General features: G+C 36.1%; 1 protein-coding gene across 1 annotated transcript; it reads right to left on the reverse strand.

Moving 5' to 3' along the window:
- Window positions 1-12,615: 12,615 nt before the first annotated feature.
- Window positions 12,616-155,566, reverse strand: LOC150082881 (uncharacterized). Its single transcript, XM_090378309.1, has 7 exons — window positions 155,488-155,566; window positions 151,700-151,807; window positions 121,798-122,001; window positions 99,236-99,460; window positions 31,064-31,133; window positions 13,643-13,710; window positions 12,616-12,627 (listed from the first exon to the last, which is right to left on the reverse strand). Exons 1-7 carry the CDS (start codon window positions 155,509-155,511, stop codon window positions 12,616-12,618), a joined length of 711 nt encoding a protein of 236 aa, XP_090234435.1. The 5' UTR covers window positions 155,512-155,566.
- Between the last annotated feature and the right edge of the window lie 132,792 nt (window positions 155,567-288,358).

The raw sequence follows: 288,358 nt of genomic DNA on the forward strand, positions 1-288,358 counted from the left end.
GTTTCACTCTATCTTCCACCTAACCATACATATACGTTGCAAGACTTCGAGAACTTAGTTAACCAATTACCATCTCCATTCTGTTTGATGGGAGACCTTAATGGGCATCATACCATTTGGGGCTCTCTTCATATAGACAAAAGAGGGCAGATGATAGAAAAACTTCTAGATAGCAGGAACTTAACACTCAAACACAGGTACTCACACCCATGTCCATTTACTATTCTTATATGAAGGGTTGCTATTCTTATATGCAACCATACCCCATTTCAACCTGTTCCACTCTCCACCAGCATAGAAGGTATAAGTTCGCCTTACGGTAGGGGGTTTTTACTAACAGTTTGTTCTATTTATTTGCCACCCAGGGCTGACACCTCCCAAAAAGACTTTGATGAGCTCATTGTGCAGCTGCTCACCCCTTACTCCTGGGAAATTTTAAAGGATACAATACCCTGTGGTGTAGTGCTAACATTAATGGAAGAGATGTGTCATAGAGCATGTGCTCACTGACAATGACCTTCCTCTTCTAAATGTGGAAACTAACTCCATTTTTCCATATGCCTATCGATACGTTCTCTGCTATTGATCTTATATGCTCCGCTCCCTCTCCTTTCACTTACTTGGGAGGTAGACCAGAACCTATACCGAAGTGATCACTTCCCTATGATAACAAGCCTACTTAATGGGAGGCCATGTCTAGCTTTTAGATTACAGTGGTGGACGGTTGGTCAGGCTGACTGGAAAGTCTTTCAACATCTGACAGAGTTTAATAACAATACAGTCAGTCAGGACTCTATCAATGATGCAGTGGCATACATCACAGAAAACATTGTTCATTTAGCTGCGGCCCTGGGTGCCAAGCATATTTCGAGGCCAAGCGATATTCTTGCGATTCATAAAGTGCTCTTGATAAGCGATTGAAATTATATTTTAAGTTCTACATTTCTTTCAACAGTCTTAGTTTAAAAACAGTTCTATACTTGAAAAGCCACAAGTTAGAGCACAGAAAGGAAATACACCTTTTTTTTTACATTTTCCTGTATTTCTATTTCTATTAATTAACTAACACTTCAACTGCTTGGCCTCCGAGCGACACTGCTCCTGCCTCCCCATGGCAGGGTCAGTAACCTGGGGGAAAAGTCATCCTCCAGGGCTAAAAGGAGTAATCATGGATATAAACGACTATCCACCTCTAAAGTCTTCAAACTCAAGGCCAGACAAACCCAATGATGATGACTTGAACCAACTGAAAAGGTTCCGAAGAGAAGTGCAGTGCAACGAGATGCCAAACTTTCTGGTGATAACTCTCTCATCAACCAGCCTGTTGGAAAATTATCGCCATCCATCATCCAAAGATATTTGGAATCCATTGCTGGAACGCAAAAAATAGTTAAACGACTGCAATCCGGAGACCTACTTATTGAAACATCCAACTCCAAACATTCCGAGTGGCTGCTCAAAATAACGACATTCGGTGGGCTGCTAGTATCTATTACTCCACACAATACCTTAAATTCCTCGAAAGCCGTCATAACAGAATGGAATCTACTTACAATATCTGAAGAGGAATTAGTTCAAGAACTGAGTAATCAAAAGTAATCGGTGCCAAACGCATAATGACTAAAAAAGATGGAAATCTCGTCCCAACTAGATCAATCATTTTAACTTTCAGCACCCCAGATTTGCCATCTTCAGTAAAAGCTGGATATTTAAACTGTGGAATTCGGCCTTATATTCCTAATCCCATTCGTTGTTTTAAATGCCAAAAATATGGACACTCCCAACAAGCATGCAGAGGTGATGCCATTTGTCCTATGTGTGGTTCCAAGGTACACACACAAGCAGACTGTTCAGCCACGAGTCCCATTTGCCCCAACTGCAAAGAAAGTCACCCAGCCTTTTCCGAATCTTGTGAAATGAGGAAAACAGGAAGAAAATCCAAAAATATAATATAGAACACAAAGTCACATACCCTGAGCCATGCAGACAGGTTATGATGACCATGCCTGGTCGTTCATATGCATCTCACACTCGAAGCTTTCATTCAACAGCAGCACAAACAGATGTATCAGTACCTCCCAGCACATCTCTATCTAACTGGATTAAAAATACATTATCAAACTCTGGAAAAGACACACATCAAACTACAACCAGTGAATCGACCAACACTCCAATCAGTATCCCAACTGATACTCGGACAGTCCTGCATGACAAAGAAAAATTAAAAACTACTAAAGACAACAAGAAACCTGAATCATCCACCAGTAGTATGGAAGTATATGTGCACTCAGATCAGGAAGAAACCATTCTAAAACTTCATGCAAATGACACTATGGATACTGGCCATCCTAGCTGCCCGAAAAAGGACCGAAAAAAAAAGTTCTCCTCAAACAAAAAACAGTCAGAAGAATCATCCTCAACTAAACCTAAATGAATCACAGCATCTTACAATGGAATTGCAGAGGTTTCCGTTTCAACAATGACGATATTCAATACCTAATTAACCGATATTCTCCAGTTGCCTTTTGTTAACAGGAAACTTACCTAACCACACAAATTTCTACTTCGATAAAGAACTATTGCCTTTATCGAAGAGATCGAAATACAGCTAATGCTGCCCATGGTGGTGTAGCAATCCTAGTAAACTCGAAGATCCCAACTAAACATATCCCACTTCAACCTGAAATAGAAGTTGTTGCTGTTTGTTTAGCTCCCCATAGTGCAATAACACTTGTCTCAATCTACCTACTGCCAAACTGTACTTACTCTTTAAAAGACCTTGAAGACCTCTTTATACAGATACCTCCACCTCTCTGTATATTAGGGGACTTGAACGGGCACCACCCTTTATGGAGCTCTCCTAAATTGGATAGACGGGGTCAACTAATTGAAAGTTTTTTAGAGGCACTAAATCTCACTATAGTCGATACTGGTGCACCGACACATGTACAGCTCCCAACAGGACACACCTCAGCAATAGATCTCTCAATTTGTTCACCAGTACTGGTCCTGTCCATAGAGTGGTATGTAATAAATGATCCCATAGGCAGTGACCACTTCCCAATAGTATGCAACTTTTTGATAGCACAGAAATTCCTGCAAAAAATGGAAATTTGTTCGAGCAGGCTGGGCAAAATTTCAGTCATCAATCACCCTTGATGAGGAAATAGTCTGCCTCCAGCATATTGATAATGTGACAGATTACATCATGTCTTCTAAATGTCTCTAAAGACACAATACCACTATCAAATCTGCCGGGCCAAAAGCATTGTAATTACTGGTGGAATGAGGATTGCACCAAAGCAAAGAAAGCCAAAATAAAGCTTGGAATTTATTTCGCCACTGTCCAACCACACCCAATCTCATTAATTTTAAGAAATTAAAGGCAAAAGCATGTTTTATACAAAGGCAAGCTAAGAAAGAATCCTGGACCTGTTTTGCATCAAGCATTAAGAAAAACACTGACACCAAAATAATATGGAAAAAAATTAGACAGCTTTGTGGTAAGTTTCCTACCAAACCTTCTCCAATCCTGTCCTGTAATGGGCAAGATCTATCTAGTCCTTTAGATATCACAAATGCTTTGGGCAACGCATTTGCTGAAATCTCAGCAGCATCAGCTTATACTACATCTTTTCAGCAAATTAAAAACACATCAGAACAGCTTTCTATTAACTTTAAAACTGACCGTCTTCTGCCATATAACAAACCTCTGCAATATTCTGAACTCTTGCATGCTATTAGAACAGCCCATGATGGTGCTGCCGGACCAGATGGGATCTATTATGTTATGCTACAACATCTTGATGAAAAAGCTTTGCACCTCCTCCTGGTCTTTTACAACCATATTTTTTTAGAAAATATTTATCCGGCTTCTTGGCATCATTCTGCTGTTTTGGCTTTCTTAAAACCTGGAAAAGATCCAACCAACACCCATAGCTACAGACCGATATCTCACTCAAGCTGTCTTAGCAAAATCCTTTAAAAAATTGTCCTGCATGTAGACTCATCTGCATCATAGAGTCAGAAAAGTTAATGGGCCATACTCAATATCGCTTTCATCAAAACAGGTCATGCTTGGATCTTATGGTTAAGGCTGAATTTGCCATTCGTAATGCCTTTGTTAAATGCAAACACCTAGTAATGGTTTCAACAGATATAGAGAAGACTTTTGATACCACCTGGTGGCATGGCATACTTAGAGATCTTTACTCTCTTGGTCTATGGGGCAACCTTCCTATATTTGTGAACAATTTTCTACGTACTAGATCATTTCAAGTTCGATACTAGCAAGTGCTTTTTACAACGTTTATTCAAGAAGAATGTGTTCCTCAGGGATCAGTACTGAGTGCCACTCTTTTCACTCTTAGAATAGATTCCATCACTAAACAACTTCCAAATACAGTAGAACCTTACCAGATGACCTTACAGTAGAACCTTACACAGATGACCTTTCTATCTCCTGCCAAAACAGGAGATCTATTGAAAGACAACTTCAAATATCTCTTAAAAGTGGACCCTTCCTTTTGCATCCTTCCTAATGTGAGACCTCTATGAAGTACTCAAGATGTTGCCTGACCAATCTAATTCATCCCCTTCCTTCTAGAGTTTATATAACTAAAGAAGTTCTTGCTGTTTTTCTTTGCATCCTTTGCCAAAGATTTCTTGTAATCTGCCTTTGCTTGCCTAACCTCCTTCGCGACTTGATTACAGACTAGATTACATCTACCATAGGCTTCTGTGTCACCTGATAATTTATATACATCCCATACATTTTTCTTCTCTGCTAGGAGTCTCATTAGTTCATCTGACATCCGTTTAGGCCTAAACCTTAAACAGTATTTCTTAATCGGTATGAAAAGCCTAGTAGCTTCCACAATTACTTCCTTGAATGCTTACCATTTAGAATTTGCTTATGTTTCTTTGTTTAATTTTCATGAAAAAGACCTGGGAGTAATTATGCAGCCAGATATAAATTTCTCTGAACAGTTTCTGACAGGCTGCCAGGACAGCACATAGAGTTTTGTCAATGATATATTGGGATTTTTCTAGCAGGGATAAAGACCTGATTATTCCATTGTACAAGCAATGGTCAGGCCACATATTGAGTTCAGCATAGAGGTCTGGAGGCCTCATATTAAGAAGAATGCAGAGCTGCTGGAGTGGGTACTAAGAAATGCTTAAGTTGCAAATTGCAGCATCTGGAGACTAGGCACCTGTGAGGTGATCTGATTGAGGTGTTTAAGGCTTTGAATAGATTGAGCAAGCTCAGTGCTGATGGGATTCTTCCTCTTGCTCAGACTACACACGAGAGGGCATAAATTCAAATTGAGGAAGGATGGTTTTCCTTTAGCCAGAGGGTGGTCGATTGCTTGAACAAAATTCCATGTGATGTGGAAGCAGATAGCTTAAATAAATTCAAAAACTAGACAAGCTGTTGGAGGGGATAAATAGGCAAAATTGGAAAGGTGCATTTTTTTTTTTTTTTTTGGGGGCCGATGCTGTATAAGCTTGTTTTCTTGCATTACTTGCCATTATTAATACTAATATTTTCATATTTTCATTATAGTGAGACTTTCATTAAAACACTATTTGTTAATAATGAAATTTTACTGAATAAAAAACTGTACTAAACAAATTGCATTTTTTTTTCATATCAACTGTACACTGGTGTGTTTTTTTAAATATTTTTTCATTGCAAATATGCATAAATAAGCTGAAAGCTGAAGTTTCGAATGTCTATTTTCAGCTGATTTCTTTTGATTGCATTTATTTAGAAGTCACTTTCTGGCTTCTAACTAAATGTAACTGTTCACTATTTTAAGCAGAATTTAAATGCTCTATTTAAAAATATTGAACATAAAGTCAAAACGTATTCAATGCAAGTGAATATTTATTATTATCAGTGTTTTTCAAAAGCATTTCAGGAGGAGGAGATTAAGAAGTAAAAGTATCTCTCTTTCAAGACAATCAAAAAGTTAAGAAAAATAAAGTATACACGCTTGTAAGCTATTTTTGTATAACAAATGTGGTATTAATAGGAAAAGAGGAATGATTACTTACTCCAAGATAATCAAAGCAATATAATAACAGAAGCTGAATCCTGTTACTATTATGACACCAATGATGATGAATAATAGACTGTGAAGATGGCTTGCCTGCAAAATTAATAAATATTAAAAAATAAACTCCAATAAAATATTTTTAATCTAGATATTTAATATACAGTTTCATAAGAGAGATATCAAAGAAATACTAAGTGAAAATTCATTCAATCAAAAATTACAATTAGAAGGCATTATATGGTAGGTGAAGATTAAACATGACACAGGCTCTATTTATTATTTTTTATTTTTAAATGAGAATAAAAATAAAATTAGAGTCAGTTTTTGAGGCTCTCTCTCTCTTTCATCCCCTTGATGTGGGCAACTGCATGTGGTGAGGAGACCTCCCGTGATGCTGCTGGGCAACAGATTAACATCATTAAATTCATTGAGGATTGATCATCATTAAATTCAGGATTGATCCTGAAGCAGTTGGCCATGCTTCGGGATCAATACTTAGTCCAACACTGTTTTCAATCGAAGTTGCATGACACAAAATATCCCAAAAACTGCTCAAACTTATATGTATGCAGATGACCTTACCATTTCCTGTCAATCTCAAAGTATGAATAGCATCAAACGGCAGCTCCAACCTGTCATAACCAGAAATAGAATCCTGGACTTCACGGAATGGTAACAGACTATCAGAAAATAAATGGACTGTCACTCCCTTTTGCATGAAATGAGTTCTCCATCCTGAATTGGAACTACAAATAAACAATACTCCAATTCTGCTTGTTAATGCCGTTAAATTTCTTGGACTAATATTAGACCGCAAACTAAATTTACAAGCCCACATCACTTATTTGAGAACTTTTTGTATAAAACATTTGAATATATTACGATCGGTTTCATCAATGTTGTGGGGAGCTGATCGATATACTTTACTGCATCTTTATAAAAGTTTAATCCATTCATGGCTAGATTATGGTTGTCCAGTGTATGACTCTGCCAGGAGCACTACTTGAAAATGGCTAAATGTGATCCATCACAGTGCTCTGAGGACTGTGCTGGGAGCTTTCAGGACTGCTCCGATCCAAAGTTTTTATATTGCAGTGCACAATCCATGATTACACCTGCATAGAAAAATGTTACTGCTCCACTACGCTGCTAAGATCCCGAGTCCACCACTGCACCCAAGTTGGGAGTATCTTTATAATACTCGGTGGGAAGCCTTCTATGAGAGCAAGCCAAATGAAAATAGAACTACCTCACTCAGGATCAAACAACTTGTTCAGAGATGGAATGCCAATTTAAATGAAATTTTTCAAGACACGACTGCACCTGTTCCACCTTGGACATACACTATGCTGCCACTTTATTAGGTATACCTAACTAGTAGCGTGTCGAGCCTTCTTTAGCCTTCAAAACAGCCTGAATTTGTCTAGGGATGGATTAAACAAGATGCCGAAAATGTTGTGCAGGAATGGAGTACCATGCAGACATGAGTGTGTCACGCAGTTCCTTGAGATTCGGCGGAGGTGTAGGCCTGCTGCAAACAGCCTTTTCCAGCTTATCCCAAAGATGTTCAATAGAATTCAGATCCAAGGACTGAGCAGACAACTGCAGCAAAGAAAAGTCATTGTCCTCTTCCTGGAACCACTCCATAGTGATTTGAGCTTTGTGCACCGGCGCATTATCCTGCTGGAAGTAACCATCTGACTGAGGATAAACTGTCAACGTGAACAGATGCACTTGGTCAGCAACAATGTGGCATTCAGATGTGAATCTATGGGTATCAATGGACCCAACGTGTGCCAAGAAAACATTCCCCACACCATAACACTGCCACCACCACCTTACACAGTAGTCGTCAGACATGACGGGTCCATGGATACATGTTGTTTTCAGCACCTCCGTAGCCAGGTGGAAAGGAGCAGCAGTGCGTAGCACACGCTTCTTGATTAGACCGGGGTTCGAGCCCGTCACCACCAAATACGGAGGATGTGGAAAGGTCAGGGAATGACCACCGCATATTCCCGGAGCAATATGGCCTTAGTTGCTAATGCTCCTAAAAAAACCAAATAACAAATAACAACATCATGTTGTTTTCACCAAATTCTGAGCTTTCCATCAACATGATGCACAAGGAATTTTGACTTGTCAGACCAAGCAACTGTTTTCCAATCCTTGATAGTCCAGTGCTGGTGTTGCTGTGCCTACAGGAGGCGTGCTCTCTTGTTCTTCATTGATAACAAAGGTACGCAATGTGGTCGTCGGCTGTTGTAGCCCATTCGCAACAAAGTGCGACTAGTGGTCCATTGCAATATCTTGTTCTGTGCACCAACGTTGTATTCTGACGTGATGTGTGGCATTGTGGCCCGTTTGTTTGCTTGCCCACATTTTAGCCATCCTCCTCTGACCTCTCTCATAAATAAGTGATTTTCTTCCACAGGAGTGATGTTGAGAGGATGTTTTCTGTTCGTTGCACCATTCTCGATACACCCTTGAAACTGTGGTGCGTGAAAAGTTCAGGAGAACTGCCGTTTCAGAGATGCTTTGTCCAGCACATCTTGCACCTACTACCATGCCATGTTCAAAGTCCATTAGATCACTCCTTTTCCCCATTCTTGCCACGGTTTGTGTACTTAACTGATACTAGAAAGGTTGTTCTGCTGCATTTATATCCACAACTGTGGTCATGCGACTTGCAACGTTGTGGGATAAACCATTTGTGCGCACAGCGGGGATGTACCTAATAAAGTGGCAGCACAGTGTATGTGTCTGTCTCTCAAGATATACACTTTCTCAAGTGGGGGAAAAATATTATACCTCCCTGCAATATCAGACAGTTACATTCAGCTCATGCTACTATGAACAACCATACCTATAAAATTTATACAGATGGTTCCAAACTGACATTATGGTAGGTGCTGTGGCAGTTTTTCCTTTATGTACTATTTCAGCCACACTACTGATAGCTTGGAGGGTCTTCACAGCTGAATTATATGCCATTAAGTTAGCACTTAGTAAGATTATTGAGCTTTCCGTCTCATCTGCCATAATTTACACAGACTCCCTCAGTGCTGTCTCTGCCATAAGGAAGAATTTCTCCTCCTACATTGAAACAGATTAATTCCCAGCTATTCTCCTGACTGATTGACTGATCGTCCAATCAGTCAATCAGTTTCTGCTGGATCACTGGCCATTCTGGTATTCCGGGAAATGAAAGTGCTGATTTTGCCACTAAATATCCTCAACCCACTCTCTCACATCCTCAGGTTCCTTACTCTGACTATAAGTCTGTCATATACAAGGCGTGCTACGATACATAGTCACAGATCTGGAAAAGTGACACCAACAATAAACTTTACCAGATAAAAGAAGATCCAAAGCTTCTGAGTGGTACTGGCAAGACTCGGAATTGGACACATTCATCATACTCATCTCTTCCTATTACTGGGAGAAAACCCACCACAGTGCTCATCCTGTCAGACACAACTTACCATCCGTCATTTTCTGATTGATTGTCCCTTACGTTCAACCATCTGGTCAAACATTTTTCAGTCACTCTCCACATTGAATATATCACCTGATTTATCTCATTTCTTAAGAAACAAAGCAAATATTGAAGAACTTTTATTGTATCTAAAACAAATTGGCTTGTACAGAAGCATATAATTTAATATCTCTAATGATATGCTTTTATGAATTAACAATGAATAGAACCAATTTGGCTTCAGTAGCCCTTGTGTCGTTAAACCCAATAACAACAACAGCTAAACAATAGTCCGATATCAGTAGTAAACAGCATCAGATTTCTTGTCCTGATATTAGAGAGTAAACTTAATTTTCAAGCACATGTCATATATTTACGAACTACTTGTCTAAAAGAGTTGAACATGCTTCGGTCAGTCTCATCCACGTCATAAGAAGCTGATCGGTACTCCTTACCTCACCTCTACAAGTCTCTGATCTGTTCACGCTTAGATTATGGTTCTCCCGTATATAACTCAGCTAGGAAAAGCACATTAGAATGGCTAAATGCCATCCAGCACAGTGCTCTGGAAGGACTGCGCTGGGTCTGCAATGCAAAGTCTTTATACTGAAGCTCATGATCCTCCATTACATCTTCATAGGAAAACATTACAGGTGACCCCCCCCTTTAATGCTGATAATTTGTTCCGGAAAAACAGAGCGCTAAGTGAATCCACGCTAAGCGAGCGCCACATTCTCATAAGGTAACATATGTATATGTGAGATGTGGTCGGTGCCATAGGATATTTCCTAATCAATGATAAATGGTAGTGAAAAGATGCACAAATGTTGGTCAAAATATTTAATATTCAAATATTTGTACATATAAAATATTCTGCATTACATACGTATATAATTATGTGGTAATTACTTACGTATCAAAATTAAACTTAAAATTCCAATTAAATCATGAATTTAATTGATCTAAATAGATTTTAATTGATGAATTTAATCATGAAAAATGTGTTGATTTTGGGTTGTACTTTGGCCCTCTTCCTAGTAAAATAAAAGGGATTTTAATTTTAAATCCCCCGCAGCATTACCATCCAACAATAAAGTCAACTGATCCTTTGCCGTTTTGAAACTTGGCATGTTTTTTTATACTTTCAATATGAAATTTCTTTTAGGCATTCATTTCCAAAAAAAGTCCTGCTTCATTTATGTTAAAAACTTGTTGAGAAGTATAACACATAATACCACTCTTCAATCATTTTAACAAGTTCTTTTTTGAAAGTTTCGGCTCCTTGATATGCACTTGCAGCTTCTCCCTGGATTTTAAATCTATTCAAGCAGCCCTTACTAATTTTAAATGGTTCCACGTTTTTTTTTTTTTTTTTAAATGATTTTTCTTCACATCATCATATAGGCTAATCTCTCTCTCTCTCTCTCTCTCTCTCTCTCTCTGTCTTTTATAATATTTAACTTAACTGAATTCTGCATCGGATATTATCTTCGATAAAATTAGTTAGTCTCTCCATTTCGATCCTAATAGCCGGCCTAGCCCTAGTTGCTTGCAGTGGAAGCAACTAGGGCTAGGCCATCTTTCCCGTCTTTCCCGCAGCTAAAATTAATTCTTTATTTTTTATAATTGTTCTTACAGTTAAACTAAATTATGGCACACATCCGCTTGCCGTTGACCGGAATCAATTCGCTTCAAAACGTCTAATTTAATTTTCAAATTCAGTCTTTTTTTTTTTTTTTACATTTATAGTCTTCGTTCTGTGTCCAGATTGTTGCTTTTTCATTCTTATCAGTCATTATTAACTCTTCGAAAATGTAACTGCGTTGGATGCATTAATTATGATATAATGTTCGAGTAAACTATCCGTTACACACAATATCTAATACTGTACTGAGTGATGACTAGACTTCGGATAAATGCATATAACACAAATATTACAAGCAATATACTTGATAATTTTTTAAAATGTTGATCTCAGAACTATGTAACAAGTAACTGTACTGCAATTAAATTAGCATGCAAGAAAATTTCACTGATCATGAGAAAATTTCACTAAGTGTGGGAAAATTTCACTGAGCATGGGAAAATTTCACTGAGGGTGGGAAACATTTTAATGCTGTTTTGCTATTCATTTTCAAGCTATCGACTCCATCAAATGAAACGATTTTGTTAAATATGCCAAAAATGCAATCTGTAAAAGAGCGTTATAGTGATAGAGCGTTATAGTCAGATATGGGTTATAATATAAAAAATGCATTATAGCAAATCAGCGTAAAGCGAACCACATTATAACGAGGGCCTGCTGTATTGCTTTCCTATGCTTCTAAGATCCAGTCTTCCATCACACCATGGTTGGGAGTATCTTTATCACACTCGGTGGGATACATTCTATGAGAACAAGACATGTGAAAATCGACCTGCCTCATCAGGATCAAAGAACTTATTCAGAGTTGGAAAACTGATTTAGCTGATATTTTTCAGTACACAACTGCACCTATTCCACGTTGGAAATATGTTTCTGCCTCCTATGATACACATTTTCTTCAGTGGGGGAATAATGTCATACCTCCCTACAACATCAGACAGTTTCACTCAGCTCATGCTAATCTTAACTTCCTTGCCTCTAAAATGTATACCAACAGATCAAAAACTGACAGTATGGTAGGCGCTGCAGCAGTTTTTCCTTCATGTACAGTTACAGCCACACTACTGTTAGCATGCAGTGTCTTCACTGCTGAACTTTACGCCATTGAGTTAGCACTTAGTAAGATTATTGAACTTTCCATCTCACCTACAATAATTTACACTGGAACTTTACCAGATAAAACAAGGACCAAAGCTGTGGCTCTCAGGCTTCCGACAAAAGAGAAGAGAGGAAGTGTTGTTGGCAAGGCTAAGAATTGGACATACGCATCATACCCATCTCTTTCTGTTATTTGGAGAAAACCCACCCCAGTGCTCATCCTGTAACAGTCAGCTTACGGTCCGTCATTTTCTGCTTGATGTCCCTTATATTCAACCAACTGGTCACACACTTTTCAATCCGTTTCCAGGCTTAATGTATCACATGATTTATCTCATATCCTAGGAAATTATGCAAATATTGAAGAACTTTTAATATATTTAAAATGTATTGGCATATACAAGAGTATATAATTTAACAACTATAAGGATATGTTCATGCAAGTAAACTATGAATAGACACAATTTTGCCTTGGTAGCCCTTGTGTCATTAAACCCAACAACAGCTCCAGACCGACAGCACATATCGCCTGTTTACTGAGCATGCAGCACGAAGCTGTGGTAGTGGCAAACCAGTTCGTCCAGTAAGTTAGCATTAGCATTAGTAAAGGCACATGATGCAAGAAAGCAAGCTTATATAGCATCAGCCAAAAAAAAAACCTTCTCATTTCACCCATCACTCATTCACTCATTTCACTCGCTCCAAATGTTTGTCTAGTTCTGCCCAGAATCTATTTAAGCTATCAACTTCTACAACAACAGATGGAAGTTTTGCCATGGTTCTCACATTGGCTTTCTTTACCTTAGCAAAGAAAATTTCTTAGTATTATTTCCATGATAAAGACTCATCAGCATTAGACAAAAAATCAAATTCTTAAATGCTGTTGACTGAAATCCAGCTTGTAACTTTTCCTTCTTAATTTGCATTTATGCTTCCTGGTTCTAATGTCATTTAATACCGTTTAAATACCATAAAAACTTCATCTGCACTCATTTTACTATCCTCTCTCATATCTTTATAAACCTTGGTTGGGTCTCTTCTAGGGTAACTAGTAACCAAGTGGTGTGGCCCAAATATTCAAAGTCTCTCCTTGTTTGAGTGCCATTTTGTTAATTGCACATTGCCAATCTTGGGACATTTTCAAAAAATGTGATGTCTTCTTTTTATGTGTAGCCTCTATACCTGGACACAGTATTCCTAGTGTGGTCTCACAAATGCCTTTCCATTGCCACAAAATAAAACTCCTTAGTATTTGCCTTACTTGTTTTTCTATGCCTCATACACTCACAAGTAACCCTTAATTTATAAGGAATTCAACATGAAAATAAAGTTTTTCACACAAAATTTATTTCTTACCTTAAAATCAAAATCATCCCAGAATCTTTCACAAGTTAGATAAGAACATATGGCATCATTGAGGTCATCTAATTAAAAAAGTTTTGTTGTTGAAATGATATTAATATTTCTCTGCAGTATCATAAGTTTCACATATTTATATATAAAAATGCATAAAACTTATAAAATGTAACTAAAAATGAACTATCCTAATCAAGTTATGGTAGAATAATAAGATTGTTGCTAATACAGTTAAAGGTAATAGTAAGTTATTTAACAATAAATATTATTCATAAAAAGCCATGACTTTTAAATGAGGGCTATTTATAACTAAAATAATTGAATACTTCACTGCACTATAACGATGTCTAATGTTGATTAATGGTATAAATCTCTAGAAAGGAACCATAATTATGATCCTTCATTATTCATTTATTATGAACGAACAGACTTACAGTGATACATCTTGTATTAAGGTAAAAACCAACGTTTGATAAAAATTAGATTAAAAAAAATTACATACCAGGTATATAACCCAGCAGGCATTGAAAACGTCTCAGATCGTGATACTGTGATTATTGTAATAAATAAAAATACACATTTTTTTAAACAATTGTTTATTCATTAGACTGTATTGCAGCTACAGAAATTATTTGTCTATGATAACTAAAGCAAGATACATAATTTTTTGATTCAATACATGTGAGTTCAAGAAAAAGTGGAAGGATATTCTTCTTGAAGGTCTATGAGTATCCATTGTAAATTACTGATTCCTCTATTAAGTTTATTAATGTATTTGACATAAGTATGCACATATATATAATAAAATATATTTTATTTGTAAAATATATTATGTTACGAGGTATATATATTATTATGGTTAAACAATTAGGTGAATTATTTAACCATAATAATATAATTTCTGTGGACTTCCTCTGTGTTGAAATTCAAAAATTCAATTCTTTTTTAAATAATCTACAATATAATATTCTCCAAAGGGACTATAATTTCTCACGTATTATGGATAAACAATTAGGTGAATTGTTTAACCATAACAATAATATATGACAGGGACTTGCTCTGTGTTTTTTTTTTGTAATAACACCTTAATCCCACTAAAAATGTTTTCAGTGTCAAAAAAAAAAAAATAAAATAAATTTTTTTTCTGAAGCAGAAGCCACAGTGGTGTGTGGCCAGTCATGTTGAAGCAGAAGCCACACACCACTGTGGCTTCTGCTTCAACACGACTGGCGGTCCTGGATGGCTCGTTCAGGATCAATCAGTTAGTGGGTTTGCCTGCAAGGGTCAACGATGTCATGTCAATGCAATTCCCCTACCCTCATGGTCTGAAGGACAGGATTCACACTGGCAGTGATGGAGGTATGCTGTCTGGGAAGCCATGGCATCCCACTCCCGAGTGCATTTAATGTTTTCCAGGTAGTGGGCATCCCATTTGGACTCCATGTTTGGCAGGGAGCCTGGGCACTGAATAAAAATTAAAAACACTGTGAATCATGAAAATGTTATGTCTTCTGGGGCTCAATGCAGTTCCTATCAGAAAATAAAAACCAAGAAACAGACAATGCCAATGAAGCAAACAGATCCCAATCTGAAGTGCTGTCATGACCCATTCCAAGATTCTTAATTATGCATTCAAAAACTGAGAAACCTATCAGGAAAATGTTGCTTTTTTTCATACAGAAGGGTTTAGAAGGGTTAGCAGTTTCCTAAAATCAGTTAAGTGACTTCATTCTGGGGACTTCTTAATCGAAATCAAAAACAACAGGCACTCAGAACAACATCAACTGGAGGAATACTGATTAACGTGACACCACAGAGAACGCTAAATTCATCAAGAGGTGTCATCTCTGAGTAGGACCTCCTTAAGGTTACTGAGGAGGAAATCTGGTCCAAACTGAAGTCACTGGAAGTGATAGCTATTAAAAGAATTCTCGTGCATAGGGATGGGAAGTGAGCACCAACCAGAGACATCATCCTTACGTTTAATACTGCAACATCTCCTAATTCAATAACAGCTGGGTACATAAATTGTAAATGAAATTTAAATGAAGGTCACACATTGTGTGTAACCTTCATGAGTGTGACCACCAGGGAGATCCTGATGGTCACACTCAACCACCAGATCTCCCTTTCCAAGTTTCCACGAGTTACAGTGTACAGCATATGCACTGGATTCCTATGGTGTTAACCTGGAACCTAGGCTGCGGGTGTTGGATCCCAGGTGATGCTAATCTGTAGGACCAGCAGCATCACTAGGAGGTTCCCTCACAACCATAAATGAAGGTCACACATTTCTGTTCAATGAAACCAAGATTTTAAATATTCAGCACAATTACATGAAACTTTTAATTGCTGAAACCCTGGAAATGAGGTTACACAGTAATTCTATTAACATTCGATGACTGTACCTAATTTCGATTCATGGTCATTTGCAGGCATGCGCAATAACAATTAATCTCCTATAAATATCGTAGCACACACATCTTGTGTCAGTTTGTTCCAACCTGTGATCAAAACAAGTGTCTAAAAGCTTAGTCCACTTAAGGGAGGAAATTTACATAAATTGCCTTTATTTTGTCACCGCATTTTTTATCAAAGTTTTTCAGCAAAATTTTAGTTTTTATGTTTATTTTGCAGTGTAGTATATTTGGCATAATGTTTTCAGTCACTCTGAGTTTCATGAGGGGTTTGATATGTCTGGGGTTGGGCTGGGGTCTTCTGCTGTGATCCCGGGCCATAGAGTGAGAAACACATTTAAAATTTTAATGTTATTTTAATTGACATTATTTGGAGAATACAGTGTAGAAGACATCCTATGAACCTATGAGGTAATCTCTTATATTTTAAATACTGATATACGTTAGGATAAAATTGAGCCTTTGTAGCTCTTAGTTATATATTAATAAGCGCAGGGTAAGGCCTTAAATCCCAAATCCAAGGTGCTGTTTCAAATGCCAGAAAAATGGGCATTCACAGATGGCCTGTCATGGAGCACCTGCATGTGCTCACTGTGGTGTAAAAGATGAAAGCAATGCATGTACAGCCACCAAACCCACTTGTGCCAATTGTGAAAAATCCTCCATATTCAAGGGCATGCCAGCAGTGGAAACAAGAAAAGCAAATACAGTGACACAAGGCAGAGCTGAATATTCCATATCAGGAGGAGAGAAAACTGGTAATGCCAATAAGTAGCAATAATTACTGCCCATATATGCTCAGAAGGCTGCAGGGAAGCAATCTGTTGAGACTCAAACAGGTATGAAAATCCCACCAAAAAAGAATCCTTTGCTCCCATTGTGTGCTACTTACTGAATACTCAAAAGGCAGTACAAAATAATCAATTAGCTGCCACTCCCATATCTATGTCACTTACTGCTACACCTCTAACTAAACCAAATAAAATAGAAAATACCAAAAAACCTGACTCGCTGCCCAACAAATGAAAAAATGGAGAGAGGGATCAAGGAAAGAATGAAGATGCAGCCTTGGAACGTTTTTGTGGACAAAGACATGAACACTAGACTAGACAATATCCATACTTCCCCAAAAAGGATAAATCTAAAACTGAGAAAGCAAAGCTCTCAGCTCCCTGAAGCCCACAGGCAGGCCCAGCAAATCTAAGTAACATCCACATTCAAATTTCTGCAGTGGAACTGCTGTAGTTTCCATCAAAATAGTGAAGAAATCAAGGCCCTCCTGCATAAGTATGAGCCAACGTGCTTCTGCTTACAAGAGGCATATTTAAAGGCAAATGAGAACCCTTACATGCATGGCTGCAATATCATTTGGAGAAGAGAACAGGATGGACCAGCCAATGGAGGAGTTGTCATCCTTGTGGATAACCATACTCACTTTCAACCTATGCCACTAAGCACTATAATAGAGACTGTAGCTATGTGCCTCACAGTAGAGTTTCTTCTATCTGTTCAACCTATTTGCCACCTGGGAATGACATCACCCAGGTAGATTGTTATGTTTGTTATTTGGTTTTTAGGAGCATTAGCAACTAAGGCCATATTGCTCCGGGATATGCGGTGGTCATTCCCTGACCTTTCTGCGTCCTCCGTATTTGGTGGTGACGGGCTCGAACCCCGGTCTAATCAAGAAGCGTGTGCTACGCACTGCTGCTCCTTCCCACCTGGCTACCGAGGCGCACCCAGGTAGACCTTGATGATATAATTAAGCAATTTCCACCTGCTTTTCTATTACATGGGAATTTCAATGAACATAATACTTTGTGGGGTAGAGCTAGCATCAATGGATGGGATCAGATTATGGAATGTATGCAGGAACACAACAACTTCACCCTTCTAAATTTGGGCTCTAATACATTTTTCTATATGCCTACCTGTACAGTTACTGCTATCGATCTTTCCATTTGTTCCACTTCCTGGCTTCTTGTGTGCACATGGGAGTTGAAGAAAACCCTTACAGTAGTGATCACTTTCCTGTGATAGCCAACCTTTGCAAAGAGAGACCATGCCACCCATCTAGGATACTGTGGTGGAAAATCGATTCATGGCGACTGGAACACTTTCACACGTCTGGCAACTTTTAATGCAACCACAGTCAGAGAAGCCAATTAATGATGCAGTAAATACATCAAAGAAAGTATTGTCCAAGCAGTACTAACTGCAATTCAGAAGAAAAGCAGTGCCTGTCGATAACCACTCAACCATCCCTTTATCCATAGGAGTAACTTGCTCCCAGTGCCACATTACTCTTTGTACAGCAGTATTTTATGTGTAAAAGTGTCAAAAGCTTTTCTGAAATCTAAATATATGATGTCAAAATTATTTTCTGCACCCAGTTCCTTTTCAGTTCCAGTTCCAGCACATCATAGTATCCAATTAGATTGGTCAGACAAGATCCCCATAACAAATCCATGCTGTGACTACAGTATGACTGCATTCCTGTCTAGATGGGTTTGAATTACTTCTTTAACCAGTGACTCCATTATTTTCTGTGGAAGAGAAGTCAAGTTAAACAGATCTGTAATTACTCACTCATCCTTTGGTCCACTGTTGTGAATTGGGGATACATTCACACATCTCCAGTCCACACAGACCTCTCCTAAATCCAAAGATGCTCTGATAATTATGGCTTAAGGTTTGCTTACTTCTTTTGCTGCCTTCTTTAATATAACTAGATAGATACCATCCACTCCAGGTGTCATTTTTACATTTAGCTTCAACAATCTCTTCCACTTTCATCAAAATCATTTAAGAATTTTAATCTGTTAGAATTTGATACACTTCTGGCATCCCCATCTCTAAAAAAATTCCTCTTGTGTGAATGTAGATGCAAAATATCTGGCCCTGGATGCCAAGCGATTATGATCGAGCATTTTCTCTGTGCTTAAAGTGATTTATAGTTCTTTTAGGTTCCTAGCCTTAAGAAATTTATTTATTTAATAACAGCTTCTGTTAAAAAAGTACCTGTACAGAACAAGAAAGAAAAGCCACCTTTTATTTTTCATATTTCTCTTACTAACACTTACTACTTTACGCTTGGTCACACCATGCACTGCTCCTGCCTCCCTGTGGTGGGGCCGGAAAGGGAAAAAGAAGCAAATATGGAACAAAATGTGTTTCCACCTCTAGAGTAGACTAGCTCTCAGCCAGAGTTAGATACTGAACATGACACATTGCAACCCAACCAACTCTTCAGTGACAGATTTTCCTGCATTTCTTATAATGCACCCTCTCTGAACCGAATGTTTGCGGTTCATTGTTTCCTCTCAATAAGCTGTCTCTGTTCCTTATCGAGAAACACCTGGAAAGTCTGGCAGGATCTCCTAAGACAGTCAAGAGACTGCAATCAGGGGACCTACTAGTGGAAACAATGAACCGCAATCATTCGGAGAAACTGCTAAATCTTACAAAGTTTGCTGGAATTCCAGTAAAAGTTTCTCCCCATGCAACCCTAAATACATCTAAGGATATTATATCCAGCTGGGATCTAGTGAATGTCACGGAGGAGGAGATAACTCAAGAGCTTCAAGATCAAAATGTCATTGCTGTGAAAATAATTATGGTTAAGAGAGAAAATACACTCACACCTACAAGGAATATTATTCTAACCATTAACATGCCAAATCTACCACCATCGATAAAAGCAGGCTATCTACTTTGCCGCATTAGATCCTACATTCCTAATCCATTGAGATGTTATAAGTGCCAAAAGTATGACCACTCTCAAACGGCATACAGAGGAAACCAAGTCTGTCCCAATTATGGGCCCTCTGGACACACTCGAAGTGATTGCTCAGCAAAAGAAATGACCTGCCCCCAACTGTAAAGGAAACCATCCTGCTTATTCTAGGATAAGCGACATAAGGGAAACTGAAAAGAAAATCATGAAATATAAGATTGAAAATAAAGTAAGCTTTCAAGAAGCAAGGAAATTAATTGCTCCCAGTATGAATAAACATATGTACACCAGTATTACTAATTCGAATCAAAAGGGACTATGAAGCCCAATAAGTCCTATTATTATAATAATCTTAAATTATAAGAGGAAACCTCATACATCATAAATTGGAGACAGGTACAACAAATGACAGGGCAGATCATAAACATTTTATTAAAGTTCCGTATATACAGCATTGGTATAGACAATTTATTAACATATTTAAGAACACTGAATTTAAGATTGTTGCACAGCCCATGAGTAAACTCCATGCTGTCTTGAAATATAGGGTAGTGGATGTAGTTGCTACCATGGAAGCACACAATATTTCCTGTGGTTGGTGCAATTCTGCTTATATTGGCTCGACTCAAAATTTACTTTCAGTAAGGATACAGCAGCATGTGGCATCAGTTAGGGTAGGTAGGATGGGTGCCTCTGAGCTTGCATTTCATGCAATCACTGATGGATATATGTTCCTTTTTAATGAATCGAAAGTTCTTAATAGACAGCGGGAATATTTTAATTTCGGACTCGTGGACGCTTACGCGCATGTATAAATAGTAATTCATACATTGGTCTATATAAATAATCTCGTGTCAGGTTTTGATAATTTTATATAAAACAAGGGGGGGGGATATCATTCGTGAATCACTTTTGTACTTCTTGTGAACACGGTAACAAACAGAATAAGTTGGTCTCTTAAAAGATGTTACGGCTTTAAAGTTTCAATTATGTGTATTAATAGATATTTATTTGTTTTGTGGTTTTTAGATATTTGCGACAATTGTTTTTCAATTCTCATGATAGCATGCAATGTTGGTTGGTGGCTGCCGTCTTTCCATAACTCTTTCAATTCGCTTGGCATGATATGAGAATTGAAGGTATGGTGATTTTAATTAATAGCTATTTTAATTTAATTTGATTTGTTTATGACTATGCATGTGGGGTAGGTTTATATTATAATCATTTGTGATTGAGTGTCGAGAGAATCACAGTCCTACTAAAAAGGTATGAGGTTTCCTCTTATAATTTAAGATACACCAGTATTGTGCAAAAATATCAATCAGTGGCCCCCCAAACTGATGTTATAGTCCCTTCAAACACTTCAATCTCTGACTAGGCTAGGACCGTTCTCTCTCAGCAACAGTCATATATCCCTAAATAGTTGAACCAGGCAAGCAATACTGCACTTACAGTACCAGCTACATCTCCTTCTTCTCCCCAGTGATTGCTTCTACATCGAATAATCGAAGCTCAAATTTAAAAAAGAATATCCAAGAAACATCTATGGATACAACTGACTCATCCAGACAAGAAGACCCAATCCTAGAAATATATGTGGAAGAAGATATAGACACTGGTCAGCCATTCTTTTCAAAAAGAGACAACCCAAAGCCTGAATGCCATAAGCCAGCCACATAAAAGAAAAAGTCAGATACAGCTTCTTCTACTAATCACCAGTAATGCTTTACATTCTACAATGGAATTTTAGATTTCGTAGCAACCTTGCTGATATTCAAGTCTTAATTAACCGCTACTCTCCAGTTGGTTTCTGTCTACAGGAAACCTTTAGCATTAGCATTAGTAGAGGCATATGATGCAATAAAGCAAGCTTATGCAGCATCAGCCAAAAAAAGGAAAAAAAACCACTCCCATTTCGCCCCTCCATTCTTTCGAAATACCTGTCCGGCTGAGCCTTCCATTTATTTAGGCTATCAACTTCCACAACAAGGGATGGAAGTCTGTTCCTCCAACAAACTACCCGCTGGCTGAAGGCAAATTTCCACACGTCTATCCTACATCTGTCTTTCCTCAATTTGAATTTATGCCCTCTCAGGTGATTACTCTGAGCAAGAGGAAGAATCCCATTGACAATGAGTATGCTCAAACCATTCAAGGCTTTATACACCTCTATCAGATCACCTCGCCGGTGCCTAGTCTCCAGACACTGCAATTTGCAAAACTTAAGCCTTCTTCGTAAGAGCAACCCTTTGTTCCATTCACTAATCTTGTTGCCCTTCTCTGTACTCGTTCCAGCAGCTCTACATACTTCTTGAAATGAAGCCTCCAGACCTGTATACAGTACTCAAGGTGTGGGCTGACCATTGCTTTATACAAGGGGAGAAGGGGCGCCTCCGTAGCCAGGTGGGAAGGAGCAGCAGTGCATAGCTGCTGTGCATAGCTGACAGTGGTAGAGAATGAAAAGGACCTGGGGGTAATTGTGCAGGCAGATATGAAGCTCTCTGAGCATTGCAGACAGGCTGCAAGGGTAGCTCATTGTGTCTTATCAATGATATACAGGAATTTTTCTAGCAGGGATGGGGAGGTGATTATTCCCTTGTATAAGGCAATGGTCAGTCCGCACCTTGAGTACTGTATACAGTCTGGAGGCCTCATTTCAAGAAGGATGTAGAGCTGCTGGAACGAGTACAGAGAAGGGCAACAAGGTTAGTGAACGGAACAAAGGGTTGCTCTTATGAAGAAAGGCTTAAGATTTGCAAATTACAGTGTCTGGAGACTAGGCACCGGCGAGGTGATCTGATAGAGGTGTATAAAGCCTTGAATAGTTTGAGCATGCTCAATGCTGATGGGATACTGCCTCTTGCTCAGAATAATCACCTGAGAAGGCATAAATTCGAATTGAGGAAAGACAGATGTAGGATAGATGTGCGGAAATTTGCCTTTAGCCAGCGGGTACTTGGTTGATGGAACAGACTTCCATCCCTTGTTGTGGAAGTTGATAGCCTATATAAATTTAAGGCTCAACTGGACAGGTATTTCGAACAAATGGAGGGGTGAAGTGGAAGGGTTTTTTTTTTTTTTTTTTTTTTTTTGGCTGATTCTGCATAAGCTGGCTTTCTTGCATTATATGCCTCTACTAATGCTAATCTCCTTTGTGACTTGGTTACAGACCAGCTTATATCTATCATAGGCTTCCATGTCACCCATTAATTTATGTGTCCCATGCATTTTTATTCTCTGCCATATGTCTTATTAGTTCATCTGACATTCATTTAGGCCTAAACCTTGAACAATATTTCTTAGTTGGTATGTAAAGCCTAGTAGCCTCCAAGATAAGTTCTTTGAATGCTTCCCATTTTGAATTTGCTGTTGGTAACGTCATCAGTTGGTCCCACTGTATAGAATTTAAATGCTGTCTCAGACCATCGTAGTCGCATTTACGAAAGCAAAAACCCTTCCCTTTACCCCTGATGGGGTAAAGGGAAGGGTTTACCTCTTTGAATAAATCCCACTTCAGCACATTGTGATCACTGCCACCTAGTGGTTCCTTTATCTGCAGATTCTTAATGCATTAACCTACCTAACCTCTCATTCTACCAACATAAAGAACTATTCTGTCGACAAAATCATAATACTTCAAATTCCATCCGTGGGGATGTGGCCGTCTTGGTCAGTACAAAGATCTGGACCAAACAAATTGTTTTGCAAATTGAAATTGAAGTTGTTGTGTACGTTTGATAGCCCAGATTGCGCTAACACTAGTATCAGTCTATTCCCACCAAGTCATATCTTTTCTTACCAAGTTCTTGAAAACCTGCTAATGCAGTTACTTTTCCCCATCTGTCTCTTGGGGGATTTAAATGACCACCACCTTTTATGGGGATCGACTAAATTAGACAGACATGGCCGACTAATTGAAGCCTTTCTCGATAAGCACAACCTTACTGTTCTTAATACTGGTGCACCCACTCACGTACAGTTACCAACTGGACAAAATGGTCACTTCCCATGGATGATCCCATGGGAAGTGACCATTTTCAAATTGTTTGTGATCTGCTCACTACCCAACCACCATTAGCCCAACCGTGCAGGAAATGGAAATTCTCTCAAGCCAACTGGGTCAACTTTCAATCAGCTGTCAGCCTGGATGAGAAATTTATATAAACAGCCAAAGCCACAGATTATATTAAGTGACGCCTATTATCTGCAGCTAAATGCTCAATTTCACTCTCGAATTCCCCTTCTCACGGCACCATAACTATTGGTGGAATGAAGAATGCACAAAAACAAAGTCAATAAATAAAGCATGGAATTCATTTCATAGATCCCCAACCGCAGTTAATCTTATTAACTATAACAAGATAAGGGCAAAAGCACGTCTCACACAAAGACAAGCACGTCTCACACTACCATAAACAAAAACACTAATTCCAGAGTAATATGAAAGAAAATTCGGCAGATTTCCGACCATCCCTTCCCCAATTCTTTTGTGGAATGGGGAAGAACTCTCTGCTCCTGAGGACATTGCCAATTATTATTATTAGCCATATGGTGCAAGAAAGCCTGAGGCTTATGCTGCACCAGCCAAAAAAAATTCCCAAGTTACCCTGAGAGAGAGAGAGAAGAAAGGAATCACCAAGAAAGAGAAGAATGATGATATCCGGCTCAGAACCCTGGGTGTGCCAAGTCCATACTCACCAGACGTGAGCCTCTGGAGCAAATGCTTTGGCACAACCTTTACCCGAGTTTCAGCAGCATCAACTGACTCTCTGGATTTCCAGAAAATGAAGACTGCAATTGAACAGTGATCCATCAACTTTCAAACCTCTGTACTCCTTCCACATAACCAGCCTCTTCAATATTCTGAACTTCTACATGCAATCAAAACAACATGCAACAGTACCACTGGGCCAAACGGAATATATTATATCATGTTACAACATCTTGAAAAAAAAAGATACAAGCTGTTATCCATCTTTAGAGCCTTCAAGCTCAAGATCAGAACATCCTGACATCGACCATGACCATAACTCTAACCAACCAAAAAGGTTTCGAAGGGAAGTGCAGTGTCATGAAGATATACCAAATTTCTTGGTGATGCATTCACTATCTACTCAACCTGTTGGCAATTTATCACCATTCTTAATTCAAAAACATCTAGAGTCTACTACTGGATCACCAAAAATGTTGAAAAGACTGCAATCCAGAGACCTCCTGATTGAAACAGCCACCGCAAAACACTCTGAGCAGCTGTTAAAGACCAAAACATTTGCTGGGTTGACAGTAACAATTACTCCCCAGAAAACCTTAAAAATTCATCAATTTTTAACACCGTAATTAGGACACCATTCTTCTTTGGACACCGTAATTAGGTCCCACTCTAGCGAGTGGGACCTAATTACGGTGTCCAAAGAAGAACTACTCCAGCAACTCAACAGTCAAAAAGTAATAGGTGTGAAAAGGATTATGACGAAAAAAGATGGAAATCTCACTCCAACTAGATCCATTATTCTGACATTTAGCACTCCGGGGTTACCATCCTCAATTAAAACTGGTTATTTAAACTGTCGGATTCAACCTTACATTCCGAATCCTGTTCATTCCCAGCAGGCATGTCGAGGTGACACCATATGTCCCATCTGCAAATCTAAAGAACACACTCAAGCGGATTGCTCAATCAAAACCCCTGCTTATCCAAACTGCAAAGGAAGCCATTCAGCCTTTTCCAAAATGTGTTAGTTATGGATAACAGGAAAGAAAATTCAAAAATACAAAATAGAAAATAAAGTGACCTTTCCTGTGGCATAGACAAGTTATGTTGACCATGCCTAGTAGTCATTCCTATGCAGCTCGCACTCGTAACTTTGTTTCTACTGCAGCTCAAACAGATGTAGCAGTTCTGCCTAACACCTCTAGCGAATTGGCTTAAATCTATACTTTCAACCTCTAAAAAAGATAATTCTCAAAAAAAAAAACTAGTGAAGCCACAAATACTCCAATCAGCATCCCTACTCATACCCCATTGGTCCCAGTTGAAAAAGAACAATTAAAATCTGACTCAGGCTCTAAAAAAAAATGGAATCTCCTTCAACAATATGGATGTAGATGAGCTGCTAGATAATGAGGAGCCCATTCTAGAATTCCATACAGATGACACCATGGATATTGGATGCCCCACATTCCCAAAAAAAATACAGGAAAAAATGTCCCGCAAACAAAAAAACAGTCAGATGAATCATCCTCAGGTAATAAACCTAAATAATGCATAACACCATCCAATGGAATTGCAGAGGCCTAAGCAGTCATTCTGTTGACTTAAGAGATTTAATAGCTCAATTCAATCCCATAGGTGTATGCTTACAGGAAACATTCTTGTCACCTCAAGTTTTGCCAAAATATTCATTTTATGTCATGTACAGACGAGACAGGAATTCAGAATCACCTGAACGTGGAGGAGTAGCTATTCTTGTTAACGCTAACATTCCATCCAGGCCAATCCAATTGAGAACTACCCTAGAAGCTGTGGTAGCTCGCATTGCAGTTGGTATACCATTTACAATTGTTTCCATTTATATTCTGCCATCTGCTCCACTTCTGTTTTCAGAACTTGACAACCTCATTGCACAACTCCAATTTGTCTTTTTGGTGACTTTAATGGATACCATCCATTGTGGGGGTTTGCAACAATGGACAGAAGAGGCAAATTAATGGAGGAATTCATGAATAATAATGACCTTAATTTATTAAATTCTGGATCTTCTTCCTACAACCACCTACCAACTGAATCTGCTTCTGCAATAGACTTGTCAATTTGTTCACCATCCATCTTTCCAATCATGACATGGTCGGTATTAACTGATCCCTTTAACAGTGATCACTTTCCAATTATTTGCTCACTACAAACAGGGGTAACTCCAAATCCTGATCAGCGATCCACTTGGTAGTTTAAAAAGGCAAACTGGGGTGGCTATTTTGCCCCAATACTCTTGGACAGATTTTATATTCAAAGACAACATATTGATGATGTAAACACTTACATAAGCAATCAGATATCCCCAGGAGCTCACATCTGGTGAGTATGAGCTTGGCACACCCAGGGCCCTGAGCTGGATTTCATCATTCTTCTCTTTCTTGATGATTTCCTTCTAATTTTGTCTCTCTCTCTCTCTCTCTCTCTCTCTCTCTCTCTCTCTCTCTCTCTCTCTCTCTCTCTCTCTCTCTCTCACAGGGTAACTCAGGAATTTTTTTTGGCTGGTGCAGCATAAGCCTCAGGCTTCCTTTCACCAAATAGCTAATACTACTACTAATAATAATAATAATAGATCCTGACTGCAGCTAATGCCTCCATTCCAAAATCCAAGCCATATCGCAAACACAGAAATTACTGGTGGAATACATTTGTTTAATTGCCAAACAGGAAAAAAACAGTGCCTGGAATAATCCGCAAGTATCCCACCACTAATAACCTAATTGCTTATAAAAGACTCAAAGCAAAAGCAAGACAAGTTAGGTGGAAAGCGAAACAGGATTCACGGATTGCTTTTGCCTCAACCATCACCAAAGACACAGATCATCTGGAAAAGAATACAGTCGTTAAATGGAAAATTCATTCGACTGCCCTCTCCAATACTTCATTGGAAAGGGAAAGACCTATCTACAGCTGAAAAAGTTACCAATGCACTAGCAGAATCATTTGCAAAAATCTCTGCTTCTGCCTCCTATGCTTCCACCTTCCAGAACATCAAAGCAGGTGCAGAACGGTATAAAATCAACTTCTTCATGCACCGCTCATTCCCATACAACCAACCCTTTACATTAATAGAACTTCAAGAATCATTAAACAGATCTTCAAATAACGTTGCAGGTCCAGATGGAGTTCATTACGTTATGCTAAAGCATTTACTTGAAGAAGACTTGAGAACCCTATTAATTTTTTTATAATCAGATCTTCTCTGAAAATACCTATCCTTCTTCCTGGCACCATCCGTTCATTATCGCCTTACCAAAATCAAGAAAGGTTCCTTCCTATGTTGAAAATTACAGGGCAATATCTCTTACGAGCTGCATGGGAAAAATTTTTGAAAGGATGGTTCATACTAGGACCATTTAGATCCTGAAGTCAGTGAATCTCCTTCCAGATCATCAGTATGGGTTTTGAAAGAATAGATCAACCTTAGACATGCTCATCAAAGCCAAATCTCATATCTGCAATGCCTTTGTCATGAAACAACATCTAGTCACGATTCACGATCAATGTAGATCTTGAAAAGGCATCTGACACTACATGGCATCATGGTATTATTATGGACCTTGACCATCTGGGGCTTAGGGGCCATTTGCCGGAAATAATTCAAAATTTCTTACAATCACATTCTTTTCAGGTCTGATATAAAAACGTACTCTCTACATCTCACATTCAGGAAGAGGGAGTCCCACAGGGATCAATATTTAGTCCAATGTTGTTTTCAATCCGAGTTAGCAGCATGACATTTCCTGTCAATCTCAAGGTAAGAATACCATCGAACGGCAGCTCCAACTTGCCATAACCAAAATAGAATCCTGGATTCACGGAATGGCTATCGACTTTCAGAAAAGAAATGCACTGTCACTCACTTTTGGAAGAAATGAGCTCTCCATCCCGAATCTGAACTACAAATAAACAATACTCCAATCCCGCTTGTTAATACCATTAAATTTCTTGAACTAGACTATAAAGTATTTAAGGGCAAAGGCCTCATGCTATGAGGTAGGATAACTAATATGTAGGTTAGCGCAAATGCATCATTTTAACATAGCTATCTACCAAAGTAGTTAAATTAATTAATTAAATTGGCATTGTTTTGGTTATATCTCATATTGTGACTGCCTTCACAATGAGTTGCCATGGTATTGTAAGTATCTCGAATAAATAACACTTCACCAGTGGAAACGGTGCCATCTGGATGGTGGTATCTACTGAGAATAAATAACAATAGCCTTCTCCACTGGTGAAGTGTTAGTAAATGAATTGGATAGTGCGTTCTTGTTTTCTTTTTTTTTTTTTTTTGGCTGATACTGTATAACCTTGCTTCCTTGCATTGTTTTGATACTATTAATACTATGCTAAAATAAAACTGAATAAGTAGATTGCATTTTTGCATAAGGTCAATTATACATTTCAGGCATATTTAATGCAGTATAATATTTGAATTTCATGAAATAATATTGTTTTAATTACTACTTACACCATTAGTGCTAATTGTTTTCAAAATCTGCAAATACTGAAGGTTAACTGTACTGAGATGATAAGAGTATACTCTCTGAAATGATAGCAGCAAGACAGTCAAGATAGCTTCGTGGGTAGTGATGTCATATTATGAATAAAAAGCAATATACAATATGCACTAAAAGGCACTCAGTTTTAGGGGATTGCCTTTTATCCATTGTGCTGTCTATCTACATTAACCTCTGTTAGCTATATTTTTTATACAAATCAGAGTTTTCTTAGTCTGTATAATAAATGGACAAAATCCTAATTTAATTAGTATGTTATTTAAGAAATTGTTTTTTTAATATCAACATAATCTGAGGCATTATTCCACATAAAAAATGTTACAGCTATATTTAAAAAGTATAAATTTTAGGACAAACTAAATCAACTTAAGAGTTCCATTTCAAAATAAGAGGGGTAATCATTTAATTCGTGGACTGGTGCAAGATCTTATCTTAATTGTCATCATCTGAACCTTCTGTGGATTTCTCTTTCTTGAATTCTCCCTTGAACTTTACATCGTCACCATCGTACCCACGCATTAAATGCTTCCTGCAAGCCATTTTTCGAAAGACTGCAAAGTGCTTCCATTGTGGCTCTGCAAATGCTGTTGGATGCAAAATGCTTGCCTTTCAAAGCTTTCTTCAGACGTGGAAACAAAAAAAAAAAAAATCACATGGGGCTAAGTCTAGTGAATAAAGGGGATGTGGCAGAACCTCAGCAACTATGGCAGTGATCACTGACTGCACAATGTATGGGGCCTGGCATTATCTTGATGGAGAACCCACTTCACACCAGAAAGCTCTTCACATTTCTCATGAATGGCATGCCGAAGTTTGACTCTGAGAACCCCAGAGTATGCTTCCTTATTCGTAGTTCTTCCATGAGGCACAAAATGTGTAACAAGAATGCCTTTTATGTCAAAAAACAAAAGAACCATTTGTTTGTCAGCTGAACGAGAAGCTCAAAATTTCTTAGGTCTTGGTGAATAAGAATGCTTCCACTCACTCAACTGTTGCTTTGTCTCTGGATCATAGTGAAAAATCCAAGTTTCATCACAAGTCCCTATTCAATTTAAGAAGTTTTGATCCTGTTTCAAAATAATCAGTGCCCCCATAGCCAGGTGGGCAGGAGCAGCAGTGCGTAGCACACGCTTCTTGATTAGACCGGAGTTTGAGCCTGTGACCACCAAATACGGAGGATGCGGAAAGGTCAGAGAATGACCAGCGCATATCCCGGAGCAATATGGCCTTAGTTGCTAATGGTCCTAAAAACCAAATAACAAAACAAAATCAAAACAATCAATCATTTCTTTGCACAAGTCTACTCTTTGCTGTTTTTGTTCTGGAGTTAAATTGTGTGGAATCCAGCAGGCACAGATTCGCAATGTTTTCAGGCAATATTTCACATTATTGTGAGCACTACTGTATGAAATAGACATTCTAACAGCTAATTCACGAAGTGTAATTCACCTGTCTTCATCCAAGATTTTCTGGGCTTTTGCAATTTGCTCAGGAGTTGTTGAGGAGGAGAGCTGACCAAGTCTTGGGTCATCTGCAATGGACACAGCCTTCAGTGAATTGTTTGTGCCATTTAAATATGGCCTTCCTACTAATGCACTCATTACCATATGCTTCATTCATCTCTTTAACTGTTTCTGATGCATTTAAGCTGTCTCTGACACAATAACGAATCACATATTGCTGTTCAATCTGTATGTCTGATATGATACTTGTTTCAAAACGATCATCAGTGATACGCAGCTAAAAAAATTCTCTTCATACAATGCTAGCTCAACAAGTACTGGCACGTGCACACAGAGTCTCCTCAGTAGTGATCAGGAAGAGCGACTCTAGCAGCAGTTATAGAAAGTTTGCACGATAAACACAAAATCTTGCACCAGTCTGCAAGTTTAATGAAATTTAATGTTTAATGAAATTTAATGAAATTTTTAATGTTTAATTAAATGAAATTTAATGAAATTTCATTAAACAATAGTTTAATGAAATTTTACTTACCCTCAATATCTTGGAAATCTTTTAGTGATAAGTTGGCAAGGAGTCCTACTGTACACTGTCTTATGAGAGCCTGCAAATATGTGTAACATAATTTTCTGGCTGTTAATACCATAAATTATAACATCATAACAATAATGTAATGCATTATGATAATAAATTAAGATAATGTAACACATTAAAGAAAAATTCGCTTTTTTTTTATTTTCTTTAATTAAAAATAAAATACAAAAAAATGCACAGTATAACGGTAATCAAAATCTATCTTGAGAATGGGTGGTGACAGTTACTGTACTTACAACTAGTAACAGCAAATTCATACTAGAAATTACTTTTCTATAATCTCCATAATTCATATTGGAAGTTACTTTTCTATAATCTCCATAATTCATACTGGAAGTTACTTTTCTATAATCTCCATAATTCATACTGGAAGTTACTTTTCTATTATCTCCATAACTAAGGGATAGCAAACAAACTTCAGATCCATAGCATACAACCAATTTATTAATAAATATTTTCCAGTCAGAAAATAATATTTCTTAATAAACCAGGTATTAAATAACAGAGTTAATAGGAGACACTGTGCTGTACAGCAAGTGCTCAGACAAGACATCTCTATCTTCAATATGGTTGGTTGGTTTCGATTTTATTGGCGCATTAGCAACCAAGGCTATAATGCGCCAAGACCATCTTCAATATGGCAGCTGACAACTACCTTCATTCACCCAAATACACATATTCTGTTATTGATTTATCTATCTGCTCTCTTTCCTCCTCCTCCAGAGTCTATGTGGGTGATTCCTTAAAAGGAGCCATTTCCTTGCGATATATACAATAATTTCAGACACGATAGGAGGGAATATATGATAAGAGCCTTGTCAATCAATTCGGCCCTGGAGAGATTGTGCTTATGGGGTAGAATTTTTCTCAGCGTGGTCTGTACTTGTTAACAGGAGAGATTGCGTCTACAGAGATGGGATATACTTAAATAGAAAAGGTGGTGCAAGAATATTTGCTGATGCTATTGAGGCAATGTTAGGTGGGTCGCAAAACTACTAGCTTGGGGGGGATTCACAGACTAATAGGTTAACAGTAGCCACAGGCAGAGGTGGAAATGATTCTTGCACTGCTTCTATTGGAATGAGCAGCAGCCCAGAAAGCCAGTTGCTGAGGATTTCAGGAACTGCTAGGGGTGATGAAACAAGTAAATACATGGGCCGTGTTAGAGTAACTATGAGTAAGAACAGGTGCATGTATACTTGCACATACGCCAATGCTAGGAGTATAGTAAAAAATTTGATGAATTTGAAGTGTTAGTCAAGACATCAAAGGCAGATATTGTTGGGATATCAGAGACATGGTGCCACTCAGACATAAAGAATGCAGAATTGCAATTTGGGGAGTACAATATGCATAGAAAGGATAGACAGGATAGGAAGGGAAGAGGGGCTATACTGTTAGTTAAGAAACACACAAAATCTAAGGAAGTGCATCCAACTGATGTTGGTGGACAATGCAATGTTTAGTCTGTTTAGTGTGAAAAATCAGGGTAGGAGTTTGTTATAGGCCTAATGTCTCTGATGAGTATAATGGACAATTTTACAGAAAAATAGAGTGGGCCTGTAAATCAGAGTGTCTTATAATGGGGGATTTTAACTTCCCAGATATAGACTGGAACTTGTGGGTTGGTCACTCGCACTCTAGCAAGGCTTTTGTGAATTTATTGGATGATTGTTTTCTACAGCAGCATGTTAGAGAGGCAACAAGAGGGAGTAACACTCTTGATCTGATTATCAGCAGTGATTATTCATGCATTAAGAATTTACAGATAAGGAAGCACTAGGTAGCAGTGATCACAGTGTACTGATGTGGGATCTACATAAATATGTAACTATAGCAGGGGCAATAGGAAGGGCTTTTGCTTTCGTAAAGGTGACTACAGTGGTCTCAGAGATTTTTTAGGTTCTATACAGGGGATCAACTGATGTTGTTAGCAACAGCAAATTCTAAATGGGAAGCTTTCAAGGAAGTAATTTTGGAAGCTACTAAGCTTTCTGTTCCAACTAAGAAATACTGCTCTAGGTTCAGGCCCAAATGGATGTCAGATGAACTAATGCGACTCGTGGCAGTGAAGGAAAATGATTGGGATGCACATAAACGGTCAGGCGACACAGAAGCCTATGGTAGATACAAGCTAGTCTGTAATCAAGTCAGAAAGGAGGTTAGGCAAGCGAAGGCAGATTATGAAAAATCTTTGGCAAAGGATGCAAAGAAAAACCAGCAAAGATTTCATTACTTATATAAACTCTAAAAGGAAGGGGGATGAATTAGATTGGTCGACTTGATATCAATGGTAGGTGATCATTCTTAGATAGCTACTAAACTAAATGAGTATTTTTTATCTACATTCACACATGAGTTTATTCAAAGAGGAGAGGGCCAGATGTTTATCAAACTCTAACAGGGAGTTAAATGATATTGTAATAACTGAGAGCAAAGTGGAGGAGAAATTGTTGAAGTTAAACATAAGAAAGGCACCTGGGGTGGATGGGATCTATCCAGTTATAGTAAAGGAGGCAGCAAAGGGAGTAAGCAAACCCTTAGCCATAATTATGAGAGCATTCTTGGACTCGGGGGAAGTCTCCATGGACTGGAGATGTGCAAATGTATCTCCAATTCACAAGGGGGGGATCAAAGGTTGGCACAAGTAATTACAGACCAGTTAGTTTGACTTCTGTTCCAGGGAAAATAATGGAATCACTGGTTAAAGAAGCATTGCAGGATCATTTATACAAGACTGCAGCAATAATTCCGACACAGCATGGGTTTGTTAAGGGAAAGTCTTGTCTGACCAATTTGATTGGATATTATGATGTGGTCACAAAGGAACTGGATCCAAAAAATAATTTTGATATCATATACTTGGATTTCAAGAAAGCTTTTGATACTGTTGCACATGGAAGACTACGGTACAAATTGGAGCAGTATGGCATTAAGGGCCAGTTGCTATAATTGATAAAAGGATGGTTGAGTGGGAGAAGACAGAGTGTGGTGATCAGTGGGTATTGCTCTACGTGGACTAATGTTATTAGTGGTGTCCCTCAGGGTTCGGTGTTGGGCGCATTGTTGTTTTATATATTTATCAATGATATTAATGAGGGTATATCAAGCTTAATGTCAAGGTTTGCAGATGATACAAAGGTTGGCAGCATTGGTAATAACAGTAATGACAGTATACTGCTGCAAACGGGTCTGGATAAGTTGGGTAGATGGGCTGAGAATTGGCAACTGAAGTTTAACATTGACAAATGCAAAGTACTGCATGTGGGTAGCAGTAACCCCAGAGAAATGTACCAATCATGTGATATTACACTAAGGATAGTGGAGCATGAAAGAGACCTTGAGGTAATTGTGCACTCAGATATGAAGTTTTCTGAGCAGTGCTGATAGGCTGTAGAATAGATGTGAGGAAGTTTGCCTTTAGTCAGCGGGTAGTTGATTGCTGGAACAAACTTCCATTTATTGTTGTGGAAGTTGATAGCTTAAATAAATCCAAGGCAGAACTAGACAAACATTTGGAATGAATGGATCAATGAAATGGGACGGATTTTTTTTTTTTTTTTTGGCTGATGCTGTATAAGCTTGATTTAGCATTAGCATTAGCAAAGGCACATGATGCAAGAAAGCAAGCTTATATAGCATCAGCCAAAAAAAAAACCCCTTATTTCACCAATCCACTCGCTCCAAATGTTGGCAAGTTCTGCCTTGAATCTATTTAAGCTATCAACTTCTACGACAGATGGAAGTTTGTTCCAGCAATCAACCACCCGCTGACTAAAGGCAAAGTTCCGTACATCTATCCTACAACCGTCTTTCCTCAATTTGAATTTATGCCCTCTCAGGCGATTATTCTGAGCAAGAGGAAGGATTCCATCGGCATTGAGCATGCTCAAACCATTCAAGGCTTTATACACCTCAATCAGATCACCTCGCAGATGCCTAGTCTCCAGACACTGTAATTTGCAAAACTTAAGCTTTTCTTCATAAGATCACCTTCTTATCCCTGCTAGAAAAATTCCTGTATATCATTGACAAGATGCCATGAGCTACTCTTGCAGACCATTGCACTGTTCAGAAAACTTCATATCTGCCTGCACAATTACCCCCAGGTCCTTTTCATTCTCTACCACTGTCAGTGTGATACCACAGAGTTGATACGTTACTCTGGGATCACTGCTTCCCATATGTAGTACTATACATTTGTCAATATTAAACTTCATTTGCTACCGCTCAGCCCATCTGCTCAACTTTTCTAGATCCTGTTGCAGCAGTGTACTGTCATTAGTGTCATTAACAACCCTGCCAACCTTCGTATCATCTGCAAACTAGGATATTAAGCCTGATATACCATCATCAATATCATTTATAAATACAGAAAACAACAATGGACCCAACACTGAACCCTGAGGGACTCCACTAATAACATTATTCCACAAAGAGCAGTGTCCATTGATGACCACTCTCTGTCTTCTCCCACTCAACCATCCCTTTATCTATAGCAGCAATTGGCCTCCAATGCCACACTGCTCCAATTTGTGCAGCAGTCTTCCATGTGCAACAGTATCAAAGGCTTTTCTAAGATCTAAATATATGATATCAAAGTTATTTTTTGCATCCAGTTCCTTTGTGACTACATCATAGTATCCAATCAAATTAGTCAGACAAGACCTCCCTTAACAAACCCATGCTGTGTCCGAGCTATAACTGAAGTCTTCTCTAGATGATCCTGCAATGCTTCTTAAACCAGTGCCTCCATTAATTTTCCTGGAACAGAAGTTAAACTAACAGGTCTGTAATAACCTGTGTCTCTCTTTGATCCTCCTTTGTGGATTTGGGTCACATTTGCACATCTCCAGTCCATAGGTACCTCCCCTGTGTCCGGGGAAGCTCTCATAATTTTGGCTAAGGGTTTGCGTACCTCCTTTGCCGCCTCCTTTAATACAACTGGATAGATTCCATCCACCCTAGGTGCCTTTCTTGTGTTTATCTTCAACAATTTCTCCTCCACTTTACTCTCAGTATTATCTAGCTTACAGCCAGAGTTCAATACACCTCTGGCATTCCCCTCCCTGAATAACTCCTGATATGTGGATGTCGATGCAAAGTATTCATTTAGTTTGTCAGCTACCTGAGCAGGATCATCAACAGCTGAACCATCGATATCAAGTGGACCAATCTGATTCATCCCATTCCTTCTAGAGTTTACATAAGTAAAGAACTCTTTGCTGTTTTATTTTGCATAATTTGCCAAAGATTTCTCGTAATCTGCCTTCGCCTGCCTATTTGTTATTTGATTTTTAGGAGCATTAGCAACTAAGGCCATACTGCTCCGGGGATATGCGGTGGTCCTTCCCTGACCATTGCGCATCCTCCATATTTGGTGGTCACGGGCTCAAACCCCGGTCTAATCAAGAAGCATGTGCTACGCACTGCTGCTCCTGCCCACCTGGTTATGAGGTGCCTCGCTTGCCTAACCTCCTTTGTAACTTGGTTACAGACTAGCTTATATCTATCATAGGCTTCTGTGTCACATATTAATTTATATGTATCCCTTGCTTTTTTCTTCTGTGTCACATGTTTAATTAGTTCATCTGACATCCATTTAGTCCAAAATCTTGAAAAATATTTCTTTAATGGTATGAAAAGCTTCGTAGCTTCCAAGATTGGTTCTTTGAATGTGTTCCATTTTGAATTTGCTGTTGGTAACATCATCAGTTGGTTCGACCGTATAGAATTTAAATACTGTCTCACTTCGGCACACTGTGATCACTGCCACCTAGTGGTTCCTTTATCTGCAGATTCTTGACGCATGAAGAATCATTACTGATAATCAGATCAAGAGTATTACTTCCTCTAGTTGCCTCTCGAACATACTGCTGTAGAAAACAATCATCCAATAAATCCAAAAAAGCCTTGCTAGTGTGTGAGTGACCAACCCACAAATTCCAGTCCATATCCAGGAAATTAAAATCCCCCATTACAAGACACTCTGATTTACTGGCCCACTCTATTTCTCTGCACAATTGCTCATTATATTCATAAGATTCATTAGGCCTATAACACACTCCTACTCTCATTTTTCCTTTCCCAGTGCTTATGTCACACCAAACAGACTAAACATTGCATTGTCCACCAACATCAATTGGATGCCCTTCCTTAGATTTTATGTGTTTCTTAACTAACAGCATAACCCCTCCTCCCTTCCTGTCCTGTCTATCCTTTCTGTACATATTGTACTCCCCAAATTCCAGTTCCACACTGCTTATGTCTGTGTGACACCATGTCTCTGATATCCCAAGAATGCCATGACTTTGATGTCTTGACTAGCACTTCAAGCTCATCGAATTTATTAACTATACTCCTAGCATTGGTCATGCAAGTATACATGCACCTGTTTCTACTCTTAGTTACCCTAACACAACCGATGTATTTACTTGTTCCACTATGACTCCCAGCAGTCCTGGAAATTCCCATTGCCTTGCTTTCCAGGCTGCTGCTCAATTGCAATTCAATAGAAGTAGTGCAAGAATCACTTTTACCTCTGCAAGTGGCTACTGTTAATCTATTAGTCAGTGTATCCCACCAAGCTAGCAGTTTTCCGACCCACCTAACTCTGCCTCGATAGCATCAGCAAATATTCTTGCACCCTTTCTATTTAAGTGTATCCCATCCACGTAGAAGCAGTCTCTCCTGTTAACAAGCACAGACCAGGCTGAGAAAAATTTTACCCCTTGAGCCTTGCACAATCTCTTTAGGGCCGAATTGATCAACAAGGCTCTCATCAATACTCCCTCCTATAGTGTCTGGGCAGAATTGCAGACACTTTCAAATTCAACCTTAACTCACGGCTTTTTTTCACCATTGTCTTGTACTTGTTAAGTAATTCTGCTGGTCTCCTACTCTTAATATCATTAGTGCCAACGTGTACAACAATATCACCCTATGTGCCCTACAACGTCATCAACCTTTGCCCCTGGCAGACATACCCTGGTCCTGTTGCATCTATCCTTTTTGCACAATATGTTCCCTGTTTCCCTAACAATAGAGTCACCTACAACAACTAGTTCCTTTGGGACCAGCACATTCTGCCTTGGGGATTGCCTCTATGTTGCGTGACGCAAGTGCAAGCTCTGGCATTAATGTGGGCAGCTGAGAGCTTGATGGGCCCCTCAATTTAAATCCTTGGAGGGCATCCGCCCTGTCCTTCAAACTCTTTTTAAGCCCATAACAATGCCGAGTTGGTGCCTGATTTCCTCGCACTCCTTACATCGTGCACACACAAAGACATTCCCCTTGGCAATATCATGTCCCATTCCTGATTGCTCCATAAAAATCAAACAAGCAGTACATTTCAATGGACTGTGATTCAGAGGACAACCACCCCCCCCCCCCTCAGTTCTCCTCTGAGCCACAGCATTTCCACTAGTTTGAGCCTTTTGCTTTGCTGCTCTGGTCTGAGTTATGATTTCTATTCAAGTTCAATAACATTCCAATAAAATATAACCCTAAACCTATATCCCAATGCAGTTATATATGTATTTCGGTATCGAATATTATCTGCGAGTTATGTTATATGACTTTCTTATCCCCTGTCAACTTATATGTATTAATTTATGATGTTACATTTGTAATAACTAGGTCGCTATATTTATTTAGTTCTTGCATCATGTAGTAGTAGTGGCATGAGATTCAAGAAAGCTAGTGTATAAGCTTATGCAGCATCAGCCAAAAAAAAAAAAAATCGCACCATTCCTTCCAAATGCCTGTCCAGTTCCTCCTTAAATTTGTTTAACCAATCAACTTCCACAACAGATGGAAGTTTGTTCCAGCAATTAATCACCCACTGGCTAAAGGCAAATTTCCACACATCTATTCTACATCTGTCTTTTCTTAATTTGAATTTATGCCCCCTTAGGTTTGTAATCTGAACAAGTGGAAGGATCCCATCAGAAATAATGCTAATGCTAATGCTAATTCAGCATGCTCAACCCATTCAAGGCCTTATTCACCTCAATCACATCACTGAGCAGGTGCCTAGTCTCCAGACACTGCAATTTGCAGAACTTAAGCCTCCCTTGGTAAGAGGATCCCTTCATTCCCCTCACCAATCTTGTTGCCCTTCTCTGTACATGCTCAAGCAAATCTACATCCTTCCTAAAATGAGGCTTCCAGTCCTGTACACAGTATTCAAGGCGTGGCCTGACCACTGCCTTATACAGAGGGACAATCACCTCCTTTTCTCTCCCAGCAAAATTCCTATATATCATTGACAAAACCCCATGACCTGCCCTGGCAGCCTGCCTGCATTGCTCAGAAAACTTCATATCTGACCGCACAGTTACTCCCAAGTCTTTTTCATTTTCTACCACCTTAAGTGTAGTACCACACAGTTGGTACGTTTCTCTGGGGTTACATCTACCCATATGCAGTACTTTGCATTTGTCGAGGTTAAACTTCAGTTGCCACTTCTTAGCCCATCTGCCCAAATTTTCTAGATCCTGTTGCAGTAGCACACTGCCATTACTGTCATTAACATCTCTGCCAACCTTTGTATCATCTGCAAACTTTGACACTAAGCCTGATATACCTTCATCAACATCAATGAGCGGCAGTGCGTAGCACACGCTTCTTGATTAGACCGGGGTTCGATCCCGTCACCACCAAATACGGAGGATGCGGAAAGGTCAGGGAATGACCACCGCATATTCCCGCAGCAATATGGCCTTAGTTGCTAATGCTCCTAAAAACCAAATAACAACCAAATCAACATCATTGATAAATATACAAAACAACAGTGGACCCAACACCGAACCCTGTGGGAATCCACTAATAACATTAGTCCACGAAGAGCAGCACCCATTGATTACCACCCTCTGTCTTCTACCACTCAACCATCCTTTTATCCATTGTAGCAAATTACCCTTAATACCATTCTGCTCCAATTTGTACAATAGTCTTCCATGTGCAACAGTGTAAAAAGCTTTCCTGAAATCCAAATATATGATATCAAAATTATTTTTTGCATCCAGTTCCTTTGTAACCACATCATAATACATGTGCCTCTACTAATGCTAATGCTAATTTCAGGAGGGACCTGGCATCAAAACAGGGTAGCACAAGAATTAGTTGTCCTGGGCCAGCTGGACTGATTCCCAACCAGACCAATTCAATCCACTTGCAGTCAGTCAATGGCCAATTTAAGTTGGGAGTTGAGTATGTGACATAAAGTGTCATTCAAGCAGCAACACCTAATATTTTAAAAACATCAATATTATTTCCTCTTTGTTTGAACTGTGGTGGACTCCCAACTTTAGCAGCCAGAAAGATGCAAAATAAAGCATGGGATCAGTTTGAGCATTGAAAAATTTTAATGGAGGCTATAAAATTTTAGAGCCTTCAAATATACCAATGCTGTGGCATATTCTTCTGGAAATCAGATCCAGATGGCTTCTTGAACCCAATCAACTAGTCTAAATGGAGTAAAGTACAAAATACAGAAAATGAAGGTAAATATCTACCACACTCCTCGCTAATCTTAAAAAACAATAGACATGATAGTGCTGACTTAACTGCAACTAATGACATGTTAGAGTAGGAGTGTTGAATTTGGTGCACCACACAAATTCTGATTAATTTCTGTCAAATTCATTTGTTGACTCTACAGTTCTTCCAACTCTACTAATCACTTGGAACTCTTTCTTTTCCTTTCCTTGAGACCTGACTTTTTCTAGTCCAACTTTTCTCAGAGTGAGATAATTTTCCTTGATGATTTTAACATTCACAACTCCAGCTGGCTTCCGTTTTCTAGTTACACAAACCAACACTCAATCTTTTTATTGTTTTTTGGTAGTTGTTGGCGCATAGCCATAATGCACCTCCCAAGGTTTTTTGCACTACTTTGATCCAAGCCCGAGGCGGGAATCGAACCCGCGACCTTTGGGTTGCCAGGCAGGCACTTTACCCACCCGGCTAGCCCGGTCGGCTCTTTTTATTGTGAAAACCCTTCCAATTACATGATTAAGGTGAGTGGTCCTTTAGGCACCTCAGATCACAACTTTGTGATGGTCTCTTCTTCAATGGATTACTTTCCTGGAACTGCTACTTCCACTAGCAATGTACTGCTTTCCTACTCTCTCGATCACTTTGTCAATGGTTGGCACCACTCTTGCATCCACGTGGCAGGGCTGGTAACCTGGAAGAAGAAAGTCCCTCTCCAAGGGCTAAAAGGAGCCATCATGGACTTAAATAATTTTCCATCTTTAGAGCCTTCAAAGTTCAAGGGCAGAAATATCCAAAGAAAATGATGGTAACCAACCTAAAAAGCTTTGAAGAGAAGCACAGTATCCTAACATACCTAACTTTCTGGTGACACACTCTCTGTCCACCCAGCCTGTGGGCAATTATCACCACTTATGATCCAAAAATATTTGGAATCCATTGCTGGATCACCAAAAATAGTGAAGAAATTACAATGCAAAGCCCTCCTAGTTGAAACAGCAACCTCCAAACATTTGGAGTGGCTGTTAAAGACAAAGATATTTGGTGGGCTACCAGTATCTATTACTCTCCACAATACCTTAAATTCATCGAAAGACACCATCACAGAGTGGGGCCTACTTGCAGTATCTGAGGAGGAATTAGTTCAGGAACTTAGTAATCAGACGCTAATCAGTGTGAAATGAATAACGATTAAAAAAGATGGAAATCTCATTCCAGCTCGATTCTTCATTTTAACTTTCAGTACTCCTGATTTGCCATCCACAATAAAAGCCGACTATTTAAACTGCTGAATTTGGCCATACATCCCGAATCCTCTTCACTGTTTTAAATGCCAGAATTATGGCCATTCTCAGCAGGCATGCAGAGGTTATACCATCTGTCCTATCTGTGGATCAAAGAATTATATACAAGCAGATTGCTTAGCCTCAACTCCTTTTTGTCCCAACTGCAAAGGAAACCACCCTGCCTTTTCCAAATCATGTGAAATGTGGAAAACAGGAAAGAAAATTCAAAAATACAAAACAGAACATGAAGTCACACATCCTGAGGCACACAGACAAATTAAATTCACTAAGCCTAGTCTATCCTATGCATCTTGCACCCGCAACTATCTTTCAACTGTAGTTCAGACAGATGTGTCAATACAACCCAACACTTTTCTAGCTAACAGGGTTAAAGCAACTTTATCAGCCTCAAGAAAAGATACTCCTAAAACTAAAACCAGTGAAGAAACACACTCCAATTAGCATCGCAACTGATACTCCAATGGTCTCGCATGACAGCGAAAACCTGAAAACTGCTAAAGTCAGCAAGAAAGCCAGACAACCCACCAACAGTATGGAAGTGGATGTACCCTCAAATTATGAGGAACCCATATTAGAACTTCATGTGAATGACACTATGGATACTGGATGCCTCATTTTCCCAGAAAAAGGCCAGAAAAAATGCCCTGCATACAAAACACACTCAGATGAATCATCCTCGGCTAAACCTTTTTTTTTTTTGATGAAAACCCCAAACATGAGAGGTATTAGAACCTATAGTACTGTACTGAGTACCGTGCATGGGTTTGAGGTTGACAAGATGAAAGAAGACATTTGTTGACATTAGACTTGAACTTCTGTAGACTGCAATTTTCAGGAAACATGTATGAAGGAAGATTGTTCCAAAAAATGGCAGTTTAAAGAATAAACAAGGAAGATGAAAAGTTGGTTCTGTGAGTTTCAAGTTGGACAGTAAATGGATGTTGGCATGTGATCGGACTGTTTTTAAGAGAGAGCAGGAATTATAGAAGCCAATTCAGAAGAACGGTGCCCATGGAAGTATCTGTAGAAAAGGAATGCTGCAGAAACAGAACGTCTATGAGACAGAGAGTGGAGAGACTCTGTTAGAGACGAGTCATTAATTAACCTAACTGCCCTCTTCTGAATGGAATCTAGAAGCTTGAGAGAGGTTTTGGGGGCACCGTCCCAGACATGGGAACAATATTCTATGGAAGGGCAGACTTGCGATTTGTACAGAGTGAACAGCTGTTTGGAAGAAAAGTAACACCGAGAGCGAAAAAGAAACAAAGTTTTTTAGATGTAGAGGAAGCGATATTTGTAATGTGCTTGTGGCAAGAGAGATTAGAAGTCAGGGTAATCCCCAAAAGAAATATATCATCTTGCCTAGAAATTCGAGTGTCACAAAAAGATAAGCATAGGAGCAGAAGAATCCTTTTTGCCAGGTATAAGACAAGACTGAGTTTTAAAAGGGTTGAAATCAACTAAGTTGTTTTTGTCCCACTGGAGAATTACCTGAAGATTGGCATTTAAGGAATTGGTAGCAGATTTTCGAGAAGTTGAAGCTGATTGAGCAGGACAAGGTTTCTCAAAATGGAAAGTGGAATGCAATGTGCTATCATCGGCAAAACTATGGATAGAATTTCCAGTCAATGGAAGGAGGTCATTAATATACAAGAGGAAAAGAGTGGGGGAAAGAACTGAGCCCTGAGGGACACCAGCATTAGTGGAGAAGTTAGAAGACAGACAGCCATCTACCATCACCCTCAGTGATCGATCAGAGAGAAAACTGGATAACCAATTACAAAAAACAGTTGGCAAACCATAAGATGGAAGCTTGTTTAACAGATCTTTATGCCAAACACAATCGAAAGCCTTTGAGATGTCAAGAGCAACTGGTTGTGTTTCACCTAACGTTTCCATTGAATTCGTCCATAAATGGGTAACATAAGCCAGAATATCACCTGTGGATCGACACTGACAGAATACATACTAGCGATCGTTGAGCAGATGGAAGGTTTCTAGATAGTTTAAAAGTTGGTGGTTAATTGATTTCTCCATTACTTTAGAAAGAGTAGAAGTAATTGCAATGGGATGATAATTGGATTGGATGTAAGGGATTTGTTACACTTTTTTGTAACTGGCTAGATATGAGTAAATTTCCAAGCAAAAAGAAAAACACCTTTGGAATAAGAAAGTGAAAAAAGGTGGCAAAGAACAGGGGTAAGTTCAGGAGCACAGGTTTTGAGAACAAGTGGAGAAATACCATCAGGACCTGGAGATTTCTTAGCATCAAGATTCGTCAAAATACTTTTGACATCCTTATGACGGTAGACCACAGGAGGCATTGAATTGAGCAAGCTGGGAATGGTAGGAGGTGTTTTACCAAGTTCACTAATACATGAGTTGGAAGGAAAATGGGATGCTAGCAGGTCAGCTTTATCCTTGGCTGAAGTGACAATAGAACCATCTGGTTTCGACAGAGGTGGGAGCAGAGATGGGCAAAAGTTGCGGCAAATAGCTTTGGCAAGAGACCAGAATGCCCTGCTACCATTAGGGCAAGAAGCAAGTTTTCTACTCTTAGCCTGTTCAAAATCTAGTTTGGACTGATTAATAATTGCTTTACAATTGTTGCAAGCGCTGCCGTAGGCAGAAAACGAAACTGCAGAATTGGAAACAAGCCAATTACTTATGCAACATTCTTTTCTTGAACAGCCTTAGCACATTTGGAAAACCAAGGTTTAGATTAAGGACGACAATTTAAGGTGGAGTGTGGAATAAAGGATTCCATTCCTACAAGAATAATTTCACTGACACGATCTAAGCAAATGTTGACATCAGAAGTTTTGAAACAGTAATCTGACCAAGGAAAAGAAGAAAAGAAATCTCGCAGGTCATCCCATTTTGCATTCTTGTAATGCCAAACAACACGAGGTTGGGAATAGCCATGAGATAAAGGCTCCATTGGAGAAGAGACAATTTCCAAGTTTTGATCTGAGGTGCCTAAAGGAGCACTCACTTCAACCATGTACTTAGAAGGGTTGTTTGAAAGATCAAGAAAAAGATCAAGTGTGCTGGCTGTATGATTAGGATTGTCCTGTATTCTGGTAGGTAAATGAACAGTTTGTGCAAGGTCATCAGTAATTGCAAAAGCCTCAGCATCTTGACCACCTGGGTCATTGTGACTAGAAAACGGAAGCCAGCTGGAGTTGTGAACATTACAATCACCAAGGAAAATTACCTCACTGTTAGGAAAGTTGGACTGGAGAAAGTCAAGTTGCAAAGAGAGAAAGTCAAAGATTTCCAAGTGATTAGTGGAGTTGGGTGAATGGTAGAGACAACAGATGAATTTGACAGAATGAGGTAGAGAGATTTTAAGCCAGAGAAGATCGAAAAGAGGAGATTCCAAATTATCATGTCTTTCTGACATGGAATGTCGGAACGGGCATATGCACAAGTACCACCTTTGAGGCAAAAGGAATCATACAGAAAATAACTTGCACAACTGAGATGAGCAGTGGTTGAATCAACCGATAACTGAGATTCTGTCAGAAATAATGCACAACGTCACACAGTGGAAATACAGAGGACTAAACAGTCATTCTAATGACTTAAAGGATTTACTCACTGAATTCAATCCCATAGGTGTATGCCTACAGAAAACATTTTTGTTACCACACTTTTCACCAAAAGTCTAAAATTATATCATGTGCAGACAAGACAAGAGCTTGGAGTTGACTGCCCAAGGAGGAGCAGCTATTCTTATTAATTCTAACAAACCATCCATCCAATTATGAACCGCTGTGGTAGCTCATATTGCAGTGGATATTTCAGTTACCCTTGTTTCTATTTATATTCCACCATCTCTACCATTTGCCCATTCGTAATTTGACAACCACATTACACAACTCTCAACTCAAATTGCCTTTTCCGTGATTTTAATGGCCACCATCCATTGTGAGGTTCCACTATAATGAACACAAGAGACAAATTAATTGAAGAATTTATGAATAATAATGATCTTAATTTACTAAACTCTGGATCTCCCATCTATATCCACCTACCTACAGAATCTACTTCTGTGATTGACTTGCAATTTGTTCACCATCCATCTTTAAATCATGACATGGTCAGTATTAACAGATCCCTTTAACAGTGATGACTTTACAATTATCTGCTCATTACAAACATAGGAAACTCCAAATCCTAATCAATGATCCACTTGGAAGTTTAAAAAAGTGAACTGGGATGGCTAATTCTGCCCAAATACTTCTAAACAGACTTTATGTTCAACAACAATCTACTGACGATGTAACTACTTACATAACCAATCATTAAGACTTTGAACTAGCTGCCTCTCAAAACTTAACATCTTGCACACAGTATCTTCAATGGCCTGGGGAGCTGACAGGTACACATTATTACAATTATATAAAACTTTGATTAGATCTTGTTTGGATTATGGATCTCCTGTATATGCTTCAGCAAGAAAGAGCATGTTACATTGACTATATACCATTCACCATATGCCCTCCACATAGCTTTAGGAGCCTTTAGAACTTCACCAATTTACAGCTTGTATGCAGATGCATCAGAACCCCCACTGCACCTTTGACAAGATTACCTACTGTGCACGTATGAGGGAAAAATATACAGTCAACCATCACATCCAAATTGGTCCATTATACATGATCCACTATTGACGACTAATTATGATTGCAAGCCAAATGAAAATAAACCAGTAGGACTGCATCTCAGACACTTAGCTCAAGTTTGGGAAATACATTTCAAGCACATTTCTGCAGTAGATATAAACTCAGAACCTCCTTGGGTGCCGACTGTGCCTTTGTCTTACAAACAGGTAGAAAAAAAAGATCTCTCTCCAATCGTTATACAGAAGCTCCATGAACTGCACAGTTTTGAAAATAGAAACAGCCATCAGATTTACACGGATGGATCAAAATCGAACAACTCAGTAGGTTCAACAGTAGCTTTACCAGAATATATTATATCTGTCTCCTTGCCTCAAATTTGTAGTATTTTCATAGCAGAATTATATGCTATTAAACTAGCAATGGATGTTATTACAGAGCACCAGCTTCTGCTCTAATCTATACTGACTCCCTTAGTGCAGTAGTAGCTCTACAGAATAGCAAATATTCCTCAAACTGCTTGATTTAGCATCTTAAAAAACAACTCAGAGTTTTGCATAAAGCAAGAAAACAAGTTTCTATCTGTTGGATTCCCAGCTATGTTGGAATCCCAGGAAATAATCATGCAGACCAAGCTGCACAAAATCCAGACCTTAATATACAAGATAACTTTCAGTTTATATCATTCACAGATTATAGGGATGTATTTTGTACCAAATATACTTCCATTTGGAAACAACTTTGGAGGGACCAACCATGCAATAAACACCGCAGAATAAAAAAAGATCTATGTTCATGGCATTCTAGCTCACGTACAAATAGATGGGAAGAAGTTATATTGACAAGACTGCACATTGGGCATACCTTCCTCACCCACAAACATTTATTTCTCAGAGATGATCCCCCCACTCTGCTCTGTCTGTCAGATACAACTTACAGTAAGGCACATCTTGATTGATTGTCCATCATATTCAGCCATTCGTACCACCTCCTTTTGATCATTAGCTAACTTGCAAGCTCCTTTAACTCTCTTTCTTTTACTTGGTGACAAATAGGGCTTACAATACCGGTCAAAATATTAATACCGGTATTTCGGTATTTTTAATTTATGAAACCGAGATACCGGTATTCCAAAAACAAACATTTTTCTCAATAAACTCTGATGACAATTAGGTGCAATAAAGTAAGGAAAAAAACAAGTACTGTAATTACTTGAATTCATGTTTTAAATAAACTTTTATTGCAATAATAAATATTCTGAAAAAAATCATTAATTAAAATACAGTTATTATAAAAACAAAAAAATACATATTGTTACTGCAAAGTTTAGTTATGTTTAAGCATCCACACTACCTGTCCGAATAAAGTGAACTCTTAAGAAACATAAGCAATCAATAGTATGATCATTTAAAATGGATCTAATTTTGGTACATATTTGATTAGCGGCAGAAAACGCCCTTTTGGATCCTATTCTGGTACTATTGTACTGAGATAATCATCGACAATCTTAGTCCATATTTTCTAGGCTTTGAACTTTTTTAGAAAAAATAGTTAAAAGTATTTCATTAATTTCTGACTCAAGTTCATCTTTTAAAATCTCACTGGAGTTAGGCAATTTCTTCTTTTGGAAAGAATTTGCAGAACACTGATGTTCTGTTCCATGTTGGTCTTCCATGGTTGAATTATGTTCATCATTTTCTGAAGGAAAAAGATGTTTTATTAAGCAAAGTATAATTTTCACTATAGTATCTTTACTGAGTCTGGGAGAGAGAAAAGAGTGCAGTTAAGCAATTCTTCACATATATAAATGCAAAGAACAGAAGGACAAATCAGATTGGACCCTTATGTAATGGATGTGGGATAGTATTAGACAGCATAGCTGAAGTTGCAGGTGAACTCAACAGTTACTTTGCATAGATATTTACATAGAAAAAAACCTTTGTGTCAATGAGATGTTATGGAAGAGAAGTTGAAAAAAATGTAATTAATGATGTTGAAATTTCAAATGATTATTTAATGAGAAAACTTTCGCACCTACAGGCGAGTAAGGCTTCTGTAGTTGATGGCATATACTCTATAATCTTAAAGGAGGTGGCAAGTGAGTGCATTGAACCATTAAGGCTAGTTATGAGAGCATCACTGGACTCAGGAGAGATTCCATTTGATTGGTGTAAATTGGAACAAAAAGGCGGTTCTTATGAAATTATGGGAAATTACCTGTAATTTCGTAAGAATGGGAAATTACCGACCAGCCAGTCTAACTTCGGTAGTAGGAAAAATCATGGAGGCAATGATCAAGGGTGGAATTCAGGAGCACTTAGATGGAAATGGAATTCTGTAGGATACACAGCATGGTTTTGTAAAGGGAAAATCATGTTTAACAAATCTGGTTAGCCATTTTGACAGGTCACTCGTGAGCTGGATTTAGGGAATAATTTCAACATTTTTATTTGGATTTCAGCAAAGCATTTGACTCAGTCCCACATGAGCGGTTACTTTACAAGTTGGTTGTTTGTTTGTTATTTGGCTTTTAGGAGCATTAGCAACTAAGGCCATATTGCGCCGGGGATATGTGGTGGTTATTCCCTGACTTTTACGCATCCTCCGTATTTGGTGGTCACGGGCTTGAACTCCGGTCTAATCAAGAAGCATGTGCTACGCACTGCTGCTCCTGCCCACCTGGCTACGGAGGTACCATTATAAGTTGGAGCAGGCTAGAATCATAGGGAAAATCCTTAGATGGACAGCACAATGGCTTGAGAGCACCAGGCAGAGGGTTGTGATAAAAGGTTATTCCTCAGATTTGGTTAATGTAAGAAGTGGGGTTCCCCAAGGATCAGTATTGGGACCACTGTTGTTTTTGATTATCTTAAATGACATCTATGAAGGGATGGAGGGTGTGAGGTCTAAACTTGCAGATGATGTAAAAATCAGTAGAGTAGTTAATGATGAGCAGAGCTTCTTCAGAGTGACCTAGATAGACTTCCGGGATGGTCAGAAAAGTGGCAGCTATGCTTTAATTCAGCAAAATGCAAGGTCTTACACCTGGGGAACAGCAACCCCAAAATAACTTATATACTTGGTGGAGTTGAACTAAAGTCAGTAGTGGAAGAACAGGACTTGGGAGTTACGATACGGTTAGATATGAAATTGTCTGAGAATTGTGGACAGGTGGCAATGTTGCATGGTGTCCTATCAATGATTTATCGAACAGTTGCTAGTAGAGATAACGACGTCATAATCACATAAAGGTGATTTTATAACCTTTATGTGATTAAATTATAAACAATTTTTTTTAAAATTAGTACCGAAAAACCGGCATTTTTTGTATCAATACCAGAAAAAAATGACCAGGATCCCGGTATTGTAAGCCCCTAGTTACAAAGCAAACCTAAGCGAGCTCTTTATGTATATTAAACACCTTGGAACAATAAATACACTTTGATATATCCATAAATCATTAAAGTGAATATAGTGACTCAGACAGACACATATTGGAAATAGCTGCCCTTGTGTCATGAAATCTGCATAACAACATAACCAATTGTATTCTGACTACATTCTTCTATTCCCAAATTTTCAGCTTTTTGCCGCTCCTGGAACAGAGAAGTTTTTTCTGATTTATTTTCTGTTTTATTAGCTTAAATTGGCATATTAACTTATTTTGTAGAGTAGCTTTATATTCCTATTTACGATACTTAGTTTAAAGTAACTTAGATAGAGATTTTGTAGGTATTACTTAGTATCGGTAAGGGTATCAAATCCACGTGTTTACCGTTCGTAATTTTCCGCCATTGTTACGCGATACAAAATATCTCGAACTAGATAGCATAAGCTTAATATAGTATAGTATAGTACATAATATTGTCAATTAATCAGTAAAATCTATTAATCTTGTTGAACTTCATTGTCAATTAAACTGTACTTTTAACTATACATATAACGACTTAGGTTACATAACATAAATAATTAGTAAAAATAAATAATTAATACTTAACTTGATAAGGAAGTTATATAAAGGGATTTCATAGATAACACTCGATACTGAAACAAATATAGCATTATAACTGTGTTGAGATACAAGTTTAGGGTTTTAATTTTGTACTGAAATTGAAATTTTATTGAAATTAAATTGAAATCATGACTCAGACCAGAGAAGCAAAGCAAAAGGCTCAAGCTAATGGGAGTGCTGTGGCTCAGGGGAGAACTGAGGGGGGGCAGTTGCCCTCTGAATCACAGCCTTTTAAAATACACTACTTGCTTGATGTTTGTGGAGCAGTCGGGTACGGGACATGATACTGCCATGGGGGATGTCTTTGTGTGTGTGCGATGCAAGGAGTGTAAGGAAATCAGGCGACAACTCAGCATTGTTATGGGCCTATATGAGAGCTTGAAGGACAGGGTGGATGCCCTCGAAGGATTAAAAGTGAGGGGCCCATCAAGCTCTCAGCTGTCCACACCAATGCCAGAGCTTGCATTTGGTCATCACGTAACACGGCGGCAGCCCCCAAGGCAGAATGCGGTGGTCCCAAAGAAACTAGTAGTTGTTGGTGACTCTATTGTCAGGGAAACGGGAAACATGCTTTGTAAAAAGGACAGGTGGAACAGGACCAGGGTATGTCTGCCAGGGGCAAAGGTTGATGACATTGTAGAGCGGATATCATCTTTTAAGGGCACAAAAGGTGATACAGTTGTACACATTGGCACTAATGATATTAAGAGTAGGAGACCAGCGGAATTACTTAACAAGTACAGATCACTGTTGAAAAAAAGCCATGAATTAGGGTTGAATTTGAAAGTGTCTGCAATTCTGCTCAGACACGATAGGAGGGAGAATATGATGAGAGCCCTGTCGATCAATTCGACCCTGGAAAGATTGTGCAAGGCTCAAGGGGTAGAATTTTTTTCAGCCTGGTCTGTACTTGTTAACAGGAGACTGCTTCTACAGGGATGGGATACACTTAAATAGAAAGGGTGCAAGAATGTTTGCTGATGCTATCGAGGCAGTGTTAGGTGGGTTAGAAAACTGCTAGATTGGGGAGATACAAGGACTAATAGATTAACAGTAACCACTGGTAGAGGTAAAAGTGATTCTTTCACTGCTTCTATTGGAATGAGCAGCAGACTGGAAAATAAGATGCAGGATATTTCAGAGACTGCTGGGAATCATTGGGGTACAAGTAAACACATGGGTTGTGTTAGGGTAGCTAAGAAAAAGAACAGGTGCATGTATACTTGTGTGTACACCAATGCTAGGAGTTTAGTAAATAAATTTGATGAATTTGAGGTATTGCTCAAAACATCAAAGGCAGATATTGTTAGGATTTCAGAGACGTGGTGTCACACAGATATAAGGAATGCAGAACTGGAATTTGGGGAGTACAATGTCTACAGAAAGGATAGACAGGATAGGAAGAGAGGAGGGGTTATGCTATTAGTTAAGAAACACATAAAATCCAAGGAAGTGAAGCCAGTCGACATAGCTGGACAGTGCAGTGTCCAGTCAGTTTGGTGTGACATTAGCATTGGGAAATCAAAATTGAGAGTAGGAGTGTGCTATAGGCCTAATAACTCTGATGAGTATAATAAGAAATTGTACAGGGAAATAGAGTGGACCAGTAAATCAGAGAGTCTTATAATGGGGGATTTTAAGTTCCCAGATATTGACTGGAAATTAGGGGCTGGTCACTCACACACTAGCAAGGCTTTTATAGATTTACTGGATGATTGTTTTCTACATCAGCATGTTTGGGAGGCAACTACAGGAAGTAATACTCTTGATTTGATTATCAGTAGTGATTCTTCATGCATTAAGAATCTGCAGGTAAATGAACCACTAGGTGACAGTGATCACAGTGTGCTGAAGTGGGATTTACTCAAAGAGGTAACTACCATTAGGGGTAAAGGGAAGGGTTATTCCATTCGTAAAGGCGACTACGATGGACTGAGACAGTATTTAAATTCTATACAGTGGACCAATTGATGATGTTACCAACAGCAAACTCAAAATTGGAAGCATTCAAAGAACTTATCTTGGAAGCTACTAGAACTTATCTTGGAAGCTACTGTGTCACATGGCTTTACATACCAACTAAGAAATATTGTTCAAGGTTTAGGCCTAAACGGATGTCAGATGAACTAATGAGACATATGGCAGAGAAGAAAAATGTATGGGATACATACAAATTAACATGTGACACAGAAGCCTATGATAGATACAAGTTGATCTGTAATCAAGTTACAAAGGAGGTTTGGCAGGCGAAGGCAGATTATGAGAAATCTTTGGCAAGGGATGCAAAGAAAAACAGCAAAGAGTTCTTTACTTATGTAAACTCTAGAAGGAAGGGGGATGAATCAGATTGGTCCACTTGATATCGATGGGTCAACAGTTGATGATCCTGCTCAGGTAGCTAACAAACTAAATGAATATTTTGCATCGACATTCACACATGAGGAGTTATTCAGCAAGGGGAATGCCAGAGGTGAAGTAAACTCTGGCAATAAGCTAGATAATCTTGTAATAACTGAGAGTAAAGTGGAGGAGAAATTGTTGAAGATAAACACAAGAAAGGCACTTGGGGTGGATGGGATCTATCCAGTTATATTAAAGGAGGCAGCAAAGGAAGCAAGCAAACCCTTAGCCATAATTATGAGAGCTTCCTTGACTCAGGGGAGGTACCCATGGACTGGAGATGTGCAAATGTGACCCCAATTCACAAAGGAGGATCAAAGGCTAACACAAGTAATTATAGACCTGTGAGTTTTTCTGTTCCAGGAAAATTAATGGAGGCACTGGTTAAAGAAGCACTGCAGGATCATCTAGACAAGACTTCAGTTATAGCTCGGACACAGCATGGTATTGTTAAGGGGAAGTCTTGCCTGACCAATTTGATTGGATACTATGATGCAGTCACAAAAGAACTGGATGCAGGGAATAACTTTGATATTATATACTTGGATCTTAGAAAGGCTTTTGATACTGTTGCACATGGAAGACTGCTGCACAAATTGGAGCAGTGTGGCATTGGAGGCAAATTGCTGCTATGGATAAAGGGGTGGTTGAGGGGGAGAAGACAGAGAGTGGTAATCAATGGACACTGCTCATCGTGGACTAATGTTATTAGTGGAGTCCCTCAGGGCTCAGTGTTGGGTCCATTATTGTTTTCTGTATTTATAAATGATATTGATGATGGTATATCAAGCTTAATGTCCAAGTTTGCAGATGATACAAAGGTTGGCAGGGTTGTCAAGGACACTACTGACACTATGCTGCTGCAACAGGATCTGGAAAGGTTGAGCAGATGGGCTGAGAGGTGGCAAATGAAGTTTAACATTGACAAATGTAAAGTACTACACATGGGAAACAGCAACCCCAGAGCAACGTATCAACTCTGTGGTACTACACTGACTGTGGTAGAGAATGAAAGGGACTTGGGGCTGGTTGTGCAGGCAGATATGAAGTTCTCTGACCAGTGCAGATGGGCTGCAAGAGTAGCTCATGGAGTATTGTCAATGATATACAGGAATTTTTCCAGCAGGGATAAGGAGGTGATTATTCCATTGTATAAGGCAATGGTCAGGCCACACCTAGAGTACTGTATACAGGTCTGGAGGCCTCATTTCAAGAAGGATGTAGAGCTGCTGGAACGAGTACAGAGAAGGGCAACAAGATTAGTGAATGGAACAAAGGGGTGCTCTTACAAAGAAAGGCTTAAGTTTTGCAAATTACAGTGTCTGGAGACTAGGCACCAGCGAGGTGATCTGATAGAGGTGTATAAAGCCTTGAATGGTTTGAGCATGCTCAATGCTGATGGGATTCTTCCTCTAGCTCAGAATAATCACCTGAGAGGGCATAAATTCAAATTGAGGAAAGACAGATGTAGGATAGACGTGCGGAAATTTGCCTTTAGCCAGCAGGTGGTTGGTTGGTGGAACAGACTTCCATCCCTTGTCGTGGAAGTTGATAGCCTAAATAAGTTTAAGGCTCAGCTGGACAGGTATTTCGAACAAACAGAGGGGTGAAGTGGAAGTGGTTATTTATTTATTTATTTATTTTTTTTTTTTTGGGCTGATACTGCATAAGCTTGCTTTCTTGCATCAAATGCCTCTACTAATGCTAATGCTAATGCAAATCCAAGATATATTGACTTTGCTAAAATCACTGGTGGAATTCAGATTGCTTTAATGCCAAACAGGAAAATAAACAGTGCTGATAATAATTTCCACAAGTGTCCCACCATTAGTAACTTAATTGCTTATAAAAGACTTAGAGCTAAAGCAAAACAGGAGACAACTCTTGGGCGCCTCCGTAGCCAGGTGGGAAGGAGCAGCAGTGCGTAGCACATGCTTCTTGATTAGACCGGGGTTCGAGCCCGTCACCACCAAATACGGAGTATGCGGAAAGGTCAAGGAATGACCACCGCATATCCCGGAGCAATATGGCCTTAGTTGCTAATGCTCCTAAAAACCAAATAACGAACGAACGAGACAACTCTTCTTATACCACCCTGGTTACATTTTCATGTCTGTCATGGTGACCATTTTCTCCGACGGGGGAAAAGGATGTTTTATATTTTTACAATATTAGACAGTTACACACAGCCCATTCTAATTTCAACAGCAATGCCTGTGCATTATACATAGCACTGATCTATACACTGATAGATCAAAAACTGAAAATGTGGTAGGTGCTGCAGCAGTTTTCCCATCATTTACAGTTACAGCCTCATTACCAGCCACACATAGTATCTTCACTGCTGAGCTGTATGCCATGGAGCTAATTCTTGGCCAGATTATTGAATGTTCCATTTCACCTGGCTAATCTAAAAGAAGGCATTAAATTCCCTATTGCTTTTTTCTGAATCAGATCTTCTCCAAAAGCTACTATCCTCACTTATGGTGTCAATCAACAGTGCTAGCTTTGCCTAAATCTGGAAAAGATCAGGCGAATCCATGCAATTATAGACTGATATCCCTTACCAGCTGCTTGGGCAACATATTAGAAAAGATGATACACAATAGACTTGTACAGTACACAGAATCCCACTCTGGGAGTAATATATGGAACGCCTTTATCCGAAATCCTGGATCCGAATTCCTTTAGCAAGAAATCCTGCTTACAACAACTGTATCCGGATTCCTTACACAGACTATAAAACCAATCATATGCTGAGTGTGCAATTAAAAATGGACAGAAATTTGGCATAGCCAGCTAAATAACAAGTTACGAAATATAAAACAGGATCCACAGCAATGGAAATTTAGCTTCCGTTCAAACAGACACGAAAAGGTTGCGCTTGTCAGAGCACATATTGGATCCACCCTATGCATCTCTATTTATTGCACGATAATAATCCTCCACTATGCTTGCACTAAGATTCACTACTAACTGTAAAACACATTCTTATACAGTGCACTCATTTTCAGTCTGCCAAATCCACTTCATCCTGATTCCTCTCTAACTTAAATGAGTCTCTTCAATGGCTAAGGTAAAGAAAGCCAACGCGAGAACTACGGCAAACTTTGAGAAACTAACTGGGCAAACTGGTTTGCCGCTATTTTAGTTTCTCATTGCATTCTTGATAAACAGATGTGTTATCGGTAGTGGCAGTAGAAGTCGAGAACAATGTACTGATTGACACGTAGGCATGACAGACGATGTAATGATTAGTTTTTTCTCATTATTATTATCATTATGAACTTGCCGCTTAGGTCTTATAAGACCTGTTCCATTGTAGCTCTTGGAAGTGGTCTTGATCTCCCCATCGTTTGTCTTGGTCGACCAACATCTCTCTTGCCTGTAGGTTTGTAATTAAAGGCTAATTTTGGGATCCGGTCTGGGTTCATTCTTTCTATGTGGCTGATCCATTTTTTTCTGATGCCGTTTTGTCATTTACTATGTTATCTACTTTTAATTTCTCATGATTATCTAAATTTCTTTGGTGATCTAGTATTGTAAAGCCTAATAATGGTCTTAAAAATCTCATTTGCGTTGCTTCTAGTTTGTGTGCATCTTTCTTATTTATGACCCAAGTCTCACTGCTGCAGAAGAGGGCTGAATATGAAGTGATGTTGTGCGGCAGTAATTTGCTTTCCGAAGTGGCATTTAATCATTCCGTTCATTTTATTATATTTTTGTAGTTTAGTGTGGATGTCTTTCCCTTCATTTGATATTAAATTTCCCAAATAGGTGAAATCAGATATTTGTTATATTATTTTGTCATCAATAACAATTTTGACTCTTTGTATGTTTTTTCCACATAATCTCATTGATTTTGTTTTTGAGGTGGAGATTTTCATCTCATACTTTTTACCTCTTTTTATTCAGTTCACTTGCTGCTATCTGTAGTTCATCTTCAGATTTTGCAATTATAACTTGATTATCAACATATAATATAGTTTGGATTTTATTCCTGCTGTTCAACTGTATTCCGTTGTTAATTGTTTGTTTCCATTCTTTAATAATTTCATTGATGTAGATATTAAATAAATTTGGTGATAGTCCACATCCTTGTTTGACTCCTTTATTGGTGTTAATTGGGTCTGATAGTTGGCCATTAAAATATTTTATGCAGACTTTTGAGTTTTTATATAGGCTTTGCATTGCTTTCCAGAGTTGGGATATTTTCTTCATGTAGAATCTGCCAAAGTTTTCCCCCGTTTACATTGTCATATACTCTTTTCATAATCAATAAACAGCAGAAATGTTGGTAGGTTGAATTCTCTTCTTTTCTCCAAAATTTGTTGTAATGAGAAAATGGCATCTATTGTGCTTCTCCCTTTTCTGAACCCACATTGTTTTTCTTCTAAGAATTGTTCACTGTATTTATTAAGTTTATTCTTTAGTATATTAGAGTATAGCTTTGAAGCAGTTGATAGCAGTGTTATCCCTCAGTAGTTGTTTTGGTTATTTCTGCGGCCTTTTTTGTGTAAATTGATTACTATTCCTGTTTCCCAATCTTTGGGTATCTGTTGCTTATGCCATATGATGTTAAATAATTTTAGTATGTTTTTTAATATGGTGCCAACATATTCAAATAGTTCTACATTCAAATTGTCTATGCCTGGACTTTTCTGTTTTTTGATTTTTGTAATATTAACTCTAGTTCTTCCATTGTTATATTTTCTTCATTTTTAGTGCTTTCATTTTCTGTTAGGAAATAATAAGAAAAGAAAGAAAGATTCTTTATATATATATATATATATATATATATATATATATATATATATATATATATATACGTATTATAACATCAATTAATCACTTAAACGCTACGATATTATTGCCTGTCACGCCTACGTGTCAATCAATATATCCTTCTTGACTTCTACTGCTGCTAACGAAAACACGCAGTCTGTTTACTGAGAATACAGGGATAAGCTGCAGTAGGGGCAAACCAGTTTGTCCAGTAAGTTTCAGGTAGTTCTCACGTTGGCTTTCTATACCTTTGCTTCTTCAACATAGAAATATTATTGGGGACAACTGTAATTTATCTCAGTTTTTCCACTATCTAACACTGATTAATATACATATGACCTTCTAAACTCTTTTAATTAATCTGTACAGTGTCTCTTCACAGGAACAGGCATAATTTGGCCATAGTAGCCCTTGCGAAAAAAAAACACCCCACAAAATACAACAACAACGATCAGTATCCAAATGCATTTTGATTACACAACATAAATACACTGTATGTGATATAAAGCAAACAAATGTTACACACTGCAAGTTTTTGACATTTTATCTTGGAAAGTAACTTCAATGACAGAATTTTGATGTATTATATCCTTCCAAGTATACCATTCACTGAGCAACAAACGTGTCTGCAGTTACAACAAATGTTGGCTACTCATCTGAAAAAAGAGAAAACCAAAAGAAGGCCAATCTGTAGTGTACTGCTTATAGGTCAAACATCTGCTTCTACCACGATTTACTTCCATCACTCTGCACAATAACAACAACATAACTGCATATGCTAAGTTGCAACAACAAAGATGCATATTTGAAAAATTATGTAAAAAAAATTACATTATGTTACTTTTATTAAATATAACAATGAATATGGCAAGTCTCATTTATTATAAGCATAGTTTTCCTATATTTAACAACATTAAATGATGATATGTTAATAATGCTCATTACAGAGGACTTCTCATTACACGCTGCACTCGTAATAATGGACTTCTATGATACCAAAAACATGTACACAGAGTATTTTTGGGAAAAAAAAAAAAATTAAATATGGATAAGAGATATTTATTTTACTACTACTGACATAATTAAAAAGAATTTTATCTCCATACTACTAATGAGACTGCCTTTTAATAAAACAGTGAAACTATGCTTCAAATTTTGCTTACCTACTCACCTAGCTTCTTTAGTGATTTCAATTATTGGCTTATCATCAAGGATGCTAACCTAAATTATAACATGACCATCAATACTCAACTTAAAGTAAAAGAAAATAAAAAATAAATAAATAAAAAAAGACAAACAAAAACAAACAAAATACATATAATGTTACTGCACAGAAGAGTGTTTTATTTTTAGATGTGTTAGCTTGATTTTCTTTAAATTGTTGAAAATAAACAGAAACCAACATGTTTTCAGTTTAAAAACTAAATACTGTTCTCAAACGACTAAAGATAAAAAAAAAAAAAAAAGAGAAATAATGAAATAACTAAAATAAATTACACAATAAAAATTATGTATTTGGAAAAGATTTAATAAAATAAATGAAACTGAAAGTAAGCATAGTTCCACACAGAAAGAACATATATTCTAAAAAAGTGAGTGAACATGTAAACTTTTCCAGACTACAAAGTACTCTATGATTACTACCAATATTTACTGATCCTTAACCTACTCAATTTTTCAGTATAAGTAGAATTTAATATACTTTTATACTTTTGGCCCTTTCACTCTCTCAGTATAATACCATAAACATTATATTAAATCTGAGAAATTAATAACAGTTTATGTCAATGTTTTTCAAATCACATATCTCTAACCTTTTAATGTCGCATCACTTACCTGTAACTTCTGAAAACGTGGCATGAATTTCAACATTCCTTTTTATTGGATACTATGTTTACATATAGGTAATGTGTGTGTGAGAGAGAGAGAGAGAGAAAATCTTTTATTGCACCACCTTCAATTGTGACAGTTACATGATTGGATAGTGTTGCAATGTCTCTTCATGGCCAAAAGGTCAGGGGTTAATACAGGGGTGTACACAGACATAAGCATAAAAAGTATCATAAGGTACACATTTCCTCTGCCTTCTTCCTTAAACATATAGGTAATGTGTGTGTGAGAGAGAGAGAGAGAGAAAATCTTTTATTGCACCACCTTCAATTGTGACAGTTACATGATTGGATAGTGTTGCAATGTCTCTTCATGGCCAAAAGGTCAGGGGTTAATACAGGGGTGTACACAGACATAAGCATAAAAAGTATCATAAGGTACACATTTCCTCTGCCTTCTTCCTTAAATGGCCCCATCACTTTATATACCACAGTTGAAAATTACTACTAGTTGATGCTACTAATTGCAAAGCATTTTTCCAATACACACACACACACACACACACTCTCTCTCTCTCTCTCTCTCTCTCTCTATATATATATATATATATATATATATATATATATATATATATATATATATATTTCACACTCTTCTCTTCTATAATTTCGTCATGGAGAACATAATTTTTAGGTTTTTATCCCAAACTCCTCAATCTCTATTAATTTATTCAGGCAAATGTTACAGCATTTATATTAGAATAGCAATATGATCTATCCACTCTCTTAGCAGATAATTCTCTCAACCTAACTTTTATTATTTGGTTATTGCCAAAATAAACACTACCATTATTTTCACATTTTTGAATTTATCACTATTCTCAACCATATTTTTCAAACTGCTACAGTAATACAATAATGAAGGGCAGTAACTCACTAAATCTACATATCTAATGAACTATCACTCTGATTTAATATCCTAATACTATATACAAAATACCTAGAAAACATTTTTTTTTTTTTTGTCTTTATGAGGAGTTAATGGTAAAAAGGGCTTGTTACAAGGAAAAAAAAAAGTACATTTTCTTTTAAATAAAAAAGAGAGGTACTGCTTACATTCGTATATAAGCATGGATATAAACCTTATGTCATACAGTCAATTTGCATTTTAGCCTAAAATCAGTATGTTGCACATATTGGAGTGTTATTAAACCATTCATGAAAACCAGGAGTCATGAAACCTTATATTCAAATCAAAAGTTAGTAATACAGTATTTCAAAATAAACATACTAACTGGAATAATAAAAACTCTGTGCATAGTATCAAGAACAATTTATTCTTGGCTGCTCTGAGGATCTTACATTAATTCAGAATTCAAAATTATAGCTTAACTAAAAAATACTGAAATAACATGAAGTCAGAAGGACCATACATTGTAATGAAGTTATACAGGTCTCTGTCATTAGCAAGGAACTGGTCTAAATAGGCATGAACATTATGTAATTATTTGTTCTTTTTTAAACCGGTTTCTTGCCACTGACAAAAACTTGTAGAAATAGGTAGCTACGTATAACTTTTCTAAATTCACATACTTACAGTATTTCTTAGTTTAATTCAAATTTGCACTTTATGTAAGCTACTCAGAGAAGTTAATAAAGTATTTTTTACATTTCATGCACAAAAAACCTTTTATCATTCCAATCGAACCAATTCAATGAGCAACTTGTATGTTGGCATGTTTTTTAACAGTTATATTAGAAATTTACTAAAAACCATACAAAGTGATGCTGTGAGCAATGATGGGAAGAATTAATGACCCTAGTTGAGTCAATGCTTTAAACTATTGAATTAAAGATATTTCCTGTATATCTACTAAAGTTTAATAAATTTAAATGAAAAATATTCTTCTTCAAAATGTTTTGTTTAATAAGATTACAATGAAATAAAGTAGCTAACAGTATTGTATTAACCTATTATATGGAACTGATAAAAAAAAAAGGGAATGATCCTTTTATGCAAAAGGGTCTGATCTATCTGTAGACAGAAGGAAATAACTTCACAAATAAAGGGTCCAAAAGTTAAGTTACAACCATAAAATCTAACATATCAAGAAAAATATGTACTAGCTAGACAATTATATTGAATTGTAAAAGAAGTGTCTCTGTTAGTTTTTTTTTAGATTGTAGTGCACTTTAATTTTAAAAAGAATTTTGGAGTGCTGACAAAAAGACTTTATTTTTCTTTCTGTTGGTAATACAAAAATCTGTATTTCCTGCATTTACGAGGGGGTTTGAAAGATTCGTGGCCTGAGTAGAAAAGGGCAGTGGTATAGTGTCAAAAATTTCTGTACTTTAAATGTATAACACTTCAAATAGCAGCCCATCAAGTTTCACGCAGTTTCAATAATGTCTTTTTTAATTATAGGTCCTGAAGTCAAAAAAGTTGTGTGAATGATGAAAGATGGACAAAATAGGCCATTGTGCAATCATCCCATATTTGGAAAAAAGAGATTTAAGCCAAAGGCAATTCTTGAGAATATGGTTACAACATCAGGGGACAATGCCCCTTCCTATTCCCTGGGTAAGAAGTGGGCAACAGAATTTAAATAAGGGTGGGAGAGCTTGAAAGATGACCCACACTGTGGAAGACCTGCAATGTCCATAACTTCAGAAGTTGTTGCTAGTGTACATGATCTGGTGATGAGTGCTTGACAAGTGTACCACATAATAACGGAGATTCTTGCTACAAAAAAGGTGTTAGCACGATGAGTGTCCCAGAGTTGCTGATAATAGAACAAATATGTACAAGAGTTGTTAAGTCAAGTGAATATTTGCATCATTTTCAAGCAGATCCAGCAAATTTCCTTGCAAAAGTTGTAACCATGGATGATATGTGGATCCATCACTTTCAGCCAGAGACAAAGGAGGAAAGGAGTGGATGTGTTGTCAAAGCCATACTGCACTGCATGAGTATGGTTTTGAAATCTTGGATCATTCCCACATTCACCAGATCTAGCACTATCGGACTTTCTCCTATTTCCTAATTTGAAAAAATACCTGGCTGGCATCCATTTTCCCACCAACAGTGATGTCACTGCTGCAGTGGATGCATTCCTAGAGGCCCAAGAGAAAACTTTCTTCACAGCAGGAATCAAAGCATTGCAGTTTTGGTGGCAAGAGTGTATTGGCTCCAAAGAAGACTATGCTGAAAAGTAACACGTTACTAAACTCCTCAAATAAACTTTAAATCCTTCATACACAAGCCACAAACTTTTCAAATGCCCCTTGTATGACCAATGTCAATTTTTATGAATCATAATCAAGAGATCATAGCAAACCAAAACTGAGGGGTCAGTCCTTCATAATTCAGACATGTAATAGGGAGAATGGTCACTCCTAACAGCCAAACAACTCACACAATGACTTCTCATGCTGTTGTCAAAGCTAATGATAAGACTTGACCTTGTGGTAATAAATATCACTTATATACACAAACATATCTCCTCCCATAAAGAATTCTGGGAAATCAATATTATGCCTCAGTTTGTTTCCCCAAAATTCTCCACATGCTCAACTGGATTAAGGTCCAATGGTCTGGCTGGCCACACCGCATGATGAAAACTTCACTTTGAAGGATTTTGCTGACCAATATCAATTGGTCAACAGACTAATAATTAACTGGCCAACAGCTCTATATGGAAGACTGCTAATGTTCATCAAAATGAATTCAGTGGGTCTACAGCACCTATTAAAAAGTCTCCTATCTCATGTTTACTGTTCTGTGGAATGATCAGGGATCTCATCTCATTCCACAGAACAGTAAAGTACTCAGTAAAAGATGTTCTAGACCAGTGTTTCCCAAATGGTGTTCCATGAATCCCTGAGGTTCTGTGAAATGAAAGTGCAATTTCCACCAGAAAAATGTTAAAATTTTTTGTTTATAATAAATGTGATTTTTTAAAAATATTAATAAAGTTTATCTCATAATCATAATCTTATTAAGAGTATTATTATTTTTTTTATTTATACTTATTCTAGAGATTTTCTAGAATATTAGTGTGGTTCTGTAATTTTTTAAAGATTATGAAAGGGTTCCATGGCCAAATTCAATTCTGCTCTAGATCATCAGCACCACCATGACAGTAGTCTTTTTCCATAATGCCAGATGGATAGGGATATGTTCCACCTATCCAGATGGGAACATGTCAAGAACTTGTTTCAGGACTTAGCATTAGCAAGGGCACATGATGCAAGAAAGCAAGCTTATATAGCATTAGCCAAAAAAACCACACCCCCTTCTCATTTCACTCATCCACCAGCTCCAAATGTTTGTCTAGTTCTGCCTTGAATCTGTTTAAGCTATCAACTTCTACAACGACAGATGGAATTCTGTTCCAGCAATCAACCACCCGCCGGCTAAAGGAAAGCTTCCACACATCTATCCTACAACTGTCATTCCTCAATTTGAATTTATGCCCTCTCAGGCGATTATTCTGAGCAAGAGGAAGAATCCCATCAGCACTGAGCATGCTCAAATCATGAAAGGCTTTATACATCTCAATCAGATCACCTCACGGGTGCCTAGTCTCCAGACACTGTAATTTGCAAAACTTAAGCCTTTCTTCGTAAGAACAACCATATGTTCCATTCACTAATCTCATTGCCCTTCTCTATACGCGTTCCAACAGCTCTACATCCTTCTTAAAATGAGGCCTCCAGGCCTGTATACAGTACTCAAGGTGCAGCCTAACCATTGCCTTATACAAGGGGATAATCACCTCCTTATCCCTGCTAAAAAAAACATCCCTGTATATCATTGACAAGACACCATGAGCTACTCTTGCAGACCATTTGAACTACTCAGAAAACTTCATATCTGCCTGCACAATTACCTCCAGGTCCTTTTCACTCTCTACCTCTGTCAGTGTAGTACCACACAGTTGATACATTACTCTGGGGTTACTGCTTCCCGTATGCAGTACTTTACATTTGTCAATGTTAAACTTCAGTTTCCACCTCTCAGCCCATCTACTCAACTTTTCTAGATCCTGTTGTAGCAGCGTACTGTCATTAGTGTCATTAACAACCCTGCCAACCTTCGTATCATCTGCAAACTTGGACATTAAGCCTGATATACCATCATCAATATCATTTATATATACAGAAAACAACAATGGACCCAACACTGATCCCCGGAGGATTCCACTAATAACATTAGTCCACGAAGAGCAGTGTCCATTGATGACCACTCTCTGTCTTCTCCCACTCAACCATCACCTTTATCCATAGCAGCAATTTGCCTCCAATGCCACACTGCTCCAATTTGTAAAAAGCCTTTCAAAGATCCAAATATAGGATATCAAAGTTATTCTTTGCATCCAGTTCCTTTGTGACTACATCATAGTATCCAATCAAATTGGTCAGACAAGACTTCCCCTTAACAATTCCATGCTGTGTCCGAGCTATAACCGAAGTCTTGTCTAGATTCCTCCAATACTTCTTTAACCAGTGCCTCAATGTCCCTGGAACAGAAGTTAAACTAAGAGGTCTGTAATTATGTACAGTACTTTACATTTGCTCCTCCTTTGTGGATTGATGTCACATTTGCACATTTCAAGTGCAAATGTGACATCAATCCACAGCTCTACACGCAATGTAGAGCAGTGCAGAAGCTGTCATAATTATGCCTAAGGGTTTGCTTACTTCCTTTGCTGCCTCCTTTAATATAACTGGATAGATTCCATCCACCCCAGGTGCCTTTCTTATGTTTATCTTCAACAATTTCTCCTCCACTATTATAAGATTATCTAGCTTACTGCCAGAGTTTACTACACCTCTGGCAATCCCCTCCCTAAATAACTCCTCATGTGTGAATGTAGATGCAAAATATTCATTTAGTTTGTTAGCTACCTGAGCAGGATCAACAGTTGAACCATCGATATCAAGTGGACCAATCTGATTCAATTCATCCCCTTCCTTCTAGAGTTTACATAAGTAAAGAACTATTTGCTGTTTTTCTTTGCATCCTTTGCCAAAGATTTCTCATAATTTTTCTTTGCCTGCCTAACCTCCGTTGTGACTTGGTTACCGACCAGCTTATATCTATCAACCCCAGTGGCTCACATCTGGTGAGTATGGGCTTGGCATACCCAGGGTCCTGAGCTGGATATCATCATTCTTCTCTTTCTTGGTGATTCCTCTCTCTCTCTCTCTCTCTCTCTCTCTCTCTCTCTCTCTCTCTCTCTCTCTCTCTCTCTCTCTCTCTCTCTCTCTCTCTCTCTCTCTCTGGGTAATTGAGAATTTTTTTTTTTTTTTTTTTTGGCTGGTACAGTACAAGCCTCAGGCTTCCTTACACTATATAGCTAATAATAATAATATCATAGGCTTCTGTTTCACCTGTTAATTTATATGTATCCCATGCATTTTTCTTCTCTGCCACATGTCTAATTAGTTCATCTGACATCCATTTAGGCTTAAATCTTGGACAATATTTCTTAGTTGGTATGAAAAGCCTAGTAGCTTCCAAGATTAATTCTTGGAATGCTTTCCATTTTGAATTTGCTGTTCGCAACATCATCAGTTGGTCCCACGTATAGAATTTAAATACTGTCTCGGACCACCAGTCACCTTTACGAAAGCAAAAACCTCTTTGAGCAAATCCCACCTCAGCACACTGTGATCACTGCCATCTAGTGGTTCCTTTATCTGCAGATTCTTAATGAAGAATCACTACTGATAATCAGATCAAGAGTATTACTCCCTCTAGTTGCCTCCTGAATGTGCTGCTGTAGAAAACAATCATCCAATAAATCCACAAAAGCCTTGCTAGTGTGTAAGTGATCAACTCACAAATTCCAGTCAATCTCTGGGAAATTAAAATCCTCCATTATAAGACACTCTGATTTACTGGCCCACTCTATTTCTCTGCACAACTGCTCATTATACTCATCAGATTCATTAGGCCTATAACACACTCCTACTCTCATTTTTCCTTTCCCAGTGCTTATGTCACACCAAACAGACTCAACATTGCATTGTCCACCAACATCAATTGGATGCACTTCCTTAGATTTTATGTGTTTCTTAACTAATAGCATAACCCTCTCCTCCCTTTCTGTCCTGTCTATTCTTTCTGTACACATTGTACTCTCCAAATTCCAATTCTGCACTCATTATGTCTGTGTGACACCACGTCTCTGATATCTCAACAATATCTGCCTTTGATGTCTTGACTAGCACTTCAAGCTCATCAAATTTAATAACTATACTCCTAGCATTGGTGTACACACAAGTATACATGCACCTGTTTCTACTCTTAGTTACCCTAACATAGCCCATGTATTTACTTGTTCCGCTATGACTCCCAGCAGTCCTGGAAATTCCCATTGCCTTGCTTTCCAGGCTGTGGTCAATTGCATTTCAATAGAAGTAGTGCAAGAATCACTTTTACCTCTGCCATCGACTACTATTAATCTATTAGTCTGTGTATCTCCCCCCCCCCCCAAGACTTCTTTGAATGATTACTCTGTTCTGCTGCTCAGGTCTTCTCAAATTATAGCTACATTCTGTACTGTGTTAGACTGGAATTCAGTAATGTTGTTGTAGTACACATGTTTATAACCCACCTGAGTTATGTTGTGAGTCTTAAAATTCATATTCTGGCACCATATTCAAATTTATCAAATTATATTATTTGATAAGTACAATTGATATTAAATTACATCAGGTTATCAAACTGCATGTAAAAATTTATGAAATTATGCTTTAAAAAATGGCTGTAATTTAACTTGTAGATACCAGGTTATGCCCTCTCAATTGTAATCTTAGTGATGTCTCTTTTTATCTACAGTCTTCTACGCTCCATTTAGAAGACTGTAGAGTAGATTTCCAGTATCAAATTCTCTAATTACCACACTTTTCCTAATCTATAATGTCATCAAAACCATATTAATATATTTTTGTCCAAGATCTCACTCTCAAGTTGTACATCTACAAGGGGAGATCATAAATCATTCAAAAGGTCTTGACAAGGAATCAAGTTTAAGATGTTGTTGTTTGGTTTTTTAGGAGCATTAGCAACTAAGGCCATATTGCTCCAGGATATGCGGTGGTCATTCCCTGACCTTTCCGCATCTTCCGTATTTGGTGGTGATGGGCTTGAACCCAGGTCTAATCAAGAAGCGTGTGCTACGCACTGCTGCTCCTTCCCACTTGGCTACGGAGGTGCCAAGTTTAAGATGTTAAACAAAATTAAAAATATTAATTTTTAATTACAAAATTATAAAATTATGCAATTGAATGAGATGTATGAATTCTTTTTGCCATTTTACATGAGCTTCTCAAATCAACCACTTGAGTATTATGGATAGCTATAGATTGCAATGAGTATTTTATCTATTTTAGTAACATTACATTGACTTAAAATACTACACAGTGCATAGATCAATGAGTTCGGTGCATATATGTTATTTGCTGAAAGACAGGATAAAACTCCACTGCAAATGTTACTTTTTTAATTCTTTTTGATTGAAAAAAATTGAAGTGAAGGTGTTATGAAGATACAAATGAGAAAGCTTAATCTGTAAATAAAGTTTAGGATTAAAACTTAACCACTGAACATTAAAATACAACTTCTTTATTAATAAAAAAATTATCACTCAGTTTATGCAAAAACACTAGACTAAATTTTTTGAAAATTGCTTACAATCCAATAACCTTCTGGCAGAATTCCAAGAATGAAATCAGCTTTTTTACAGCTTCTTCCAGTCATATATCTGTTTTCATATTCCTTGTCAGGAAGTTTCAAATTTATATTTACTTCTTTTTTACCTGCTCCAACTCAAAATTTCCTTTCTAAATTCAGTCAAATTCATTTGCTTCTAATAAATTAATTTTAATTCTTTCCCTAAATGTTCATTTATTCCAATCTAACTTCCCTAACAGTAATAATTTTTCTTTGTGATTTTAGTTTTCATAACTAAATGGCTAACAGAAATAACTCTATATAAAAAAATAAATAAATTTTCTGTTTATACTCCGGGACGACCAAACGGTCAGAGGAGTTTACATGGTTTCCCATTTCACAACTCTACTGATCAGTCTTACTTGGTGCATTATGGCCTCAACTGCCAATGCAAATTAAAAACCAAATCAATATCATCTACTGATCAGTTAGTTATTAAAGTTTCAGTTAATTTCTATTAATTTTTTAAATAATTGGAATATTCTTTTAAGTCTCCTAATCTTATTTTCTCCAACTATATTACAAAAATAATCCAGACAGGAATGATATCCATTGATGTATTCTTAATTTTTTTAATCATATTTTTTTTCTAAAGATGCTAAATTAATTTATTACTAATCATTGTACATTAGTATTTATTTAATATTAATGTACAATGATCTTCAAATTTCATACTGCATGGACATACTTTTAATAGCAAGTAAAACGTGGGCAAACAAACTCCTTAATATCTCAAAAAGTAACTTAATTCAGTTACTTTTACTAAGTTGACTAAAATGCTGACGAAGATATTTTAAATACACAAAAGTCATCCCACTTCAACTGAAAGCATTAATTAATAATTTCTTTTGCAGGAGCTTTAAATAATGAATCTCTAAATTTTGTCACTGGTCAATTCTGCTCACATGTGACACCTTGTAAAAAACTCATCACAGATGAAGGTATCCATTTTGAGATCAATAATACAGATAATTAACCTCTTTGATGCATTTTTTCCATCTTTCTCTCTCTACAGCTGAGCTCCCCACTGCTTTAAAAAATGCAATCAATAAAGATTAATAAAGCTTAGTGAGGTAGCCATCTGTCACCATTAATGGTACCCATTATTCTGTGAACATTCATTAAATATTATTAAAATCCTATTTGATGTGTGAAAACTGTTCGTAAAACAGAAAATATATAAGACAAGAAGCTGGGTTCTTACTTCCAATGTTTGGATCAAATATATTTGTTTTTAATCTGCAGGAAAGTAATCATAGAGAAGTGTCTCCTTTGCTCACATGTGACACATTTAATCTTCAGGGCTTTACATCATACTATGATTTAACACTTTTCTTGGAAGAGATAATGACAGCCCCATTCTCTTTGATTTTTAATTTTCAGATTGCTTTCCCACACTCTCATCAGTTGACACAACATAAATCCACTTGTGAAAGAAAATCATTTATCCTCTGCATCTACACTAATTTTAAAATAGAGTTCTGAATAGCTTTTAAGGAAATGAACACCAGTGACAAAATAAATGAATATAAACAAAGAAGAATGACCTTTGCAAAAACAGAAAAAAAAATCAACAATAAAAAATGATTATGATTTATGACTGCTGGAAATTAAGACAAAGGATGTAGGATGTCATCAATAAAATGCATTATACTCATGGGTCTTTAAAAGAAAGGAAAAGGCTCATACAGAGCAAAAAAAAAAGAGGTAATTTTTTGTGATGCTAAAATTTTCTGAAATATTTACTAAAAAAAGTATATTTTAGAAGATAAAAAAAAAAATGCACAGTTACCATATTGTTTTGTTTTTTTTTTTTTTTTGCATTCCTTATTAGTGAAACTGTCACTTAGTTTAAAATGAGACCAGCAAACAGACAATTTATAAATTAAAGTGAAATACAGTTTGTTATGTCACCTAGCTATGTTATGTCATCTGCACAAAAGTTGTGGGGGGGGAGATAAGAGAATCACCTTGAACATTATTATTAAAATCTTCAGTAAAGTTCAGAAATCAGTAATAAGATGGAAGAATATTACTATGAAATACCACTAAAGCTAATGCAATTTTATTAAGAAGATTTGTCAGTTAGTTGACAAATTTCCCTAACAAAGAGGCATTTCAATATGCAAATAAACATTTTATAAATGAAATTTTATGAAAAAAATGGGATTTGCTTATAAACACTGATGAAGAGAAATTTTATGTTTAAAAATTGCTTTCTGAATAGAGCCTTAGTGGTAATAATGGATACTAAAACTTTATATATTTAATTTCATATACATGAAAGGCAAATTACCTCCTGCAATTAGGTACTATAAATAAAACATTTCTATTTTATGAGTGGCTTGCATGTCTACTTCAGGGAATTTTTTTTTAACAAACCAACTTCATGGATTCTAGTTATCTCATGGTTCATTAATCACTAATATTTTTATTTTCATTCTTGTTGACTGTGGTTTTTGGCTGCAGCATGCTTTCATTGTTCAAATCATCTAATACTTTTTGAGTTATGTCCTCTTCAATGATTCAAATACCAGAATACGAAAGTTAATCAGTTCATTGTAAGTGATTCTGCATAATGGTATAGTTTCTAGAAATAATCAATCTTCACAACAAAACATTTGCCTTTTTTGTCTAGTAATTTTTAACTACAAAACCTGCTTTTGTAAAGTAATTAATAACTGTTTTTTGGTTAACATTATCTCATTTATTTGCAATCCATAGCAGCATCCAGTAAATTTATGGTTTCTGAAAATTCAGTTACAGATTGGATATTGTCTAACTTTGCAACAAAAGAAGTTACTTATGAGCAGCTTCTTATAGAGTGGTTCAAAATTCTTTATATTTTTCTCAAGAAGCTTCAAAACTGCAGTTGCATTTTGATGGAAATTACTCTACACTTACATTTGTCAAGCTGAATAACTCCTCATGTCAAGTCAACATGAGGAGTTATTCAGCAAGGGGAATGCCAGAGGTGAAGTAAACTCTAGCAGTAAGCTACAGAATCTTGAAATAACTGGGAGTAAAGTGGAGGAGAAACTGTTGAAGATAAACACAAGAAAGGCACCCGGGGTGGATGGGATCTATCCAGTTATATTAAAGGAGGCAGCAAAGGAAGTAAGAAAACCCTTAGCCATAATTATGAGAGCTTCCTTGGACTCAGGGGAGGTACCCATAGACTGGAAATGTGCAAATGTGACCCCAATTCACAAAGGAGGATCAAAGGCTGACACAAGTAATTATAGACCTGTGAGCCTAACTTCTGTTCCAGGAAAATTAATGGAGGCACTGGTTAAAGAAGCACTGCAGGATCATTTAGACAAGACTTCAGTTATAGCTCAGACACAGCATGGTTTTGTTAAGGGGAAGTCTTGCCTGACCAACTTGATTGGATACTATGATGCAGTCACAAAAGAACTGGATGCAGGGAATAACGTTGATATTATATACTTGGATCTTAGAAAGGCTTTTGATACTGTTGCACATGAAAGACTGCTACACAAATTGGAGCAGTGTGACATTGGAGGCAAATTGCTGCTATGGATAAAGGGGTGGTTGAGGGGGAGAAGACAGAGAGTGGTAATCAATGGACACTGCTCATCGTGGACTAATGTTATTAGTGGAGTCCCTCAGGGCTCAGTGTTGGGTCCATTATTGTTTTCTGTATTTATAAATGATATTGATGATGGTATATCAAGCTTAATGTCCAAGTTTGCAGATGATACAAAGGTTGGCAGGGTTGTCAAGGTCACTACTGACACTATGCTGCTGCAACAGGATCTGGAAAGGTTGAGCAGATGGGCTGAGAGGTGGCAAATGAAGTTTAACATTGACAAATGTAAAGTACTACACATGGGAAACAGCAACCCCAGAGCAACGTATCAACTCTGTGGTACTACACTGACAGTGGTAGAGAATGAAAGGGACTTGGGGGTGGTTGTGCAGGCAGATATGAAGTTCTCTGACCAGTGCAGATGGGCTGCAAGAGTAGCTCATGGAGTATTGTCAATGATATACAGGAATTTTTCCAGCAGGGATAAGGAGGTGATTATTCCATTGTATAAGGCAATGGTCAGGCCACACCTAGAGTACTGTATACAGGTCTGGAGGCCTCATTTCAAGAAGGATGTAGAGCTGCTGGAACGAGTACAGAGAAGGGCAACAAGATTAGTGAATGGAACAAAGGGGTGCTCTTACAAAGAAAGGCTTAAGTTTTGCAAATTACAGTGTCTGGAGACTAGGCACCAGCGAGGTGATCTGATAGAGGTGTATAAAGCCTTGAATGGTTTAAGCATGCTCAATGCTGATGGGATTCTTCCTCTAGCTCAGAAAAATCACCTGAGAGGGCATAAATTCAAATTGAGGAAAGACAGATGTAGGATAGACCTGCGGAAATTTGCCTTTAGCCAGCGGGTGGTTGGTTGGTGGAACAAACTCCCATCCCTTGTGGTGGAGGTTGATAGCCTAAATAAGTTTAAGGCTCAGCTGGACAGGTATTTTGAATGAACAGAAGGGTGAAGTGGAAGTGGTTTTTTTTTTTTTTTTTTTTGGCTGATGCTGCATAAGCTTGCTTTCTTGCATCAAATGCCTCTACTAATGCTAATGCTAAAGTTATCAAATTTTGGCTGTTATTTTATTATTATTATTATTTTATTTATTTTTTTTTGTGTAGAAATCACAAAATAACTTATACTCTGTGTTAGAGTGAAGTATTTAGACATGCTGTCAAGATTAATAAAGGCATTTTTGATGTGGTGAAATTGAGAAATTTTTAGACCTTTCTGAAGAAATTGAGAGAGAAAAGGAAGGAAACGCTTACAAATAAGATAATTTAACTATTCCATATGGTGTGACTGGGTTTAGGTTTAACAACATGAACTAAAGGAGTTTTTGAAGTTATCAACATGGGACTAAATGAAAAAACTCATATAAAGAAATAGTCATCTGAAAAATGGATGGGTAGAATTTAATTTTTCAAGAATGTATTTAGCAGGAAATTCTTGCAGATATTTTGGATGTTATATCTCTGTCCAACCACAAAGGACAAAGAATGAATTAAAGTAGAAAATATTGTCAATTATCCAGAGGAAGGTTTGTGAACATTTCTTCCAGGAAGAATTGTTGCATTATTGTTTTTAAACTGTTTTGTCCTGCTGTTTATATATTAGCTCATGTAAACCCAAAAATAAATACTTTTTGAACATCACATATCAACTAATTATTTTTTTGACTGATAGAGCTGGACTGTATCAGGAAGAAAGTGAAAATAATGCTGTACTTCAAAGGGTTAATGATATTTAGGGTAGATCTGAGGATTTAATTAACAAGTACAGATCAACATTGAGAAAAGTAAAGAGTTATGATTGAAATTGAAAATGTCTGCAATTCAATCCAGACAGAATAGAAGGGATTTTCATTTAGTCTCATTTTGACAATTGGTCACAGGTGCCAAGTGATCTCTAGTGCAATTTTCTAATGTTTTTCCTAGGACAAGTACTAGCTTTTGTTATAAACCTTCCTCTGCTCACAACATTACTAACCACTCACAACTTTACTGTCTTCTCACACTATCAACATTACTGCTATCCCCGCTAGCAAAACTGTACTGCTCTCCTCTTCTGATCACTGGTTGGCATCACTCCTACCTCCACATGGTGGGGCTGGTAATTTGGAGTAAAATTCAACCCTCAGGGCCAAAAGGAGTAAAAATGGATTAATGATTTTCCACATTTAGAGATGAAGAGCTCTTGACACGGCAATTATGGAACTGATCATGACTTCTCTCTGTCGAAAAGCCTAAAACAGGATGCAAACAATATTTGTGATCTGCTTATGCCAACTTATGTCAGGGTAATCCCTAATAGAGGTATGTGATGGTTAGAAATCTCCATATTATCAAAGATAAGCATAGAAACTAAATATTCCTTGTCCCCATGAAGAATTATCTGGAGATCAGATTTAAGGAACTGATGGCAGATATTCAAAAAGTCGAGGCCATTTGCATAGAGGATTTCTCAAACTGGAAGATGGGGTATAGCATGCTAACACCAGCAAAACTATGGATGGGAATTCCAGTCAGTAGACGGTCATTGATATACAAGATGAAAAGAGTAGAAGAAAGAACTGAACCTTAGGAAACACCAGCATTAATGGAGAAGTTACAAGACAGAGAGACATCACCCACAGTGAGTGGTCAGAGAGAGAGAAAGAGAGAGCTAGACTGGAAAAAATAGTCAGCAAAAAAATGCAAAAAAATAGTCAGCAATCTATAATATGGGAACTTATTTGGAAGACCTTTATGCCAAATATGATAAAAAGCCTTAGAAATGTCAAGAGCAACTGCTTGAGTTTCACCAAACCTTTCCATCAAATTTATCTAAAGGTGAGTAACATAAGCCAATAAATGTGTTTTAAATACAAACTCTCTCTAAATTTTTTAAATTTGTGCTGCCATTTCTTATCTGTATTTTAAACTAATTGCAGACAGCATTTCTAATAGATGGCAGCACAAAATCAGATTTGAAAAACAGAGGAAAATGAGGAAATTGCATCTGCTGGTCTGTTTTCTGATTTAGGCTCACAAAAGCTGAAAATGAAGAATTTCTGCACAATTCAGATCCAGAATTTGATAAGATTGAATCAAACAATACATAAATAGATATAGAGGATATTACTGCATCAAGAAAAAAGGAATGGTGGGTTTTATTTAAAAAGTTTTTTTGCTATTTTTTTTGCTTTTTTATTAAATTTTAAGTACAGAGCATTTATGCACAACATTGTCATTTTTACAAAATTTCAAAATTACACAAAAAACTCACTCCACAGAGTCTGCCACTACCAGAAATTCACCACGAAGACTTGCTCACATGCAACAAACTCATCTGCGAAAAGGTTAAGGTAAATATTTTGGAGAAGTGGTTGCCAGATTATGCTCCACGGATCCCTTGGGATCTGCAAACAGTTTCTAGGAGATCCGTGGATACATTCCTGTAATGGCTACTTTGAATTTTACTCATTTTTAAAATTAAAGGAATAATGTTTTGTTAGAGATAATCATGAAACTTCTTTAACTGGCAATATGTTTATTTCGCATGACCATTAAAATCTAGTCAAAGAAACCTATTGTACCCACAAAGTGAGTGATAAATCAGTTTAATTAAGGTCACACACATTTGCATTGTTACATATGTTACTGATATATGTCCATAGCTATCTGATTACAAAGTATGTTGCCTTGGACACAAAAAGAAAAATATGCATGTTAAATTAACAAACTTGAATTGTTGCATCTACTAATGATTTTAGTAATCTCTAGCTGTCACTTCTATCACCACGGATCACCAGTTCAGTTTAGTCGTAGTTCATACAGTATAAACATAATTACAAGGGAAGTGAAGTATTTATTTTTATTAGCTAAAGCAGTGTTAGTGAAATAATGTGCCATAACATAATGCTAATTTGCTTTTTATTTATCATGGATCAGTGACCAAAAACGGGTAATTTAAATAAACAGTCAAGTACCACTAACTTAAGTGCAGAAGTAACCGATGTTATAAGTGAATCTCAATACTTTATGTTGCCATCCAGTATCGGCAGTTCTAGAACCGCAGGACAATGAAAGGGTAATCATTCCTATTTGTCTCTGGAGTTTATGTATATGGGTGATGAAATTGTCCCTAATGCCCTATGTATCTTGTGCAACAAAGTGTTATCAAACAGATCTATGTTACCTGCCAAGCTTCATAGACATTGTGATACTAATCACCCTGAATATAAGGACAATGATATTCGTTTTATCAAGCATAAGCTTGAGGCATTAACAAACTGTCAGAACCTCATGGTGAAAAGTTCAAAAATTGATAATTAAAACGTTACCGAGGCCTCCTACAGGATAAGTTATCATATTAAACTTGCACGAACCCAAGTGCGGTGAAAATGTCAACTTCTGTGCTTGGTGAACAGTCGAAAAAGAAAATTAAAACAGTTCAGTTATCTAATAATAGTATTAAACATTGCATTCAAGATTTGTTAGCATCAGCATTAGTTGAGGCATATGATGCAAGACAGCAAGTTTATACAGCGTCAGCCAAAAAAAAAAAAAACACCTTCCCATTTCACTCATCCGGTCACTCCAAATGTTTATCGAGTTTAGTCCTAAATTTATTTAAGCTATCAACTTCCACAACAAGAGATGGAAGTCTGTTCCAGCAATCAACTACCCGCTGGCTAAAGGCAAACTTCCGCCTATCCATTCTACAACTGTCTTTCCTATATTTAAATCTATGTCCCCTCAGGTTCTTAATCAGAGCAAGCAGAAATATCCCATCAGCATTGAGCCTGCTCAAACCATTCAAGGCCGTATACACTTCAATTAGATCACCTCAAAGGTGCCTAGTTTTCAGATGCTGTAGTTTGCATAACTCTCTTGGTAGGAGAACATTTTGTTCCTCTCACCAACCTTGTTGCTTCTCTGTACTCATTCTAGCAACTCTACATCCTTCCTAAAATGAGGCCTCCAGACCTGTATGCAGTACTTGAGGTGTGGCCTGACCATTGCCTTATACAAAGGTATAATCACCTCCTTGTCTATGCTAGCAAAATTCCTATATATCATTGGCAAAACTCCATGACCTGCTCTGGCTGTCCGTCTGCACTGCTCAGAGAACTTCATATCTGACTGCATAATAACCCAAAGGTCTTTTTCATTCTCCACCTCCCTAAGTAGTACCACACAGTTGGTATATTTCTCTTGAGTTACTGCTACCCATATGCAGTAACCCATCCGCGTAACTTTTCTAGATCCTGTTGCAGTAGCATACTGCCTTTAATGTCATTAAAAACCCTGCCAAACCTTGTATCATCTGCAAACTTGGACATTAAGCATGATATACCTTCATCGATATATTTTGATAAATACACAAAACAACAAAAGGCCAAGCACCGAACCCTGGGGGAATCCACTAATAACATTAGTCCACGTAGAGCAATGTCCATTTATTTCCACTCTCTGCCATCTCTCACTCAACCATCCCTTTATCCATTGCAGCAACTTGCCCTTAATGCAAAACCGCTCCAATTTGTACAGCAGTCTTCCATGTGCAACAGTATCAAATGCTTTACTGATATCCAAGTATATGACATCAAAATTATTTTTTGCATCCAGTTCCATTATGACCACATCGTAGTATCCAATCAAATTTGTCAGACAAGACTTCCCCTTAACAAACCCATGCTACGTCTAAACTATTACTGCAGTTTTGTCTAGGTGATCCTGCATCACTTCTTTAACCATTGACTCTATTATTTTCCTCGGAACAGAAGTTAAACTAAGAAGACTATAATTATTTGTGTCACCCTTTGAAACCCTTTGTGAATTGGGGATATATTTGCACATCTCCAGTCATTGGGGACCTCTTCTGAATCTAAGGATGTTCTCATAAGGGTTTGCTTACTTCCTCACAACCTCCTTCAATATAATTAGATAGATTCCATCCACCCCAGGTGCCTTTTTTATATTTAACTTCAACAATTTCTCCTCCGCTTTGCTCTCTGTTATTACAAAATCATTTAGCTCTCTGTTAGAGCTTAGTAAACTTCTGTCCTCCACTTCCTTACACCTCATGTGTGAATGTAGATGAAAATACTCATCCAGTTTGTCAGCTATCTGAGCAGGATCATCAACAGTCGAATCACCAATATCAAGTGGACCAATCTGATTCATCCCCTTCCTTCTAGAGTTTACATAAGTAAAGAAGTCTTTGTTGTTTTTCTAAGCATCCTTTGCCAAGGATTTCTCAAAATCAGCTTTCGCTTGCCTAACCTCCTTTGTGATTTGATTACAGACTAGCTCATATCTGCCAAAAGCTTCTGTGTCTCCTGATAATTTATATGCATCCCATGCATTTTTATTCTTTGCCACAAGCCTCATTAGTTCTTCTAACATTCATTTAGGTCTAAATCTTGAACAGTATTTCTTAGCTGGTATGAAAAGCCTAGTAGCTTCCAAGATTAATTCCTTGAAGGCTTCCCATTTAGAATTTACTGTTTTTAACATCTTCAGTTGGTTCAACTATGTAGAATTTAAAAAACTGTCTCAGATCCCCATAGTCACCTTTACGAAAGCAAAACCCTTCCCTTTACCCCTGATGGATGGTAGTCACATCTTTGAATACCTCGAACATCAGCACACTGAGATCACTATCACCTAGTAGGTCCTTTATCTGCAGATTCTTAATGCATGAAGAATCCATACTGGTAATCAGATCAAGAGTATTGAATATTACTCCTGGTTGTCATTAGTTTATCTGACAGTCACGACAGTTTATCCGACATGATCTTGAACAGTATTTCTTATTTGATATGAAAAGTCTAATAGCTTCCAAGATTAATTCCCTGAAGGATTCCCATTTAGAATTCACTGTTTTTAATATCATCAGTTTATCCCACTGTATAGAATTCAAAAACTGCCTGAGACCACTGTAGTCACCTTTACAAAAACAAAAACCCTTCCCTTTACCCTTGATTGCAGTTACATCGTTAAGTAAATCCCGCATCAGTAGACTATAATCACTGTCACATAGTGGTTCCTTTATCTGCAAATTCCTAATGCATGAGTCATCACTGCTGAAAATCAGATAAAGACTATTACCCCTCTCGTTGCCACTGGAACATGTTGCTGTAGAAAATAATCATCCAATAAATCCACAAAAGTCTTGCTAGCATACGAGTGACCAACCCATAAGTTCCAGTCAATATCTGGAATATTAAAATTCCCCATTACAAGACATTCTGATTTACTGGCTCAACTCTATTTCTCTGCACAATTGTGTGTTATACTCATCGGCGTCATTAGACCTATAACACACTCCTACTTTCATTTTCCCTTTCCCAGAACTGCTGCTAATGCGCTATTAAAATTTTAAACTGAACTGAACCTTTCCCAGTGTTTATGTCACACCAAACTGACTCAACATTGCACTGTCCACCCATGTCAACTGGATGCACTTCCTTAGATTTTGTTTTTCTTAACTAACAGCATAACTCCTCCTTCCTTCCTACCCTGTCTATCCTATCTGTACACATTGTACTCCCCAAATTCCAATTCTGCACTGCTTATATCTGTGACACCATGTCTCTGATATCCCAAGAATATCTGCCTTTAATTCCTTGATCAGGACTTCAAATTCATCAAATTTATTTCCTATACTTCTAGCATTGGTTATACATGCACCTGTTCTTACCCTTAGTTATCCTAAAACAGCACATGTATTTACTTGTTCCATGATGACCACCAGCAGCTCTTGAAATCCCCAGCAACTTATTCTCTAGGCTGCTGCTCATTACAATAGAAGCAGTGCAAGAATCACTTTTGACTCTGCCTGTGACTACTGTTAATCTTTTAGTCTGTGAATCCGCCCAAGCTAGCAGTTTTGCGACCCACCTAACACTGCCTCGATAGCATCAGAAAATATTCTTGCACCCTTTCTATTTAAGTGTAATTGTTAGCAGATATAGAAAAACAATTAATGTCGCAATTTAAATCCAGCTTTGCTTTTTCATTGCAACTTGTCAGGGCTAGAAATATTACTTGTATTTGTTACGTTACTTGTTCCAGAATAAATCTGAGAAAGAATTATTGCTCTGTAAATCTCTTGAAAGTCACGTGACTGGAGAAGAGATGTTTAATGTCATAAATAGTCATATGATAGAACATGAAATCAGCTGGGAAAAGTTTTTTTTTTTTTTTTTTTTAGGATCAGGTGATGAGGAGCAGCAGTGCTACGCACTGCTGCTCCTTCCCACCTGGCTACGGAGGCGGTTGGGAAAAGTATGTTGATGCGTGCATTGATGGGGCCAGAGCAATGACAGGAAAAATGGCAGGGATGGTGGCACTTATCAACGAGTTGGAGCCATCTTGTTAGAGTTGTCACTGTGTGCTCCATCAACAAGCACTTGTCGCCAAAACAATGGAAAAAGACCTAAAAAGATTGAACTGAACTGAAACAAGAGTGAACCCCTCTTGTTGCAATCTATCAGGATGATGCTATTTTTGACACACGCTCTAGACTATTTCACCATTTATCTGTTGTCTTTTTTCCATTTTTCTGCCTACTCATTTCTACTTTCTTGTTATTCTATTCAACATATTCTTCAAACCTTGCTTAGGTTCAGTGATATCATACCTTAGATAGCTTTTTATACCTTTGCTTTTTTTTTATTATCAACAATCCACATTGAATTCATGAAAGAAAAGGAAACATATGCTGCGTGGACAACGTAGACTAAACTTGACCCTGAGGCCTAATGCTCTGGTTAGTCACTTGTTACCCATTTTTAATACTACACACACACACACACACACACACACACACACACACACACACACACACACACACACACACACACACACACACACACACACACACACACACACACACACACACACACACACACACACACACTGTCCAGAGCAATTTTGCATTTAATGCACCACACCCAGAGTCTTTTAAAATGCACTCAGTTGCTACCAATAGCCATCCTATTTCTAAATTTAACAGTTGTAATAATAAAAGATGCCTCACGTGTCCCTATATGTATCCACAACATTATACTCATAATCCTTCTGCATGGCCCTGAATGCCAAGTGCTTCTGGAGATCAGGATATTTCTCTGCGATTATAAAGTGATGTCTAAAGTGATAGTGATACACGTTTATAGAGTTTAGAGCAAATTCTCTATTGTATATATATAGTTGCTGAAAAGTATCAGAACAAAGGATCCTAAGAAAGGAAAGACACCTTTTATTTATATCCTAGTTCTACTAACTACTAATCTACTTCCACTTGGTCACTAGGCGACACCACTCTTGCCTTCCCATGGCAGGCCAGAAACCTGGGAGGAAAAGCTCTCACTCCCAGGGCTAAAAGGAGCAAACATGAATGATCCAAATATCACAACCACAAATCCCAAAGATCCAACTCATTTGAGTCGGAAAAATGAGGATAATGAGATGAATGTAACCAAAAGACAAAAAAAGGACATGACATCGCTTCGTGCACCCACTTTTCTAGTCCTTCATTCAATATTAGAACAGCCATTACGAAAATTGTCTCCATTCGTCATCCAGAAATGTCTAGAAACACTGTGGCTGAAATACGCAAAAATGTCAAGCGACTGACATCAGATGACATTCTAGTGGAGACAGCAAATGCAAAACATGCAGAAAGACTGCTTCAGATGAGAACTTTTGGTGGGATCCCAGTAACAGTCTCTCCCCATAACAGCCTAAACACATCAAAAGGAGTAATTTCTGAAAGGGACCTTATTAGCATCTCAGAAGAAGAAATTAAAAATGAGCTGGAAGATCAAGGTGTCATAGCTGTGAGAAGGATTAAAGTTACTAGAGATGGGATACTTGTTTGTTTGTATGGGGATTTATTAGGTGCATCGGCATCTGTGGCCATAGTGCACCACGGGATACTTACTCCATATCCAGAATTTAAAACAAATACATCAACCGTTTAACTATAGTGGTTTAATACTGAAAACTATAAAATGTACCAAGCGATACTGCACTGTAAAATAATATATGCAAAAAACTGATTTGCAAAATAAAATGTACGATAAAAATTTTTAAAATATACCATAAAATATAAATAAAATATTTAAAATACAATAAAATTAAAAGCGATAAAACATTGACTGAAGCTTTCGGAGGCTTCCGCCTCCTTTCTCAACAACAATAATGTTTAAGCAACACATCCTTAAGTAACAGGCTCACAGCACACGTGGCTGACCAGGCACATGCTCAATATTTCTTCCATGTGAACCAGAACCGGAAGCGGCTCGGGAGCGTGGAAATATAAAACGCTCGTCTTTTGCAAGGACCACAGCCTCCAGCAGTGGATGAAATCGAACACCCCTGTCCCTATTCATACTATTGTTCTCAGACGAGCCTATCCACAAACTCTCCAGCCACTTACAGTCCCAGAACCTATGCGCTCGGTCAAGGATGACAGCATTCACAGGGGAGACCCGATGATGTTTCTCTCAATAATGCTCAGCAATGGCGGACTTATTGAACTCTGCGGTCTGTATAGCTCGCATGTGCTCCCCCAGACGGTCTTTTAATCGCCGTCCTGTCTCCCCCACATAACATTCCCCACAATCTGGGCATTTGATCTCATATACGACCCCACTACTGGAATCCCCAGGAATGGGGTCTTTGACCTGTGACAACACTGTGTGCAACCTCCGGCCCGGAAGCTGCCCACAGCGTGCCTGAAAGCCACGTAGCATTCTTGAAATTCAATCTGACAAGCCCAGATAGTAGGGAATATAAACTGTGGCGACTGGAACAGACGGTGTTCCATGATTAGGCTCCACGCCTCTATTATATTTATCAATGACCTTCTGGGGGTAACCGCATTTCATAAGATCCACCCTAACTTGCCCAATTTCTCTCTCTCTCTCTCTCCTCAGAGATGCTACAATGTGTCCTAACCCTACCCAAAAGTGCCTTGGCCACACTCTTTTTATGCTGCGCAGTCTGTGCTGACCTATAATGGGTGTACTGGCTCCTACACATGGGCTTCCTGAACACTGTAGTACTAAGCCTGGAGCCTTCTCTACACACCATTACGTCCAGGAATGGGAGGGAACCATTCACTTCTACCTCTGAGGTGAACTGTATAAAAGGAGAGAAATCATTGAGAAACCTAACTACATCCTCTTCTCTCCCCTTTTGCACCAAAGTGAACGTGTCATCCACATATCTCTTCCACTCGCGCATAGGGAACTCCAAACTTGTAAAAACCCTATTCTCTAACTCTTCCATTGCCAGGTTTGCGACAATAGCGCTAATAGGAGAACCCATAGCTGTGCCGTGAACCTGTTTGTACATCACTCCTTTATATAGCAAAGTGGTACTCGAAAGACATAATTCTACGCCACAGCATATATCCTCCACACTTAGGTGCGATCTAGTACTTAGGGTATCATCTCTTTGTAGTGCCACCTTTACACATTCCGCCCCATGGGCTATGGGTATACAAGTAAATAATGACACCACATCTAGCAACACCATTATTTCATTCTCCCCTACATTTTGACTTTTGACGAAGTTTACAAAATCCACACTGTCTTTAACAACAAACATGGACCGTCCCACTATGGGAGAAATCAGCTGCGCCAGGAATTTTGACAAAGCATAAGTAGGGCTCCCAATAAAAGAAACAATGGGTCGTAACGGGACCCCCACTTTGTGTGTTTTCGGCAGCCCATAAAACCTGGGCAGCTGATACCCCGTTGCATGCATAGACCAGTACTTTTCTTTAGAAATCTTACCCGTTTTTAACCAGGGCTGTAAAGTCTTATTAACACGTTGTTCTAAACCGGCTAGAGGATTTCTGTGGATGATCTTGTATGTATTATCATCCTGTAATAAATCTAGGGCTTTTTTATGATAATCATCACTATTTAATACTACTGTGGATCTACCCTTATCTGCCGGAAGAACCACAATATCTTCATCCTGCTTGAGTTCCTTTAACGCTTTCATTTGATTACGGGTGAGATTAGAGGTAGATTAGTGGCTGGAGAGTTTGCGGATAGGCTCGTCTGAGAACAATAGTATGAATAGGGACAGGGGTGTTCGATTTCACCCCCTGCTGGAGGCCGTGGTCCTTGCAAAAGATGAGCGTTTTATATTTCCACGCTCCCGAGCCACTTCCGGTTCTGGTTCACATGGAAGAAATATTGAGCATGCGCCTGGTCAGCCACGTGTGCTGTGAGCCTGTTACTTAAGGATGTGTTGCTTAAACATCATTGTTGTTGAGAAAGGAGGTGGAAGCCTCCAAAAGCTTCAGTCAATGTTTTATCGCTTTTAATTTTATTGTATTTTAAATATTTTATTTATATTTTATGGTATATTTTAAAAATTTTTATCATACATTTTATTTTGCAAATCAGTTTTTTGCATATATTATTTTACAGTGCAGTATCGTTTGGTACATTTTATAGTTTTCAGTATTAAACCACTATAGTTAAACGGTTGGTGTATTTGTTTTAAATTCGTGATATGTATTACTCTCCCAACTTTAGAGGCCTTTTTGAAGATACTTACTCCAACCAGAAATCTCATACTGACCTTTAACACCCCAAACCACCTACATCAATGAAGGCCAGATATCTAAATTGTAAAATCAGACCATACATTCTGAATCCTCTCCGCTGCTTTAAATACCAAAAGTATGGCCATTCACAAATGGCATGGCGTAGAGTTGCTATCTGTTCCAACTGTGATTCTCAGGTTCACACCAATCAGAACTGTCCAGCTGTGCAACCGGAGTGTCCAAACTGTAAGGGGGACTATTCCGCTTATTCCAAGAACTGTGAATATTGGAAAAGAGAAAAGCAGATTCAACGATATAAAGTAGAACATTCTGTCACATACCAAAAACTAAGAGAACTGTACTCACGACTATCTTAAACAGACCTTCCTATGCACATGTGCAGGCGCCTCCATAGCCAGGTGGGAAGGAGCAGCAGTGCGTAGTACACGCTTCTTGATTAGACCGGGGTTCGAGCCCGTCACCACCAAATACGGAGGATGTGGAAAGGTCAGGGAATGACCACCGCATATCCCGGAGCAATATGGCCTTAGTTGCTAATGCTCCTAAAAACCAAATAACAATAACAGCACATGTCATAAAAAATCGGCGTGCAATAGAGACCCAAACAGATTTCATGATTCCTCCAAAGAAGTCTATTTCAGACTGGGCACGAGCTCTACTTATCACATCCCAGCCAAAACAAAAAGAGAAACTCACAAACACACCATCTGTGCCTCCCAATGCAAAACACTCAGAAATGAAAGCCCCAGAAAAACATAATATCATAAGCCAGAAGTCAACGGAACAAATGGATACAGAAGCAACCAATCAAGCAGAGGAATCAGTACTAGAGATTTTTGTGGAAGATATGGATACCGGTAAACCACATTTTCCAAAGGAAAAACCTAAGTTTGAAAAGCTTAAAGCAAAGTCTAAGAAACAGTCTGACACATTCTCCAAAACCAAATAATGGGGACTATAATAATGGAATTGCAGAGGATTCCGCACTAATATACATGATATACATGATCTCATTGTGCAGCATATCCTGCTGTTTTTGCCTACAAGAAACATATCTCAGACCTCAAGACTCCCACAGTAAAGAACTATATCACATATTATATAGACAGAGTAACAGACGGCACAACCCACGGTTGTGTGGAAACTCTGGTAAATTCACACATTCCTTCCCAGTTTATTTCACTAAACGCAACCCTTGAAGCAGTTGCAGTACGCATAGCCACTAAATCTCTCATAACTTCTGTATTTATTAATGATATTGATGATGGTATATCAGGCTTAATGTCGAAGTTTGCAGACGATACGAAAGTCAGCAGGGTTGTTAATGACACTAATGACAGTATGCTGCTGTAACAGGATCTAGAAAAGTTGAGCAGATGGGCTGAGAGGTGGCAACTGAAGTTTAACATTGCCAATGTAAAGTACTGCACATGGGAAGCAGTAACCCCAGAGTAAGGTATCAACTGTGTGGTACTACACTGACAGTGGTAGAGAATGAAAAAGACCTGGGGGTAATTGTGCAGGCAGATATGAAGTTTTCTGAGTAGTTCAAATGGTCTGCAAGAGTACCTCACGGTGTCTTGTCAATGATATACAGGAATTTTTCTAGAAGGGATAAGGAGGTGATTATCCCCTTGTATAAGGCAATGGTCAGGCCACACCTTGAGTACTGTATACAGGTCCGAAGGCCTCATTTTAAGAAGGATGTAGAGCTGTTGGATCAAGTACAGAGAAGGGCAATGAGATTAATGAATGGAACAAAGGGTTGCTCTTATGAAGAAAGGCTTAAGTTTTGCAAATTACAGTGTCTGGAGACTAGGCACGTGCGAGGTGATCTGACTGAGGTGTATAAAGCCTTGAATGGTTTGAGATTGCTCAATGCTGATGGGATTCTTCCTCTTGCTCAGAATAATCGCCTGAGAGGACAAATTCAAATTGAGGAAAGACAGTTGTAGGATTGATCATGTGTGGAAGTTTGCCTTTAGCCAGCAGGTGGTTGATTCCTGGAACAAACTTCCATCTGTGGTTGTAGACGTTGATAGCTTAAATAGATTCAAGGCAGAACTAGACAAACATTTGGAGTGAGTGGATGGGTGAAATGAGAAATATACTAATTCAGTTATCTCCACCCTTCTGTTTGTTTGTTGTTTGGTTTTTAGGAGCATTAGCAACTAAGGCCATATTGCTCCAGGAATATGCGGTGGTCATTCCCTGACCTTTCCACATCCTCCGTATTTGGTTGTGACGGGCTCGAACCCCGTTCTAATCAAGAAGCGTGTGCTACGCACTGCTGCTCCTTCCCACCTGGCTACGAAGGTGCCCCACCCTTCTGTATACTGGGAGACCTCAACAGACTAGATTAGATTATGATTTTATTGGCACATTAACATCTAAGGCTATTATGCACCAGGAGATACCTCAACGGACACGGCCCTTTGTGTGGTAATACAGCCATAAATGGGAGAGGGAAAACAAATTTAAAAATGGATAGAACAGAATGACTTAACCCTGTTGAATGACGACACACATGCATCTTCCATCAGTAAGCAGCACAGCTATCGACCTATCTATATGCTCTCCATCATTATTTCCAATACTTGACTGGTCAGTACACAGAGATCCTCTCAGCAGCGATCACTATCCAATAATCATTACCAGGGAATTAGGAACATACTGCAATAACTGAAGACAAACACCAGCCAAGGAATTAAAAAAATTTTACCATAAAAATAAAATATAACGAAATACTGTGATACACTATCGGAAGTCTAAAATATTACAATAAATTACGATAAAATAAACTACGATAAAACGTTAAAAATATACCGAAGCAATAAAATTATCTAAAATAAACTGGATTAAAAGCAATAAAACCTGAAGCTTTCGGAGACTGCTGTCTCCTTCTTCAACTGTATACTATTACTGCAATGACGCATCCTTAAGTAGCAGGCCCATGGCACTCATGCACGTGGTCCATCAGACACATGGTCGGCATTCCCCACACGCGCGTCGGAAACGGAAGTGGCTCGGGAGCGTGTCAAACAGAACTGGTCATCCCGTCTGAGGACAACCGCCTCAAACAGGGGGTGTAAACATATCCCCCTGTCCCTGTTAATAGTATTACAACTGGATGAACCAATTCGCAAGCTCTCGAGCCACTTGCGTTCCCAAAATCCATGGGCACGGTCCGTAATGACCGCGTCTTCAGGGGAGATCTGACGCTGCTTCTTCCAGAAATGCTCTGCCACAGCAGACCTCGCATAATTAGCAGTCTTAATAGCGGTCATGTGCTCCCCCAGATGGTCTTTTAAACGTCGCCCCATCTCCCCCACATAACACTCCTTACAATCCGGGCACTTAACACTAGACCACACTACTAGTATAGTCCTGGGCTACGGGATCTTTAACTTGAGACACCACTGTGTGCAATCTCCGTCCTGGAAGTTGCACACAGTGGGTCTGACACTCCCGCAGTGCCCGTACAATGCGTTCTGAAAGGCCCGGATAGTAAGGAATGTATGCGGTAGCCACAAGGGCAGGCGGCTCCCTATGATTGGACTCTACCCTATAAATATATTTGTCCAAGACCCTCTGGGGGTACCCACACTTCCTGAGGTCTGCCGTGACTCTGCAAATTTCCATTTCCTTATCCTCGGTTGTACTACAGTGGGTCCCCACCCTATTCAACAACACCCTGGCTACACTATTCTTATGATGATAAGCCTGTGCCGAGCTGTAATGAACATACTGGCCACGGCACATAGGCTTTCTATAAATTGTCTTTATTCTAGACCCATCTCTGCTAACCAGGACATCCAGAAACGGGAGGGACCCAGCTTTTTCCACCTCCGAGGTGAATTGTATAAATGGGGAGAAGCTGTTAAGTAAATTGAGCACCTCATCTTCCTTCCTCTTTTTTAAAATGGTGAACGTATCATCCACATATCTCCTCCACTCGCACATGGGGAAATCCAACTGATGAAACACCCTGGTTTACAGTTCCTCCACTGCCAAATTGGCCACAATGGCACTAATGGGGGAACCCATGGCGGTGCCATGGACTTGCTTGTACATAACTTTTTGAAAGATCATGGTAGTGCTAGCGAGGCAAAACTCAACGCCTTTACAAATATCATCGATACTTAGTAAACATCTAGCACTTAAGTTATCATCCTGTTCCAAGGCCAATCTTACACAATGCACCCCATGTCCAATGGGGATACATGTGAACAAAGATATGTCAAACGAGATCATAAGTTCATCTTCACCTATAGACTGGCTTCTTATAAAGTTCATAAATTCCTTGCTATCTTTAACTACTAAACTGGAGCGTCTCACTATAGGAGCAATAACTCTAGCTAAAAATCCAGATAAGGCATAGGTGGGACTACCCACAAACGATACTATTGGCCTCAATGGAATGCCCACCTTGTGCGTCTTTGGGAGGCCATAGAACCGGGGTAATCGACATCCTAAGGCATGAAGAGTCCAATAAACTTCTTCAGTTATTTTACCAGCCTTATGCCAGCCCTGTATGATGTTGTTAACTTGTCTCTCCAAACCAGCTAACGGATTTTGATGGGTAACTTTATATATGTTGGTATCCTGTAAAAGATCCAGAGAATTAGGAACCACATGTCAGTCATGTAGAAATCTCAGATGGAAAATAAATGAAGCAGATTGGAAACTGTATAAATCTATTGCGAAATTAGATGTAGATATTATTAAGCAAAAACTGTTAGATGCAGCAGTACAATATGTAACAAATAAACTAATCCAAGCTGCTGAGCAGACTATTCCAAAAACATCGTCACACCTTCCAATACGTCCAAAATCATGGTGGAATGAAGAATGTTTACACACTAAAAGAGAAAGATATAAAACCTGGAATAATTTTTGAAGATGTCCCACTACAAAGAACCTCGTATTATTCAAAAAGGCACAAGCGCAAGCCAAGTATGTTAGAAGAGCCAATAGGAAAGTATCCTGGATAAAATTTGCATCCACTTTAACAAGTTCCACACCATCTCAAACTGTCTGGAATAAAATCAGCAAAATGAATGGCAGACATCAGATTAATCCATGTTCAATCCTAAATTGGAATGGAGAAATCACTGCACAGCCTTCAGAAATAGCCAATGCACTGGCTGAAACCTTTTCCAAAACATCAGCAACCACATCATATATTCCTAGTTTTCAAATATACAAGGCAAGAATAGAAAAATACAAACTGAATTTTTCCACAAGAAATGATGAACAGTACAACCTTCCATTAACTGTTCATGAATTGAAAACAACTCTATCGCAGACAAAGCAAAGCGCTGTAGGACCAGACCAAATTCACTACATGATGCTAAAGGAACTTGATGACCAATCCCAAATGGCATTACTTGAACTGTATAACAAAATCTTTCTAGAAAACCAGTTTCCAGATAGTTGGCATCATGCAATAATTTTAGCTTTCCCAAAACGGGGAAAGGATCGCTCTAACCCACGCAACTACTGTCCAATTGCTTTAACAAGTTGCCTAGGAAAAGTTATGGAAAAAATTATCAATGCAATTATCAAAACATGGTTTTTAAACAGAAATAACCTTCTCGAAACAGCACAGCATGGTTTCAGAAAAAACAGTTCAATGCCAGATTTACTTATCAAATTAGGAAACAGTGTTACAGAATGCCTTGGTCAGAAAGGAATATCACTTCATGATCTGTTTTGATATAGAAAAAGCTTATGATATGGCATGGCATTATGGAATTCTCCAAAACCTATACCCCCTTTGTTTACGTGGACATCTTCCTAATTATATCTAAAATTTCTTGGAACACAGGACATTCAAAGTTAGGCTGCAGACAACCCTTTCAAAGGTTTTCACCCAAGAAGGCATGCCTCAGGGGTCTGTGCTTAGCACTACCCTTTTTGCTATTAAAATAAATACAATAACCAAGAACATTCCAAGAACCATTGATGCAGCTTTATATGTTGATGATTTCAATATTTCCTACCACTCTCAGAATATGCGAATATAGAACGGCAGCTACATGGAGCAATAAACAAAATAAGCAAATGGGCTCAAATAAATGGCTTCCGGATTTCAAAACAAAAAACTGCGTGTACACACTTCTGTAGAAAACGAAACCTACACCCTGATCCTGAACTGAAACTTGACAGATATATGATCCCAGTAGTACCAAGTATATGATTCTTAGGATGTCTCTTGGATAAGAAACTAATATTCTTTGAGAACATTAAACAACTCAGGTTTTCTTGCTTAAAGAAATTAAATATTCTCAGAGTTCTTTCCACAACAACTTGGGGAGCAGATCGATATACACTTTTCAAACTTTATCGAGCTATAGTTCGTTCCAAACTAGATTATTGAGCAGCTGTTTATGACTCGACGAAACCAAATGCACTGAGATGGTTAGACCCCATACACCACAGTGCACTCCGTATAGCACTCAGAGCTTTCAGAACTTCAACTATACAAAGCCTTTATGCAGAAGCTTATGAACCTTCACTACAGCTTAGACAACAGAACTTGCAGTTACACTATGCCATCAAGATAAACTCTAACAGTGATCATCCAAATAGAGACTTTCTGTTTTCGTATAACTGGGAAAACATATACCAAGCCCATTCACGAATGAATCAGTCTGTTAACATCCATAGTTACATTATATATATATATATATAAAGTGAGGGGGAAAAAATGAGGAGGTAGAGAGTGATAGGAGGTAACAAAAATATATATATATATAATAAAGAGGTAAATAATTACAAAACTGATGAAATAAGGATGTTTCCACATGACTCACAAAACTAACATCTCATCAGGTGTCAACGGCCAGAATTGCAAGCAAAATAGTAACATGTCTCTTCATTTCTGATGTAAACCACATCATCTTATTTCCAGATGCCACCATTGTTTAGTTTTATATCTATATTTCACTTTTTCTGCAAACTATTGCTTGCAACTTTGCCTATCTCAAGTCTCTTGCTCTCTTTTAAGGTTATTTACTTTTTTATTATGTTTTCAAATGTTTAGTACTAAGCCGAGAGCTCAGTTATAACAACGTAGCTACTGCAATTGCACAGACCATTCCACCAGGGTGCATAGTTCAATCCATAAATGATATGTATTTTCAAACCTGGGGAAACCGCTCTATCAAGAATAAACTAACAGCAGCATACAACATGCAGCGAGGGTGCCTCCGTAGTCAGGTGGGCAACTTAATGCTTAACAACTTAAGCATTAAGCTGCCCTTAACAACTAAAACAATTTTAGATAACCGGCCAAATATTACTGACGTTTTCTTCTTCCTTAAGTTAACTGGATACTTCCAAAACATATAAAATTAACAGTATACCATTTATAGAGAAGCTACATGATTATAAAGCAGAATCTTGGCTTTATTCTAAACCGCAATAAGAAAAGTGAAAAATGCTGATATACAAAACTCTCCTACCTAGGCTAGGCACATTATAGCCTAAGTTGCTCTTGTGCCAATAGCTCTTAAACAACAACAACATCCTACTGCACCCCTCTTCTGTAAATTGGACAATGTCAATAAGCTTTATCACCTGCAGAACTTGCAACATTAAATACATTGGACAAACAAGTAATAAATTACATTTAAGGATTAATTTACATAGATCTGATATCAATAACTACAGCCATAATAAACTTAAAAATAATATTACTGAACATGAAATTTAATTTAGACATTTTCAATCACACACTTTTTCTAATATTTATATTTCAGTTTTAGCACAAATTCATAACCTCAATTTGAGGTTAAAGCAGGAAGAAACCTTTATGCTTAAAAATAAATCCCTTTATCTTTATGGTCTTAATAATAAGTTCAACCACCAATTTATTTCCGATCATATATCTAATGCATGTATTTATTGTAAATTTCAGATTGTAAAATATCTTATTAAGACTTCTATTATTAGATCTTATAAAAAACCTAAGACAAAAATAGAAAGAAATCTAATTTAGGTGACTTTCCTCTTCTATTCAATCAATGGGATATTGATGTTTTCGATGTACAATTGATTCAAAATATATTTTTTGGTCTTAAACTTAGTGTTTCTCAAAGCACTTTGTAGATTTATCTAATCTTTTCATTTTAAATCTACTCAACTTTATCATTTAATCAATGATATTTGTAAGTTTAGGCTTTTACGTTACAGTAGTACTCCCCGAAAAGACTCTCATATCCTTATCTTAAAATTTCAGTCAAAACTTATGGATTTTATTAATATTAGTGATTGCATTAATTGACACAGTTCTTTATTACCTTCTGATTGCCAAAATACATATGTTAAAATCATATACAAATACTCTAAACAGACCAACTGTGCAATAAACTTTGCAGAATAAAAAAAATATATACGTTTATGGCATTCTAGCTCACATACAAATAGATGGGAAGAAGTTATATTGATAAGGCTGCGTATCGGGTAATCCTTTCTCAAACAAATATCTGCTTTTAAGCGAAGATACTCTGCTCTGTTCTGTGTGTCAGATACAACTCACAGTAAGGCACATTCTGACTGATTGTCCAGCATATTCAGTCATCCGTACCACCTCCTTCCAAACCTCTCTGGTTTGCATGCCATACAAGGGGTGATTGTAACTTGCAATCAACTGAATAAATAAATAAAAAAAAATAATAAAATTAGCAAACTCGCAAGCCACTCTGACTTTCTTCCATATACCTGGTGACAAAACAAACCCAAACAAACTTTTTATGTATATTAAACACCTTAGAATAATAGATGCATTTTGATATTATATCCATAATCCATTAAAATAAATATACTGGCTCTGACAGATACATTCTGGCCATAGTTGCCCTTGTGTCGTGAAATCCACATAACAATACTCTACACCTTATGGCTTATTAGCCTGTAATTACAAATCTGTGGCCATAAACTTTAACCCTATCTCCTTTAATATAAATAGCTGTATTTGTAGATACAAAATTACAATTCTTTTCTTAATCCTAACTGTGGACATTATTTCTGGGAATCTTGATATTGTACCCCATCCAGAACTCAGAGAGATTCATTCTTATAGATTCTTTCAAATTTAGGTTGACTTATAAATTTAACTTCTTCTTCTTTAAGAAACAACACTATACAGCTCTTAAACTTTTGTTTTACTTTGGCATATAAACATAATACACCAACTGAGGCTTTTCAAAATTGGATTAATAATGTTTTTTCCGAACTTTTATTATATAATTTTTCTAAAGTGTACTCTAAATATGCATATAAATCTATTAGATATTACAATTTTCCTAAGGTCAAAACACATTTACAAGATGTACATGAGCATTTTGTTATTACACAGGTAGACAAAGCCTCCAACAACTATGCCTTTATAAGGTTTCTATATTGATACATTAAACAAAGAGCTACAGTGATACTTACAAACGGGTGCCTTCCTCTCCTAAAATTATCACTAAAAAATTATTAGCTTTAAATAAGAAATTAAATCTAAATATTAATCATTTTAAATTTCCCTTTGTTTATTTCATCCCAAGTTTCATAAAATACCTGTCAAATTCAGATTTATTACTTCTTGTAAAAATAGTTATGTTCACCTTCCTGGAATTACATTAGAACAGTTACTTAAACCGATCTTGGGTATTTTACCTAACAACAAAATTATTCTTAATAATTCATCTGTCTTAGAAACATTAAAATCTAATAAATTACAAGATATTTAAAATTTTGATTTCCATAATCTCTTTACTAGTATAGATCTGGCAAATTTAAAAACAATTCTTTTAGAAATTTTCCATAAATATAATCATGCTATTAATTGTAACATCACTTTTTGGAACTTGATCAATCTTTGTGCCTTTAATAACTATATTTTTGAAGGTTTTCAGGTCTATCAACAGATGAAAGGTACTCCCATGGATAGCTCTGCTTCTTGTATCCTTGCAAATTTATATCTTTACTGGTCCAAAATTTCTCTTCCTCAAAATATCCTGTTATTTAAGTATACTGATGATCCATGCATAATCAATTATCCAACTTTATTAGGGATTTTGGCCATTTGTATCCTCGTGACCTTGCTCTAGAAAAAACTAATTCCTGTAATAACACCGCTAATCATTTGGACCTTAACATTAGTGTTGTTAATAATCATATTTCAGTTAATCTTTATTCTTCCAGATCTTCCAATATTTCTAATAGTGTTCACATAAAGCTCTTAATATAATCAACCATAAAAAATTTTTTTCAAAATCTATAGCAAGTTTTTCATCTATAGCAAGATTTCTCTTTTTTTTTTTTTTTTTTTTTTTTTTTTTTTGTGTATGGTTTGCATTGTATATCTCATTATGATTTTTCACACACTTTTGGCCTTGGCATTACTGCCAGGCACTGGCCTAAATTTCCCACTTTTTGGCTTAATCTGTAACTCTATTTCAAAAATTTTTTCAGATACATAATACTTCCACACATTGTTCTACTCTGTATGTTCCACATACTATCCACTTATATATCACTTTATCACCTTATTTCACATTTTTTACTCAAGGTTTGTACATTATGTATAAAGCATACATTTAATAATTTATGATTACCTTAGTATGATGTCTCTATGTGATGTATGCATTTTTTCCCCTCTAGTTTCTACTTATTTCTAGTTTTGAAAATTTTTATTACTAGGTGCCAGTGTCATATAACTTTATATTTGTATCTCATTGGTGCACATTATTTAGTTTTGATATTGTTTACTCACGTGTTCAGTTGTGTTGCTACCTTTTCCTTCAAGTGTCTCTACAGTGCAAGTTATTTTTTTTTCCATTTTTTAACATTTTTTTTTTACTCTTAAAAATTTCTAGATTCTGGTTTAAATCCAAAACTATAACAATAATATTTCTCTATTTGAAAATATCATCAGTTACATTATATATATATATAAAGTGAGGGGGAAAAAATGAGGAGGTAGAGAGTGATAGAAGGTAACAAAAAATATATATATAATAAAGAGGTATATAATTACAAAACTGATGAAATAGGGATGTTTCCACATGACTCACAAAACTAGCATCTCATCAGGTTTACATCATTTCTGATGTAAACCACATCATCTTATTTCCAGGTGCCACCATTGTTTAGTTTTATATCTATATTTCACTTTTTCTGCAAGCTATTGGTTGCAACTTTGCCTATCTCAAGTCTCTTGCTCTCTTTTAAGGCTATTTACTTTTTTATTATGTTTTCAAATCTCTTTATTTTTACTTGGATTAGATTAATAAGTTATATGTTTCTAGAAATTTCTGTTGTCGATTCCAGTTTAAATTTTCTCACCTTCATAGAGTCAACTGTAAAGTTCACAAGTCATTTTCAAAAACCCTGCTTTTACTCCTTGTAAAAAATTTTTACTTTGTTTACAAAAATTTTATTTCTATTTTATTTTCATTTTCATTTATTTCAGTAACAAAATTTTATTCACATTTTTATTCTTTTTACTTCATTCCATGATGTGGTTTACATCAGAAATGAAGAGACATGTTGCTGTTTTGCTTGCAATTCTGGCCATTGACACTTGACTAGATGTTAGTTTTGTGAGTCATGTGGAAACATCCTTATTTCATCAATTTTGTATTATACATATTTTTTTTGTTACCTTCTATCACTCTCTACCTCCTCATTTTTCCCCCTTACTTTATATATATATAATGTAACTGATAATATTTTCAAATAAAGAAATATTATTATTATAGTTTTGGATTTATCATTTTGCAGCAATCTATAACAGTATCATAATACTAGCATCAAAACTGAAAATCATGATTAGACTGGCAATTCCTGATCTAGTGGAAAATAACAGAAAACAATGCTAATATCCTACTTTTCCATTTTGCAGCACAGATTTCCACAGCACACCTGACTTGTTAATGAAAATAAGAAGAAATTCACAAAATTAAAAACAAAAAAAATTTTTTTTTTAAAATATACATATACAGGGTGATTCACTACCAGTGCGACAAACTTGCAGGAGGTGTAGGGGGCACAAAGACGAATCGGAATCACATAGCATTGCAGGGTCCGAAGTGCCTTCATCATGCGGTAGAGGACGTTGAACGGGAGGTCGCGTGAACAGCAATCCCGCTGGAAGTCAGCATTTGCGAACCGGTTCCCGAGGCAGTAGGATGGACGAGTATTCAAACGTTGAACTGGCCGACATGCACCTCGCATATGGAGATGCAGACTGTAACGGACGCACCGCTCTGCGCTGCACCCGCACAGGTGTGCTCCTCATCATAAGATTTTTGCACATGTGCACAGAAGGTTACGTGAGACTGGTTGTTTCACGAGAGGTACCATGAATCGAGAGCGAACGACGAGGACGCCAGACAATGAGGAGAATGTCCTGTGTCTTGCAGAAGGCAACGCGAGTACGAGTACTCGAGTGATAGGCCAACGATTGGGTATTTCCCAATCCACTGTATGGAGGATACTGTCAACAAACCAAATGAGTTCATACCATCTGCAACGCGTCCAATCATTGGAGCCTGCGGATTATCCACTCTGGAATACTTTTGCTACTTGGTTTCCTCAACAGAAACGGTTCACAAATGCTGACTTCCAGTGGGATCGCTGTTCACGCAACCTCTCGTTCAACGTCCTCTACCGCATGACAAAGGCATTTCGGACCCTGCAATGCTATGTGTTTCCGATTCGTCTTTGTGCCCCCTACACCTCCTGCAAGTTTGTCGCACTGGTAGTGAATCATCCTGTATATACTAGGGGACTTTGCTCGCCAACCCCCATGCATGCTTTTCTGCATAAAATATAGAGGTATGACAGAGTAAGTCAAATCTTTTCTTCGTAAAAGACACCTGTCGAAACACACGTTTTTCCTTCCCTTTTTACTCCCATCAATCAGCTATCTCCCTCACTCGTGCTTTTTTTTTTTCTTTTCTTTTGTTCTCCATCAGGAAGCTCAGGTGCCCCTGATAGAGAGCAGCCAGAGCACCGCTGACAGCCTGGGTCATCTCCCAGTGGTGGTGGTGGCAGGCAACATGGAGTCCCACTAGGGGCCCTGCAGCCAAGAAGCCAGCACAAACAACAGAACCCAACACTAAACTACACATGCAACGTACAACATTTTTCTGGCTTTTACAGAGATTCTGTATTCATCACAAGAGTACTGATGGCACAGATGTGGGGAACCACAGGTGGCACCTTACCCAAACACTATGCCACTATGATCGATATCTAATCAGGAAATGATCTATGTAATTATTTACCTGTGTATTTGTAGTGACATAGTCCCGCCCACTTGTACCATGTGACCCATATTCCTCTTCTCCCTTTGGCTACTCCACCACCCACCACTCCCAAGGTCGAATAAATATCACTATGTAATTATTTACCTGTGTTTACATAGGTTACTTAGGAAAAGACCTTTTGCTCAATACATTCTATGTTGATATTAATATTTGTAAAATAATAAGAGGAGTTTACCTCAATACAGTACATAGAACACTTTCCGTATGATACTCTCCAGAAATTAAAACGAAAAAATCAAAAACTTATATTAGAATAAAAAATACATAATTAATTAAAAATCAATTTAACGCAATTAAAAATTAAAAAGAATCTAACGAAAATATTCAAAATGATTTTCCTTCCTTACTCGAAACTTCCTTAACAAAAATCGTTTTGAATATTTTCGTTAGATTATTTTTAATTTTTAATTGCGTTAAATTTATTTTTAATTTATTTAAATTGTGTTAAATTTTGGTTTTTAATTAATTATGTATTTTTTACTCTAATGTAAGTTTTCGATTTTTTCGTTTTAATTTCTGGAGAGTATCATACAGAAGTGTTCTACGTACTATATTGAGGTAAACTCCTCTTATTATTTTAAAAATATTTATAAAATACTAAACTATTTACAAACTATACAGATATTTAAATATTTATAAACTACTAAACTATTTACAAACTATACAAATATTTAAAATATTTATAAAATACTAAACTATTTACAAATATACAAACTATATTGGGTCCCTTCATCAGCTGATATTACAATGGAACATCAAATGATATCATGCATGGTCATGTATTACAGAGTGAAGCATGTGCAAGAGGTTGATGGATATTATGGAGGCAGTTTCTTTCAATGGAAGATAACAATGTAATTATTTGCCTGTACATTTGTAGTGACATAATTGCCCTGCCCTCTTTCCCCATTGGCTTGAATAAATATCACTAGGAGGAAAACTTTTTTTAATGTATAAAGATATATATATAATTTTAATGCAGATTTATTATTTTTTTGTGAAAAGAAAAAAAAGAGGAGAAAACTGAGTTTTTCTAAAAAGACTGAGAAACTCTATGTCACCAACTATATTATGACAGTGGAATAGAGAAGTGTCAAACTGAGTAAAAAAGATGAATTCTCTGTCATAAATCTAGAGAACCAGCAGCTGTGAAAACATTCTGTAAATTTCAAAGTGAACTGTCTACCTGTTAAGTGGTAAAACAATGACAAAATATTATTCATCATTGAGTAAAGGAAAAGGCCAGCATTACCACTAGATATTCCCAAAAGCTAACAGCAACTGCTAAAAGAAGAAAAACAAAAAATATGCTGAACCTACTCTGGGATATACTTAATTTGTTAAACTCCTGTTTTTGATACATAAAAGCTAAAAGATCTGTTTTGTTAGGGGAAATTATCAGTACTATTTGAACCTACATAAAGTTGACAAAAAAGAAGGTAAACTCACTCTACATTTATTACTCAATGGCAGTAACTTTCTTTCATCGCAATGATGTAAACATTGAGATGGCATTTCTTCATCATAAAGGGAATTAAAAACATAGTCACACTTCTTTCCAAGTTTTCCTGATATTCCATTAATTTTGTCATTCTTGTCATTTCTTGCTTTAGAAATCAATATGTCACATCGAAAAACATCACAGTAATCAGCAAGGCACACAGCATCCTCTGCCTAAAAAAATTTCTTTAATTAGTTATGTAGTGGTGTAGTCAATTATTTCTAATTAATCTGAGAAAATGTTAAAGCATTCATATAAGCTTTTCTCTTAACAGTAATTCAAAAATGTTAGATGTATACTGTGGATAGGTTCAGAATTAGGAAAAATGAAACTCTGTTATATAAAATACCAGGTTAACCTAATAGACCTGTCTGCACTTGTCACAGCAGTGCGGCGCCTCTGTAGCCAAGTGGGAAGGAGCAGCAGTGCGTAGCACACGCATCTTGATTAGACTGGGGTTCGAGCCCGTCACCACCAAATACGGAGGATGCGGAAAGGTCAGGAAATGACCACTGAATATCCCGGAGCAATATGGCCTTAGTTGCTAATGTTCCTAAAAACCAAATAACAATAACAACACAGAAGTGCAATCTAATGGAAGAAATGAAGCAAAATTTGGCAGTTATATATTTTGGAGGAAGAAGAAGTGAATTACATTAAAAACAAAAATAGTTCCAAAAATCACCACCAGGGAAATTTTTCTGTGAACAATTAACCCATCATATAATTTGTGCAGTTGTGCATACTGTAAATGAAGAATATGCCATTACCACCAGTTTGGTAAATAATATTATAATTTTACTGCTTGAAGTTTTTGTGTAGCATTATCAAAAGGCAACATGAGTAATTATAGACCTGTTAGCTTAATGTCTGTTCCAGAGATAATAATGGAATCACTAGTTAAAGAAAGAAGTAATGCAGGACCATTTGGATAGGCATACAATTATACTGCAATCACAGCATGTATTTGTCAAGGGGCAGCCTTGCCTAACCAATCTGATAAGTTACTATGATGCAATGACTAAGTAACTGGATGCAAAAAATAATTTTGACATGCTATATGCAGATTTCAGGAAGGCTTTTTATATTGTTTCACATAAAAGACTGCTGTACAAACCAGAGCAATGTGGCATTAAGGGCAAGTTACTGCTATGGATAAAGAGACGGTTAAGTGGAAGAGGACAGAGAGTAGTTATCAATGGCCATTGCCCTTTGTGGACTAATGTTATTAGTGGAGTTCTGCAGTGGAATTGCAGGGCCCATTATTGTTTTCAATATTTATTAATGATATTGAGTAGGGTATATCAGGTCTAAGTATATAATGTCTAAGTTTGCAGATGATACAAAGGATGGCAGGGTGGTTAAAGCCAGTCATCAGGGTGAGCTACTGCAACAGGATCTAGAAAAATTGGGTCAATGGGATGAGAAATGGCAGTTGAAGTTTAACATTGACAAATGCAAGGTACTGCATATGGGTAGCGGTAATCCCAGAGTAACTTATCAACTATGTGTGTGATACTGTGTAGTATCACACACAGGGTAGTGAAGAATGAAAAAGACCTGGGGTACTTGTGCAGTCAGACATGAAATTCTCTGAGAAGTGCAGACATGGCGCAAGGACAAGCTCACGGGGTTTTGCCAAGGATATACAAAAACTTTGTTAGTAGGGATAAGGAGGTGATTATCTCTTTGTATAAGGCCATGGTTAGGCTGCATCTTGAGTACTGTATACAAGTCTGGAGGGCTCACTTTAGGAAGGATGTAGATCTGCTGGAATGGGTGCAGAAAAGGACAAGATTGGTGAAGGGAAAGGAACAAAAGTGTGCTCTTACTTAGAAAGGCTTCCATTCCGCAAACTGCATCATCTCAAGACCAGGCACCTACAGGGAGATCTGACTGAGGTGTTTAAACAGCCTTGACTGGATTCAGTAAACTGAATGTTAATGGTATTCTTCCATTTGCTGAGACTGCACACGAGGGGGGCATAAATTCAAATCGAGGAAGGATGGTTGTAGGATAGATGTGTGGAAGTTTGCTTTCAGATTCTTGGAGGGGTATGGAAGATGGTGAACCATTCCCCCCCCCCCTTTTTTTTTGTTGGTTGATATATGCTTGCTTTCTTGAATCATTTGCCATTACTACTACTACTTCTACTACTATTATTATCAATAAACACCTAACATGTGTGATAGATTTCAGGTTTATTACTGCACTGGATACACTATCACAGGGAACTTTCTACTCCCTCAAAAGATCAATGCCAAGAAACTGGTGCTAAAGCTTAGTCTTATATCCAACTTAAAAAAAGCAAATACTGCTATCCACAGTTCTGTCCAAGTTGTTAATATCTTTTTAAATTGTAGAACATCACCTAAACTAGACAAATTATTAAAGGGGATGGACAGATGATGTTGGAGGATTTTTTTTTTTGGCTGTTACTTTATGAGCTTGCTTTCCTGTGTCATATTTCACCACCATTGCCATACTACTACTACAACTAATAATAATAATAAGCAGGCAAATCCACTATGCATTTAAAAATCTAAGACACTGCCAAGAGCTGTTTCAAAGCATACAGGCTTCTCATCAGCCAGCAGGTGGTCTCTATTTGCAAATGTTTGCTGAACTAAGTGAATAATGGATTTTGTCTACATCAGTGTTTCCCAAATCTGGGTAAAAGTGGTTTTTTTTGGGTAACAATACACCTCGGAATACACATTAAAATTTACTGTAAAAGTGTAGAAGAAGAAGTACTCTGAAGAAAGTGATCAGTCAGTGTGCACTAATACTTTAAAACAGCCTAACAAGTATTTATTTGCTATTTAATAAATACGCCATACACCTGTCATTAGATTCAATCATTTCTGCCGTGCTCACATGCATATGGTGAATTGACAAAATACATCTACACATACTGCACCCCCAACTAAACTAAAGTGAGTGAGTCAAGTTGTCTAGTCTAAACTTTAGGTGCAGTGTGTTGCTAGCTGTGGTGGTGTGAGGTATGTATCGCACTGGCTGTGTTTATAAATTGTACTGTACACATTTGGAAAGGTAATCTTCATTATATTATTTTTAGTTTAATTAAAATAATATAATGAATATTTAAATCCTAATTTCCATCTTTTTTTCTTACCCAGAATGAATGCTACCAAACATCCTTATATGCCAGAATTCATTGAGCTAGGTTTCACCTATATCGAAGACAAGGGAGTCGTGAAACCACAATGTGTTGTGTGCTCCACTGTTCTATGCAATGAGTCATTAAAAAAGAGTAAGCTCCAAGACCATATGAAGCAGAAACATCCAACATTGCTGTCCAAGCCTCCATCATATTTTCAACATTTAGAAGGGATTATAAAGAAGCAGCAACTTACTAACAAGAATTCCAAAGCAATTAATCAAAAGGATGCGGCAAAAGCAAGCGTTGAAGTGGCTTACCTGATTACAAAATCAAAGATGCCACATGCAATAGTAGAAATGCTCATCTGGCTAACTGCTATTCGCATCAAAGAAATAATTAGCATTAGCATTAGTAGAGGCATATGATGCAAGAAAGCAAGCTTATGCAGCACCAGCCAAAAAAAAAAAAAAAAACTTCCACTTCACCCCTCCGTTCGTTCGAAATACCTGTCCAGCTGAGCCTTATTTAGGCTATCAACTTCCACAACAAGGGATGGAAGTCTGTTCCACCAACCAACTACCCACTGGCTAAAGGCAAATTTCCGCACATCTGTCTTTCCTCAATTTGAATTTATGACCTCTCAGGTGATTATTCTGAGCAAGAGGCAGAATCCCATCAGCATTGAGCATGCTCAAACCATTCAAGGCTTTATACACCTCTATCAGATCACCTCGCCGGTGCCTAGTCTCCAGACACTGTAATTTGCAAAACTTAAGCCTTTCTTTGTAAGAGCAACCCTTTGTTCCATTCACTGATCTTGTTGCCCTTCTCTGTACTCGTTCCAGCAGCTCTACATCCTTCTTGAAATGAGGCCTCCAGACTTGTATACAGTACTCAAGGTGTGGCCTGACCATTGTCTTATACAAGGGAATAATCACCTCCTTATCCCTGCTAGAAAAATTCCTGTAATGTGTGGGTCTGGCCAAGCACGAAAAGTGGCAGCAGTACTATTAGTCGCCAAATTGAAATCATTGCTGGAGACATAAAGGCAGAACTTATTTGCCGTATCATTTGGAGTGGTAAGTTTGCTATTCAAATGGACGAAACCACGGATGTCTCCAATGGCTAGCAGTTGACGGTCTACGTCCTTTATATGTTTGAAACCACGACTGAACAAGATCTTCTTTGCTGCAAGCCTTTAAAAACGACCTGTAAAGGAATTGACACATTCCACGCTATTCATGCATTTTTTAGCAAAGAAGGTTTAATGTGGGTTTCCTGTGTGGGGATTAACAGTGATGGTGCTTCCTCAATGTTGGGTCAGCATTCAGGCTTTATAGCTCATGCAAAGCAACCCCAAAATTCTGTCAACATGTTGTACGATTCACTGCCAAGCTCTGGCCGTTAAAGGTCTTGTTCCTGAACTAGAGGAAGTCATGAAAAATGTCATTACCATAGTGAACTTAATCAAGGCATGTACTTTAAACAAAAGACTCTTCAGAATCTTGTGTTCCGAAACTGATTCATTACATAAGAACCTTGTTTTCTATGCGGAGACCCATTGGCTCTCAAGAGGGAATGTGCTGAATTGCTTTTGGGAGCTGAGGTTTGTTTGTTATTTTGGTTTTTAGGAGTATTAGCAACTAAGGCCATATTGCTCCGGGAATATGCGGTGGTCATTCCCTGACCTTTCCGCATCCTCCGTATTTGGTGGTGACGGGCTCGAACCCCGGTCTAATCAAGAAGCCTGTGCTACGCACTGCTGCTCCTTCCCACCTGGCTACAGAGGCGCCGGGAGCTGAGGACTGAAATTGACATGTTTTTGGTTGAAAAGAAGCATGCTCACATTGAAAGAATTTCCAACATGATGTGGTTAGCTCAGCTTAGTTATTTAGTTGATATTTTCTCCAACATGAAAAAATAACAGCATTTCAAGAAAAGCTCGAGTATTGGCTAAAAAAGGCAGAGCAACATAAAATTTCATTCTTCCCCACCCTTTCTTTGTTCTTGGAGGATGCTGATGGGGTTGATTTCACTGAAATCAACCCCATCACAGCATCCTCACTTAACCCACTTAACAAAACAATCTTCGCGTTTCAAGGAATACTTTCTTGAACTAGAAAGGTCTATATATTACATGAATTACTTGACTGAAATCCCCAATGGTTAATGGTTTTGCAGACCAAAATGTTATTTGAAGAAAAGAAGGACCATTTGGAGTCTTTCTGGTTAACAATTTGTGATGAATATCCTGTGGTGGCTGGGGAGGCTGTGATGCAATTATTGCCGTTTCCAAGCATCTACATGTGTGAAGTAGGATTTTCCACTCTTGTGTTCATAAAGAGCACAAAAGAAAACTGTCTGCTGAACCCCGAATATGATGTGAGGTGTGCTCTGTCTCCAACTGCTCCCAACTTTGCAGAACTAGTAAATAAGATGGAGCAGTGGCATTATACTCATTAGCTGGGACCTGGGCGATGAAATATTTATGGTGAATAATTACCAAATTTTTTGTGGCTGCTAAAATGTTTAGGGATGTTAAAAATAAAGACACTGCATCAAAGATATTATTTGCTTCCTATTTTTGACTGATCTCTCTCTTCACTTGTCATATATGTTTTCTGTGCAGTTAGTGTTTTACCTACATTGGGTAAAAAGGGCTTTCTGATAAGCAGCTTTGGGTAATGAAGGAAAAGGTTTGGGAAGCATTGGTCTATATGAACAGCAAAGTGGTGTAAGAAGAAAATTCTATTTAAACATATAACTGCTATGGATGCATTCTCTCAGAAATGGGCTGCACAACTCTATGCAATTTAATGATACAGATAAAATTATTATTATTATTATTAATTTTATTAGCCATATAGTGCAAGGAAGCCTGAGGTTTATACTGCACCAACCAAAAAAATTCCCGAGTTACCCTGAGAGAGAGAGAGAGAGTCACAAGTAGAAAGGAGTCACCAAGAAAGAGAAGTTGTTGTTGTGTTTTTGGTTTTTAGGAGCATTAGCAACTAAGGCCATATTGCTCCGGGATATGCGGTGATCATTCCCTGACCTTTCCGCATCTTCCGTATTTGGTGGTAACGGGCTCGAACCCCGGTCTACTCAAGAAGCATGTGATACGCACTACTGCTCCTTCCCACCTGGCTACGGAGGCGCAAGAAAGAGAAGAATGATGATATCCAGCTCAGGACCCTGGAAGTGGCAAGCTCATACTCACCAGATGTGAGCCCCTGGGGTATATATGATCTATTTCCTAATAGAGGCCATCCACTGGCTGATGAGAAGCCAGTAAGCTTCCAAACATCTATCCTGGTAGTGTCTCAGATTTTTAAATATATAACAGATTTACCTGTTTAGGTGATCTTATATAATTTAAAAAAATATTAACATCTCAGGCAGAACAAATATATTTGTATTTATTTTTAAGCTGGATATAAGACCAAGCTTTAGAGCTAATTTCTTGGAGTGGATCATGGGGAACTTGTTACAGAAAGTCCCTGTATGCTTAAATCAGTAATTAACTATATAATATTGGTGTAGATACATCATAGTTTACCCATAAATTTAAACTACGTATGTAGTGTAAAGGCATCGTTTTAATTGTATCTCACATTGTGGATTCTCCCCCACAATTCACACCTGGGTTCTCACATTGTGGGTTCTCACCTGGATTCACAACATACATAGTTCAAACAACTTACACTATATATGTAGTTAAAATTTATAGGTAAACTATGGTGTATCTACACCGATATTATATAGTTAATTATCTAAACCCATAAGAAATTATGCCTTGTGCATTTCGTCTTCTAATAATTAAAGCAGTAATGCACATCGAATCTACCAGATTTTGTTTTCTGCATTAAAATTTCCCCTACCTTTGTATGAGTAGACCCACATCATTACATAACACATTGCATGACTGTTGTAAAGCACATTAATAATATGGTGCTGCCAATTGACTGGCACTACCTAGATTCATCAATCAGTGCTCAATATGTGATTCACTGTAGCCTAGCAGAAACCCAAAATGAGTATGGCATGATCAACTGAAGAATGTAATATTGGGGATGATGTTTCTTACGTGCAGTGTAATGCCATACTTCAGGGCTGTAGGATGAAAATGTTACCATGACACACTCTTTCCTTTAAGCAGCTCCAAAACTAAAAGTTGCAAGGAATGAGGTTAAGAAAAGAAAAAAAAAAAGTGTCTGCCATGGTATGGAAAACAATTGACTGATTACCTTTTCAGTGATAAAATGCTCTTGTAGTAATTCTCACATAGATCTCACAATATGAGGAGGTGCAAGGCTTTTCATAAAAACTGTTGTTTCCAAACATCTTCACTGTTGCAGCTGTGGAAGGACAATCATATCTTTGTACTATTGGGAAGAAACTGAACATGTTACAGGTCCTGTGATATGGTTTCTTCAAAAAAGAATGGACCAATAATGAAGGCAGCTATGAAAGCACCAATATATTGACCTTAATGCATGTAAGAATATTTCCTGTGTATATGGTGGCTAAAATCTTGCAGTTTTGGGTGTAACGATCCCATTAAAATGCAAATGAAGAAGACATCAAGTGATCATTGATGTTCCATAGTCATCTGATGTCTTCCTCAATTTGTGCCAAGAAGTTGAGAAAAATATCGGTGAAGTTTCAGCCTGCTTGCAGTGGAATTTGTATGAGTAGACCCACAAACTTTATTTATATCTACTATACTGTTGCATAAGGGATACTCCTCCATCATTCTGCAACATGTGCACTAGTTCTGGCTTCTGGCTGTGATACTGGTTTACCATTGTCAACGTATGTTTCCATGACTGTAGTAGCAATAACCTAAGCTTGCTCTTGGTTGTAGGATTTGTATTCTCTTCCTGGCCTCACTCTCAGACCTGTTTCCTTGAACTGTGCAATAATTTTTCTGATACGACATAATGCCACTGGATCTCTTTGTTGCTGATTGAAATGCCTGTAATCTAAAATCACTGCTACTACATTGCTTCCATTCTAATAGTAGAGCTACACAATCAAACCATGCTCTGGTAAGATGAGAAGCATTGTATCATTCACACTCTGTATTCTTATCTGCAGCATCTTGTGCCTTCCATTCTATATTCATGTGAGTGGAGTTGGATACGTAAACTGTTTGCAGCACAACCTCTCTGGTGGTGATTTTTATAACCAATTGTTTTTCACATAATTCTCTTCTAAGTCCTCCAAAGAATCTCCAAATAGCTCTAAATAAAGATACTTTAATTGTGGCCACCCACTATGTACACAAAAAAAAAATAATAAAATAAAAATAATAATAAATTCCGTTTATTAGCTCTGATAATTACAAGCTTGCCCTGGGACAACTAATGTAAAGTTATATAGAAAAATAAATAAATTAATAACACATGAATTGGCTAATACATAATGTAGCAGATGTTAACATTGCTGATGCAATCAATGTAGTTCCTGAGCATATACAGCTGGATTATGGTATGTGAAGCCAATTGCTGCTGGGCCAGATGACAAGATCATTTGTCCATTGCTGTGGCATTATCATCTTCGGAAGTAGTGATTCCAAAGGAAAAAATTTTTAAACAGGCAAACACTTGACTCCAGTGAAGCACGAAATAAATTTATATCTTTTGTTAAATTTCTACTTCAAGGACTCAATAAACCATTCAAAATTACAAAAATAATGTGTGGTCAAGTGCGTAAATTTTTTAATTTTTGAGTATTTATCCCACATTATGCCTTTCACACGATATTGTAGATTTCTTAAAATACCATTTAAAATTGACTTAGTATGATAGCATAGCTTAATTTATTATGGTACTCACCTTTTTTATAATCTGCAATTGATGTTTGAATAAGGTGGATGATAATTTTAATTTAAATTACGAGTAAGTAAGTAGGGATTTAAAACAGAAGTTAAAATATGAGCAAGGAAGTAGCAGTGCACGTCTTCGTCCTTGGTTGTCAATATTAAAATTGAAAATGAATGATTAATACTGGAGGCCAATAGCCATAACAAGTGGCTTTCATTATCCACATCTTCAGTTGGCAATGATGGGTTGAGAGTGAACGCGTGTATTTAAGAAAGCTAAGTTCCCACGATGCTCCTGGTTACATGTGGAAATCTCAGGTGCATGAGATTCCAAGCAGGTGCAATGTTGTAAGGTAGTTTCGTATTTGATACTTGGAGATTGGAATGGTGGCGAAACCATTCTATGACTAGGCTTCATATTGGAAAATTTTAAAACTGGATTTTAATTTGATAATAGGAATGTCTGAGTCTACTAAGGGGGTGTGTTTGTGAGATTGAACATGTGATGCTAGTTCTGTGTTGGTTTGACCCATCTTAAAACTATTGTAGTGGTGGTACGCGGGTGTGTTTGATGTTTTAATAGAACCATATTTTGAAGTTGTACTACCAATATAACACGCATTACAGCCAGATTGACATTTTATTAGGTAAATAATATTGTTCATATCGCTGATATGATATTTTTGTGTATCTTTGTATGAATTAAATAACGAGCCAAGTTTATTATAAGTTGAGAATGTGAGGGTGATGTCGGTACCTTTGAATATGCGGTGGAACTGATTACAAAAATTACTATGGTAAGGTAGGATAATACGTAAATTATTATTAGAGTTGTGTTTGGGTGGATTGTTAATATTATTTTGGATGGTGAAAATGGTTTGTTGAATTAATTCAGTGGGGTACCTTCTGGATACGAATTTTGTTGTAAGATATTGAAGTTCATAGTCGAGATCGTTGTGTATAGAACTGTATTTTATAGCATTGTAAATCTGATTATAAAGAACGGCCTTTTTTATGTTAAGGGGGTGGTGCGAATCGAAATGTAGGTGCAAATCAAACTTGCCAGTATGGGTATTTTTTCTAAAAATTCTTGTTCTTAGTTTGGTGTCATTCCTGTATATGGTGAGGTTCAGAAAATTAATTTGTCCGTTTTCTTCAAGTTCTAGGGTGTATTTTAATCTATTGTGTACTGAATTAAATTTAATGAAAAGATTGTCTATTGTGGATTTTGGTCCTATTAAAAGGATGTCATCTGTATATCTTATAAAAAATTTTATATCTGGGGGTATGGTTGTAGTACATAGTTTTCTATTGAAGCTAGGTAAATTTCAGAAAGGGGGGTTGAGATCCCTAATCTCCTAGGTATTCCGTATATTTGCTGGTATATCTGATTGAGGAATCGAAAATATCTAGCATCTAATAAAAAGGTTGTAAGTTCTAATATGCTATTAATTGAAGAGAAGTGCGATTGGGTAAGGTATTATCGTCTGTTAAGAAATTACGTAGAGTTTGTAATGTTGAAGGTAAATGTACCTTAGTGTACGATGAGACTACATCGAATGATGCTATTATATCATTTTTGGTTATTGTAATATGTTTTATTTTATCAAATGTTTGGGAGGTATTGTTTACTTTGAATTTCGAAAATCTGGTGAGGGGGGAGATGATTTTAACTAAGAAAGAAGATAAATTAGTGAAGGCTGATTTACTGAAAGATATTATAGGTCGTAGTGAGTGGTTGGTTTCTTTGTTTGTTTGTTATTTGGTTTTTAGGAGCATTAGCAACTAAGGCCATATTGCTCCGAAGATATGCGGTGGTCATTCCCTGACCTTTCCGCATCCTCCGTATTTGGTGGGCACGGGCTCGAACCCCGGTCTAATCAAGAAGCATGTGCTACGCACTGCTGCTCCTGCCCACCTGGCTACGGAGGTGCCTTGGGTGGTTGGGTTTATGAAGTTTGGTAATTCCAAACATATGCGGTAAAATGTTGTTCCGGATGCCAATTTGTTGTAAGATGTGTAAGTTGATTTCATTGTTTGACCTTAATTTTCTTAGAATGATGTCTAATTTATTTTTATGTTTAGAAATATTATATGTATTGTCTAATTTATATGTTTCTGAGTCGGAAAGTATCGATTCCATTTTTTCTATGTATTTATTTTTATTAATTATTACTATGGTATTGCCTTTATCGGCTTTTTTGAACTATAATATTTGGTTTGTTACGTATTTTTTGCAAGTTACTTAACTGTTGTTTATTTATGTTGGGTTGCAATTTAAGTCTAGAATTAACAATTGAATTGCTTTGGTGTATTAATCTCCATTTATCCGGGTGGTTATTTAATTTAAATTGTAGTTCTGTTACACATTCTTTATATAGATATTGGTCACCTTTGATGTCAAAATTAAAACCGTAATCGAGGCTGGCGAGTTCGGTAGGGGAAAAGGGGTATGATGAAATGTTTATTGTGGAAGATTTTTGGGGTGTGTGAGGTTTCTGTGTGAGGGTTCTCCATTTCCTGTTACGTCTAAGTTCGATGTCTTTAATAGCAGCTGTTATACGTATTTCATTGTATGTCGTAAATTCTGCCCAAGATTATGGTGTCATATTTCTTTTTAGGCAAAATCTCAATCAGTGTATTTGAGATAGTAAGTGGTATTTTTTATTATATCTCTTCTGTAATTCTTTTTGTACAATTTTAATGCAATGTTGGTGGATAATATAAGGGTATTTTTTACATGTATTACTAGAAAATATACGGACAAATTTCGGGATAATATTATGAAAAAGACATTTTTTTTAAAAAGGAAATGTGGGTTTTATTGGAAAAATATTTAATTAAGATTTGTGAGAGTTGTGTGTCAGAATTTGACATGTTGAGGGGCATCATGGAACGTAGATTAAAAGAATGGTGCAGAAACGGTGCACTTCTACTTCCTTGCGCATATTTTAACTTCTGTTTTAAATACCTACTTACTTACTCCTAATTTAAATTAAAATTATCATCCACCTTATTCAAACATCAATTGCAGATTATAAAAAAGGTGAGTACCATAATAAATTAAGCTATGCTATCATACTAAGTGAATTATAAATGGTATTTTAAGAAATCTACAACTATCGAATTGTCATAATACAAAATATTTTAACTATTTAACGCACCTTTTTCTGCACGCACAGATCTTTTAATCTACATTCCATGATGCCTCTCAACATGTCAAATTCTGAAACACAACTCTCACAAATCTTAATTAAATATTTTTCCAATAAAACCCACATTTCCTTTAAAAAAAAAAAAAAAAAAAAAAAGTCTTTTTCATAATATATCCCGAAATTTGCCATATATTTCCTAGTAATACATGTAAAAAATACCCATATATTATCCACGAAACCTGCATTAAAATTGTACAAAAAGAATTACAGAAGAGATATAATAAAAAATACCACTTACTATCTCAAATACACTGATTAAGATTTTGCCTAAAAAGAAATATGACACCACAATCTTGGGTAGAATTTACGACATACAATGAAATACGTATAACAGCTGCTATTAAAGACATTGAACTTAGACATAACAGGAAATGGAGAACCCTCACACAGAAACTTCACACATCCCAAAAATCTTCCACAATAAACATTTCATCATACCCCTTTTCCCCTACCGAACTCGCCAGCCTCGATTACGGTTTTAATTTTGCCATCAAAGGTGACCAATATCCATATAAAGAATATTTGTAAAATAATAAGAGGAGTTTACCTCAATATAGTACATAGAACACTTCCATATGATACTCTCCAGAAATTAAAATGGGAAAAACGAAAAAATCAACAACTTACCGGTACATTAGAGTAAAATATAAATAATTAAAAAACCAATTTAACACAATTCAAATAAATTTAAAACAATTAAAAATCAAATTAACACAATTAAAAGAATATAACGAAAATTCGTGCTTCTCGTTCAGCAGCGTCAGAATTAGCCTTTCATGCCATTAATGAAAAACATACCTTTTTATTTAACGAGGCCAAAATACTTAATGTTCAACGTAATTATATGTGACTATTAATTGCAGAAACTAAATGACACGAGAATTCTGTTAATGTTCGGCGGCCATATTTGATCTCCGATGCGTGGACCTTTATGCGCATGCGTGAAGACAAATAATGACTATTTAAGTTTCAGGTTTAACCCGATTCGGTAATTTTCATTCCTGTGATCATGACATATGGTCAAAAAGCATTGTCAGCTTCAGGAAGGAAAATCGTTTTGAATATTTTCGTTAGATTCTTTTAATTGCATTAATTTGATTTTTAATTGATTTAAATTGGTTTTTTAATTATTTATATTTTACTCTAATGTACCGGTAAGTTGTCGATTTTTTCTTTTTTCCCGTTTTAATTTCTGGAGAGTATCATACGGAAGTGTTCTATGTACTATATTGAGGTAAACTCCTCTTATTATTTGACAAATATTATTATCAACGTAGAACGTACTGAGTATTACAGCTCTGATTCATACTATCTACCATATAAAGAATATATAATAGAACTACAATCTAAATTAAATAACCACCCAGATAAATGGCGATTAATACACCAAAGCAATTCAATTCTTAATTCTAGACTTAAATTCCAACCTAACATAAATAAATAACAGTTAAGTAACTTACAAAAAATACGAAACAAAACAAATATTATAGTTCAAAAAGCCGATAAAGGCGATACCATAGTAATAATTAATAATTAAGTCGGAAAGTCAATACTTTCTGACTCAGAAACATATAAATTAGACAATACATATAATATTTCTAAACATAAAAATAAACTAGACATCATTCTAAGAAAATTAAGGTCAAACAATGAAATCAACCTACACATCTTACAACAAACTGGCATCCGGAACATTTTACCACATATGTTTGGAATTATCAAACTTCATAGACCCAACCACCCACTACGACCTATAATATCTTTCAGTAAATCAGCCTTCACTAATTTATCTTCTTTCCTAGTTAAAATCATCCCCCCCCTCACCATATTTTCGAAATTCAAAGTAAACAATACCTCCCAAACATTTGATAAAATAAAACATATTACAATAACCAACAATGATATAATAGCATCATTCGATGTAGTCTCATTGTACCCTAATGTACATTTACCTTCAACAATAAGAACTCTATGTAATTTCTTAATAGACGATAATACCTTACCCAATCACACTTCCCTTTCAATTAATAGCATATTAGAACTTACAACCTTTTTATTACATGCTAGATATTTTCGATTCCTCGATCAGATATACCAGCAAATATATGGAATACCTAGGGGATTAGGGATCTCAGCCCCCCCCCCTTTCTGAAATTTACCTAGCTTCAATAGAAAACTATGTACTACAACCATACCCCTCAGATATAAAATTATTTATAAGATATGCAATGACATCCTTTTAATAGGACCAAAATCCACGATAGACGATCTTTTCATTAAATTTAATTCAGTACACAATAGATTAAAATACACCCTAGAACTTGAAGAAAACGGACAAATTAATTTTCTGAACCTCACCATATACAGGAATGACACCAAACTAGAAACAAGAATTTTTAGAAAAAATACCCATACTGGCAAGTTTGATTTGCACCTACATTTTGATTCGCACCACCCCCTTAACATAAAAAAAAGCCATTCTTTATAATCAGATTTACAATGCTATAAAATACAGTTCTACACAAAACGATCTCAACTATGAACTTCAATATCTTACAACAAAATTCATATCCAGAAGGTACCCCACTCAATTAATTCAACAAACCATTTTCACTGTCCAAATAATATTAACAATCCACCCAAACACAACTCTAATAATAATTTACGTATTATCCTACCTTACCATAGTAATTTTTGTAATCAGTTCCGCCGCATATTCAAAGGTACCGACATCACCCTCACATTCTCAACTTATAATAAACTTGGCTCGTTATTTAATTCATACAAAGATACACAAAAATATCGTATCAGCGATATTAACAATATCGCTGATACGATATTGTTAATATCGTATCAGCACTAGATACGATATTGTTAATATCGTATCAGAACTAGCATCACATGTTCAATCTCACAATCACACCCCCTTAGTAGACTCAGCCATTTCTATTATCAAATTAAAATCCAGTTTTAAAATTTTCCAATATGAAGCCCTAGTCATAGAATGGTTTCGCCGCCATTCCAATCTCAAAGTATTAAATACCTAACTACCATGCAACATTGCACCTGCTTGGAATCTCATGCACCTGAGATTTCCACATGTAACCAGGAGCATCATGGGAACTTAGCTTTCTTAAATACATGCATTCACTTTCAACCCATCATTGCCAACTAAAGACATGGATAACGAAAGCCACTTGTTATGGTATTGGCCTCTAGTATTAATCATTCATTTTCAATTTTAATACTGACAAACAAGGATGAAGATGTGCACTTCTACTTCCTTGCGCATATTTTAACTTTTGTTTTAAATCCCTACTTACTTACTCGTAATTTAAATTAAAATTATCATCCACCTTATTCAAACATCAATTGCAGATTATAAAAAAGGTGAGTACCATAATAAATTAAGCTATGCTATCATACTATTGGAAGACACTTATAAAGCCACTCAGTGTGATCTTGTGGCAAGGTTCAAGGTTAATGCTATGTCTTCTAGGTTTTTTCATTCACTGAGATCCAGTGGTTCTAACAAGAAGTCTTAGAAGACAAATTATTATTCGTGTAATTTCTATTGTATTATACAGGGTGTTTCAGTTAAACGTTTCAGAACTTCTAAGAGGGGTAGGGTACATCCTGACAACTCGAAATCATATAGCAATGTGGGGTCGGAAATGCTTTCCTGAAGCGGTGTTGTACACAGAAGCACCATAAAGAAAAGAGACCGTAAGTGAGAAATCGTTTTAATAATACATGAAAAGAAGCAAAAGGTACATGGATTAAAGTAAGTGTTCGAAGTTTCTTCCACGGGCTACAATGCACGCCTCACATCTCCGACGCATGGACATCCGAACATTCTGGAATACTCCAGGCGAATTTCTTCGGCAGCTACTGCGAATCTTGCAACCAGCTCTTCAGCATTGTCAACAGGGGTATCATAAACTAGCGATTTCATATGACCCCAGAAATAAAAATCAAGACATGATAGGTCGGGTGACCGAGCAGGCCAACGCACGGGACCACCACGTCCGATCCACTGTTGACCAAATGTGACATCCAGGTAGTTACGAACATCTCCGCTATAATGGGCAGGGGCTCCATCGTGTTGGAACCACATTGTCTGTTGCGTCGATGCAGAAATCTGTTCATCTCTCAAAAGTTGTGGCAATACTTGCTGCAGAAAGATCAAGTAGATAGGTCCGGTTAGACGACACGGTAACAGGTAAGGTCCGATGAGGTGATCTCCCATAATACCGGCCCATACATTGACCGAAAATCGAATCTGTGCTGCACGACGTCGTATTGCATGCGGGTTCTCGACCGCCCAGATATGGTCGTTATGCATGTTGAAAATTCCTTCCCTTGTGAAGGATGCCTCATCGGAAAACAACACTTCAGCAGGAAAAAGGGGATTTGTAGCACATTTTCCAAGGTACCACTGTGCGAAAGCAATACGAGGTGCATAATCCTCCGGTTGCTGTTTCTGGACACGCTGCACGTGAAACGGATGCATGTCTTGTTCTCGGAGAATCCTCCAGACGCTGCAATGGGAAACCCCGACTGCGTTTGCTAGACTTCGTGTACTCGTTCTTGGATTCCCCTGTACATGCTGCAACACATTCTGTTCGACGGCTGGAGTCCGTGCTGTTCTTACCCTGTCCCTGTCAGCTATTTCAAATGAACCTCTCTCAGCTAACCTCTGGTGCAGTCTTGCAAAGAAATTATGACTGGGAATACGCCTCGTCGGATATCGTTCGGATATCGTTCCGCGTACAAACGCTGTGCGGCTGGCCCACTACAATTTGCAGCCCCGTACGCCAAATGCATATCGGCTAACTCTGCGTTCGTGTAATCATCCATCCTACTAACTTGGCGTTCTTGTTCAAGAAATTCGAAATTCGCCTGGAGTATTCCAGAATGTTCGGATGTCCATGCGTCGGAGATGTGAGGCGTGCATTGTAGCCCGTGGAAGAAACTTCGAACACTTACTTTAATCCATGTACCTTTTGCTTCTTTTCATGTATTATTAAAACGATTTCTCACTTACGGTCTCTTTTCTTTATGGTGCTTCTGTGTACAACACCGCTTCAGGAAAGCATTTCCGACCCCACATTGCTATATGATTTCGAGTTGTCAGGATGTACCCTACCCCTCTTAGAAGTTCTGAAACGTTTAACTGAAACACCCTGTATTTAATTATTTAGTATATTATTTTACAAAATTCACACCCTTCAAATGCACTAGCTGCAAAGGAAACAAAAATGTCTGCAAGCAGCAGACTTTCATAATGCTTCAAAAAATTTCTCCCAAATCTCAATGCAATGTAGTGTAAAATGAGTACATTTGTAATTTCTGTATATTTCATCCTTTGCATATATATTTTACATATTTTATATGTACATTCAAACATCTGTTTTAATAATAGACTTTAATACCTAGGTATAATTTTCTGAAAATATATACAAATGAAAGACAACTGTTCCCAAGAATAGATATAGAAAGGATGAATGTAGAAGGAAAAAAAAGTATGATGAGTTGAGCTGAACAGTGAATAGCAGTTGATTGCCTTCATTATCTACATTTTAATTGGTTTAGAAAAATGTGGAAGAATTATAAGTGTCAGTTTGAACATACATTGCCTATGAAAATAAATTTGTAGGAAAGGCATGAACTATAGAAATTTTATACAAATGGTTAAAAATTAACTATTTACACAAGGGCTGTTCAATAAAGAATGATTATAATTTTTTTTTCACAACATACCTTTATTAATCATCCATATTTTGATGGTTCTTTTCAAAGTAGTCCCCATTTGATGAAATGCACTTACTCCAATGTTTCTGCTATTCTTCAAAAACATGGCAGGTGCCATTTTTTGACATACATTTAAGAATCGCCACCACTGTCTTTACAACCTCTTCTGATGACTGGAAACATTTTACTTGCAGCCGATTCTTTAACTTTGGAAATAAAAAGGAATTGCAGGGTGCAAGGTCAGGGCTGTAAGGTGGGTGACAGATTTTTATTAATGCTGGCTAACTACTCGATAACAGAATGAGCAATGTGAGGTCTTACATTGTCATGATGCAGCATCCACCCACGTGCATGCAGCTACAGTTGTTTGCAATGAATATGATCCCTCAACATGTGCAGTGTAGTTCTGCAGTAAGGTCCTGTAACAGTCGTGTGATGTGACACAAAATGCTGGTAAACCACTCCTTGAATATCAAAAAAAGAGATCATAACCCTTCCTGCAGAAGCCACAACTTTTGCTTTTTTCAGTGTTGGTGATGACATACCCTTCCAAACAGAGCTTTGTTGCTTATTCACTGGGTCGAAAAGATGATACCATGTCTCATCTATCATTATCACCTTGTGCAGAACCTCAGCATATTCAGTAACCATCCACTGCAACTCCTGACAAACTTCCATGTCAACTTGCTGTTGCTCAGTTGTGAGTAGCCTTGGCATCCAGCATGTACAAACATGTCATATGCAAATGGTCATGGAGAATACTGTGCATGCTTCCCACTGACATTCTCAACTTCTCTGCCAGTTACCTTACCATTATACAACGGTAAGGTAACTGGTAACAATCTTTCACGATTACAGAAGCAGTATTTATGGTTTCTGTGGTGATAGCAGTGGTTGGAACTCCAGGACCACTGATTTTTGTGATTGAATCATGTCCATCTTTAAACATTCTAAACCACCTATGAGCTGTGCTATAGGGAAGCATAGATTCATCATAAGCCTCTTTTAACATTTCATATGTTTCAGCTGATGTTTTCTTGAGAAGGAAACAAAATTTGAGAGCAGCATACTGTTCCTTGCAGCACGTCACGTTCATTGTTACCTAGGTGAAACTAAACAGGAATATACTTGACTGACTGCCAAGGTCACACTGTGTGCACAAGTCAACTATGCAGTTGCTATGAGATGCAGCTTAGTTTGGTCTTAAATTCCACAGCTCAGCTAGAAATAGTACGGTTGTTCATGAAAAATTATGATCATTCTTCATTGAACAGCGCTTGTATATATATATATATATGTGCATTGCACTATAAATTTCTTAAACATTTGAAGACAATTATATAATCAGAAAAATCTAAACTTTTTGGTATTTTCAGGGACTTACATAATAGGAACAGTCATATTTAATACAGAATTATACTCAAATCAATAAATAAAAACAAAAACAAAATATTCAAAAAGTTCAGTTTGCCAAATTGAATTCATGCTCACGTTTTTATCTCTCTCTAGCAGGTGGTGTGCAAAAAAAAAAAAATCCGAGAGCGGGCACTTAGGTGAATTCTACTCATGAATCAGTTTTTTTTTGTAAAAAAGGCACGAAACAGCAACTGTGTAAAATTGGGCACTTTGAGCTTTATTCTTAATTCTGATGGATAATAATAAATGATAAGAACAAACAGTATCTTTAGTAACTGTAGCCTGGCTATTAAAAAAAATATTTCCTCACCTTATGGCCAAATCTCTGAACCGAAAAGTGAGCAAACTGGTGGGAAACTAAAATATTATGGAAAATTAACACAGAAGTGGGCATACAGCACACTTTTTACATGAACATGGAGCCATATAGAATTTATTACACTGAACTTTTCAATTAAAAAATAATTAATGATAAACAGAAATCAAAAATGAATACCATACTGAGGAATATCACATTTACAATGCCATAACTGTAACAGCTATTTAAGTTTCTAAGTTTTTCTGTTTTGATGTATATTTTTACAATAGTGTACATACTAGGTAGTTAATGTAGCATCACTGTGCAGTATAATGCTTAAAAATAAAACACAATAACACAAAAATAGAACACGTCCTCTTTCCAGGACACTTTATGCTTCTGTACTCATTCTTGAATTAGAGCTGCCTGTAGTTATTGCAAAATAATAGAAATAAAATAAATTTTAAGAACTAAAAACTTTATAAACTCAAATTACCAAAATGGTATAATGAAAGTATATAACAAAATACAAAAAGTTCAGTAAAAATACATAATAAATCCATTAAAAATAATAATTAAAAAAAAAAAAAACTGATAAAGCTTTAAACACTGTTAAAAGTTGTTAAAATCTGCTACAGCTTTCAGCTACTCATGCAGTCTTTCTCAATGGTAATAGTGTTTCCCAGTATGCAATTAAATAAAGCCTGATTTTATTTAATTGTCTACTGTCATGCACTACCACAGTTTTGCATAAATTAATCTCTCTCTCCTTCCACCAGAATTCCATCACAAATGGCAGTGCTGTAGCACTACATTTTCTAGAAAAAGATGCACACCATGCCTGTCCTTATTCATAATATGTTCAGTGATTTCAATTGCTGAACTCTCAGGCCATCTGTGTTCCCTATCATTAATATCAAAATCGGCAGGGTTGATGTGGCGCAGTTACTCCCAATGAGAAGCTACTGCCAACCACTCACAGCATTTCTTCAACATAAACTGGAACAAGTGATATTGTAACTCCTTCCACTTCAGGATATCACCCTTTCTATTTTTATAATTCCACAATTGTCGACAGGCTTTCTGTTGTTAACCATCACATTATCAGATGCAATAAATATGAGGACCCAAATTGTTGCTTAAACCCTTGCTATCCATACATAATTTCTGAAGAACAGACAATCAATGAAATAACTAAATACAATATTATTAAAATCTCTAACAATCATGGAATGAAATACATATATTAATCCTGTTATTTTAACATATAATCTTTGTCTTCCCTCTTTTTTTTTTTTTTACCTAGCAGCAATATAATCCCTTCCCACCTTTCAGACTCACTACTCACTAAAAGAAGATACTCAAAGTACTCTATTAAGCTTTCCTTGTGTTTTACCGAGTTTTAATTTGGAGCCTTCATTGTTCACTTTAAAGGATTTGTTTTATTATTCCATTATTTATGTTCACAGAATTCAGAACAAGAGTACAGTAGTGCAACATTAATACCACAATCTGAAAATGAAATTGCTGAATTTTAATTTATTAAATGTATTTCTTGTGTGAAATTTTCAAACAAAGCTAGATTTAGGCATAAGCCAAAGAAGCCATGACTTGACGCCTTGCTATCCAAGTTGGGAGGGGGGGAAGGTCCCCCTCACTGTTTCCTTTAGTAAGGATAAAAACCTATAATTACATATTTTACGCTCTCATGTCTAAATCTGACCATGGTCTCCAGTCATAATAATGATGTATGTATTGCTGTATGATAAACAGCAGGAAAAATCTTTATTGTCTAAAAGGGTGGAGGCTTTTGATCCCTGGAATCTTCTTGCTGTTACCCCTAATGGTAAGCTGATGCCAGGGGTGTGCTTTCTAATATTTCAAGGTGACATTTTCTGGTGCTGAAGATTGGTGAAGTTGAGCAAAAGTTTGCAAGACTGGCTTTCAGCTGGAAAACTAAATATGCAGTGTAAAAAACATTCTTGTTTGTTAGCTTGAAAGTTTGAAAATCATTACTTAGTTCATCACAAAGGCAAACTACATTGTGTTTGGCTATTTTGTATTTTTGAAGAGTCTTCTATAATATATTGTGTGAAGGGCAGGAGCAGAAATGGTTTATAAGAAAATACAAGACTGCCAAACACATTAACACTTCAGCAGTCAGTCCTGGCCAGTAGGCCTTCTTGTAGATTCCTTCTAGCCTAAGAAGAAGAGACCAAGGCAGCTCCTGAAATAGCAGGTGTTAATAATCCATTCTGCCCCCCTAGAAAAAGTTCATATAAAAATCCTTAGTTCCTAATAAAACTCTTCACATGATTTTCTACAGTCTGCATTTTCTTTTAAATCAAAGTCTTCTATAGGTGCCTTGAATAGATTATTTTTGTCTCAAAAACATTCTCTACCTCCACAAACTTCTACTTAAAATATCAAAAAACAACAGTGAAGATATCTTGGATTTTAATAAAACTAGAATACATACTTTAAGCAGACACCTCTATTTTAAGAGATACACAGTGATTGAATGTAATTTTTTCTGTGCATCCACCATTCATGCCCAATCGCAAATTTTAACCTGAACTACTGCATCTGCAAAGATATTGAGAAATTCCATTGTCACCAATGGTGTCATGTTATCAAATAAAAGTTTTATGTTTACCAAGCCACCAGTACACAATGACAATTAATGAAACTGCTAACTTAACAGTAAAAGTTTCAGCATATTGGTCACTAAACATTTTATGCATCCAGCCATACATAAATGCATTACAAAAACTTTATTCTTTTTATCTCTGAGATGTAATCATATATGGATTATTATATTTATATTAAATTCAAGAAAAATGAAATGTTATTGGAAAATTACACTATTGACTTACCACATTTGCAAACTCGGCATGTGTTTCATCCCAATGATTGATAAGCATATGTTCACAATGGAATATCTGTCCACATACAGGACATTTCCAAAAATGCGGCTCCTCAAAATCTTTCTGAAGCCACCAAAATACATCTCTCTGCGGATGAAATGGACAATCCAGAGGAAGAGAGACTCTATATCTTTCTAGAACAGGTAAGAATTTCTGAAATATAAGAAGAGCCATGACCTGTAATTTTTCTAAGAATAAAGCCAAAGAATAGAAAGAATCATATATTTAACTTCTTTAAAAGTTTCATTGAATACACAAGAAATTTGTAATTCTCATGGTAAGGAAAAATAATGCTATAAAACTCAAACAATAAAATTTAATAAACATATGTTCATCTTACTTCTTTGGTTCTTAACCTAAATGATTGAAAACTCAAACTGCATTTTACATGATTTATTTAGGACTAGCTAACCAGTTTTCAGAAGGAAAATCTATTTTCATGTGTCATTTATCCATAAATTACATGACAAAATCAGCTTGTCAACTTTTAAGGGAGAAAAATCAAACTGTCTAAAAAAATCATAACCACAGAAGATACTGAATAACTCAGTACTGAAAAGGAACAGCTTTTATGAATTTACATAATTTAATTATCCAGATGTTCTGCTCAATAAATCTTGAATGCTTCCCCAGTTTGATGCTATGTACTGTACAAATTTTGCTTGTGTAATACATTGGATTAGAAAATGCAATTTGCCACTTGGTAAATGAAATTTTTCACCACATAAATGAACACATTAAAAGAACTGACATGCTTTGGAATAATGATGCAAGATAAGCTACTAATAATTAAACATAAATTTATCTTAGCCATCAGGCATTGCCACTCTAAGCTCAGTAAAGCTCTATCTACATTAAGGGACAACTTAAAGCTTGCATTAACAACAATAAACCTGGCTGAATTGTGCTGCTACACAGAAATGAAGTTACATGATTTTTGTTTATTCCTAGAAGTGGTCTCATATTTCTGAAATGATTTCACTTCAAGAGAAGACTTAAAGAGAAGTCTTTCACTTTAAGAGAAGATTTACACAAAGGAACCTTTCACAAAAAATCTTGACTCATTTGTTCAAATATTTTGAAGTACACCTAAGGGTAATGTTATTGAAGAAACAATGCTAGCAAAATGTTTATTTAGCATTAGCATTAGTTGAGGCATATGATGCAAGAAAGCAAACTTATGCAGCATCAGTCAAAAAAACATCCCATTTCACCCAGCCATTCACTCTAAATGCCTGTTTAGCTCAGCATTAATTTTTTTTTTAAGCTATCAACTTCCACAACAAGAAATGGAAGTCTGTTCCAGGAATCAACCACCGGCTAGCTAAAGGAAAATTTCTGCGCATCAATTCTACAACTGTCCTTCCTCAATTTGAATCTATGCCCCCTCAGGTTTGTAATCTGGGCAAGAGTAAGAATCCCATCAGCATTGGGCTTGCTCAACCCGTCCAAGGCCTTATACACCTCAATCAAATCACCTCTCAGGTACCTAGTCTCCAGGCACTGCAAACTGCAAAACTTAAGCCTTCCTTGGTAAGAGCACCCCTTTGTTCCTGTCACAAATTTTATTGCTCTTCTCTGTACTCATTCTAGCAACTCTACATTCTTCCAAAATTGAAGCCTCCATTCCTGTGTACAGTACTCAAGGTGTGGCCTGACTATTGCCTTATACAAAGGTATAATCACCTCCTTGTCTCTGTTAGCAAAATTCCTATATATCATCAACAAAACTCCATGACCTGCTTTGGCAGCCCATCTGAACTGCTCAGAGAACTTCATATCCGACTGCACAATTACCTCCAGGTCTTTTTCATTCTCCACCTCCCTGAGCGTAGTACCACATAGTTGGCACGTTTCTCTTGGGTTACTGCTACCATATGCAGTACAGTACTTTGAATTTGTCAATATTAAACTTCAGTTGCCACTTCTCAGCCCATCTACCTAACTTTTCTAGCTCCTGTTGCAGTAGCATACTGTCTTTACTATCATTAACAACCCTGCCAACCTTTGTATCATCTGCAAACTTGGACATTAAGCCTGATATACCTTCATCGATATCATTAATAAATACACAAAACAACAATGGGCCCAGCACTGAACCCTGGAGGACTCCACTAATAACATTAGTCCATGAAGCGCAGTGTCCATTTATTACCACTCTCTGCCATCTCCCACTCAATTATCCATTTATCTATTGCAGCAACTTGCCCTTAATGCCACACAGCTTGAATTTGTACAGCAATCTTCCATGTGCAACAGTATCAAAAGCTTTCCTGAAATCCAAGTATATAATATCAAAATTATGTTTCTGCATCCAGTTCCTTTGTGACAACATCATAGTATCCAATTAAATTGGTCAGACAAGACTTCCCCTTAACAAACCCATGCTGTGTCTGAACTATTACTGCAGTCTTGTCTAGGTGATCCTGCATCACTTCTTTAACCAATTACTCCATTGTTTTCCCCCAAACAGAAATTAATTTAACAGGTCTATAATTATTTGTGTCACCCTTTCAACCCCCTTTGTGAATTGGGGACACATTTGCACATCTCCAGTCCATGGGGACCTCCCATGGACTGGAGATGAGGACCTCCCAAGGATGCTCTTGTAATTATGGCTAAGGGTTTGCTTAGTTTCCACGCTGCCTCCTTCAATATAACTGGATAAATTCCATCTGTCCAGGTGCCATTTTTATGTTTAACTTCAACAATTTCTCCTCCACTTTGCTCTCCGTTATTACAAAATCATTTAGCTCCCAGTTAGAGTTTAGTAAACTACTGTCCTCCCCTTCCTTAGAGAATTCCTCATGTGTGAATGTAGATGCAAAATACTCATTCAGTTTGTCAGCTATCTGAGCAGGATCATCAACAGTCGAATCACAAACATCAAGTGGACCAATCTGATTCATCCCCTTCCTGTTAAGAGTTTACATAAATAAAGAAGTCTTTGTTGTTTTTCTTTGCATCCTTTGCCAAGGATTTCTCATAATCAGCCTTTGCTTGCCTACCCTGCTTTGTGATTGATTACAGACTAGCTTATATCTGCCATAGGCTTCTGTGTTACCTGCAAATTTATATGCATCCCATGCAATTTTCTTCTCTGCCACGATCCTCATTAGATTATCTGACATCCATTTAGGCCTAAATCTTGAACAGTATTTCTGATTTGGTATGAAAAGCCTAATAGCTTCCAAGATTAATTCCCTGAAGGCTTCCCATTTAGAATTCACTGTTTTTAATATCATCAGTTGATCTGTATAGAATTCAAAAATTGCTTGAGACCACTGTAGTCACCGTTACGAAAACAAAAACTCTTCCCTTTACCCTTGATTGCAGTTACATCGTTAAGTAAATCCCATATCAGTAGACTGTGATCACTGTCACCTGTGGTTCCTTTATCTGAAAATTCCTAATGCATGAGTCATCACTGCTGATAACCAGATTTAGAGTATTACCCCCTCTTGTTGCCCCTCAAACATGTTGCTGTAGAAAACAATCCTCCAATAAATCCGCAAAACTGTTGCTAGCATGCAAGTGACCAATCCACAGATTCCAGTCAATATCTGGAAAGTTAAAATCCCCCATTACAAGACATTCTGATTTACTGGCTCACTCTATTTCTCTGCACAATTGTGTTATATTGATCAGCATCATTAGGCCTATAACACACTCCTACTTTCATTTTCCCTTTCCCAGTGTTTATATCACATCAAACTAACTCAACATTGCACTGTCGCCCATGTCAACTGGATGCACTTCCTTAGATTTTATGTGTTTCTTAACTAACAGCATAACCCCTCCTCCCTTCCTACCCTGTCTATCCTATCTGTACACATTGTACTCCCCAAATTCCAAATCTGCACTGCTTATATTTCTGTGACACCATGTCTCTGATATCCCAACAATATCTGCCTTTGATGTCTTGACTAGCACTTCAAGCTCATCGAATTTATTAATTATACTCCTAGCATCGGATTGGCGCATTACAGTCTTAGATGCTAATGCACCATAAAACTCTAAAACAAACAAACAAACCTAGCATCAGTGTACAAGCAAGTATACATGCACCTGTTCTTACACTTAGTTACCCTAACACAGCCTGTGTATTTACTTGTTCCATGATGACTACCAGCAGCTCTTGAAATTCCCAGCAACTTGCTCTCTAGGCTGCTGCTCATTACAACAGCAGCAGTGCAAGAATCGCTGTCACCTCTGCCTGTGGCTACTGTTAATCTTTTAGTCTGTGAATCACCCCCCCCCCCAAGAGCTAGCAGTTTTCCGACCCACCTAACACTGCCTCGATAGCATTAGCAAATATTCTTGCACCCTTTCTATTTAAGTGTATCCCATCCTGTAGAAGCAGTCTCTCCTGTTAGCAAACCCAGACCAAGCTGAAAAAAATTCTACCCCGTGAGCCTTGCACAGTCTCTCCAGGGCCGAATTGATTGACAAAGCTCTCATCATATACTGTACTCCCTCCTATTGTGTATGGGCAGAATTGCAGACACTACACTTTAAAATTGAACCATAGCTCATGACATTTTTTCAACATTGACCTGTACTTGTTAATTAAATCTGCAGATCTCTTACTCCTAAGGTAATTAGTGCTAACGTGTATAACAATATCACCTTTTGTGAATATCACATAAAATGTCTTACATTTTAAGTGAGTGAGTGAATGAAAAATTGGCCTTTTTTCTATCACTGCTGCTTTCGCAACAGTAGTACAGTTTGAAGTCATTTGAAGTTAACATTTTCAACTTCCCTTTCTGTCTTACTATTACATTTTGCTTGCACCATAAAAAGTACACTTATAGAGACAACATAAGATTTTGTTAAAAATTAAAAAAGTAAATAAGTTTTACTATTATAAAGATGGCATTTTATTTTTACTCAAACAATAAAATTTAATTAACATATGTTCATCTTACTTTTTTTTTCTTAACCTAAGTGATTATTATCATTATTATTATTTTTCTATAAATTAAAAAAGTTTTCCTCCTATTGATATTTATTCGAGCCAATGGGAGAAGAGGGTAGGCAATTTTATGTCATTACAAATGCGCAGGAAAATAATTACATTCTTGTCTTCCATTGAAAGACAACTGCTTCTATAATGTTCACCAACCTCGTGCACGCTGATAGGATACTTCCATTTGCTGAGATTAAGAACCTGAGGGGGCATAGATTCAAACTGAGGAAAGACAATTGTAGAATAGATGTGCAGACGTTTGCCTTTAGCCAGCGGGTAGTTGATTGCTGGAACAGACTTCCATCTGTTGTTGTGAAAGTTGATAGCTTAAATAAATTTAAGGCTGAACCAGACAAAAATTTTGAGTGACCAGATGGGTGAAATGAGAAGAGCTTGCTTTCTTGCATCATATGCCTCAACTAATGCTAATGTGCTTCACTCTGTAATACATGACCACGTACAGCATCATTTGATGTTCCATTGTAATGTCAGCTGATGAAAGGACTCAATATAGTTCGTATATTTGTAAATAGTTTAGTATTTTGTAAATATTTTAAATATTTGTATAGTTTGTAAATATTTTAGTCCTGCTCTTTCGGATGCAACAGTATTCCTCATGCATTATGGAACCTGAAGCAAAAGGTCTTTTCCTAAGTAACCTATGTAAACACAGGTAAATAATTACATAGTGATATTTATTCGACATTGAGAATGCCACATGGTGGAGTAGCCAATGGGAGAAGAAGGATGTGGATCACATGGTACTAGTGGGCAGGGCAATTACATCACTACAAATGCACAGGCAAATAATTACATAGGTCATTTCCCAATTAGATATCAATCGTAGTGGCAGAGTGTTTGGGTAAGGCACCATCAGTACTCTTGTGATGAATACAGAACCTCTGTAAAAGCCAGAAAAGTGTTGTGCCTTGCATGTGTAGTTTAATGTTGGATTCTGTTGTTTGTACTGGCTACTTGGTCGCAGAGCCCTTATGGGACTCCATATTGCCTGCCACCACCACCAATGAGAGGTGAGCCAGGCTGTCCACAGTACTCTTGCTGTTCTCCATCAGGGGTCGCCTGAGCTTCCTGACAACAAAAGAACAAAAGAAAAAAAAAAGCACGAGTGAGGGAAATAGATGAATGATGGGAATAAAAAGGAGAGAAAGACGTCAAGGTATTTCGACAGGTGTATCTTTTACATGGAAAAGATTTGTCTTACTCCATCATACCTCTACATTTTACATAGAAAAGTGAGCAGGGGGTGATGCCCCATAGTTATTATTATTAGCCATATGATGCAAGGAAGCGAGAGGCTTAGGCTGCACCAGCCAAAAAAATTTCCGAGTTACCCTGAGAGAGAAAGAGAGAGAGAGAGAAAAAATCAGAAGTAGAAGGAATCAACAAGAAAGAGAAGAATGATGATATCTAGCTCAGGATGTCATCATTCTCGGTGTGCCAAGCTCATACTCACCAGATGTGAGCCCAGTGAAGTGCTTAGAGCAGAAAATAATGCTCTGGTTCAGACAGGAAATGCTAAGGACAGTTCTCCTATGAATCAGGGTCATGTCATTTGCACTGCATGCAGCATGTATACAGAACTAACTGTAGTAAAATGTAACAGAGCGCAGCAGATGTCTTTGTGTTTGATGCAAAGATAGTAAAGAAATTAAATAGAAATTCAGTGTGTTGTTGGGTGAATTTTGAGTGTGTACAGGAAAGGGTTGATGCTTTTGAAGAAATTAAAACAGGGACTAATCAAGCTGCTCAACTCAATGCTACAGCCTATTACCATGCATCAAGCTCATGATAGAATCGCCAAGGGCAGAAGGTGCTGGTTCCAAAGAAAATGGCTACTTTTGGTGACTCTACCGTCAGGGAAGTGGGAAATATATTATGCAAAAAAAGGATATGACAAAGGTGTATGGTTCTACAGTAATGTTAACTTGCCAGAAGAATGTTAACAATACTGTAGAACAGTTACCTTTTAAGTACTAATGCTATTAAACACAGGCAATCTTATGATTTACTGCATAGATATGAGGTGATGGTAAAAAAATGCCTGGAGTTAGAATTAAATTCAAAAGTGCCTGGAATTTTGCCAAGATTTTCTAGGAGAGACTATATGGTGACAGGGCCAACACATTTGGCCCCATAGAGATTGTGCTATAAGAAACTATTTTTAAAGGACATGATATGCTTAAATAGAATATTTTCCATTTTTAAAGGGATAGAGTATACTTAAATAGAATATTTGCTATTGACATCAAGGTAATTTTAGATGGGTTGAAAAACTACCAGGTTGAAGGATCCCAGATTAAAAGTTTAATGGCAGCCATAATTGGAGACAAAATTGATCCTTGCAGTACTTCTATTCAGACATGCAGTAGCAAACTAGAATGCAAGGTGGGGAGGGTGCAAGACCTGCCGGAGTTCTCATGGGGCAAACAATTATATCGGCTGTGCTTCAGATTGTATTGATTATGTTGTCAAATGCATACATTATGGGAATATCAGAAACATGATTCCACTTTGACACAGAAGATACAGACAAAATAGGATATACCAGTGAATCAGAATGTCTTATCGTGGAGGATTTAACTTTCCAAATACACACTGGAATATGCCAGTTACTCACTGACTCAGGAGCAGGGCATTTTTAGATTACTAGATGACTGTTTTCTGTCCTAATTCTACAAGGCAACAAATGAACGGCACCTCCGTAGCCAGGTGGGCAGGAGCAGCAGTGCGTAGCACATGCTTCTTGATCAGACTGGGGTTCGAGCCCATGACCACCAAATACGGACGATGCGGAAAGGTCAGGAAATAACCACCACATATTCCCGGAGAAATATGGCCTTAGCTGCTAATGCTCCTAAAAACCAAATAACAGCAACAACAAATGAAAGCAATAAGCTTAATATGATTATCAGCAGTAACAAATCAAGTATTAAGAATCTCCTGATAAAGGAACCACTAGGCAGCAGTAATCATAGTGTATTAATGTGGGATTTACTCAAAGATGTAATTATTATTAAAGAGCGAAACGGACGACAGAATAAATAATGACAGGTTTAATACTAATTGTAAAACACACATATAGGGTGGATGTCATGTCCACCCTATTATTGAAGCAACCATTTTGATGGATGACAAATGTTGGCAACATTCACATACGACACAGCCACAGGCTTCAACATCAAACAATTAACTATTGGGTCACACAGTTTCATATACATGACTGGCAGTACACGCCCTCAGGTTCCACACTCCTATCAGTTTGACTGATGAAGTGCCTGGAATTTCGGTTACCATAATAACCAAAAGCTTTTATACTGCACGTATTTAATATATGTGTGTTTTACAATTAGCATTAAATCTGTCATTATTTATTCTGTCTTCCGTTTTGCTCTGTGTCACACAATAATCCACAATAATAGATGTAATTATTATCATGAGTAAAGAGAAGGGCATTTGCTTTTGTAAAGGTGATTAAATGGTCTTAGACAGTTTTAAATTCCTTTCAGTAGGACCAACTGATGCTGATGGGAAGTGTTCAGGGAAATAACTATAAAGCTACTAAGATTTTATACTAACTAAGAGACCCCAGGGGCTCACATCTGGTGAGTATGGGCTTGGCACACCCAGGATCCTGAGCTGGATATCATAATTCTTCTCTTTCTTGGTGATTCCTTTCTCTCTCTCTCTCTCTCTCTCTCTCTCTCTCTCTCTCTCTCTCTCTATCTCTCTCTCTCGGGGTATTAAAGAATTTTTTTTTTGGCTGGTGCAGCATAAGCCTCAGGCTTCCTTGCACCATATGGCTAATAATAATAATATTGTTCAAGGTTTAGACCTGCATAGATGTTAGATGAAATCAGAGGAAGAGAAGAAAAATACATGAAATTATTGAAAATTGATGGGGGATGGCATACCATCCTAAAGTAAGTATAAACTAGGGTACAATAAAGTTACACAAGGGGTTTCACAAGCTAACGTATATATTATAAGAACTCTTATAATATATGTTATATTATTATAAGTAAATTATAAGAATCCCAGAATAACATACCATTTGGGTAGTGCCAAGCTCAAGGGAGTTGGGAATGCAAAAGACCGAGGGATAATTGTACAGGGTAACTGTCTTAGCATCAGGTCTGCACACTATTTTTGAACAGCTCTTGGGCTCTGTCATGATATACAGGAATTTTTCCAGAAAGGAGGTGATAATTTCATTGCATAAGGCAATGGTTAGGCTGCATCTTGAATACTGCATGACAGATTTGAATGAGTGCAATTGAATACAGGTTGGAACTTGTGCAGAGAAGAGTGACAACATTGGTCAGGTTACTCTTAGGTCAGGCATAAAAGGTTACTCTTAAAAAGAAAGACTTGAGTTTTGCAAATTTCAGCATCTGGAAATTAGCATTTCTGAGGAGACCTGGTTGAATTGTTTTAAGGCTTGAAACGTTGAAATGGGTTGAATAAACTAAATGCTGATGGCATCCTTGCTTTTTGCTGAATGATTTGGTGTTTTCAAAAAATAAGAAGGTAGTTTTAATGTACAAAAAGACGAAGTGCAGTCGTCTTCCACTTTACAATGATCCTCTTTTTAGAGCAGTTTCCATTGCCATTAGAAATTAAAAATGTAATTTCAATTTAATTAAATTAGTGCCAATTTAAAAAGTGACAATAACAATAATTAACCTATCTTTAATCAGAAAAGTAAGATCAACAGAGAATTTTTTTTAAAATTATGAATAAATTAAATATTTTTTAAATTATCTACTGCCACATTTTGTCATTTAAAATGAAACAAATCTCTCTGTCAAACATTCATGTGCCGAAATCAGGCGCCAACTCAACATTGTTATGGGCTTATATGAGAGCTTGAAGGACAGAGTGGATGCTCTCAAAGGATTTAAACTGAGGGGTCAATCAAGCTCTCAGCTGCCCACATCAATGCCAGACCTTGCACTTGAACGTCACGCAACATAGTGGCAACCAAGGCAAAATCGTGGACTAATGTTATTAGTGGAGTCCCTCAGGGTTCAGTGTTGGGTCCATTATTGTTTTCTGTATTTATAAATGATATTGATGATGGTATATCAAGATTAATGTTCAAGTTTGCAGACAATATACAAAGGTTGGCAGGGTTGTTAAGGACACTACTGACGCTATGTTGCTGCAACAGGATCTGGAAAGGTTGAGCAGATGGGCTGAGAGGTGGCAAATGAAGTTTAAAATTGACAAATGTAAAGTACTACATATGGGAAACAGCAACCCCAGAGCAACGTATAAACTCTGTGGTACTACACTGACAGTGGTAGAGAATGAAAAGGACCTTGGGGTAATTGTGCAGGCAGATATGAATTTCGCTGAGCAGCGCAGACAGGCTGCAAGAGTAGCTCATGATGTCTTGTCAATGATATACAGGAATTTTTCTAGTAGGGATAAGGAGGTGATTATTCCCTTGTATAAGGCAATGGTCAGGCCACACCTTGAGTACTGTATACAGGTCTGGAGGCCTCATTTCAAGAAGGATGTAGAACTGCTGGAATGAGTACAGAGAAGGGCAACAAGATTAGTGAATGGAACAAAGGGGTGCTCTTACAAAGAAAGGCTTAAGTTTTGCAAATTACAGTGTCTGGAGACTAGGCACCGGCGAGGTGATCTGATAGAGGTGTATAAAGCCTTGAATAGTTTGAGCATGCTCAATGTCAATGGGATTCTTCCTCTTGCTCAGAGTAATCACCTGAGAGGGCATAAATTCAAATTGAGGAAAGACAGATGTAGGATAGACGTGTGGAAATTTGCCTTCAGCCAGCGGGTAGTTTGTTGGAGGAACAGACTTCCATCCCTTGTTGTGGAAGTTGATAGCCTAAATAAATTTAAGGCTCAGCTGGACAGGTATTTTGAACGAATGGAGGGGTGAAATGAAAGTGGTTTTTTTTTTTTTTTGGCTGATGCTGCATAAGCTTGCTTGCTTGCATCATATGCCTTTACTAATGCTAATGCACTGGTCCCAAAGGAACTAGTTGTTGTAGGTGAACTCTATTGTCAGGGAAACAGGGAACATATTGTGCAAAAAGAATAGAGGGAACAGGACCAGGGTATGTCTGCTAAGAGCAAACGTTGATGACGTTGTAGAGCAGATATCATCCTTTAAGGGCACAAAGGGTGATACTGTTGTACACATTGGCACTAATGATATTAAGAGAAGGAGACTGGCAGAATTACTTAACAAGTACAAGTCAATGATGAAAAAAAAGCCGTGAGTTAGGGTTGAATTTGAAAGTGTCTGCAATTCTGCCCAGACATGATAGTAGGAAGTATATGATGAGAGCCTTGTTGATCAATCTGGCCCTGGAGAGATTGTGCAAGGCTCAAGGGGTAGAATTTTTCTCAGCCTGGTCTGTGCTTGTTAACAGGAGAGACTGCTTCTACAAGGATGGGATACACTTAAATAGAAAGGGTGCAATTATATTTCCTGATGCTATCAAGGCAGAGTTAGGTGGATCGGAAAACTGCTAGCTTGGAGGGATACATGAACTAATAGATTAACAGTAGCCGCTGGCAGAGGTGAAAGTGATTCTTGCACTGCTTCTATTGAAATGCAATTGAGCAGCAGCCTGGAAAGCAAGGCAATGGGGATTTCTAGGACTGCTGGAGTCATAGCAGAACAAGTAAATACATGGGTTGTATTAGGGTAACTAAGAGTAGAAACAGGCGCATGTATACTTCCATGTACACCAATGCTAGGAATATAGTTAATAAATTCGATGAGTTTGAAGTGCTAGTCAAGACATCAAAGGCAGATTTTGCTGGGATATCAGAGAAGTGGTGTCACGCACACATAACCAGTGCAGAATTGGAATTTGGGGAGTAAATTTTTAAAAAAGGATAGAAAGGACAGGAGGGAGGAGGGGTTATTCTGTTAGTTAAAAAAATGCATAAAACCTAAGGAAGTGAATTCAATTGATATTGGTGGACAATGCAATGTTGAATCTGTTTGGTGTGACATAAATACTGGGAAAGGAAAAATGAGAGTAGGTGTGTGTTATAGGCCTAATGAATCCGATGAGCATAATGAGCAATCGTGCAGAGAAATAGAGTTTGCCAGTAAATCAGTGTCTTATAATGGGGGATTTTAATTTCTCGGAGATTGACTGGAATTTGTGGATTGGTCACTCACACACTAGTAAGGCTTTTGTGGATTTATTGGATGATTATTTTCTACAGCAGCACGTTTGGGAGGCAACTAGAGGGAGTAATACTCTTGATCTGGTTATCAGTAGTGATTCTTCATGCATTAAGAATCTGCAGATAAAGGAACCACTAGGTGGCAGTGATCACAGTGTGCTGAAGTGGGATTTACTCAAAGAGGTAACTACCATCAAGGGTAAAGGGAAGGGTTTTTGCTTTCTTAAAGGTGACTATGGTGGTCTGAGACAGTATTTAAATTCTATACGGTGGGACCACCTGAAGATGTTACCAACAGCAAATTCAAAATGGGAAGCATTCAAAGAATTAATCATGAAAACTACTAGGCTTTTCATACCAACTAAGAAATGTTGTTCAAGATTTAGGCCTAAATGAATATCAGATGAACTAATTAGACATGTGACATAGAAGAAAAATGCATGGGATACAATATAAAATAACAGGTGACACAGAAGCCTATGATAGATATTGTTTGTTTGTTATTTGGTTTTTAGGAGCATTAGCAACTAAGGCCATATTGCTCCGGAATATGCGGTGGTCATTGCATGACCTTTCCGCATCCTCCGTATTTGGTGGTGACAGGCTCGAACCCCGGTCTAATCAAGAAGCATGTGCTATGCACTGCTGCTCCTTCCCACCTGGCTACGGAGACGCCTCTATGATAGATATAAGTGGTCTGTAACCAAGTTACAAAGGAGGTTAGGCAGGCGAAGCCAGATTACGAGAAATATTTTGCAAAGGATGCAAAGAAAAACAGCAAAGAGTTCTTTACTTATGTAAACTCTAGCAGGAAGGGGATAAATCAGATTGGTCCACTTGATATTGATGGTTCAACTGTTGATGATCCTGCTCAGGTTGCTAACAAACTAAATGAATATTTTGCATCTACATTCACACATGAGGAGTTATTCTGGTAGGGGAATGCCAGAGGTGTAGTAAACTCTGGCAGTAAGCTGGATAATCTTGTAATAACTGAGAGTAAAGTGGAGGAGAAATTGTTGAAGATAAACACAAGAAAGGCACCTGGGGTGGATGGGATCTATCCAGTTATATTAAAGGAGGCAACAAAGGAAGTAAGCAAACCCTTAGCCATAATTATGAGAGCTTCCTTGGACTCAGGGGAGGTACCCATAGACTGGAGATGTGCAAATGTGACCCCAATTCACAAAGGAGGATCAAAGGCTGACACAAGTAATCATAGACCTGTGAGTTTAACTTCTGTTCCAGGAAAGGTAATGGAGGCACTGGTTAAAGAAGCACTGCAGGATCATCTAGACAAGACTTCAGTTATAGCTCGGATACAGGATGGTTTTGTTAAGGGGAAGTCTTGTCTGACTAATTTGATTGGATACTATGATGGAGTCACAAAGGAACGGAATGCAAAGAATAACTTTGATATCATATATTTGGATCTTAGAAAGGCCTTTGATACTGTTGCACATGGAAGACTGCTGCACAAATTGGAGCAGTGTGGCATTTCAGGCAAATTGCTGCTATGGATAAAGGGATGGTTGAGTGGGAGAAGACAGAGAGTGGTAATCAATGGACACTGCTCTTCGTGGACTAATGTTATTAGTGGAGTCAATCAGGGTTCAGTGTTGGGTCCATTGCTGTTTTCTGTATTTATAAATGATATTGATGATGGTATATCAGGCTTAATGTCCAAGTTTGCAGACGATACGAAGGTTGGCAGGGTTATTAATAACACTAATGACAGTACACTGTTGCAACAGGATCTAGAAAAGTTGAGCAGATAGACTGAGAGGTGGCAAATGAAGTTTAATATTGACAAATGTAAAGTATTACATATGGGAAGTAGTAACCCCAGAGTAACATAGCAACTCTGTGGTACTACACTGACAGTGGTAGAGAATGAGAAGGACCTTGGGGTAATTGTGCAGGCAGATATGACGTTTTCTGAGCAATGCAGATGGTCTGCAAGTGTAGCTCATGGTGTCTTGTCAATGATATACAGGAATTTTTCTAGCAGGGATAAGGAGGTGATTATTCCCTTGTATAAGGCAATAGTCAGGCCACACCTTGAGTACTGTATACAGGTCTGGAGGCCTCATTTTAAGAAGGATGTAGAGCTGTTGGAACGAGTACAGAGAAGGGCAACAAGATTAGTGAATGGAACAAAGGGGTGCTCTTACGAAGAAAGGCTTAAATTTTGAAAATTAGTGTCTGGAGACTAGGCACCTGTGAAGTGATCTGATTGACGTGTATAAAGCTTTGAATGGTTTGAGCATGCTCAATGCTGATGGGATTTTTCCTCTTGCTCAGAATAATCACCTGAGAGGGCATAAATTCAAATTGAGGAAAGACGGTTGTAGGTTAGATGTGCAGAAGTTTGCCTTTAGCCAGCGGTTGATTGTTGGAACAAACTCCCATCTGTCATTGTAGAAGTTGATAGCTTAAATAGATTCAAGGCAGAACTTGACAAACATTAGGAGCGAGTGAATGAGTGAAATAAGGGGGTTTTTTTGGCCGATGCTATATAAGCTTGCTTTCTTGTATCATGTGCCTTTGCTAATGCTAATTAGGTCTTAGTGTGTTATATTATGCTATGCTGTAATTCAGTCAGATAAAGAGCTATGGCTAGCCACTGCGGTCAATCTCAAATGGTAATTATGTTTATATTGCTACTCATTTGGCCCCGAGTGCTAAGCGAGTGATCATAGCAATTTCCAAAGCAATTTGAAAGCATCTTTTCTCTAAATGACTGATTATAGAGATTTTTAAAGCCTTTACTTTACAAAATTATTTATTTTTTGCTCCTTCTAAATAAAGAAGTAGCTTCCTACCAAGAAAGGAAACCTTTCTGTTATATATTTAACTAATTTCTCTAACACACTAACCTCTTATCGCTTGGTCATTGGTGTCACCACTCCTGCCTCCACATGGCAAGGCCAGTAACCTGAGGTTAAATGGAATAACTCAGGGCAAAAAGGAGCAAATGTGGACCCCTAATCTCACCAACTGAGCCTACGTGCTCACATAATGAACATGAATCGTCTTAACCAAAAAGAATCAAAAAAGAAGATTCTTCACATGGTCTGCTTTCCTAATTTTACATTCTTTATCAACAAACCTCTTAGCAGCTTATCTCCATTTCTTGTGCAGAAAAGAACAGAGGTTGTAGCAGGTACTTCTAAAATAGTCAAACGACTTTGCACAGGAGATCGCCTTGTAGAAACATCTAACCCCAATTATTTTAGGTAGCTCCTGAAGCAAATGACCTCCTTCCCATTCTGTAACCCCACACTGAACTTTAAACACCTCAAAAGGTGTCATTTCGGAATGGGACCTCCTTAATGTTCCTGAGGAAGAAATTATCAAATCATCAGTGCCAAGAGAATAATGACCAAACAGGATAGTGTCCTTACACTCACAAGAAATATAATTCTTACCTTCAACACTGCAAATCTCCCTGCATCAGTTAAAGCTGAATACCATATATTCCAAATCTACTTAGATGCTTTACATGCCAGAAGTATGGGCATTCTCAAACAGCATGTCAAGTTAAGGACATTTGCCCCCTGGTAGCTCACCAGACCACTCCCAAATTGAATGTACAGCAGTAACACCGAAGTGTACCAATTGCCAGGGTGCTCACCCTGCATACTCCAGAACTTGTGAATCATGGAAAATGATTAAGAAAATACTGAAGAGAAAAATGTCTCATACCAAGACGCACGAAAACAGATATTAAACATGATGCCTTCCAAATCATATTCTAATGCAGTCAAAAACACTAAAGAGTTTTCAACACAAACTGATATTACAGTTCCTCCTAAAATATCTCTTTCTCCAATGGGCCAGATTCTTCCTCATAGGTGGTGAGACACTGATAGCAATGAAGACCAAGAATACATCAAATTCTACTAATACAACGCCAAATAAGCCACACCAAAACAATGCCCCCAAGTCGGGTATGTTGACAAAGGAGAAAGATGCAAATCTTACACAGAATAAACCAACTGATCGAAGTATGGAAATAATGAGAAGTCAGATGTTCTCCTGCTACATGCCGATGACAAGGTGGATATTGGTCATTCAGTATTTCCAAAACGAGAGAAATATAAACAGGATCGAGGGAAAATAAAGAAGTCAGACCAATCCGCCTAACCTAAACCCAAATAATACAGAAAATTATTCAGTGGAATCTAGATGAATCAAATATTTAATGCACCAGCATGATCCTGCAAGCATTTGTCTACAGGAAACATATTTATCATCAAATTATACTCTCCACTTCTCAAGGTATATGCTATACTGACGTGACAGATGTCCTGAATGGCTGGCAAGAGGAGGAGGAGAAGTAGCAATTTTAGTTTGTAGAAATATACCATCCAAACCTATCTAGCTTTGCACCACTCTAGAAGCAGTAGCCATTCACCTTGCTCTTGGTATTATTCTCACTCTGGTCTCCATTTATATTCCATCAAATGTTTCATGTTTCACTGCAGAACTTGAAGATTTACTAAATCAACTGCCCCACCCTAGGTGATCTAAATGTTCATCATCCTTTGTGGGATTCCCCAAACATGGATTATAGATGGCAAATAACTGAAACCATACTTGACAACCATCAATTAAACATTGCTGAATACCAGTTACACACATATATAGATATATCTACCTGCCTACAGGATGTATCAACCTATCCTTGAGTGAACAGTACTAACTGACCTTCACAACAGTGATCACTTTCTTATAATTTGCAAAATACAGACGGATACAAACTGTGCTTGCCTCCAACCAACAAATTATGTAGAATGTTCGCTGAGAGAACTGGGAACAGTTTTCTAATACAATCCAATTTGATAGCCACTTGATCCTTACTATGTCTATTAATAATGCCACTGGGCATATAGTAGAAGAACTACTTAGCACTGCTGCCAGTGCAATACCAAAATCAAATATTACCAAACAAAGATATAATGGCTGGTGGACAAGGAATTGCTCTCTTGCCAAAATAAAGCAAAATAAAGCTTTGGAACATTTTTTGACAAAATGTTACAACCTTATAAACTATAAATGACTAAAAGCTGAGGCATGCCAAATTCGCCGAAAAGCAAAACAGGATGTGTGGATTCAATTCGCTTCTATCATCTGCAGAAACACTGACCGTAGAATAATATGGAGAAAGATATGCATCCTTAGCGGAAAGTGTTAGCAAACTTCAGCTCCAATCCTGGAAAGGAATGGATATTTCTTCACCGACTGGTATTGCAGAGGAATTAGCTGAAACATTCACTGCCACCTCATCTTCTCAATCTTATGAAGACTCATTTAAATGCACAAAAATGTCTGTGGAAAAATATAAAATTAACTTTGGTACAAACCAGTCATATTCCTATAATCTTCCATTCACTATTACTGGATTCAACAAAGCTATCCAGAATTCTCAAAATAGTTCTGCTGGACCAGATGGCATTTACTACATAATGCTCCACCACTTTAACTCCAACTCAAAATCTAAACTACAGTAATTTTACAACAGAATCTTTGAAGAGAATGCTTATCCAGATATATGGCATCAGTCAATGGTGGTAGACATAGCAAAACTGAGGAAAGATGCTTTCTCCTCCAACAGTTATCGTCCTATATCTCTGACCAGCTGTTTAGGAAAAATATTAGAAAAGATGGTTCACAGGAGACTCATCTGGATTACTGAAGATCAAGATGCCATAACACACCACCAATTTGGTTTCTGCTGTAATAGGTCTACAACTGATGTCCACATCAAAGTTGAAGCTCACACTCGAAACACTTTTGTTAAAAAATAACACGTGGTATATGATAACCTTTGATATTAACAAAGCATTTGACACAACCTGGAGACATGGAATCCTCCAAAACTTATAGAACCTTGGACTGAGAAGTAACCTGCCTCAATTCATTCATAATTTTCTCTATCTCAGGACCTTTCAAGTATGATTCCAGACTGAGATGTTCACAATTCACACGCAAGGAGGAGGAGTACCTCAAGGATTGATTTTAAGTGCAACGCTTTTTTGCACTACGTACCAGTGGCATCACTCAAGACATCCCAGCTATGGTGGAAACTTATATGTATACAGACGATCTTGCTATTTCCCGTCAATCATCAAACATGGCTACCATTGAAAGACAACTGCAGTTAGCAATAACCCAAATTGAAACTTGGACAAAATGTAACGGCTATCAATTAACTGAGGGGAAAACAGTAGCAGTACATTTCTGTAAGTTACGGTCGCTTCATCTGGAACTTGTATTAAAATTGAAAGGTAGAGAAATACCAATGACAAATTCCATAAGACTATTGGGTTTGATTTGAGACACCAAACTAAATTTTCATAAATGTATAACCTACCTGCGAATTATGTTTGTTTGTTTATTTGTTTTTAGGAGCATTAGCAACTAAGGCCATATTGCTCCGGGGATATGCGGTGGTCATTCCCTGACCTTTTCGCATCCTCCGTATTTGGTGGTCACGGGCTCGAACCCCAGTCTAATCAAGAAGCGTATGCTACGCACTGCTGCTCCTGCCCACCTGGCTACGGAGGCGGCCGCAAATTATGTGCCTCCAGAAATTAAACATCCATCATGCAGTATCCTCAACATCTTGGGGTGCTGACAGGCAGTTATTGCTGAATTTACATTGTGCTCTAATCCAGTCACGATTAGATTATGGAGCTATAGTATATGCTTCAGCTATAAACAGCATCTTACAAACTCTGAACACATCCAACACAGTGCCCTTCAATCTGCACTAGGTGCCTTCAGAACCTAGCCAGTTCAGAGGTTGTATGTGGAAGCACATGACTCCCCACCTTATTTAAGAAAACAAGCCTACTCTGCCAATACGCTGCCAAAATAATAAACTCTCAATCCCATACTCATTGGGTATACCTCAACCATCCTCTTGCCAGCACTCTATGAATCCAAGCCTAATGAACCCAGGCCTACTGGGATATGCCTTCAAGAAATAACACAGAACTGAAAACTGATCTCGAAAAAACTGAGGAAAGTACAAATATGCCTTTACCTCTGTGGGATAGACATGGTATAGATTGATCTATATTTTGCTCAGTGATAAAAAATACTATTCCATCATTTAACATCCAACAGCTACATGCAAACCATACTTCGGAACACACTAGGAAAATCATAATCTATACGGATGGCTCTAAGTACCACTCACATGTATGTGCAGCAGTGTATTCCCTTCACATGCAGTCTCTCAAAATCCTTTCCACTTGAGTACAGTATACTTTCTGCAGAATTATATGCTATCCAGCTTGCATTGAGTGAAATATGTCAGCAGTCATCACTTTCTGTCCTAATATATTCTAATTTGCTCAGTGCTATATCAGCCATACAGCTAAAATATCATTCTCATCAACCCAATGTCACACAAGCTAATGAGACATGTGGCATGGAAGAAAAGCATGAAATGTATATAAATTACAGATGATATAAAGGCCTATAGTAGATATAAACTGGACTGAAATCAGGTCACAAAGGAGATTAGTCAAGCCAAGGAAGATTATGAGAACTTTTTGGCAAAGGATGCAAAGAAAAACAAAACAGCAAAGACTTCTTTACGTATGTAAACACTAGAAGGAAGGGGATGAATCACATTGGTCCACTTGATATCAATTGTTTAACTGTTGATGATCTTGCTCATTTTGCTGACAAACTGAATAGGTATTCTGCATCCACATTCACACATCAGGAATTCTTTAGGGAAGTGGATACCAGAAATTTATCAAACTCTAACAGGTTGCTAAATGATTTTGCAATAATTGAGAGGAAAGTGGAAGAGAAATTGTCAAAGTTAAACATAAAAGAGCCACCTGGGGATGGAGGGGATCTATCCAATTAAGGGAGGTAAGCAAACTCTTAAACATAATTATTAGAGCATCTTTGGATACAGGGGAAGTTCCTGTGGATTGAACATGTGCAAATGTATCCACAATTCACAAAGGGGGGATCAGAGAGTGACATGAGGAATTACAGACCTGTTACCTTAACTTCTGTTTCAGGAAAAATAATGAACTTACTGTTTAAGGAAGTAAAGCAGGATTATCTAGAGAGGAGTATAGTTATACTTCTGTCACAGCATGGATTCATTAAAGACAGATCTTGTCTGACCAATTTGATTGGATACTATGATGTAATGACAAAGGAATTGGATGCAAAAAATACTTTTGATATCATATACTTCAATTTCAGGAAAGCATTGGTTTGGTTTTGATTTTACTGGCACAAAAACGATTGCAGTTATACTGCATCAAAAAAAGGTTTCAGGAAAGCTTTTGATACTATTGCACATAAAAGACTGCTGTTCAAATTGGAGCAGTTTGGAATTACAAGCAAGTTACTGCTGTGGATAAAGGGATGGTTGAATGGGAGAAGACAGAGGGTGGTTATCAATGGACGCTGCTTTTCATGGACTAATGTTATTAGTGGAGTTTCACGGGGTGTTTATTAATGATACTGATGAAGGTATATCAGGCTAAGGCTTAATGTCTAAATTTGCAGATGATACAAAGTTTGGCAAGGTGGTTAATGCAGTAATGAAGGTATGCTGCTGAAACAAGATCTAGAAAAATTAGACAAATGGGCTGAGAAATGTCAATTGAAGTTTAACATTGACAAATGTAAGGTACTGCATATGGGTAGCAGTAATCCCAGAGTAATGTACCAACTGTGTGGTACTACACTCAGGGTAGTGTAAATTGAAAAGGACCTGGGGATAGTTGTGCAGTCAGATATGAAGTTCTCTGAGAAGTGTAGACAGGCTGCCAGGATAGCTCATGGTTTTATCAGTGATATACAAGAATTTTTCTAGCAGGGATAACAAGGTGATTATCCCATTGTATAAGGAAATCATCAGGCCACATCCTGAGTCCTGTATACAGGTCTCATTTTAGGAAGGACAGAGAGCTGCTGGAATGGGTACAGAGAAGGATAATGAGACTAGTGAGGGGAACAAATGGTTGCTCTTACCAAGAAAGGCGTTATTTCTGCAAATTGCAGCATCTGGAGGCTAGGCACCTGCAAGGTGATCTGATTGAAGTGTTTAAGGCTTTGAATGGCTTGAGAAAACTCAATGCTAACGGAATTCTTCCTCTTTCTTAGGTTATGCACATGGGACATAAATGAGGGGACATAAATTCAAACTGAGGAAGGACGATTGCAGAATAGATGTGCAGAATTTTACCTTCAGTCAATGGGTTGTTTATCGTTGGAATAAGCTTCCATCCTTTGTCTGGAAGTGGATAGTATGAATGAATTCAAGGAAGAACTAGACAAACTACTGGAGGGAATGGATAGGCAAAATGGGATTTTTTTTTTTCTTTTGGCTGATGCTGTATAAGCTTGCTTTCTTGCATCATTTTTGCCATTACTAATACTAAATTGATTGATGAGGCCTCTTATCACAATCTCCCTTCCATTATATCTTGGTAAAATTCCAAATGCCACTTTCAAATTCAGCCCCAATAAGCAACTTTTTTTCCAAATCACCTTATACTTGAGTATCTATACTTAATATAATTAATACTAATGTGTATAACAATATCACCAATAATATCCTCTTAAATCATGATAAGTGTTGTGCAGTATCACAACTTTTTGTCTGTAGAAAATATACCTTGGTCCTATTCCATCTATCTGTATTTCATGAAATATTCACTGTTTATCTGTATTTCATTAAATATTCACATCGTCAAGAATAACTACCTCCTGACCAGTGCATTCTGCTCGTAGTGATCCTGCTGTGCAGCCATATGCATGAGGGTAGGTTCTAACATTAAAAGTAGGCAGCTGAATACTTGATAAGTCAAGTATTCAAGTACTAATGCTACAGAGTCAAAATACTATATTTGTTCCAGATAATTACCACAGTTGTGGTCTCCTAATGATGTTAGCCATGATAATCTATCTTTATTAGTAATATTAATCTTGCATTCTTCTCTAAACCTTACATATAAATGTTTTAACATTTCCTTTTATATTAATCTTGCATTCCCTAAGCCTTGTGTTTAAATGTTTAAACATTTCCTTAAATTTCGCCCAAGCATACACACACTTAGGACTACATCATTATTGATATCTATAATTATTCTAATTTATTACTAAACTATTTTGTTGCCTAATCATTATATTGTACGTAGCATATTCCTTTCATTTCATATGTTTATAACATTTTAGATTTTCACCTTCTACTGACTTTCACTTCTCTTCCTCTCTTATTTCTTCTTACTATTCATTTTCTTTTAGCATGGTAACCTATGAATTGAACATAGCACCTAACTTCTTATAAATAGTCCATATTAAAATACGTCTTTATATGCGCGTTATAATTAATACTAACATTTATAACAATATTACCAATAATATCCGCTTAAATGATGATAACTGTTATGCAGTATCACTACTATTTGTCTCTATAAAATATACCCTGGTCATATACACGTGTGTGTGTTATCTAAAATTTCTGAAACACTACAATATTAAAAATACACTCACAGGATCCCACAAAAGAAAATATTCAAGAATTATACTTATTCCTTTTCTATTTATAAATTCCCACTACTTGTTAACCCCCTTGATGTGGGCACCTGTACATGGTGAGGGGACCTCCCAGTGAAGCTGTAAGTCCTACAGATTAGCATCACTGGTATCCAACATCCACAGCCTAGGTTCCAGGCTATCATCATAGGAATCCAGCATGTTTGCCATGCGCTGTGACCCATGGACACTCGGAAAGGGGGATCCTGGTGGTTGAGGGGCCCAGCTTCAACACACCACTTTGGCCCCTGCTTTGACAAGATGGGTGGTTCTGGATGGCTTGGCCAGGATCAATTGGCCATCTGGGCTGCCACTGAAGCTTTCCATACATCTCCCATCCAAAGCCCACTACTAAAGTCCAAAGCAAAGAAATCATCTGTCTTTTCAATATAAGTAGTTGTCCTTACAGAATGCCTTAAATTAAATTAAAATCCCTGCCTGATCATTCCATGTGGACATCTGTTTCTGAGCTACAATGGGAAAATCTCTACAATACCCATCAAACTGCTAATTGACCTTATGGTATTCAAATCCAAGGGCTGTTAAGTGAAATAAACATGACAGTAGACAATGATGCCCGATCGCCAATACATTACCTTCTACTCTGGCATGCCGATTTTCCAACTTGTGACTTCTTCCTGAAGATCTGTGAGTAAGAAAACCAGCTATCTACCAGTGATTCTTTGCATCACATCATGTGCAATATTCTGACTTCTTGCCAGTCTACACAGATGGCTCAAAGTCAGAATCATATATGAAATCAGCTGTAGTTCTTCTAGAGAAAACAGTATCCAGAAATATTCCCAAGAAGCTAGTATATATATTGCAGAACTGCATGCAATTGAAACAGCCTTTGATCATATTAAAAATAGCAATTACCAAAAGCATATAATATACAGTAAGATCCCCGTATCCGCGGGGGATACATTCCAAGATCCACCGTGGATGGCTGAAACCACAGATATAAGCAAATACCTGCTGACCCCATATATGATGTGATTTTCTTGTACACACATATGCATAATAAAGTTAAATTGATAAATTAAACACATAGTAAGACATTACCAACATTAAATATGGTAATATTAAAGTACAGAAGTACAGCAGACTCTCAATTTACCGGGATTGGATTAACTGGGACACTTCAAGACTCAAAATATAAAAAAAAAAAAAAAAAAAACGAATCAACCAGAAGTCATAAAATTCAAGTACAGGCATACCTCGAATAACGAATAGGATGCGTTCCACGAAATTACTTCGTTAAGTGAAACTTCGTTTTCAGAGGTAAAAATACTATGGCCGGAATAGGGATACGTTCCGACGTAAAGAAAATGAAAAGCTTTTTTTTCGAACAAAGAAAAAGTTTTATTAAATAAACAGTCAACTTACATACAAAGTGAAATCACATTTTAAAATATGAGTCTAAAGTTGATTGTTTATGCTTTTTTTCTCTTTCATTTAACAATTGCCTATATGGAGTTATTGCATTTAACACTGATCGCTTAACAATAAAACTTCTTCCTAAATCAGGATCATTTTCACTAAAAAAATTTAAAACGTTTTCAATGTCATTTAAGCACCTTTTTAAATCTTTGGTTAACACTTTTTCGGCACGAACTTCTTTAACTTCGTCTTCATTATCTTTGTCTTCGTTGCTAACAAGGTTTTCTAAATCTTCCACTGAAAAACCATCATCTGCATTCAATAAATTTCTAACATCCTCTTCATCGACATTTTCGAAACCTATTGATTGAGCCATCTGGATAACTTCATTTCTAATTTCTTGGATGTTATTTTCTTCTTGTAGTACAACTTCTGGCCATATTTTGCGCCAAACTCCATTTAAGCATTTCTTAGTGACTTCTTTCCAAGAACTATCAATGTTTTCAATTGCCTTTTTAATGGTGTAGTTTTTCCAAAAAGTTTTAACTGTCATTTCCTCTTTATTCTCTAGTTCAGTTAAGTTGCTTAATGTTCGACGCAGATAATAAGCTTTAAATGATGCTATTATTCCCTGATCCAATGGTTGAATCAGGGAAGTTGTGTTTGCTGGAAGAAACACAACTTTGACAGGAATGCATGTGTCCAACGTGTTAAGATCAGTAGGATGTCCCGGAGCATTGTCTAACAACAAAAGAGCTTTTTCTTCAAAGTTGTTTTTTTGATAATACCGTTTTACTTTAGGACAAAAGTGGTTAACAAACCAATCAGTAAATAACTCCTTGGTAACCCACGCTTTTCTATTTGCTTTCCATATTCCAGGTAAATTCATTTTTATGTTACCTTTTAACGCCCTCGGATTTTCTGAATGGTAAACTAATAACAATTTTAATTTATAATCGCCAGAGGCATTTGATCCAAAGAGTAACTATAAATGGTCTTTGGCTGCTTTGAACCCAGCAGCTGATTTTTCTTCAATAGAAATGAAGCTTTTTGTTGGTGCCGTTTCCAGAACAAACCGCTTTCGTCAACACTGAACACCAAATTTGGTGGAAATTTTTCACGTTCAGTTATTTCCTTTAGTTTTTCTGGAAACTTATTTGCAGCTTCTGTTAATTTTACACTATGAATCCTGGCCCGTTTTTTAAATTTCTCGAACCAACCACGAGAAGCCCCAAAGGTTTCCATAATTTCTTCAGTTTGTTTAGATTTCAGGTGATTAAACTGGAATATTTTTTTATGTTAAATGGGGCTTGAAATTGCGGACTTCGTTATATCGAAGCTTCGTTATCAGAGGTAACGTTAACCGAGGTATGCCTGTAATTAGAATAGGTATAAACAGATATTTTGCAAGTTATGTTGTTGTTTGTTTGTTATTTGGTTTTTAGGAGCATTAGCAACTAAGGCCATATTGCTCCGGGATATGCGGTGGTCATTCCCTGACCTTTCCGCATCCTCCGTATTTGGTGGTGACTGGCTCGAACCCCGGTCTAATCAAGAAGCGTGTACTACACACTGCTGCTCCTTCTCACCTGGCTATGGAGGCGCCTTTGCAAGTTATAAATAAGCGACAAGAACCAATGTTATAAGTGGTCATTGGGAGATTAGTGTACCTATTATCTTGCAACTGCTGTCTTCACACCTACCGCTCAAAACAAAAAAAAAAATAAGACCAAATGTTTAGTTTGTTTTAGTGCGTCGCATCGATTGTTGTGTTCCATTGCACCGTAAAAGGACAATTTTTGTTTCGTTATTTATGTCAAGGATGCCAGAATTTTTTTTTTATAGTATCTATTTGTTTTGTTTAGAAATCGCAAAAATGATGGGCAAATGCAAGAGTTGTGCTTTCAAATTAAACAAAAACTTTTCAAAAGTTTGAAAATGGCGCTTCTGTTAAATCTCTAAAGAATCATTATAATGTTGGTGACCAAACCATATGCAACAAAGGGAAGTTATTCAATTTAAAATCGACATCATAAAAAATAAAGGGAAGCATCATATTTTTTTCATCATTCTTTCTTGGACACACGAGAAGTATGTGTTAAATTTTTTCATTTTTTTTCCATGGTTAACTGCGAGTAACAATCAGCAGATACTGAATCAGTGGATATGGGGGCACAACTGTATACTGATTCATTAAGTGCATTACAGCCACTATTATCAACACACCACTGAGGTATTATCAGTGAGGTATAACCTTATCCAGTCCTGTCACAGATTCAGCAGATGCTTTTTTCTCTCGTGAAATCAGATTTTGACATCCGCTTCTGCTGGATCCCAAGCCACATTGGGATCCAGCAGAAGATTATTGCCTGAAATGTAAAACTACAAGATATTTTACTAAAGCACATTTCTGGAGGTCACTACCATAAAACAATCAGGGGAAATGTATTAGCTGATACGGCCACAAAATCAGCCTTTCCTGGATAACCATTGCCTGTATTTCCCTATACAGACTACAGTCAAATAATATGCATCAAACTACATTCCCAATGGCAAGATTTCTGGCATGGACAGGCCACAAACAAACTATATCAAATTAAGCCTGTAATCAAGCAATGGCAGTCCAGTCTACGCAAGGTCCGAAGAGAGGAAGTTGTTCTTGCTTGGCTCTGCATAGATCACAATCATCTGACACATTCTTTCTTGCTGAGGACAGATGACTCACCTATGTGTGAGAAATGTAAAACCACAGGCAACCCCCGTATAACACGATACTTCTACAACACGGTTTCGCTTTAACACGATTGATAAATTGCGGGAATCCTTGCGCAACATGGTACTTCTATAACAAGGTTTCGCTCTAACACGGTTTGAGTATTGCCAGAAATCTTGCATAACACGGTATTTTTGAGCTTGTGCTGGGAAAACCCTGCTATTATGTTAGATGTAATTTTTAATGTTTCCATTCCTTTTTGTGAATCCCTGCTGTTGACTCGCTAGTTGTTATTGCCTTCATGATATTTTTACTAAAGCACATTTCTGGAGGTCGCTACCATAAAACAATAAAAACAATTTGCAGCTTCCAATTTATTGGTCTTTTCTGTTAGTGTAATCAATTATAAATGGGTGGTAAACTCAATCTTCTTGCATTTGCTATAGTGCCGATAGCTGGAATTCTGTGGGTTTTCACGTTATTATGGTGAAATGTGTTTCCCCTTCCATGAAATATTCAATCATATAAAAAATATAAATAAATTTTCAGAAACTCATTACTCCATATCGTGTTTGTTGCAACTTGTGCATGCCCTGTTCTTTGTTATAAATTGCTTATAATTTTTACTGTTTTAATTTTTACAACCAAAAAAAAAAAAAAGTCAGTGAACGGAAATATCAATTAGTATGCACTAATTCAGCTATGTACATAAGCGTAAATTTATTTTTATTTTGCTAACTGAAAAATATTCTTCCGATTTTCACGTATCATTTAAAGTGGGGGTATCCCTGGGTTAGGGATCTCCCAACTGAAGAAACATCTTACCTTACAAACTGTGATACTTATATGTGAGATAATGTATTTTCATTTAATTTTCTTCCTTTTCATCGCTGCTAAGCACAATCTCTTCTGCAGCATCTAGATTTCGTGCAGCATCTAGGTTCTGTGTTATTGAACTTGTGCTTGTTTAAGACCATAAAAATAATTGTGATTTCGAAGAGTGCAATTCATGACTTTTAAAGAGAGCAGAAGGTACACGAAATCTAGATGCTGCAGAACAGATTGTGCTTAGCAGCAATGAAAAGGAAGAAAATTAAATGAACGTACATTATCTCACATATAAGTATCAGTTTGTAAGATAAGATGTTTGTTCAGTTATTACTATTTAAGTTACTACTTCTTCTTCTTCTTTGGTCCTTAGCTGGCAGCTGGGGGAGGCGGTTGGCCACGCAACCAGTATGCTGCTGTAGGTGCCGCAGGGTTTCGGACTTGCTCTGTGATGTTCTTCCATACCTTACGATCCATGGCTTCAGTCCTGGCCTGGTTAAGGTCGAGACGTTGGCTCTTCAAGTCATCTTCCACTTGCTTGGCCCACGTTTTCCTAGGCGCGGTCCGTTGGATGCTCCATTGGGTGGGTCGTTGTCTCCAAAGGAGTGTGGATGGTATTCTGTTCGTGCCCATTCTACATACGTGGCCAAACCATCTGAGCCTTCGCTTCTGGATTTGGTCGGCAATGGTTGGTTGCTGTTGGCATCTGGCGCGGATGGTATCATTAGTGATGCGGTCGCGAAGAGAGATGCCCAAGATCTGCCGCAGGCATCGCATTTGGAATACCTCAAGTTTGTTCAAATCTAACTTGAGACAAATCCATGTTTCCGATCCGTAAAGAAGAATGGGCAGGATCAAAGTCCGGAAGAGTCGGATTTTAGTCTTTGTGGAAATGTTGGTCCTCTTCCATAGACACCATTTGAGCGAGGCGAACGCAGTGGCCACCTGTCCAATTCTGCTGTGGATTTCCATGGTGGATGCAACTTTCTTCTCCTGGACCAGCGACCCAAGGTATTTAAAGTCCTGCACTTGCTCGATCTGGACGCCTTCGAGATAGATGGTGGTTTGCGACCCATCTGTTGTCAGTTACTACTATTATAAAAATAAAGTTAAAATATTAAGTTATTACTACTATAAAAATTAAGTTTCCGATAGTTATAAAAAAAAAGGTGTATTTTTGTTAACTTTTGGAACATAACCCCCATTTTTGTACTGGTTCTTAGTCCTGTATAACACGGCTTTGCATTACACAAGATTTTGTAGGAACCAAACTACTGTGTTATACGAGGGTTACCTGTATTTTAACCATTATTCATATTTCTATTGAACATCTGCTTTTGACCGTTTATACCGTTACACCATTTATATTTTACAGGATTTATTTATTTGGTTGAACTGTTTAGCCACTCAGCCAGATTTTAGATGACAGAGACAATATGTCTAATGTTTTTAACTTTTTATAGTCATTTATACATTCTTATTTGAATTTATAGTTTTATATTTTGATACACATTTACCTTTTGTAACATGGTAACCTGTTTAGGTTACCAAATATATCTTTGATGTATTATTACATATTTCAACTTGGCCTACTATGGTCTTAGATGCTAATGTACCATAAAACAACAAACAACAACGTGTTAAACATTTTGCAATATTGTGATATTCATGGTGACTGCAGATAAATAGAAGATCAATATAAAGAATTCTAAAAAAAGCAGCAAAAATAAAGTATCTTTATTTTGTGATGTGTGTGTGCGTATGCTTTGTGTTTGAATATATCAACCATGCAGAGTCATATTTAAGAAAAAAGTACTTAAATCATACAGAATATATACAGTGCAACAAGCTGTACTTTTACTATTACCAAAGGAAATAGCAAAAAACGCACAATGTTTTACTCAAATTAGATGGAATTTTGCTATGATGATAATGCATAGTATGAATATGATGAATATGATGCTACAAATGATGCATAGTATGAAGAGGTAATTATGGTTAAAGTTACTCTTTATGAGACTTATTCAAAAGTAGGAAATTATTGAGATTCTCATTTTACTATACTATGAAACTGAATTATATTTCAATTATCAATGAAATTTCTGTTGTAATTCTGCTATTTTATTTGTATTCAAATTTTACTAATAAATATTAATGGCAACACTTACTTTGTGGACGATATTCTGAACAAATTTGGATTTTTCTGAGGTGCAGGAAAGAAAGGTTACAGAGGGTCCATTCCACCCCACATGGGACAGAAGCAGCAGGATGACTACCTAATAAAAAAAAAAAAAGAAGCATTGTAAGAGAGTTTTGTCATCCTTAAATTATACAGTTATTGATTCTGATCCAATATAATATACTGTTTTAATTAAAAAAAGGCTTAAAAAGTAAAAAAAATAGCAGGAACTGAAATATTCCATTATTCATAATTAACAAATTTGGAATCTGTTTTTTTTTTTAGAGAGAACACTAAATTTATGCTAATATCATTAACAGAGCACAGAAAAGAAGGCACTAAGCTTTTTTAAATCTTAGAATTAACAAAAGTAAAATGTACGACACATAAACTTGCCTTTAGTAAACTGATGGGGAAGTGACAAACTGCAGAGTACATTAAAATAATATGCAAATACTAGTAGCCTAAGCGGCTTGGTATAGTACTGGGTGATAAATATGAGTAATATAAACAAGTCATTATTACAAATTAATTAAATGCGAACAACACTTCTACCCTGTACAGTTAGTAACAGATGCTCAAATCTTTCCTGATTAGGCATGATGACAGGATTCAATATGGAATCCAGTAATGTCACAAATCATTAAATAGTTCTATTGCTTAGGTGTTTAACTTATTTAATGTAATACCTTTTATACAATAAAAGTCATTTGATAAACAGTTCATATCGGTTTAATTAGTGTTATTCAATTTTAATTAAATCATTATGAACAACCACATACTCCTTTCTCTTAACACATTAAATCCTTTATTATTATAAATTAATAAAATCTTCAGAAAATATTTTATTTTATCAAAACTAAAGGTTATCCAGTTTTATTATTATTTTTGTTACTCATATATTCCAAATAAACTTGTATAATCTTAGACCATATATGCTATTTAGGAGTATGCATGCTTTGTTTTTAATATTTGATCTCTCATGGTCATTACCTATACAAATAATTTATTAAAGGCAAGCCCAGTTAAAAGTACTCTTTTTAACTGGGACTTTCACTAAATAGATGGTTAATTGCAATGTACATTCATTAAAAAAATGAAATATAATAAGTCAAGAATCATAATAAAAAAAACAGTGTTAGCATCAGAATGCCTAAATGATGCAAGTAAGCCAGGCTTTTGCTGTGTTTGCACAAAAAGTTTTGTTATCCTAGGCTCCTAGGATAACAAAAATCCCAGATAACAGAAACACAACTTTTTTGCCTTTTTAATTGCGGTTATTAAACAAAAGTTTTTATTAAACAAAATACAGTACAGTAATATGTGTAAAATGTACAGCATGTGTGGTATATACTAAATTAATAAATTTGTAATTTTTATTCTTTCTTATGATATTTAATAAAACTATTTAAAAACTTAAGGTTTAAATGCAATGATTGATATCCATTTCTAATAACTTTTTTTTCCTCTTTCCTTCTTTTAATTAAACTAAAGTATTCTCGCTGATATACTTCACAAAATTTTTTTCTAAAATACTGTGATGGTCATTACTGATTACGAGTTAAAGCACATTTGTATAATTAACTGTAGCATCCAAAACATCAGAATCAATAAAATTGGTTTATCCAGCACAGTGGCATGTGTTAGATAAATGTTTTACAAAAATATATATTTAATCTTGTTTTCTGTTCTTTTGATTCACACTTTAGATTAACAGTTCCTAACATACTATCCTTTTTCATTCTTATTTTTTTCACTTCAGCCAACTGGCTAGCTAACGAGCTCAGTTAACAGAAACTCAGATAATCAGTCGTACTATACCAGCATTGTTCATTTTACTTATCTCTTTAGGTGAGGCCTTACACACCTCAATCAGATTTTACTCTCACCCACAGATGCCAAGTTTCTAGTCTGCAGATCGCATCTTCAGTCCTTCCTTGTAAATACATGTACATCCCCCTTGAACTACTTACTAGACCAATTACTAGAATATGGACCTTGCTGTATGAAAAAAACGTATTAAGAAGTTTACCTCATATTGAGGTAAACTTCTCTTATTCTTTTACAAATACTGAAAAACTTATTAAAACAGTTTTCACTGGGGTTAACCTATAGCAGATGATGCTAATCTCTTATAAGTTGGTTACTGGTCTCTAATCAATTTATACCTGAAAATGAAAATAAAACGTATGACAGTTTAAGGAAGGAATGTGAAAAAAAAAATTATTATAACATTAGTATGTGTGATTATTACTAATTGAACACTATGAGCACATGTTTACCTTAACTGTTATAATTGCCACAAACCACTGTCATTTATTCCAGTGATAACAAGATGATATGATAATTTTGCAAAATTGTTACAGTGTTATCTTGCAAAATTAAAGAAATTTCTATTTAAATAGGTTCAAAATGGCCCTAAAAGTGAAATCATATAAATTTTGTATATACAGAGTCAGCTCATTGGGTGAGCAAGTGAGGCACAGACCTCAAGCAGAAAAATTTTAAGGGTGGCAAAAATATATGAAAATAAAGAAAATTATACAAAAAATATTCCTCAAATTTTCTTGTCATTTTACACTTTCTGTTTTATGAATTATGAATATTAATTATTTATACATATGAATTATGTTAAATCTAAACATATTTTCTCAGCATGACCCTTGGGCCCTCCAAAGGTCACATCCAGAAAATGGGCTGTACTGGGTTCTACTTGGGACATGCTCAATACCAAGATTCTCTGGTAATGAAGAAAATATTACAGAGAGCAATTCCAGCAACAATGTATTAAAAAGGCAACAAAATCCATTGTGTGTGTGTGTTGGGTGAGAAAATAGGGGCCACTACTGCTCATATATGATGTTGACTAAAAGCAGAGCTGTGGAGCAAAAACAACTATTCAGATGTTTCTCCCCAAATAATTATGCTCTATGAACTTACACTGTCAAATCTGTTAACTATTGCAAACAAGGCAGCACCACTTCTATCTGTTGGCAACTCCCTACAAATTCTACACATTCCATGTCTTTTCCTTGTTAGCCACTGGATTTCATAATTGTGAATTTCTCCAAACCATGGAAATATTTGTATACATTCGTGATTCATTCCACCCCCCATACAGCATTTCATGACTATCCTCGACGATGCTAGTTTATCCTTCACACGTGGTACACAATCTCGAAAATACGTGTTGGACTCTTACCTTTGCCCAGATGTAACCGTGAAGAAATAACAATAATTGCTGTGTCATACTATTTTTGACTTGGTTAGTTTTTCTTAATTTATTCTGCTATTAGGTTTTAATGAGTGTTGGCAACAGTCTGGTTCGATAATTCACTATAACATTCACTTTGATAATGAACGTTAACATATTTACGACTGTGCAAACACTGTCCTATAGAGGAGTTTTTGTTTGTTTGTTTTTTTTATTATTCCACGTATTACGAAGCAGACGGGGACGGTTTCAAGATTTTTTTAAAGGGGGGGATAAAGTAGTGTTCCCATAAATCATTAAAATATAATTCATCATTTAACAGTAAAAAATCCATATTATTTTGATCACAAAATGGGCTATTAGCCCCTTTAGTTCCTGTAACGGTTATATTTTTTCACAGTGGAATCCCTACTTGTCACTATCGTTTGCTAAGCCTAATACCTTGATCGTCGATAGTTTTAGAGCAGCGCAGTAAATTATATTTGACTGCGTTATTAACATTTGCAAGAGAAAATTCTGTCAAATAAACTACACCACCACCTTATAAGCATACGCGTACTTACTTCTGGATAGTACTTCCGATACATTTATACGCCTATCCTACATCGTGCATGGTGGCTGCTTTTCTTCTATACGCTTACTTCCACAACAACACAAGCATACAGCGACATCTTGCTCTCGAAACAGCGAACATGTTATATATATATTATAAAACCAGTTTTTTGCCATCCATCAAAAAATAGGCAATATCCCGGTACAGCCAAGGTAAAGAATTTTACATAAATTTAGTGATAATAATAACATATAAAATAGGGAAATGTGCTTTCAACAGAGAAATAAAACAAAATAAAAATGCAACGAATTCAACGAAACTGGAGACAAGTTTAGAAAGTTAAAAGTTTGATATGAGTGAATCTAAAATATTTTTTCTGTGCAGCTCCTTGTGGGTCCAAGCATTAGGGTCAATGTTGAAGGAGGTGGCTAGCTTGACGGAGATGTTCATGAATGAAGAATCTAATTTGTTTAATCTGGATAGTATAGGCTGAAGAGGCGGAGTGGCTCTGGTATACTTGGGTGGGATTCGCCACTGAATATATTAAAATTATAGAGATGTTTTTACTTTGAAAAGTTAATGTTTGCTTGGAACTGATTTTTGGTTATACATTTTCTTTAATTAGCACAGCTCATCAACATTTCATGAATTCTAAAAAATTCCTTGCTGTCGCAAGCAAAACAGCCTGATAGTCCTTTGTTTTCCCCATGTTATTTCAAACAGTAACTCAACGATAAAAATTCTCCCAAACAAAAAATAATAATAATTAAGTTTCATGAATTATAATGTTTTACACGAAAATAATAGTATTATATTATTTTAATAATATAAATAAAATACATATTTGATTATAAATCAAATATACATTTTAATAATATTAATCATATATATGATTAACAACAAATTTGTTATATAAACAACAAATCATAGGTTCATAGATTTGTTCTACCCAAAATTAAATGGAATTAATTTCCCTATGTTGAAAATAAAATCTGATGACAATGTATACTTCGTGATTTCTATACTCATCCAGTTTTCATATGGCCATCGAGCGATTAGGGTGAACTGAAGTGAGAAATGTGCACGACTTTAAAGAAAATTTAATTCAAAGTTTCTTTGAGTAGAAACACGTTTTCAAAAGTTGTAAAGTTGTTGAAAACTACCCAAAAAAAAGTCATTGTATAATACCGTATTTAGCGCTTTCATTGACATTGCAGCAAGTTGCACTTCATTAGCATTTTTGAATCGATAAGTTTTCAGTAATTGTTTCATCCTCGGAAAAAGGAAAATTTAGCATTGTGTAGGATCTGATGAGTGAGGCGGAAGCACTTAACGATGGTATTTTTTGTTTAGAGGGGCATTGAATGATAAAAATGGACCTGTGTAAAAGTACATTATGCATCGAAATCCTGTTTTCTTGATTTTCTGGTCTTTTTCTTCTGATTGTATCTCACAGACGATAGGAGCAGTTCAAGTTCAAATATTTCTTCATACTAAAACACCACTCATTTTGAGCAATAAGAAATCTTTCAACATCACTTTGCTTTTTCTCTTATTCGTTCAGAATTTCTTGCATTACGTTGACGTTGGTGAATCATATTCGGTTAATCTTATGATCTGGATAAAAATAAAATTTAAATAAAATAAAATAAATGCCTCGTGACCTGCGGTAATTTTCTCTACCATATCCTTGTTTTTTTTTTTTTTTTTTTTATCCAGAAAAAGCAGAAACACCAGAATGCAACACGTCACTTTGTGTGTATTGCTTACATCCATCCATCAACTTCGCAACTTCTCAGAATTTGCAAACTACTTTCCGTATAAGCGTACATGTTTGATACGAAGCATGGAAGTGGTATCAAAAATGATATGCTCCTACAGAAACAGTACAAAAAAGTGTGAACGCGTATAAACTTCGAGGTACTTATTGTGAATTATTCAAGCGTATAATATTGTACTATATTTGGAAATTGTTTTTCTAGAGATATCCAAATGAATTTTTTTTTCATTACTTTGGGTAGGGGGAAGCAGCGATATTGGTGTTTATTTTCTATTCCGGCGCACACTCTATATGCGCGAGTTTCATCAATTTGTTTCACTTTTTATGAAATATTATCCTACAAAACTACATTATCAAACAAGAATGTTAAAGGTTCCTGTCGTTTCGAACACTGAACCGGAACATTTAAAACTGTATCTGTTTGATCATTCAGAGTTGGCCCCTGTAATTGCACTTTCCTTGTATGGATTTTATGTTAAACGGGAAAGCTACTGACATCGCGAACTATGCTCAATCAAAATATATATATATATTTCTCATACTACATCTCCCAGTATAAAAAATTTGAACCTGCCTTTGAAGTGATCGTTAAGATAAATTTTATGGTTGGACTTAGCTAGGGTTCATGTGCTTTTTTGCAGAGGCACAACGTACTGCATAATCGCAGATCATCTTAGATGCAAATTTTTTAAATAAGTTCCCCTTTCTGTCTATTCACTCGTGCATCGTTATAACTACATGCCTTTAATTACCAAAATACTAAAGGCATGTACAGCTACATGCCTTTAGTAACCTTCAGTTCAGTTTAGTTCAGGTCAAAATTAACTTATATTTCACTGAGTTTAAAATTTTCCATGAAAATATTTCCTTCTCTGACCTATCTGGCAATTTTGAGGAATTTCTAACTATTTCTAAATGCTCGGATTAACTAAAATTTACGGAAGATGAGAATAATTAAAGTCATTCATATTTATTCCAATTGATAAAAAGAATTAGTGGATTGATAAGAACGGAATGTCGAAAATAGTAAATTGCTGTGATTAAGATAAGGGTGCGTGGTCATATATGGTAACTGACACCAATAAGGTTTATTTAATCCAGTACTTGCCTCTTCTTTCTTTCCAGCCCTCAACTGGATGCATTAAAGAAAGGCGTAAAATTAGATACAGTACAAGACTTCAAGAAATTTAATGATCAATGCCTCTTAGATGCATCAGTGTTAACTGATGAGTGTGTGAAGTACCCTTGGCAAGGCGAAACAAAAGCCCACAGCGTAGGATATCAAAGTACAGGGAAAGGACGCCAGCGCGAACTTGGAGGACGTGGGTACTCACTGTGCAGCAGGATGCAGGTGATAGTGAGTAACATGGTTCTTTGCATGGAGTCAATGATTCTCTTGTTTACCGCCGTGGTGGCCTTGTTGCACCACTCTCCGGAGGCATAAGTGGCAGCAGATATAAAGATAGCATTGTAAAATAGATGTAAAGTTCGTCGGCCAAGGCCCCAGTCCCTTCTAGAGACCCTGGCAACCAGTACTGTGTGTATATTGGTAATACACTGGCACTTCTCCAAACCAAAGGAATCTCTCCCGAGTTCAATGATGCCCTCATAATTAACCTTAATGATTCAAATCACTCTCTCGCCGCCCCTTTCAAAATGTCTCTTTTACAATAAAAATACCCGGCATGTGCAATCCCTCTCGAACGCTGGCCGCATCAGAAAATCTTATAATCATCAGGGCCGCCTTAAGCTACAGGAATTTGCCAGGGACACTGTTCTTGGAAGTGCATGTCTCATACAAGTGGAAAAGTTTGGAGAAACTCAAGCAATGCTCTAGACATTTCTAAGACTTTTCGAATAAAGGATTAAGCAGGCTTCTATCGTATAGCCCGCCTTCCGATTTTCACAATTGGGTAGTTAGGTTTCTTTCTAATAGCCCACTGCGTATGATAGTAGATGGCTCTCTGCCCTCAGACTTCTCAACTAATTTTGAAGTTCCCTAAGGTTCTACGTTCTTGGCCACTTTTTTTCCACTTGTGTACTAATCATCCTCTTCCATTGATTGAAAATTCTATATTTTTGCTGATTATAGTGCATTACACCCCACTTTTCAGTTCGACGAACAAATTTTCCAAGTTCCTTGAAAAGATCCGAATGTTAAGCGCTTATTAGACAGTACTTAAGGACATAGGCTAAAAATATTTATTATTCACCAAATCATGACCTGGATTTTCCATTCTGTCTTCCTTCATTATCCTTTAATATTTCGTGAAATAAAGTCAGTTTCTCATTTGTTTCCTCATAATATTAATTTTCTATTCTTATTAATCTTTGTTCCGCTGTTTCACTTTCAACTGAAACTAAAGGAACTATTTTATCCACAAAATCTTCAACTGAGTCCTGCTATGTAATAATATCTTCCTCTTAATCTTTAGCAGAGGAATAAATTTTATCCATTCTGAATTTATCAAGTAAACGTTTAAACGATACCCCGTGGGCCATATGCTCTTCAACAACACCAACTTTCTCCAAGATCTAATACCATCTTTATACCTCACTGCCACCACAGGAACATTTACGTCTACCTCGGCTTCTGCTGTACAAATGAGATGTGCATTGTATGTCAGCCAGCAGTTCATCAAGGACACTGGTCCAAAGAACAGACCAACTACAGACTCTTGAGTCCAGATTTTCTGCACAGTGCGATTCATTCGAAACGTGGCTTATCGGGGTGGAGCTGAGGACATAGCATTTTCCAGATAATATCATTCAAATGGACACTATGGAGGACAGTGTGCCAGTTTACTCAGGAATTTCTTTGGATGGATATATTTGTCTTCAAATAGAGATTCAGCAGGTCATCTCTCTAATTCTGTGCAGTAATTGTACATTCTGAAAGCATGTATAAATTGGTATGTCTATACAAAGAGAAGCTTTGCCAAACCAGCAAACTACCATGCCATATGAGTTAAGCCATGTCAATAATGTTGGACACACACACACAAGGGTCCACTAATGAGACATTATGCAAGTGAAATAGAGAACAATTTCCATATTATAGGACGATAATGACCAATAAACATTTTTATTCGTATGGAGTGGCTAGTGCGATGTGCCGACCTGAATCATATAAGATTATGCGTGGGATACTATTGGGAGAAGTATTGCTATCTCTCCAGGAATTTAGAAGTGCTATCAATGCCACCTGGTCTTCTTGATAGCCGTATCCTGCGAAAGTCCTTCATTGCAATTAAGAGCAACCTGCGACTGATATTTCATCTAAGACATCCTTAATTTTGACTATTATATCGTTCTCCAAGATTTGTGCATCGGTGTTCATTGTCATTTTAAATGCATCATTTCCTGGTTACGTATAATAGAACGCCCTATATTCTAGCGGTCTACAAGCAACGATCTGCAGAATGACACAGATACCGACAGAATTTGACCCGCCCGAAGGAATACAACGTTGTTTCCACCTACATAAAAACCTGCAATCTCGACAATAACAACCACATTCCATATTTAAAAATCAGTTCATTCATGTAATGACACTAAAAATTATATGAAAAGGAAAGCACAGAAATGAATAAACACTTTCCATAACTTTATTTTATTTTGCGAGGGAAAAGAACCAGAATTATTGCATTCACATATTTTTATTTATAGCAAAGTAAATAATTAAGGGAATGCATGCTGGAACTTAATCTGGATTTGTTATTTTACGGAATAAACCTAACCATAAAGAGGAGTGAACCGATCTTCAGTATAAGACGTGTCCCATGCATTTTAAATTTATTTATTATTACATTTTACTTAGACACCTTTTCTTTATATTTTTCTAAAATAATATTACAAAATTGAAACGGGGTTAATCGTGTTTTCAATTTCTCGCATGGGCTATGTTGAAAAAAAAATGTAGTTGAAGAAAGAAAGAATTATTCTTTCAAAAAACTACGCCCACTGCATATAGTGGGCTATGGTGAAGTGCAGTACAGGATCGTTTTAGATAGAAATGGAATTCTGGAGGAAACACAACATGGCTCTGCAAAGGGAAAATGTCAGGTTTAACTAACCTAGTTAGCTATTTTGATACAGTTACTCATGATCTGGATGTAGGAAATTCGACATCGTTTACTTGGATTTCAAGTAGGGATGTACTGTATAAGCTGGAACATGTTAGGATCACGGTTAAAATTCTAAGATGGATAGCAGGGTGGCTGCAGGATACGAGGCAGATGGTTCTGATTAATGGTTACTCTTCAGATTGCGCTAACGTAAGAAGTGGGGTTGTCCAGGTATTAATACCAAGACCACTGTTTTGTTTTGATTTTCTTAAATGACATCGACGAAGACATACAGAACGTTATGTCAAAATTTGCATATGAAGTTAAGATTGGCAGAATAGTCAATTATCAACACTAAGCAGCGCTTCTTCAGGACGACTCAGATAAGACTTCAGGGATGATCAGAAAAATGGAAGCTGTGTTTTAAGCAGTAAAATGTAAGATTTACACATGGGTAACAGCCCCCAAATAACTTATACACTTGTTGCGGTTGAATTAAAGACAGTGGAAGAAGAAGAAAGGGATCTAGCAGAAGATTGGGATATGCACTTCAATAAAATCTTGAAAGGTAGCTTCTGTAGATCCCGACCCTCCATGGCCTGTCATCATGCCATTATTAAAGCTCATCGGATCACAGTTACTACGACTCAGAGAGCATCAGCAAACGGTTATTTTCTGCTGGATCCCAGGCCATACTGGAATACCAGGAAATGAAATTGCGGATGATGCTGCCAAACATCCATCCAGCTCAGCCCCAACGAATTCCCTAGTACCATTCACAGATTATAAAATGAATATACAAAGTATATGTAAAGGTCGATGGACTCTTCAATGGCAAGCGCAGCTTCATAATAATCTACTTCAAATTAAACGTGTACCAAAATTATGTGCTTCCAGCCTCATTACAAACAGACAAGGAGAAATAATTCTAGCCAGAGCCAGAATCGGCCATACTCATTTAACCCATCCGTTCCTTTTGTCAGTGAATGACTATGAGTGGTGTATGATATAATAATATATATTACTATATAATATATAATACTGCTCGACTAGTGTCATTCAGTTCTCTGGCAAGTTTAAAGGAACCTTTGTCGCTTAGCCGTATCACATGCGAAAAATCAATCAACATAGGTAGTATGAACCACCTTCATAAGTGCAATATGGCCTAAGTAGCCATTGCACTTAAAACCCCATCATCAACAACAACAACAACAATAACAATAAGAAAGGGATTTGGGAGTTACGGTACGGCCGAACATAAAGTTCTCCGAGGTGAAGACCCGTGGTGTTGTATCGATGATTTATTGAAAATTTGGGGGGGAGGGTCAGTCATTATTCTACTGTAAAAGGAAATTGTAAGACCCCACTTGGAATACTATGTTCAAATATGGAGTCCAAAACCGAAAATTACTTCTTTGAAAGGGTTCAAAGAGGAGCAACTGACCTGGTGGGATCAGCAAAAAGATGACCATATGAAGAAAGACTTCGAATATGTGGGCTACAAAGCTTGGTAACTAGGAAACATAACTGAAGTGTATCTGAGAGGAGAAAGTACAATGAATGAAGGTAAAATTTTGGCTCTTGTAAATGATTCCAAAACTAGGAATCATAAATTCAAATTACGGAGGAAGAGATTTGGACTTGATTGCTGGAAGTTTTCTTTTAGCGATCGAGCGATTAATTGCTGAAGTAAGTTGCTTGCATGGGTGGTCGAGGCTGACCGCTTGGAGAAATTCAAAGGTCAGTAATATTGGTACCTAAGTGAGGAGGGAGTTAATTAGGTAGTTTATTTTATTACATTATTTGCCATTTTTTGCTGGTGCAGCAAAAGCCTCGGCTTCCTTGTCCAGTATGGTTATGATAATCAATTTCAGATGTATGGTGAAAAAGAAAAAAAATCTAATACGGAGTACTTCTACCTTCACAACGAGTTGCCTCAGTATTGCTCTATTTTTCATACAGTATTGCTCTCTCTCTCTCTCTCTCTCTCTCTCTCTCTCTCTCTCTCTCTCTCTCTCTCTCTCTCTCTCTCTCTCATTGATTGGCGTATCATCCTGTGGTACATCTGTTGTACCATGGCTCCAGGCTCGATGTTGTACTCTTTTTCTGTATACTACATTGTTTGTAACCATGGAACAGGAAAAGAACAAATCCCCAACTATTTATAGGAAGATAGTAGAAACATATTGCAGCAGTATGCCAGTAAAAACATCATGCGAATAAAATAACCACCAAAATGAACTTATTTGATAGAGACTCTTTTACATTAGAACATCTTAAACTGGACATTTTTCGGGATCAGGTTGAAATTCTTCGATAAGAGAGCATGTATCAAACGAAACTATCATAACTGGTTCCACTGTACAGTAAAACCTCACTAATTCAGACTCTATAATTCGGATTGCCTTCTTCATGTTTGTTTTGTATTTATGCCGAAAGGAGATTTTTCTTTAAAAGCAATTTATTGATACAGTTTCGAAATTCTTTCAGAATGGTTTCACAGTCACTTTTCAAAAGAAAAAGTATTCAAATGGAAAAAAAGAACTGCAAAATGAAAACATTAAAAAATTTTATTGTTAGTATTGTTAGTCATTGCTCCCACTCGTTCTTTTGATGAAATTTTATCAAGCGAAAAGGGAAATATTAAGTTCTTTTTTTCCTAATCGAACAAGTTATTGTATAGCATCATGTTAGTTCTTAGTAAATCACCGAAGTAGGTGAAATGGCATCGTTTTTTACATCTCATATTGTGAAAGCCTTCACAACGAGTTGCCTTGATATTGCATTACCTAGGACGAGCAACTCTTCTCCACTGGGAAAGTGTTGCTCATTCTAGGTAGTTCAATATTAGGGCAACTCGTTGTGAAGGTATTCAAAATGAGATATAAGAAAGGTGTGACCAAGTTAACGACTTGGGGATTCTCTTCTCCAGCAGTGCTAAATTTGATGTCCATGTCCTTAAAATTACCAACAAAGCATTCAAAACACTGGGATTTTTTTATCAAACGGAACACCTACAAGTTCAAAAACTACAGATATGCCGTTATCCTTTATAAAACTATTGTCCTGCCAATCCTTGTATTCAGTTCACCCATCTGGAATCCCCACACAAACACTTTAATTAACAAAATTGAAGCAGTCCAAAAACATTTTGTCCGTTACCTTACATTCCGTAATCCTCTATTTTATCACTCAGTGTACTATGAATCGCTGTGAGATTACTTTCATCTGAGGCCTCTGTGCATTAGAAGAGTTATTGCTGACGTCACTCTTCTAGCCAAAGTACTCGCTGGAACTTATGAAGCATCTGATATCCTTAGCAAAATCAACTTCAATGCTCCTTGTAGACAAGTCAGGAACCTCACACTGTTTCACCTTGACTCTGTGACCGCTGACTTTATGAAGTTCAGTCCACTGAATAGAATCAGCAAATGACTCTCTCATTTACTTTTTTGACAACTCCCAACAACTGATGAACTCCATCCACAAGTTTGCCTCTTCTCTTGAACTGCAAAGTGACTAGCTCTCATCTAATTATTTGTTTTACTGGTAACTTAACTTAATGCATACCTCTTTTGTACATATGATCTCAATGTTTGAATCTATATCAATGTTTATCTTATTGTTGGATTCCTTATTATAATTATCAACTCTGTTCATTGTTCTGCTCTCAGATACACTGGTAATAGTTACCTGTTGTGTATCTTGTTATTAATAAAAATAAAATAAAATGCCATTTCAACTACTTCTCTGATTTACTACGAACCAAAATGATGCTATCCACTAACTTTTTCATAGTTTGAGGATTTTAACCCTAAAAACCTTTTTAGTCTGTACTTTTTTCCCTTACTTCCCTCTCAGTATATCATAGCCTTCATAGAACCTATGGATAACTGAGCCATACTCGGATGCAAACGTTTATATGGAAACAATTAGATTTTTAGCTTATCTGGAAATTTCCAATAGTACTAAGCAAAGTGTTCTGTCGCTTTTACAAAATAAAAGAACGATTAATAACGCAGTGGTGTTCGTCAGAGACTTCGAATGCTATTGACTTTTTATCCTGATCTAAAATAAGAACTGGTGATAAAGATGTATATTTATAAGAATGGATAGTTTACTTTCTTTTCACGAGATTTCTGTATGAGAAAATTAGGTTATTTTAGCAACTTTCGCATGTGTAGATTGGATTATGTGGCGCCATCTCTTAGTATATTTCGTTACTATCATCGAAATTTTTGATCTATTCAAGTACTGTACAGGCCCACTCGCCATCCACCGACCCCATGGGAAGAATGAGCTAGCTTTCTATCATCCCATTTATGCATGTCATCAACGAAGAGATTAATTTGTCTATAGAACGTTAATTTTGCTTCGGAGAATTCCCTCTAGAGGTATCTGAAACCTCTTCTACACCTCTGCTTCGCTGTCTCGTTACTCGAGACTTTATATATTCTTTTGCATCATCTTTCCCCGAACCAATCCTGCCAGGATCTCCTCATCTCCCCTTTATAACTAACCTCGCCATCCACCGACCCCAACACTTAACATGATCGTCTGGATTAGTGTTTCCCAATTTGTGGTCCTCATAACTGATGAAAGTGGTTTGAAGGACTTCACGATAAAATAGCTTTTTCTGTGTTGGACAACTGTCCCATTAATAGTGATGGGAGGTACAGATATGCCTTTAACAAACTATATATGTTAAGTATACGTACATATCATTGTAGTTTAAAAAGTAATTATTAATATATTTTCATATATTGTTTAATATTTTTTGTGGTTTTTGGCCTACACCTCAAATATAAAAGTGGCCCAGACTTTAAAACAGGTTGGGAATAAGGTTGCCAGGCACCGGACATGTAAATGTACGATATTTTATAATTATTTATTTTAACTTTATACTTTTGTTGGTTTAACGTTTAGTTACATTTAATTTTTCATTATAGTTGTTTTCTCAAATTTTAATAAATTTTGTATGCTGTAATCTTTAATATTTCCACATAGCCAAAATAATAAAGTTTCAATTGTTTCATTAAAAGTCATTTCTATGGACAGATGAACATAAGTTTTATTACTCGAGTTTGTGCGTGTGTTTTTTTATGTAGTGCGCATGCGAATCACGAACAATGACTGCCACATAAGTTATTTTTGAAACGTAATATTTATCATAGGTGACTATGCTTTGACTTACGTTGCGGTTGCGCGTTACAACTTGTGTCTATTGGGAACAGATAGTGAATCAGCAGACATTATTTTATTATATTATGATTGTTTTCTTTAAATAAATGAGGTTTCCAATACTTTATATAGTATTCTAAATGTGGACTTATATAGTGAGATGATCACCACTTTGTTCCTGCTGGAAATGTTTCTCTAAATATATTCCATCAGCCCTCTGGTGCTTTGCTCACTTTCAGCTTCAGCAGTTTTTATTTCGACCTTCCTTTTTGTAATTATAAAAGCATCTAATTCTCAATCGTGTTAGATAGACTTCTGCGAACCCCATCTCTAAATACCCTGATGTTCAAAGGAAGTGCATAACCTCTTAACGTTGTAATTGTCGTCCGAATAACGTAAGTATATGGCAATATTTCTTACAGATTGCATCAGATAAGATTGACACGCGTAGGTGATGACGTAATATTGCATCAGCTGTTACTTTCAGCTATCTGCAACGCTCTGCAAGAGTTGCAGTCATTCCTTGCTTGTATCAGAATGGCGAGTTACGTGCAGCTGAAGCCATGAAGAAAGAGTGCAATTGTTGCTTTACGTGAGGAAGGATGTTCTTCCTGTCATATTGCTTATAGAGTGTCTTGTAATCAGTCGACAGTGAGTAGATTTCTTTCCAAACTCAAGAATACTGGTTCTGCTGATAGGAAAAAAAGGAACCGGACGAAAACGAGTCTCTACGCCAAAACAGGACCGCGTTTTGAAGCACTTATGCCTTAAAACCGTAAACCTTCTTCGTCTGAGCTGAAAAGAGAATGGGAAGAACATACAGGAGTGGTAGCAAGTGCAGTAACAGTCACAAGACGCCTCTTCAAAAATAGACTTGTAGCCCGTCGTCCTAAGAAGAAGCCCCTCCTCACACAAAAAATGAAGAAGGCCCGATTAATTTGGTGTAAGGAACATGTCAAATAGACCCCCGAACAGTGGAAGTCAGTTCTTTTCTCGGATGAGAAGAAATTCAACCTGCATGGCTCTGATGGGAGACAAACGATTCGCCGGAGACGTGGTGAACGTGGATCCAGACTGAATGGTGTCTACAGTGAAATTCCCTGCCAGCCAAATGATATGGAGGTGCATTTCGTATCACCTGCAGTTTATAAAAGGTTCCGTAAATGCCAATGGCTACCTGGCTATATTGGAAGGAAAATTGCTGCCAACCATTAGAGACCATTTCAACCTGCCAAGTAATGCATCTTTCAGGATGACTCTGCTCCTTGTCATCGGGCGAAAAAAGTGTAAGTAGGCACTTCTGTAGTTACTTTAGCTTCATTTCTTCATTAGAGGTTCGAGAGTAATGCGTTTACATTTGTTACAGGTGAAAAAATGGTTGTCAGAACGGTCCACTACAACTCTTAGCTGGCCAGGAAACAGCCCGGCCGGACCTAAATCCTACAGAGAACTGTTGGCATCGTGTGGAATCTGCAGTTGCCAGAAAGAAACCAAAGACCCCTCGTGAACTTGAGGAAGCCATAATTCGTGTTTGGAACCACGAACTCTCAGTTGATTATCTTCAGAAATTGATCTTGTCAATGCCTCGACGGTGTGCTGCTGTCATCAGGGCCAGAGGCGGTTTAACTAAATATCAGCTTGCACCTGGTGAACTTTTCGTTTTGTTTTCCATTTAAAATGATAAACTGAAGCAAATTGGGGGCTTCCGATAACATTTCAGCCATAATTGTCGTGTTTACAAAAACTGTTGTATAAAGGTTGCAAATGCTCATTTTGGAATATTTTGAGAGCACCTGTCAAATATTACTTAGCTTTGCCTTAACTATTAATAAATATCTTTTGTTCATATTTCTATTTGTGATTCTAGTCATTAACGTAACATACCATCACGAAAAAGGATTAGAAATGTGAAATCCCTAGGGGATGCACTTTCTTTGAACACCAGTATATTTCTTCATGTGCGAATGCAGATGCAAAATACTTATTTAGTTTATTAAAATTTGTACAGGATCCTTGACAGTTATACCATTAATATTCAGTGGACGAATGCGGCTGATCCCTTTTTTTCTATTGCTAAAATGCAAATGATTCCTTGCTACTTTTCTTTGCATTCATAGCCAAACGTTTCTGCCTTAGCTTGCCTAATCCCCCCCTCCTCCGCCAAATAACTATATTACATAGTGTATACTTTCAGTTGGACTCTTTGACTGAACAAATCAATTCTCATGGTATGACCGAAAAGTTAATTTTGGTCATAATTCTCACTGCAGAACGTTGCTTTTGCCGGAAGTTGCCTTGTTATTACTACCAAAACAAATACAAATGGCCTCTAGAAATCACTTATCTGCTGACAGTTCAGTAAGTTCTGAAAATCAGGCAATCATAAGTGTTTCAGCTTTTAAATAAATGACTGATTAACGTTCATAACTGCCATTTGTTCAAAATTAGTGCAATACCAAACCAACTCGTAACAAAGGCGAAGCGCGCTCTTCTATGAACATAAAAACCGTTACGTTTATTAGACAGTTTAAATTCAGCTGGTCACAAAAACATATGAAAAGACCAGAAAGACCTACTTTTTATAATTTTATAATTTGAAAAAAAAAAAAAAAAAAAAAGGCATAAGCTATTTTTTAATTTCAAAATTAGTATAACTTTTTTTTTATTTACTATGGATTTTTCAAATTATAAATAATTTTTCCCATCATGAAAGGTCAAAAGTTTTCTGTATTTTCCTTTGAAAAATGAGTTTTCATTAAGGTATTATGTTTCTTACTTATATTCAAAAACCAAATCGTGTTATTTAGAATTATTGCATTTGATATTTCTTTCAATGATTTTATTCAGAACTCTCCACTTCCAGAAGTCTAATTGATGAAGAAATTTCGACTATTAGAATCCCCGAAAATTGGCTTAAATAACATTTATTTAAATTTGTTAAAATTTGATAAGTATATGTTGCATTTATATATGGACGATTACGTCAAAAATGTTGAAATTCGTCTAATTAGGAATTGTGAAAGTTTTTCTAGGCTGCATATATATGTTATGCCAATGAATCGTCCTTGGATTATTCTTTCATTAATAATTTTATTGATTTCTATAAGAATGAAACTTGATTTTCTGCTTGTTTTTGGTTACTATCAACGGTGAAAGAAGATTATAACACACTTGAAGTCTGATGCCATTGTATCATAGAAAATTACCTCAGATCTATCAAAAGCAGCTGGTTGCTAGAGCGTCCTGTCGGATACAGATGTTCAGCCATCCGGATGAATCTTTTTATAATAATAAAGATGAGAATAAGGTTATTAATCTGGTGGACGACTTCGGAAAACGTTTCTTACAAAATCTTTCTCAATCTAGATTTTTCTTGGTTACATGATGTCAGGCTAAATGAAAGTATAAGAACTGTAAAATAAACAAATTGAAACTAAGAAAGTTAAGATAATCCTTCGTTAACCTCTGTTAAAGTAGATTTACGAGCGATGCATCGCATTTTCATTTCCAAGTAATTTTATGGAAAGAAAAATTACAGTAGACTTTGGAATAAACAATTTTAATATGCACGGAACAAAAGACCATCTTCTCAGAACAGGTAAGAACACCTTCTAGGAATCGGGCGTAAGTATAAGTGTCCTGAATGTCTAACTATGCTTCTTCATCCCAGATACCTGGGCTGAGAAGCATCCTATCCAGTGGGTGGAAGACTCTTAGGGGTCTTCCACCCATCCTATCCAGTCCAAGAAGTATCATGGATGGAACCCATGCTTCCATCCATGATACTTTTGGTGGACTGGATAGGAGGGTTGACAGAGGATCTGAATCTATCAGAATCCAGACCAGTTATTGCAGGTTCTGAGTTACTTTTTAGTTGATATGCATTGTGACTTCTCCTTAAGTCCTGGTGACCCTGGATCGTTCCTGGACCTACGTTTTCGATCGGACAGCCCTTTGTAGTGTAGCCCCTGGGGTAATATTATTATCTGGGAAATCTGTTGCCTCGGTTAAGTGATTTTTAATAAATTGTTTTGATTATTATTTAAATAAATTGCTTTTTAGATGAACTCATCATCGATGGGAGAAATTTTTAAGTAATTTTGGTGAATTCTCCATCACCGCAACAGTAAATAGCTGAAGTGCGAAGGGTGTCAAACCCTGGTTTAAAACATTTTGGTGAACATGATACAAATATTAAATAGTTTCGTATAACATTCTAAAAAAAAGCGTATAATAGCATACGGTAATATCATTCGCCTCAAAAATGGGTGGAAACTTGATTATTATCTACCATTCTAAGACCAAGAGAAATCAAAACAAAACCCTGATCCCGAACTGATCCCATGCTTAAAGCCTGAGACTCCAAGCCAAAAACGGAATGATTGTAATTCAATACTGCATACATCATGCCATATGGCCTCTCTGAGAAATGAAAGTCTGGAGGAGTGTCATATTAGTATCTCATATTTTAAATAAATGTCTAATTAACCTTTTGGAGAGGATGTTTGTCTGAAAGTAGTGCAATACTTCACAACGAAAAGCAACTCGAGAACAGCTGAGAGAAAAGAGAGGCTGAAAATGTCCAGTATGGGTACAGTTGGAAAAATGTATACTTAATTAAATCTACGGTTAATCTCTTCCATAAACAGTAAATTACTGACGTGCACAAACAATAGTTTTAATTTCACACAACTAAGGTATTTTTGCCATTATAACTAGTCACCTAGCTCGTCAGGTGTATGACTAAAGTAGGGAGAAAAAACAGGCAGCTCAAGGTCATTCATTGGACTTCCCACTCCCTACTAACGCTGTGGTAGAGAAGTACAAATGAGTGATCTAGACCGCCTGCTATTTTTCTCTCTGCTATAGTTATAATGGCAGAGAAATGAAACTTAGCTATCTTTGTTGTTCTTAGTTCAATTTTTTCTCTCTGCACTATCTGGAAATCTTTAAAATCCTGAAAAATTTTTATAAAGTGAAGATTTTCTGAAGATTTATAAAGTGAAGATTTACTATAAAGTGAAGATTTTCTGTTAAGAATTCCATAAGAGGAATTCATGAAGTATTCTAGTACGATTAAAGGATTTTGTTTGAATATATTTGACCATCCAGTTTTAGTAAATTTTTACTAAAACTGGATGATCTTTCTTTGTTTCACATATTCTTTAAAACCATTTACAAGTCTTTGCTGTGAAACGTGTTCAGTGAATTAATTATGCACTGGGTGGTCTCGTTGTGCGCAGCTAATTATGAAAATGAGATGGGGTAGCGTCCTTTCTCTGTGAAATGAAAGCACTGAAAGGCTTCTTCAACTGCGCCTCACTCTGGTAGCTTAAAATCAAAGGGCGTATTAATCAGCTGCGCCGTAATTCATGCTCAGAGAACGATTAGGAAGAGGAGGAGGGGAAGGAGAAAGCAATATTGACAGTATAGGAGACTTAATGAATGCTCTTGTGGCGTCCGCATTTACATTGCGTTGTTTAATCATTTTTTTTTTTTAATTAAGTGATTGGCACAGTGTAATACTTCACAAAATATGAATCAGAAATATGATTTTAAAAACACTCACTTTTGTTGTTTAGTTAATGGAGATTGGGACAGTTACCATGGTTCTCCGTAGACTATTGTCCCAATAAATTAACTGAAAAATTACTAAACTAAAGATTCAATTCAGTTATCGATGTATTTCCAACCTTAAATCAAAACAGTTCAAAACTGGGTTATATATTATATGTTGGATTATAAATTACATCTTAGAAAAAAAAGAGGTGTAGTAACAAAATTACCTTTACTGATTCTTAATGTAAAAATATCTTTATTATTTAAAGTTAACTTAAAAATTCAAATCTTTCTAATATTAATATTTATTTTCGTAAAATACTAAAGATTTATTGAAAATCTTTAAAAGATTTTAAAATATTACAAGAGCATTTACAAGAGATTGTTTAAAATATTGCAAGAGCAGTTATCGACAAAAATGAGACCTAATTAATTTGCCCTGAGCTAGGGTTGCTTTTTTATTATTATTATTATTCCAAAAACTTGGAAATTTTGTCCAGCAAAACATTCAAACCGACTAGGGAATAATCTTTTTATGTAAAAATACATAAACTATGAAGTATATACAATTACTACATTTTAAATTAACCTTACAAAGTTAGAGCTTCAAAATTATAAAATAGCTAATGCTATTTGGCTTTATTGAAATTATATGAAGCTGGAGGACTATCTTGCCCTTTCATGTGTGCCTGCGGTCAGGAGGATTTAAACGTCTAGTTAAGGTCCGGTTTTAGGCAACTACTAGTCCTTTTTTAGGACTAATAGTTGAACATAAGCTGACTCTCCTCGAACACATTAAATAGATGAGAAGCAACAAACTTTACCTTTTGTTGAACTTGCAATAGGCCATTATAAAATATCGCTGTCACTTATCTAGTGAGGTCTGGATACGAATCGCGTCATATACCAGAGGAGTTTCTAACCCCCCCCCCTCAAACGGGGCTGTGGGTGATCAATTTCAGTAGGAGGGGGTATGGTTTTTCCCTGCGAATTGGTTGATTCGCGTTTTTCGGTCCGCAAAACATGCAGATCGGCCAGGGAATACACGCACAGACATAGTGCAATGGTGCAATTTGGCCTAAGTTGCTTATGCTCCTAAAAACCAAAACAACTATGCAACGAGTTGTTCTAATATTGCACTATTTTCAAATAAATGGCTAACTTGCCATTTATTTAAAAGATGGGACACTGCCATGATAACCTCTTTCAGGAATTGCTGATTTCTCGACAGAGAACAGGTGGTCTCTTTTAAACACACGACAGAAAACAAAAAAAAACATTTGGTGATGGTATTTGGTTTAAAGTAGTACGATAGCGGGGCAACTCGTTGTGAGGGCAAAGTGCTTGTTTGTTTGTTTGTTATTTGGTTTTTAGGAGCATTAGCAACTAAGGCCATATTGCTCCGGGATATGCGGTGGTCATTCCCTGACCTTTCCGCATCCTCCGTATTTGGTGGTGACGGGCTCGAACCCCGGTCTAATCAAGAAGCGTGTGCTACGCACTGCTGCTCCTTCCCACCTGGCTACGGAGGCGCCGGGCAAAGTGCCTTTTGCTGAGAGTATATGTACAGTAAACGCTGTAAAATCCGACATTTTACAATTTGGAATTATTTAAAATCAGGCATTTCTTTCTTTATAAGATGCTTGCGGAATTATCTTGTCCTTTAATCTGTTTCTGCAGGCACCAGGATTTAAACTGCAAATGCAATGCTCAGAGTACAGGACACTTACCTTTGCAAAGAGTTGCCCTGGTATTGTACTACTTTAATGAGCTCACCAAGGTTAATTGGACAGTTATTTAAATGGAGACTGCCATGGCAGCCTATTTCAGGAATAATTATTAGTACCACAATTAGATGGCTGGTGATCTCTAGTGATAACACACAGATAACAGTTGCAAAGAAATTGTTCAATGTGAGCTACATGTGGCATACGAAGTTGTAATATAGCTAAAGCTATCCCTAGAAAAAGTGCAATACTAGGGCACCTCGTTACAAAGGCAAGTCTGTTCTTCTGTGAGAATTAAGACCATCGCATTATCCATGCAGTTTAAAACCTTGCTGGCCCCAAAAACAGATGAAAGGAACTTATTTACATCTGTAAACATTTATTAATGTTTACAGATGTAAATAAGTTCGGTCATTTGGGCTTAATACTTATTGAAATGTGCTCTTCTAAAAATAAATTTTAAAATTTCACAATTTCTACATAATAATTTTTTAAGTTTAGCCATAATACTTATATTTGACTAGAATACAAAGAAAGTAATTACAACAATAATCCGTTGACTACCTGCAACTAATAATGTTTGCATTTGCGGTAGCTGGCAATGTTGAGAAGAGTTAACGTAAACTTCAGTTGCCACCCCTCAGCCCATCTGCTCAACTTTTCTTGATCCTGTTGCGGCAGCGTACTATCATTAACAACTCTACCAACCTCTGTATCATCTGCAGATGTTAATAACATCAGTCCACGAAGTGCAATGTCCACTAATTTTCACTCTCTGTCTTCTTCCACTCAACCATCCCTTTTTCCATAGCAGCAACTTGCCTATAACGCTACAATGCACCAATTTGTACAGTAGTCATTGACTCTTGATAAGCTAAGCTAAGCTATACATACGATCTACAGTAGTCATTTATTGGCAACAATAGCAAAAATATTTCCTGAAATCCAAGTACAGTCTATGATATCAAAATAATTTTTTGCATCCAGATCCTTTGTGACCACATTGTAGTATTCAATCAAATTCGTCAAACAAGATTTCCCCTAAACAAACCCCATACTGTGTCTGAAGTATAATTGCATCCTAGTCTAGGTGATCCTGCGTTATTTGAAGTGAAACTTTTTTAGGTGCGCCCCAGACAGTTTTCACATGGGAGTAATTTGCGTCCGTGGATAGACAAAAATCGCAACGAAAATGCGACACGAAACGATCCATTCCCCCCCTATCACTGTACCACTCCGTACCAGGCACGAGCGACGTGCGCCGTATGTAGCAGCGACACATGACGCAATCAGTACCCCTACAGCGCGGCCACGGTGTAACTCGCATGCGTGTCGCGTTTACGTTTTAAATCGCTATATCTCAGCTTCTAGCATTCCGATTTTAAAAATTTAAAAACCAAAATATTTATTTCGTCATTTTCTACTTTATTTCATAAAAAAACTTCTATGGAAAAAAAATTATAATCAAGATGCCGAAGTGAGCATTGTAAGGCATATTCACAATACAATGGTTTGCATAAATGCCGAAATACCTGAGTCATCTAATGTAGAGGAGTGATGGGAAGCACTAGCTGTTTCCATAACAAAGTGCTTCTTTCCAGTTATTTAAAATCGACTAAACGAAAATAAAAACTTTGAAATAAACATATTAATATTTTATTTAAATTTTAAATTTACAATAATTAATTTTAAATATTAAATGTATAGTTATAATTACAAGAGAGTTTAATAGTGATTTTATATTTTTATGGTAATGATAATCAACGTTTTATCTTTTGTTTGTACTCAAATGGTGTTTTGTTTGAATCAAAATGGTGTTTTGATCCACCATTTTGTTTTTGTGGTTCCAATTGCCGCAGTTATGTAGTTGTTGGTCTTCGGCTGCCGCCCCCCCTCTTCGTATGATGCTGCGAAATAGAATACAAAACACAATTGAAGTAACCCCAGGGGCTCACATCTGGTGAGCATGGGCTTGGCACACCCAGGGTCCTGAGCTGGATATCATCCTTCTCTTTCTTGGTGATTCCTTTCTACTTCTGACTCTTGCTCTCTCTATCTCATGGTAACTCTTTTTTGGCTGGTGCAGCATAAGCCTCGGGCTTCCTTGCACCAAATGGCTACTACCACTAATAATAATATAAATCCGCGTATGTAAACAACAACAATTGCCAAATTACTAATTTCCTTTATTTCGATGAAAACAGCAGTTCGTTTGAAATTGTGTAGTTTTATTTATATAAATTCACAGTAAACTTCGATTTTAATGAATTGTATGGAAGTAACGATTGTCCACTAAATCAATTGTCTGTTAAACTCGAAATAAATATATATCGTGTCAAACCTGCTACAATGTTACAAAGACTTTGTACTATGAAATAAAAATATTAAATGTTCTAATATCGTATTTTACTGCGCTTATTATGGGAAGTAAAAGAGCTTGAAGTTTTGTCGTATTGTATAGCGATAGACTGAGGCTTATTCGGTTCTGAAGAACTCTCAAATATTCTGGCTGTACGTTCAGATGGTATCCTGCTGATATTGTTCTTGTTTCTTCTTTATCTTGTTTTGCGTTTGCTTCAGTCATTCAATTCAGACGACTAGATGTTTTTCTAATGTATGTTAGAACCGATGTTTTTTTTTTTCTCCTTTATGATTATTATTATTTATGTATTTTAAAATAATATGTATTATTTTTGATGATCACTCAGTCATAGTATATGAGTACACTTAGGGCATTATGGCCTATAGTAATCCAAGCAATAATTATAAATTAGATACAGATTCGTTTACATGGAGTCTGCTTTACTTTGTACTATTGTTTTCCATAAATTAATAAATAGAAGACGGACTTTTTAGCCAGTCCATTCGTTTGGAAGTAGTTCAATACCTCTGTAACTCGTTGTGCAGGCAAAGCTGTTCTGTTATAAGCATAAAGAACAACACAATAAAATAAATAAATATTCTGTTTATACTCCGGAACGACCAAACGGTCAGAGGAGTTCACAAGATAGACAGAATACAAGAAGTAACATCGTATTTAGCAGTCACGAGCTTGAAACCGGGTCAATCAAGGCACGTGTACTAATGCACTTGACCACTCGGCTATGCCAACCGTCAAACGGACTATGGTAAAGATCTATTCCAGGTATTCCATAGACATCAACGGTTTAATATGAGTTGTTTTTGAAAGATTAGTTATTATTTTTTTTTCGTTATTAGTTCTCAATAATCATGACGAAAACACAGATGTCCGCTCGGATAATAGTTAACAAAGTTCAAATTCCGCGCGATTTACAGTGTACAAAATTTGAAATAAGTTTTAAAGATATTGGAATATGGAAGTAAATAATACATTCTAAAATGTTATATAGCTTTTGAATGTTTTTAAAACTATTTTAAATGATTTTAAAATTATTAAATCCATTTTAATAATAATCAGAAATATATGCACGTGTTCACGTCTAAAGTTTTACACTATTAACGGTTTTAGAAACTAGAAAAATGAAAGAAACTAACAGTTTCATCTTTATATATTAAGTCTGTAATGTTTTTTCTTTAATTTTCAGCAGAATAAATAAATATATGTATTTTTTTTTTGAAAAAAAAAAAAGTATAAAAACATCTTTCTTTAATGGTTTAATTATTTTTTGTAAACACTAAAAAAAAAATATTATGCAATAAGTATTGTAATCCATTAAGGAAAGATGAAATATTGGCAACCTCCAAGCAGAATTTAAAAAGCTCATTAACTGTTTCCATAATTTGAAAAGAAAATTTACACCTGTCAGGTATGACGCCACCGATTTTGTAACAATTATGGTGCCACCACTTCCTGGTTAAGCAGTTTTATGCAAAAAAAATAATAATAATAATTAAATAATTCTGATTGGTTCATTATGAATGATACAGTTTTCCATAAGTAAACAATAACAATAAATATTTTCAACAATAAATATCAATTTTCATTTCTATGATTGTTTTGAATCCGTTCATTTCTTTTAGAATAATTCTGAATAACTTCAATTTCATATTTTAAATTATTTAAAATAAAAATCATTGCATAGTGAAAGCAATAGGATATTCCTAAATACTAATGAGGGGAGAGCCTTAAAACTGAACAAGGGCCCTTAAAAATAAAATGTTAATTTTCATTATTTTAAAATAAGGAAAAAATTTCAATTTTTTTTAAACGTGGTCTCTCAGAGCAGTGCTGTTCATTCTGTTCCAGTAGAACACAGGCATCGTTCCAAGACTACCGGTAGTTCTAATCGCTGTCCTTCCTTGTGGAATAGGTCTGGGTTTAAATTCCATCTCATTTCCCACACCGTGGCTAAGTTAGTCGGTCACGTGCGAGAGTTACTTCCCTGAAACTGGGATTTTTCATCCAGAGCAGGCAAACGAGTCAAAGAACGCACGCATTTACAGACACAATACACTGACGCCTCATGGCCTTAGTTAACTAGATGCAAATTCATAAACAATACCAGTATTATGCTGTTTCAGATTTTTCATCCGCAAAACAGACAAACCGACCATGGTAACGGTATTGATTTTGAGTGCGTCAAGCCAACTAAGACCATTTGGGCCAACCGCACCCCTAAAAAGTCGCACATAGGGTTCGAGGATTTGTTCTCGGTTCCTCTGCACAATTATGGTACTCCTGTTAAAAACATGAAAAGGGGTGCGGCCGTTGATCACTATCCGCCCCACACGAGAACAACTCCTCCACCGTAAGTGCCCCTTTCTTTGATGTTGAAGGGATGGTACCGCATTCCTCGTTATCCCCAGATGAAATACCGTCTAGAATCTGTTTGCAGGCTAAAATGGCGCCTCCGTAGCCAGGTGGGAAGGAGCAGCAGTGCGCAGCACACGCTTCTTGATTAGACCGGGGTTCGAGCCCGTCACCACCAAATACGGAGGATGCGGAAAGGTCAGGGAATGACCACCGCATAATCCCGGAGCAATATGGCCTTAGCTGCTAATGCTCCTAAATAACAAACAACAACAAACAGGCTAAAATAGGAATCATCAGAGAACAGAACTGTACCCCATTTGTCAGGGCTCCAAGTCACATGTTCATGGCACTAGTTTCCACGAGCTCTGCCGTGGTTTCGGGTTAATGGGATAAAAACCACGGGCTTCCTTGCGTAGAGTCCACTTCAGTTGAGCCATCTTGTTAAGATTCCGGTCGAAAATGTTTTCACTTGGGGCCGCAACAACCTCAAGAGACAGTTGATGACAGGACATCGTAGGGTTCCGTCTTGCTATTAGAGCCAGATTCCGGTCTGCTGTGGTTGAAGTAGCCCTCGGACGACCTTGGCCAGCTCTTATTGTAAGGGGTTCCTGTCTCCTGAAACTGCTTCCATAGTGCCGAGACGACACTGCGTGACACATTAAGCCAACGTGCCACTTGCGACTGCTAGACTTCAAGTTGTCCAACGGCCCGCCATCTCAAAGAATCATCTAAACGACGAAGACTTACCATCCTGAATACTGGAGATGTGGCTATCCCACTGAGCAAGCCAGAAAACAGGAATGAAGTGATGTGGTTGCAACCCGTGTTTTTATAAGCATGAATAATTTGCATAATGTGCGGCTCTGTAAGGTGGTAGATCGATTTCTGTTGGATACTTGGAATTTGCATGCCAGAATGCCAATTATATCAAATATTCAAATATTTGTATTTCTGGTGACACTGCTAACAATAAAATATTCATCAAAAACATTTTGTTCTGCTAATTTTATCGAGCACTGTATATATTCATTAAAAGGTCTTTTCGTTAATCTGATTTTAAAAAAATTGATACAAAATAAGATTAATGAAAAGACAGTGATGACATATACAGTTTCCAGAATGGTGTATCGACAAATTAGTTTCTCCTTTTTTTTCCCCATAAAAATGGCACTGTGGAAAATAAATATATCGTGAAATCACAACTTTCAAACATTAATGGTGGAAATAACTGAAAGTAATTTTGCGCCGATGATACGAATACTTTGGAATCATTATGGAATAAGTACATCAGTAAATACGGCGATTATTTTGAAAAGTACCATCTTCTTTTTGCTAGTTTCCAATACATAAACATTTAGAACTCCACAGGTGTAATCCAAGGTTGCACATGAACACACATAACATAAACACCGTAAGGAAAACATCTTGAAATAAGTCGTCTGAGAGATCTAGAAATTCCCATTAGCCCCCTGTTTTCCTTTTTTATTATTTTTTTTCCTCTTTCGCTAAGCGAGGGAGCAGAAAACAGCTACCGCGATATCAAAGAAAAACTAAAAGAAATAAAGGTGAAAAGGGAAGAGATTTAAGGCAATGGTAAGCTTTACATTAAAGAGGTTTTTTGAGGAGAAAACTTCCAGAATAAATTATCATTCGCCACGTACACGGGGAGTCATCTTTGTTCCATAGCCCACACCTGGTTTTACAGTAGCTGCCCTGCTCTGCCCCTTCTACCTCTACCTCGTGCCGATAAACATCACCATGGAAACTCATCTCTTGCATGTGTTGGGGACCGAAGCGCCTTCATTAATTCTCATTTTACCCGGTTGTGGGAGCGGAGGCTGTGAAGATCTAATGCCGCAACCATTATAGAACCCCAGGAAGAGACTGGTAGTAATGGGACAGCTGCATGCCTTCATTGCCTAATGGGAATCAAGTTGGTAACGTTTATGTCGGGCTGCATCAAGAAGTGACACGTGCCTCAGCTACTCCCTGCTTCTTGGAGCGGTACTTCGACGCAGGTCACATTTCTCCGGAGACCTGGCGCATTAAATTGTAATATAAGAATTGACTTATGACTTATCGGCTGCTTTCTTCTCTCTCTCTGCAATCGGGGCTAACGTCTCGCCGTGATTTGTTCACGAAATATTGAAATGCACGAGCTTCTACTGCTCCCTGTGCCATCAGTAGCAACGAAGATTGCCACTGGTACTGTAAATTTCTCTTCCCCAAGTAGCCTGACTCCAAAAACCTCTCCCTGGACACTACAGACTACGTATGAGAGAGACCTTTATAATTCTTACAGGCGGTTGCTATAGAATGGGGAGAGGAAGTGCCCTTTCTTTTTCCTCCCCCATTCGGTCGTACTGAGTGAAGTATCACCGGAATGGCGTCTAATGTACCCCCTACAAAATACCCTCTGCATGTGAGCGATAAAGTCCTTTTTCTTGCCATTTTATTACCGTTGTTGTCTCGCGGGGCTGGCCCCAAAGCACGCGCCCGCAGACGTTACGACATGCGGCTAGGTGATGGACAGCTCTCCCGTGGCAGGACCGACGTCATCTCGACGACTTCTGTGTCTGATGGGCTGAGCACCTGTGGCCGATATCATTTGTATTTCTGGTGCCATTGTTTCGTTTTCCGAAATGGAAGATACGAAGAGAATAGACGAAGGAGATTTGTAAACCCTAATAGAACTTTGGACTCTTTTGTTTCTCAAGTCCTTCATTGTTTTCATTTTGTTCGGTTTCCTTTCAGACATCGAAATGTGTTGTGGTCATAAGAAGCAGATGGTTCTTCCTAAATGATATAACACCACCACCACCACCACCAGTCGAGAGATTATCACCGCTAGGTGTCATTATCATCGCATGTACTATAGTTTTGATCTTTGCAGGTGGAGATTTACGTATACATATGTATATTTGGATGGCCCGTTTCGGATTTCAATTAAGAAACTGAAGTTACGGTGATTTTTCACAGTTTATGTACAATTTTTAAAAAAAATCTATAAAAATTTATTTTCGTAATTTTTAAAAATATCTTCCGTTAGTGAGCTCATCAGAATGTTGTCCAGACCAGACTCTCCATTATCCGAAACACTTGGGACCAAGGGTTGGTTCCTATTCAATTCAATTCCTACTCAGTTTGTGCTATTTAATAGCAAAAAAGAAGAAAGTTATACGGTTTACTAACTTTTGGTTTCAGAGACGTATATATCATCATCATCATGTACCCTCTCCATTTGAAATTTCTATGATTCGAATTAGTATTTAATGGTGAAACTATCTCCATATCTCTTCAAAAAACTGTTAACCCAAATCGTTCAGACACAAATCTACAGATTTTAATACAGCAGAATTCCCGTTATTCGAAATATTTTTCGAATAACGGGAATGCTGCTGTATTTAAAATTGGATATCAAATGTCTCTATCGCTTTTCGAATCTTTTCCATGAAATATTAGCATCATTTTATGTAGACTTAGCAAAAAAATAAAAGAAATTTTGGTGCTTATAAGTGTTATAATTAACAAGCATAAAAGCATAACATATATGATTTTTAAAAGACATCATGCAGGAAAATATCAATTATGATTTAAAGAATGCTCCAATATACACTACGAAAGCAAGCTTATGTAGCATCAATCAAAAAAAAATAAAAAAAATTTCACACATCCATTCCTCTAAACTTTTGCCCAGTTCCTCCTTGAATTTATTTAAGCTATCAACTTCCACAACGACAGATGGAAGTTTTGTTCCAGCAATCAGCTACCCGCTGGCTAAAGGCAAATTTCCGCACATCTATTCTACAGCTGTCTTTCCTGGATTTGAGTTTATGCCCCCTTAGGTTCGTAATCTGAACAAGTGGAAGGATCCCATCAGAATTCAGCGTGCTCAACCCATTCAAGGCCTTATGCACCTCAATCAGATCACCTCGCAGGTGCCTAGCCTCTCCAGCCGCTGCAATTTGCAGAACTTAAGTCTTTCTTAGTGAGAGGACCCCCTTCATTACCCTCACCAATCTTGTTGCCCTTCTCTGTACACGCTCAAGTAAATCTACATCCTTCCTAAAATGAGGCCTCCAGACCTGTACGCAGTACTCAAGGCGTGGCCTGACCATTGCCTTATACAGAGGGACAATCACCTCCTTTTCTCTGCTAGCAAAATTCCTGTATTATCATTGATAATATTCCTGTATATCATTGACAATACCCGATAACCTGCTCTGGCAGCTTGTCTGCACTTCTCAGAAAATTTCATATCACAATTACTCCCAGGTCTCTTTCATTTTCTACCACCTTTTTTACAATGATTTTTCACAATCTCTGACGTAACTCTTGACATGTTGCAATAGTCACTCTCATGAAGATGTGTAATTATCTTCGACACATTACTGTTATTAAAATATTGTTTCTCTTATGCAGTATGTATTGTAATTTTAATATTACTAGTCAAGAATGAGAAAATTTATTATCTTCAAAAATCAGTCTACAATAGCGAGAACAAAAGAACGAGAAGTTCTTTACATGTGTGTGCGTGACTATTAATAAGGAGCTCATTTAGCTATATTTTGACCTTCATTGATTCTTCACATACACAACAATACTGAAATCGAAATTTTTAATTTTCCTTTTAAATTTAAATTTTTAAGTTTTTTGGTGGCAAAGGGAAGGATTTGCAAATTGCAGAAAAAGAATAATCGATCTCTGACCTTATTTTATGCATAACAAAAGCAACATCATACAATGAATCTGTAGGTTCAAAATATGATAATATTTTAATTGCAAGAATTTAACCTTCTACTCGCATGACAATGCAAAACATCTATGCATTCCAGAAAGGAAGGTGCTGTCCGAAATTGAATTTGTTCTAAGTTGATTTGCATGTTTACAAAATGAAAAAAAATAAATGAATTTCGAAGTACCCCTCTCTTTCTCTCTGAAGCCGACTAACTCAGCCCTGGGCGAAACATTCTTAGATTCCTGCAATCGTGGAAAATGTATTTGGCATTTCAAATTTCAGAGGCAGTTTCTTAAATAACACGCATCATCTAAAAGAACTTAAGACGTCAACACCTATTTTGGATTTGTCAAAAGCATTACTTGTACTAATTTAATTAATAATAATAAAAAGAGTATTAAAATATCTGAAGAGATTTTCAGAAATTTTTATTTCTAAATTTATTTAAATTATTAGAAGTTTCAAAGTTTATAAAATGTTATGAAATTCTCAATGAACCTACAAATTGATTTAACAGCGTTATGACTCCATGAACACTATCAGGTGGTGGGTACATGATGGACAAGTGGCTACGAATAGCATGGATTTGCAATACTTTAGTTTATAAAGAGGTTCTGTTTATGTAATAAAAATGTATGATTTGGAATATAAGAAACCAACAAAGTGCATCTCAAACATATTTCAGAATTAGCATCAGGTAAGAGTATTTATTAATATTTCAATTTTAACTTTATGAACTTCTCTATGAAAATTCCTGGTGAGAAGCCTAATACCCTCCCCCAAAACTTTTCTCCAAGAGTGGAAATTTCTGGTGATGCCCATGTATATAAATAACATTCCTCCCAATATTAATTTAAAATCGATGAAAATGTTAAACACATTTTAAATGTTAAACAACGTTTAAATCAACATTAAAATGCATTAAAATAAAAATAAGCATTTTAGTTACAGAAATTAAGACGCCTCATTAATTCCTGATTGGGAAAAAAGTCGTCCCTCTAAAAGATACTTGAACTGCAATTGAAATCATCCGCAGTTGGCTAAAACAAAAACACCATTGATAATTTTCCCCCGAATGTTTAAAATATTTGGATTTACTTGAAAGAAAAACGAACATGACGAATAGGTTTCAAGTAATAATCTTATTCCAAATATCAATTAAATAAAATAGTCATAGACTTAAAAACTGAAAGCATACAATAAGAAGGAAGAAATAATCAAAAGATTTATTTATTTATTTCAATTTTAAATACAAAATCTCTCCTCAGGATATCAAGATGTTAGTAGGGGTGGCGATGAAACATTCTAAACAAAAAAACTTTAAGATGAACAAGAAAACACGTAAAAGAGACACTGGCCTAAGCTTGAATCAATAAAGCAGAAATTTAAACAAAACATTGACAGAAGGCGAGTCCATATGACATGTTTATGTGTAGTGGTTTATACATTTGAACAAAGAGCGATGGTCAATTTATCAAGAATAATAAATCGGAATTCGAGTAGATTTTGTATGAAACTGTACATAATATATAGTTGAAACTTCTAAATATCCAGAAAAACTTTAACTGCGAAATTAAATAATCTGTATTTGGAATAGATTAAGAAGAGGGGAGACTGGAATAGGGATTGGTAGAAGCTAAATGAATCAACTTATTTAATAGTTTGATGTTGCTCAGGAAAGTGGATGAAATCTTCTAAATGTTTAGCAAACCACATGTGACATGCATGCGCCAGTGATGTGGTGCATTGTCCTGTGGCTGCATTGACAATCAGTATAAACAACAGAAAAATTGCATTTATAGATTACGTACTAAATTTTCACACCGTAACCCAGTTATTTGCTGGATACAAACTGAATCTGCCACGGTGTGAGAAAAATCAATAAAATTCCGCACATTTGGAGGGATTTGAACCTAGGTCGCTTTTTCCGAAGCGTGTGGAAGGGCGGCAATTATAACCATTGTGCTACATGCTGGAATCCTATAGAAAATTGAATGCACTGTTATATTTCAGAGTGAGATCCACCACTATCACTGATCTAGTAGCATTCATTAAACATTTCTCTCCTCTCATCCTTTTCGTTGTCAGCCACATCGCTCTCGCTTCCGATGATTGCTTATTATGTCCTGAATTAGGGTGGTAGAAAATGAAAAAGACCTTGGAGTAATTGTGCAGTCGGATATGAAGTTTTGTGAGCAGTGCAGACAGGCTGCAAGAGCAGGTCATGAGGTATTGTCAATGATATACAGGAATTTTGCTAGTAGGGGAAAAAGAGGTGATTATCCCTTTGTATAAGGCAATGGTCAGGCCACGTCTTGAATACAGGTCTGGAAGCCTCGTTTTAGAAGGATGTAGAGTTGCTTGAGAGAGTACAGGAAGGGCAACAAGATTGGTGAGGGGAAAGAAGGGGTCCTCTTACCAAAAAATACTTAAGTTCTGCAAATTGCAGCGTCGAAGACTAGGCACGTGCGAGATGATCCGATTGCGGTGTATGAGGTATTGAATGGGTTGAGCAGGCTCAATTCTGATGGGATTCTTCCTCTTACTCAGATTACGGACCTGAGGGGACATAAATTCAAATTGAGGAAAGACAGTTGTAGAATAGATGTGCGGAAATTTGCCTTTAGCCAGCGGATAGTTGATTGCTGGAGCAAACTTCCATCTGTCGTTATGGAAGTTGATAGCTTAAATAAATTCAAGGAGGAACTGGACAAACTTTTAGAGGGAATGGATTTATGAAATGGTCTCTTTTTTTTTTTTTTTTTTTTTTTTGATGATACTACATAAGTTTGCTTTCTTGCATCACATGCCTCTACTACTACTACAGCTATGGAATACTCTGCTGGGCATATTGTCTAGTAGAGTGTTCCACAGAGGAAAAAAAAAAAAAAAAAAGAGCCAGTACCTATCCTCCTTGCACCAACAGTTATCCCTCTTTCACACTCCGACAATATATGACATTGTCCCATGCTTTTTATATACTTATTTCATTAGTATGTAGTAAAATGTTGGCTCAGCTCATTTTGATTACTTGAACAGTTCATTCTGCAATATTAGCTCTGATACGATAAGGTGAAAGAAAAAAATTTATTTCTAGATTTGTTTACTTTATTATTTAGTATATGTTATTTTATTTCTTTATAACACTTAACACACTTAAATTGACTGGATTTGATTTTTTTTTTTAATTTCTTAACTATTTATTCGTGAAATAATGTAGATTGAGCGATATATTCGTTTTTATTATTTTTACAGACGTAAAAATATTTCCAACCACCAGGGGGATAGAAATTTTTTATTAATTCTGCAGTAAAGTTTTATTGTTGTTCCTATAAAATAAATGGTAAAACTCGCTTAAATTTCATCACATTAAAAACGAACAACTTATTTAATAGTAATGACGATTATTTATTCGACGTGTAATAAATGCACAGGGTTGCATTCTCATTTAAGTTCAAAATCTATGAATTTACTCAACGCTAATGTCACGTATGTGCTATTTTTCCTTTCATTTCAAGTAACGAAACAAGTACTATTACGACCTTTATGGACAATAATGATCTTTACAATTTTCTGTAATATATACAGATTTATTTAAAAGCTATCCAAACAAAAAAAAAAAAAAAAAAAAGCTTTCATCAACTTGACAGTCTGCTTTATGCCTACTTCGTTACTATCCAACTGAGTGTTACGTAATGTGAAACCATCAAATATTTTAAAGACAAAAGAGAAATTTATTTTGGGATTCATTATAGCAGAAAGCATTCGACTACGTTCTAGAAACAACTTTCAAGCTGTATAAATTTTAGCACATCAAATGAAAGTGCTTATAAAACTTCGTAAATAATGGAATGTAACGATGAAAAATGAGATGATAAAACTTATAGCTACTTAAAATCCGGTGTTATATAGAAAGAGCTAAGAATTGTAAAATGTATATTTTCACTGCAATTCTTTAAATGTTTGCCGAATATAATAATAATAACAATAAGGAATAACTAAGCACATAAATTATGAGAGACAGAGAGAGAGAGAGAGTTATATATCAGATTGGCTGTTATTGAAGTATACTGCAGTGCAAAAAAAAATACAAACCAGAATGAATTCCTAATTTAAAGGGGGGGGGGGGGGAGAGTAAGGGGTCTTTATACCAGTGAAACTCTGGGATAGTCAATCAGAAAAGGTCTACAATTGAATGCATAGAAAGCCAGCCTTTCAAGAAGAAAGTTTTTAGAAGCAATTATCGTTCAAACTTAGCAAACTTCAGTATCGACCCCATCCCATCTGTCGCCAATAACCAACCATATATTATGGCTGTTGTCACATCCTGGTCGTTTGACCAACGTCTTGTGTCCAATTTGTGACGATATCTATAATCCACCATCTCGAGGTGATCTATATATAACCCTCATGGCCCACACATCCGATGAAATACTAGGTCCTTCGGTGCGGTCGGGTGTTCAAGCGCATTTTCTACGGCCCCTCAGAACGTTCTTAACCCGGTCTCTTTAGTAACCAGTGTAGCGGAAGCTAGGGAAGTTATGAGGCACATTCTACTAAGCACGCCTGTTATTTGCCGTCTATTTTTCCAAGTCATAATCCTAACTAGCGAAGCTATGGTGGAGACATCTGGAGGTCGTACGTCATAGATCTGATAATCGCAAGGGCCATTATACGCACCTGCACACTTTCGCTTGCATTCCTATGTAGAGCTGCGTCTCTGACAGTGGGAGGGATGAATGGGGGAAAGAAGATTGGAAGGGAACAACAAAAAACTTTGCTTCTTTGATGCCAACAAATTTGTTGGAATTGCAAAATAAAATTTTAATGCTCACTCTCGAAGCAAGGTGGTGCTCCATCCGTTTATGCGGATACATGACCAACAGAAATTGAGAATGCAATGAAAAAAAAAATAATTAAATAAATTTATATAGGAAAGGGGAAGCAATTTTGCAAAGCTGTTGCATGAGTGAAGGGTACTTTCTGCGAACAAGTCGGGAACTTTTTTTTTTCTGGTTTTTATGTCGTGTGTGCTAAATGGCGTACCACCCAAATACGGTTAAAAGTTTTCCATTGAATTCACTGCATTTAGCTGTAAATATATTATATTAGGTTTACCTTTATTTATATTTACATTTATTACATTCCACTTAGATAATAATACGAGTATTTCATTATTATTATACCAAGTTCGGGGAAATGTCCTGAATGAATAAACTTTAAATATTACAGGAAAAAATGAATTCGAAAGGTCACAAATAAAAGGCCAATAGTTATGCATTTTCTAGTTAAAGCGACTTAGCCTGCCACCTGGTGTTTAAAAGTAAACGGTTAATGGACATATTTATTCACTTGATATCTCTTGCCGTTTTGTTATGTAAATAGGGACTCATTGTTATACTATAATCAGATGAAGCAATAAATTATCTGTCTAAAATGTCTGGACTATAAGCGACTGATACAAGTTTGCTCGCTACAAAAAAAACAATGTTTCGCCCAATCATAAATCAAATCTTTGAACTTTCTAATGCTTAAAAAATCATCCACATTGTTTCTAATTATGATCTTACTTGTTACCAAACAAGCGCAAATTGATCTCCCTGAGAGACAGAGTCCACAGAAATTGCTCTCACCTCCTGCTGCCCTTGAAGAATTTTGTACCAAGATGTCAGCGCCCTCTGCATTATGCTAATCTATGTCTTAAGCGTGACTAAAAACTCCCATTTAATTGCTTGCACTCCGTGCTGTGAATGTGATTCATATTTGTTTTTCAGAACACTGTTTGTATTCGTTGGTTCTACGGTTGGCATGCAACCTCCTGTTTTGCTCACTTACTGGAAGCTTATCAATTCCACTCTCCTCAGTTTTTTATATGTATGTGTGTGTTCTCACACATTTAATAGCTGGCATTATCAACTCCGGAATTTTTCCTGAAAAATGCATTTAAAACTTCTAGCATTTTGTATTACTATAAAAGTTCCAGATGCAAATTATTATTTTAAAATCTTATTATTGCTGGTGTGTAGGTTTCTCGGCATGCTCTCCTGCACCATTAAACCATTGAATCTGTTGATGTATTATTCAGTTTGAGGTCAGTGTACAAGATGTCATAAAAATAGTTATTTAGAGATTATTGAAATGCACGATCGTTTTGTATTCATATGTATCATTTCCATATAAAGCTCGAATGATTTGTTTATCGTATTGTTTACAACTCGTTGTCTCAAAATAAAGTTCATTTGTCAAAAAGTGTATAATCTGTAGAAGGATCTGTCTTATTTATTACACATTCAAAAGGATCTGTCTTATTTATTACACATTCAAAAGGATCTGTCTTATTTATTACACATTCAAAAGGATCTGTCTTATTTATTACTTACTTGATTTCCCACTGGGAAGAGCCACATGAAAAAAAACTGCCGGACATTTAGCTTAAACACTTCTACGTTATAGAGTAGGGTTCTAGAAATCAGGGAGGCTAGGGTGAAAGGATTAATGTTGGTCTATTCGGTGGTTCTTGCATGGGACTGGGTTGAGGGAGGGGATGCTGTTTGAATTTCGGGTCCTTTTCAATCGAAAGGAGTGTGTTGAACTGCTGTACCCACTCTCTAAGGATTGACCCTATTACAGGATGTCTTTTAAATGTTAAGGTGGAATTTTTTTTTTGAACATGCATACCTGAATTTCATATAAAAATCATCAGAAGTGATTTAAAAAATGTTGGCAATAAAGAGAACTCGGAAACCTTCGGCATGAAGACAGGGATTCAACATTTTCCCTATTAGGTTGAAATATAAATGAAATGCTTATTATAGATATAAAAATTTAGGTCATTAATTGAAGCTCACGTTCATAAAGACAGAAAAATATGAAAATTAAGAATCGCTGCTTTGGAGTATATAAAAATATTTTTTTCATCTGTTTATATCTAAATTACACAGATGAATGGAATTGAGCAAAACAAAGAAAATATAAGCTTGCAACTACACTGCTCTGCAAAATTAACAGAACAAGTAGAAAATGTGGTGTAACTCGTGCAGCTTGTGATGAAGCGGGATAAAATTTGGTATGGTGGTGTACCATGGAGTAGCGATGAAACGAGGAGAGAGAGAGCGAGAAACTTAGAAACTTTGAGCAGATATAAGGGCATTTATAACGGTTATATAGGAACCAAAAAAGGTCACATTACAGAAGTCGATAAAAGATGATCGAAAATATGGTCACATGACATCAGAATGGTCCCTTCCAACGGCTGAACAGGCCTGAACCATGCTCAGTATTAGGGTATCTATAAGATTCTGCGGCAACAAATCCCATTCTTCTACCAGTACAGACCTTAGCTCGTAGTGACTGGGGAGTTGGATGTTGTCATGCAGTGTGACGCCCAAGGGTTGCATTACATGCCGACGTGCGTAACTACAAATTACAGGCTTTCTAGTGCCCTTTAACAAATATAAATATACGATACCTCTCATCAGGCTCAGTAACTCTTCGGAATCCTCTGCCATGGTGGATCCGGAAGTATGGTAGTTTTGCCACTGTTTTACGTACAGCAATCTGGTAAACCGATCACAGACTACATGCAACTTACAGATGTGATCTGTTGACGCCTCATATCCATAGTTGCTTTGGTACAAAACAACAAACAAACGTATGCTCAGGCCTCATGGCCCTACTTACTTTGGCGCAAATGTAATACATCTCAATACGACACAACTGAGCAAAGAATTCACGACAGTTAAGACTAACCGGGTCCTGTGAATTTTTACTCTATTTCATCAGCTATTTCCAGCCTTGAACTGTTTGTCCCTGTTGTGGGATCGAGGGTTCCCAGCCCTTTGTAGATACTAATTGTCAGGACTTGACAGTAATTAGACATTAGGATGTATTGATTTTCCATGCAGGATTTGTTATTGTGAGAGCAGGACAGTAATAATCTACCTCCTCGTGAAGGGAATGTGATGTCCCATCTCCACCTCGAGTCCAAAGGTCGCTCTCTCTCTGATTGAATCTCTTTGTTTTTTCGTTTTGTTTAAGTTGACCCAAAGTGTGGGGTTTCTGTTCCGTTGCTTTATATAAAAATACTGAATTGTTATGTTTTATGTCTTTATATGCAGATGAGCTCTAGTCACATATATGCGAGAGCACGGGTGGCGAATAGCTTACTGGCTCGCTTAAATTAAATGAAATGGGCCTCATCAGAAGAGGACTAAATTACAAAATTAAGAAACAAATCTCCACAGACATCTTGGGGATTTTTCTAAACCTAGACGTTGACGCTAAACAAAAAAGAGCGCTTAATTGCCTAAATCAACTATGGTAAACCAGATGGCATGAATACACAAAAGGGGAAGTCACTATGAAGTTTCTTCCACAGGTGACCCTAGTTAGCCCCACTAGGTACGCACCTGGCCTAAACATCTCATTTATAATCACGAAAAATGACTCCTTAAATGCCAAACTGTGCCGATTAGGACTAACACAAGATACCAGATGCAACTGTGGTGCTGATATGGATTGGGCGCACATTCTTTACGATTGCCCCAATTACCACAGCCACAGAAGCATATTTAAGACAAAAATAGGACAACTCATACATGGTAGTGAGAGCTTCCTTATTTCTGAGGGGCACAATTACATGGCTTTTCTGACTTCGCGAAACAAGTCTTTGCGATCAGGCGAAGAAACCTTACCTGTAACTTAACTCCAGATTAAGATAAAGCCTAGATATCCTAAAATACTTGGTTTGCCTATCTCTTCTCTCCGGTGTGACTTAAATAACTGCATAAATTTATCTTGGGGGCTTGTCTGTTTGTGTTCCCTGCCCCGTGTCTGTGTGAATGGTTTAGTATAACTCAGTGAGTGAGTGTAAGTGGGTAATGTGATGTGTGCATGCTTGTCTGTTTGTTGTCACCACATGTAAGGCCCTCGTGGGTAGCACAATTATTAGAATGGCCGTCCTTTCCACACCAGGTGGAAAAGACCTGAATTTGAGTCCCGTTAATGACATGAGGGAATTTTTATGGATCCTTTTCACAACGTGGCTATTTTCGTCGATTTTAAGTAAAGGTAGCATGGTTTTTTATCCCGGAAACTCGGGTTTTTCGTCCAGCAAACAAAAAATGGACCACAGAACACGCAATTTACAGGCAGCATTTGTGGAGCAATATGGCCTTAGTCGTTGATGCTTCTAAAACACTTTTACAACAACAACCCACATGTAAGTCGTCGATATGTATGTTAAACTGTATAAGTGGTCATTTTAGGGTTGTTTAAGTGTGCGAGTAAATGTCTATGTTTTGTTTTGTATGAAAGTTGATCGTTTGGCGTGCGTATGTGCTTGTTAGCATTTACCCTCCACATGTGAGTTGTCTGTATGTATGGATGTTAAACTGTATAAGTGAATGTGCATGTTTGTTGTGTCCCATAATGGTAAAGAACCAATGGTAATTGTGGGCAGGACTTTATGTGTGTAAACATAACCTGTACAAAAAAAAAAAAAAAGTATATGCATGGTGTGTGACTGACTGCGAGACTAAGCATGTCAATCTTTGATGTCAGAATATATGTGCAGTCTGGATATGTGTCTCAAAAAAAAAAAAAAAAAATCATTAAATTAAATTATTTTACGTACAGGTTAAGATGTGAAACAGTGGCATGAATGGTTGGTCAAGTACGTAAACTGTGCGGTGACCAAATGAATGCTTGTGATCTGTTAAAAACCAAGTTGTGGATTGTGTGTATGTTATAGACGTTATATCCGGGGTTGCTTGTGATCAGGTCGGAGTTCAAGATGAAAAATAAAATAGGGAAAATGTGTGAGAGAAAGATGTAACTGTTTTCTTATTTGTCCCCAGAATACATGTACAACCCCCCACAACCCCCCCGTATTTTTGTGGACATATAAGTGTGACAGGTGTGTGGCTGACTGAGTACATGTGATATGCCTTTTTCACTGACAGGTCCCCTTCCAACTTGATTGCAGTGGGGTTAACCTATTCAGAAAACCCCCTTTCCTTGCTGACGCCGTGCTGTTCTCTTTTAGCAACTTGGAGTGGGATTGCTGTCACTGGCTTCAGCTGGTCTGGCCAGTGTGCTATTTTCAATGCACAAAATAGCCTGACAGCGACTTCCTCACCACATAGGGCGCTCTGACCCTATGACTGTATCCCCAAAACTTAGGACTTGCCCAAATCTCATCCCACCTCTCATCCCAAACTTTTCGCCTGATAGGCCCTATCACCCTAATACTTTCACTGTTTTTTACAGCCTCCCGTGGAGGTTGGGTTTCTTCTACAGGAGTCTCCTCTCTATCCCTTTAACTTCTGAATTTCTGGTGAAAGTCTTTCTATCATACGACTCCTTTACCTTCACCTATACCCCATCACTTACACTATCTCTCCTGAGCTCCTTTCGAACAAAAACGTCTGATTTTTAGGGCCCTTTCTGGCAAGCTCAGGCAATGCCAGGGTTCACCCTGTCAGAGAACTTGATCCCTATTACCTGGGCCCGGGTATCCGCGCCTGGTACTGTAACTAGGGTCGGTGGTATTCCATGGGCCCCTAGGCTAAGAGGCCAAATGGACATAGTATATAGCGTTTCTTGTCTAGCGGCACCGGGGACCCCTACAAACCCCAACTCCATCGACCTCTACAAACCGCTATGTCCATTTGGCCTCTTACCCTAGGGGCCCATGAAACATCACCAACCCCTACAAACCGCAAAATATGCTTTGTGACACAGTAAAAACTCTGCAAATGCCAGAGATAGTGTAAGTGTGGTTTTGTTGGGCTGTTGTTTTTCCGCCATATATATCACCAGGGGCCCCTCCACCGTCCATCGCCTCGGGGAGGCTATCAGGTAGAGCAGAATAAAGATTCTGTGGGGAACGAACTCTGGACCGCTCTTGAGCTTGGCAGGGAGCGCTCCAGTGTAGGTCAAATGGACAAAACCAAACTACTGTATTTTGATATTTATTTTTTAAAAAAAAAGGGAGAGAGAGAGAGATTAGTTTTAATTTGATTCGTTGGATCTCAAATTTTTATGTTAACATTAACTATTAATTGTCATAAAGACATTCTCAGTTGAAAAGAAATATTGCTAAAGCATACTACCTTTCCGAAAGTATTCAGACACCATCACATTTGCAAAAGCACGAGTTTTAATTAACATATTAATACGTTAACCTACCTTGTATTTCAATGGAAACATCAGTCCGTCGTGAAAATTTTGGATCAGTTTCTTGTTGCAGGCAAGAAGATCCTCCTTTAGTGTAGTCGCCAGTTCAGCTGCAGAAGTTGCGCGTATTGGCAGCATCCTGTTAGGTGTGTGTTCCAGTTCATTCAAAAGGTATTTGATCTGATTCAGGTCAGCATTCTGTTCCCCTGTGAGATGTTGAACCTATTTTCCTCAAACCAGGTTTTCACATTGCTCGCTATATAAACGGGATGGAACATTATCATGTTGGAACATGTAGGGAAGGGACCATTTCCATAGAACTATTAGAGCATGAACACCATGAAATTGTCCAAGATGTCAAGGTACGATTTAGCATTACTGGTCACTAAAACCAACGACCCAAGGACAAACCATGAGAAACATTCTCACCCTATGACTCGCCTTCTTCAAACTTCATTGTAAGCACAATATACTGTGGTAGATGACGTTCCTATTTCCACTGTTCCTGGTTCCAACAAAATTGGAATGGGCACCACTGCAAACGGAGCTTCATAACACATATGCAGTTCCGTATGGATTGTGTATGCCTTCCATTCCTATGGACAACTGGAGCATAAAGATCTGCTTTTGCTGGCACACACAATTTTAGATTTCTTCTTTCTTGCATGCATATCGTTCGCACCTTTCTCTCCATTGGGAGGGATGTCCAAATTCTTTTGGTAAGATAGTGTATATCATTTATAAATGACTTAGAACCTTAGATATTGTTGTGAGAAGTTCGCAACTAACTACCATATACTGTATAAAATTAAATGTTCGTATTCGACTTACAGCATTCATTTTATATTTAAATTTAAAATCGACTAAATAGATTAAAATTAATCTACTTAGTCGCAGGATTGACCCAGATGTGGATATTATATGAATATTAGTACACAAATGATGTGATGGTTTTTGGTTTTTTTTTAAGCAATTATATCAACGCAAGATGCGGTATTTTTCTGCTAATGGCAACAATTAATTTCAGAATCTATTTGGAATTCAAATTCATTTAAAATAAGGCGATAGGAAAATCTGTGTATAAATATCGTGGTATTCGTTATATCGAGCAAATAAAAAAGATATTAAATATCTTTTCATGATGTCTTAATTTATAGGAATAAAGAAAACGTACAACCAGCTGTGAAAGAAAATTTCTATTAGAACCATGCATTCCTCTGTTCTGTAGTCCTTATTTTAATTTAGTTTGTCATTTACGTTAAGCAAGAAAAAAATAATTAACTGCGAAGAAATGGCTATATGTACTGCCATGACAAAAATGACACTAGATGGCGCTACGACCTTGATTCCAAGAAGAGAGGATGTTATACAATTGCAGTTCGTATTTCGTCTTACGTACATTTGTTAATGCAAGAGGTAATGTCATATAATGTATCACTTATACTAATCTTGTATTTTACAGGATTAATTATACAGTTTGGCTTAATTAAAGGTCTGATCAGTATAAAAAAACACACATTGAATAATTTCGAAATTTAATAGATCTTCGAAAGAAACCGTATTGTGATCAGAATTTTAAAAAATTCATAAATTTTTGTATAATGTGGGTAATTTTATGTTTATCGTTAAATATCAATCATTATTATGATATAAGAAATAAAATTCAAAACTTCTAGTTATAATTTTTTTTTTTTATCTTCGTAATTGACGTAGTTCCTCATTAATACGTTTACCAGTCTTATCAATGTACTGTCAATAGAAAATTCCTAAATTCTGTGATATGAAGAAGATTATACAGCTATATAATATTCAGTATATTTAAAATGTAAGGGTTCAATAACTTTTAACCTTTAGCTGATAGCAATTTCAGATTTTTGCTAATTATTATGTTATTATTAAAATATATAAGTACACCCGTTAAAATTTTAGACATACTAATATAATGTTTATGAACATAAATAATACATAATGTTTGAGAAGAATTCGGCAGCCATTGCTCGCACTACTTTGCTTTTATTCTGTTTCTGATTTCAACAGCTTTTATGAATTTTATATTTATTTATTTTGTGCTTTCATTTTATTTTACTTTTGTATTTTTAGTTGGTTGGAGTCATTAAAGAATATTTTGACGAAATTATATCAGTAGTTGTTTTTTGTATGCTAAAAAAATAATAATAAAAAGATATAACTTCGAATTTAGATAGGAATTGATATAAATTTGTAATTTTACTAATATTGCAGCCATCTTAGTCTTTATTGGTTCTTTTTTCTTAATGGCTCGCTTTGTACTTTTATGCTAAAGTCTTATCATATTGTAAGAGTGTATATTGTACATATACACTCTTATAGTAATAATTAATTAATAATATACACCCTTACAGTAATAATAATAATATATATATATCAAATTTTGCTAAAGATGTTTTTATTTGAGGATGACATAAACGTAAGCGAAATATAGTATTCATGATTAGTTTATTTTATCTTTTACCAATATAAAGAATTTCCATGCATATAAATGCGGTTTTTTCCCCACAATTATGTTAATTTGAATTAAAGGACCAAATGTACCTCCATTGACAGGCTAGTGATTTGTTCTGTAAAAAAAAATTGTTTTGAAATTCTATGCGCATTCCGTTAGACTGCAAATAGACTTAGTGCTGCACTTTGCACTGTAATTCTTAATATTGGCTACATTAGAAATGAAGTCAACATTGCTCTCTCTTTTTTTGCATAATTTTATTACTGATATAAAGTAATTAAGGAAGTACATAGCAACGTATATAAATAACGAATTAAAAAGGAGTATAAAAACATTGGAATGGTAAACAACGTTCACATACTGTTAATAACACCAGAATTAGAAAGAACTTTTTATAGTTTTTTTTTTACTTAATTAAAGTAGTTTTTTTTTTCCTTATATGAGGAAGTTAAGACATCTACAACGCGAACTTTGTTAATATATATTTATATTTTATATAAATATATACTTCTGGAAGAACCGTTTCCCCAAGTTATTACGTTAGCTTAGATTTGTAGGATCCTTTGGAATAATTAAGGCCATTGCCACAGGGCTTGAAGATTAAATAAATGGCTTATTAAGCATGGTCGTTACATAATTATGTAACTGGGGAACTCATTCTGCTCGTGGTATGGAACTCAGAACAATTACCTTACATATTCACATAATCAGGATCACTTCACCTTCATTTAACTCATACACAAGAATCATTTTTAGATACCCAGCTCTTTATAAGATGATATATGCAGTTGATTTTGATTTTGATATCTAAGTCCCATGTTCGGCTTGTAGCCTGTACTTTTTCTATACAACTTCCTGTATTGAACTTCCGTTCGTTATCCTCTCTTATCTGAGATATCTCAGGTCTTGTAGTCAAATAAGTAGCCATTCTCCATTTGTTTTGTGATAAGTTAGGATGGTTAAACTGAAGCGAAAATCTTTTTTCCCTTCTTCACAACCAAAAAGCTGATTCGGTGTGAGCGAATGAATACTGTTGCAGTATTTTGTTATTAACTGGTATTAATACAACAATACCAGTATATAATTAATATTCATAACTCTCAATTATACTGGTCAAGAACGAGCATTTTTTAATGTAAAGAGTTGCATGTAATATGTAAGATGTAACGAACCAAGCCATAAAGGTGGTGAATACCTCAAGTCGTTTGATGAGAGAGAGACAGAAACTGGAAGGTGAAAAACAATGGACGACTCATATGGTGAGTGACCTTGAATCATCTCTTGTTCTCCTTACGACAGTAAAATTCGCTGTGTACAGCAATATAAATCCCAAAAGAAACTGATATCTGTATTTGCATTATCTTTTCTTATGTGAGGCTGAACCTTTTCCAAGCAGACCAAAATAATCCACCTGATGATGGGTACTTAAAGTTTCAGGTGGTCAGGCTACTCCTTGACAGAACAGCAAAGATTAATGATACATGCAATGGTGGATGAATTCAGGAAAATTGGCCTTGCGGTCTAATTCACCACCTTGTGCATACTCATCTTGAAATTGCGCTAATAATTGTTAGCAGCTAAAGGGAATTAATGTTTGCTTAATTAATAGTTCTGTTATCTCTCATACATAAGACTTTTACTAGTTCTAATCATCCAAAAATAGCATTAAGAAAGATTCAGCACAGTATATTAGCAATTAGAGACTTCATTAAATATTAAAAATAAAGATAAAGAGTTAAATATGTATTTTTATAAAATATATTAAAGCATTATATTAAAAGTATTAAGCACCCATCATGAGATGGATTATTTTGGTCTGCTTGGAAAAGGATATCTAGTTATACACTATCCAGATAAGAATATTTTCTGTAAAACACTAAACAGCATAATTTCTTCCAAATGTCTTTGTAGCAAATTAATACATTTCATTGGTAGTTGTGTGGAAGTATTTCCAGTTCAACCATTCTTTTGCAGTGTGGAAATTCTTGTATTTTCATTTCGTAGTCGTATGCTTTGCCTGTAAGGAAAATAAAATGGTAGTTATATATTAAAAACACTTAATGTAGCGAGAAAGCAATTTTGTATTTATCTTTACATATCGTCCATTTTACAAGAATAAAAAAAAATCATAAAATTCAACCTTAGTATGCTGTGTAAAAAACACATGGACCCAAAGACCCAAAAGGATCGAGACTATCTCCCACACTAGATCTTTGTAAGTATTTCTTAGAAATATTTAGAAAGATCTAGAAAATTTAAGTATTTAAAATTACTTCTAAGTATTTCTTAGAAATACTTAGAATTTCTTTCTAAGAAAAAAGATCTTTCTAAAAAAAGGTCTGGTGTAGGAGATAGTATCGCATGTTTGGCAGCTGTTCTAAAACAGCTAGGCAACAACGCGTATACGAAGGTGTTGTATGCTGTCAAAACAGTATATACAATGGATGGGATTCCAAGTGTTAGATTTCTGTGGGCCAAAAATGTTAATTCTATAATTTGGCAATTTTGGCCCATTGAATTTTATCGTCCGTTACAGGCTTTTATGAACTCCATGCAACCGAGAAAAAGCAATGAACTCCATAAGATACTGGAGCTTTCTGGATCAACTATTTTATTCTTAATAAATGTAATTCAACACTATTATTATCTCTACTGCTTAAGATGACTTTCCATCTTTCAGCGAAAAAAAAAAAAAAAAACGGAGACAAACCTGTCTAATACATTCCTTATTACTCTAGAAAACAAATAGGAGACCAAAAAATAAATAAAAGCATTCTGTTTTCTTGAGAAAGTATCTCGAAACAAACTATCAGATAGATATGATCGATACATATGGGTATAATAAATTTTCTCTTCTCCTGATGCCCTTTGAAATTCATAGTAAAGTCAGCCTGTCAAAAGTCGCTTTTCTTAATCTTGCAAGCGGCATTTGTTAGCGATAGCAAATGGAGTTGTGTACCTTTAGTAAGAAAGACCAAGTGGTTTGGGTGTTACTCTATGAGTTGGCTTCAGCCCTATAGATCATTTCAAGGTCGCTGACCGTCGTATTTCTTGTCACTATAATTTATGAGTCTCTGGATGTCTCTGTTTTTCCTTTATGGGCCCGTCATATAGGGAGGTAGCCATCATTTGCTGTGTGTGTGTGTATATATATTCGTAGGAATATATAAATGTTCCTTTTGTGTTGTTTTCCTTTGTATTACTCAAGAAGAAATACAAAAGTTGTTCGTAGAGAGTAACGGATTTGAAGAGATGCTACCAAGAAGCTTACTGTTAGATTAATGCTGTGAGCAATAAGATTAACTGGTATAGTTCTGTTACTAGTCATTAGATGGAAACTTATGCCGATAATATATTTCCTGCTTCTTGAGAAGAAATAAAAATGTTAACTCCATTTATTGCACATTTTGAATGATGAGTATGATTGTGAAATAAAGAACAGGTATAGTGTTTCTCGTTAAGCGACACCGGGGGTCCCCTCCCCCACCAACTCTACGTGTAGGATGATCACAGGTTTGGTATGACCTCTTTTAATGACCCGACACATCCCGCAGATACAAAACTTCAAGTAATTTTGCGTCGGATCAGCTAACGTCGCTAGTAATAGTGGTAAGTACACCGAATCTTTTACTCCCCAAGGAAGAAATCGCGTGACATTAAATCAGGTGATTATGGTTGCCAAGGGATGAAGCTCCTCAGTTGATTCAACCATCGTGTAACACGTCCATCCAAGGATTCCTGCAGATCTGCAATGAAATCAGGAGGCGTCTCATTCTGTCAAAAGAAGGTGGTGAACATCGTCTTGAATCTAGAAGATCAAATACAATGACAGTGGTGTTTTCGTTCTTAACACCTGACGTTATGTTTGTTGACCTTCACAAGCTCACTTCCTTTGTGTTCCACAATTTATTTACCTCAGTAACTAATGCACCGTGGGTAGCATTAAAAGATGTTACTTCCATCTGTGACCAAAAGTTAAGTTATGCCTTTGATACTTCTTGTCTTTATTTCAAAATCGTACCTGCCTTCATTCAAACGCAGAGCACATGGAAACTGAAGTTATTCGACATGCCTTTGTAGTTTATTAGAGGAAACTGGATCTTTTGTTATATCCAACAACGAATGAACTTGATTTGGCGTGTCTAATTTGGGGGGTTTGAATTATATTAAATAATTTTGAAATAACGACAAATGCATACAATGTAGACAATGAAGATTGACTTCACCTGTTAAAAAGAAACATTAAATACGGCAATCCATTTAAGAAATTTTCGTTTAAGTTGTTTTCTTGCTTAAGAAGTTCGGTGTTTGATCTTGCAAAATGTCCATAAATTTAAAGTGTTCTCCTTTTCCTATTCGAGGTTTACAATCTCCACGCGTTGTAGAAAAGAAAAAGTTCTCTGTAACTGCATACATCTCCTATGCTGAGCACTAGTTACTTAGCCCAGTGGTCAGGGGCGAGAGTGCACAGCACGCGTTCCTTGAGTGGACCGGGGTTCAAGCCCGTGACTACTAAATACGATAAATATTTGTATTGACGATTTATTGTAAACTCTACTGACTTGGTTGTCGTGCCGGAGTACAAACAGAAAAAAAATTGAGTTACTTTCCCAACGAGTTGTCTTGGCATTGTACACTACTTCAAATAAGCAGAATTCTAGTTGAGATAAAAAGGTAATGTTTATATGAGTATGGAACCCTGCCCGCCTTGCCTACGAGTTAATTCGATATTATATTATTGTAACCAGCATTTCCTTATCTCACTCGACAGGGAAGTGCTATTTTAAGTATCCAATACCCAGCCAACTCCTTACTCGTCACATGTATAGTGCTCATTGTGAGAGACCTTTGTCATTTATAGAAAAAAAGGATTTATTTTCTACTACAAAAAGTAATTGGTTCGTATTAAAATAACCCAAATTAGGAAAAGGACATATGATAGTCCTTTTTCCTTGCTCATTGGTAAAGCACAAATATGTTTGTACTTTACCAATGAGCAAGCTTTTTAAATTCTTTTATGCCCATATTTATATTTTTTATTGCTTGGATATTTGAATATTTTCCACTTCTATTGATGCATTACATAATTGTGCATTTTAAAAGTTAATTTTCTTGTAAATAGGCAGCAATTGTCCATTTATTGTTTAAATTTAAGGACGCTGGTCTGTCTTTGTTGCCTGAGAAGACAAAGATTCCTCCAGTATTCTCATTCTCAGCCCTTTAACTAAATTCTGTTATTCGTTATGTTGAGTTCCCAAAACTGTGTGTATTACTGAAAACGTGAATATTCACTCAGCTGAGAGAACACGTTGGATTTTGTTTCTAGATTAAGCTCCAAGGTAACTAAGGTCATGAAGCTTCAGTATATTGTCTGTAAATTGCGAGTATTCTTTGATCAGTTTACCTGTTTTGCAGGATGAAAACCTCCAGCTTCTGGAAGGGGGGAAAAAAAAAGCCGTGAAATGCTCGTCCGAAACCGACTTACTTTGCCTCAATGTGGAAAAGTTCATGAAAATTCCTTCTGTCCACACAGGGTTCGAACCCAGGTCTTTTCTTGTTATTCTGCTAGCCAGGAGGGCACATTGTATTCAGATGAAGGCCGTCTCAGCTGCATATTTTTCCTCAACTGATCATTTTCAGATCAATTAAGTAATTACACTTACTTAAGAGCACATTCTAATTACTGTTTTAATTATCCATCCTATTTTCATAAGGGCAAACTTTCATCAGACTTATAACCTTCATTAATGTTTGTAATGGATAACGGAAACGTTAAGGAGAAAGCAGCACTGAACCCCGTGGAATTCTCTGATAATATTGGTTCGTTTAGAATACTGGCCATTTCCAACCATCCATTTTGGCTTCTGCTGTTTAACACCTCTTTATCAACTCTGCTAACTTGCCAGTAATTTTTATAAAAGATATTCTCATGGATTGCTTAATAAACCTTAACGAAATCTAACTACATTATGTCAAAAAATTAATCTTTTTCCTTTACCTGCAGTTCTTTGGGACAAAGGCCAAGTTTAAGAGAAACTGGACTAAGGAATCCTTTAAGATATATGAGGTTAAAGTATCAAACACGGTTTCTTTTTATTCTGTTAACATTGCTATGGAGTGTACCAATATGATTTGGTCTTCCTTTTTGTGTTCACGTATATGAATTCTTTGTTGGTATTGTTTACCATCTTGTGCTTTATGTTACTTTATTACTAACTTCTTTATACTTACTCTAGCACTTAGGACCTTTTGATAATTTATAATCATTCCTAAGAGTCGTTTCCTTTATTTTCTGATGGTAGGTTCATCAGTTTCTTGGGAACTATTTCTTTAATGTTAGCAAAAGAATAATAGCTACTTGAGATTTCCCCCTTGTCATTTCTGCTGTTAGATTTTAGTGGTTGGTTTCACTTAATTGGACTAAAATAATGCCTATGGTCTCGTCTCAGTTCCCTAGAGAAAAAATGAAAACGTTTTCCTTTACTTTAGTTATTTCTTTGATTATAACCTGCATTAATGCGCATCACTTGCTACATACTTAGTAATTGTTCTACTTTAAAAAATTATTAAGATCCTCTGAATCTTAGTACCAACAAGAAAATATTGCTTTATCCTTTTTTTCAGATAGTGTGCCCCATGCTGAGAAAAATTTCTATTTCTGGATTGGAACATATTCCGTTATATCCTTGGGACACATTGAGTAAATTGTGATATCTTGTACTTATTCTATTCCAGCAGACGAATGCTGATGTCTAAGTAGTCCTCACCACCACGTCTTTATCTCGATATCATTGCCATAACTGAATCTAACATTGATAATGCTCAGCTCGGCTTCCGGAAATAAATCTTTCGTGTTTGTAAACAGGCAGAAGTCTGAATTCTAATTAAAATTCCATTACGACTTTGACTTTGTGATGGGGTCATTCATTGTCTTGATGCAAGATGAAATTTCGGGTACTCTTTTTCTCAATTTTAGGAAAGAGTCCATTGGTCAACATTTTTTAATGTACTTTATTTATTTCCACTTGGATTTTCAAAGAACAACGATTTCGTATGCGCAATAATTAAACCGAGAACTTTTCCTTCCTGTGTATCAGCCATATTGCCCATTCATTTCTCGAAGCGCATGGCAACAAATATAATATCCAGGGCTTCAGCTACAATATACACTATAGGCATAACCTATGTGGTTTGTATAATAAAAAGAAATAATAATTGCCAGATTTATATCTATCCGATTAAATGAAATTTGGGATGGCTTGACAAATCATTCCAGAAGAGCAAAATATAAAATTTAATGAAAATCCGTCCACTGGTAGTCGGCTCTTTACACTCAGACAGACAGACGGATATGTTTCGAACTCAGGTCTTTTCCACCCAGTGTGGAGAGGACAGTGATTATACCAACTGTCTACCCACGAGAACATCCACATAGGGCAGATCTGCCCGTGCTGCAACTTGACATGGATGATGGGGGTGGACAAAACAATGGCAGGAACTCTTGATGTAAGAAACAGGGTCACACTGTACTTAGATAAGTTGAACTCCCTGTCACTGTGAACACAATCGTCCCTCTGCTGCGTATTCTCATCCGGTTCATATACAAATTTGTATTTACATACAAATCTTTACACTGTTTTTTCCTTAAGTTGGAGGCGGGAGGGGGATTCGTTCTCTGGGATTTCGTACTTTCTGATGAGTCAGCCGTTGACATTTTGAGAATCACCCTGTCATTAAGACAGAAAGCTCATATAAATTTGATTAACTTGAACGATTTAAATGAAGATCAATTCATTTATGTTTATGAATGCCAATAAAAAAAGGTTTATACTCTATAAATATAAGCGATGAATGACCTTTCTTTCTTCAATTCGATATCTATTTAATTTAAGTATCTTCTAATATGGTAGTCTGCATTTAAATTAACCATGCCTGCCCCCCAAAACAGTAAGAAAGAAGTTATTAACATCGTTTTGTTTCTCTGTTTGTATATATAATATCACTGTGTGTGTTAAGCGCCAAAGCAACTAAGGTTACGAGGCGTCAGAGTATTTGGTCCATAAATTGCATATATTCTGTGGTCGATTTGCCTGTTTGCTGGACGAAACGCCCGAGTTTTAGGGATGAAAAACCATGCTACCCTCGCGTGAGACCATCTAACTCAGCCACGTTGTGAAAAAAGGCCAATAAAAATTTCTCCTGTCGGGATTCGAACACAGGTCTTTTCCACCCGGTGTGGGGAGGATGGCAATCCTACCAACTGTGCTACCTATGAGAGCTCATAAACATTCTATAATACCTCTTAATTCTGTTGCTTCATCAGGTATTAATAAATTTTTATTTATTACTTAACTTTTGGACGCCAGTGTATGTTCACACTCTCATAGTTCCCTCCCTTTGGAATGCTGAAAATAAACACCCCAATTACCAGCTTTTAGGTGGCGATAATTCTTCTAAAACACGATCTTGAAACATTCGGGTGATATTTTGGACATTTTTTGGACATACAAAACCCATTTCAAAATGAATGCATCTCGCTTGGAGGTCCTTCATAGAAATAATGTCTCGTATAAACACCCTAATCTGCTATTTAAATACCCGATTTTTTTGTTTGATAAACAAAATGAATGTTTTAGGGGGAGGACAGTCGGGGATAATAATAATTTCTGCTAGCACTTCCAGTTTATACGAGAGAACACAGTTTAATTAAAGTAGGAAGGAAAGCTATATCAACTTTCTCATTTTAAGTATTTCAAGCATTGCGAAATTTTAAATAAATTCAAGCCATTTTAAGAGCTTATTGCGGCCATATTTTGTCTGCAAAGTGCTATTTTTCTTTCGAAATTCCACTTCGATTCACAGAAGTTGCTGCAGTTGCCATAAAAGTGCGCTGCATTTCTACTGAAGCGGTAACTCTATAGCTCAGCTAATAAGCCATAGTTTGTCGCCATTAGCCCATCTAAGCTAGCTCTGGACGCCACATTACCGCCTCGGAGGGCAGTGATTTGTTTGTATGTCGTCTGCTGCATAAATCTCTCGGTGGCATGCATTATTTAATTACGTCACTGTGGCAGCCATAATCCACGCCGCCCGAGTGAGAAAAGTTCGCCGTAGCCCACCCCAAAAACATCCTCCTCTTCCCCCATCCACCCCCATCCCCCCTTGCTAGTTCCTTCAGTATCAGCCGCCGACCTGTTTGGTATGCACAAGACGTCTCGCCTTATCGCAACTGCCGGCCTTGTTGAAGTAACAAAGGAGAAAGAAGAAGAAAGAGAGACCGGGTGATCATTTTTATGCTGCTCTCCCTTCGCTTTACAACCCTTCTGGCCCAATTACCCGTGTCGAACAGGAGTAATCACGTGAGAAATTCGCTTTTGTGAGACCTCTCTCTCTCTCTCTCTGCGTGTTCCCCGCCTATATAGTCAAAAATAGGCTTTTCAATAACTGCTACATTTCATCACACCGCAAGGGAAAGAGAGAGAGAGAGAGAGAGAGTGAGAGAGCACTTAGAAGGATGCCAACTACCATAGGGTGCATTGTGCCCACGAGTGGTAAGCCGAGAAAGGGGTAAATAGCAGTGCGGGATTGTACTATAATAATAGCTACCGTCTAAAGGATGAAAAAAAAAAAGGACAATTTAACTAACAAGGCGTTAAATGATCGTTATACGGTCTGTTAATTTAATTACTGCATGCTTCCTTTGTTCCAAAATACTCTAAAACACTAGCGACATCTGTGGGACTCAGTCGAAAAGTTAACAATCGTATAAATGTCAATTAGTCGAATGAAAATAGATAATTTTTTAAAATTAAAATGCGCTTTAATATCTCAAACGCTCTACACAAGAGCAGTCTAGTGTTTAGTAACTTTTAACTTTATATTAATAGTTAAAAGCTATAATAGTGACCAATATTCGATACTTCCTATTGGTATCGAAAGATGGCGCTGCCGATTGAATCCCCCCTGTCCGAGTCTCTTATACGAATTGGTTCCTGTAACGTTGTACGCTCACATTTTCGATACTCATTCGATCCCTGTAATCCTTTCAATATTTCCTTTAATCACATAAAGGTTAAAAATATTTTTCGTGTCACCGACTTCTTTTGCGGATTTTACAATAACACAAAAATAGGTTGTGTGAAGTGTCGAACATCTATTGGCCAACTGTCTCACGAGTAAACACCATGAAATAATGACATCAGCTATCAAAACTTCCTCGATCTTGTTGACTTGTGGAACATTCCAGTTAAGCCATTTTACTTACAACATAACCCTTGTTACAATAGCTTTCTTCTAATGTTTCTCCAGAAACAAGATTCTACTTGAGCAACAAACACATGGCTTAGTGGGAACAAACATTTATTTACTGACTGGAAAATAAAGGTAAAATGGTCTGTAGGAAACAGCATTGACTTTTTTTTTATATATATATATATTTGTATAGATCTTACAGAGGTGACATTTCCCAGGATACGTGATAATACGCTTCAACTGAACGTTAGCAATTCTGTGTTATCTTTGTACAATCTGATAGAAACTTTATTTTCTAAATATTGACAGCGAGGTTAAAAATCAACAAAAGCGTTGTCATTTGCTGTCTTCGATGTCCTGTTTAACGGTATTTGAACGTTTTAGAACACCAAATTCATAACTTATGTCCAAGGTAAAGATTTGGAATTCATTGGGTTTTGAACTATGAGTCACTGGTTGATTTATAGAAACAAAACAGAACTTAAGGACAGTTAATGGATCATATTTCTAGACGGGATGTAGCGTTAGTTTTTAAATATAAAGCAATGAAACTAAGGCTCGTTTATAGAGTGGCACTTTTATTTATAGACATGAAAGAAAGATCCTTATACGATCCTTACTAGGAATGTCATCGTATTGGTTGTTTAGAACTGAGCTCAGAGAAAGATGGATGGATGGTAAGTGCAACTATTCTACCTTTTTTTTATTTTTATTTTTTCTTGGAGTGGTAAACGAATATTCCATAGCATGTGTTAGAGCTTATATAGCGGACGATGACTGCACCATCTTGCTTATTTACTGAAATAGTTGCGGCCCACCATACCACATCATGCAAAAGTGCTTTGTATAGGAAAAGCGCTGAGTAAAAATACGGGATGCAAATTAGTTTACCGACTCTGTTTGTAAGAACAGACATGACGTATTATTCCCAGCATACTTTACGCGTCTCAACTTTTCCCCTACTCATTGCAGTGACATTATAATGCACTATTAGGTGTGAAGTGGACGCACGAGACGCTTGAGCCATTAAGAGCACGGTGTACTTAGCAGTTTTGACATCCAGCACACTGATTCCTTGTGACTGCTAAACTCTAACTACAAGTACAACCTTACAGATATCCCGAGGACATTCGAAGCCATTACTTTAAAATTCTGTCAGCACTTGCTAGAGTTATTGGTCGATTTTTCTAAGTTTTTTTTTTTTTTTTTTTATCCTTGTCTAGGCAATGGAGAAGCATCACTCAGCGAAAATGAAATTTAGCTCTAAAGAAGGAGATACTCTCTCTCTCTCTCTCTCTCTCTCTCTCTTTTCACTCTTCGGCTGTCATGACAACCGAACTAGTTTTTATTTTTTGGGGGAGTCGGGGAAAAGGGCGCCAATAAGGGAGATGGCAGGAAGTTAGGGAATACCAAGAGAGAGACATTATATCGTGTTGGAAGTTGGGAGGTGGAAAAAGGGGGGTGGGGAAGATTCGTCATTAGATGTATCGACGGTCACTTTTGTCTCCAGTGTCGGCACTACTGTACGTATGTTGCGTTTCTGAGTGAAAGGTTTTGAATATTGCGAATAGATTCGGAAAGCAAACACACGGGGGAAATTCTACCAATTGCAAACCGGTCTAGTGATTTCCATTAGATTTAATGCAAAATATCAGAAATATATCTTTTCGATTGCGAATAACAATTAGAAATAGAAAAACAGATCAAAGAGAAGGTATTGGTTTCGTACATGCTGTTGATAAAGGGATGCAAAGGTTACTTTTTAGATATGAAGCAATGGAATTCTATTATTTGGTTTATAAGAGAATTTTCGATCTCTCTCTCTCTCTCTATCACAAGATTTCATTTGAGTAGTGTTTACTATACTAAAGATCCTATCTCTTGGAGTGATCATGTTTTTTTCATCCTGTTCAGAAATGTAATTTTTTTATTTTCGCTTCTAACTATCTAATATATGGAGGGTTGCTGGGTTCCGACTATTTTATTTATCCACTGGCATCGAAATTAGTTATTGAAGTGAGAAAATTATGTGCCAAGATAACGTGCAGAGTGGGAAAAAAAGATAAATGCCAAAGCTAAATATATAAACAGAAGAAAATAGACTTTTATCAGTGAAGGAAATGACAAACTGAACTGAAAACTCTGGTTATGATGAGAAAGAGAAAAGGGCGAACTAGAAATGTAAGATGGAATTTTGAGATCTCTGTCTGGGTGGTTTAGTAATGGATAACACGGATAAATTAAAAAAATAAAAATGAATTTGAATGAGACTATTGATATTTTCTAGCTAAATATTGTTTTCGCAGTTAGAAACTATAAATTGAAATTTTATATTTCCATATTGAACTTGATAATTTTGAATTTGGTTAAATTTCGGTACATAAAATTATCATATCAGAACAAAATGTTAACATCTTGTTTTAATATTCTAATGTTTAGGTAGAATAATTTAATAAATGAATATTAAATTAAATACTAAATAATTAAATATTAATTTAAAATAAAATAAATTATGAGCGTTATTTTTTATATTTTTAAGAAGTAAAAAATCAACTTTTAGTTGTCAGATAAATCTAAATTTATCAAATATAAATTCATATTTAAATATTTATCGCAGGTACGATAAAATTAGTATATTAGAGGAAATTTTTAATATTTCTTAATTTTAAATTATTATATAACATCTATAATATCAAGAAAGATATTATTTTAAATAACTAAAGTTTTACAACCGCTTTAATTGGTTTGATACTTTATTTGTAGTTAATAAAAAACTGAACAGATTAAGAAACGTTATATTAAAAATATAAAAATCCTAGTTGTAGTGACCTTCCTCAATGTCATAACAAATGACACTTTATACAAAACTATACGATAAACAACCAGATTGTATGTTCAAAGTTCAGTTATGATTATTCCTGCAAATACTGATCAAATGGAAAATTAATCAATGAGTAGCCTTTCTGTAGTAATTCTAATAAAGTGTTTGAACTAAATTTGTGGCCTATTGGACTTGAACAAGTAGACTGCCAATCATGGTTTTTCGAATTAATATTAAGTTTCTATTAACTTAAATGAATTAAAAATAAAATATTAAATAAATCTCTAAGGATAAATTTAAACTTTTTCTAACACTAAGCTAAATTTTTAGTTTAAGTTAATATAATATCACAAATATTAATAAATTGTCGATAAGTAAAGTTCGAATAAAATTCTAAAGTATTCTGGTTTGGTTTGCATATGCCCAAATTAGTTACACGTCTCGATTCTCCCCAGCGTTGATTTAATAGTCCAAATGGGCGTGTTTTTGAACTGAATACATCTTTTCAGTTTATCAATCTACCCACTTCAGTCGATCCCTCCTTTTATGAGCCGACATCACTTTCCAAAAGTGATGTTGGCTGATTAAAAATTCCACCAAGACAACACGCATGGCGGATTTTTACTGTTTCTTATAACAAAGTAAATAAAATTCGTATCTTTTATAGCGTTCCTTGACGGCAGATCGTAGTAGTAATTCTTAAATTTGTCAGCTCGCTTGCAATGGGGGAACTTCAACTGGCTGGACAAAGTGTTGGAGTCTCTCCAGAAGTGACGCTTTACTGGGAGGCGTTAAAAGTGGTCAAGATTAATGGTCCGTGTTTTTCCAAATGAAATAAAACTTCGTATTATATCTAATGGTAATGTTTATCTGCACGAGCAGGAAGAGAAACAAGAGCTCAGGGAGAACTCGACACTTCACAAGAATGAAAAGTTTCATTTGTCTCCGTGTAACGACTGCCTTCGAAAAACTGGAACTTGTCCATATCCAATGGTCTTGAGACAATCCCAGTTGGAGAGGAGTAGGAAAAGAGAAAGTTGAACACACACACACACACACACACACACACACACACACACACACACACACACACACACACACACACACACACACACACACACACACACACACACACACACACACACATTAAAACTACCACGAAATTATTATTTTTTCCTTTGTGGAAATATTTCTGCGAAATAAGCTGACAATTTCGACTTTTTCTATCGTTAGATAAATGGCTTTACTGTTATTACCTCTTCTATGACAGAAACAATGTAATAATCCGACGATGCACTATCTATCGGGTGTCATCTGTATAGCATTATCATTCAGAGACATTGTCAGGTGGAGATAACTTTGGATGTTCAATTTATTGTCGATCTTCTCATAAAATTTATGGCATATGAAAGGACACTTAAACTGAAATTGAGAAGGTTTTTTTTTTTGAAATACGATACAGATATACGTAAATAGACCCAAGAAATAAAGGAATATATAGAAATCATATGAAGAAGGTATTAGTTGCAGAGAAGATGGAGGAGATACTTATATAGGAATCATGTGAGGATTTTAATACTCTTTGAAGCGACAGGAAGTTGGGTGTTGATTGAGAGACAGGACGATAGGTAGTTAAAGAGGAAAAAAATCATATTTTATGTAAAGAGGTAGAGTAAATAGAAAACAAATGATGAGAAATCAATAGATGGGTTAACTTATCGGGTTAAAACTATAAGACAAACCAGGTAGAAGAAGAATAAATCGATAAATGATTTATCTGAGGATTCTTGCGTGTTGGAATGAAGCTTATATGTAAGTGAAAACAGAAATCTCGAATCAAATAGAAATATTTATTCAATCGCTTAAATACATTTCTTTATACATGAGATTTCATTTTACGTTTACTTTTAATTAATTAATTTTATATATTTTTTATTTATTAAATCCATCTGTTGTGAAAAAGAAATGCCTAAGTTTTTTTTGTTGTTGCTGAAAAAATAACTTTTTTAAATAATACATTTAAAATTTAAAATCCTTTTATATTCTAGGTTTGTAAGCCTAGAATATAAAAGGATGTCATTTACGTTGTGTTTTTGTTTGAAATTTTTTCGAATGTTTTAAGTTTTTATTTTTTTTATTTTCAAATGTAATAAGACGCTTATACGGTACTAATGAACCCTTTGAACTATATCTTCTCATTATTCTAAATGTTAATCATAATTACACATGTACGTAAAAATTTTGTATTCTTCCTTTCAGGGCGAACGTCCCATGGACTTTGTAACCTTTTTTTGGGGTCTTCACACCTTAGAATGTAACCTGCGTCCTTCTAGACAATGGCTGTCTCCTCAACGCTGTCAATATGCACATCAATCATGTTGGTTAAAAATCCAGGAAGCTTTTAAGCCAATATTCAGGCCAGCCATTGGAAAAATCTGCTAATCAGAAAATAGTATAAATAATTGAGATTGTCTGCACATTGAGTGAAAGAGAGGAATATAAAACAACGAATCTCAAACTGGGGGTTGCGACTTTAATGGGCATGGAGGAAATCCTGATGATTGTTACAAAATAAAATGACCAGAAATTAAGTTTCTTGACCATGGTGCTAAGTGAATGGGGGCTGCAAGAGCTGAGACCTGAGTGGGAGAAAGGTGGTGGAATGTAAAAGTTTAAGAACCACTGGTTAGCAGTTTCGTTATCATAAGATGACCACTGGCAAAAGTAAGCGATATTGATTGCAGATTCTAAGCAGTGGCAGAAAAACGAGGAGATAAAAAAGAGTATAGTTATATATCAGAGGGGCTATAAATCCCACGAGGATTTTGAGGGGCATTAAGGAATACTTTCCGTCTCCATTTCCTTTTCCTTACACTGATTCTTAATCTCCCTGCAAGAGTCACATTTCTCACCATTTCTCCCTCCGATTGTTCTTGGCCGTGCTTTTACAGCCAAATGGTGCCCTTTTGCTATGGAAATAAAACGAAGTAGCCCACAGCTGTGATGGTCGCTAACTGCTTTCTCTGTACACCTAAGGGGAACAGGCATAAAGAAGCGGTGAGAAACCCAGCGCTGTCTCCTTTCAGTAATGGGCAGCCAAAGCAGGAATTCCAATAACTGCAGCCAATTGATTGGAGAAATATATGACAAGCAATACCCCGGAAGCGGTGGTGCACGTAGAAAAGTCCTGCGATGGACAAAATTGGACTATAAAACATGGAGAATGCTTTTCGAACCGAGTCCCACTTGGCTGGGCGGGTCACAGAGTGTCTGAAGATGCTGTTTCGTTCTTTCTTTCTTCTTTTTTATTTTATTTTTTTTTTTCGGCCCAAAAATAACTTTTTCTTCCCTCCCTAAAAAAAATAAAATAAAATGAACTCATCCATAACGAGTTTATTTCAATGACCTTTTGATTAAAACCAACGACCTTCAGGTTTCGAATGTGATGAACGATTATGCACTAACCTCGCTCCATAAGGAGAGGGGGGTTTCGTTCGAAGCAGAGAGAGTGAGAGAGAGAGAGAGAGAGAGACTACGTTAAAATGTGTAGGTTGAGATTCGAGACTTCACTTGATTTACGATTGCCCTGTGATCGAGGCTATAGGATCCGAAGAACTCCGTCTGGCCTGCATACATGAAGATTATCTTAAGCCTTCTTACCTTTTTCCTCCCAGCTCTTTTGCATTGTGTTCGGTGTTCGTGGAGACAGCCTATATACACTCAAATCGTTCGGCACGCGCACACACACATATACACACACACACACGAGAGGCGCGCGCGCTCCCCGGACGGTGAGAGCACACTGGATAGACAGCATCCCCTGTCAACATGTGAAGGTGATCGCTCAAGGAATAATAGGCTTTATTCTGCTTCTTTTTAAGGCAAGGGTCATGAGCTGAACGCTTAAGAAAACGCTTTGCGATACTTGAGACTCCCATTCCTTCAAACTCTTGTGTAAATAGCACAGTTTGGTGTGTGAGTTTTTTTTTTTTTCCTCTCTTTTTTGATTTGCCGATGTTCGTTCTTAATTGAGTTTTGTGTTGAACTCAATTGGTTTTCACTTGAAACTCTTCATATCTTTCAACAAACACCTTAAAGTTTTAAACATAAGCAAATAAATCTACGTTTATGCACTTGGCACCTTAAATCGCTTTTGTCAACTTTAGTTGACGATATTATATTTTTTTAATTGTCTTAAATATAACCTATTTGGCTTACATTCGGAAGTCTGCCGAGAGATGGCGCTAGACGTGTGATTTGAAGATTTCCCATGATACTATTTTCAAAATGGCACCATGCATGTCGAATTTTAAGCAGAATTTTTTTTTTTTTTTTTTAACCTAAAACATAAACAAGAGGACTAAAACATTGAAGTCCCGTTTGAGATTTTACAGTGAATGACATTTTTCAACCTTTACCCCATTTTCTTTCACCGCCCACACCAGGCGATTGACGTTTGGAAAATTGATATTGTCTTTAGACCTTACGGACCAATGACGCTATTGTGTTCAATTGGCGTTCAAAGTGGATTTTGGGTTGTTGTCTGAAGCTATCTTTTTCTAAAGTGGGTGTTAAAGCATTTCCGATCCTAAAAAGTACACTTTTGGTTTGATGACGTCCTGCAACAATTCTGTCCCCCCAACCCCAACTCAACTCGTTTCCCAAACAAAGAACAATCATGATGTTTGTACTGGAATTAGGAAAATAATCACTAAGTATTTGCTACGTTCTTACTGGCCTGGCTTGTACAAAGTAGATTTGAAAACTATTTCAGCATCTTCACCATTAGATGGAATCAAAATGACATTACGAGCAGTATATAGTTTTATTCTGTTTCTTCAATCCAATGAGAAGAAAGAGTAAACAAGCTAGCAGACAGTGGATACACTGACAAAAAAAAGGGGGGAACAGGTGGATAAGTAAAATGGCTAATTGATAGAGAGATTAAAGGAGCCGATGGATTGGTTGCCAGAGATGGTAGAAGTATGGAGGGGAAGGAACCAGTGATAGAAAGCGAGAGAGAGAGAGAGAGAGAGAGAGAGAGAGAGAGAGAGAGAGAGAGAGAGGGTACCGATGACGTATGTTAGTAGGATAGTGGATTCCCGTCCATCACTGGTTGACATGAAAAATATTTCCAAATGATTTATGCTGTCAAATACTTTTTTCAAACTATTAGAATTAAAAATAAAAAGAAGGACGAATTTCAGCTGCTGCCCTGTGATAGCTGGAAAGAAAGTACCGATCTATCGAATATCTTTTCCCTGACAAAGTCGAGTTGCTTTTATTCTAGAGCAACTTCGGTCTCCCCTTGTGTCTTTCCCCATCCACCATCTTCCATGGGCTATTCTTTTGAAAATAATTTTACAGAACATTTCTCCGATACTGATTGCCACGTAATCCCCTTGCTCCGGACAAGTCCTCCGCTTTAGGGATTTTTGCAATAACTCATTTTTCTATTGGTTCGAAAATATTTCTTCCTTGCAGAACTTGTTACAAAGATGAAGGGAGTCAATAAGTTACCTGTCACTGCCCCTCATCGCTTCTTGGCCTTCTCTCCACACGATTTACTTTTAAATTATCTAATATTCGAAGAAAGAACTCCCTAAACTTTGAATCTGTCGTTATCCTATTATTAACCTGATGTGAAGTTGTTTATTAGGATTCGTTCACCGTAATCTTTTTTTTTCCCCCTCTTAGATGTTGTATGATCTCTATCGATGTAAGTTTTTATCTTGTGTTTGATAATAAATGAAGACTTATTACGATCAACAAAATCCACTCAGGATAATAATATTTGGCATAAGCTACTAGAAATTATTAAAAGCATCGTAAACATTGGGTAGAGTATTTAAAATCTTTATTTCTTTCATAAAATGTCAAATACAATATTGATTTAATATTCTCGGATCATCTAATAAAAGAAATTTGGACTTCCTACATTGCTACTTAATGATTCTTTCAATTATTTGTGATTGAGCTGATGTTCATCCTGTTTATTAAATTCCATTTGGATTCTATTTAATAAATAGTATTCTTATTGATACAAAAATAAGTTTTGACTTCCTTAAAGAATGCAGCATCTTATGTTTTAAAAACCGTCTTCTAGTATTAGCATCAGACTAATTGTCATAGCCAAGAATTAACTTAGAAATCCTCTTAAGATCATATCAATAGACATCAAAGAAAAGATTTGCTTTTTTTCATATGAGAGGATAATTACGGATAGAATCTAGCAAAGCAAAAAGAAATTGTGAATCTATGTTTTATATGATAAAAATATAAACTTTAATTCGTAATTTATTTACTAAATAAGTTGACCAATTTAAGAAATGGCCAATCCACAGATCAAACTTACAATATTGCAATCTGTTTTCAATTATTTCGCAAGAGTGCTTAATAATATAAGATGGAAAAATTATACTTATATTAATTTTAATTTATATTAAACAAACGATAATATTTCTTTTCCTCATTTATTATTCTTACCTGTTGCGTATATATTATATCACCAGCATTTACTTTAATGTTTCCTTTGACAATATTAAAACCATCTTTTGAAACTTTTAAGAAATATTGAACCAAAATGGGTACCCTGAGCCATACATTTGTTACTTCGCAATTTTTACCCAATAATATGATCAATATTAATATCTATTCTATTTTTTGATTTTTAAACAACTTACAAATAAATCCTGAATAAATTCTCTTAAATTTCATTTATGCTATACTGTTAAGAAATATGTCAATCAGATCATATGCTCTGGATAAATCAACAAATGCTCTGGATAAATCAACATCTATAATAAAATTATAATTTAAGTTGATATTAAAGCTTTTCATAATTTTTTCAAATAAAAACAGAATACTTTTATTTATTTTTTGGTATTAATAAATAAATCAATTAAATAATGAGTATTTTGGGAGAAAAAAAACGTTTAGAAAGCTTTTAATTTATTATATTGATAAATGATTGTATAGAAATAGATCTGTAGTTTTTCAAACCAGAAAAAACCATATTTATGCTTAATTTTAAAAGTAATTAAAATAGAAAGGTATTAAAAATAATCATTTTTAATTAATTTACTTCTGTTCAGCTCACTCATTGAAATGATACCAATTCCCTTTGATTTTTTTATTATTTAAGCAATTGATTATATTTAAAATATCAGTAAATAATATTTATTATTATTATTATTTCTATGAACCCATTAAAATATGTATTAAAATACACAAAACACGTTCTACAGCTAAATATATATATATATAATCTGTAGATGTAAGATATTCCATATCAGGAAATTATTTTCTTTAATTGTGCTTTCCATGGTTGTAATGATATTTTATGGTAATGTTTGAAATAATTCAATATTAATGAACTATTTATTCCGTTGCAATGTACTTCTGTCAGTCCCTCGGGATTTTATTGGTTCCTAAGGTTTGTTTATTGTGGAAATTTTTCAGTGATAATTGTTAAAGCAACGATGGAGCTGATGTTCAAGTACCATTTACGAGTTAAATGCATCTAATTTCAGAAAAGTTTAGTCGTTCTGCGACAACGAAATCCTTTTCTTGTACTCCATGCTGTTTGGATTGTTTAGTGACCCTCAGTAACCCCTCCTCCATCTGCAAGGTTTAAAAATACAATGCCTAATATGCTGAAGGTGACTTCTCAGGTATGAAGGTACCTATGTAAGCAGGGTTTGGAGATGTAGCACTCACATCACACAAAGCAGTGGCTGACCCTGTTACAATGTTGTGCTATGAGTCTCTCGGGCAGTAATAGGTGTTAGGATGACTCTCATCATCCAATTCAATATCACCACGTTGCTTAATGAAGGCTTAAAGTTTATAAAAGCATGTTTAGTCTCTAGATCAAAGCTGTGGTATCTATCCCTGAAACAAACATATCTGTGTCGGTGTGGTGGTTTCGTCGCTTGTCAGGGGTTTGGAGAAGTCTAAATTCGAATCCCGTTGTAGACTGCGGTGTTTCTGAAAGGCCTCTTCAATGGGAGCTATTCTCATGCAATATGATATTGTCTTTTGAGGTTATGCCTAGCGAGATCTAATGATTCTTTCATTCCGATGGCACAACTTTAAAATAGTTTTCTCAAGCCGACTACTAGATAGTCCATTGAACCAAACGTATTTATTGGTAACGCTCTAGGAGGCAACAAGAAGCCTCCTAGGACGCTACCAGTAGCTTAGGAGGTATCTTTTAGCTATGCCATGCTGTGTGCATGGCATACCTAAAAGTTTCATCACTTGATATAGCATATTCCTCTCAACTTTTACTTCATCTACTCCAATGTATCAAATAATCAAAGTAATGAACAAACTTATCTGTGATGGTGTGGTGGTTTCGCCACTTGCCAAGCCTTTGAAGAGGCCTAAGTTCCAATTCCGTCGGCGACTATACTATTTCTGAATGCGTTTTCAAATAGGGGATGTCGGCCCATCTCAGCATATGGAGTTTCCCTCCGTCAGTTATTTGGGTTTATCAGCCCACACAACAAATTGGCCGGTGAACACTCACTTGTACAGACAACACACAATGCAATGTCCTTAAATGCTAGTGCCCTATATAAATCATAAGTTTATTTCATTGGCCATTGTTATTATCTGAGAAAAGAAATAAATCTCATGAAAACTTCCTAATGCATTTTACAAATGTAGGCCGTCTCAATTCTAATCTTGAAGGCTATTTCCACTTTCATTCTCTGTGAAGCGGAGACTGTAAGTGAAAATGGGTTTCAGAGAGATTATGGCAATTGAGATTCTGAAAGAATCTCAGTTCTCAGTTTTTCTCAACTATCATTCATCCCATTCTAATTATTTGTTCTATGATTCATTTCGCTCTTAATGCGAAATGAATCACAGCAGTTTCATTTACCCACGAAGCTCATTTACCCACGTACATATATTTACATATATGTACGCTCTGGCATTCCTTGTCAGAGACGTCTTAATTTGGACACTCCTCGTTTTTATCTCCTTTGGCCCAAAATCGCTTTATCCATTCTGATAAATTCATTTATTTTCCTTACCGTTCTTCCGACTCTAAAAATAATTCTGAACATTTTGGCTTTTTTCAGTTTACCCTCCCTGACAGTGAAATAATTTACTTTGGTGATTTTAGTGTTCGCAATTCCATTTGGCTTCAATTTTATAGATGAACAGACTCAGCTGATCTGTACAACTGGACCAGAAGCTGAGGCTTTTGCTATTGCCAATGACCACACATGATTTGTTCATTTATCTAACACAACACCACACAGGCGTAACGACACACCTAACACACCTAACACCCATGATATTTCCGTCGCCAACAGTCCTCCAAAGTTAATGTTATTTCTCCAATGGTTACCTCAACTCACAACTCAGTAATTGTCTCTTTTCCAACGTAGACCATGTTTCATAACCTTCCCCCAGCCTTGTGTCGTTTGGTATTATAATAATACGAAATGGGATGATGTGAGTGATTTCTGTTCCTCTTTTCCTTGGATGCACTATTGTTTTAAACTGTTTAAACCTAAGTCTAATATTCCTGCCTTCGTGGGTAGCAAAATTGGCATAATCACCGTCCTACCAATCCTATGGCATTTTTATGGGCAGTTTTCACAACGTGGCTGAGTTAGTGGGTCTCAGGCGAGGGTAGCATGGTTTTTCTCCCGGAAATTCGGATTTTTCGTCCATCAAAACAGAAAATTGACCACAGAACCCAAGTAATTTACAGACAATATACACGGAGCAATGTGGCTTTAGTCGATGATGCTCCTAAAATCCTACTACTACAACATCCTACCCACACCGGGTTGAAAAGATCTAAGTTCTAATCCCTTCAATAACAAGAGGAATTTTCACACTTGAGTTAGTCGGTCTCAGGAGAGGGTAGCATAGTCTTTTTAATCCCGGAAACTCGGGTCTTTCGTCCAGCAAACAGCAAATCGGCCACAGAACACACTCAATTTACAGACATTATGTACAACACAATATGACCTAAGTTGCTGATACGCCTAAATACCAATAACAACCACACCTAATAATTCTAATTTTCTAATATTTTTTCTGATTTGTCTCAATCGTGTTAGTGATAATCATTCTTCTAGGGATGAACCAGAAAACAGCTATATCTTGTATTCATCAGAATACAAGATATAGCTGTTGGTTGTATTCAAATCTCCAGCTTCATTTTCTGTCTGCACCAAAGAGTTTAAAATAAGTTATTAATCAGTCCAGACTCTATTTTGAACAGGCTAAGGGAATAAAGCTTGCTTCTTGTCCAAATGGTAATCGATCCTTCCGGTCTCTTGCCAAAGCTATTTTAATAAATTGCCTCCTACCATACCAAACACATTCCTTTCAGTTCCTCCCTTGGTTTTCCGACAGAAAACATTAGCCGAATGCTGAACAACAATTATGCCAAGAGGTGTATGGATTCTGATGGAGTTTCTCTACTAGTTCTCAAAATCTCTGCTCCAGTTAAGTACTGTTTTTTGTCGTCTTTTTAAAACAAAAAATGTTCTTGTTTATACTCCGGCACGACCACCAGGTCAGTAGAGTTTACAATAAATCATCAATACAAATGTTAATCGTATTTAGCAGTCACGGGCTTGAACCCCGGTCCACTCAAAGAGCCCGTGCTGCTGCACTCGCACCCCTGACCACTCGGCTACGTCAGGCCAAAGAGGTGGAGGGGATGCATTGTTGGACAAAGTGGAGTATAGATCAGTCAACTGCTAATAGTTTCGCCAAGGGGTAAAAACTTCAAACAGTTAATGAGAGGATAGGGCTAGAGTTTTCCTGCGGCATAGAAATTTGCCCATACATCAAAATTCCTAAAAACGGTGACATATCGCTCATTCCCAATTATCACTCAATTGCGCTTACCCTTCTCTTTCCAAAATCTGCGCGGGTAGCACAATGGTATCGTCACCGTCCTCCCCACACCTGGTGGAAAAGCTCCGGGTTCGAATCCCGTCGATGACGCGAGGAACTTTAATGGGCTTTTTTCACTCCGTGGATGAGTTAGTCGGTCTCAAGCGTAGATAACAAGGTCCCCTCCCCTCCCCCCCCAAAAAAACTGGGGTTTTTTCGTCCAGCAAAAAAGGCAAATCGACCAGAGAACACACGCAATTTACAGACACATTACATAAATGGGTATACACAAGAAATTCTGGGTGACTCTAATAAAATAATTTGAATTTTCTCTTTCCAAAGTAATGGAAAGTCCGTCAACTATCAATTTTTAAGGTATCTTGAAATGTTTCATCTCATTAACAATCGCCAATATGGATTCCGTCCATTCTGATCCACTGAGAGCCAGTTTTGTCTCTCACCGCCCTTGCAGGTACTACAGTGATTATAATCACCGTCTGTGCACACCAGGCGGAAAAGGCCTGAGTTCAAATCCAGTCAATGACGGGAGGAGTTTTTTATATCTTTCAGGAACTGGGGGTTGTTTTTCTTCTAGAAAACAGCAAACCGACCGAGAAATATATACGCAGTTACAGGCACAATATACTGACACTTCACACCCTTAGTTGCTTTGGTGCTTAACAGAGAACTAACTTAACCTTTATGGCCGCTCACTGCATGTGCCAAATTAGATGAGTCTGTCTTCTTCTAACTCTTCGGAGATATATCTCAGCGGGAAGCCATTACTATCTTGAAGCCACTTCTTCCCGACAAATTATCAGGTCCTAACAATCTGATGCTTTCGTCTGGATGCTCCATAACCTGATTGCCAGTTGCGGGTGTATTCTTCAATCCACTAGTATATAGACATCTAGATGGTTAATTAAAAATCAGGGGAAAAGAAGTGACAGAATGGGAGCTTGATGATGCACCTTTCTGTGGTGAGTCGAAACTCTAATATTGTTTTAGGGAAGGCAGAAGACTGAAGACAAGAGATTCGGGATTTAATACACAGAAATAGTTAAAACCTTTAAATTGCCAGCTCTTGAATGGGATATAACACAAAAAGGATTCTTTAATTGTTTTGATAACCCCAAGGCAGCTAAGGCCATAAGGTGTATATTGTGGGTACGATTTCATGTATTGTATGGTCAGTTTGTTTGTTTTATGGAACGAAAACCCCCATTTTCTCAGTTGAAAAAAGCTCCGAAAAGTACATCCTGTCCCATCCCGACAGAAAGAATTTTGAAGCTACTGCCAGTGACAGGAATCGAACGACCTTTTGTAAATTTACAGGAAGTTTACAGAGCCTACAGCTGTGGTTGCCATACCGATATGAAATAAAGACGGATGATACCGCAGTAACTGAGAAATCCAGGTGATGCCAAGTAAGCATGATACTGCGTAGCTACTGAGAAAAAAAAACTGTTTTACTGATTGTTGTATGTTTTTTGTAATTAGCTATAAATAACTATTTTTTTAAATCACATGTTAAACTCCTATAATTACTGCTGTTAATGGTATCGCATAAGTCATCAGTCTAACGTTCATATTACTACAGATTGCAATAAATATATGTATATTTTTGGGGGGATGAAAATATTGGGTTCATGGACTCCTGTCCCTTCTGAGCCCTGGTCTCTAACAGCAGAGTAAACTTTGGCTTCGCAACGACTTGACTTGGTGGTTCACTAATTTCAAATAAATCTTTTTTTTTAAGTAATTTACAAATTAACCTTTTGTCGATGCCATTTTTTGAAAGTAGTGCAATACCAAAAGCAAAAATGCATCGTCAAAAGGATAACCTACCATTTACTGCAGATTTATTACAAATAATCTACTTTATTTTGATCATATTTTTTCAAAACTCACTTTGATTTTAACTAGCAACCTGCAGAGATGTATTGCTAAAAAAAATAGTACTGGAACCCTCGTCGATTAACTACAAAAACCTACGCTTTTTTTCATTTGCAAAAATAAATAAGTCAAAGATTAGAATATTTGTTCAGTATTTATTTATAACTATTAAATAAAAATTTCAAAAGTAAAAAACAAAGACAAAAAATTTTTTAAATCAGAAAAGAAAAAAAATGAAAACAAAAACTCCAAAATAATATAAAAATACTGTTCAGAAGAATCATATAAATTCCCATACAGGATCGATTACGTATTCTTGTGTGATTGCTCTTTTTGTTTGTTGATCAATAGCAAAACATTCATAATTCTAATAGCGGACCGTGTAGTTTAATAAACAACAAACATTTAGAAAAAAGTACCGATACGTCGTTCCGGCGAGTTCTGGCCCGAATACCCCACTGGCAACCTGACACAATCTATTTTGATTTAAGTAAAGCATTCGATACTGTTCCTATTGACCTTCTTTTAACCAAACTGTATAGTTATGGCATCATGGATTTAGTTCTTAACTGGATGGCGTCTTCTGAATTCTCGTATGTTATCTGTATGCATGGGTGATGTTACTTTTTATCCCTTTCACTTAAACAGGGGTGTCCCTCAATGTTCTGACCTGGGTCCACTTTTGTTTGGAATTTTTTTTTAATGAAATTTTCTTCGACTGGGGGCATCCACATGTGTCACCTCTTACTTATGCCTATGATATCAAATTTTTCTCCCCTGTATCTACCTTGACGGACTGCATGAGTTTTCAGTCGGCTTGTGAACATGTGTTCAATTGGATAACTTCTAATGGTCTTAATGTGAACTTAGATAAATGCTTTATTCTTACTTATCATGACCGTCCTGACTCTTATAACATTTGATTATCACTTGGGAACTAATTCTGTTAATCGAATTTTTTGAAATTAGAGATTTTGGTATCATTCCTTATTATATTTAAACATACACTTTGGGACTTCAGCAAAATTGTTCCAAAGTTGATTACTATTACAAAATGTTTGCTTTACCAAACCTGGAATATGCAGTTTAAGTTCGGACTCATTGTTTTGGTCACAATAAAGTTTTGGAAGGTCTGCAATCGAAATTTCTCAGATTTATTTACTATAAGTCTCAATTAAACAATTTTACTATATCCTATAATGACTGGTGCACTCATTTATTTTATTTACTGCCTTTAACAATATCGACGGACTATATTAGACTTCAGCCTTTCGATTAAAATTATCTCTAGCTCCATTGATTGTCTCCAGTTCTTAAAAAATATCAACTTTAATTGCCTTTCTAAGGCCTCTCACTTTCCAACATTTGTAAGAGACAAATCATTTAGCTTTTCAGTTCTTTAAGAGTTGCAAAATCATTGAGCGATGCAGTGATGGGAGTATGCATCTTGTGCATACTCCCATTTCTGGAAGCCCCCAATCTTGTTTTCATTACTCTGATTATTATGTAATTTTATTCTCATTAAGAATCATTTTCCTTTTCCTCGCTGGTACGCTATTACTTTAGTTATTTATTTTTCTATTAATGCAATCAATAATGCAAGTAAATATTTGGAACCTGTTACTCCCTAACGTGTTATTATTAGACTGTATTGTACATGCATACTGTTTTGTAAAGTTTTATAAATACACTTACATTTGTAATATTCTATATATATTAATATATTACCCTTTTAGAAAATGTATTCTGTTTCTGTCAATAAACAATAAAAAGAAGTGCAATATCAAGGTAACTCGTGAATGCAGAGTTTGTTCGGGAGAGCAAGGAGACCATTGCAGTAACAATTAACTAGGCAGTTAAATCCTGCAGACCGCAAACACGATGGTAGAAGTGGGTCCACCTATTTTCATGTAATTTGAATAAGGACAAATAGCATTAGGTATTTTATAATTTCGAAAAGCTTTAAAAAATCTGGGTTAAATTTCAGATGTTTCGCAAAGCAATAAAAGTACAGTAACCCAAAAAGAACAGGTTTAACTTCAATACAAATCGAGTAACCATTACTACAGGTCGGCCATAGATGGTGTATTCAAAATGAGAAATACGCATGCGTATGATAAAATCACTGGCTATCAGTTAATAAACACGAGTTTTATCACAAAACAATAGGTAAATAGCGTTAAGTTTGGTTTTCAAAGGCATATTTAAAGAAAGTATACTAAGACCCATAATAAAATCTAAATAAAGGGAAAACGTAAATACGGGATTCATCATATACGTGGCATCCTTATTCCTCGAGTCAGAGCACGAATAAAAATTACTTTATTAATTACATACTTTGAAGTTCCGGTTTAGCAGCGCCATCTATCAAAAAAAGTTAAATATGAAGCACGAATAAAGATTATTTTTTAAGTACGTACTTTTGAAGTTCCGGTTTAGCAGCGCCATCTTTCAAAAAACGTTAAATATGAAATTATTAATTGTAATAAATCAAATAAAGTCACCAAAAAACACATGCGCACTTCTTACATAAAATCACTCTCGTGAAATTCTATTTTTAAAAAAGGTGTTTAAATAAATATAAGCTTATTAATTAAAAACAATAAAGAAAATTAAATTAAATACATTATTCACAATTTATTTAAAGAATACAATCTTTTTATATATAAAATCATTATAAAAATTTACAGACAGCAGCACTTCTTTTTAAAAATAAGTTTATCATGCTATTATTCTAATAAGTATTGTACTGTACGTTGATTTAGAAAACCTGATTGTCTTTTGTACTGCTTTTAAAATGCTAACGCATGTACTGAACAAGAATTTTTATTCCAATTTAACGCAAAAACGATCATATAAAGACACAACATGGGTTATTAATTGGAAGAGATATTTTCTGGATATGTTAAAGCCATCGCATCCTTTTTCCCATTGAAAATATTTCAATGTCTTAAAATTGCGAATCTCTTTTCCCTAAAACGTGTAACGTGAAACATGGCCGATAACGCACTGTCACTTCCACCAATTAAATGACGAGAAAGGATGTTTGGGGATAGTATGGCGACCTAAATTCCATTCTACGTGTTACGGAAGCAACGAAGATGTTTGCCTCTCTTCTCGTCATTTTTAGCGATGATGTGTACAGCAGCGACCGTAAAGGAAAAGGAGGGGGGGGGGGTTAGAAGAGAAAGTGGCCATTTGCAAATCCCAGTGGTCAGAAAAGGGCGCAGAACATGCTTGTGCGCGAGAGTATAGTAAAAACGAAGGGGAGGAGGAAACTGGATGATTCGTGGGGGAGACATTTGTCACAGGAGGAGGCCCTAACTTGCGCCTGGTGTTATGTAAATGACCGCTCTGCCATTAGTGCTTAAGCTGGCAGAGGAAACTTTCGTTCCTTACTCTACATAATGGAGGCTACTTGGCAGGACCAAGGTGATCCCAGGAGAAACGCATTGGCAAGAATAGCGCGACACATATCACAGCAGCCATTACTTCAAACCCGCGACGCGGGAATTGGAAGGCACGTGTTTGGCGTGCAATACCTGGCGTGCCGGTAGTGAGAGGACTGTTGGAAAATGCTTAGCGCAGTTGCAGGTAGACAAACTGATCTTGGGGTAAAATGGGATGTACGAGGGGAGGCAGGTGCGTAAGGGGAGAGGCTGGGGTTCAGTCAAATGGCTATTTTTATTGTCGGGGATCTGGGCGTTGTTATGTGGAGGTGATGTCATTTTTTCGTAACACGATGAGTTATTTTTGTCGTACAAGGCGCGACAATTAGGTTAAGTTTCCATAGCAACCGCATCTCGAATCGTGGAAGGAACCATACGATGCAATGAAGTTGTAAGAGCGCATAAGTTAGACGATTCTTCGGGCATTTTCTTATTAAATACTGGAATTCTTTTCAAAATATTCACAGTCGTCGCCGTTGAATATTAAATTTAGGATTTAAAATTTTTAAAAATCATAATTTCATTGTTCTCTTCGTCAGATTATTTGGAGTTTCGTAAAACATTCCAAACATTTCGTATTTTATTACCGTTAAAAATATATACACTAATAAAAATGCTAATAGTACGATGCCCGTATGGACTTCCATACGTCGCTGGTTCAAAGGTATTCGTATTCATAAATAGGTGGTTCTTGTTTTAGGCGCATCAGCGATTTAGACCATATTGCGCCATTGGCTTTAGAAATTCCTCCAGGTTTATAACAGGATTCGAACCAAGACCTCGCCAGATGAGTGAGAAGTATCGAAGCTGCTATACTGCCAAGGACTCAAAGCAACTAAGGCTGCGAGGCATCAATGTATTTGGCTGTAAATTGCGTGTCTGCTATATTCGGTCTATCGGTTTTCTGTATTAGAAAATCGAATTTCTGTGGGGATCATTGAGTGACTGATAAAGATAGTACTTAGAACTACGGAGAGGTTTTCCTTTTTTTTTTTTTTTAAAGATTGTATTGTGTCATTTAAGAGTTATTGGACGATATCATTTGTTTATAATAAAATTTAGTCATTCATTTTCTATGGCCAACTCAGGATCCACACTCAAGTCCAGCTGAGTCGTTGTGAAGTTTGTTTGGTAAGACCAAGAAAGAGTGAACGGTTTAATTTGATATTTGCGTGAGGGTTACTGCTATACAATATTTCCTTTATGAAGATGAAAATAATTTAAATCAGAAAAGATGTTATACCAATGTTATTTTTCTGTGTACGAGGCCAAAAATAGACTTTTTTTTTCACAATGATGTTCCAAGCACAAGGAATTGAAGTATCTGGAGATGTAGGATGGTGGATTATTTCCGTTAAATATCGAATACGAGTGCCCTCAAGTCGCTGTATCTCACTTAACGTCGTAGACGTGTTGTGGACATCTTGAGTGAAACGAAGTTAAATGAAACATTCTTTCCCATACACGTGCACAATATATATTTAGATATTTTTCAGGAAAAAAATCACAAGTATCTAAAACTTAATATAGCAGCGAAAATTATTTTATAACGAAGTTTATTTCACTCTTAATGTTTTTAAAATTATTATAAAAATAGAGTGTATAACTGTAATTTTCTAGCTACACAACTGTATCTCTGAAGAAGTACGAAAATATTTTTAAAAAGTTCTGTAGCAGGAGAGAAGAAAGAGAAAAAAAACTGAAATATTCATTTAAATAAAAATAAACAGTAATTGAAAACTAGGAGCTTTTAGTCTTTATTTACAATATATGACAATGCAATTCCCTTTTCCAAGTATAATAACAGGTATCCATACAACAAAGCATCTTTGATTATTATCGCTTTCAACATTCCACTGCTTTATGTACTCTAAAAATAAACAAACAAACATACAACTTCACAGATAAACATTGATGTATTTAGCATTTTATGATTAAATATTACGATGAAAGAGATTTCATTCACTCTCGACCTTTCCAGCTATTACTAACGACACATCATTAACGCATATTGTGCATAATTGTGTGATGCATATTATGCATAATATGAATTAATTACATTCAAAGTAGGGCTAGATAAAATAACTATTTTACCTAACGTAACATATGCAAATAAAATCTTTTACATTTCATTAGTTCATGGCGGTTTCAACGTTGCGTTTGCACCTGGCCTCACGTTTACAGAGTACCCCGCATTTTCATGCGGGGTACTCTGTAATATGCAAAGATTTGAATTTTTTTTTTCCTTTTAAATTCAGACAAAATTTACTGTTAAAAATTTCTGAATTGTAAAAGACTTGTACAAACATTTCATCTCAAACCTCAAAACTTTCTAACTCATGTCCTGTATGGTGTCACTTGTATGAATATACAAAAAAAAAGCATTCTGTATCCAGTATACTCTCACAGAGGACGCTGACTTGCATAGAAGAAATTTATGATATGTAATATGCATATAATGTTACTCAAAAACTTTTTCGAATCTAACGAAATTTCCTTATCAAAATCAAGATAAGCAGTGCTCATATTCGGCTTAGATAACAACCAGAATATTTATGTAGTCGAGTGGTCAGGAGCCAGAGTGCAGTAGCACACGCTCTTTGAGTAGACCGGGGTTCAGGTTCAAGCCCCTGACTGCTAAATACGGTCGATCTCCCAACCCGCACTGGACCAGCGTGGAAGATTATGGTCCATTTCCCTCAACATGAATTGTTGAGGAGGCTTCCATCCTGCAGTAGATTGATAATGGCTGCAGTTTACCTTTTATATTACAATATTCATAAAATTAAAGCGGATTGGTGCCTTTTTCTGTCCAATGCACATCATCGTACTGGAGATTAAGGATACGGTAATCAAACTAAATAAAATAGATTCTCATCACCTTGGAAAATTGGGACTCCAACAACTGAAGTAAATGTGTGGATCATTATACAAGTATGTGGTACGTCGACAGGTTTTCCATAATAGATCTGCAAACAAAATTTTCTACAGCTGATATTGATGTATATAGCCATCTTAGAGAATAAATATCAAGAATGAAAGCAGAAAATATGAGCTATTTATTTCGATGACTTTGTAAAATCAATCGTATTTTGCAAGGTTTAAATACAAAATAATAAACAAGTAGAAATAGGAATTGCAAACTGAAAATAGAAGTATGCAGTATCACCGTGATCCAATTGCAGGATAAAATAGATTCTCATGTGTATCCATCTATTGTAGTTGTTTGTCGTGTACTTATATACCGACTACACCTTCCCATTACCACTGGCTATTTCATTTGGAAATCACACAAAGTTCCAAAAATATACCATCTATGGTTACTTCCTTAGCGCATTAATCATCTTGAATTTATTAACGACTCATCTCGTTATATAGTTCCATCTTTCAATTATAGTAATTGCGATTATTATTTATTTTATTATACAGCCAAAGCATGGGATATAAGCTCCAATAAAGGTCAGTGTGTATCAGAGGGGTAGTCCATGGAGTCCATAGTGCACCAATTAGTAAAGTGTAAGGGTTCGTGAAGACGTAGGGGGCCCCCATGGGTCTAACCTGATTTTGTTTATAAATATTATAGAAAGAAAACTATATCAAACAATAATAATATTATTATATAATATTAGAGAGCCACTATGAGTTACTTTTGCGTTTTTGGTAAGTGTTGGAAGGTCATTTCGTAAATGCAAAATAATAAGACTAAGAAAGAAATTCTGTAGAGTAAAACCAGTTTAAATGATCTCACTATACTAGGCTATTGAACAGAAAAATTCTGAATACGCTACTGGTGTGTGTAATATCTGCTTCAAAATATGCATATAATAATAAAGTGTCCACAGGCCTGTAGCTGCTGGGGGCCAGCAACTATAGCATCAAGTAAAAAGGCCTTCTTTGGATGGAAACAGGCTTATTAACTATTTCTTAATACGTATTTCATTCAATAATAATGTCTTATTAGCGCTATCACAAATGCACTCTTCTTTATTTGGCATATGCTTAAACTAAAGTTTGCGCTAAATATTTAGCATTAAACTTTGCATTTTTAACTAAAAATTTACATCGAAACTTTTATCTGTATTGGTGGGCTTTAATATGATGATGATAAGGATAAAAATTGACTGATGGTGTTGTTAATTAGATGTCTGGATTTACAGAACTGAGGATTCAGACACCGTTTCGTCTTAACGTGTTCATTTATGTAAGATGGAAGTGTCCATCCTCAACAATCATTAATCTACGAAGTATAACAAAAGCAAGATGCAGAAAAGGTACATTCCAAGAAAGGTCACTTGCTGTCAAGGTTGAGATAAGTTCCCAATTCCGTTTACGGGACAGAGAAACAGGAAATGGGGTTCATTTCAAAGAAGCGTGGAATTATGGCCCTTCATTCCCCGTCCGGTCCTTTACTACTCCCTTGTTGAAACTTGAACAGGGGAAAGTATTCAAATTCCTTGTTGCCCTTCCTTTTTTATTTCTTGCCCCTCTAGTTTCTATGATCAAGGATAGTAGTGTGAAGGCTGCCATACTTCTTCAATGAACTGGGACTGCTTCGTCTAAAGGGAGAGGAGGGGAGGGGAGATAGGGAACGTTCTCTTTTTTATGGATGTGCTACCAAGCAGTAGATATAAGGTAAATGCACTTCCGCCTTCGTAAACATCTAAAGATTCTTTTAGTTAGGTTGAGATTTGGCATTTGGCGTTTACATTTGGGTTCGATCTACTCCAAAATGAATAGAGAAAGGGTACATTTGATAAGTTTGAGTCCAATTATAAAAAATATCAAATCTCTCTCTAATTAAGTACTGCCTGCTAATCATGGAGCATCACTCGTACGCAACACCCATGGCGTTCTTTCCAAATTTAGTACACAAGCTTGTCGAGAGATGGCAGCAGAGAAGACGCGTATTTTCTGTTAGTAATCGTTATGACGTCAGCGTGGCGGACACTGGCCTGACAAAATTGAACGGTACGTAAGGAAAATAATGTTTACACCTTTTTTTTATTTTTTATAAACTAACTTTATGCTTATTTTCGGTTAAATAGTAGCGCTTTAATGTTCGCTGTATAAAGTAATATATGATCCATGAAAACAGGAATAGAATAGGTATATTAGAAAACGATGGAAAAATAGCCAAAAATTTGTTCAGCTTTGGAACAGAACAAAAGCGTTAGTGTTTTCACATAATGTGTATTATAAGTGTAGTATAAGATGATAAAATACGCACGTTTAGGTGCAAGATCTAGTCACTTGAAACTCAATATCCATAGTCGTATTTTAAGCTATTACTGCGACTAAATTTTCGTCAATCTATCCATCTGTTCGCTTTGAACACTTTCTATACTGTATATGCACATATATACATAGATATGTAAGTTGATATAACTTGGGTTTCTTCAAGGTGTATCCTGTAAGTATATAGCATACCTAGATGTATGTAATGTTTGTTTTCATATGTGTACAACGTATGTATATGTATACTGTACTGTGATTGTCTTTATATATCTATAGATTATGTATGTGGTCCGATATATGTCTATATATAATTTCAATCTTTTTTCAAGACTTTTCCCTAAATACTATTCCTTTTTATAAAGGCCCATCCAGTAGAAATTAATTACCCTGGAAATAAAGTTTACTAAAAGTGTCAGTATCTGAATATATAATACAATAAAAATATATATTTCAAAAGATAAAATCGATAAAAAATGTCTAGAAAAAGATATCTGGATAATATATTGGTTAGCCTAGATTATAAATAGAAATAACACTGAAAAGGATTTCATTTATTCCGTTTTAGAAAGATATAATAATTAGGGATCCTCGCCATCGTTGAAATATGAAGTTATATTGAACATAAACATTCACGCATCCCAAATAAATAAATTTTCTGTTTATACTCCTGGAACATCATATGAGATCAGAGGAGTAGAAAGAATACAAGAAGACAACCGTATTTAGCAATCCGTGGGTTTGAACCACGGTCACTGAAACACGTGTACTTCTGTACACTTGCATTTTTATATATTGAACAAACTTCTTGAAACCTTTAAGATTTTCCAACTTTCTATCTATTCATTAATCTATACTTGGGAAGCATCAAAGATGCCATGCAGTGAATTTTAACTAGATTTTTACTTCTAGCTTCATCTACTTATCCTGTCTCTCCAACATTCTGTTAAAGACAAGCATAAATAAAAGCCATTTTTAGATTGGGAGAAACTGCAGCCATTTAGATTCAAAATACGTTTATAAATAATATCGATAGAGTATAGTTAATATGGAGAACTGGAAAAAAATGGGACAAGAAGCTTTTTTTTCCCTCTTGCACAAAATGGGAACAAATTTTCTCCGTTAGAAAAGTCATCTCGCTGCTCTCCAAAGAAAATTTCTGTGTTAAAGGTATAATTTATTTTATCATAATTTAATTTTTGCTGTAGTTCTATTGTTCTATTGTTCCTACGAAGAACAACAAAAAATATCATAAAACATGTAATTGATTTAATTTGCTAAGGTTTGTTTTGTTTATAAATATTTTCATTTAGTGTTAACTTGTTAAACTAGCATTTTTTTAGTGTCCTTTAGTCCTGTTTAGTAATTTTAGTGTCACTCATATTGTAGAAATATTTTATTGTGGATTGGTGAAATTGTTCTTATGGTGACAGTAATAGTATAATAATGAATGCATTGTGTATATTTTGTCTGTATGATATGCATATTGCATGGTCTGATTTGCATATTGTGTAGGCTGAAAGACAGTACTTCACAGGTGGGATCCTATTCCTTCTACCTGAGATCATCTAACTGCATACTTGATTGAAGAGGCCTTTGATGGGACAGGAACTCAGACCTCTTCAAATAGGTAATGAACTTGTTAATACCATCACAAAGAACTCCTTATGGCTGAGGGGGAGAGGAATCATAAAGTATTTCATGGAGGGAGAGCAGAGTCAAGGTTTGAATAAAAATAACTGATCTCTGAAAGTGAGATAATATTTCCACAAATATTTAATTACTGATAAAAAGAGTGTGATTTTTTGAAAGCGTGTTATTGGCAAAATAAACATCAATAGTGATGTTTATTTTAAGTTAAAGGCTGAATCGCTTCACAATATACAAATGGTAAATTTTGTAGCAAACTTAATTACTCTTTTGCTGCATACAGAAAATATGAATTTTTCCAATTCATGTACATCAGTATTGTACATGAATCATAAATACCCGAAGTTAAATTTGTTATAATTTGTAAACAACACATATCTGATTTAGATCACTCGTTTTGATTTTGGGATGTGTTTGAAGCTGATATTTTTATTTTGTGGTTTTTAACAAAACACTTATGAACTTATCCATCTTGCTCCACTCACATCCCCGAATAATATCATGTGATGGGACAGATCGACTTCCAGAAAGAATGAAACGATCGTGATACGTGAGCACTTAGAAATGTTTGTTGATACACACCCTAAAAGGATGAAAATGTTTTGTCCCATCACATGAAAGGTAAGTGGGATATAGGACACTCATACAAACCAACGTTCTTATTCGAAAAGATAAAAAAAAAAAAAAACACATAGATCTTTCATTAATGCACGCTCTGCATGCACGAGTTGCCTCGGTATTGCACAACTTCAAATGATGAAATCAAGAAAACGTATTAGAAAAGTTTTTTTTTCTGCAAAGGACAGAGAGATTTCTCTAGAATAATTGCTTTCCATTACTTCAATCAGCACTTCCTTATCTCAGCAGGGAAGCGTTATTTGATGTAGTGTAAGACCGCGGCAACCCGTTGTGCGGAGTAAGAATTCGGTATTCAAATAAACACACCTCTACATCTCAGTATGGAAAGGCAGATCATTTGATGTAGTGCAATATCATGGCAGCTCGTGATGAAAGTGGCGAGTGATCCCTTTGATACAGAATGGATTACCAATTTAGGTCAATTCTAAATGGATATTACTAATTGCTAATATATATAGCATCGGCAAAAAAAAAAAAAAAAAAAAACACTACCCACCTTATCTGTCGATCCCCTCTAATTGTCTAATTTTTCCTTAAATTTATGCAAGCTACCCACTTCCACAACGCCAGTAAATTTATGTCTTGGAGTGGAAAGGATTTCTAAACCTGCTTGGTTGACACTTTGCTCAAGGTACATAAAATATATAAGAGCAAATTTGGATCAGCAAACTTTAAGTTAACTTTATGCAAATATATGTGTACAAATATTTTATACCAGGCATAAAAAACATAATTTAATTACATGAGGGAATACAGGGGAAGTATCAAAGTTTTCGGATAATTTTTTGGTTGGGAGGGTGGTTAATGGCCATAACCAGGCCATGCTGCTTCAAAATTATTTCAATCTTTCACACATATATGGCTTAAATAAGGTCCAATAAGGTTTAATGGTTTAAAATCTAAAGTTATTTATGTGGGAAACAGAAATCCAGGAGTAACTTACAGATTGAGGAGAGGTTTTCTTCACGAAAAAGACTCGGGGAATTAATACAATTAAATATGAAGTTTACCATGCAGTATAAACAGGTGGCTGTGAAGGAACAGTGATTTGGCTGATCTCTGCAAGTTGGGATTTGGTAATTTGCTCATGTCGCCCTGTCCTGAACGCTTTTTGAACTTGAATAACTCAAAGACTAAACAAGCTTTTGACCTGATTGCTTTTGTAATAGGTTTTATTTAGCAGTAAAATAGAGAACTAAAAAAAATCTTCGACCGATTTTCAAATCTTGGGAATTAATTTAGCTCCCAACGAAACTAATTTGCCGTTTACTTTGAAGAGAAGACAATTTCTTAGTGTTTCCCATCACAATCAACAAGTCTCAGGGTCAGACTTTCAATAAAATTGACGCTTTTTTTCATGGACAACTTTACGTAGCGGTCTCCAGGTCCAATTAATTTTTGTACAATAATTGTAATTTTTTAAAGGACGCTATAGTCATACATGTAAAACATTATCAATTTACATTTTTATCCGAGTCCGTCCCACTGACACCTTAGCTTGCAGCGAAGGGTACCAAGGGAAAGGTTTTTGTAATTACTTCGATGTTAATCTTTACTTCTTCTGCCTTCGTGGGTAGCACAGTTGGTAGGATAGCCGTCCTCTCCACACCGGCTGGAAAAGACCTGAGTTCGAGTCCCGTCCATGATGGGAGGAATTTTTATGGACCTTTTTCACAACGTGGCCGAGTTAGTCGGTCTCAGGCGAGGGTAGCATGGTTTTTCCTCCAGCAAACAGCAAATTGACCACAGAATACATGCAATTTATAAACAGTATATACGGAGCAGTATGGCCTTAGTTGCTGATGCTCCTATAATATCTTAAATAAACAATTACTTCTCTGAAACAATTTTTGAAATATTCGCCACGGGTATTCCAGTTGCTTTTTATATGAGAATGGTAAGAGCGCACGTGGAGTATTGTATTCAGGTATGGAAGCTGTACTTAAAAAAAAGAGGACTGCTGGAGAAGAGCAATTAGATTGGTAAGGAATACTAATCGTTGCCCTTAAGAACAACTTAGAAGATGCAAACATATCTTGGCAAACTAAACATTTTAATGGCTGGAAAGAGATTAAGGTATATAAGGCCCAGGAGGGAATCAGTACAAAGAATAAAGGAGGTATATTTTCACTAGTAGAAGAAGAGACAAGAACCAGGGGACAAAAATGTAAAATCTTAGGGAGTAATAGAAGGTTGGGTTTGAGGTTTAAGCAGTGTGTTGTTGATCGTTGGAATAAGTTACTTTCCGAGGCATAACGATCGTTGGAATAAGTTACTTTCCGAGGCAGTTGAGGAGAATAGTTAGGAAAGTATGAGTGATTGAAGAAATTTTATTAGAGAGATTCAGAAAATGTTCGCCGTCATTTGGTCATTTGGCAGTTCTAATACTAATTATAAAATATGGAAGACTCATCTAAGAAAATAAGAATTAGGACGTCAAAATTTCATTTTAGTTTTGAATATGTGTTTTTTAAGATTAAAGTTTTGTAATCTATTAAAATTAGCCAAAATTCAAGATATTAGCAACAGTGAGTAGGAATATTATTATTATAAGTATAATGATGTAAGGAAGTCGAATTTATCAGTCTCAAAATGCATAATCGCGAAATATGCATTATCTATTTTCAATCAGGTATTTGCCTAACCCTTTTTAAATTTTCATAATTGCCACGTAATAAAGCTAGGTGGCAGCTTAAGATATACTCGGCATTTTTTGATTTTTATGAATTTATTTTGATCAAAATGAATTTCAGGCATTATTGCTATTTCAGACAATGTATCTCTCCGAGTGGTACATTTTTTTTCTTAGCAAAGAAACTTCTTAGGAAGTTGCCTTCCTAGATAGAAAACTTTTCTCTTTTCTTTAGTGAACACATACTGAACGTTTTACGATTTCGTCCGAGGCTTCTCTTTCTTTAATATACATGGTGTGACAAAAGCATTGGCAAAAAATTCTGAGAAGTATTGTAGTTTCCAAAATAAGAAAAAAATGTCGTATAAATATGTATTCGATTTTAAACGGTTAAGAAGCTATGGACTGTTTGGATTTTAAAAATAACAATGGAGTTTCTAATGTAAAAACTAATAAAAATAGTATTGGCATTATTAAGAGTATAGCCAAATGATGCAAGGAAGAGGACTTTTTTGCGTCAATAAAAATAAAGAAAATAAAACAGAATATTCTTACATTCCTACAAGGTAATCATCTAATTCCACTTTGAACTTAGCCAAAGAGGGGGGATAAAGAATTCTTCACATATATAAATGCCAAGAAGAGCAGGACAAACCAGATCGGACCTTTATGTAAGGGAAAGGGGATAGTAATAAATACACCAGCTGCCGTTGCAGATGAACTCAACAGTTATTTTGCATCGATATTTACAAATGAAAAGCCTTTTGTGGCAAAGGGAAATTGTGGGAGCGAAGTTAAAAAATATGTAATTAATGATATTGAAATTTCGCAAGATTATTTAATGAAAAAACTTTCGAGCCTACAGACCAGTAAGGCTCCTGGAGTTGATGGAATATACCCTATAATCTTAAGAGAGGCGGCAAGCGAGTGCATTGAACCATTGAGGCTAATTATGCGAGCATCATTAGACTCTGGGGAGATTCCCTTGGATTGGAAAAGTGCAAATGTATCTCCCATACATAAGGGTGGCTCTAAAAGTGAAGTTGGAAATTATCGACCTGTCAGTCTGACTTCAGTAGTAGGGAAAATCATGGAGGCAATGATCAAGGGTGGAATTCAGGATCATTTGGATCGAATTGAAATTCTCAAGGATACTCAGCATGGTTTCGTAAAGGGAAAATCATGTTTAACAAATCTGGTTCGCTATTTCGAAAGGGTCACTCACGAGCTGGATTTAGGGAATAATTTCGACATTGTTTATTTAGATTTCAGCAAAGCTTTTGACTCAGTCCCACATGAGCGGTTGCTTTATAAGCTGGAACAGGTTGGAATCACTGGGAAAATCCTTAGATGGATAGAAGGATGGCTTCAGGGCAGGAGGCAGAGGGTTGTGATAAATGGCTATTCCTCAGATTGGGTTGATGTAAGAAGTGGGGTTCCCCAAGGATCAGTATTAGGACCACTGTTGTTTTTAATTTTCATAAACGACATTGATGAAGGGATAGAGGGCGTGATGTCTAAATTTGCAGATGATGTTAAAATTGGTAGAGTAGTTAATGATCACTGTCAAGCTGAGCTTCTTCAGAGAGACCTAGATAGACTTCAGGAATGGTCAGAAAAATGGCAGCTGTGCTTTAATCCAACAAAGTGTAAGGTATTACACCTGGGAAACAGTAATCCCAAAATAACTTATTCACTTGGTGGAGTTCAACTAAAGCCAGTACTGGAGGAAAGGGACTTGGGTGTTACGATACGGTCAGACATGAAATTCTCTGAGCATTGTAAACAGGTTGCAAGGAAGGCCCATGGTGTCCTATCGATGATCTATCGAACTTTTGCAAGTAGAGATAGGGACGTGATAATCCCATTATATAAGGCTTATGTTAGACCACACTTGGAATACTGTGTTCAAGTATGGAGACCGCACCTGAAGAAAGACATCGAGCTTCTTGAAAGGGTGCAAAGAAGGGTAACTCGCCTGGTGAGATCGGCAAAAGGGCGTCCTTATGAAGAAAGACTTCGAATATGTGGGTTGCAGAGTTTGGAAACTAGACACCTTAGAGGAGATTTGATTGAGGTGTTTAAGGCTCTGAGAGGCATCAGTAAAATGAATGAGGACAAAATTTTCAAGATTACAAATGATGCTAGAACTAGGGGACATAAATTCAAGTTACGGGGGGAAATGTTTAGATTGGATTGCAGGAAGTTCTATTTTAGCCAGCGAGTTATAAATTACTGGAATAAGTTGCCTTCATGGGTGGTAGAGGCCGACAGTTTGGGGAAATTCAAAGGTCATCTGGATAGTACTTTCGGGTAAGGGAAGCACATAGGATGATAGGTTTAATTTCCTTTTTATTTATTTTTTATTTTATTAATTATTATTATTTAGTTATTTTTTATTTATTTATTTTTATTTTTTTTGTTTTTATCATTGTTTTGTTCGGATGTATATTTTTTTTTTATTTATTTTTTTTTTTTTATTTTATTTTATTTATTTATTTATTTATTTATTTTTTTTTTTTTTTTTTTTGGCTGGTGCAGCATAAGCCATAGGCTTTCTTGCACCATGCGGCCGTTACTAATACTAATACTAATACTAATACAAACTCACTGCCTCTGTTACATTGGAAGGAAACTTGATCCAGTGTTCAACAACCTAGTGCCCATAGATGAACATCATGAGATTCAATGTTTTGTTATTCTCTGAGATTACATACTTGTGCCTCGTAGTTTTGTCTCACCTATCAGGATAAACAGGCCTTCCTCATTCATTTTACTGAACCCCTTCAGCACCTTATACCCCTCAATCATTCATCTCCTACTAATCAGTCAGATCTCCCCTCACTAATCTGGTTGCCCTTCTTTGAATCCTCTCCAGAAGGTCTATGTCTTTTTTAGATGCGGTCTCTAATACAGCATTCCAAATGTGGTCACACCATCTCCTTGTAAAGAGGGATGATGACGTCCTTCTCCCTGCTAGCAAAGGCCTTATAAGTCATAGACAGGACACTATGTGTCTTCCAAGCCGCTCGTTTACACTGCATGAAACTTTCATGTTAAATTGAATCATACCACACTTTTTTTTTTTTTTTCGTCTTGAATCACTTTAAGCTCCTCTCCCCTAGATTGTAAGTTCTCCAAATTAGCCATTTTTTAGTTGCCCATGCAGGTTTTTTTGAAGCAACATGGCTCGGCTCGGTTTGTCAAATCATCAGTAAACTTTGCTTTCCTTGGATATCCACCTCAATATCATGTATAAAAATTAGAAATAGGAGGAGACCCAATACCGAGCTCACTTTTTACACTAGCCCTCTCTGAAGACTGAAGAAAGACAGATGGTTGTCATTTACGACAACCTTTTGTCTCCTATTAGCCAACCTGCAATCGAGAGTAGAATCTTATTCTCACTTCTTCCAGTTTATGTAAAGTTTTCCATCAGGGACTGTACCACGAGCTTTCCTAAAGTCTCCGTATATGTCTAAATTGTTATCTGCATTCACCTTTAATGACTACATCTTATTAATTTATCAGATTGGTCATGCATAACTTTCCCTTAACAAACCGATTCTGGGATCTGTCAAGATACCATTCTTGTCGTGAGTCGCATCCTTAACCATAGACCCTATGATCTTTCCTACCACAGAAGCCAGAATCACTGGCCAACGCCTCTTTAGCATCATCTTTATGGACTGGGGAAGACATTACACCTCCAGTCCAAGGGGATCTTTCCGAAGTCTAATGACACTCCAATTAACATTTTCAACGGTTTGATACATTTCATAACTATTGTCTAAATTCTTTTAAAATTGTTATTTGTTATTTTAATAGTCACGTAAAAAATTAGTAAACTATGCTTAATATAAATAAATATTTTATTAGTTGCATGTCTGCTTATTCACAATCCTTATTATTTAGACTTTAGGAAATACGTCCCCAAGCATTTTGTATACTTCTGAAACACTTGAATACTAATTTTGCTGTTTTAAGTTTGATTCATGTTATGAAATTAACTAAATAATTTGTCAGTAGTAATTTTAACGTAGGGGACAGGGGAGCCAAAGTACGTAAGGGACAGGGGAGCCAAAGTCAAGTTGTTCCTGTGTCCCCCCCCCAGAATGGCCAATCCTACATTGCTAAAATCATAGCAATGGGCATAACTGTATTCTCAGTAACATAGTTCTTTTAGTGAAATCTTTGCTCTCGCGGGTAACGCTGTGGATAGAATGACCGTTGTTCCCGCACCTGTTGGCAAAAGCCTGGATTCGAATCCTGTCAATGACACAAGGAATCTTATGGGCTTTTTTTTTTTATAGCGTGCCTGAGTTAGTTCGGGAGGGGGGGGAGAGTTGCATGATCCATAAAACTGCCAAATCGAACACAGAATACACGCAGGTTTACAGACACAATATATTTGACACTTCATAGCCTTAGTTTCTTTGGCGCTTAACACACTCATCCAAACTATGTCGAATATCTTTTAACCATTAGATATGCATTTGAAGATATCCCTTGAGTTTCGGATATTTTCGGATATACGCGAATTGTATTTTTATGAACATTTTTTTCGAAATATGAGACATTTTTCAAGTTAACGTGAATCTGTAATCGACCCAGCTTTATTTTCAAGGATTTTTTCAAACCGAAAACTATACTTTATGAATCGAAATGAAACAATCGGAACTACAAACATATTTTTAGAACTGCATGCTAACAAAAACAAAAATAAAATAACTGCCATCTTTGTACAAAGCACTTTCATACTACTATAACGTAATTAACCGTGCATCCACACTATAGTAATACTTTCTTCTGTTACTTTCTTTTTGGACTTGATAACAGAAACCCAAGGAGGATTCAGAAGTGTCTTTAAATCACAGACATTCAATATGTACACCTTTCGCAGTATAGACTAAGTTACAACTGTATTCTGTTTCCCTCCACGCACTGTCTAACATTCCAGGTCTAACAATACAAAGGCCACTGTTGATATGATGCGCTTTTTTAGTTCAACAACAACATCCCCAACTTTGCGAAGTGCACCTTGCCTTTCGCGTAATCCCACAGAAAAAAATCGAGCTGGTTAAGTAAAAATCAGGCGATCTCGGTAGCCAAAGATTGAGTCCATGTATACTGATCCAAGGAAGGAATGGACATCATGAGATTAGTCAGGAAGAGCCCCATCCTGCTGGAATATGAGGGTAGGTTGGCAGCCCACTAAGTGGTGCTAGAAACAGCTCAAGCATGTCTAAGTACTCAAGACTTATCTTTAGTCACTTTAACTCAGCCATAAATAGCACATATTTCTCTTGCGGGGTCTCATTATAATCCAATGTGAAACACATTATATAATTTAAAAATATAAATTTAAACGTATAATCGGAATACGTTTTTATATAAGCGTATAAAATGATATCACCTATCATTTTAGCCACTCCAAGTTTCTTTTTTTTATTTCTTTTTGTCGTGCGTGTACGTGACTATATATATATATATATATATATATATATATATATATATATATATATATCGAATTCCATCCACGTCTTTCAGAATGAAAGAGGTAAAAGATGTGTACCGAAGGTAATGCTATCCTATGCTCAACCCTTTATTTTCATAATTCCTGTGATCAGGTAACGGAGCCACCCTCATGACATATAGCGCCCATTAGTTTGTCTAACCATATTAATAGCCTGCTGTCATATAGTTCGGTCCCTAAGTGTCGGGGCATAGCCCAACATACATCCTTTTTTTTTTCTTCACTGTCCAGGGGTCATTGACATTTTCTTCTTACTTTACAGGAAATGTTGCTGAGTTTTCCCTCACCTTTTCTGTCGTCTTCTTGTTTGGGGAGGGACAATAAAAAAAAAAGCCCTCAACACAGTTATGAATAGGACGCAGGGAAAGAGAGGAACGTGGCGGTGATGGAACACTCAAGGTATGTACCCACATGCTCTACTAGAACGCGTCGGAGATTAGATGTTTATCACGTTAGGCTTAACGCTGCTCCGAGCCTAAGGAAAGAGGCCGAACTTGAGTTCGTAGAATGGACCTGGTGGCTGCTGTACTCCATGAATAAAACATGCCTCCTCGAAGTGTCTCAGATTTTTGCTTTATAGTTTTAAATTTATAAATACTTGCTTCTTCTTCGTGATCGATATTGAAATTTTTGTCTGTTCCTTAAATGTTTGTTGACATAATTGTTTACAACTACGTCAACAAATTTATTTGTTTGCGTAATTTCTTTACAATTATGTAAATAAATATTAAATAGGCTACGATGTTTACAACATCAAGAAGCCATATTGCGTATCAAGGTCCAACCTCTGTCTGCTCTTTCATCATAATTATAATTGCTTACAGAATCGATAATAAAGTTCTTCTTGGTCTTTTTGAAAACTTTCGATCGGCAACTTTTTTTTTTCTATTTATTTTATTTTACATTATCCGTCTATTCTATGACATTAAGTCTTTCATATGTTAATGCCTCTGCCTCCTCCCACTTATTCTACTTTGACATCAATGGATAAAAACTCATCCAGACTAAGACTGCTTTGCCTTAATTCTGCCTATAGGATCTACAAAGATATGTATTTATTTTCCATTCGAATGTATACTAAAGTTTCTTTTTAGAATGATTTTCCATCATTCATAGTATTTATTCATACGTCAATCGTATAGCGTCCGAATACTTGGACTTTTCAATTTCCTACAAGAAGGCAAGACAAGCCAAATCTATATAAGGACAGAGAGACAGAGAGAGACAGACAGAGAGCACAAAGAACCGATAAAATTTACTGTTATTGCTTCTTGAATGATCTCCTTGTTGATCAAGTTTTAACTCATCTTTGGAAACAAAACAAATCACTTATAAATAACATTAACCAGGATAGAAATTGGAATCGAATATTTTAAATTTCTTTCGCTTTAAAAATGAAATATTGAATCAAATTTTAATCCAATTTAATTTAAAAATCATGTTCTTTGTAATTGCGGATGGTGTATATGTGTAGATCTGTGTGAGTTTATGTCTGTACAATTCTTTCTTTTATATAATATATTATAGAATAAATGTTATTTAATATTCAAATCGTTAAATAAAAGTTTGTGTTTAACTCTGGTCAGTGCTATTGAGATATTAACTCAAAAATTGTAGTTATGGTTGTGACTGTTATTTTCTGATTTTTTAATCAGATCCAACCCTTATCAAAAATAAAAAATGCTTTATTATTATTTTGATTTTAATTAGTTTACCTCAGGAAAAGAAACTTGAAGGATTTATATATTAATCAATTTATTTCATTTTACAGGTAGATCTTGGTAAATTTTAAAAGAAAAGAATGCACTGCAAATTAATAATAAATTTCAGAACTCCCATACTGATGAAGGTTTTCTGCATTGCAAATACGAAAATGGTGTATTTATATTGAAAATAACTTGAGCGTGTTGTTCAGTTCATAAATATCTTACTTTAACTATAATTAATAACTTAATTATACTTGAAATTTGAAAAACATTTTTCGAGTTTGTGTTAAAGACCACATATTAGAAAAGAAAAGTGGTTAAGTTTCTTAACTGTCTTATTTAAAGTACAGTAAAATTACGTTTAATTAATAAATAAATAATCGAAAAAATATCGATATATTTGCTATGATATTCATTGTTTATAATTAGAGAAACAATTTTTTAGAAGTTTTACCCTAAAATTCATGTAAGTTCATCCCTATTGTTTATTAAAAATAGGGATGCTGTTGTTTATTAAAAATTAGGGATGCTGTTGTTTATTAAAAATTAGGGATGCTGTTGTTTATTAAAAATTAGGGATGCTATTGTTTATTAAAGGTGTAGGTGTTGGGGCAACACCTACACCTTTAATTTAATTTAATTTAACTTTAATTTAACTTTAACTTTAATTTAACTGGCCTTGGGGCAACTAGCCTTATCGGGTCTTAAATGCCCCCTCTAAATTCAGGTCCCCTTAGACGATGTCCGCTAAACTGCTTCTTCCTTGGTGGCATTCAGATCAGTTGTACTAAATGGATTCATAATAAATTGCTTTATCCTGTTTTCTGTTACATCACCTTATAAAATATAAAGATATTTCATATGGTTATCAGTTATTGCATTTCATCCAGCGGATTTTAATAAATACTGGTAATAATGCAGGAGATATTATAGTCAGCCAAGATTAAGATTTATATAAGCTATTCACTGGTATATTATTTCGGTGATCCAGTTCACAGGCAGTATTTCTCGGTGAACCATTTCACTAACCTATTGACTGACCTTTAACTTTTCTATTAGCTACTAAGACTTTCTTCACTGAAATGAATACAAGGAAACACTATCCCCACCCTGTTCTTGTGAGCTGTGAAAGAAAAATCCAACACATTGATAATGACTTCCCAAAGTGCGTCTTGACCTTGTACGCTACAGAGAAGGGCTTAACAGACATGCCTCACGACGCAACTTGCCCGCCACGGACAACTCCTGCTCCCCATGGCGTCCCATCTATCACTCTCAGTAGAGTCTTGAGTTGGCGTTTCTTCTCCAGTCACCTGCACTCACTGCACTCTTATATACGGGACCGAGGAGGATGTACAAAACACCTTCTCGAAGTACGTGGCGGAAAGGTCACGACAGAACAACCACCCCACCCCACCTGCAAAACTATAATTAGTATCCTTGCCGCTTATTGACTCCTAATTTGCTCATAATTCACACCCTATGCCCACTCCAATAATGAACTGTGTGGGAGATTGTCAACTTCTTTCAGAGCCAATCTAATGAATCGACATCAGAGGATCTGACCTCTAGTGTGGGTGGTTATGGTGGGGAGGAGAGTGGGGAAAGAACAGTGCGAACAATAATGACAGTAATGAACAGCATTGTGAGACGTTCCTATCGTCAGCTGGTTTGGGATGTGAGGAAATGCTGATTTTTTATTGATGGGTTTGGCTCTGGGGGACAGACAGGCCTTCTTTTAGAAAGGTTAGCAGATACGGAAGGGGGGGAGAGAAGCTTTAAACTTCACGCTTGGAATGATGGTGACGAGTGTAAGATGCTCTTAGAAGAGTGGCAGACGAAGGAAGAGAGAGAGAGAGAGAGAGAGAGAGAGAGAGAGAGAGAGAGAGAGAGAGAGAGAGAGAGAGATCGCGAGGGTCTCAGAGGAAAGTATCACAACCACGCTGGCGACAAAAAGCTCGAAGCTATAAGAGGATAAAAAAAAAAAAAGAAAAAAAGTTGAACAGGAGAGACAAAGACGCAGGAGCAAGGGACGCTTTCGCTAATGGCCAGTGAGAGACGCAAGCAGACCGTGAATTGGTAAGCATGAAGTTGATGATAATGACTTGGCTCAGCGGGAAACTCTGCCACCAGGGGAAGGCGTGTCATTAGTAGAGTTAGATCGTAAGGAATGTCTCACACTGGTGCGAGATTAAGGTCTCAAAAATGGTTTCTCCTATAGAATACATGGAGGTGAACGAAGATGTAAAGATGTTCCTGTTTTGTTGTGCTTATCGCGTGAATGTTACGCTAGAACAAGGGATGAAAAAAAGTAGAAAGTTTGACGTATTTCACACCCTCCTTTACAAAAAGACTTTTATGGCCTTTGTAAATCTAAAATTTCGCTTTGAAATGTATGCCTTTTTGTTGTCGGGTATTTATATCCAAAGCTAAGCCTAACGCAATCTGAACGTCGTTAAAATTAATTACTTTAGTCAGAAATAGGAAAAGAAAAGAGTATAATAGGAGGGGAAAAAAATCGTATTCATCACACAGCTTATTGCGTCGTGCATAAATTATGCTAATTATCTAAAATTTAGAATATTAGAGATTAAAAACAACTGCCTATGTTTATAAGAGCAGAAGAGAAATCAAGCTTTAATAACTTATTTATCTATACAATAATAAAATCTTTTCATTTAATGTAAATGGAATAACTTATAATAAAATGTAAATCTGAAAATATTTTTTTTATTTAAAAAAAAAACGTTTTGTTGAATCAAAACAAAGAAAAAAAATTTGGTGTATTTTAGGAGGCTTTCTCCCCTGGACTCCACCCCCTAGAGAAGTGCACCTGGTTAAGACCCTCTAATTCATTTTTTAATATTGTGAAATGAAACGATATTGAAATGGAATCAATTTGTTCTTCATCAACGCCTTTATACTCCCCACCTTTTTCAGACCCCATTTCCTGTGTATCCTAACATGTCTTTACTTTGTAGCTTGCCTAGTTAATGTGTACAATCATTATTATAGGCTATTAGGCAATAATCAAGTCATATTATGACTAACGTACTATTTACTGCCTACCACCTGCAACTTGTGGGACGTTGCGGTGTACACACGCACAGGTGAAAGGGGCCATGGGAACGCTAGAGTCGCTATTACTATCGTCAATTTTCGTATAACACGAATCAGGGAGCCTTACGAGAGGTAGTCACTACGAAACAAACAGGTAGTACAGTACCAGGAACGTTCTTTTTTCCCCTCATTTATTTTTTTTTTCGTTGTAATGAGTTAAAATTGCCCAAACCATGAGACTAATACGTTACGCTCATAACAGCATGTAACGAATCTGCTCTTTTTGTCCAAAATGGTCACATAGGAGGTTGCGTGATGTTGGGTATACTGAGTACCATTAGTATACAATAAAACTGATGGTTTCCACATTTCCGTTCTACAATCCATCTGTTTCAATCCCCCCCTCAAAAAGAAAACTCAATAGATCGGGTCTGAAAAGGGTTCTTTTATTCATATTCATGAAAGAGTCATCTGTAATGTATGATTTGTGGAGTCTTGAAAATTATTTAGTGTCATTGAAGCATGTACAGCGAGATCTGCTAGCAAATGAATGCGTTTGCTTTATCTATAATGACGCCTTTTACTCAAGAGTTACATGTCGAAAATGCACCTGGTCTAAAGCGAGGGTTGAGTCATTATTTCATAGTGAATGCTCCCTCCGTTTCCGAGGGAAAACAGAAAGAGGGGGAATAAATAAGTATGCAGAAACAATTCGATGTTTTGCGTGTCTTTTGGACAGCATTTCCCCATGATGAGGAAAGTGGTCATCTCGTGATGCCAACTTCACTATGAAAAGTGTCTGACATAATTATTTTTTCTATAATATCACGAATATGTACATTCTTTTGTATGTGTTCGATAAGTCGTATTTTCTCTCTCTTTTTTTCTCGGTGTCCCCCCATATTCTGTTGAAATGTTTGGGCATTCTCTGTTTATTTCGGTATGAGAGGTTTTAGAAATGGTTTCAAACCGAATGAATCACTGTTGACATTGCTTCATTTCTATAGAACACGAAGGAAAGTCATTATCAGGTACGCCATTCTGTACACTTAGTGCTCACTACTATTCAGCTTCGATGTAAACTAGAATGACAGTAAATAAATAGAAAATAGATAGAACAAGAGAGGAAGTACCCTAGAAAGAAAATTTGACAATACGAGAGAGAGAGAAGAAGAAGAGAAAGAGAAATAAATGGTGAGAGTAATATATATATATATATATATATATATAGAGAGAGAGAGAGAGAGAGAGAGAGAGAGAGAGAGAGAGACAGAGGAATCTCGTAATACGCAGTTATAAATATTCATAAAGCAAACTTAAATTAGAAAAATTAACTGCATAAAGAGTTTTCAAATAAATATATTCGCTCTTTTGTTTTTAATAATGTATTATAACATTGAGACTTTTTTGTGTTTTTTTAGGATCATTATTGCCCAGCTGATGATTAACTCAGTGAAACTGTGGGTCATTTTGTGTACGTATCCCCACAGTTGTTGTAAAGGTGCTGTGAAATAAATTAATCTGTTCTTCAGTTCCAATTAGGATCGAACCCTATGATCGGTTTTGATAGATCGTTGTATCACTGCACTAGTTAAAAGCGAGAGTTTAGGAAAGGATAATACTTTCTTTCCTTTTTCTCTCTCTGTTCTTTGTTTTCATTTCTACCAAACACAGAGACAGGTAAGTACACGGGTCTGCCATTCATTCTCAAGCTGTCATTGCTATTGCTATTTAGTTAGGATTAATCTAAACAATAAGCAAGATCAAATATTCATCGGGTAGACAGACAGAAAGAAAGAGAGAAATGGGAACATTCTGGAAAGAGTAATTTTGTACACAATTTCAAATATATCATTTTTAGAAATAAAATGGTGTGTGTGTGAGAAAGAGAGAATGAGAAGAAGGTGGAGAAAGAACAGGTGGGGGGAAAGAAAACATATCAAGCAAAAGAAAGTTAATAGGGAATAAAAAACATATCAAGCAACGAAAAGATAGAACGAATCAGGAAGAGAGAGAGAGAGAGAAACAGAGAAAGAGAGGGGAAACGTATGAGACATAAGACAACAAAAGGATAGAACGAATCACAGGAAGATGGGGGGGGGGGGGGTAGAGAGATACACACACGCAGGAGGAAGAAAAATAAAACAAGAGAAAGAGAGAATAAATTATATGAAGAAGACGGTGAGAGGGAAAGAAAAGACAGAGAAATACAGAAAACATATTGAGGAAGAGAAGAATCAGGGCAAGAAAGTAAAACACATATCAAACATGGAAAATGAGGGAATGGATAAGAGATGTGGAGAGAGAGAGAGATACTAAAAAACATAAAGATAGAAAGAATCAGAGAAGTATGGAAAATGTGGATGTGGAATAGAAAAACAGAATGAAAGCAAAATAGCCAATATGAAGAAGGGGGGAGGAGAAAAAGGAATACATCAGGTAAGAGAAAAAGTGAAGTTTGATGAGATGAGAGAGAGCAGAAAAGATAGAAAAAAATAAGAGCACCATCGGACTGTTTTTTTCTCTTCCCCTGTAAGATGGAGCGAATTCCTTGACTAATGCTAATCGCGTGATTTATAGATATCTTCTTGGTTCCATCATTGCAATGTTCGTTAAGTGCAGCATATGATCTCAACGATGTCTCTGATAACGTACCACAGATATTTACCTTGTAAGAAATAAATGCTAATCTGTCATTCAACTGATTGCCCATATAAGGTTTCATCAATGTCATCATTCAGTCTCTGATCATGTTTGCTTCTGCTGCGCTGTGTTGTTATGAACCTCATAAAAACTAAGGGGGGGAATGAATTCTGTTTGCTAGATACGACATTATTAATATTAATAAAATGTCATTGGCTTAGTAGAACATTGCCTATTCTACTTACAATTATGCCAAAATGTGTACCGATGGAGTATCTTTCTATAATTATCTCTGTCTGCACACAATTGTGAATATACTGAGATAAGAGATGATCACGTGAACAGCTATAATGTAGGAGATGGCTTGAAACATTACCTATGTCTACTGTAGATATATTACAAGATTAGCAAAGTTTCGTGGGTAATCTGTTAAAAACAAATGTGGGCTGCATTGAAATAATACCGAATTCAGCATATATAAATAATTTTCACACCGTCCAGCTAAGCATGTGAATATTGAGATATATTTAAATCTAAATTAGAAAGGTTATGCATTATGCATCCTATCTGTTATGGTGACGTCACCTTTACGTAAGCACATGATCTAGGGAACAATATAATCACATGATCCTTTCGTTTCCAGCTCATATTAAACATTGCAAACAACAAAAGGTGTTTACATACATTTTAATTTAACAACTTAAAATATTTAAAAAAGCACTTATAAATTTAAGAAAGCAAACTAAAATTTCATTATTCAGCTCTTTTTTTACTAAAACTTATTGTATAAGAAACGAAAAACTGAAAAATTTAATTTCTAAAATGAAATTAATTGTTTTCAGTTGTGACCTTAACATCGACCTTCAACAGATTCTTAAACCTAATATTGTAATAGGAGTCAGTGAAAATATCGTGTTCTTTAAACAGTCTTGGCAATATTGGTTTCCGCACCTTTTATATTTCCTATTATTCTTCGTTTCATTCTCTGAACCCTCCCGGAAGAAACAGAACATCTAACGTGATTTAACAAAGATGCCAGTGAGTAGCTTGAATAGACAGATTTTTTCCCAACTTCCTGGTATCATGTTTGAATGGGTGGCCATTCATAATAACCATAAGGGCTTCATAAAAAGAGGGAAGGAAAGATGTCGTTGGCCTTGTACCTATAGATGATTTGGAGGTTAGCCACCTAAAGAAGCTCTGGTTTGAGAATAATCTTTCCGTGTTTATAAGACACGGAAAGATTACTCTAAAACCACACTTGCCTAAATAAAAATAAAAATATATAAGTGGGCTCATCGTGCAATTACATCTTTTAATAGTTAATTATGAAAGGTTAACCGAGTTTAGAACGTTATGGATAACTATTAACTGTTGTATTTAGATTAGGCTTAAGAGAATTCATCATCCTTATCGGAGTGTCCATCTTTGAGGGCGTGAACGGGTAAATATCCTAAGATTATGATTTCTATGTTGATTGATAACTGGTTATTAATAAGTTCTTGGAGATTATCAGAACTGAAAACTCGTTATAAGCACTGTTTGTCTTATAATGTTCAGCGTAGTGGATTTTGAGAGTCCTGATTTTCAAATGTAGTGTTTGTGTGTGTGTGAGAGAGAGAGAATTAACAAGTGTAACAAGCAAATCACTGCTTACAATTAAACAAAATCTTATTATACAAATACTTATCCCACATAGGTCAACCTTCCGACATTACTATTTTTCCATATCATTATTTATTGAAAGAGTAAACTAGATTTTCTACAAATGCATCAAAAATCCCATACCATAAAGCAAATTGTCACGTTGCTTCAGTGTTACACTACAAATAAATGTAACTACTCTCTCAGAGTAAGGTGGAAAGAGTAGAATAGAGTAAGACTTAGTCCGTGGTTTCACAATACGAGATTTTTGAATCATTTGCAATAGTAAACTTATCTTTATCCCTCCCATGTAGAAAATGATGCTTTTTCACTTTAAGTGAGGTAAAATTATTCGGTGTAAATCTAAGTTATCCCCTGCATAATATAAACATAATCTACAGTAAACCGTTAGGTCTAACTAGGCTTATAACTACCACCAGTTTCGTAAATATAACTGATTTTTACTTCTTACTAATGCAGTATCTGAACAATATGTTCTCTTTGTGTTACAGACAATAAATACATCAAAACTGAATATAACAATACCCAATTCCGTTTTTTTTTTTCCATATCGATTCGTTATCAGCTGATATATGCAAATTATATTCATACACAAGTGTAGACTGATAGGGATGCATAGAAAAAGTTCAAAATTACGTTGCTCACTTACATCTGAATAGAATTATTTAACTTTGAAATCTATAGAGCACTGTTATCCAGATAGATGTATTGAAATCAAAGACTTGGTGTAATTAGGCAGGTGGTTTACCCCAAACCGGAATCATTCTGGAAAATATGGATGCCCTGTTGTACCACACAAAAACGTCTATGATTGATATATTACATCAACTCTTTATATGTAGGTACATAAATCGATTATAGCCATCTAGAATTCTGTCAGTTTGCCAGGTTGTGAGTGGGTATAATAGTGAACGTTCGGTGAGATTATAGGCAGTAGCAAAATGTAGCTCATGCACCATGCTTGTGGGAAAACCAGCCCAATAAATAGTTATACGTTTACCAACTTAATTTTCAGAATGTAATGAATTTATTTGGCTCTAAGGTAAGTAATTATTGATCAGAACATATCTGTGAACGTTTCTGAATCATATTTAGTGGGAATTTGCTGAAAGGAATACATTAATGGCGAAATTTATTTAGTAACGCCTGAGGGAACAGAAACCTCACGAAATTGTGAGTCTATTTATTTATTATTTTTTTGATTTATTAATTTTTTATTTACTCATTCAGAATAAGAATAATCGAATGTCTGTCTATTGATGCAAGAATAAGTTTCAAGAATAACGTGGCATCTGTAAAGAACTAGAAAATATTACATTTTTGGTAATTCTTTTCTTGTTTTTATATAAAAAATACACCTGTGACACTGTTAAGCTTTTATTTCTACCAATATTAATTTCTCTCTCTCTCTCTCTCCCTCCTGGTGAATGATTTCAACGCGAGATACGACTTATTGTGTTGTGATCCTGGATTCATCCTTTGATCAATGTACGATTCCTGAAGATACATTGATGCCATAATTTAAATTAGTCTTAAGAACTGTGCACAATTACAAAGAAATTGCACTGCGCTGTATTTTACATATGAAGAAACCACCAAACTATAAATTTAATTTATTTATTGGAATGTGGCATTGCACAATAAAACATTACAGCTTGACGCTTTAGAATCTAAAATCTTGTAGGTGTATTTTTAAACATGTTATTTTTTCATATTTTGAAGTAATTTTTTTCAATAAGTCGCTGATAGTGTAAATATATAACTGGAAGATAAATAATGTATATAATAAGTTAATAAAAATTGATGTAAAATGTAAAAACCTAGAAAAGGAATGTTATTACAAGTGATCAGATTAAAAATCGTGGAGCGATCTGAGAAAACTGATTGAAAAGCAAAAATCATGCAGACGGTTTCAAGATCATTGTTTATATATTCATATACGCAAATAATGATTCGATTTATTGATATAATTATATGCTAAATTAATATAAATATATTTATTCATGTGAAAAGACTAAATATTTTTAATTCTGAAGTTTTGTTAAGAAGAAAACGAGTGTGTAATTAAACACCAAAGTATTTCCTATTTCCCATTTTCCCTAATAAGCAAAAATTATGGTTGATCACGTGATTTTTTGTTTTTACAAATTTTTGGCTTCACAAAACAGATAAAAAATCATCTTTTGATTTGATCGACGGCCAAAAAGGGAAGAAATAACTAAATAACTAATTAGGAAGAGAAAAAATAACTAAAGAAATTTCCATGTATTTTATTCATTCCGCAGAATAATAAGTTATTTTCTGTGGATTTTTCCTGAATCTTTCTCTCTCTCTATTTTGAGTAAAAGCAGATTTCAGAAATAAAACTTCATCTTTTATTAACGACACATTATTCATTCCTCATATAACTAAAATATTCTTGGAGTTATCCTTAAAATCTTTAGGTTAAAAGCTTCGAATTACTTTCGTTCTATTCATTTACTAGTTATTTGCATTTTTAAGATGTAACCTAGGTGTGGTAACTTTAAACCTTTATTGGCATCTGTCCAAGATTTTCCTCTAAGACGGTTGGCCTGTCATCCTAGAAGTGGGAAAGAGCGCTGGTCTACTCCATATACAGGTATCACCTGTAAAAATTCCATACCTTAAATCGAATATGTTTCTTATAAAATTATGCAAATAGATTTTTGTTGGTTAATTATTGCTTGTTTCGGGAAATTATTAGATTCGGGAAACATTATTCTCTGCAATAGTTGGCTTCAAAAGGTTCTGATATAGAAGACTCAATGGGTGTTTTCTTGGTTATGTTTCTTGAGAATTACATGAATTTTTCTTAGGCCTTCGCTTGTTGATTTTGCACGGTGTCCGATTTTTAACTGTGCACGATCACCCCAACGATACTGTGACCTGAAAATATCAATTCATTTGAGAAATAATGAAACGTGCTATTTTGGAGTCTTTAAAAATTTTGGTCATCATAGGTGGAGTAGGGTACATGACATTATGTGAATTTAGAGGGTGCTCTAGACGGTAGAGAATCTATAGAAGGATAAGAAATAATTTCTTAACGATTCTCAATGTTTGATTGCTGCGTTCGCGCGTTCTATAACATTTTGGTGTATTTGCATATGAAATACTGGACAGCGAAACTATCAAAACTCATTTAGTATCAGGATAAGTAACTTCATAAAAATTTATCTCTTAGACTTGTTGTGCTCAGTTTATATCAATGATCGCATTGCCAATGCCAAGGCGAAGGGATGAGCAAAGGATAGTGATGTCGTTGTCCTTAAAACAATTACCAAGATAAACTGCCTCTTACAGGGGCCCTTGTGGACCGAGAACGATAATACGACCAAAAGAAAAACGGGTACAAAAATAACTAAGGATATGTAATCATAAGTCAAACTTTCTTCCATCCTGTCTTCGTTTGATACACAACTATAACTATAATCGCCATGCCCACATATAACCATATCTGGAATCACAATATTCTTTCTTTTTCCATCTATCGCTTTCCCCATTTTATGTCCCCTCTCTGCCCCATATTTTTGATGCCCTGATATAACCGATCATCGTAGTATTTTCTATTTCATGCGCTTTTAAATCTCTTTCTCTCCCCTGTCTTCCGTGACAGCTTTTGCAACTTATCACTTGTTTGAAAAGATCTGGGTTCGATTCCCGTCTATAACTGGAGAAATTCTTGATTTTTTTGCCTACAAAATATGCAAATAGCACGTGAACACACACTCTACACACATATTATACAACTGTGCAATATAGGCTAAGTCGTTGATGGGCCTAAAATCCTACAACAATAACTTTCTCTCCCCCTTACCTTTTTGATTCATAATCATAAACCACCATAGTAATATTTTTTATTTGGCACACAGTTATAAACCATCTCTCTCTCTCTCTCTCCAGTTCTTGTGTTTTCTGCTCTTCCGATGTTTCTTTCCCCCCTCTCTCTGTTTCCTCTTCTGCTCATTGTTTTCTCCACTCTCTCTCTTTATCTCTGTGTTTTCTCTTCTGTCTACCTGTATCTCTTTCTGCTCCCCCATGTCTCTGTATCTCACTATATTTTCTCTTCTCCCACCTCTCTCTCTCTCTCTCTCTCTCTCTCCAACCTGCTCCATATTTTTTCTTGTCTCTTTCTTTTTCTCTCTCACTTTCTCTTTCTGTCTTTCTTTTTCTCTTTGGTCTGCCTATTTCTTTTTGTCTCTGTCTGTCTATCTTTCTCCGTCTCTCTCATTCTTTCCTCTCTATCTGTCTGTCTTTCTCTTTCTTTCTCTTTATCTGTCTATCAGTCCCTCTCTCTGTCTATGTATCTATCCTTCATTCTTTCTCTGTCTAGCTATCTTTTTTCTATCTTTCAATCTCTCTTTCTTTCTCTGTCTATCTATCTTTTCCTTCTCTCTCTCTCTCTCTCTCTCTCTCTCTCTCTCTCTCTCTCTCTCTCTAAAATGGGAGATTCTGATAACTAAACGTTGCAAATGTCTTAGACGTTTCGAAATGGCTAAAATTTTCACCGTTTAGTTGCATAAACACTAATATATAAACATTATGATTGTAATACTCACTTCATTACAATCATAATGAATGTAATTCATAATTCTCACCATTATCATTGCTTTCTCTCTGTCTGATGCACAGTGCTAATGCTAAATAGAGAGAGAGAGAGAGATGATGATGATGACTCGCACTTTACACTAACTAGAATGAGAAAGCAATTGTATCGATGTACAGTACATCTTCACCTTAACATTGTTTTCTCTGTTTGATGTTTGATGCACAATGTTAATCATTATTTTCTCTCTCTCACACACACACACCGTTGCATTTCACATATCTTTGAGCAAAAAAGTATATTTTGTGTTTTTCCTAATCTTTTATCTTGAGATGTATCTGCGTTGCAGTTTCTGAAGATCAAAGAGATGAGATTTTTTGTTTCTCCTTCTAGATAAATCTGCAATTAACTTGATAGCAGTAATAATGCAAAATCTAATGAAAATACACAAAAGAAAGAATCTCTGCTTTTTCAGCATAGATGGCTGGCATTATTTAATGAAATAAAGCTACAAATTTGCAGGAAGGTTGCCAGCATAGTTGTCTATCTATCTGTATATTGAGTGAAAAACAGCAGATATGACTTCTTATTTGCAGTGTTCATCTGCTGACTGTGGGAGGTGTTTGAACACATGTTAACATGGATACAATCCTCACTCATCTCAATTCAGAAATTATCAATATTGAGTAAGAAGTGTTTGATAACTCCACTTAGGCCTAACAGCAAATAGTGACAGTTGATCACTCTTATTATTCTTATGGAACGAAGTCCAGATGGAATTGCAACAAAACATAATTTTTTATGACATTTCAAATAACACAGAATAAAGCATCAGATGTTACTTCAAGAAAAAGAAGGATTTTTAAAAAAAATCCAAGGAAATATAGGACATTCTGTTACGTTTCGTTATTATCATAAAGATCATAATTGTTATTTAACGAAAATTCTTGAAATTTTTCGTACTGATAGGTAATTATTATTATAAAATTCTTTCTTTGTGGGGTCTATAAATAATTTTTCAGTTCTCTTTTTCAGGAAATTACCTCAATTAAATGAATATTCCAATAGAATACTGTAATTTTTCCTCGTGGAGCATAAAGATGAAGATGCTGTAAATAAATCATATATTTTTAAGGAATTTCACTAATTCTTATGAAGTGAAGTGAAGATTTTTTTTCTAAATTTCAAGTAGATAAAATCGAAAATAAATAGGAACAAAAATTAGAATTCCGTGAATGTTTGTTCATTTAAAAAATAATATATCCTTTTCCAGAATAAAATGAAAACAGAAAGAATAGTAAATGAATAAATGTTTTTGTTTGTTTTTTGTAAATAATGATATTTTGTGGATATTCTTTACAGCATTCATATTTAAAATCCTTATTCAGTACTCACAACAGAAGGTGATCACAAAATTAGATTTTTTTTTAAGATTGCAAATCATAAAATGCAAAATAATTTTGATATTATCCGTAACGATACTTTGTTTTTGATTAAACTCGAATTTAATGTTACTTTATCTAAATTTATCTTCTCTATTATTTTACAAAAAAATGTAAAACACTGTACGTACGTTTTTCTTAAATAATTAGAAGGGAATTTCCTTCGAACAGCATTAAAATAAGTACAAATCAAGAAAAAAAATAAACAAACTAAAATTAATAATAAAAATTAATTTAGGATATTTAACATTCCTTTAGATACAGAGATATATCTTAAAAACTTTTTTCATTTATTAAAATAATTATTTATAAAAACACCGCTAAGTTTACATAATATGCATACACAACAGAACTTACAGCTAATAGGTTTTTTTCCAATCATTGAAAATAGAATTTTATTAGTGTTCTGGATTAAAAAAAGATAAAAACGCTTTACTGAATAACCAACGGGGAGGTTTAATAATTATTAATTAAGGAAATTGCCAAAATTTTAGTGTAAATGAATACCTAAATACATTTTTACGCTTAAACCTAACTGCTTATATCATAGATGATTAAGAATATTGTCTGAATGTAGTTGCGATATTTCTGTTATTAAAATCAGGAAAAAAAAATCGTCCCCACCCCTTTATGGAATGAAGGTAGTGCGATAGATACGAAACCTAACTACACCGATTCTCCGCCGACTTATCGGTACTGATAGGTCACCGGCCGAGCGCAACTATGGCGTCTGACGCAGCTTGCGTTCTTCAGGTTTATAAAGAATCAAGGCTATTCCCTCTTGGTGGGTACAAGAGTTTAAGGAAGCTGTTTCCACTGACCCCCTCCCTTCTACAGGTTAGACAGCGCGTAAATGCACCTCTCTATAATCAGTTTTTCTCTCTCTCTCTCTCTCTCTCTCTTTCTCTCTCTTTCTGGCCTACCGTAGCGACACGGAAGGGGGGAGGTTAAATAGTAGCAACTAGGCCAATGGCGGAAGCTGATTATGAAGATCTTAAGGAACACAAAGATAATAAATAATATAATTTTCGTTAATATGTAAATTTTGGTTTGTTGCTGTATCATACAGTACGTAGCATGTAGGGTTAAAAATTTTAAAGATTACAATCGAATAGGTTTTGAAAAATAGGAGATGCCGAAAACTGAATGTTGAAAATTTCTTAGACATTTCGAAATGTCTAAGAAATTTGTAATGTTTAGTTTTTGTTAAAACTTATAATAAAAACAGTATAGCTATTCTAATACACATATCGTTCGATACAGGGACCTAATGTAATACCTTTTGTTTCAAGGAACAATTAAAATTACACGTTGAACAGTATGTAATTTTATTATCTTGTTCCTATTAATACTTTTTTGGAGCCTTAATAGGAAATAAACTGGTGTACACTGATCTAGTGATCTGTATTTTCTTAATCGAGCTTCTAGTTTTAAGTAATATGCATATAATAAAATCTTGAACAAGAAAATATAACTTCTAGGTTCAGTAAGTGGTTCAGAGTTGATATAAAACTCCAGATTATGAAAAATATACACATTTTTTTTCATTTATCATTATTTACTGACTAAAAATGATAGAAAGAATATATATACGAAAAAATAGAGAAAAAAAGGAGAGCAAATTAGAAAGATTTTATTTCAAATTATTTACGTAGCTCAAAATAGAAGACAAAGTAAATGTTTTTATCTGAATACAGTTACTTCTAGAACAATGTGTTAATGACAGGATGTCATATATCCTTCACAAGTGTTTTTATTCTATTATTTAAGATAAACACCAAACTTTTTTTTTGTTAGAATTGCTTCTATAGACGGTATCGTTATAGTTTTGTCTCAGTTTCATCAACTTTGGATTATGTTTATCACATCTAGGTAATCTACTTGGTATATTTAATAAATTCATCACTTCATTCCGATAAGATCATCTTTAATTTACAATGAAAACTCTAACGACAAATTTTAGATTTTATGACCCACAATTTTAAATTAATAAAATTTCATAATTTGTACCAAATTCTCCACCATTAAAGTAAACACTGAATTTGAATTGGTACTTTCATAACCTGAAGAACAGATTCGAAAAAAATAAAATAAAATAGAGAGTTTATACTTTTTCAATGCATAATATTTTAATTTGTGTCTACTCTAATTCACATTGAACAACAAAATGCATTTTAATAATTTTATCAATATTTTTATCAGATTTCCAATGTTCCTTTCCAAGGAGATATTTTGAGAAGTGCTTGATTCAAAAAAGTTAAAAATTAATAGGGCATACTTGATAATTATAATGGAATTTCATTAAATTCGCACTCAAAAAAGTTCATTTATAATTACTACATTCTGAATGTTAAATATTTTCTCAAAATATGTTCTTGATTTAGTTAATAGATACATCAAGGTGATACAGTTGTTACTTGGCTTATTTATATGACATCAATTGAGAAAATATGAAATAATTTACAAAATTTTGAAAGACTGGATTATGATAAATATTTAATAGTGTACTGTTTATCATTCTACGCACAAACATTAAAGCAATGCACAGTATTTTTATATGTATTGGCCTCTATTGCTATTTAAAGAAGAGAAGGTGCGTAATTTGATGTATCAGATAATTATAGATGAGCATTTAGAGAGAGAGAGAGATCTGCACTACTCACCAATGTAAATAGAGAAAAATTCATTGACCTCTAAATATTTAAATTCACCATTACGAAAACATAAATGTTTTCCTCTTTCTCCCCATCATACATTTTCTAATACGCATGTTAACCGTGTCTAGTTTTCGGTACAAGAATTATTAAATAGCAAATTATATTCCATATATTCATATTTAGCATTATTTTTACAGGTATAATGTATAAGTAAATAAATATATTTTTAAGTACATTTTAAATCATTCTATTTCTGTTTTTACCTATATAACATCAAAGCGTTTCCTGGAAATGTTTTGGGGTATAAAGCTGCTTTAAGCTTATTTAACCTTTTAGAATATTTGAAATGTTATTGACGTTTTCTTCTACTCGAGTATTTTTGTACATGGCTCAGTAATTTCTGAACTTTATACACGCATGTCAACAGAATATCAGCAGTATCCATCTCATATGTATACAGATCATATACTACGCTTTTATTTATATAGCTCATGTTATCTTTCTTCTTAAATTAGGTATCTTCATAAACACGAAGGCATATTTTGAGTACATTTAAACTAAACTCTCCCTTTTATAGAGAATATTTACGTTAATTAAATAAAATTTATTAACATATCCTAGATGCACTGAGATTTTTTATTTCATCCATTTTATAGTTAAGCTGTGCATAAATATTCATGGTATATTTAATTACAAAAAATCTAAATTAGAAAATATAATGATATATAAAATAAAACAATATTTCTTCATTTTCTGTTTGTATATTCTAAATATTCATTTCTGAATATATCTGAATATATCTAAATATATTGATATTTAATTAATCTCTATACTGGTATTTAAAATAATATTCAAATAAATAAATTTAAAGACTCCTTGGCTTAGATTGATAATAATTAATTTTTAGATAACTAAAATCTATGCCATTATCTGTTTCTGCACAGTATATGTAAATTATTTGTTTTTAATTAACCATATCGTTTAATAATGAAGTATAAAAGCTTTACCCAGAAAAATACAGCTCTTCATCTTAATTTATGTCTATAACTAAACAGTTAGGTCCTAAACGAAATTTCAGCAACTGACCTAGTAAAAAATTTAATTGATAAATTATTATACAAATAATTGATGGCAATTGCTACGAATGCCTATTACAATGCCAAGTCAATGCAAAATAGAATTCACGCATAACAAAATGATACACTCAGGCAAAAGAGACTGTAATTAATATGTGTCATGCAAGTAGTGCAGACAGATGGATAGATGGAAATAGAAACACACGCAGGCACAGACATGCAAATAACACCGAAAAAGAGAGAGGCTAAGACCGACAAATAGAGATAAAGAAAGGCGAGGAAGAGAGAGAAATTACGAGTAATTTCTCTCTCTCTTCAAAACAGAGACAAAACAGAGACAAATGGACAGATAAATAGGCAGAGAAAGGGACAGATAAAAAGGCAGAGAAAGAGATAGATAGACAGAGAAAGAAACACCTCACACATAGAAAAACAGAGAAAGAGAGGGGAGGGGAAAGAATATGAAAATCTGTGTATCAAATCTCTCTCTCTGTCTATAAAATTACAGACAGACAGAGATAAAGGAAACGAGAGACAGTACACAAAGAGACACATAACATGGAAAAACATAGGTAAAACAAGACTGACAAAGAAAGGGGAAAGGGAGAGAATGATAAATAAACAGAGCGAGAGAGTATATAGAGAAAGAGACACGTCGAATATAGAAAAAAGCAGAGAGAGAGGGGGATACCGCCCACTCAAAGGTAGACAGGCAAAGAAAGGATATTTTAATAAATTGATGGACAGAGAAAGAAAGGGAGGAGAGTTGGACAGATAAAGAGACAAAGGAAAAGATAGATAGAGAGGAAGACATAGACAGTACACAGAGACTCATCACATGGAGAAACACATAGATAGATAGGCAGACAGAGAGAAGGGGAGAGTTACATACATAGAGAGAGGTGGGAGATAGAGAGGGTATACAAAGAAAGAAGGAATAGGCGAAAAGAGAGAGACAGTACATTAGATATACATCACACAGAAAGCCAGAGAGAGAGAGAGAGAGAGATAGGCAGAGGACGCATACAGAAGACACATCTTATATAGAAAATTCAGAGAGAGAAAAATAAAGGAGGGATAGTCAGAAAAGAAGGATAGTACAGTAGAGATACATCACACAGAAAGCCAGAGAGAGAACGAGATAGACAGAGAGAGAATTACAGAGAGAGAGAGAGAGAGAGAGAGAGAGAGACATTACATATAGAAAAAAAGAGAGAGTAAGAGATACATTATATATATATATATATATATATATATAGAGAGAGAGAGAGAGAGAGAGAGAGAGAGAGAGAAAAAGAGACACATCACAGAGAGAGAGAGAGAGAAAGAGACACATCACAGAGAGAGAGAGAGAGAGACATTACATATAGAGAAACAGAGAGAGTAAGAGACACATTATATATATATATATATATATATATATATATATATATATATATATAGAGAGAGAGAGAGAGAGAGAGAGAGAGAGAGAGAGAGAGTGAAGAATTTTGATGCATTGAAAAAAAGATAGTGTGGTTCGAGAACAGAGTACAGAAAGTAAGAAGTCTAAATTCATTTCTGGAAAAGATAAAATATATGTTTATATAATTATATTCGAATTATTTAGATATTTCAGATGAGGAGTGTTTTCAGATGTATTTAATGAGAAAGTGTGAGCTGTATATATATCGAGGTGAGGCTAGTAAGAGATAAAGAAATGAGCGGAGAGGCTAAGGATGTTCACAGAGAGAAAAGGAGGGTGAGGCAAGATGCTGAGCGCATGTTTATAATTTAGCAGATGATGGATGTGTCCAGGTGTATTTAAAGTGTTGAAGGATGCTCACAGGCTTATTTTACACGTGCACCTGCCCATGTGAAGTGTTATTATCCATTTTTTCCGTGTATTTTCCTATTAATACGGGCTGCATTTGCTATAATTGTTATTATACTCTTAGATTCATTTGCCCATCCGAACTGGTGGCAGCCTCTCAAAAGTTATCAGAAGAAATGGATATTTCCAAAGAGAAGAGTGAAGACCAAAAAGAAACTCAGTTTGTGTTGTGAGGACAGACCATTCATTGGTAAGAGATTTTCCTTTTCTTTTTCCGATATTTATTAAAGGATGTTTCTAGCATGATGATCACTATCTGAGTTCTAATCTCTCTCTGGACCGATTGGATACGAACTCGCAGATTTTTCTACCTAATTTCCATTGTTCATTTCTCTAATTATCGTTCCCAATGTACCTTGTTCTTCCCCCATCCGATGATGGTTTTACGTTCTCTGATCTGTCCCGTTTTCCCCCCTCCTTGTCATACTCAATCCTACATCTTTGTCATTGTTGATCTCTTTGAGTTAAGTGAAAAGGTTTCATCTAAGAATCCTCCACTGGATGGATTTTTAGATGAAACCTAAAGCACGTGCCTAAAACAAAGGCTAAACCACGTGCTTTCCAGAACTGAACAACAACACCTCCAAGCAAATCTGCTCTCGCATGGGTTCTTGGAAACGATCGTCACCTCCAATCACTTCACTGCTTCCCCTCCCATCGTTTATGATCATAAAAGTGGAACAACTCAAATCATAATATCGAAACTACCCCTTCCAATACCCCAATGAACTTAGTACTCAGTCTGCGTAGTACTGGGGAACTTGAGTAAGGGGGAGGAGGCTGTCCAGTTCGGTTCAGTACCTTTTTAAGAAGAGTCTTGTATTCGCTTTTGAGATGAAGAAACGATTTCTTCCAATTTCCTACCGGTAACTTATGCAAAGATGAGAAATTGTGCCTGCACGTGCGCGCGCACACACACACACACACACGCATAGCTTCTTTTTCTCCTCCATCTTCCTTCGTGCGGGTATAATGAGGGAACGGTGCAGAGATTAGAGTTGATGAAATATGAGCCAAACTAATCTTCAGTGTGAGCAACAAGATGAGAATTTTACTAAACAGTAGGAGAAGTCAAGGGAAGCTCTTATGGCACGAGCTTAAAGAGATCCTGTAGCAGATGTGGAACGTAATTTTCAGTGACATCAATCATCTAAGGAGTTCCTTATATTATGTACAGCAACACCGACAGCAGCCAGGACAGCCAGGCGATGCAGAATGTTCCGCCTTATTTCTCAGACTATATTTCTTGTCGGTGTTACCATCGCGAACTGCAAGGAGTAACGGCTATTCTAACCCTCCTTCCCCCACCCTTTTTTTTCTTCTTTAACGTGGGATGCAATGTGAAAGAGCTTGAAAGTTTCTAAAGTCATCTTTTTGTTTTTCGCTCGTTCTGCTGTTCAAAATTTTTGCTTCATTTGAGCTGGTGAATAGCGCCCGACTCTAATAACGCATCATTTAGTCATGCGCCACGTTGTTTCTTGAATGCTGTATTGTTTAGAGCATGCATTATATCCTTTCTTATTGATTACACTTCTTACTCTGTTCTATTATTTAAGCTTAATTGCGCTATTGAAATTCATTTTTTTTTGTGAACTCTTCGAACTTAAAGTAGTGTCGCATACAAAACAATTTCATACCACCAAAACATTCATATACAAAAATACCACAGAAACATTCATATACAAAAATACCACAGAAACATTCATATACAAAATCTAAAAAATCTGTAGCATTTTTTATTTAAAACTTTATAAGGTGTATTGATTTTTTTTATTTTCAATGCTCTTAAATTGAAATATTATCATCTATTTTATTTTTTTATAGTTTATAATTATTATTTATTATAATTTTTATACTATTATCTAACTTATATTTAGTATATTGCAAATTATCCAGATAATTATCCAAATTATCCAAATAATACTTGGAAAAATCAGATAAATTAAAACACGTAAATATTACATATTTGAGAATAATTCAGGATAAAAAAAATTCACTCGATTTTTTAGTAAAAAAAACTTATTTCTTAATTGTTGTTAAGCTTTTTTTATTATTAAAGCCAACAGTTTAATTTTAAAAAAAACTAACAAATTTGGATAATTTTTAAATTTAATTTATTTAATAATAATGATAATAAAATAAATAGGTTAAAAAGTTTCATGCTAGGAAGCTATAAAAATCATTAAAACATTAATAAATAATAACAGAATAGGCGTGCTTTTATCTAAGCATGCAAATCGATGTTCCTATTGAAAAAAAAAAAAAAAAATACTTCACTTTGTATTACCATTCAATGTATGGCAACCTCATTGAAACAGTTATCAGGATGATGGTGCACTTATTATAAATATATGAAAATGATAGTTTTTAATAGAAAAAGTGCTGTTTAGTTATAGTAGTTCAACACCGAGGCAACTGGTTTCTGAAGTCATTGCATGTGAGAGACCAGTGCCATTATTGGGACAGGGGAGGGGGGGAATTATAAACCAAAGTGTACAAATGTTAAATAGCAAAAGGACATGTCTAGCCATTATAATGTATTTATATAACTTAAATAAGTGTTACATTTTCAGAATTTAATCTTATTTTAAAATAAAAATAAAAATAATAAGTTCGATTTATCCATTACCAGAGTTTGTTCAAGAGAACAGGGGCTGACATCTATTGAGTATGGGCTTGGCACACCCAGGGTTCTGAGCTGCATATCATCATTCTTCTCTTTCTTGGGGATTCCCTTCTACTTTTGACTCTCTCTCTCTCTCTCTCTCTCTCTCTCTCTCTCTCTCTCTCTCTCTCTCTCTCTCTCTCGAGTTTAATACAGATATAAACAACTCTGTTGCTTATATCTATTGAGTATGGGCTTGGCACACCCAGGGTTCTGAGCTGCATATCATCATTCTTCTCTTTCTTGGGGATTCCTTTCTACTTTTGACTCTCTCTCTCTCTCTCTCTCTCTCTCTCGAGTTTAATACAGATATAAACAACTCTGTTGCTTATATCTATACTGGTTAAAGTTTGCTGTTTCATATTCACAACACGGAAGCAAAATTAATGGCTCGGGTGGATATAGGACAATCGATATACATTATCAAGTATGCATATACTTGCATATATATAACTTTTAACCTCCCAGTTTCCTTCCCCACCACCCTGACGTGCATCAGCATTCTTCATGCAGTGTTAAGGTAGTAAGATATAGATAAAGGGTTTTGCATGCAGTAGTTTCTCCTTATATTGTGCCATAAATAATGGTCAATGCGTTCATCGGGAAGCATTATTTGAGTGACCAGTCAATCTCACTATCACATGGTCAAAAAGTGGCTTATCTAATAAACATCAGATGTCTAACTAACTGCTCTCATCGTTTTGCCAATAATATTATTGACAAAATGATTCAATGTAGCAGGCATACACGGAATCGGTAAAAAATATTTTGTCCATCCTTCTAACAGTTTGTCCAATTCTTCTCTAAATTTATTCAAACTACTGTTCAATTATGTGACCATACAGATGTCTACTTTCCAGACATTGCAATTTACACAACCCAGTCTGCCTTTTAAAAATACCCTTTTGAGACCCAAATAGTTAATTATGATCAGTAGTTACAAATGAAGGATGACAACGAGGGACGACGTGTTAGGGTTAAGACTAGCAAAGGCTCTTTCCATAATAACACAATTATTATAACTCAGGAATGAATACCAACATTACTTTTTAAACCAGTGTGTGTGTGTTCCTTTTTCTGAAAGCCTGTATATATATATATGTATTATAAGTATTTTGAAAGAAAAATGGCATCTCAAAACAATTGTTATGCAATTGTAATATAATAAGATTTTTCTAAATTAAATTTTTATTTCCAATAATATGAACTAAAATATATGATCTACAAAATTTAAATTTTCATTATTTAAATATACTTTGAATTGTGTGGTTTTATAAAAATTGTGATCTGACCAAATGTATTTTGCATGTTGTTTCGCTGACTACCTCATTTTTTCTGAATCTTTTTAAGAAAATCTACTTTTTACATTATATTATTATCCCAAAGAACTTAATACTGAACTGTAATTAGCAAGAATATATGATATGTAAGGATATTTTCAAAAATTTAGGTTCTACAAATATTTATTTGTAATTATTTCATGCTTCTCATTTATGGCTGTTCACCTGAACCAATGAATAACTTGATTTGTATTTATCTAGGGGATCTGTCCATCTTCTGAAGATCTAGCAATGATGCAGTGAAACTGTAAGTGTACTTTCACCTCTTAATGAAGAAAGGCAAAAGCTTCTGTTGTGGTAAGGAAGTAAACAATCTTCACAGTGGGAAAGTAGGAGGATGCTGTTAGGCTTAGGGTTTCATTAATCCAGTTTCTTTCAGTATTATATTTCCTCGATGAAATAGTTTGGTCATCGTATTGTTCTAAAGACTGAACATAGCAGTAACTAATACGCATTGAGAGGAATTAAGTAATTACAGACAGAAATGGAGCACATATTGGCCTTTTGTGCCGTGAAACATCTACACCACCACCAGCACCACAGAAATGGTTATTGAAACCTGTGATTATCTAAGTTGTTAACCTTTAAATATCTTCGTAGGAATGCAATTATGCTTGTATTGAATGAACGTGAAGTAGGCTTAGAAATGAAGGTACTAAGTTGTGCTAAAGATTCAAATTCACGAGGTTTTATTGACAGACTTAGCAAAGAAAATAATAAGATACAGAAGGTCAATAAGTTGTAGCTCTTACGGTATAAAAGTTTTACATCTTAATATATAGGTGCATCGAGCTGGTTATAAATTTTAAATCAAATTTATAAATACTCCTTATCAGAATATACCCTGGTACATCTATTGGGCATGAATTCTCCAAGGTAAAATGTATGTGCCTTATCGTTATAAAATGTAATACTTAACTGTAATCAAGCAATTCATGTTAACTGATTTATTAGAATGCCTGCATACCTGCGCATTTCTATTTTATTATTCTTTATTGGTATTAGTATTAGCCGCATGGGGCAAGGAACCCTGGGATTTTGTTGCCTATTAGTTAAAAATTGCCTAAATCTCAGAGCAAGAATATATATCTGCCTATAAAAGTTAGTTTAAAAACAGCTACGAAATCGAAAACTAAGAAAATCAAATAAAATAATTAATAGCTGTCTGAAATAAGTCACAACCAAAATAAATAAATAAAAACAAAATAAAACACGAATTTTGTACTCTTATAGAAAGCGATACATTGGTTTATGAACTATCCAATCAAACATCAACAAATAAGCAGGTTGAGTAATAAATTCTGAATAATTATGAATGGAATGAAGAAATTTAAAATGATGATTGGATTCATCGAATAATTTAAACCTTAAAACAATGAATAAAGCAGAAACTAGTTGCGTTAGGTTATTTTAAATAAGAATAGAGGCAGCTAAGGACATGAGGTGAAGTCGGGTAAGTTCCATTCTTTGTATGTTAACATCAAGTTTATAGCATATAATATGTTTGTGTATATCCTAAAATCCGTAATTATAAAACTAAAACATATTTTCTGGACTCTGAACTGGCAGTTTTGAAAGTCTTCTCAACACTGCGTGTGAAAACTGATCTTCTTCCTATAAAAACCTATATCACTCCACAATTACTTCATTAACGCTACTGAACAATAATTTAAATGACCACGCTGAAACTCCAAGCAAGGGAAAACGAATTTTTTGTCCTTCAGTGCACTTACAAGTAATAAACATTTAAAATAGTAACGAAGGCTTAAACAAAGTCACACTTTCCACAAAAGCCAGTGGAATCTAATTTTCTAAAGCAGCTACGGTAAAACATCTGACAGTCCTCGACTATTCGCAAAGGATTCTTAAGTTCTCCTATGAGCTATGGACAGTAGTTTACGAAGCCTTCTGTGGACAATGAAAGAACTATTCCCTGTGTAGAGGAAATCCGATTTAAATCATGAAATCTCCTTTGGACGTTTTTGCCAGTTGACTAGTAGCCTAGTTTGTGAGGAAGTCGTCAATCTTACGTTGATAGGAATTGAAGGTGATAGCCACAAGATGTGCCTTCTCGTTCCTTCACCCTGCAGAGGTAGCTCCACTGTGACAATAGTGTAATGCGGTGCACGTTAGCGAATGATGAAAGAACGTAACCTAGTGGTGGGTTACCCTTTTTATGCGTCTTGAGACTAGGGAGACTCTACTCCTTAGGGAAGTGCTGATTACGCATCTGTGTATGTATGTGCGCACTGGGTAGGAGAGGAAAATGAAATTCAGCATTCTTCCTTGTTTTTTACCTAGTGTTTAACTCTAATTACAAAACGTCTGCAGGTTTTCTCATATCAATAGTTATCTTTCAATAGCTTGTAATAGCTTAGTCTAGTAGTGGAAACGCTCTATTAGATTATAGAAGAATCTTGTAAAATTTCATTCCTCTAGCTTCTATGTTTTCATTCATTCAAATGCAAAATATACAAAATATATACACATTTTAATATTACAGCATTCCTCCACTCGTTAGCATGGTTTATCCACTACAACATTGTGATGTGATGTTTCAAGCTAAATGTTGTTAAATGAATCCTAAAATCTTTTTATGTTTCGTATAATTTAAATATTTATAATATTCACATTCGGGAACGAAGTTATATTTGGTATATGACCCCGTATAATGGTAGCGATGCTAATGAATAATAATTATGAGAGAGTACTTTTAAAAAAGAAAATTAATGAATATATTTAAAACCATCGTGCGAGTTGTTACTTTATATTATATTAAACTTACATAAACATTTGTTTTACATCAAGTTATTCGTTTGTTTATATCGCGTTTAGAACATTTGTTTTGCATTACTTGATATATTGCATCAAGAGATCAATGTAGTTACTAAAGCATTGGAGCATGGCCTAATACCTAGATTTTACCTTATACCTGTATCGTGTCAATATTGCAGTTTATTTTGGTTCTGTTTAAAGCCTTTTCAGGACTGGACAAGGCTGTTCTCTTTCTAGAGCTCTTCAGTATGTCAACAAACCAAAACAGCCATGAGTGGAGGAAACTGATTGCTGTATTACGAAAAACTATTAGTTAAAGAAAGATAAGGTTGGTAAAAGCATCATTGGTTTACTAACCACTGTGATATTAAATATGGACAAAATGTTCCGAATTTGGATGACACGGACATCATCTGAGTGTACATTGTTTCAAACATTTCAGGGTGGTGGATTGATCTCAGGAAAGGCAAAAGCATATACTTCCTTTTCATTGTAGTATATTTATTTGAAAAAGTCGTGATTATACTTACTTGGACATGTAAATTTTCTTCTGTTGTCCTCTGGAGTTTCAAGATGCATCATGCACAATTTATTTTAAACAAGAGACAATATTTTTCTTGTAGTTATGATATTTTTTAAAAGTAAATTTAATTATTTAAATTAATGGTAAAAAAATAAGTTTAAAATTATGTTTTTCCATGTTTTCCATTAATAATTAAAAATTTACCTATACACCTTTTTATTCTAAATATAATTTTTAAAATTGAGAGAATAGTGTCAATAAAGGTTATTTTTTGGTACAATTATTATCCTACAACATATAAGACCGAAGGCACTGTTTGCCTTACGTAATAGGTACTGGTACAATTTGAAAAGTAAAAATTCTATGATTAGAATCACCATTTAGTGATGGAGATTCTTCGCTTTGTGTCCTTTTACTTTTTTTAAGCCTAACGTAGGTGATATTCCTATGTTTTGATCGCACCATTTCTACATTCATCTTTCAGTAATGCGTAAATATCTAGTCAAAACAATGTAGAAAGGGGGACTGGTTTCTTCCATCCATCCGCCCTTCATCATTGTCTCTATTTTAATTAAATATTAATATTATTTAAATGGCAGATGGGGCTCTTTCTTCACACAATAATCTAAAAGTTACATTATATTAAATTTAAACGTACATTTCTACCATATAATAAAAGAAGGGGATATTATTAACTATATTCAATCACATACTACCAAAAAGGTTGCATACAATACACACACAAAAATTTCTTCTCAAAATGCCTTTTCTTTCTTCTCATGAAGGTCATAGATGCTCAGGGGCACTGCTGGTTAGTCTTTTGAGCTAGAAGTTCTTGATGAAGGAGTTAAAGAAATCTATCATTTTCTAACGGGGATTATCTTGTAAGTTTGTACACAAACTACTGTTTATTTGAAATTACAGCAGGCTATATTTCTACAAGTTGATACTCGCAACAAAATCAGCATCAGCTCTGACGTCTGTTCGCTTTGCGGGTAAGACAACTACACACTCAGCTATGTCTTCGGCGCAGAGTAGCATTCGGATAATGTATACGCGAATGAGATGTGTTCGCTATTGGGCGTAGTGTATACTACGAGTAGGAGCTCAGAATAGGAAGTGGTGAGAATATGTGTGCGTGTCTTAGCACAAATACTCTTGTATTGACTATGCTAGGGAAGAAACAAGAAGGCATCAGAATAGGAGATCTTAGAATCCAGCGTGCAACGATTTAAAAGTAAACGCTCGCTTAAAAGAAACAGTTACACAAAATTAATATAATATGTACCATTAAAATGATCTTATGGAGTCTCCTCGAATTAATTCAAAAGCAATGGAAGTGGCATCAACATTAAATCAAAAATATGCGATCAAACATATGTAGTTAAATCAAAAATACGTCACAATCATTCGCATTTTTCAAAAAATGCGAATGATTGTGACGTCATCATTGTTCATTTTCTTTATGTTGAACCAATAATGCTGAACGGTACATAATACTGTTCATTCCATTCAGTTTAAAAATACCAAAAAAACATAAGAATCTCATTTCTAGGGTTGTTTTTAATTCAAACGATGCCAAACATTCAGAAATTATCAATTTTTTAATGCTGGTTTCTTTTAAAGGCTATATAATATAAAATATATTAAATACTTTTTTGGAATAATGTAAGTTTATATTCGTATTTCGGTGATAATTACTATGCAAAGGAGTTGAGTCATTTCGTATGTAGTAAACAAGGTTGGTATTTACTTTTCTGTATGTTGTATCTCATAAAAGTCTTTTTGTTGGCGGCTAGTTGTGCCAATGCCCTCCGTACGAATCATGATCGACTGTTGCGTGTTCTTTACTCCCGTTTTATTGGGAATTCTGCCAACAGTTCTCTTTCTGGTTATAGAAGGCACACGTTTATAACAAGTAGGTAAGCACTGGTTACTACCAATTGATGTGATTTCCCCACTCTTTCTTTGTGCTTTGGACATCTATCTATCTGTCTATAAGCCTTTTCTGTCTATCTTTCTGAACGTTTTATTTATTCGATTTGTTAAATTCTATTCTATCTATCCTTACGTCCATATAAAATGAACTACTAATTCATTTTAATATACATATTATTTAATCAACATTATATTTGCGTAAGCTGGAAGTATTTGAATTAAATTTCATGATTAATGCTTTTCGCGTGTTTAAATCGCCACACTTGAACGTCCCTACCTAAAACTGGTTTCATTAAAAGGTACACTACATTTTTAATGCACGGTTTATTTTATACATCTCTCTCTGAAGAGCATAGCATTTCATCCCCAAAAAGGTAACCAATGTAGCTCATCGAGTTTGTTAATATATCTCTACTAATGTTTCTTCTTTCCCTGAATAGTTAATAAATAACATTTTAAATGCAATTTTAAAGGTGAGTAAACCGGTGTTGTTTAAATAGGAGATCACCTTCGCAAAATACACGTTTCAACAAATCCTACAATTGCAATAATTGAATGCAATTTTTACTTGATGTAATGTTGCTCATTTATTTAATAAAATCATAAAAACTGTTATTTTGTCCGATTTTATGATGTCATAAGCCCGATTTTATGATGAAGTAAGTAGATTTTATTTTTCTTTACATTCAAATCACAATATTACTGTATGGAGTAGATTTAATTTAGGCTTAAGCAACATTAAATTTTTAAAAACAGAATCGTGTTAATTTTAAACTATTTCTTGTTGAAATTTTCTGAAATAATATCATTATTGATTCTTTATTCCTGTTACGTACAAACTGTAAATTTTCTATTCATCAATTGATTTTATTCTTTTATTTAAAAGCAGATTATAAAATACTTTAACGCAGAATTCAGTATAATAAACAGAGCACGAAAACCTTTTGCCAATTTAGAGGCACCAATATTTCCTTCCAAGCGTAACATCAGTGCAGCTTTGTGTTCTGAAGGATTTTAAAATTTCGACCACTACAGTTTTTGATTACTTCATTCCTACCGTAATCCTTACATTTATCTTCTAATGGATAAGATGTAATGGTTTCTTTCTCCAAATTTCAGCGGTCATTTATTTATATTTTACCTTTAATGTGCCAGTGGCATTACGTTGCTCGTGCTGTTTGTAGCGCATTACCAATAGAGAAAAGATTGCGTGTCCACCTCTACTGTCCTTTTTCATGAAGTATTTTCAGCTGATGCTTCCAGTTTAATACACCTGCATCCGGCAGGGTGGTTACTCTCCCTACTGACATCGTTGGATCAACTAAGACACACTCCCACTTGTAGCGTGACACGAGACATGTATTTGGCCAACGTTCGTTCGTCACAAAACAAAAAAAAAGGCAAAAAAATGTCTTCATCTGGAAGCATTAGGAGGTAATTTGGAAGAAAATGTTACGCGCCACTCACACGAAATAAGTTTCAGACTCTACCCAAAGGAAAAGCTATTAAACAATCAACTGGGAAATCGCAAACCACCCCTTTAAGGTTCATTGATATGCTACGTAAGTAGTTAAATATCTCTAAAATCTTTACTTCTATTATAATAAAATAATTAATTTGTAGTAAAGGATGCAGAAGGAAAATTAGCGCGTGATGTATATTTATTAATTATTATATGTATGATATTCAAATTGTATTTAATATTATATGTGTATATTATTTGTAGAATATCATAAAAGGATTTCAAATAATTAAATTGTGGGATTAGGAATTATTAGGAATTAATTTTAGAATTAGAATTATCAGTTCAAATTTATTTTGGTAGCTTGCTGGCCATTGTTTGTTGCCAGAAGCATTATAATATCGTAAATTGATATTATAATGCTTCTATCAAATATTTTCACTTTCATTTTCTCTATTTTTGTTAACTGATTTCGTTAATCTATAAACATTACTACCATACACATAAAGCTTTCTAAAAAGCTATATACGACACAACAGTAGGTTATAATTAAACAGGACTGCAGCATAAATACTACTTACTTTTGAATTGAGTCAAACACAAGCACAATTTTACAATTTTAATTACTTTTCTCTTCAGTACTCCGATCGCTTATGGACGTTATGTTCAGTGGCGTTACCCACCACCATCCTCTATTTTTTTCCCCTTCCCCACAACCAGGTGACTGCCCACAGCGCGCGCGAGTTTTTTATATATATATAAGACTATTTTTTATGTTGGGTTTAGACAGGGAGAGGAGAGGAGAGGTACTACTAGTAAGAAGCAACACCCTATTCTGTGAATAAACCCGTGGAGTTGGGGAGGTCGTTGACACGGTCCCTACGGTTAGGGGCTTTGTGTTAGCCTCACCTGCTTTTTTTTTTTTTCGCTTCGCACCCAGGGGAAGATAGGGTCAACGTCCTGTGACATATGTCAGATATTTTATCAAACATTTAATTTTTATATAAAACATTTTCCTCTTATTCTTTTTCTGTCTCTCTTATTAATAGTTAAGAGGGTGTTGGAGAATTTTATTTCGTCATATTCAGATAGGGTATAAATAAATACGTCGTTAATATTTTTTATTTATAATATTATTTATATTTATACATAATTAGGTTATGGTTAGCCAGGAGAATTATGTATTTTTAGAAGCATTTTTAGAAGTGTTAGCCAACCAAAATTACCGGAATTATTTTTTTTTCTCTATTATTTTACAATATCTGTAATTCTAGATATTATAAGAGGAATTGGCCACGTTGACTTTAAACTAGAAGGCGAAATTGGCCCTGATGGGTATCTAACAGGGATAGATAATAAGGGGTAGGGCGTCTATACTGATATTCGTATATACATGAAAAAGGAGAATCAATTTTTGTTTCCTTGGAGAACATACACACACACCAAACGCATGTTAACCTATTGAGTAAAGCAACTGTTTCCATTAATGGCTACTCCTTATGTGAATACCCCCTTCATTTTCTCAATCGAAGGCCTAATGGAAGAGCCGATAGAGAGAGAGAGAGAGAGGAAAAGAACTAGCCACAGATTGGATAACTGCCTTAGCGTGATACAAATGTTTAGATTTTCTTTTACCAAACTTCTGGGTTGCTATTAAAGTTTTATACAATCAGGCAGACGCTAACAACCAGGGGAAGATCAACGATTTTATCAAGCAGCCTCTGATCACTTGTGCCGGCACAAATAGGAAGGAAAAAAGGGGAAAGGGGGAGAGTTTTTGCAAGTAAAAGTCACTCTATCGGCTCTTCATTCTGCTCCTGAATTATTTATTCCAGCCAAAAGCACTGTAGTTTTTGGGGCTGCTACCAATAAGTTCATATGCAAATTTTTGGCCTCTGCCTGCCAATAGAGAGGAGGGTTTTCTCCGCCCTCGCGCTGCTGCCAACCTATCACTGCACAATCACTTCAACCGCTGAAAATATTGATCTGGTTCTCCTTGCATAGAGAAACGCATGAATCAAGCCGCCTTATGAAGGCTCCTCCGCTTCTACTAACAAAAATCTAAAATTGGAAAGGTGGAGGCGTTATTTCCTTCTCTTTATTTCCCTCCCTCTTTTCTCTTCTTTCTATCCATCCTTTTTACATTCTTTCCTTTCACCTTTTTCATCCTTTTTTTGCTGTCTGGATTAAAATCCGTATTCCTATGCAACGACTCGGAGAAAGCATAAAAACTTTAAACTCTTGATTTCGCAGGTGAAATTCGTCAGATATTAAGAGTAGCTCCTCGAGTGATACTTATTTCCTATTTTATTGGTGAATGCTAACCTCCTTTTCATAATAAAAACTGTTAATAAAAGTCTGGACTTGATATATTGAATTAAAAATTAATTTACATATATTCGGTCACATTTGCATATTTATAAAACAACTTACCTGTTGTAATACATCCAGAATACCAACGATTATGGGAGTCCCAGTTAATTTGCATATTAACGAGGATATTTGCATATCGAGAATATTGTCGAAATTTTAGATCTGTGCATGTTTGACATGCGAAAAGCTTTCATGTGAGCGTAACTGAGTATTTTGATTGTTTTGAATATTAATTAGCTCATTCTGTTTTTGATTTTTCAGCTCATTTTTGAACCAGTATTTTCAGTTCTTTTTATCAGTTATTCACGAATAAATAAACAGAGGTTTACATCTATATGCATATCTTTGCAGATATATGCAAATATTACATTCGTTTGTGTTTTTAATGCACCTGCATGCTTATTCTAAAATTATTCACTTGAATAATTTTGAAATAAGTTCGGATTCCATTAAAGTTAAAACTTTCAATATATGAATAAATAATATTCAGATGTTCTGAAGAGAGCTAAGTGTGTAATCTGATTCCACTAGCTATTCATTGGTATCACAAAGACTTGTGCTTACTGTCCACACTAGAACGTGTGTCCTGTTCAAATTCATATTACCTTTCAAAAAGCAAAACTTGGGACATAAATATCGCCGTTGTATTATTTAATTGTTAAACTGGTGATTGAGCAATGCACGAGGATACTATAGATATATATACGAACCCTGAATACTAAACTATCCCTAGCTTATGAGTTCTTCATTATAACAGAGTACTGATTTGTGTATGCAAGTCCAATCACGTTTATTTACAACCATTATCGGATGCATAAGCACCCATTTAGCTAATGGTTTCAATCATATGAATTATTTAATCGCATATCAACCTTTGTCATGTTTATAATCTGAAGGTCTTAGTCGGAATTCAAACTCAAACCTTTATTTCTTTTATGTATTTGTTGAATAAAATACATAAAAGAAATGATAGAAACACACCCATTTTCTTTTCAAAGTTGAAAATGTAATCATTTATGGAGTATTGATCCTTTACAACTGCTTGTAAACATCCAAAGACCATAGCCAGGCTTTGAATCAACGCTTTGGATTCAATGTGAAAAATATTTGTTTATGAATATTAACGTTATACTAAACTCTTTTCCATTATATATATTCATAATTATTTTAAAATCATTTTAGCAATTTCTACACATTTCATTTCTATTGAATGAAACGTCAGTGACCATCCTCAAATCATATGAAACTATTCTTTGTATTTGTGAGATTTCTCTGTAATACTTTCAACCCAATTTTTATTAGCGCTGTCCAACTTAATCTTGCTTGGATGTCTTCTCCTGTAGTAACTGACAATCATCCAACCACGTTCACTTATTTTAAAGATTATTTTCTCTATTATTTCTCTAATTATACATTCTTTGATTTCTTGTTCAAGCTTCCCTCGAATACCACTCTTGTACTTATTTTAATAGTGTGCAAAATCATATGGTTCTTTAATTAATTTGCATATTAAGTGATGGACAAGTTTGGATGTCTTGACTGGTAGAATAAGCACGCTAAGCGAGTAAAGTCAAATAAAATGTTTATCAAGCTACACATTTATTTTGTTTATCATACAAACCCAGTTCGATATTAAATATCTGTGGCCCTTTAATTAGAAATGAAGAAAACTTAAGAAGTTATGAGGAAATCTAAAGAAGAAATATTAATATTTATACGGTAACCTGAGATGAAATAATAAAGGCATAAAATTTTCAGAAATAAAATCATGAGCATGCATATCACGTGCATGATTTTCTGATGTTTACTTCCAATTTTTAAAAGTTTAAACGTAACTGTAATAATTATTTTTTTATTAGAAACTACATGATTTAAAAAAAAATCTTTGTACCACTCTGTATATATTAAATTCGATTATGAAAACTGGTGTTCTATTTTATAACAACAATATGCAATTAATTTTACATAAACGTTATCATCTTAATTTATATAAAACTATTCTTACAATATATATTATATTTATATAATAATATTACAATTTATATAATAATAAATATATTACAAAATATATTTATATTAAAAAAATATATTTTTTTCTATATACAACCATAGAATATTGTAAACATTTAATTCCCGAGCAGGGTCTGTTAATTTTAGTGGTTTAATTTCAGTTTTATTCAGTAAATATGAACGCTTGTTGTATTTATTATAAATTCTCTTAGATAAACGAGAAAAAAAAATAATTAAAACCCACGCAGATTTAATAGAGAACAAAATTCACTTCAAATGTGGGTGTGGGACATTCACCCGGAATTACGAAGAAGGCGAGGAAGTGCAGGGGGGGAAAAAGATGGAGTACTTTCACCTTCACCTAAGAAAAGATTTTTTTTTCTTTTTCCTCTCCTATCCGACTGTTTCATTATCTGCCGCCTACCACGTGCAGCTCGTGGCCCACACAAAGACGGGGCTATTCGCCGTCTACCTGGGGTGAGGCGACTATCTATTCTTCCTTCACACTTCTCTAAGGCAGATGCTGTTTCCTCAAAAGGGCTGTCTCCGATGACGTTTATTTGGGACGTTTGTTTCCCTTTCCAGCTAATTATGTCGCTTCTTGTGAAGAGCACAGGACAGGCGGAACGTGCAAAGAACATTTGCACGAATACCCAAAGAGATAAAAGATAGGAAGATTCGGTTTAGGAAAGCGGATGGAGCACTTGGTAACATTTTCTATCTTCCCTGTCTCTTTGGCTGTTCATGAGCCTGATCTTCCCTTTTACAAATTTATTGCAATAACGTTATATCAATAAAGTTATAAATTAGAACGAGCCTGTTTCATAAATACTCAATATATATTATCATATTCGTGAAAGGCATATTTAGTATCAAAAATTAATGAGTATTTCTTGATACTAAATATGCCTTTCATATTAAAACTTTGAGACAGTCGCGTTTGCAATAGAAATTCGATATACAGATGTTTAGAAATTCAATCAAAAAAGGCCAAGGCCTATTCCAGGTTTTTTTTTTGATCAAACAGCTCAAATCGGCCTATTACAGGTTTTTTTTTGATCAAGCAGCTCAAATCGGCCTATATATGACATAGGAATACGTATTAAAATACCATATTAAATGACACACTATAGCCAAGGCAGCCAATATGGCAAGGAACAGAGAAATAATCCAACCAATCAAGCATTAACACAAATAAACACAACAAAATCAGAGTTGAGATATTACAGACGGAAAGAATTACTTAACTGGATTAATATTTTCAAATTTTGTGGTGTTTGTTTTCAAACTTGCCTTGTGTATTAAACCAGCAGTTGTCTACTGAGTTTTGTTTCATTAATCAGATATAAAGCCTGAATTCAGTTTTGAATCCAGTACATAGTTTCTGAAGCTTATTAATCCTGGAGGATATGAGCTGATATTGGAATAGAGGGGTCATCAGGCTGATATTTCAGAATCATGGTGCTTCTTCAAGATGAAGATCATTTATAAGTTACTTTTAAATGATAAGCTCATCTAATGGGACGTTCTAACGTGAGTATTATAACGATTGCTTGTTTGTTTATTTTATTTTTGATTTTTGAGCAGGGCTAATGTTTTTCTAGATGAAAAACCTAAGTTTAGGGATTAAAACCACGTATTCCTCACCAAAGAGCTATTAACAAAAGACCGACAACACAACCTGAGGATAAGAGACAACCAGTCACTTGGATGGAAATACATCAGGTCACCCAGCCCAACTTCTTTGAGGACAGTAAAATCTCCTTATAGTACTGTCCTTCAAATATACCATTGGTTCTAATTATTCGCTCTTAATAAACAGAACAGGACTTAATTACGGTATTTGTATAGTAAACAGCTTAAATGATGTTAGTTTACAATATACTTCTCCTTATTTATGTATTTGATTCAGTTTTTGGATGATTTTAGAATGATTACAATTCTATAAATGCTCTCTAAGATGTAACACAAATCACGAGATACACTACACTTCTCAAATTAAATGTAAAAGAAAATTTCGAGCAATATTACTATCTAATAAGCATGACATTTTCTTTTCACTGAAACATTCAATCATCAACAGCAGCTCCTATATATAATTCGTGTTAAAAGTCAGCTTATCATGCAAAAAAATAATAGTAAAACATTCACACCATTCTAACGGTGACGTTACCATTCATAAAGGGTTAACAGTAATTGGACTACAGCTCTAATAGACCTTCTTATGCATCTTAAATGTTTTTATGTGCATCGCAGTCCAAGTGGTCAGGCGTGAGGGTACATACAATAAGACACGTGTTCTTAAGTACACATGCTTCGAGTAACCGTAGTTCAAGCCTGCGTGACTACTAAAAACGGTGCTGTTTCTTGTATTCTCCTATTTTGTGAACCCCCTCTGACTGTGGTAGTCCTGGCGTATAAACAAAAAAATTATTTATCAAGAGCTAAATATTATTCTACTTTAGATGTGGAAAGTCATTGTCCTCCACGAACAACAAGCCATTAATTAAAACACAGGGTCATAGCAATAGTTCACTGATCTCCTCCAGTATAATATAACCTTAGTGCTAAGGTACTATAGAAATAAAAACAACAGCTGGTGTCGTGTTTGTGACTGACTTGTAAAGATTTCATCATCATAAATAGCAAAGTGGTGTTGATGTATTCAACTTCTGAATACATGAACTCCACATTGAATAATAAACTGAAGCCAGGAAGCTTCGGTTTATTTTGGTGGAAAATTGCGGGTATTCTGGACACAGAATTGTGACCTGTTTGTAGGATGAAAATCCTGATTTTAAGGGTGAGAAGCCGTGCAACCCTGTCCCAAGCTCAGCCATGGTATGAAAAGGTCCATAAAAATTCATCTTCTGAGAGGGAAGGGCAATTTTTATGAATATTTTTCCCACCGTGACGAGATTCGAACCAAGGTCTTTTACTACCAATGTTGAAAAACCACTATGTACTGCGACTGTGAAGTTGATGCTGTTTTACTCGTTTCGAATGAAACTAGAGTCCTGAATACACTTTGATTCGGGTTGAACACCGATGGTATACTTGTGCATAAGCAATCGGACTACCATATGCCTGAATTACAGATTAAACTTGGCATGGATCTAACTAGTGGTCGAAAGGTCACTGATGAAGCAGACTTCGTGCACATGCACAACGTTCTAATATGTCCCACAGAATCTTAAGAGTTCATATCTGAGGAAGGAAGATTACTACGCTTACGTTGTTTAAGGCATTAAACGCGATGGATAACGAACCACATTGCATGATTAAAGTATATTTTCTTTACATCATGTCAATACAAATAGGATGGATAGAGTTAATGTATTTTGGCAGAGCAGTGTATATATTCAAGTGAGGAAATTGTCATACGAGCATCTTTAGACTCCAGAATCTTCTTCTCATTTTCAGGTAGTCAGATATGATTTTAATAGTTATTAACTGTTTATAATGATATCTTGAGAACGTCTTTTATCATTTGTGGATTATATTATTTAATATATAAAGTGATTTTTCTCTTCTGATTTATTTGGTTTTTCTCCTTCAACTACATATGTACTTAAGACTTTTTAAGAATTCTTAAAATAAGTTAGCATACATCAAACCTTGCCTGATCTTGAAATTCATCTTAAATCTTAGCTTGAATAATTTGCTCATTATTTGCTTTATTCTTCATATTAAAATTTATCAGAATTTATCAAAACAAGTAATACATCTTATAATATTCAGAATTATTACAACGTCTTAAAAATTTCGTACACATACAAATTTTAAAGGTTTCAACCATATAAGTAAAAACAATCAGCGTGTTCTTGGGAACAAAGCTTAAGAAAACCGAAAAAGTAAGACCAATTTCTTATAAATTAAGATTAAATAATTTACTTATTGCCAAAAATAAACATTAATCTCCTTAGTATCTTCCCTGATTTATTAAAACTTAATACAACGTACATTTTTGAATATTTTCGAAATGTAATAATTGTCCCAGATTTATTTAAAAAAACATGATTTATCTGATGAAAATCTTAGTCATCCTAAACTGAATATTTTCATCATTATACAAAATTAGCACGATTTTCATACCAAAATATCAATAAATATATAAAAAATTACTTAGGAGTATTCGAATTCAATTTATATCTGTTAATATTCAAAACGTATTCTACTCCAAAAAATTCAAACGTATACTATGATGGCAATGCGAAATTTTTTTATTTAGAACTTGAGGCAGGAACAATCATGGCGTGCATTGAAAAAGAGAGAATGTGTCCATATTAAAACTGTCATATCCATATTTGACACCGGAAAATGTCCTTGTTGTTATGGAAATTACGCATTTGCAACTAGAGTGTATATTTTATCTGAAGTTCGAAAAACCCACAGTGAACTACAGGATGCAGTTCTGGACAAAATCGATTGAAGAGCTCATTGTTATGTATTAAAATTATTTCTTCTGTCGGCTTGTTTCAGTTCATCCAAAGCGAAGTCAAATGATGTGTTTTCTATTTTCTATCTTGTTTTTATTCCATTTATTTATTCTAGTTGCCTGAGACGACGTACAATATATTACGGCCTGCATTTTAGGCAAGAGGAAGGAACTCACTACAAACTTGATATTTGAGACACAGAATTTAGCTAAGAAATCGTATTTTTTTGGATAATATTTCCACTATAAAAGATGAAAATCAATAAGTTGTTCGCAGAAAATAAAGAAAACAAGGTGTGCTTCATTATAACAACGAGATAAAGCGACTTCCCTTATTGAAAATAAATAAACGAAGAAAGAAATCACATTGCCGGTTCTAAATAATCATTAAAAGCAATTAAAAAATAATAGAAGAGGGGATTCTGATCCGTCCATGACTTTATCAATTTAAAACGATTAAAAACAAAATAAAAAATATAACTGATTCAAAATAACAGCTAGCCATATCTTTTACTGCTGCATTAAAAATGGATGAGGAAATTGGATCAGTAACAGAAGTACCACAATTATTTTATGGACAACTCCAATATGAGTTGCCATCAAAGGGCAAGGCAAGGGATACCATTCTTCCACAACTAATTTCAATTCGTGAAACGTCTTTGGAAGTGTGGATTTCAATCTGCTTTCCTTTGGAACAGCAGCACTCGACTCCTGATAACGAGTACTATGAATACCATCCCAGTAAACCACTCATTGCCGTTATCCTTACAATCATCCATACTATGTTTGCACCCAGCTGGAGAGAGACAATCGGCGTTGTCATCTCATTATTTTCTGTATAATTAAAGCAAAATATGAATCGTTTTGGATTGCAATAAGCCCTTGGGTTATTCATTCCCGTCTCTTGAAACTGTCCCTAAAGTGTCCAGCATTGCACATGTTCAACCACTTCGCCATTTCCGTGTGTCACCGTGGTAGCACAGTGCATATAACCACCCTCATCCCCATACTGGGTGAAAAAAGACCCAAATTCGAATCCTGTCAATGATGCGATGGAAACTTTTCGCCACGTGGTTGAGTTAGTCGGTCTCTGGCAACGATTGTATGGTTTTTATTCATGGGAACTCGAGTTTTTCGTCGAGCAAACAAGCAAATCTACCACAAAACACACAGACATAATATATATAGCACAATATGGTCTTAGTCGCTACATTTAAAATATTAACAAAAAAGTGTCACCTTAATTTTTATACTAGTGTAGTTTTTTTCGAGAAATGCGTTGTTTCTGTCTTATTGTTATTGGCTATAGTATATCAGGCTTAATGTCGAAGTTTGCAGATGACACGAAGGTTGGCAGGGTTGTTAATGACAGTAATGGCAGTGTGCTACTGCAACAGGATCTAGATAATTTGGGCAGATGGGCTAAGAAGTGGCAACTGAAGTTTTAACCTTGACAAATGCAAATATTTTTTAATTGCGAACGGGCTCATGATTGTATGCAAATTTTACATAAGTTTATTGAATTGACTTTAATTTTATATATAAACTATATTGTGGTTCTAGAAATTTAGGTAATATTAAAGAGTTTAAAAAAATAAACTCTTTAATATTACCTAAATAAGTAAACATTTTTATTTATTTATTTTTTTATTATAATTCAAATTTTATTTTATAGATAAAGTTTAATAAATATTGAATGAACTGTTATAAAATTTTAAAATAATGAAACGCATGATATTTTAAAACTATAAGTAGAACACTGTTCCAATCTATATGCACCTTGTTTGTAACTCGAAAATTAAATGAGTGTTAAAATGTAGTGTTGTGTAAAAGGATTTGTTCATTCTGAACTAAAGGGACACTATTATAGCACTACCGCCTTTACCACAATTTGTCTTTAGAGTAGTGCAAGAACAGGGCAACTCGTTCTGAAGACAGAGCGTACACGATGAGAGATCTATGCCGTTTTGTATATACCAAAATAGGAGAAAAGGCTTTTTTTATTCACTTATTTTTCTTTTTTAATAATAATGTTTATTTGAATTAGGATACATAAATATAAACTAAAATATACATATGTAATAATTTTATTTATACACTCGTAATTTACCAACAATAAGACTTTTCAAGCTCTCATTTTTCAAGTTTATCTCGCCTATCATTCCTGTGTTGAGAACAATTTATCTCTACCCTTTTAATTGTGTTTCAACAAAAAATTTTAGTACTTGTATATGGCAATTTTTTTATTCCTTCCCTCCCTTCGGCTGGAAGCTGTTGAACTGTTCCATCATGTGATATTATCCGCGCATGTTTAATACCAAGCATGATGAATATACCGTAATAATAACATAGCTAAGATTTAAGGATAATCAAGTGTACCATAACAAGGCAAAGTAAGGCGAATCAAGTGTACCATAACAAGGCAAATACAGTTCTTATGCCAGCCCTCTGAAAAAAATACAGTATGATTCTAATTCCAAAAAATTTCAGAATAAGATTTCATGTTCTAAAAAAATTTTAATCTAATAAATACTAATAAGTATATAGGTGTAGGATACATCAAAAGACGTGACCTCTGCAGCAGCAGCAGCACAGTGAGAACGATACACCACTGTCTACCAGGCGTTTGGTGAGGTATCGGTTCGACTCTGGTAAATGAATAGAGGAAGTTCTAAAGTCCTCTTAAATTGAGGCTGTAGTTAGCAGATCGCAGCAAGAAGAAGTAAGGTTTCCCCCGTAAGTTATGACAGGATTTTCAGCCCGCACAACATGCAACCACATCCACACCCTTCTACAGCCATACGGATATGAGCGAGCAAGGGCATGACCTTCAATATAATATTGAAGGCCATGTGAACAACACCAGGACAGGAGTGGTATCTTTGAAAGCAAGTTCAAAATCGGTTACAGGTTACAACATACTCGGATGAGAATATCTTGCCCTAACAGAGCGATAGCAGCTCCTCCAGCTTTTGGAGGCCACAGGAAAACAACGTTTCAAGATAAACTGCGAGGCTATTCACGGTTTGTATTCCCCTCACCTCCCTATCGCTGAAGAGCCCGCGTGACTTGGTGGAGAAAAATACTGTCTCTGGAGTTAAGAACAGCTGGTTAATGTTTTCTTCATAATTGAGTGGAGATTTAGTTTTAAAACAAACTTGGTGTCCGTTTTCATTTGGAAAGAAAGTGGTGCATCCCTCTAACATCAGGGAAAGACCATGATCTGGCCTTGATTTTATAATCTGTCTGGAGAGGCATTATTATGAACTATAGCACCGATCTGCACACTATACTTGGGATTTTACAAAGGTGTCATTGGCCCTAAACTTATTTTCATGGACAATAATGCTTCTCTATCAGGTTCAGCTGATTGACCTTTTCTTTCAAAGCGAATATCCTTCGGGTAAAGTGACCAGAGAGTAATCTCCGGCCCTGAACCCGATTGAACACGTCTAGGAAGATGAATTAAGTTAAGATACTCCACATCTTCCCAGAACCTTAAAGCTTTATCATAATCCTTATAAAAAGCACGAGTGCTCATTGTTTGAGTTGATTGGTTGCCAGAGTGATCACATTCTCTGAGCAAGACTGACTTCTCAGCTTTGGATAGTCACAATTCATAAAAACAGAGATACATTTCTTTTAAACTCATTATAATGAAATCTTAATAACACAAAACATTTCATGGAATTCCACAAAGTACTTCTTCCATCAAATGCATGTTTTTCTTGGTATATCAGATGTCATGGTTGTAACTGAACTTATTGGATGCCAGTGTATATAAGGCCTTAGTTTTACTTTTTTATGAAGTTTTCAAATGTGATGTGGAACTGTCATTATTCTGTTCTATACGAATTTAGGATGTTTAGATAAAAAGCAACCTTTTAGGCAGATTATACAAGCTGATATATATTAGACCCTCGCGAGTAGCGAAGTGGATATAATCAAAGTCCTTCCCACATCAGGTATGTAGGCCTGGGTTCAAATCAGGCAAAATGACCAGTGGAATTTTTATGAGGTTTTTTTTTATTATTATTAGTCGGCTTCGTGCGATGGTTGCATAGTTCTTTCCGAAAAAAAAAAACAACATATTTTTGGAAACTCAGTTCAGCAAACAGACAAATCGACTGCACAATACACATAATTTTCAGACATAATATACTGAAGCCTCAGCCTTAATTATTTTGGCGTTTAACATATACATCCACCTGATATATCATAACTATTGTTATAAGACAGGTTCTAAACATAAATTAAACATTTGTTGAGGAGAATTATGGCCAGTTGTATGCTTTTGTTCCACCTGTTTATTGGCCAAATTTATTTGATCAGGTATACTAGAGGAGATTAATCTCAAAATGTAAGAAAACAAATACTGTGGAATTGTATATAATCAACGGTATTATTCACAGGGCCGAATATTTATCAAGTGAACACACGTGTTTACAAAATCTATTGCAGAGAATTTGCAAAATTATTCCACCTTTATAATATGGAGTTATTTTTAATCATGATTAATAAATTTTGATCTACTAAAAATAAATAACTCTACATATACATTTTCATTTTTTACATATATTCGTTGAGTTTGATATAAATATATTTTAGGAGACATAAATATACACGTTTTGGAATTTATTTTATTTTTTATCATTTGGAATTATACTTTTTTGTTTATTGCAGTCTTTAAAATCTTAGGACCTCACAGTTGGGAATGTGAAATAGTTGGAAAGAGTGTTGTATGGACAGTAACCGCCCTGATCTCAGACACCTTAATAATGGATCATCACGAATAATAAAATAAAATCTAAAAAATCTTATATAATTTATATAAAATATTATATAGTTTAAATTTTAAACTACACAAAATTAAAACAAATTCCATAATTTAAAATAAAAAAATAAATAAATCCGAAGGATTCAAGAAACTTGAATTTAAATTGTATAGATAATGAAAAAGTTAAAAAGTATCAAAAAAATGGTGCAAATATTTTAAATAACTATCGACTCAAAAAAGTCAATTTTGAAGATAACTATTGACTCAAAAAAGTCAATATTGAAAATAACTATTGTTCATGTTATGAGAATTCACTCAGATTATGCAAAACTATTTTTGTTAAAGTCAATGTAGATGTTGTCAAAACATGTTTATAACAGTGATATAAATCAAAAGAGCAAGAAGAGTTGACGAAGGTTACCGGAAAGAGAACAGAAAAAAAAAAAAACATAAGAAGTTATCAACAGCCATATTTCCCTGCATGATGTGCTATGAACAATAACATCGATATAGAAATGAGAGAGAGAGGAAGGGAGTGGATACTTCAAAGATGGGATTTCTGACAAGTTAAATGAAAAAATAAAAAGAGACGCGAGGAATTTTAAAGGACGTAGGCTGAGGAACAAATGATACACTTTTGGTGACAGAATGTCAGGGAACAGTCTTCTCAAACAACTGATTACGTCTAACCACAAGCAGATAGGCGACACGCTAGGCCACTCATGGTACGAACAGAAAGCATGTGACAAGAAAAAACTACATAATCTGGAATTTTTTTTTCTAAGTCGCAACTTCCAGCAGGTTTTACGATCCTCTTCAGCGCGTTGGATTAATAAACCACTTATTTATAACAATAGTCAATGATCCTGACAGTTAAATTAATAAGCTAAATATATCCTCCCAACTTGAATCTCTTGGTAAAAAAAAAGATGGTTAGTTTGTATTAAAAGCATATTCTAATTTGTTGAAATTTTTGTTTCTTCCTTCTAACGTGTGAAAAAAAAAACATAAATGAATGTTTTTAATTGTATAAATATGAAATATTTTTGTTATATATCTTTAATAAATAAAATTTCAGACTACAAAATAACATTATTAAATATTAACGTGTTTCTGCTGCACACAAACTTCCACTTGATTGATTCTAAAGTGTAAAAGAACGATCTATTTCGAGATTGTTTACCATTTGATTTTGTTATAAAATCCCATTTTCTACGAACCATTCTCCATACAGCAGTACAAATGGAAAAACAACGTTACTCAAAGAACCCTAATTATGTATATAGCCTAGAATGCTTGGTGGGAATATGATTTCCAGGAGAAACTATAAATTGCTTCTAGTTGGATCTTCCAGAGAAGTATCCGTCGCCATGGTAAGAATATGATGCACGCGCAACGTTTGTTTTTCTGCTAGTCTTTTCTGGCATTCGGTGAAAAAACCAGGTAAATTTACGTAGCCTTGC

The sequence above is a fragment of the Mastigoproctus giganteus genome, chromosome 7 (genome assembly GCF_048544385.1).
Source record: "Mastigoproctus giganteus isolate SK-2022 chromosome 7, ASM4854438v1, whole genome shotgun sequence".
Lineage (NCBI taxonomy): Eukaryota > Metazoa > Arthropoda > Arachnida > Uropygi > Thelyphonidae > Mastigoproctus > Mastigoproctus giganteus.

Coding starts and splice junctions, on each gene's coding strand:
- LOC150082881 (XM_090378309.1), bottom strand. CDS start 155,511: ATGTATCGGAAGTACTATCCAGAA. Junction 151,808..155,487: donor ATCGGAAGTACTATCCAGAA/GTAAGTACGCGT, acceptor TTTTTTTATTAG/GTAGTCATCCTGCTGCTTCT. Junction 31,134..99,235: donor CATTGAGTAATAAATGTAGA/GTGAGTTTACCT, acceptor ACATATTTGCAG/GCTCTCATAAGACAGTGTAC.